We start from the raw sequence: 249,254 nt of genomic DNA, 5'->3' as shown, positions 1-249,254 counted from the left end.
TGTCGGTCTGTCTCTCTGCCTCAGAGGTGCAGCAGCTGCAGAGAAGGCAGTCACAGCATCTAGAGACTTGGTTGGTTTCACGCGCTGGGGTCCGCATTGGCTGTGGTATCACACAACACTGCTAATATTATAGTCAAAAGAAAAGGTGTTTTTATATTTAATCCTGCAAATATTCTCCAAACACAGGATGATGACTGATCGCCATGTGTAGACTTAAATGTCACATAATGGTGACCTAGAGCTGTTTCTAGATGGTTCTCAAATCAAATCAAATCAGATTTTATTTGTATAGCTCAAAGTCACAAAGTACATTTGCCTCGGAGGGCTTTACAATCTGTACAGGGAGTGACACCCTCTGTCCTTAGACCCTCGGTTCGAGTGAGGAAAAACTTGCCCACAAAAACCCTTTAACAGGGAAAAAAGGTGGAAGAAACCTCAGGAAGAGCCACAGAGGAGGGATCCCTCTCCCAGGACGGATAGACGTGCAATAGATGTCACATGTACAGAACAAATCAACACAAACATATTGTACAATGACAATGACTGATAAAATGACAATGAATCACAATGAATGATAAAATGATTACAGTAGCAATGGAACCTGTAATAGAGATGGAGAGACACAGATGCACAGCAGCAGCAGCAAATCATCAACTAACTATAAACAGTAATGGAGATATGGTAGCAATAATGACAGTGGTAATATGTGTAGTGGACGTCGTGCAGGACCACAACAGCAGCCACGATCCACGAGAACCTGCTGGACGACAGAGCACAGAAACTCCGGGGAAGAAGTTTAGTTAGTAACATGCATTAATGAGACATCGATGTTAGATGATATGAGAGAGAGAGATAGAGAGAGAGAGAGACTGTGCTGTCAGCTCTAACAGCACAGGGCACAAAGGCCACCCTCACACAATCCGGCCTTACCAAATCATAACTAAAGAAAAAGACAATTACATCAACTATTGGACATCTCCAACCAAAACCCAAAGCAAATTCAAGTGCTATTTGGCCCTAAACAGACAATACTCCGCAGATTATCTGAGCTGTGTAACCGACCCCAGACTGAGGAAAACATTGACTATGTACAGACTCAGCAACCACAGCCTGGCCGTAGAGAGAGGCCGACACAGACAGACGTGGCTGCCCAGAGAAGACAGACTGTACACCGCACTTCCTAACCACCTGCCATCTGTACAAAGACATCAGAGACATATATTTCCCACAAATCACAAACACCCAGAAAGACTTTGAGACATTAGACCACATCAAAAAACTTCCATACCTGCTGGGTGAAGTACAGCAATGTGCAAACATAACTGCAAGATTTGTGAACCTCTGCGACCACAGAAGGAGGTCCAGCGGACAGGAAGGACAGACATAAACCATCCCCTCCTGCTGGACATTATTTACTTTGTATATATTGAACAATTTAATTATTATTATTTCATATTCCTGTATTTTATGTTAAACCATTTATCTGTCTCTCTCTCTCTCTGTCTGAGAGAGAGAGACTGCTTCTTGTTGATGTCACGCTTTGGCAATGTGAACATATGTTTCCCATGCCAATAAAGCTGTATTGAATTGAAATTGAGAGAGAGAGAGAGAGAGAGAGAGAGAGAGAGAGAGAGGAGGGAGAGTCCCCTGGTAGTTTAATCCTATGGAACTAAGGGATGACCTAAGCCAGCCCAAATTATAAGCTTTATCAAAGAGGAAAGTCTTAAGTCTACTCTTAAAAGTGTTGACCATGTCTACCTCCCGAACCCAGAATGGTAGTTTGTTCCACAGAAGAGGAGCTTGATAGCTGAAAGCCCTGGCTCCCAATCTACTTTTGGAAACTATAGGAATCACAAGGAACCCAGCGTCCAGAGAGTGAAGTGTTCTAGAGGGGTAGTAAGGTATTATGAGCTCTTTTAGATAAGATGGTGCCTGACCATGAAGAGCTTTGTATGTAAGAAGAAGAATTTTATTTTAGAAATTTAGATTTAACAGGTAGCCAATGCAAGGAAGCCAAAATGGGAGAGATGTGATCTCTGATCTTGGTTCCTGTCAGAACACGTGCAGCAGCATTCTGAATTAACTGCAAAGTCCTAAGAGACTTATTAGAGCAGCCTGATAACAAAGAGTTACAATAGTCCAGCCTAGAAGTAACAAATGCCTGGACTAGTTTTTCTGCATCCGCTTAAGAGACAATGCGTCTGATTTTGGCGATGTTGCAGTCCTCGAAATTTGTTTTATGTGGACGTTAAAGGACAAATCCTGATCAAAAACAACTCCAAGATTCTTTACAGTGGAGCTGGAGGCCAGGGTGATCCCATCTAAAGTAACTAAGTCTCTAGAAAGACCGTTTCTGAGGTGTTTGGGTCCAATTACAAGACCTTCAGTTTTGTCTGGATTTAAAATCAGAAAATTGTAGGTCATCCAACTTTTTATATCCTTAAGGCATGCCTGAAGTTTAGTTAATTAATTGGTTTCATCAGGCTTAAATGATAAATATAATTGGGTGTCGTCAGCATAACAATGAAACTTGATAGAGTGATTCCTAATCATTTTCCCTAAAGGAAGCATATATAAACTGAATAGTCATCATCACATCATTGATGTGAACAAACTGAGATCGATCTAATAAATACGACTTAAACCAGCTTAGAGCGGTTCCTTTGATGCCAATTTGATGTTCCAGTCTCTGTAAAAGAATTTGATGGTCAATGGTGTCAAATGCGGCACTAAGATCTAACAGGACAAGCACCATTAAATTAAACTGGCTTTGCCACATGCATTTGTTTTATCTGGCAAATTTCCATCTGATTTTTCAGCACACTGAACACTAAGGGGTTTTTAACTTTTGCTTCAGAAAATTGAAAAAAAAAAAAAAAAGTGTTACATGTGCCGCACACAATGCTCCTGGAGTCTCAATACAGCATGGAATATTTTGAGTACTGGATGATTTCATTAAGCTATCAATGATATAGGCAAAATATAAAGGAAATATATAGGCAAAAATGGTGTTGGTGGACATGTTCAGAAACGAATGATAAAAACTGTGACTAAGTTGAGGGCCAAATAGGATCAACATTTATTAAACAGGATAAACAGGATAAAGGGAAAAAGGAAAATATATTTAGGTAGACTACATTTTTCTTTAGTAAACATGTGCTAGAGCCAGATGTTTGTCTTTTCCTAACCGCCAGTTCGTCAATGTTTGGAGTTCGGTTCTGTGCTGTGGAAACCTGCCTCATTGAGATGACTCATTTTTGTTCATCTTCATTACAGAGAAAAGTGCCTCATCCAGATGTGTGCTTCCAAACACGCAAAGCCACGGGGTCATTTGTTGCATTGAGTTTGTCATTACACCACGCCCATCAGCTCAGTTTGGAGGTTCACAGGTGTTCTTTCCACATCAACTACAAACGGATTGCTGAGCAGTTCAGATTTAAGATGTACAGATGGAAACACAGCAGTAGAGAAATGGTTTGTCAGTGTTTTGCAACATGGAAAGTGACCAGAGTTTCACTTTTTATCCCAGAGCTCTGTGGTGCCTTTCCTTTTGTTTGATTTCCAACTCACAAAATCTATTAAGCACTTCTCGATTTAGCCATCGCACCTCTATGTGATAGGACACAGTGCTATGTTCAGAACAAGCTGTAACCTCTATGGCCGTAAAGTGAAGCTAAGACTGAATTACTAAATAGCCACTTGAGGATGGCTACAGAACGAGTCAGTCTCCATAAGCCCCCCGTATTAAAACGCCCAACTTTACAGCAGAAATAAGTCTGAAATCATATTTTACTCACCCATTTAAAATTAGATTAAGGCCATGATTCCTGTTGTATGATGCAGTGATAAACTGTCAGTACTTCTCCCACATCCTCCCCAGTGATCCATTCTTTTTACTACACATTGCAGGTGCTCCATCACATATTTACATGCTTCCTCAAAGATGTCTTTTCCCATGGGTGTGCCATGCATTGATGAAATACATAAACTGATGTCCACTCCATGGATGAAGATTGACAGCTGTGCAGTATCCATCACATCAGCAGTGTAAGATTTATGGGTCCTTACCAGATCCTTGTGACGACAAACACAGCAGTCAAGATTGAAGGACTCGCTATCTGGGTTTACACTGGCCACTGCAAAAATATTCCTGAAGCCTAACTTCAGCTTCAAAGTAACAGAATCAATATTAAACCTGAAATAATTAGATGTTAACCAGATGGGCTAGACAGACAGGTTTCCTGCCCCTGATACACTGGTGAGTGACATACATAGAGGTACGCACAAGGAAGAAACACACACACTAGTGACTACGCATCAACTATGTTAGCTCAGCAATGAAACCCAGGACCTGACTATTTTGCTACTAACTCTGAATAAGAAAGACATGTAAATGATGATGAGTAGTATGATGGATATTAATTTCTATTTTGTGTTAACAGATAATAATAAAAGGTTGATTATGTGAGGGAATTTACTTTTTTTGTCATCACCTTTGATTTATTGTTTTTTTTCTACTGTTCATGCAGTGCTGTTCTGACCTTGCACACACACAGACACCAATATACCCACACACAGCTACACGTCTAACCACAAAGCTGATCTAAACTGGCTCTGGTCCTGACTTCTCAGACACCTCTCACCTCATCTCACGTAAGTGCTCACAGATTTCCTCTGTATAGGTGTATAAATACATCTTGGGTTCTATAATCCTATATCAGTCAGATGGAAGGAAAAAGGAGGAAGGGGATCATTGAACCCCATCATCAAAGGGGTTGTTATTTCTCAAAACTGAATTACCTCAACTGCCTGGCTGTCTAAAGTCTTCTGGCTTTAGCTTCTCCATCTGGTGGCCAGTCACAAACCAGAGCAGAACAAAACATTTGCCATTATACTACTATAGCATATAAAGTCTGTGTAAAGGCAATTTTGAGATTTCTTTCAAAATACATTAAATATGTTGGAAAACAGTTACTGAAAACGTGAAAAGACTTTGAACTATATATTACTGAAATGTGAAGTTAGATGTTAAAAGAGTTTTTCACCAGTTTGCAGTCCAGGATTTTTTGGGCGGTCCTAAAGAGTGGCTCAATGACACGCTAAGGCCATCCTGAGCATACCTCTGAGATTAATTCATCTCGCTTAGTGTTAGCCACATCATTTTCTGACCTAATCTGACACGTTTAAGTCGCTTGATATTGCTGCTTGACTGCTCCCACGGGTGGTAATGGCTTTTATGTGCACACAGTATTATCAGTTATTATTTAGGTGTATTAAGGACTTAATTTGAATTGGATTATGCCACTTTTGGAGAGTTTGATGCTTCAAACTAACACACTATTTTTTATTATTACTATAAATAAAATTATTATTAGGCATTGAGAATTACTTAAAGATTACAATTCATCAGCAACCATACTGTGTTTTTAGTGGATTAAATAATATGACTGAGTCTATATAGTGTTAATATTTTTGTCCCCATTAAGCATTAAAAGACCTGGCCCTTCAAGTATTTTCACTACTACAATCTATAATAGGGAAGTCCTGGAAAAAGTGTTAAGAATCTAGAAAGTGTGCGTGTTTACACAGTTTAATGCTTATGAATGCCATGAAATTGAATTGGACAACCTGCACAGAAATCTGTTTGACAAATAGTGTGCAAATCTGCATAAAAGGGAAAATGCATAAAAACTGTTTTATTATTATTAATATTATTGATTAATCACTTCCACATTGGAAGCAAATGCATAAAGACATGGGGAAAAAAAAGGTAAGTGAGACAAGCATAGTGCACCCCCTCAACAACCGACAGCAACAACTCACGACCTGTGACTGAACAGACAGCATCTTCGTTCTACACATACTCTGCTCATTTAGTTCCTATTATTGCTCCCCAGTCCAACAGGAAAAGTTAAGCACACAAAGTATGAAACCTAGGACAAAGCAAAGAGGAAAAGAAAAAGAAAGAAAGAAAACAAAACACCCCCTTTAAACGTTGGAAAAAAAAGTGACAGGCAACTTCAGTTAGGACAAGTTACTTCTCATTTCAGGAATGTAACCAAAACGTTTAATTTCTTTCAAACACAATTGATGATAATAAAAAGAAAAAAAAAATAAGTTGCTTTCGGTTCATCCAATAAGTTGCATTAAGCCCAACCACCGACAAGGATTTCAGTTAAACAGAGTGAAAGCTATTACATATGGAATGTTGAGCTTACAAATGTGTTTCTGGGTCCATAACGCTCAAAAGGATGTAAAAGCACTCATGGTTACATTGTAGAATTCAACAATTTGCCTCTGTAAGTTGAGGATAGTCGCATCAGATGCACATCTTGAATAATTTTTAATGGGAGCTTTTCCCAGCCATAACCATTTACAATTCAGATGTTTGCAGACAGCATAGAACACCGTTTAGACAGTGAAAATACACTTTAAAAAAAAAAAGAAAGATTGAAGTCTACAGTAGTCCTTGTCCCTGGAGATGTGGATGTTTGACTGTTCGCAGCTCAGTATGTAATAGTCCACTGCTTGACGCTGGCATCATGGGAGGTAGTGACTAGAGTATGCTCATCTACCCAGGCCAGGCCGCTGACATGGTGCAACCGGTGACTGTCTGCAGACATCAAAGCATGAAACAATTACAAAACTGTCTCATGGAGAAAAGTGTTTCATTGAAATACAAATTCATTTTCAGTATTTTATGGAAGAGTTTTAAATACTGGAGTAAGTAATGAAACAGGGACGCTCAAAGTTATAGTAAACGATTTGGTGACATCTAGTGGTGAGTTTATTTGTGTGTGTGTGTGTGTGTGTGTAGCTCTCATTTTAAAAAGATAAACACAATGATTCTTATTCTCAGGTTAAATGTCCTGCTGCTTTTGTTTTTGCCTGTTTGTTTTGTGCTGCAGAGTTGACTGCTCATAAAGAAACCTCCAAGTAATTCAGTGTATAAATTCATGCAAACCAGGCATGAGGCAAGGTACATATGCATTGTACAGTTTACCTGGGATCTTGATCCTCTTATCTGAATCACCAACTGTCCAAACATACACCATCATGTCCATCCCACCAGTCGCAAAGTGCTCATTGTCAGGGGACCATGCCAAGCTCACAGGTTTGGCATGGTGTCCATAAAACACATTTTTGACCTGGTGAGAAAATAAAAAAATAAAAATATATAAAATAATGCAAAATAATTATAAAAAGAGACAATGACAAAACTGCTATGGGCACTTGACAATGAGTACTGACAAAAGAAGAGATAATTGTTTACCGAGTAGTTGTCAGCCACAGAAAAAACCGTGGTAACTTTCTTCTCATCTAAGACAGCCAGATAGGCTCCATCGTTAGAATAGGCCATGTCAGTGATCGGCCCTGTAGCCTCGACAGTTTTATCCTCGGCCTTCAGAGTGTTGCCCTGAATGGAGTAAAGATAAACTTTCCCATCCTAAAAAGCAGAAAAAGAAAAAAGAAAAAAGGATGAATCTCAAATCTAATATCACCAGGGTGCTGTAAACATTTCCTGTGATGGTTACTTAAATTGGGTGATTATTCCACACCAAAACATGCCGATTCTATTTTTGCCCTGAAGTCAAAAGCATTTTCAGAGATAATCTGTGTTTCCACTTACTGTTCCCCCCACCGCAGCAGTGGTGCCGCCGGGATGGATAGTTCCAACCTCTGCTTCATATCCATGCTTGTCCAATGTAAACACTTTTTTCTTATCCTTCAGCAAGACAATCTAGAAAACGCAAAAGAGGATGAATGACGCCATTAAACTAAGACACAAGTTTAGCAGACAATGAAACTTTAGGGGAATTTAAATATCAGGAGTATGATGTAGAATCTTGGAAATGGCTCAGATGTTTTCACAGGGGAAACACTGATCTAAAAACTTGGCTAAGTTAGACAACGATGAATAAGACAGAAGACATTACCTGCCCAATGCACACAGCCAGTGCCAGCCCTCCCACTAATGGTGACACACTTTTAGGCTGGAAATCCATCTTCAACATGTCAGAGGCACTGATTGGGATTTAAATGATAAGAAACAACATTTAGAGGAGGACAAATGACTAATGACTGACAAATTCTGCAGGAAAATATCCAGTTTGAGGTTAAAGAAAACACGACAGATAGTTCCATGACTCATGTTAGATTTAAGAGGGTAAAACATAATGGCAGACTTGTATTGATATTGGACATGCGGTGATCCCATCGCTGCATATAAATTATCTGCCTATTGAGATCAGATATACATCATTAACATCTTTTATATCCTCTCTTAAATCTCACGTTTATAGGAAGGAGTTTATGAATGTTTAATATAAGCTACTCAATATGCTTTGCCCAGACTGACTTCCGTTATCATGATCAGACAAAATGCAGAACATCATTATTATCTGTAAGTCTCCTACCTGTACTCCTTCTTGCTGAGGTTGGTGTAACGCACTGTATCATCCATGCTGCATGTCACGAGCTCATCGTTGGCTTCGTCAATCACCATCTTGCTCACCTGGTTGCTGTGGCCCTTGCCTGAGAAGCAGTCATTCTCCCCAGTTTCTGCATCCCAGTAATGTGCGGCAATCATTAAGGAAAACATTAACTGTAGACGTGGATACCTAATATCGCAGGAAAGTGGCAACAAAGAGCAGACTATGAAATGAACACAGAAATAGCGTGAGGATGAGACTACTGAACTAGCTGTACGCTTGAATTCTTGATTCTAAAAAGGTTTTGAGAACATCTCTATACAGTGGTCCCTTGTTTATCGCGGGGGATACGGTCTAAAAATAACCCACAATAAACGAAATCCACGAAGTAAGTTTTACAATTATTATACATGTTTTAAGGCTGTAAAACCCCTAACCACACACTTTTATACACTTTTGTCAGACAGGCATTAACATTTTCTCACATTTCCCTCTTATTTAAACACTCTCAAAGTTCAAACTTTTGCAGATTTAACAAAAAATAAGTACAATACGGTATTAGTAAATGAAACCAAAGATCAAAACCTGTTTTCAAGCCCAAACATTTTTAACAGATTTAATTTTAATGATCAATCTACAAGGTTTGACACATAAGAAATTATTACCAGTAACTCGCGTATTTCACAGTTCCTCTGACTGTGCCGAACACAATGCGCGTGCATACTGTACAGTACGCTGTAAAAAAAAAAAAAAAGCATGCAAAATTACACTAAAAAAAGTCTGTGAAACAGCGAGTCCGCCATAAGTGAACCGCGTTATAGCGAGGGACGACTGTAAACAAAAAGGTGTCACAATTGCAGAGTTTTGGCTTCCCCACCCAGCACTTATCCCTCAGCTGAGGAACAAACATTTTTTTTCTATGGTTGACTGCTTCACACCACAAATCCTACAATCGTCGCAAATTAATTTGGCCATTTCACGGAAAGTCATTTGTGCTAAATGACTGTGTGGAGCTATCAAAAATGGCAAACTTTCAGTTGACAGGCAAAATATCCTGTAATATAATGTCAACATACTGTATTTAGGAGATTAAAAACATGTTTCCAGTTTGTGCTACATCTGCCAGACATGATTAAAAAGGTAATCTACACACAGTTTAAAGGGCGACTCACTGAGTGACCTTCACAATAATTACTGGCATCACTTGATCAGTGAAAGGATATTGATGTGTCCATCATGACTCCCCGAGTAGATGTATGACCGCCCATCTTTTTTGTGAGATGTCAGACACTGAATGGATTTGGTGTGACCCTGTAGGATGAACAAGCACATGTTTTTAGATATACACAGAACAACGAACATAAAAACAGATAATGTAGAATATACAGGAACAGATCTTTTACACCCCTGAGAGTCTGACCTTGATGGTGCGTATGGGCCGGTCAGGGTTGTTCTTGTCCAGATAGTTGATGTATCCTGACAAGGAGATGCTGAGGAGGTGGTCTTTCTGCCACAGGCAGCCCAGCTGCAGGTCTGCCACGTCACTGCCCAGGTTGAAGGTGGTGACGGCTGTACCTGCACCAACATCCCAGAGTTTCACGGTCTTATCCCCTGAGGCAGAGATCAGTTGGGAGCTGTCAGGGCTCCAGCTGACCTGGAGGATTTAAAAGCACAGGGGGGCAGGGGAGAAACTTGAGAAATCAGTAACTTGAGGACAGGAGGAGGTACAAAATCCCTAGTTTTGAAGTGCATACAACATATGCAGCACAGGCAGCATGACAATACTGAATATAGCTACTTACAGCATAGATTCCTCCTTTGTGGGCTTTCTCTCCACCCAGTGAGGAAACACGCTCACCATTCGCTCCATCATAGACGAGAATCTGTGGATATAATACTCATTAAGAAGACGAGGGACAGTTTGGGGACATCCTAAGATTATATTTATAATTTTTTTTTTCAGATTATATTTACTTAGATTATGTTATCAGAGATAATCTTGATTTAACTTTAAAAGTTCATATGGTCATATGGCCATGCTTGGTAGTCCAATACTCACCTGGCCATCAGCGCTAGCTGTAACAAACCGACTTCCATCTGGAGAGAAACGGACGCAATTGACAAACTGGCTGTGCTCCTTTAGCGGTCACCAGGGAGAAAGAAAGTAAGAAATAGTGAGAAATTATGCATAAAGAAAGACATAAAAATAGAAATATTAATTTATTTTAAATGATGAGCCCTTGAGGCTTACGCATCAACTGCATATTTTCAATACAATCATCCAAACCTAGGTAAACACTGGAGAATATAATTTATCAATATTATTTGTTTTTTTGAGTAGAGGACAAAATTAAAAAAAAAAAGGTTTAGTGCTAAAAAAAAAAGCAGAAGTACTTTATATTTCTAGAAGGATGGCCTGTTTTTAGAAATGTGGCTCACACATTCGCCAAGAATTTATGGGGGAAGTGGGTTATGTAAGAAGGAAACAGACAAACAAAGCTTCAGTGTCAAAAACCACCAGGGTGGGACAGAACTGACCAATGAGCATTCAAATAAGACAAGAGAGACAAGCTGGTTCCAAGTTCCAGAAACATTTCTTAGTCCAATATGTCTGCATATTCTGAGGCCCAACATTTGTTTAGTCTTTGGTTGGTCTAACAGATCCAGGAAAATCAACATGACCACAAATACCACTTTCCAAAAGCTACGTGAGTGCGCAACTGTAAATTTCTAAAACTCACACTCAAAGTGAACTTGAACTTGAAGGGAGGCCCCTCGAAGAAGGACCCAGTGGTATCATCACTGCCAGTAATAAGGCGGTAAGGGCGTTTCTGCCTTATATCAACACTGTTGATTAATTTGGCGTGGCCAGAAACTTCACCCACTGAGGACCCAGAATCCCACAGGAACACTGCACCATACCTACAACAAGAGATGATCATGTATACAATTGTTCTCAGTGTCGGTGATGTTTAAGAGAGGGATAGGAATAACAAAAATAGTAACTAGGCTTCACACACACTGCACAACACTTTCATATTTTATAAAAAGCCTTGTCATTAAGCAATAAGAATTATAACATAATTCTACTAAAACACCACCATGGCACCCCAACCCCATACAATGTACTTGTGCACAGTGGACATTGGTCTGAGCTATAACATGAATGAAAACTCCTCATACTCACTTCTCCCGTCCTTCCCCAACAACAGCAATCCTCTTGCTATCCTCCGTCCATGCAATGTCCTTGATCTTGCCTGAAAGCGGAGTGTACTCGTACTTGAGCAGGTGCTCCTTCTGGGTGGTGTCCCAGATACGGATCTTTCCTGATGCATCTGAAGGATTTCAAAACATTTTTTTTGTTAGAGCATTAACATTACAGTGAGTTAGAATATACACACTTTTGTTGACATGTGTTCCTAGATGGGTCATTTACCTCCTGATGCAATGTAGAATCCGCTTGGGGCATACTTGGCAACGGTCACCTGATGGGCATGTTCGGTGTAAATGTCTGCTATAGCCGGGTTCTAGCAAAGACAGGAAACGTGAAACAGGGTCAGCAGATCTTTTTAGATTTAAACCTGGACCTTATTTTAAAAAGGCTTTTGTCCATGGTAACATTTTACTCATTTCATCTGACACATGAAAACGACTATTACTTCCTGGTTAAGGGACTAACTGAATACCAGCTGACCAAAAGAATTTGGAGCTCTCATTTTGTTCTCAGTATTCAATACACCCTGACTCACAAGGCAAACAAGGCTAAACCATCCTTTGTGTGAAACCAGTTCAAGCTCAACTTCAATTCATCTTCAACAGGCCACGATAATTAGCAGCGTAGTCTGGATTTTGCACAGCACACTCGGGACAACCAAAATAAATCAAACTAATAAACTAGAACTAAAGAGTAAAACATCACCATAACAAATCTGAATAATGGCCGAAACAAGACCCAGTTTGGTATAAATACAAAAGCTAGCAACACTTAAATATGGCTCTTAAAAATATAGAAAATTACATCAATGTTCCTGATGATGACACACTTCCCATTGGTGTATAGGAAGTTGTTGCCTTTGGGATCGCCGCCAATCACTTTTGAAACTCCCCTCTCCATCTGTGGGAGACTGGCGAATACATGTTCTGAAAAGAAAAAGTAGACATGACAAGCAATGTGACGATTAATGCTTAATACAACTTAAACGAGCATAGTATTCATATTGAACTATCCCATAAAGGGATTGTATGCAGAAAGACAATGTTACATTGTACATCTATGGCAATATGAGCTGACAGAGCCTGAAATCTTTAAAGTTGCACCGCACTGGACTCTTATCTTGTACCACTTATGGTTTCAGTATGCAGAGGCGGGTCTGATGACGACTGAAGATTTGTGTTGTTGAACATGGCCTCTGACCTCACTGATTTTTCCACACACACACACTTTGACTAAGCGGCCACATCTGTCCTCATTGGTCAAGTCAGTGTTCAGACCAAATTTAGTAAAGAGCAGTTATTGCAGCGTCCAAGAGAGGATCATTTTTTACTCCAAAAGAAAAGAAATAAAAAAGAATAAAGGCACTTCCTGAAACTGTCAGGTGACATTGTTACATAATTGTGGCAAGAGGTTTATTACTAATAAACTAATTGCTTTGTTTTACGAATATGTATTGTTTGTGTTATTATCACACACAAAAAAAAAAAAACACTTGTGTGTGATAACATGTTTGTTAACTTATTAAAACACCACCAAGCTTTAATAAATGCCTCTGATAATCACAGTTTTCTTTCAGCTCTCATCTCCAGCAGCTCGACATTAAGACTGCGGTCACAAGTGTTCACTTCAAGCTTGTTCCGCAGTTTTTATGAGCCACTTCCCCCAGTGAGAGACGCTGCTGACAGGCAGCCAGCCTCTGTCTGGACATGTCATAACAATGCGAGGCGAGCACAACTATTTCCTCCGACTGAAGTTAGCTCAGAGCTAACGCTAACTTCAATTCACCTGTCTGTCTGTCTGTGATGAACCACATTTTGAACCGGAGCATCTTCACAACAAACTGGGCACATATAACACAAGCGTGCGTTAAATCCGTCACCATCGATGTTCATATCTGGGATTTCTTCTCCCACACACACACACGAGATGAAAAAGTCTAAATCGTGCAGCTATGGGCGAGGCTAGCTAGCTACGGGCTACCTGTCTTGACTAGCTCGCTGACAACAACGTCGCCCAAAGTGAAGTGAAGCGTCTCGGTGCATTTTCCCCCATTAAAAACAAACAGACTTACTCAAAGCATACGACATTTTCCCTGCTGGTCGCTTGTTTGGCGTTACTCTTGCTCCAAATGAATGAGACAGTGAAGCTCCCCCCCGGCCGTGCACTCCCTGATCACACAAACACGGAAGCGAGTGCGGCTCTCGCTCCGCCAGGCTGCGCTTTGCCCATATATAGTAAACTCCGACACCACGCTGCGGCTGTCAGCCACTAGCCGAGCACCGGGCGCACTGCGAGGCTGTGTCCCTTATTACCGTCTTCCAGGCTCCGAGGCCTTCAGATGTGCCACTGTGTCTCCAGTCTGCTTGCTGTTCGTTTATATGATCATATGAATGAAAAGACAAAGCCACCTAACATCATTTCCTGAATCCATCTTGATAAAGTAATACTATAATAACAGAAGTCATAATGAACATTTTCCAAATATCTTCACAATGCATAAAAAATAATAATAAAAAAAGGATTTATACTTCTGGCAAGAATCTTTATTTGGGTGAGCAAAGTGAGCTGCAACGTCATGCAAGATTTTTTTTTTCATTCAGATGAGAATAGCCCTATTTTTAAATCCGAGTGTTTATAGTAACAGCAGAGAAGCGTTCTTATGTTACCAGCAGTAGATTGCGACTTTCGACCCTAACCTAGTCAGCAATTGTTGTAAAATAGTGTTGTATTTTCCTCCACTCATCCCATCTGTCTTGTTACCAACCTGTACACCTCATGACCGCCTACCTTTTTGTTTCCACGTGTTATCATTTCATTGTTTTGATGTTTGCCCTTCTTATCTCAAGCTTTATGTAATCTGTTTGTTCTTACAATCTTGTGTGCTTTTGATAATACTGTTGAATATCGCTGAACAGAATTTTGAGTCAGGTTGAGCACTTTTTTTTCTTTTACTTTCAAAAAGAAATTTGTCCAGAAATCCAACTCTCGAGGGTCAAGCCAGTAGCTGCTGAAATTACAGTGGTCAAACTGGTCTATGTTCTTCCACTGATAGCAAAAACATGTTAAACAAAGAAAAATGTCAGTGTTGTGACTGCAGACCGCTGATGAGGATTAGGTGCCTCTGAGATACAGGCTGATAATGTGTTGTTGTTGTTCTTGATGATGACTTCTGAGAGTCATGAGTGACTTTACCAAATCAGAGCTGGTAAAGTGCTGATGACGGGTGTGGTGTAGGTGAAAATGCATGTATTTAAGTCTGTTCAACTCAAAGACGCTAGTAAAAACAACAATGCCCTCATAATAGTACAATATACTAAGAATGATTAAGTAATTACATTAAAAAATAATATTTTTAAGCAATATATTGACTTAAATTGTTTAAAAACTAATTATTGGCTAATAGCCCAGGTCGAAGTGCAATTTTTAAAAAAAAATTGAATTATTGTTCAGCATCACAGACATCAGCTCAGAGCTGTTTCCAGCACATTACATCTTAAAAGCTGTTTTCCCACGATAAGGTGAATATGCCTACAGTACTCTTAAAATCCCATTTTGGGTATTTCAGAGGGATCTGAAGATTGCCAGGGATTTATATTTCACAAAAACAGATGCTTAGCTCTGTGAATGTAATGATAATGTATGCAAGGAGCGAGCCAAGCAGGATGGCTTTAAGCACAGCAGACGGATCAGCCTGTGAGGCCTGACTCAGGGCACAATTTACATAATGAATTAAACGCACTGCTTTGGCCCCATAACAAATTATGCTAGCATGAATAACCAAATGAAATGCCCAACAAGGTAAAGGGGGACTATTTGACAGAGGGAGGCCCACTGACCTAAAGTTTCACGGTGGTGATTTTAAAATCCGATGTCATCCTATGTGTCAGTACAGGGCATCACTTGCCTGGAATAGGACTGGAAATCCCCCTGACCTATTTAGGATAGACCCACTTTAGAGGATGAGCCATGAAAGAAGAAAATATACTGTTACAACAAAACAGAATGTGAAAGATAATATTCTAAGCAGAAGGCAACATATTGAGAAGATTCATGAGTGAGTGTGAACATGTGCATCCAAAGCTGTTCACATAAGGATGGGTGAACATGTGGCATCATCAGACACGATAAATGACTGTAATCAGCCAGCAGTGAATCATTCAAAGACAAATGGCCAGTATACTCTTCACAAAGACTGTTTTTATTGCGACATTGCTGAATGGTGTAATATTATGTGGTTTCCCTATTTCCTGTTTTATACACCTCACCAGATTCACCATATATATGCCACTCTATCTTTCAATGCACCATCCTCACTCAACCTGCTTTTCAACCTCCTCTAACTATAAAGGCCTTTCAAAGAGGGATCTTATGCCCCTTGAAATGAGCACAGAGGTTTCCTGCTCATGTGTAATGACTGTTTTCCTGTTTGAGTTGTGTTGTTTACCAAGACCGAGCGAGTCTATCACACTATCCAACCTCTGAAACATTAAGTCAGATAACATAATCTAGATCTGTGTGTGTGTGTGTGTGTGTGTGTGTGTGTGTGCTGCTTGTTTTCCTTGTCCTAGATGAGGGGAACTGTAGGCTGTCACAATGAACCAATGGAATCTAGAAGATGAGATGTCTGATCCCTCAGATGTAGATGAATATGTAGACATGACAACATACCAAGGAATAACTGGACATATTTGCACCCTGTGTTTTTTTTTTAGGTTATTATACACAAAATAAATACAACACAGTACAATATAAATATAAATAGTGCCCTTCCTATTAGTATTTCCCATGAACTTTCCTGTGTTTAGTCCTAGATGATGGACAACACGTTTCAGACTGTGTGGTACAAAGTTGAGGACTCGTGTTCAAGCCCTCATGTTGGCTGCCGAAGTGTCCTGGAGCAAGACACTCCCGACATGCCATACCACTCCTATCAACATGAGGAGGACTACAATAAAGGACTTCTTCTTCTTCTTCTTCTATTGTCCTGTAGATAGCGCTCTACCGCCGCTGCACCACAGAAGAAGTAACATAGTAGCTGCATGCCCGTGACGATGGCGGCCGCCCTGAGAGGAAGCTTGGTAACATTGGTCAAGGTGAGTGTATATAAAGTGTTTACCGGCTTATTTTATACACAGGAAAGGAGCTGCTGTGGTCGGAGTTGTGTTTTTGTTCATGTCCGGCGTTGTGTTGTCATAAACTGTTAAAGAAAGAGGCAGACTCACTGGGTCTGGTTGCTAACCACGAGCCTCTGTCATTAAAACAGCTCCTCAGATCAAATGTGATACATAAACAAGTGACTTTATATCTGCTGCTCTCTGTCAGCTGCTCAACGAGGGAAAAAAACATCTCGCTCAGGTGATACTCGTCAAACTAGTCATTGGTCTGTGTGAGTTAGTGAGTTAAAGCAGCTAGCTGACTCAGTCACCTCTCTGTCCCTGGGTCACTTTCACACACACACACACTGGATGACTGCAGCCTGTAGCTCAAATCAGACTAATCTGGTGTCTTGTTCACTTCAGATGATAACTTTGTATCGGCTCTTTCACTTGCCAAATTCTTAAATCTCAGTGGGAGTCAATAGATGAATCATTGATGAAATCTTTATTTGTTTCCATTTGTTTGCTTTTTTTTTTTTTTGAGTGCCATGATTTTGACAGATGACAGAAGTGAGATGTTTATTTCATTGAATCCCTGTTGCTCCCAATTTTGCCCACTGGTCAGTGGTTAATTATTATTTAGCATCCTCTTGAAACATGTCAGCGGAAAGTCGCACCCATCTCAATATTATCTAGTCCAGTGGTTCTTAACCTTGTTGGAGGTACCGAACCCCACCAGTTTCATATGCTCATTCACCGAACCCTTCTTTAGTAAAAAAATAAAATAAGATTTTTTTTTTACTGGTGCACAAAATGAACCGTGCATTAACATCACCTTGTTCAAATAACAAAACCAACACAGTGCATGAACTCACAACAACTTACCTCAGTGTGACTTCTGCTGTTGCCTTTGAGAGACCAGTTCAGATATGCGTGGCTTCACCTTGGCAAGTGCCAGTCTCATGTCATTTTCACAGCAAAGTCTGTTCCTTTTCTTAGTTTTTATGTCCAGCGTCCTCGAAAACCATTGCTCACAAAGATATGTTGTAACAAATGGTATAAAAAATTCCAGGGCGGAGGCTCCACCGAACCCCTGAGACCGACTCACCGAACCCCTAGGGTTCGAGCAAACCCAGGTTTAGAACCACTGATCTAGTCAAATGAGAACCATTGGGCCTCTTAGTGGAGGAATTTTGCTTTATCCAATATAATATATGACCTTCTCATTGATTTTGTAGCATTACCCATAATGGCTTAGTACAGTGATTCTTTTTTATGTCTCCCAAGATAAATCTGAGGCATCAGTGAGATCATTAAAGGGATCATTAATGACTCAGCTCACTCACAAATCAGTGCAATGTCAAAAAATATTTGATGTATAATAATATCAAAGAAAAAGAAAAGCAAAAATTTCAGCGTGGACACATTTACGTTGCCTCGTGTTATATCATGTTGTGCTTGTTGTAACTACATCTTCTTTCGCTCCTCAGGGCCTGAGCAGCCCCCGGTGGCAGCAGTTGGCCTCTCGACCACTGAGTGTGTCTGCTGCTCTCTGTGGCCCAGAAGCCCCGCCGGCCCGAGCTGATGCTACCTTCAAGGTGACCATGGTTCCAGGGGATGGAGTGGGACCTGAGCTGATGACTGCTGTCAAGGATGTGTTCAAGGTACCATCTATAATGTCTTTTGTCCTTTTGGAGAACATATGGTGGTGCACTATAGCTACAAGAAAAAAGAGTGAGAGATGTTTGATGTTTCATTTTTGTCCCACTCTTGGATCATTTCAGGTTGCTGAGCCTTTTATTTATTTATTTAATTGAACTACCTGATTTTTAAGTTGGCTTCTTCTTTTCTTCTTGACTGCAGGCAGGAGATGTCCCAGTAGAATTTGAGGAGTTTCACCTGAGTGAGGTGCAGAACATGGCCAGTGAGGAGAAGCTGGAGCAAGTGTTGACCTCTATGAAAACCAACAAAGTGGCAATGAAAGGTAGCTTCATTTATTTACTTGTCTCCTCTCTACATTCACTTGAATTTTTGAGCTTTTTGAAATGCAGCAGTGAAGTACATGATGTGACATGCTTCGTTATCCAGGAAAGATTCACACACCCATGGAGTTCAAAGGGGAGCTGGCTTCATATGAGATGCGACTGAGGTAAAACCAGACAAACGAGTTGTGCATTTCTATGTGTATTATTTAGATTTTTAAATAACGCTACCTCCCTATCCACTCATCAGGCGTAAACTGGACCTGTTTGCTAATGTGGTTCATGTGAACAGCCTGCCGGGCTACAGTACACGCCACAACAACCTGGACCTGGTCATCATCCGCGAACAGACTGAGGGCGAGTACAGTTCCCTGGAGCACGAGGTAAACACTCCCCGTCAATGCAGTCATAGAGGGTGAACAGCGTTTTTGAAACCACATGAAAAGAGAACTTTTTTCTTTTTTTTCCTTTCTTTGAAGGGGGAGATTTCCCTTGAACACACAGACATTTGGCCAGCATTGAACTGGGTATCAAAACAAAGATGAATCACTCTGACAGGGGTGCTGAAATGGCACAATGTGTTTGTGTGCGCGTGTCTTTAATTAAGGCTTTCTTTTGAATTACATCTCACTCATAAGGAGGACTAAATGTTCACTGCTTCTCCCATAATGATTCCTCAACTGCCCTGTAGACTCAGTTTATCATAAAAAAAATTTGGCATTGTGACCGGTGTGTGTGAAATATGAGCCTTTACTCTGTATAGGGCTTTATTAATTTTATACTGAAGTGAATCTGTTTCATCAGATAGATGACAAACTGTAGATGGGCTCTAATATGTGCTCATTCTTGTGCGCTCTTGATTAGTCAATGCTTAAGTAAGACTGGCTGTATTAAAATGTAAATACCTTCTTCTTCTCTGTAGAGTGTGACGGGTGTGATCGAATGTTTGAAGATCATCACCAGACAGAAGTCACGGCGCATCGCCAAGTTCGCCTTCGATTATGCCACCAAGAAGGGCCGAAACAAGGTCACCGCCGTCCACAAGGCTAACATCATGTAAGGGAATAGAAAATCTCCCTCTTTCCCTCCTTGTATATTTAATCATAATCTGTTTATTCTTAAAACGGTGTTAATTTAGGTGGTTACGTTTACAGCAACACTCATTCCCTGTCTCATTACAGGAAATTAGGTGATGGCCTGTTTCTGCAGAGCTGTGCGGAGGTGGCACAGCTGTACCCCAAAATCAAATATGAGAACATAATCATTGACAACTGTTGCATGCAGGTATTTAAATGCATAAATCATTTGCTGATTGGGTTTTGTTGTTTTTGTTTGTTTCTTGTGTAAACATGTCATTGTCTGTGTTATTTTACTGCAGCTGGTCCAGAACCCATACCAGTTTGATGTGCTGGTGATGCCCAACCTCTATGGCAACATTATTGATAACCTGGCAGCGGGGCTGGTTGGAGGAGCAGGAGTTGTTCCTGGGGAAAGCTACAGTGCAGAGTATGCTGTGTTTGAGACTGTAAGTTCCCTTCCCAGTAACCCTTCCCACTGCGTTGCTGTTTGTTTATACAGCAAGTTTAATTCTGATTCCTCTGTTTCGAGTTAAGTTTTAGTACTTTTGATGAGAATACATGGCAGAAAATGTTTAACTTACTAAACCTGCATTTGTCTCTCTTTTCTCTTTCAGGGTGCACGTCACCCCTTTGCACAAGCTGTAGGAAGGAACATCGCCAACCCTACAGCCATGCTGCTCAGTGCTGCTAACATGCTCAGACACCTTAAGTGAGTCAACCTGATAAGTCTTGTAGTGAGAAGTAGTCCTGGCTGCCCCCACAAGCCAGTCATTTTGTTTGAATGTTGACATGTGTATAAGGCCACCTCTTGATCATCCCCGTATTGTTTTCTAGCCTGGAATATCACTCCCAAATGGTGTCAGATGCTGTCAAGAGGGTCATCAAACAGGGCAAGGTAAGTGTGTCTTACTTGTTAGCTCTACGTAATGTATATACACTAGCACATTCAGGCTGTGAATGCGAGATGCCTGCTGTGACATTAATGTCAGTCATCACTAACGATATTAACAGCAAGAGGGGGTGTATGTTAGAGAGCCTTTCATTACTTACATTTAAGATTATTTATATGCTCATGCATGTTACTTTAGGTCTTTTCTTGCATTTCTCTTCCTTGCTCACTTTTGTCATTAGAAATGTGCAGGGTATATGTGTTTTGTTTCCAGAGCAACCAGTCTTTTTTTTTCTTCCTTTTTTTTAAACTGGATTGGACTACCTGCCTTTTGCACCTGCTCCATGTTGACACTAACACACACTGACAGAAACTTTAGCATGCAATCGGCCTAAAATGCTTCTATATTAGGTGGCAAAAGCTCTTCTATGAGTTCAGCATTGTGTTTGATGAAACTGTATGAATGTGAGAAATGATCTTTGTAAGGAATGCCTGTCAGTTGAAAGCAGAATTTTCCTGCACATTGTCTGAAGTGCCCTTCCTCTCCCTCTTCCCTTTCCTTTAATTCCCTCCTCTCCTTGTACCCCATTATCCTGTGTGCGTGCGTGCGTGTGTGTATGTCCCAGGTACGGACACGAGACCTTGGCGGGTACTCTACCACTGGCGACTTTGTGCATGCTGTTGTGGAAAACCTGCGTCACCGACCCGTTTACTAAGATGTTTCACTGCGATTTCTCTCGAATCTGGACATTGTTCTTAACATGAACTGGACGCATGTTAAGACTCATCTCCCCTCTCACTGCCAAATGACAGTTGTGCCACACCATCCAATGTTATACCAATGGTGCTGTACATTACAAAAACGCACACCATTTATCTTCATTGTTACTGTCTATCAGACTATCTTTCTTTCCGTTTTGTGTCACTGTGGTTGTTGTGTTTCAGCCATGTTGGCCTTAAATGCTACCTCTCTGCTGTCACACATTGTTAGAACTGTCTGCAAAACAACCTGTCTGCCGTTATCAACAGTTCATATCAGCTGCTTTACTTTTGCATCACATTCACCACCAACCTTTTAGGTTTGTTTTTTTTGATTATCTAATCATTCCTAGCTGAAACATCTAATGACAGACTGCTGCTGACACTGCTACATCATGACACTTTATACCTTAACATTTCTTAGTATTTTTAATATTTCATCCAAAAAAATACTTTTCTTGTTGGTAATGCCGTTAATATATTTTCATTGTCATTTCAACCAAAAGAAAAGTCAATTAAAGCAAAAAAGTCCTTTCATGTTTTCCTCCATCAGTTGTAAAATAACTGCCAAGTGTATAACAAATTGAGAATTTTTATAATAATTCTACAGTTTAGTGATACAGCCACAGACAATCTCACTATGTGATGATCACAGTGTTCTTACAGTTCGTACTGTTTACTGAGAGTGGCGCAGTGCACTTCTAGTCTAGGTTAAATTATGAATTGATATTTTATATTTAAATTTTAAAAATGTTATATTTAAACAATTTCCATATGAACAAGCTTTGTAAAAGATGGAATTGTCCATGCCACTAACGCTGTAAGCTTTTGCCATGCTTGTTTACAGCGTGCTACAGTTTAACAGACATCACAAGTATTCAGTTGTTAACCACAAATAATAAAAGATGGAGTAACATAAGTGCTGATTGTTTTGTTTTTTTTAACTTTCTGGAATATGTACACCACCTGCAGTGTAAAGAGTGTCATGTCCTTTTTTGATTATCAGATTTAGGGTTTGTTTATTCCAGATCTTTTATGGAGATTTCATACTTGCATATTAAAGCTTGTCACAAGTGTGATGTAATAGTGAATAAATAACATTGTGTCTTTTCTTAATCATCATTGTTGGGCTTTGAATGTTGTTACTATGGTTCAATACTAATTATAAGATGTGTCCTCATATTAACATTCAAAACTCTCTCTGAACATTAAAACTGTGTTTGTTAATAGATTTGTTTGTCTGATATGTTTTAATTACCAAGCTTTTGTAATGAGCAAACAAACCAAAGCTTAGTAGAACTGCTGTGTTGTAGAACTACATATCTCACTGATCACACTATTTGTGTGTTGTGTAAGGGCAGTTTTTAAAGGCTCTCTAACATGCAGGCTGGGATACTGTATGTGGACATGTGTTGCTGCAGCTGTGCATATAGTAACAAACTGTCCTTATGTTTGCAACAGGTGCGCACTGGAGACCTGGGGGGCTATGCCACAAGCGACGAGTTCACCCGGGCTGTCATTGCTAACCTGGCAGTCTAAGCATTGTGTTTGCAAATCTGTCAGCTGCTGAAACGTGCACATGTTTCTTTATTTACCTCCTGTTAAACTGACTGTACTTATGCAGTATATTCCAGCAGCAGCTCACACCTATTTTTCCACCTTGAAGACCGTAAAATGCAATCGGCTGTGATATCCACCAACTCTGGTTTGCAGTTAAGCATGATACATTAGCTGTGACATTCAAGGGGGAAAGATGTGTGGTGAACATGCACTCTTGTAACGCACAAAACATGTTTCCATGCTGACACGCTGGTACACACCAGCCATTCACATTCTGATCTAAGGCAAGAGTCTCATTTCAACTTAATGGTTTTATGTCTAGACATTAACTATTCAAAACATGATGTATGTATATTATTTATTGACTTAAGGTTTTAGCTTTATTGCTTAATTTATGACGAGACATGAATAATAAACGAGATATGACATCTTGTGTGCAAAATCTTTGCGTGACTATTAGAAACTGTTATAGTATTTAGTGTAAGTTCATTATGGCTGCTGGTGGTTCCGTCAACACGCATAACCTCACGGCACGAGGAACTCAAATCCAGGCCAAGGCCTCTGTGTCCATACATAATGCAACTCAGGTGGACTGGAAAACTTACAAAAATGAATATGAGAGAATGTCTGGTTGTGTTAGACATATGATGGACTGTTGCTTTGTGGGTGCAGGTATGTAATCCCTAGAACCACGATGAAGAAGTTTAAGTCTGTGGCTGAAACTAATGATTGTTGTCATCATGGTTTAATCAATTTCAAATTCAAATTCAGTATTTGGTTTATACAATGTCCAAAAACTGTGAAAAATGTAAGTCACCAACAGGCCAAAACCCCAAAGTATTCAGTTTACAATAAGAAATTTACAAAAAAGAGAGACGATGCACTTAAGAAGCTGTGAGTTTTGGCAAGTTTGTTTAAAAAGAACTTAAATGATTATTGGCCTTACTGTAAGTGAATTTAATAGCTCTGCCCACTTATAACTTATAAATAAGGAAAAATGTCATATTTGATTAGTTTTATTACAATATTAACATGTTTTTTACCATCACCAAATCATCACTGACATAATTACATAACTGAAATGTTTAAAACTATAGTTTTATACTTTTCCTTTAACCCCACATCAGTTAGTTTTCAAAGGCAAAATTGTAAGGATTTGTATTCATTTCAGTTAATAAACATTTATATTTGGACTTTTCTTAGTATTTAATACTTCAATAAAAATGTACTGTTTGCAATGAACTATCACAATTACCTCATTTATGAATGGACCATAAACACACCTTGAAAACATGTAATGTCACATACCTTTGTACTATAATCACTCACACGTTACGTAACATCAATACAATATGTCAATGTGTCATATTCAAGCCAATACACAAGCACTTCATCAAGCGACGCTGAAACTTGAGTCGGGGTCCCTTGGAAGTCCCCCCTGCCTCTGTGATCCACCACATCAGCTTGGCACAGTCAGGCCGGTGTACGGCGCAGTTTGTCCAGCAGGTGTCGCTGCGTGCTGCGGGCAGACACAGTGGAGAAGAGACGGGGCCTGGCCTGGGAATTCGCTGCTCGCTTCCCATTCTTCCTATGCAGACAGACACACAACATGGCGGACTAGAATAGTCGGCCGACGCGCCCGGATACAGCGGATAAACCGTGGGATTTAACACCCAGGAAGACGGAGAAAGTACACCGTGAGGACACGGTACGTGAGGACGGAGTGAGGATTTCTGAGGGAGTGCAGTCCTCGCTTGGATTTAGCAGATAAACTGACCGCGAAGTGTTGGCTGTGTGTCCCAGATCGTGCTTCCCTCCTCTGCTATCACCCAGGTCCCCCCACCCCGCTCACACTCGGTTCCTGGGGTGTGGAGACAGGGGCCGGGGTTGAAAACGTGGAAGGAGAAAGAGAGGATAAAACCCTACTTGGCTTCCCCCCTCCTCCAACCACTCCTCGGGTTTCCTCTGGGCGCTACAAGAGTTGTGGTGAGTTGCCTTGTTTTTGTTGCCGAAATCCCGATTCACACTTGTTACAATGTCGCTGTAGCAGCATGTTTCCTCCCGCTGTAACACTGTGTCACCCACAAACAAGCACTTTGCCCCCCCCTCTCTGTTCCCAGCCCCACGGTGAGTCTACATTTACATGATACCTGTATCACGGCGGAGTTAACGCCGAGGAACGGGCTTGTGTTTAATAGTTGGAAACCTCTTTTGTTAAACGAGTGAACATTTCAGAAGTAGCTCGGAGGCAGGGAGGGAAAAAGGGAAGAAGTAAAAAAAAAAAAACTGTCGAAGGGGGCTCTCGAGAAAAGGGGGCTTAAAGATGAGTGCGACAACATTTCACAAGTCGGAGGGTTGTTACTCGGGTTTGTTGTGCCAACACGGATGCTGTTTGGGCTGGCAGAGGAACAAAGAAGAGGGTCCGAGGTTTGTCCAGCCTCACTGGAAAGTACACTTTATTGATCAACGCTTTGTTATTACACGTTCAGAGAGGGTGGGGAGCTGCCTGGGTGGGTGGGTGGGTGGGAGAGAGAGGGAGGCTTCATACGACCCACAACAGGAATGAGGTCGCCCTAACGTTAACATGTAGGCCCCTATGGTCTGTCAAATCACAGCGGCTGCTTTGTGTTTCTTCATCTGCTCTCTGACAGTCCCTGGAGCGGAGTGAACATTCCCCCTTTTACAACCTCTCCCAAAGTTTTTTTTTTCTTCTTCTTCTTTTCTCTCTAATGATTAATATTCTCCTCTCTTTTCTGAATGCTGGGTGTAACCGAGCATACCATTTTTCAATCTTGTGGTTGTTTTGCGGAAGTTTTCTGCATAATTTTCTGCTTTTGCTTGCACTGTCTCTTTTCTGATTTCAGCAGATTGGATCATGGGTTGTTCCTTCGATTATTTGTTTGTTATGGGAAATTGTGTCGCTCAGATGAAGAGGAGAAAAAAAAAAAGAATGCTTCTGCTTCATCAGCATCCATTTACAAGAAAGGTGTGAAAGTCAGAGGCAGGAAGAAGCATCATCCAGGCTGAGGAGGCATGGCACAGCCTGCCTTGTCATATTTGAAAAAGCCATTTGCTATGTCTGCCTGCAGCTTGACTCATCACATCTGGACTGATTCGCTGAGCTGCAGCACATATCCACCTTACCTCAATCTCTGCGCTCTTTTGCATGCTTTCCACTTCATAGAGTCCCATCGAGTCACAGCTGAACAATCCAAATGTAAAAAGTCAAGCTGCAACCTCCTGCAGCTTACATGACTCTGTGTACCAGCAGTGCTACCTTGACCTATGCTTGTCAGGCCCGGACATGTCCACCTCTTTCCCAATACATATTCGAACCGTCTCTGCCTGTGAAGCAGCTCCATCTCAGGAAAGTCAGGCAGCGTAAGGAGAGAAAAAAAAAAGGGCAGCACTGTTATCATCTCGCTCGCTCTGTCCATATCTTCTCCAACCTATTTAAGAAAAAAAAAAAGTTATTTCCGTCTTGGGATCCTGAAAGGGTTTCATCAAGACAAGCTTGAGTGATCCTCACACCACACTTTGCATGATTGGCCTAGATTCTAAAAATAAGATTAAAGTATAGCTTGAAATTGCCTCGTTGGTGCGTCGATGGGAGGATCTTGTGAAAATTATCTCTGTGTTGTGAAGTTTCACAATTTCAGGGTGCTGACACAATATTATGAGTTGGCTCTTTGGGTGGGGTAGGAGGTATATTTTTGTTTCCACCTGTGGCCCTACGTATTTTACTGTGGAAGAGCACTGTAATTCAGCCTCTAACAGGATAAACACAACTACATTTAGAGGATTATGAAGAATCATGGAGCCTGATTTCAGCCACATGTGCTATGCCATTCAGCCTTAATGACATTTATTTCGCAATACAGGAAATTAACCTGCGTGATGACTAACGATTCATGAATCAAATACCTTGCCTGACTGGGACGATTTCCCCTCGAGTCATTCAGCTTTGTTCTGTCCCTCTGTAGATGCGGAGTAGTAATTACGTAATCTCTTCAGATTATTGAGTAAATCTTTGTTTTACATCCTCCTGATGTGGGATGATTGATGTTTCTGGTTCACCGCGGCTGTGGTGGATATGGATAACAGTTTATTTCTATTTAGTGGACTTCAAAGACGAGGTGGGATTTTGTGTTTTTAAGAAGTATTTTAGATGTGTGAGAAGTTTTTGATCGTATAAGCTCACGTGTGATCCAGGTCAGTCGAAATCAGGCTGCTACTACCTTAGAGTTTATTTTAGTGGGACGTTGTGTGCCATTGCCATGAGGTGAGATAATAGCACTGAATGATGAAGGTGCTGAGTTTGACTGTGACACTCTTACACACAAAGGATTACATTTGGCGTCCTTCTATATCTTACAAGAGTAACATAAATTCTTTGATTGTTATTCAGTACGTCTTACTAATGGAGTCAGTTATATTTATGTGGCCGCCATTCACTCATTCATAGTCTCTTATTTTGTTAAGGAAAAGCAGAAATTATGAGCAGAACGACACATTCGATCACATTGTGTTATTGTCTTTTAGTCAGTTTTTCCTCCCAGAGAAAAACTTTGATGTGCTTTTTTTAAACAATGCTTTCACAGTGGAGGTCAAATCCAAAGGTCTGATCCAAACCCAGTTGAGAGCCCTAGTTATAAATATTTATATTTGCCCTTGGCATCGGCCTTCGAGCCGGCAAAACCTTTCTTGCCCTGCTGTCCAAAAGAACATGTTAGCGAGACCGAGTAGTCTTTGAGTGCACCACATAAAGATTGATATGGAAGAAAAAAGATATTGGTCGAAGCGTTGTGACACCTCTGTAAAGTTTAGTCTCAGATAATTGTCTATAAATCTCAGATGGGCGTTTTATCTCTCAGAGAAAGAGGAGGGGGATCTGTGTGGTAGGATGGACACTTCAGATATGGGAACCTTGGCTTTGGGTTCCCATTGTTGGAAACCTAAACGACCAAAGCAAAGTGGCAGAGAAACTGGGCAGCACCACCTGGTTATGGCTGGATATCATTTGAAATGTGAAACGGTTACCCAAGGTGGAATGCAACAAAGCACATTTACAAATAAGAGTTATTACACATATGCTGAGTATTTCCATTTGATACCACTATATAAATATTGGAACTTATCCCACTACATTATTTTTGGATTCTGGTTACTTCACAAATATGAAACAATTTTAGATAAACTTATATAATGAGGCATTGTTAGACATGTGACTAAAAATTAGATATGCCTTGAAAAACAACAAGCAAAATACTACTTAAACATTCATAAATCAGTAATAATCATTCAGTTCTATGTAGGGAACATCCACAGGGGCAATTTTCTGTGTTGAATACTTGTACATACTTTACTTTTTGCTTTTGCTTATAATACAGCTGTACTTTTACTTAAGTGATATTTTCAAGTCAGGTTTTTTTCTTGTTAGTGTTTTTCAGTGTGTTATTACTACTCTTACACCAGTAAAGGTATCAGTATGATACCTCAGCATAGGCGCTAATACCAAAGAATAAGTAGGGCATAAATAGTTGAATAAGTAGTAGTTGGGCATTTGATGCCTACTTTTAGTACTCTCTGCTACAGACACAGTACAGACAGTACCAAAAACATATTGGGGTTTGATGCCCAGCCTGCGATGCATGCTGCATGTAGAAATCAGTTCTTGTGTTCAGAGGGCAGAAGCAGCGGTGAATCAGGTTTCATCGTGGCCCTCAAGCTGGCTGTTTGGCCCCACACCACGCTTCAAGGTCACAGTGGCTTCTGTGGGGAGGCCATGCTTTGCGCCTCCACATCCTCTCTGTGTCCAATGTGGGAACGCTTGAGAGGCCCCTGGCATGCACTGTGAGAAACCCCACAACGAAGCAGACACAGAGCAGAGCTTCACTGACTCACCACTTTCACTCATTGAAACAAGTGAGTTTTTCTTGATCCTTCCAGCCTGGTGGAACCAAATCATCATTACAGGCTTAATAACAGACACAGCGGTCACTCTTGCCTGTATGATTAGCCAGAATAGTAATCCCATGCTTCTCTTCGTCTTTTCATCAACTCACCAGCTCATGAATGAAGCCAACAGGAACACAAACCACACCACCAGAGAGTAGTATCCCTCAGAAAGGGAAGTCCAGAGGATTGTGGCTGTTGTATGTGGCACTGGGGACATATAATCTGTGGTCTGTTTCAGAGCAAGAGTCCTAGCGGCCCTGGGTTAGGCCTACTTCAGTCTCCCGTGAAGAGAAGCATTCACAGTATTCCTGTTGCCCCGGACCTCCCCCCCTCCCTCTCAAGACATAGAAACAGTATTAATATGCCATGAATGGAGACAGACAGACAAGCATTATCTAGTGCTGTAGCGAGTCTAGATGCAGGATGCCTTGTATAAAGCCAGAGGGAAATATTTCTCTGCATGAATGGTAAAGTCCCCTTGACCACCACTGCTGGTGTCATGTCAGCGAGTTGGGTTACCAGCTCACTCACTTGCCTCAGGCTACCCTCTGTGAATTATTAATACAATTTGTTGATTTTTTCGTTTTCTTTTGAAGAAGAAAATTTCTAAATATAGAGGCAGCTTTAGCAGTCATGTTTGTTTGGTCACATTTGTCATTGGGAGTCTGTAAAAGTTTGATCATACAACACGTAATAAACTGAAGAAATAGGCACAACCATTAAGGATTCTAGGCTCTGGCTGAAGTATTTGCTTCCCCCTTTTTTTCTTCTTCAGGCATTCATTAATTCTTATCCTCACAGTCGGAAAAGATACTCATTACTTCACCTAAGGTCACAGGTAAATACAAAAGCATCAGTGAAATCCACAGACTCGAGTGTGAACTCTTCATATTAAATGACTGCCTTGCATTGATCTTACATCTTGGCCTTTGGTTGTCATGGAGATGTAATTGGACTTCCTTTATATTCTACCTATAAGTGTTCCTTTCACTGTGTGAATGAAATGGCATGGGAACAGCCCAGCCCTTTCACAACTGTGTGATTGCACTGCTAGGAGGTCTGCAGTTGGCCACGGGCAGAGAAGCAACTGTCTTCATTAGTTGGTCAGGCTCACCGCTTTCATTCACATGAAGCATTGAGTTGGGCACAATGGCAGTGACTTTGAAATAAGAAATATTTTAAAGTTCATTGGGTATTATAATGGAATATTTGGGTGTATTTATACCTCATGTATAGCCTACATCTTTACTAAGAACCATCTTGCAAAATAGCCAGGTTTTCTTTATTCCTGGCAGTTATTACCCGTTTGATTTATTGTATCAAATGTAATCGGATAAGGCTGGTTCAAATTAAAGAAACAACAATACCATGAAAGCTTGAACATCTGTAAGGTAAACTGAGACTTTTGTAAGAAGAAATGGCACCGTTTTTATCCTATAAATGAAAAGTCAGATTGATAAGAAATAAAACACACACCTGTTGAATGCACTCAGCTGTTTTCCTGCCACGGCATTACTTGGTCTGGTATGACCAGCAGCTCATGGTGACATGTGTTAGCATAACATTATGTACTTACTGGCCATGTCATTTTTGTTTTTATCTACAAGGCTTTTGTGCTAAATGTACAGTATTTACATTTTAGCAGTATAAGCTACAATTACTCAGTAATCACTCAGTAATTGCCACAGTTAGTTACATTGCCTCACTTGTCCAGATAGGCCCATACTTTACTGATAACTAAAGACAAGGTGAACTGTTGCGTTATACTCTTGACACAGTCTTTCTATTTTTCTAATGAAATGGTTTAAGTCACTTGTCCACACTTTGTATTCAGTTTAATCCACTGTAATGTCCCAGAAGCGTTGCTATGGTAGATATGGTTATATACAGTTTAATATACATTATTTAGAACTTTGGTTTCACTGGAAACCACCCAGCCAATCAGAAATGAATATTTTCCAAGGTAGTGATATTTTATTACTCGATATATTAGCCAATATTAACATTTATCTTAGTTTAGCTGTTGTTATCTAGTGTTAGTGAATATTTCGATATACTGAATGCACCAGTGTTTTCTGAAGAATTTTGTCTGGAGTTAGTCAGTTAGTGTTGTCACTGTAGATCAGGAAATACCTGATCAAAGGTTAAACAAGCGTTCGATGCCAGCATTTGAAACGGTTTGAGACCGAATCCTGTTATCCCAGCGTCATTCAAGCTTGTGCCGTAGGTTCTGACACTGCCAGTAAAGTTATAAATAGGAATAGAAATAGGAGTTTGAAAAGAAAGGAACCATAATCATATTTGATTTCCTTCAAAAAGGAAGCAAAAGTCCTGTCACATTTTTGTGTTGTGCGTTTGTTATTCCCTCAAGTCAAACTATTGATTTCTGCTGCTTGTTGCTTATCGTAGTCTTGTGAAGGCTCTGGCAGGTTTACACTTCGCCAAAGGGCAGCTCATCCCAGTGGTGACTGCCATAAAGGGCTTGCTCTATGTCCTCTGCTTTGTCTGAAAAATTTTCACATGGTTGCACAACGCAAGCCCAAAGTCAGGAGAGCATGAGCTGCATGACTACCTTTTAGTACATTCACCAATAGATGGGCATGTACACGTTTCCTCTGCAGGGACTGGTGTGATGAAACTGTTGGAAAGATATTTACTCTGTGCTTTTTTACATTTGGCTGAATCACCTCACCGAGTTAGGAGGCAGGAAGGAAAGATGAAAAGTGCTTTATCAATTAAATCTCTTTGAGATGTTAGATCAAAGCGAGCCGTTTATCTTTTCTTTTTTTTTTCTTTTTTTTTTTTTTGAGAATGGACGCCGTCTCGGTCTTTGAACAAAGGCGTTGCTAGAAAATGTTTCTGAGCCATTATACCGACATTATTGGAGCCTGATCAGGAGCGGAGAGTGAATTATGTTTTGTATAATAATGTACACAACATAATGATGTAATTAAACACTGCAGTGTCTCCTGAATCCTCCATCATTTGAATGTGAATTACCCCAAACCCATTGCCCAGAGTATCCTTTTATTAGAGAGCACTGACAGCAAGAAACCTAAAAATGGCTGAAATAGAAGCACTTGCCCAGTACCTCTTAAATTAATGATGTCCTCTACCAACACATAAGTCTGAATTGCATGCATTTACACACACGCACAGTGGAAGGTAGGAGACCAAAACACATTAAGATGCATCTCTAGGGATGTTGTAGTCTTGGGTCTACAGTCTCTAGATAAAAACCTCTCGGGCTCCTGCAGCATCTGTGAAGTGAAGGTTAGCAACAGCACCGGCATATATCACTTACACCAACACAGTGACACGTCATCCAGCCTCCCTTGATGGCACACAGAAAACAATGAGTCATGCTTCATTAAGGAAAGGTTACAAAAAAGAAAAAGCTTGTTGATGCGAACATGCCCATCGCTAACCTTAGTCTATCACGTCGAATTCAACCTAATGCAGACTGAAGACAGATGCCGTGTAACGCTAATTCACACAAAATGGTACTAATCACTGAGATTTTCCATTATAGCTGAGTCACTTCTTTTAATGAGTGCTGAAGGGGAGGGTAGTAGAGGCAGGGGTTAGGGTTGTAATGTGTTTTTTTTTTTTTGGGTTAGCGAGGGATTTGTTTTATGTCTTATATGACCAGACAGCAGAGGAAGGAAGCAACATGCACTCCATGGACATGGACAAAACTGTGTGTCCTTTTTTTTTTTGGTATAATTTAAATATCTCATATCAAATTAATTTTATAAAAAACTGTCTAACCAGTTAAAAGCTCTACTTGTGTGGGAAGGCTGTTTTCCTGTCTTTGGGTTACTTTGATTAGAGCTGCAGCGATTATATGAATACATTCATTAGTTGATTGACACAAAATGAATAGGCAACAATTTTGGTAATCATTCATAGTATTTTTCTTAGGGAAAAAAATGCAAAAATTCTCCAGCTGCTCAAACATGAACACTCGCTGCTTTTATCATAAACTGAATATCGGTTGGTCTGACAAAAGTGCGCTCTGGGACATTTTATTACCATTTTCGAATCAATCCATTGCTAAATTGGAAAAATCATCAACAGTTTGACTGATGATGAAAATAATAATTAGTCACAGCTCTGGAGATAATCGAATCCAGTCAAGAGAGGTCAAGAGAAACACTTGTGATGCGAGGCCCTCCTGTCACATTTAGAAGCATGTCTCTGACTAGAACAGATCCTGCCCTAATTCTCTTTAAAAATGTGCCAAAAGAAAAACTTTTCCAAATTGCTGTTAGTGTCTACCAGAAGGGACTTGCTAGCAAAAAGATTTACATAATTGCACTAAAATCTTTCTTTTGGGGTATTTTTTTTTCCCATTGTCTGTTTTCCTGGAGGAATGAATTGTTTTTCGGAAGCGGATATTTGTTGGCTAAATGGATGCATGGATGGGTGACAGAGAGACAGGGAGAGCAACAATTGGATTTGTAGGCTAATAGCATCCTCATTGACAACAACATAACTTGCTCATCATGCCCCATTTCAGGCTGCAGTCAGAGCCAAACAGCCCCGTGCTAAAACCAGAACGTAAGTACTGCAATGAATGAGCTCGGTTCAAAACACACGATCGGCAACTGGCACTATTGGAGCTTTTAGCACCCAATTTATCTGCAGCCCACTGATGCAATAATCCCTGATGTAACACATCTTTGTGTGTGTGTGTGTGTATGTACACTGGTGCTGCAGTGTGTTTGGCTCAGTGCAGTGCTGAAGTATCTCTGTAAACAGAGACAGACGGGCTGGATTATTCCAGGGTCAGGACCATGGGATTAGGTCCACGGATTATCACAGCTCAGTGAGGGAGACAACAGCCTTGTTGGCCTCTGAGATTATATGAAAGAAAAAAAGCCAGCCAGGCCGACCACCCAGCCTCCGTCATGCTTTCTCCAAGTCCGTTGGTTCTCTGGCTTCCGCCCGCTCATCCCCATTTCAGTGGCCAACGACAGCCCTAAGTGCTGATTCATGGTCACTGCAGGAATTTAAATGTGACACTAATCCAGTTTTGCTCATGCAGTGGGTGACGCATGTGTCAAGTGATAGTTTGGCATAACACAATTTTAAGTTGAAACCCCTGTTGCAAAAAGAGAATGTTCATGAATTGTCACATATACTCGATAATCTGTTTAACATCTACAGACAACAAGAAACAGTAGAAATGTTACAAATATGACCTGTATCTGTAGGCAGGCTGTTACCATTTTCTTTACTGTCTAAACAAAAGAAACGAATGAGTTCTTCTGAGTCATGCTAAATGTTTTCTGTTTCCTTTTGTAGGACCACGCTGTGCGAATGAGTGATTGATGCCAACTTCGCTTCTTCAGGTAAACAGCATGTAACACACACTAACTAACGTCATGCATATGTATTTAATTTTTTTCATTTCAGATTTATTAGTTGCCAGAGTTTTAGTTTCCAGAAGTGAACATGTTGGATTTAGAAGTAGAGTGGATTATACAACACATAAACCTTGAGTCAAGTAACTTATTATTGATTTCAGTGACATTTGAGCTTATTTTTGACTCATACCCTTTTGTCCCTTCTTGTTGTGCATCCTCCATGTAGGGCAGAATGGGTGTGTGTCCCCTGCTCCTGCTGTTCGGTTTAGCCCTCAGGGCCTCAGCCCAGGATCATGTCCCCATCACAAGTACGTACCTTGTACACTTGTATTAAATTCATTTTCTCATTTGCCATTGTGATTTTTAAAGGGTCACAGTGAAAATTACACAATACTGAAACATGTTCTTTTAATTCTTTCTAGGTCCTCCAAATATCACTGCCAAACCCACAGACCCCCCTGTCGCACCCTCCCTCAACTTTACAGTCGCACACACACAAGCCCTCACAGGCCCACCCACGGCGCTCGCCCCCACAGTCATCTCAGTGACGAAAACAATAACAGCAACAACAACCACAAGCCCAGCTGGCGGGGATGATGTACAACCAGCAGGTCCCAATGGTACCGGACGGTTGCTACCAGTTCCCCCACCTCCAGCTCCAACTGATGCCCCTCAAGCACCACCACCAACCACAGAGCCTCCCCTTCTTCCCACCCCAGCAGGGGAAGACAATGGGACCACAGCTTTCCCTCCAGACACCCCAACTCCAGAGACTACTGATGAGGACACAGTCCTTATGGAGACGGAGACCACCACAGGTCCTGAGACGGACTTCACCCCAGACACCACCCCACACGGTGAGTGTTCACTGTGTGTCTGTTTATTTAATGTGAGAATAAAACATCTCTGTCCAACCTGAAAGACGGTCCCCAGAGTTAAAGGTCGCGTACCTTTCTACAATCATACAGGTGACAGGTACTCCACCAGTGGTAGCCTGAACAGACGAGAATGAGATCAAACATCAAGACGAGTTGAGTTGTGATTTCAGTACTCTGTGCTGTTGTTCACTCATTCAGAGAAGTGTGGGAAATCACTAGGGCAGTTCAGACCCCGTGTGTTGTACCCAGATATTCACAGATTGTGTTTCTTTGTCACTCATGGAAAAACTGCAGTTGTTGCTAAGCAGAAAAAAAAAAAAAAACATTCTTGTCGCTTATCTATCTGAAATAGGTTTTTATTCCTGCTTTGCCAAACTATAAAGACAACTGGGCAGTCCTCTTAATGTGCTCCTTTTTTAATTTGATTTGAGGTCCTAATGAACTGTCAACACATTTAGGATGCATTCAGGCCTTTATGTAGAGCTGCCACTTGTCATCAGATCATCCAAGATCCATTTTAGTGCTACGTGTGAACACACCCTAACTAAAATAGACGTAGACGAAACAAAGCTGCATTAGTGTAATGTCTGGAATACATAAACATCTCAGATTGATGGTATATTGTAAAACTACAAGTGTCAGGTGTGTTTTTTTTGTTGTTGTTGTTGTTCCAGCTAGCCGTGTGTTATTCATGCAGGCTGCCAAAGCAATAGCAACAGCTAGAAAGAGCAAGCATTCTGGTCAAGAGTCAACCTTTTTAATATTTTACACAGTCGAACACTTTTCTGCTTTTAGACTCCGTTGTAGCAGCGCTGGAAATATCCTGACCCGGCATACCTGCATTTGACCAGTCATCCACAATAACGAGAGAGCCACCAAACTAGAGTGCTAAACATTGTTGAAGGGAGCACCTTCTTTCTTTTTATGAAACGCATCGTTTCATTTAGCTTCAGCACGTTAAACATGCAGAAAATGACAAGTGTTATCCAGCTTCATTTTTTTTAGCAGCATTGTGTCTGTATACTGACCGTCCTGGTAATATCCTTGTAAGTGAAACATGACTCCCCCCACCCTTTTCTTTGACATCAATTATTCATATTACATGATTATAGAGGAATCCACAAATTACTATCAAATGTCACTGATTGATTTGGGAAGATGTTTGTTCTTATAGATTACAATAAGAGCAGGTATGTTCTGAATCATCCTGCAGAAGGTAAACGGAGATTTGAAATGCTCAAAAAAAGCATTATATGCCTGGTTATAAGCACAACAGATGTGCCTGCACTGCTGTATGTTACGCCTATTATATAACATTATCACTGTGGGATCGTAGGTGTTATGTAATTGCTGTATTGTCTCCCCCTGGCCATCTGTGTGGCGAGCTGTTAGCACTTCTAGATGGCATCAAATCCGTCAAGGCTGTGTCAGTTCCACATGATGCCCACAGCCTGCTGTGCTCCAGGCTCTGTTCAATGTACACATTGTCCGAGCGAGAACACTGAAAGTCCTGGGAATAGTGCGTGAAAATGCAACACAACTGGGCAGCATTCCAAACTACTTCCGCGCCCAAAAGTGCATATGGAGCATGAAGTCAAATGATGCATTCTCTGCAGCGTATTTTGTCCGCAACGTTAAGAGCTTTCTTGAATTTTTGAGGCGGCCCTGTGGAACAGCTGATTTTGTCATTGCATTGTCATCACCACCGTGCAGTTTTCTGGAAAAATCGCTTCTTTTGTTGTGAGGCAGTGTGTCTTACTGACCAGTCATCAGCACACAAACGGCAGCCGAGTTCTTTGTACACCAAACTCCTGTTGTTGTTCACGCAGATCTCATGTCTTTTGTGTTAACTGTGGCAGTGAAAGGTCACCAGGAAGACCATAGGATTGCCTTCAACCAGTGTGCAAATTGGTCAGCTATTGTAATCTACAGGAAGCATCACAAAGAATAGATAACTTAGTCCATTTAATGTTTCATTTCAAATGTTAAGCATATGCAACTATAGTGCTTTGTCAGGTAGCATCACAATAGCCCTGCATGCTTTCTGTTTTGTGACACGTACAACACATTTATCTTGTATACTCTAAATAATTCAAATAGAGTTCACAGCAAGCATCCTGAATGTTTCAGTGTTTTATACCATCACGCCGTGTCTGCTGTCATCGTGGGTATAACCAAGTAGAAGCACAGGGTCAACCCACTCGGTTAAACAGTGATGTATCTGCTCTGCCTGTTGCACTCTCTGCATCTCTGTTTCGGTTTGTGTTTTTTTTTGTCCTTTGGAAGGTCGATGAAATATTAACACGGACAACCATCATAGAAAGGAAAGATGCAGTTTGGTGTTTGAAGAAGCAAAGATCATTGTATGACCATGGCTTGTGTTTTCTGACCCACATTCTAACACGTGAACAGGTTAACGAAACCTGCATTACTGGGAAAACATCTTTTTTACTAGAAGTAGATTACGGACAGAATAAGTAAAAAGCACATCTATATATTTAGTTTAGCCTAGCATAAAGACTGAAAGAAGGGGAAAACGGCCGACCTGGCTTTAACAGCACAAATGTTCACTAGTTAACAAGTAATATCTTGTTCTGATACAAAAGTATCTTTTTGTGTTGTGTGTTTATGGGCGGTTACAGGCTGGACTATTTTTTTTTTGGTCGTGCACATTGAAGGTTTTACCAAAGTTTACATATTTTACATGTTATTCATCAAAGGTGGAAGGACACTTCTGACTTTCACGTTTATTGCATACCTCTTTGCCAAAATGTCGTGCATAAGTCCGCCAATAAAACGTCCTTATTCAGCATTAAGGACCCCAAGCTTATGTGCAAGGGTGTAAGATGAGAATAATTTGGTAATGGCAATGGAATTTGGCATCAGTTTCAAACGAAAGCTCTGACTCACTTCACGTGTTGAGACACCCTTTTTGATTATTTTTTTTCCAATCAATTTCATAGGACAATCTGTCTTCTCTCTTTTCTTTCTGTCTGTGATATAGACAACAACCCGTCGGATGACATGCCAATCATAGCCGTCATGGTGGCCCTGTCCTCCCTCCTGGTCATCATTTTCATCATCATCATCCTCTACATGCTCAGGTCGGTGAAGTGCGCTTGATGTTTCACACTACGCACACTGTGGCGGAGACCTGTGGCAAAGGCCTTAAGTGCTCCTGTTACCATGGCAATGACTGATTGGCATTCAGCTGTGAGACCCAAGCTCTGTCTGTGTGTGTCTGTGTGTGTGTGTGTCTAAGACGTTGTGTATCTCTCTGTATTAATACGCATTTTGATCTGTGTTGATTGACAGGTTTAAAAAGTACAAGCAGGCAGGAAGCCATTCAAACTCCTTCAGACTGACCAATGGTAGATCGGATGATACAGGTAAAACACCCACACACGCATTAGTTTGTGTGTCGGCAGATGTGACTCCATACTCACCGACCACTCATTTGTTTGTTTTGGGTCATTTCAGCAAATATGTACAGCCCACTTGACCTAACTTGTTAACTTTTAGTTGTCTCCGATAAGACTTGATTGATCTTGCTTCCACTTACCGATAACGTTTCACTGGTTTACTGCTGGCAGGATCCTTTTGTTCACTGTGATTACCTAACCAACAGGGCTGCAGTTAGGCTCTCATATGTCACAGTGTGGGATCACATTGCCCTCTGGTGGGCATGTTTAGAAAAGACAAAATGATGAAGTCAGTGTTACTTGATGTAAGACAGTTGAACTTTCATTTTCCTACCCCCTTCTCTCCTGTCTTTATCTCCACCTGTCTCACCCCTCCCATTCCTTCCCTCCTCTCCTGCCTCTCCTGCCTCCTCCCTTCCTGCTCGCCGGCACAGAACTCCAGAGCGTCCCACTATTGGCCCGGTCACCCAGCACAAACAGGAAGTACCCGCCACTTCCCGTCGACAAGCTTGAGGAAGAAATGAACCGTCGCATGGCTGATGACAACAAGCTCTTCAGGGAGGAGTTTAATGTATGGCACACGTTCTGATAACATACCGAGGCTCATATTCACCTTTAACCCATATCCCTGTGGCCGAAATAATTTAGTTATTTGTAGCCCAGGATGTATTTCAGTCGTCATGTGGAAAGATTAAGTAGAAGTCATTTGAAAACATATTTGTGTTTAGGGGGAAAATACACTAACTTGTGTTGCGGCCAGCTCTGTGACCTGATATTCATTGGTCCACTCTTTCTCCCTGTTATCTAAATACATTCTTTCTTCTTTTGTTTGTTTGTTTAGGCGCTGCCAGTCTGCCCCATCCAGGCATCATGCGACGCCGCTTCCAAGGAAGAGAATAAAGAAAAGAACAGATATGTCAACATCCTGCCATGTGAGCGACACTGACAGCACTCACAGAAACATTTATCAGTACAGTCATAGTAAATATCAGACAGCTGGCAATCAAAGACCGTTTAACACTTGATTTATGCTTCAGTGGGTCAGGATGGAAAGACTGTAATGTGCCGCATGTAGTTAAAATTCCCTCTTCCACTGTGTTCCTGCTTTCTCCCTCAGATGATCACTCCAGGGTGCATCTCTCATCTCTGGAGGGAGTCCCCGACTCTGACTTTATCAACGCCTCTTTTATAAATGTATGTATAAGTTTATCGTTTTCTCCTACAAAAACAAAATCCCTTTTTTTTTGTCTCATCCTATCTTCCTGCCCTCTGTCAGGGTTACCAAGAGAAGAATAAGTTTATTGCAGCTCAAGGTAAGCTTTGTCCGTGCATCAGTGGGGGAAAAAAATGGTGCTGTAGTTTATTAAACAAACAAACTGCCTGATTATTAGCTCACTTGTCCTCTGAGATTCTGTATCTGTCTCTTGTCTCTCAGGGCCGAAAGAGGAAACGGTAAATGACTACTGGCGGATGATCTGGGAGCAGAACACAGCCACCATTGTCATGGTGACCAATCTGAAGGAGAGAAAAGAGGTAGGAGAGCTTTAGCAAGAGAAGTGATGTGTTTATATACTGTCTTGTATAAGTCTGTACAACAGCTTCAATGGACACATTTTGTACAGAATACACTGACACAGTTGAGATGTTAAAGGCGGGTAGGTAACAAAACCACCCCAGACTCTTGGTTTCATGTTTAACAAGTCTTTATTTGCAGAGTTAATTTTTTATCTGTGAAGTTGGTTAAACGGTGCACTGTGTGAGTCCTGATGAGAGGTCAGCATAAGCATGACCAGTCTTCAAATCTTAATCTCTTTTTAGTTTTTCACTACACTTTGGCTTTAATGTGACATAGTTTATTGTTTATTCGTGTAACCTAATTCGTATTCTCGCCCTTTTTTTCCACCACTGAAATAATTTGAGGCTCTTATACTCTGTTTGTGTGTGTACACAGCTTTGTGAGTGTGCTGAACGTTAAATCCCTCTCTGCGTTTCAGTGTAAGTGTGCCCAGTACTGGCCGGACCAGGGCTGCTGGACATACGGGAACATCCGTGTGTCTGTCGAAGACACAATGGTTCTGGTGGACTACACCATCCGCAAGTTCTGCATCCAACAGGTAAATATCTATATAAGAGTGGGTACTGGGATAAAACGGTTTTATTCTGTGTTTACCCTCCTGTTTTCTCTGCAAGTGCTGGTGTTTTCAAAGAGTTATCAGGTCACACGATGCTGATATAAAAAGGATTCAAAATAGATTTGGAACTTTGGATCTGCTGTCATTTAAGCGACCTAAATGAAGACCTAGATAACAGTCATTGTGTGCTCTGTGACCTGGTTTGTTTGTGCCTCAGGTGGGAGATGTGTCTGGAAAGAAGCCTCAGAGGCTCGTCACTCAGTTCCACTTCACCAGCTGGCCAGATTTCGGGGTGCCCTTCACCCCTATTGGGATGCTAAAGTTCCTTAAGAAAGTCAAGAATTGCAACCCTCAGTATGCCGGCCCCATTGTGGTCCATTGTAGGTGAGTGGATCAAAGCTCACGCTCTTGCTTTTCCTCATTTTGTTGTCTTTCTTTGTCTCTGCATTTCACACACACAACTCATTGCATGTCGTATTTCTGTCCGTCAGCGCGGGCGTTGGGAGGACAGGTACTTTCATTGTAATTGACGCCATGTTGGACATGATGATCGCTGAGAGGAAGGTGGACGTGTTTGGCTTTGTCACCAGAATCAGAGCCCAGCGCTGTCAGATGGTCCAGACTGATGTGAGTCCAATGTTGACACACATGATGCTCTGCTTTCACTGCTTTGTTTTGTTTTGTTTTTTAACTTGTTCTTTACCTTCCTCTCACTGTCCCACAGATGCAGTACGTGTTCATCTTCCAGGCGTTGTTAGAGCACTACCTGTACGGAGACACAGAGCTGGAGGTGACCTCTCTGGAGTCCCACCTGGCCAAACTCTACGCCCCCTCACCTGGAGCTGGCTGCAGTGGTCTGGAGGCTGAATTCAAGGTCCGTTTGTGTGCTGCGTTCTTCTAAAAACATAGTTGGCTTCTCATACCTCTGCATCTAAATGGTTTCAATCTCATAAATTCTAGAAACTGACATCCATCAAGATTCAGAATGACAAGATGAGAACAGGCAATCTTCCCGCCAACATGAAGAAGAACAGAGTCCTGCAGATCATTCCATGTGAGTAACGTAGTGTGAGCTGTGGCTTTACATAGTAATATTCCTGCTCACAGTGATGAATGCCGTAATGTACATAATAAAACCGCAGATGTATAGACCTCTCCTTCGATCAAGGTTAATGTTTCCCCTCGCTTCTAACAGACGAGTTCAACAGAGTGATCATTCCAGTGAAACGAGGAGAGGAGAACACAGACTACGTCAATGCCTCTTTCATTGATGTGAGTGTAAAAGCACCTGGATAAGAGTGGATCATTTCATTTCATTAATGGCAGCAATCGATCAGGCGTTTTAAGTCTCATGTTCTCCCTCTCACTGTTTATGTTTGTATCTTCCATTCATGCCTCCTTGCCCTCTGGATGTCACTTCCTGTCACCCCTTCCATCCGGTCACAGGGCTACCGTCAGAAGGACTCCTACATGGCGAGCCAGGGCCCCCTGCAGCACACCATCGAGGACTTCTGGAGGATGATCTGGGAGTGGAGAAGCTGCTCCATAGTCATGCTCACTGAGCTGGAGGAGAGGGGGCAGGTGTGTGGATGTGTGCAGATACAAACACTGGTATCAGATATCGGGTCAATGAGTGGCTAAAATAGAATATTGATATTAGATAATTTACTCAATGCTAACTTTATACAGGAGTCCTCTATAAATCATGATAATCTCACCAAATGACTCGATCATTGGAGGTTTTCCAACATATCTTCATGTCATGTCAGATGATAAAATGTTCTATAAAGGATTAGTGGTCACATTCAGATGCTACAACAAGAAGTTGAATCGTTGTTGCAGCTGAACACTATTACAGGAAATCCCCTTTCATAGCCAGAACTGGAAGTTATTTCCAGCAAACCTGGTGGATTTGGTGTCAGTTTCCTTCTTTGCTCATGTAATTAATAATACATGTAAGTGAAATTAGCTTCTTTCTTTTGATAGTCAATACCATTGTGACATCTTTACAATTGAAAAGTCACTATCTAGAGATGTAGATAGCATTTTTAGAATTCCTTGAAAATTTGCAAATCGTAGCAGGTCGTTAAGTGTGGTAATTTACCATATCCATGATGGGTCCTGCAGGAAAAATGTGCTCAGTATTGGCCCAGTGATGGAGCGGTGGTCTATGGGGACATCTCCATTGAGATTAAAAGGGAGGAGGAGAGCGAGAGCTACACAGTGCGTGACCTCCTAGTCACCAACAACAGGGTAAGAATGAAATAAGGGGTGTCTAACAGATGACAAACATTTTATCAATTATATTGTTTTCCTGATGATATACAGTCAACTATTTTTGTAATATCACCTATAAAACACATCCTAATCTCTTCTTTTTCCTTTGCCCTCCTTCATGTTTCCAGGAGAACAAGGCTCGAGCGGTGCGTCAGTTCCATTTCCACGGCTGGCCGGAGGTGGGCATCCCCACTGACGGTAAAGGCATGATCAACATAATTGCTGCGGTGCAGAAACAGCAGCAGCAGTCTGGCAACCACCCCATCACAGTGCACTGCAGGTAAGACACACACACAAGCTTCTTCACTCAGCATGTCAGTGTTTTAACGTGTATATGCCAGCATAAAAAAAAGAAAAAAACAATAAACAACATTGACAATAAAACAATTCTATTGATTTATTTTTTATTTTTTAACTGTTGCACATGGAAATGCTTCTGGTGATGGAGTGTGTTTGTGTGTGTGTGGGAAATTGTTGCAGCTATTAAATCACAGGAAAAAACATCTCAGAAGGATTGTTCTCTTCTTCCTTGTGACATTTTAACTGCTGTGCTCTGACTTTTAATGTGCACTCACAACAAAGCCTGTTGCGTGTATGTGCTTCTTCACATGCTCACTGCAATGTGTGTGTTTGTATCGAGGTCTAAATCTTTACCTGTGTGTGTGTGTGTGTGTGTGTGTGTGTGTGTGTACACAGTGCTGGTGCTGGCCGGACAGGGACTTTCTGTGCGTTGAGTACGGTCCTGGAGAGGGTGAAGGCAGAAGGCATCCTCGACGTTTTCCAGACAGTCAAGAGCCTCAGACTGCAGAGACCCCATATGGTGCAGACACTGGTGAGGGGCTCTTTGATAGGAAATTACTTTTATTTTTTATTTATTTATTTATCTATTTGGCAAAGGGCCAAAAATTGAACAGATTGAATTAAGGAACCATAAATTTGAATGACTACAACTGCCAAGCAGGGATTAATTTATTTTCATTGCTGTTAGTGTATTCATCAGCACAGTAGCACAATCATTTGGGTATTTCCATTAATAGTAGCAGTTAAATTTGACTCTAGCCAAGCCATCTGATGAAATTTTGGTATCAGTTTGAAAATAGGATTAGGATGTCATTAAACACTCTGTAAACAATAGAAATGTCTATTTATACACATATACACATTTATATACACTTGATTCAAAAACCTTAGAGCGTGTTTGCACAAAAGAATATAGTTCAACATTTTGAAAAACACTTTCTTGCCAAAGGTTGGATGAGAACATTCTCGTCTGTATAATGAATATGTAATTGGAGCAGCTGGTTAGGTGACAAAACCCGCCTACCAGCACCTGTAAAGATCACTAATTAACAGGTTTTACCTCCACACAAAAAACAGTGAAACAAAACTATGGCACTGTATAGAGGGGGATTATGTGCTGAGCTATTTCTTGGATGAGACCAGTTGCTAGGCAACATGTCACTAATCCTGGTCAAGGTCCAGCGCGTAATGAGATATAACGTGTGCGTTGGTAAGCTCAGAGATGCTGAGAAGTGGATTTTGTTCCCTATGAACAGAGCCAGGCTAGCTGTCTCTGGTCTTTATGCTAAGCTAAGCAGCTGCTGGCTCCAGCTACATATTTTACTGCATAGACACAAGAGTGGGATCAACCTTCTCATCCAACTCTCAAGCAAGAAAGAGAAAATGCATATTTCCTAAAATGTTGAACTGTTCCTTTAAGAAATTAGTTTCTAAATTCTAATTTCAGTGTGTATTTTCCTGTGTTTGACATCTATATGTTAGATTTAGATTTATGTTAGGTTACTTTCATAATGCATCATTATTGAAACTACAGTTGTGTAATTGCACTGCTTAAACAATTTTACAAGGAATGAATGATTTCAGAAAGCGATTGTGTTAGTAGTTCAGTCTGACGTGGCCGTTTCTCCCCTCCCCTTCCTCAGGAGCAGTACGAGTTCTGCTACAAAGTGGTCCAGGAGTACATCGATGCCTTTTCTGACTACGCCAACTTCAAGTAGGGACCTGTGGTGGATGGATGGATGTCCGCATACACTTAATACAAGCATAATGCACGCACCAGAACACACACCACATACATCACCATGCAGGAAGCTGCATATTCCCATCTGATGGATTTTTAAAAAAATAAATAAATGAAAAGACTCATCACAACATGACCTGTGGATGGGATAAACTGCCCGGAGGAAAAGGGAACAGAGGCCTCGGCCCAGAGGACAGGGCAGCGCAGTCGGACAGAGAAAATAACTGAGATGCCTTCTTGAATATTTTGTAATATTGGTCTTGTTAATACAGCCCTTCAACGCCATTCCCCTCCCCCCCCGCCCTCCCCCCCATATGTATATATACTTACTGTGTTGCATCTTATTACTTTGGTTTCAGACACAGTTTTGAGTTTGGCTGCATTTTCGGGTGGCACAAGTAATGTATTTTATTTGTATATATAAATATATAAATATATATGAATATAAATCTAATGCTTTGGAGGCTAATGTACAAAATCCAGAGTCAAGGTAATGATGTTTGGATTCCTTTTGTTTTTTTTTTTAATTCTTTTTTTTTTTAGGGACAGAGACTTTAAACATTGTTGGCTTTGCCAGAGTCACGCTGTAGCAACATGTGTGGTAGCAGAACCCTGATCATTTACAGACAAAACTCAAACCAGACAAAAGAAAATGAAACACTCGTACAGTACAAACACACGCGAACAGAGCCATTTTTTCTTCATACAGATTTAGTCCCATCTATTGAGCCAATTACAATTTTCAGGGGTTCACGAGTTGAAAGGTCTCTCACGAACAGCGATCAGAATCTCTGCAATGTAGCTCATAGACTCAGGTTGACACACACACACACACACACACACACAAGCAAGCATACACACTAAATACCAGGAGCCATTCTTTTTCTTTTTTTTTGTTGTTGTTTTTTTGAGCATCTGTGTGTGTGTGTGTTTGTTTGAATTGGAGCATAAGCTGGCAGAGGATACACTTTCTGCAATCCACCGAGTTCCAAAGTCCTTCACTCACTTGGTTATGCAGCTCCGGAGTCTGAGACACTCTACCAACCATGTTTAAACGTTCAGTACAAGAAAGCTATTTTACCGTCTAGGCTCCGATAGCCAACACGTTCCTGGATTATGACAGGAAACGGGAAAGGAGAATATGGATATATATGTCTTTTTTACCCTATACAAAAATTTAAGGAATAGGAGAATTGGTCAAGCTTTAATGTAAAATCTTTATATTTTATTTGATGGTCTGTTACAGTATCAGCAGCTGTGTTGATCATGTTGACAAGCCAAATCACGAAGAAAACAATCACAAGTTACTCCATTATTACATCATAGACTTCAGATGCTATATACCCAGCATATTTTGTTTCTTGTTTACAGACACGCGTCAGTATTTCTTGTAGATTATATTGAGCATTTCTTTTCTGTATGGGTTTCCTTTGAGTCTGCCTGAATTAACTGTCTTTTTTTTATATATATATATCTGCCTCTCATCACTACGCTGTACTGTCACCCTCCAAAAGAATGATCCCTTTTTATTTCCCATCATGAACACTGATGTCGAAGAATGTTTTTTTTTTTTTTTTTTTTTCGAATGCTGTTGCTAACATATTTTTCAGAAATGATGGATTCATTGTTACTTTAATAGTGAGGTGTGCCATGCAATGTTTGCTCTGATTATATATATATTTTAAATGGCTGTCCTGTGAGGACACTCAGACTTGAACTTCAGTGGATCTTTTTAGATGAGGTCACAGTTGAGGCCATGCCCTTTTTATGATTGTAGTGAAAGATGAATAATGTCACTTAACCGCAGGGCTTTAAGGTCAGTCCTAATTTCAACTCGGTCATCTCAGGAAATGACTGATGCCATGATTGTTTAAATTCACAAATTGAACAAATTCAGCTCGAGTTAATCTCCACTGCAGGCTCAAACTGTTTTAACAATATATCACAAGCCACATTTTAACAGACTTTATTGCCATGAGTTTCTATTGCTTTTAGGAGTTTTTAAGCATTTTTTTTTCATGTAGAGTTTAACTGAAAACAACCCTGTACTTTAACACTATTTACATCACACTAAGTACCACGTTACACTAACACTCCCACATGTAATTACTTTTTAGTAATAGAAGGAGCACAATCAAATTAAATTTATTGATAGTAGACGTCATTAAAAGTACATGCTGATTTTTTTCAGGAAGGGTGATTGTGTCAATGTTGATTGTTTGAACACTCATGCACTATTTGCACCAAAAGCAAAGCCCTTAAAAATATGGAACCAAATGAAAGATAAGGTCAGAATGATTATATGACCTTTGATATCAGAATATGAGAAACTATATTTAAACTCTCAAGAAAGTCTTTCAGGTCTCAAAGGACTTCAAGTAGCAGATATTTTAATTGACCGGTCACTGAAACTGTTGGCTGTTTGTGCATCGTCATCGTCATTTCAGGTTTTCTTCCGTTCCAAAGCATCACAAGTGCCCGCACGCTTAGTTAGGTGCCATTATGTTCTTCATGTATTTGCTTTGTCACTTATTGGGTCTTTAATCAATAGAGGGGATTCTTTTTGTATGGCTATTCTGTCTGTGCTTCAATAACGTGAGTTTATTGTGTATGTTTGGATCATGTGATCACTTTGTCTCACTGCAATTTGACAGAAAAACATGACACTGTGCCAACCCATGAGACCCACTATTTTGCTATTATAGTGAACTTAAAAAAGTGCCTCACTAGTAGGTTTTCCAAAAAGAAAAACTTTATTTTCTCAACTCTACATTCATCATGTGGTTGAAAAGCCATTGTCCTAAAAGCTGTCCTTTTGCATTTTCCCAACTATCACAAGTAGACCAATGACAAACCTCTGTATGACGAGTCAACAGGGCCAAAACCAAGACTGGGTCAGTCATCCTTCCTTTTTTACATTCCCTCTAGTCGCCTATATATAGATTACTTGATTGTGCGGGTCAAACTAATGTTGAGGTCACTTTTCAATTGGAATTCCATCTTTGATTTCATGGCTTCATTTCATTCCATATCACTTCAACGTGGGGTCCATGACAAGTAATCAATTCTGGGTACCCGAATGTTCAACAAAAATTCATAGATTCTTCCCATAGCAAGTACAATTGTATCTTTTTATCACCAAGGAAAACCAGTTTTCCCTGTTTCACATCCCTTTATTCCCGGAGCTTTGCCCCAGTGGAGCATTTTGAATGCCCCAGAGAATCAAAAAAACGTCTCTAGAGGAAGACTAGAGTCCAACTTTGCTCTTCTTCTTTCCACCTTTTCTATGTCCTTTATGTCTCCTATCCAAGTCCGCTCACTGCTGTCCTGTTGCTTACCCCTTTCACTTTCCTTGGACCATTTTCCCCCAGTGGTCACTGCCCACTCCCTTTTGTACATAATGTAAGGTTATTTATATTTCATTCCTGTCTACTGCCTTGCTTATTATTTTTCTCCTCTTCCCCCCTTCTGTTATTTTTCTTTTGAAAAAAGATGTATATTGAACTGTATCGGGACCATTTTGAAATGTATTAGAGATGTTTTGTTTTGGCCATTTTTAATTTGGTATAATTGTCTTAAGCAAATCCTATTTTTTAATTTGCCTATGTTTGTTTCTAGTGTTTTGTTATTCAACATTTGAATATATGTATATATAATTATATATATGATAAAATTATATATAATTATATAATGCCAAATGGCCTTTCTAAGCAAGATACTGTTCAAACCTAATAAAGTGCTTGAGATTTTATCATCTGTCTGTATTTATTACATCTTTAAATGTAAAACAGTGCATTTGCGTCATGTGTCAAGACAACCTGATGTTCATTACAGCTCGCTTCTCAATGAAGACTAATGGTACAGTGGTGCAAAATAATTGCCAATCGTTCATGTGCTTTATAGATCAGTCATCTTGAGTGTTGCTCTTGAAGGGTTTTCAATCAGTGTTTAACCCTTAACCTCCCATCAAATATTAAAGTGCTTTTTGCACCAAAAAATAATTAATTAGGGAGTCATTTAGGGGTTACTGTTCAAATGTTTGTGTGGGTAGTAATACCTGGATTACATTTTAGGAGACATTAGGTTTACATTAAGGCGGTATCGCTATTGAATGAACCTTGTTTGTGCCGTTTGGTTGGCTTAAGAGTTCCTTTGGGTTTTGTAGGAGTTGAGCAGCAGTCTACTAGAACTCAGCAGACACTCCTAATTATATAAGGAGTGATGGAAATATATATAAATCCCTGGAGAACCCTTTTTAAGATGGAGTGATTGAGGATCAGTAACAACTTTGATCCACTGGGTTATTTCATGCATTAATACACTATTTAGTGACAAACCTTTTACTGTCGAGCACAATCCATAACAGCAAAGGCTCCACACCAGTGTGTGTATATTGGTTATAAGCTTGAAGAGATGTGTTTGTATTTTATCAACACAAACTCAGTCAAGTTGAATTGATGCTGTTAACAAAAAGTGACAGGATGGACCTCTGAAATAAACTAAACCTACATGAGCTGCGCTACTGAATGTCGACAGATAATACAACATAAGCATTAGTCATCAGTGTTCTGTTAAACTTGTTTATTGACAGACTTCTGAGAGGGTAATTGCTCTTGCTTCACATTTGAAAGGTGTGTCTGGGAGCAGCGATCATCAGTGACGCATCTTGAAGTCATCTTACTTCAACCAATCCCATGTATGAAACAGTCCTGTGTCACAGCGCTCAAGCTGGCGTATGAACTGAGTCAACAGCAGCACGTCACACTGTCGATCTGTTGTCAATCAGTTCTTGAGTAAGAACTGGTTACCTAAAGACCTTTCCTACTTTAACTGAGAGAGATGTCATCAATGGCCTGGCCAGGACTCCACAGTGTTTGTTCCTCTTGCCATCTGTTTCCCCTGACTGAAGGGTCATCAGGATGTGTGATGGGTCAGTGTGGTCAAAAACAGGTGCAACAGGAGAGGAAATGAGAACTTGATTGAGTTTTACCTTCAAGCAAAGACCTACTGTTTGATCTGAGAAATATGATTACATACTATTAGTCAAAGATAATTGGTCCAGACTATAGAAGACTAATGTTTAAGTGACCCCTAATTCCACTCTATAGAACATATGCAGCAACGAACACGTTTCATACATTTTCCATTTCATGGTTTCGTAAGTCTGTGTGCTGCAGGAAAAAGTATACATCAAAAATACTAGTTGTTATTAATCTGTTAATGTTGCATGACTTAAATGTGTTATTCAGCCGGTGATGTGGATACAGGTAATGTGAGCAGATGAGCATCCCAGGGGTGTCAGTGCATGTTTGCAAGTGATAATTGGAACTGACCATGTCCTGTGTACCTCTTGTCCACCAGGGACCATTCATTTGATCACTGGGAACAGAGGGACCAAAGGGGTCAGTGATGGGCGGGGCAAGCAGTGAAATGATAATGTAAATGTACTCTAGGAGGAGGAGGGGGCGCTAAGACTCGTACATATATTGAGAAAGAAGACGAGATTGAAAAGAACAGTGGTATACTTGTGATACTTGAGATACATTTAGGAACTGACCAACTGAAGGACAAGCAGAGTGAGCTACCGGCGGGACTACGGGACTCCTGAAGTGATAAAGTTGTAAGAGTTGAAACCAAGGTAAGATGCTTACTTATACCTCTACATAGCTTCACTGTAGTATGTTTTAGGCAAAACAAACCTAAGATTGTTGATGTTTTTAAGCTTAATATTGTTCAGCAGTTTAACATGTGCCTATCACAGCAGGACATCAGGGAAAACCGTGTTTTTAAAAGATAATAAAATGAGGACTCATTTTCAGTTTTTACGACAATAAAATTGGGAAAAAAAATTAAACATAAAAAATAATTTAGTACTAATATTAAAACTCATATCATTATTGTGTCTTAGCCCAAGTGTCTTCATATTATTGCAAAATATTAGAGCTCTTTGTTAATAACTACCTCTACTACCTCTATTTTATATACACTATGGTCTGTTGAGTTTTTATTGGAGGAAGGTATTTTGACAAATCAGATACAAAAGATCAGTCTGTTTTAATCAGAGCTAACTGAGTGTCCACCTTTGCCTTCAGGTGGGAATATCATGTGTGTATCTCGGCTGGTTTTGCTGCTTGGGCTACTTCTATGTGTGGGAGCTCAGCTGTCCAATGCCCAGCACTGGTCCCACGGTTGGTACCCCGGAGGCAAGAGGGAACTGGACTCTTTTGGCACGTCAGAGGTCAGGATCAGTGTGTGTGCGCTCGTATAGTTTTCTCATTCACTGAGCATTTCCTGTTGAGAATGAAGATATTCTCCACCTCTCGTTTTCCAAATCTCACTCTCTGCTTCTCAGATTTCAGAGGAGATTAAGCTGTGTGAGGCGGGAGAATGCAGCTACTTGAGACCCCAGAGGAGGGGTGTTCTGCGAAGTATTCTTGTAAGTGAACTAACAATGGATTGAAGTTGTACATGAAACTCCACATATGTATACACTGTACATAACGACAAAAAAGGTTGTACGCTAGCTGTACATTAAAGGTATTAAGTACAATGTGTCTGGCTCTCATTATATACTGTATCACTCTTCACAGTTGGATGCCTTAGCCAGGGAGCTCCAGAAGAGGAAGTGAGAGCTTTCCATCCTGAACTGCTTTTCTACCTAGTGACCCTCGTCTACAGTGTCCTCGTGTTGATGTGAAACTTTATGTCGATTCTCTGTTTTGTCAGATTTGTCAGTGAATTTGTTTTCACGGCATTACATGGATTTTCCCTGTGGAAAAGAAATGTTGGAAAAATATGATGTCATATAATAAAGTATCTATTTTGATATTAACTTTTCTTTTCATTTTTGGTATTCAAAATTGTAAAATGTCAAGTCAAGAAAAAAAGAAGTATATATGTTGTAGACGTAGCAATAAATAAACACAATTCCTGATGGCTGAATTCCGTTTGGCCGGTGTTGTGAAACCACAGCTGAACGACATTAAAATGTTTTGATGATGATTAACAACACCTCGACGCCAAACGCCATTACCAGCGCGACGTCACTGCGCATGCGCCAAACTAAGCTAGGGAAAAAGATGGACGACAGAAGCGTCTGTGCTCCGCTGCTTGCGGAGTCAGACGCTCAAAATAACACTACTAGTGCCCCTCACGCGGCTTCTCTCACAGATGCTGACACAGTAATAAACACTAAAATAGATAGTACCCAGATTGAAGGTGAGTTTTGTCTAGAACACGCAAATATTCAGTCCTGTCTGCCGAGCCAACGTTAGCGCGTAGCTAACAGGCTAACTAGCTCCGTAGCTTAGCACGCGATGTCAGCTGACGCTCAGTGTCGTGTACCGACCGCCTCGTGAAAGGTTTCGCCCAACAAAACACCCTTTAGACCTAAACTTAGACACTCCTTAACTTAGTTAAACGTTACTTGCTTTACCAGGTCCGGGAGTGGTTGGCCAGTAGCTAGTTGTCCCCAACCCATGCAGCCTTCTGGACATTTAAATTAGCCACATATCTGCTCGAGCTAAAGTGTTTTTGGGGAACGGAGGCCAACAAATAACTTTATTTAATTCTCTCTGGATATAAGATGGTAACTCCGTCCTTACCTAAATCTGTCAAAGCAGCTGACTGCAATTTAAAAGACAGCACACAAGCTGGTGTAAAGTGTGTTTTAGAGAGAGAGTAGTATCAGGCTGTTTAAACTCAAACATTTTAAAAAGGTAATCTGTCCCTCACACCGTGGGCCCGCTCACCAGGAGAATAAACTCAAGATAAGGGTGTGAATAGGAAATATTTTTTCACTGATGCAAACATTGTAGCCATAGTTTGAGATACAGTACCTGCAGTCTGTGTTTTCTTGTTAACTGCTACTGTGATTATCATTTGGTAAGTACAATATTTGAAATGTATCAGCAGACATTTCTCAGAGTGTTTTATATGTTTTACTCAGTTGCAGTCCTTAGTTTTTTCTAAGCTGTGCATATTATTTCATATAGACACAGGAGGGGAAACGCTGCATTTCAGAGCACAGGTGTTTTTTCTTGCGTTACATTGGAGAAGTTGGTTAAATTCAGCCAGCACACTGGCGCTTGACGATACAATAATGGGATTTCTTTTTTGAAAATATTCCATAGTCCTTAATTTCAATGCCGTGTTTTTAAACCTCAGTTTTGCACTTGATATGGTTACTGTTGTCATTTACAGTACTGAATAATATAGTGGTTTATTTGTGTCACTTGAACCTCATAAACATAAATATTGAATTTATATACATGTGTCGTATTTAGAAGAAAAGCCAGAACAAATATTTGTCTCTCAATACATTAATATGTCATTTATTTCAAATGTGATTTTCAAGTTATTTTTATTTTGTCGTCTGATTTTTCCGTCTCCACCAGTCATAAAAGCATTTTCAGCAGTCATGTCCTATGCATGAATTCAATGCAGCGTACCATATCAATCAATACCTCAGTTCCTCCTTGTTGATGTCTGATTGATCGATTTATTGATTATGATGATTTTATCATTAGTCATTTTAATAGAGGGTAATCTATTTAAAAAATGTATCGCACACACTTCACAACCTGCTTCTTTGCTAAGAAAAATAGCCACACTCATCAACAAATCCTTCCTCAAAAAGCTGAGCTGTTCTGAATAATATTCATCCACAGTGATGCTGAGTATTTGTGTTGTAAGTAAAAATGAGCAGGGCATCATATTTGTTATTGACAGTCTCAGAGCTGAGCAGCTGACCTCAAAAGTTGCATGAGTGCAGAGAAAAGAGAGCACGCGTCAGACACTGACCAAACAGAATGAGTTCAGTCAAGCATGAAACCAGGATTTTCTCAAATTGTAGTCATAACTGCTAACTGTTGGTCAGTGTTGAGTGGGAATTATTCAAGTAGCTATTTTTTGCGGCAGTTTAGTCGTTTTTGAAACGTGATGATTGAAGGACATCCTGATTTACTGCTGAATCCTTTTGGTAAATGGTACAGTGTATAAATAATGTCTTTTTTCAACCATGGCCTTTAAGGGTGTATGCATCTTGAATAACTGTGGAATTTAACTATAAATACAAATTTATCAGTTTTCTCTAAAATTAAATTTTTTTACACAGAAGTCTGTTTGTTGCATTTGTGCTGTGCAGTCGTCCTGGCTTATGAAAACAAAATGATTTTGAATATAGCATTTAAGCATAGCAATATAGCAAAGCATTTTGCAGCTCAAAAAATTATTTATTTAGATTAAAAAAGTCTCTAATATTTAGATTTAACCAACCAGTGTGGAGACACAAGTATAGCTCTTGCACAGAGTTTTAGTTATATATTAATCTAACATAACTCTCTCTAACTCTCAAATGCACATATTGTAGTGATTTAAGCACCTTTTATTTATTCACACTTAAATGATCTTTCACATTATTTACTGTGGCTTGATTGTAACGCTGACAGTATATTCTGCCTCACAGGAGACAAGAGTGAAGAGGAGTTACTAAAGGGTCTCCTCGCTGACGACTACTGCCACGTGTGCGAGGCTGTGCTGCTCTTTGAATCTCAGCGGCTCTCCCACTATGAGGTGTGTGCTGCTTTCCAGGAACTAGTCATGGAATTGTAGTACTGTAGTTCACAAGCTCAATTCAACTTTATCTATATATTATAATAAAGTCTCCTGTATCTCTCCCACTGCAGGGAAAGAAACATGCTCAGAAACTCAGGGTGTACCTGCAGGCCAAGAGAACTGAGAAGACTAACAAAGAGTCCACAGCACCCCAGGTTGGAGGTCATTTAGAGATTTAACTCTCTACACATTTAGGTGCCATCTTAACCGGTAACATGGAACAATAGGTGTAAGAGAAGAGTGAACATAAACTATAATGCTGCCAGCATCTGACAGTAAGGTCGTGGCTTTAGTCCCCTCGTGATATCTTCAAAAGAATGTGGATTAGAATGATCATATAAGAAAGAGGTGCACAGAAAAAAGACCTCCTAAGAGCTCATAGAGTGAAGGGATGCAGAGCAAAGACTGCAGCTCCAAGTCACATTGGAGAGAAAATTCAAAAGATGTAATGTGCTAGAACTTTTTATGATGTCAGACATCTTGTTCCTTTTTCATTGTTTTCAGTTTACATATTGTGTCATGGATGCATATATCTGTTTCTTGCAGCGAACCATGACTACTGATAAGGACCATTTCTGTGAGCTGTGTAACATGGTGTTTAGTTCCCCTGTGGTGGCAAGATCACACTATGAAGGCAAAGTGCATACAAAAAATCTTCGTAAACAAGGTCTCCAGCCCCCAGGCAAGTGTGGGTCTATGACGGAAAAGTATTATACTCATCTGAATTTTATTAGTTTGGAAAGTCTGCTTAAGTTCAAAAGGTCAAATGCAAATTATCTTAAATTGAACATGTTATAATTACAGTTACTGACAGGTGCACAGAGGTACATACTTTACCAAGTCTAAGTCGGGATCCTGATCACACTGACCAGGAATCAGCTCCAGAGGGTTGTATCAAACATCTTCTGGACCCAACAGCCAGCACAACTACCCCCAGCACAGAGGTTGATCTGGAGGACCCGAATAAGTACTGCGCCCTGTGTGCCGCTTCCTTCAACAATCCTCAAATGGCTTTGCAGCACTACAATGGACGCAAACACCAGAGGAATCAGACCAGACAGGAGCTGCTCAAAGAGCTTGGAGACAACGTCCAACAAGGTAACACAGGCTCCAGCCGCTCCGCAAACCAGTACAACACAAAGGGCATCAGACCCTGAAGGAACAATATTAAAATTGAACAATTACACATTACGATCTTGAGTGTATTTTAAAAAACAATATTTATGAACATATGCTTGAGAAACATCTGTCCTTTATTAGACATGTCAGTGTCCTTTAATCTATGCAACAAATAAAATCATTAGTAGGTGGCAACAGCATGACAGCTCGATACTAACTGATATGGGTTTTTTGAGACCAGTACAATACTGATTTTAGAGGGGAATAATTCACAGTTTGTTGATGAAGTGAATTTTTTGAGCTGGAATGAAAAAAGATCTTTTCTGTTTTCTATGTGAACCATTTTTGCACTGATATGACCAGTACTCAGAAGGCTGCTTTCTCCAATAAATATTAAACTTAAACTTTTTGTCTAACTAACATGTTAAATAATAAAACAATAAAGCTTATATCGGATAACATATATACTAGGGATGCACCGAAATGAAAATTTTCGTCCGAAACCGAATAAAAATTAAATGGTTGGCTGAATACCGAAACCGAATATGAATATTTTTCACTATTTTTTTTTTACTATTGCATAAATAGCCTAGAATAAATTTGTAGGCATGTTTTTTCAAAGAAAGTAAATGTTTATTTAATATCCTTCAAATATTCCAGTAGAATTTCCAGTTAGTGTAATTATTATTTCATTTATATTGTTAGAAAGCCCATGTTGTTTTAATCACTGTTAATTTGTTCTTGAAAGAAATACTATTTAGTTTTATTATATTTCCGGTGAATTTCCATTTTTCCCACGTTCTTGAACGCATCATAGTCATTCCGACGGTCTATGAACGCACCTCGCATGTGTGAGACGCTGTAGTTTAGAGAGAAGTATATAGCTTCGCTAAAGAGCAGTGTATGATGTATTTCTTGCCTGTGTTTTTATCCTGCATCGTGGGTTTATTGTGTGTGAATGAGAAAAGAATCAGCAACCCTGGCCAGATCACCCCGCACGTTGTTTCATTGCATCAATTGCGTCACGCCACTATTCGGCCACTTCACCGAAAGCCGAAATGCACTTTTGGGCCATTTTCGGTGGCCGAATTTTCGGTGCATCCCTGATATATACCAATACCGATATGTCTGCAATAGGCTAATATCAGCCAGCCGACGTATATATCTAGGTTCTAATACTAACACACAACAATCAAGAAAAAAAAAACTTTTATATCTGAAATGGCAAATCTCTCAGCTGTAAAGATTTCATCCTATCAGAATCAGGTAGGTGCTTTCTAACTTTATGACAGTAAAATAATGTTGACAAGAGAACGTAGGTAACACTGTGGTTATGTTATATAATAACAGTGTTTGTAGTTACACTGAATTTTAACCTTAGGTCTTGTGATGTTAATATTTATTTTCTGTTGTAGACTCTATAACACTGTATAACACATATTTGTAGAGAACACTTGGTAAAATTAAACATTTATTATTTTCATGCTTACAAACCATTATTTGGTCATTTGTGCCATATTTCCGTCCTTTCCCACCTCACCCACTTCCTTTTGTCCACAGCCAACTCCCTGATGTGTCAGATGTGTAGTGTGCAGTTTAACTCTGTGGAGATGTACCAGGCCCACATGCAGGGAAACAAACACCAGATTAGGTAAGATCAAGACTTTTCTGACGAATGCATCATGTCCACAGTCATTGTGTCATCATTTATACACCACTAAAAATGTAATCTCTGCACTGCAACTCCTAGAACTTTGAAAAGAGTAATATTAGAACACATTAACATACATATATACATAAAAATACATAAACATAATGTTGTTTTATGTTCTTGACCAGGGAGAAGAAGGTCATTGACCTGTGCAAGTCACAACAAAAAGTCCACAGCACATTTGCAGATGAACTGTCAGATTACATTCAGGTTCAGAAGGCTCGAGGAATCACCCCCAAGACTGCTCAAATTCTCCATCAGGGAGACGCACAAAAGGAGGATGAAGAAGAAGAAGAAGAAGAAGAAGAGGGCCTATCAAATAAGGGGGATGTCACAGAACTGAACAAACCTATGCACGGTTTCCCTCCCATCTCTAACCCTGCTCATCTCTCTCGTCTTGGTTGTTACAACCCAGTTGATGGGTGGCGTCCTCCGTATCAGGGCACCCCCTGGCCATCCCATGGCTTGGATTACAACTGCCCTCCTCAAATCCTCCCAGGTCCAGGCTCACAACTGTTCACTGGTCGGCCCATAAAGAGAAGGAGGCGCAGAAGGCAGTCCAGCTCCTCCTCATATACTACCTCATCATACTCCTCCTCGTATTCCTCCTCCTATAGCAGTAGCACAAGTGACAGTGATGACAGTGAATACAGGCGCAGAGAAAAGAGGAGGATTAGAAGATCCAAGAGAGAGAGAGATAAAAGGCCAAGAGATGGGCACTCAGAGAAGAGGAGAAAGCAAAGGAGGGAAAGAGATAAGGAGTCAGAAGAGAGGAGAAGAGGGGAATCCAGAGAGTCAGAGGAAGAGAGGAGGAGAAAAAAGCGGAAAAATCATGGCAAGCAGAGAAGGCAGGATAAGAAATCTCGTGAGGACTTTGATGCAGTAGGAGGGGAAAGTGTAATGGACAATTTAATGCCAGAAGATATCATGGACAATAGAAAAGAGACTGAAGTGCATATTCAGGCTGAAATGAAGGTTGACCAGGGGGATGATGGACAGGATGGGCCAGCTAAACACAAATACAAGAAAGAGAAGAAGAAAACAAAAGAGAAAGTAGACACTAGGACAGAAGAGGAGAAACTGTGGGACGACTCCATTCTGGGATGTTAAACTCAAAAGGCCCAGTTCAAGTCTGTCTATTGACCTGCTATTATTTAGTCAAAACATGATGTAATTAGCATGACAAAATCATCTTTATAGCCGTTAATAATGCAGTTTTCACTATCTGCTCTGACAGTCCAAAAGTGTTGTTCTCCATAGGTGTGCTAGCTGGCTAGCCATGCTCAGAGCTCATGCTCAATTTGTGTTTGTAAGGAATGAATGGATTCTTCTTTTGTGTGTTTGAGGGGATTTCTTACACTTATCAACTGTAATAGCTTTATTTTTCACTTAATAATGTCTTTGATTTAATCATGATTAATTTGCACATTGTTATTAATTGTGGGCTGTAACATTTAAAATGTCTTATTTTTTGCTTATCATTTGAATTGATCAAGAAGTCCTCTTGACCTCTTAACACATCAATAGGATAAATTTGTATTTGTGCTTCTGGCAAGGATTTGATAGATTGTAATCCCTTTAGGAGCCTGTGGTTGGCGCTGTTGAGCTTCATTCAGAGCACCAGTAAAGCAAATAAAAGCTAGATGTTAGAAGCTTAGTCATTTAATTTCTTTTGAAGTTCTGTGTGCTTTCACTCAGAGGCTCGTGAGCTGCAAGAAGGCTATTAGAGATGTGGCGAGGTTCAGAGCATGGCGGACATGCTGGATTGATGAAAATAAACGAATGCAGCACATCAAAACTATTTAGAGCAACCAGAGACACAGCCCTAGTCTACAGTGTGTTGATGTATTTGTACATTGAAACACACAAAGTGTTTGTGGTCAGACAGGTGCAAAAGATCAAATGAGGACAGCTCTTTAAAAAAGACGTCAGATTTCATGTTCAGGTGTGTGATAAATTTAACAAAGGCAGTTTTTGTTATTTAAAGGTTACTAAAAAGAGACACGGTAAAGTTATACCCAATAATTCCATCTATCCTGTTCACTCAGGGAGCCACTCAAAACAACATAGCTGTTTGAAATATGTCTTTAAGAGTCTTAAATACTCGGACAGCTTTATGAATTATGACAGGGTAGTTTAGTATCTGTTTAATTCGATTTTTTTTAAAGGTTTTAGGGTTAGGGTTTTCTGGCACTATGAGCAGATGGTCTAATATTTACAAAACTAGTTACTGCTGTAACTGACCCAAAAGACGTTTAATTGCACCGTGTATAGACTAACTTAAGTTTGACCTTTGGTTGGTTGATTGCTGTATATCAGATATTTGATTGCATTAGGATCTTAAGAGGAGAATGGTGCACATTACGTGGCTTGTTGGAACAGGAGAGGTATCACAGAATTCAAGCAAAGCAGTGTTGTAAATGAAAAACATGCATGAAAGAGCTTATTAGTGTGTTTAACTTGTTTGCTTGGATGACAGCTGTTCAAGGTACCAATGTTAACAGTAAAGGAAAAAAACTGTTAATGAGAGAAGTGACTGAACAGTTGATATAGTCCTCTAAAGAATTTCTGTAGCGGTCATAAGATGACATTTATAGTATTTATTTGAAGACATAATATGTCTTGTCTCACTAAATACTAAAGATTTAACAAAACTGGCTGATGAGAGGAGCAGAGAAACTTCTTTGCAGAAAGCTTTTGACTTGAAGCGTCGGAGCAGAGACACCAACAAAGGCGTTATAGCGTGGTGATATGTAAAGAGCCGCTCTGAAGCCCCCTGAGATCTCATGTTTTCAAAGAATCCTGTGGTGTCGTTCCCTGTCTCGCTCGAGTCTTCGACCCCTCGTAGAGCTATAGGATGCCTGCCCACATCCTCTCACTTTAAGACCCCCGCCAGGCCGTTCTACACCCTAACCTTTCATGTACACACAAAACAATCCACAGACAGCTCTGAGATGATTTAAGGGTTCATCAGTTTTAGTTCTAGGGAAAATAAGACGTCTGAACAGTGAGTGTTCATTTTAGAGATAAGCAGGTAGGTGCCCCAAAATGCAATGTAAAATTTAGTCAATGGGACATATTACCTTTTTAATGTGGAGTAAAATACTTCAATTTTGCTTTTTAAGTATGATGTCAATTGCAAGGAAATCTCAAATACCTCCTTGACATTTTCCAATGCAGGATACCTCCACGAGTCATTGCTGCCCATAAATGGCAAAGTCACGCAGAGAGGCTGTTAATCAAGAAAAAATGGAAAGATGTGAAAAAAAGTCACTTTAGGCCTCTGTAAAGGCAACTGACTCACAGTATTCTTAAATAAAGGATTCACTGATAAATAGACAAAGTAGTCAATGCTGAAAATAATTGGTAGTTGCCGCCCTAGTAGGTGAATTCCAAAGCTGGATCTTTGCTGTCTCGTCATACGTCGTGTTTGTAACTGCCGAATGATATTTAACTTACATGGCAATCGGTCCGTCACCCATGATCATCACAGACAGCTACTTTTTATATCACTGCTAATCTTCACTTGTTGTGCAGAGCATCTTCTGTGTTATGAGGACATTTAGAAAGTACGTCTCAAATTATTCTTACGTTTAAAGCATTCATATGACAAAAAAATAAATCAACTGGGGAGGGCAGTTTCTTGAAAATTCATATTAAACAAAACAAAAAAAGTAACTATAGCTCACTATACTAAATATAGTAAAATAATCTGAGAAATGTATTCAGCCTGTTGAAATAATTGAGAATACATTATTTGACCATAAATGCCTCGTTCTCGTGCAGAAATCTCACAGAGTATTCCTGTGGAGCTTTCTTGATGCATGAATAAAATGTGAGTGAATATTTAACAATAACCTACACTGTTATGGATCAGGGTTTATGTTATTGATCTTTGGTCTACAGTATACTTCATATTTAAACTCTACATTGGTATTCTCTTTCCGTGCTTTGCAGTAAAGTATGAAGCTGCTTATGTAGAGCTCCGCTGAGCTCTAGGTCATGCACCTGGGCAGAGACCACAGCACTGCAAACTGCTGCTCTTTTATATGCATAGCATATCTTTTTATGCTTTTTTATAGTCTGACATGTGGTATTATGCCAGTTTACACCACCACGTTTTCAGCTGTTTGTCATGATCCATGTATGTATGTAATGTGTCCTGAACTGCATCAACAACTGACATCTCTGAAATGACACAAACACAATGATTTGTACTTTTTAAGTCAACACAGTTCAGTTTTCCAGTTATGTTTCATGTACATTTCAAATTAAGTTATTTTTCCAGCACTGTGTGTGTGTGTGTGTGTTCGCGTGCGTGCAAGCCCCTTGGCTTGTGTGTCTCCCACTCTGATAGGCCCTGTGTGTGTCACATTGGGGTGTTACCTTGCAGACTCAGAGTGCTGTCAGCTCAGTTCCTCCCATCATTACTGACAGATAACAGGAAAAGAAAAGTATCAGTACTGTCCTACAGCTACCACTCAAAATATACTCGGGCGTACACATACTGGTGACCAGACAAAATGATCCCGCCACTGGCATGGACACTGTTGATAGTATCATTGTTGACATCAGGTAAGACCTCTAAGTTTTAGCCTTCTTAGCCTCTGGTATTCTCGACATCATAACTCAGTCAGGGGCCTGTAGTGATGGATTTGTTGTTGTCTACTTAAACTGAAGCTTGTCTGATTAATTAACTCAACTTGTCTTCAGTCATGAAATACAGTCCTAACCATAGTTTGTGTTGAAAGGCAACATTTGTCTTTAATAAATGTTATTCTATCAGTAATTTAATAGAGGAGACAGATTTTATACAGGCCAACTACAACGCTAGGTTCCTGTGTTAAAACTGTAACGGTCAAACAGCCTTGGAAGGCACTATAATTTTATATCTCAGAAATGTACAATTATATTGGTACAAGGTGTTGTTAGTTACATAATTACGTCCATAGAACATGTACTATCTGGATTAAAGGTACAGTGGTGATAATTCATGAGCGTTTGTGTTGTGCGCTAGCTCTATATCAATGTCAATGTCATATTGACATTTATTTTATGATTTTTTTTGTTATATTGTACCTCTATCAAGGCTTTCAGATTAATTGTATTTCTACTGTATTGCACAACTCATTGGATAAAGATTAAATCAATTTGGTGTATCTCGAACGTCATGCAATTTGTGCATTTACATACAGAAAGTGAGCCTTAACGTTCCTACACTGAGACCCTTTGAATTTTCATTTATCTATACATATTACGTAAGACTAGTGATTGCAACAGGTATATGCTGGCATACCTGACTTAAAAACACACAAAATAGACATTGGAGCTGATTCTAAAATTAGATAAAATAGTTCTTCCAAGAAGGCACCTCTTAAACATTGCATAAATGCTACATCAGTGCCACATAGCAATTTCAAAATGTCACCTTCACAGAGTTTGAAACATGTACAAGAAGTTTCTTCATAGTTTGGCTTCATTTCCATTCTTGCAATACTTTTGGTGATAGTTGTCGTGTTTCTTTACTAAATTGCCAGTTATGTACTTTACACTGCCTTGTTGCAAGCATGTTCAACAAAATAGTTAGGTTAGTTATCTCTTTTCATGTAGAGTAGGTCTAGACTGTATTCATGCTTTATAATATTATTTACAGAGACCCCAAAATTGCTTTTACTTTAAAATAATTTAAGTATAAGAGACTGCACGTGTACAGTGGTTTAATGCTGTTCCTCAAGCACCATGTTATCTAGAGACACCAAAACAAGACTGAGTAATCCTTTTTAGTAGTTATGGGTGTTTTACTTTGTTTTATTGTTTTAGAGTACATACTGAGACTGTTCCGTAGTAGTTTATGTCTGTTGAAATCTCAAAATGTCCCTCTATTTCCACTCCTAGGTTCGAGCGAGATACTGCAACAAGAAACCATCAAGGTTCTTTATCCTAAAATCAGCAGCACAGAGAATATTGATTGTGAATGCAACATGTCCTTTGAGTCTGTCCACTGGTTTCGCAGTATTTCCAAGTACAGCAAAATTCAGTACATTGGCAAGTGCAACAACGCTGATCGTGATTTCTATGGGACTGATGTGGACAAAGCACGGTACAAAATAAGCAGGAAGAGTAATTCGTTTTCGCTACGAATCCACAATGTGACAGAGGAGGACACAGGGATTTATTCTTGTGTTCTTAAGGGCAAAAAAACCATGGAAGTATGGAAGTCTGGGATTCTTCTTCAGCCAGGAGGTTTGTATGCTGAAATCTGTTTACGCCTGTTAAATATCAAGCGGCAATGAGAGCTTCAGTACATCTGTTAGAATTCAGGTTGCGGATGGAGGAGTAAATGATTGAAGAATTTTGATTCCTGAACTAAATCAAAATTTTTGCATCCCAATCCGGTGTATTATGACAACACTAACGCAACATATTAAAATGTACTTGTACAAGGAAGACTGTGATTAATTATATGCCCCTACATTCCATGCAACTTCAGAGTCTAGTTTGAGTTCTTACAGGGCTCTTATATCCTCCTCTCTTCTCTTCTGTTTTCTTTCACAGTATAACTCTTTGCTTACATACAAAGTAAAAGTGATAACAGTTTAATATGTGACTACTTGCTCACTACTCTTTATATTTATCATTTTTACAAAGTTATTAGTCCTGACTCCCAAATTTCTGCTATTCTTATTGTTTATAAGTGTAACTTACATGGGTGCGGCAGTCTAATATGATCATATAGAGTTAGTGGACGCTTTCTGTAGCACTCAGTACAGTTGCTATTGTTATTCTGTTGAAAGATGTATGCATGTACCAGATAAACATAATAAATATTATATAGTTTCAATGTAAGTCAATGTAGAGGTCTATAAAAAAGTAATCATGCATTAAAAGACTGTTACTTAGTTACAATAGGTAAACTTATTGTACTGTATAGATAACTACGCTGAGTTTATTCATCGCATGCTAAAGAAAAACTGTAGATTGCCCTAGTGGCACTGTACTCAAGTCATATGCAGATAAACAACATACATACATGTATTTTTAGAGAGAATGTTTTATGAATTGTTTTATGATGGAATGTGAGTTTTATGAGGAAAATTGAGACAGGTCAAAAAATGCTGGGTGGTACTTTAATCTCTCCTTAAAACAGTCTTGTTTCACTGCTCTTAAATTTTCACTTTTCTTTATTTGATCTTTATCTTACAGTGCCCCCTCCAACCTTACCTCCTAAGATTCAAAAACCCAAACCACCAACCAAGCCACGCTGTACCTGCCCTAAGAAGAATCCTTCACAAGGTAAGTTAATAAGGAAAAAGAGTACTTCTATGCATGTCTGTGACAGTACGTATTTTGTCTGATGTTCTGCTGCTTGCAAATGTTACTCTATGTGTGCCTCATAATGTATAAGAACTTTCATCTGTAAATAAATGTTTTGTAACCGGTATAAATCTTGTGCGTTGTACCAGTTTGAGATGGTGCAAATGCAATAGAAGTTATGCTTTGTACAGACCATCCAATAATTAATTAGATTTATTTATTACCTAAATACATTTCGATTAAACCATGTAACGTATATACTGTGTGTTTGTTCCAGATGGCTGCGACTCCCTGATTCTGTGGCCATTGGTCGGACTTATGGCGGCCCTGACTCTAGCTCTCGTCTGCACACTGTACTACTTCAGCCGTGAGTAGTCTTCAAGTTTAATGCGCTTAATGATGTGGAGTCAGGCAGGGAAAGTGCACCTTTTGCAGAGATTTGTACCAAGTGATGCAGCAAATAATGTTACCAAATGGTTCTCAAACTATTCACACATCTTTGTTTGAGTAAACAGAATATTTTATTGTACCATATCTCGTAAGTGTCTCCTTTTGTTGAAACATGTACTTGCTTACAGGGCTACCCAAAAAATGTCGACATCACTTTGTGAAGTAAGTAGATTATACTATACCATAACTAATATTAGATACTATAAATGGGGGAAAATGTTCTTAATGTTAACTTTGCTTTTGCAACCAAATGTACTGTAATTCACTGACAGTTTGTTTTTCTTTTAAGGAAGCGGTAGATGACCTAAAGCACTTCGTATACAGCTCATGTCTAACTCAAAGTATGTAATTTTCCATATTTGTATATTAAACATTAATTCAATGTGTACTTTAAGTAAAAGTGCCACAATATGTGCTCAAATCAAAGGTTATGGTTATACCGTATGATAACACTTGCTTTTGTGATTGCAGTGACTGAAGTATTTCACTTGTTCCAACATCCAGTGGACCATGAGAGACATGCTTCACCCTGAAGACCTGTTCTGCTAACAACATGTCATGTTTATTTACAGTGAAATGTGCACTCAGTTTTCAGCAGCAGCAAACATGTAACATATTGTGATATATTGACTGGCTTTTGACAGCTCCAGAGCTCCGCCATCTGTGCTGTACAAGCGCTTTAACTTTAACTCCAGAATAGTTTTGATTTCTCAATAATCAATATGCAGACGACAACATTTATTTCGTTTTTTTTTTTTTTTCAATTCAGAAAGTTTGTGATCTGTAGCTTTGGATTTTAGATTATTATTAAACCAGGACAAAACAGGGCAGTATTTTTTTTTCTCATAGCCAAAACTAATCTGTTTGTTAACATACAAAATGCATATGAAATCCAGTATTTTCCCATTTTCTTTTTGCTCTCTTCTGTATTTATTTGTACCTTTGTGTCTTCATTTCAAAGACATACCTATTTTGAAGACAACAGCACTGTCAAGTAGATTTTCATGCTTTGATAATTCTGTTAAATCAATAAAATTGTATATTTTGAATCATTTGAAGTGGCGTGTTTTCTTTTTATAGGTGATAAGAGTTATTAAAGGCATCTATAAACACATTTTCTAATTATTTCTTATTATTTCCTTATCTTATTATTAACGATTCAGTTATCCAAAGATTAGCAATGCTAAGGGTTTGACAGTTGCTCAAGGGCACTTTTGGAACAGCAGGAATAATAGGGCTATAACTGAGCAGCCAATGTATGTACATAATGTATGTGTCTTCCATGACAGACTAGTGCATACTAAGACATCCTATGTTGTACATTAAACGATTTCTGTGCATGGAAGAAATGAGGTTTGGAAGTGGGTGTTGTACATCCATTGTCAATATTGTGTTTGGCGGAAGTTGTGTAGGTGAGTGATGGGTTTGGTTTCTTGCTTTACCTTTGATGCGTAAACTTGCATCACATTCAGTTTCTGTTGAACTGCCTCCAGTATGTACCAACAAGCTTTACTGTTATAAACTTAAATTACAGGCTACAAAGTCTCTCTCTTTCTCTCTCTCTCTCTCACACACACACACACACACAAACAAGAGTAACACACATGCACACCTGTGCAATTGAGTTTAAAGAAATGCCTGAGCTGGTGGTTGTTCGGGTCTCAGGGAGTGTGCGCGACCCTTTCCTGTGTGCTGGAGAGAGAGAGAGAGCAGTGTTCACTGAGATGCTATCGCTTTGCTTTGAGCTCTTCATCTAGTCTCTGAAACAAAAAGACCACAAAAATACCACAGACCGAAAACCACAAGCGCTGACATAGACGCAGAGAGAAACAGAGAAAGAGACAGAAAGAACGTTACAGTTTTGAAATGAGAATACAGTAAGAAAAAAAAAACTTTAATGAAAACTGAAAAAAGGGCAGCTTCCTGTTTGAGTGTGTTTTATTGTATATTCTATAATACAGTTAATTCACCAAATGCATTTAAATACAGTGAATGACTATTACTACGTATTATAAATATATACAGTACATGTATGTGTGCATGTGTGTGTTTGTATGTGTGGGTGGGGTAGGGTGTTTATTAATTTATAAATCATAAATCAAACTATATTACTATACGATGTTAAAATAAATAGCATAAACTGCGCAAGGCTAGATTTGTTAAATACCATAAACATTTATTTAAATAAACAAAATTAAACAAGTACTGGTAACTGTAACTGTAACTGTTACTGTTACTGTTACTGTTACTGTTACTGTTACAAACAAAATGGACCAAGATTGTATTTAGTTTATTCAGTTTAATATGAACAGTCACACTAATTGGGTTGACAAAGTTATTGAAACACTTCCCAATATAAATTAAGAATACAGTTCAACAGCACCACAAAAGATAGCCTCCAAAAGATGATAAAGTTTAATGAAAATCTCTTTATGATAGTTAACTTTATGATAGAAAACTGAATATGAAAACCTTTATGGTGGGAGATTTTAACGCTCTCTTGTACAAAAATGTTTTAGTTTCACCAATAAACTGCGCGTACAGTATATTATTATCATTTTGTGTCGATGCTTGAAGAATTGTTTCACATTCATCGGCTCCAGGAAGTTACAGACATTTAGTAGGACATCTAACATACAGGATTGATTTCTTCTCTTCTTGATTACAAACAGTGTGCATTCCAAACAACAGACACTGTACAAATGAAACATGAATGTAAAAAAAAAACACAATACACTTTATAAACCATTTGTGTGTGTGTGTATCCTCTGCCACCTTCTGATAAACATGTATTGCACACTGCTGTGTACACTACAGTGTGTTAGTACTAGTGTTTAAAATGTAACACATGTGTAGCAACCTACACTGATTCAATTCATTGTTAAAATTAACTATTAATTGGACATGAGGGCATAATGTTTTCTATAAAGATCTCTTGTCATTTTAACTCCAGTCACTATTTCAAAGTTTAGTCTATTTTAGTCGGCTCATGTTGCAGAATTTTTATTTACATTTTTTGTTATATATTACAAAAGGACTTTTGAAATATTTATGCAGAACACCATTGATAATAAATAATTTACACATCACATACATTGAGAAAACCTCTCTTCTACTTCTTTCTCCAAGAGATTATACATGTTCACAGTTATAAAAAAAAATACATATTATACCGTATGTATGCTATATAACCGTGATTAGTTCTGTAAAACGCAACAGTTCAACATTTAAATCCATGACACTTAAATGATACAACAAGAATACATACCAGCATATCAGTCAGGTGGTAAAAATGTCTGATTCCAAATACATAAATGTAAATCAGCAGTGTTAAATTATGCTAAATGCCTAAAAATAGGCTAAGCAGACAACCTCTTGTGTGAAACGTCAGCTTATTCTTACAGGATCAACAATCTTGAGACAGAGATCTTAAGACAGTAAGGCTTTTTAAATTTTTAGATTTTTAGATTTATCACACATTACCAGTCCACACGATGAGTCAGTGTTTTTCACATCTTCCATGTTACATTTTATATATTCCAGCAAAAGCCAAAATGGTCTGTTTATATTCAGAAATTATTTTCCAAAATTCCACATATATAGTCCTGACAGGAAGTCTCAGTAACATAAGAAATTATGATCAAACATATATTTGTATACAGGCATCTATACATGCACAGTTCCTCCATTTCCAAGTTCTCTATTTCTACTTACTCCTCTTGTTGCTCTTGGTTTTCTTTTCACAACCTTATATCCTATAATGCCTGGAAACTGGAACTGGTGAGCAAACAACAGGTACCACTGCTGATTTACTGGTATTGATACTGGTTTACTTCTATTTTCAGGACGTAAGGACGCCTCTTCTGACTGCATTTGAATGTCAAGCTATGCTACTGTACAGGTTACTCTCTTTCCTACTGGCTTCCCCTGGTCACCCACTACATACAGACACGCATAGATGTAAGTTTCAGGTTGGAGACCCCCTTGTGTGACTAAGATAGGGAAGCCCATGCAGGTGTGTTTTGTGAGTGACTCATCCCTGAAACAGAGATATGGAAAGGTGAAGTGGGCTAACAGAGCATTTTGACTGGGTCTCCCTTTTAACTCAAAGCATCAACAGAATCCCCTGCTTACTGAAAATATGTGCCTGATTTCCATCGCGGTTTCACTCAATAACTGTCAAAGTAATCTATTAAAAACAAAAAAAACAAGTTAGGTCTATAATAAGCATCTGCATTTTGAGGAAATAGTATGACAGGGTAAAGAAAAAGCTCCAAGGCACGGGCTAATAAAACCAAATAATGTATTTAATTCTCTGTTTCTCTCAGTCTCTGCCTGTCTCTGTTTCCCTCTCGCCTCCCACCCATGGAACAGATAAATCGCCCACAAGAGAGCAAAATGTCAGCACTTGTTGCCCATTACTAAATCGGTGCGTTTACTTTCCAGCACTGAAGAGGAAATAGAACAGGCCCTGGGTTACGTCACAGCTGCTGAGGCTCTCTCAGTTGATCTGAAGAAAGTTTCACTTCCTTACAACTGTTAGACACATGAAGTAACATGATGCTAGTTATTGCTGAGATAGACGCTATGCCTTTTGTTGTTGTAACTTTGATGTTAATGGAAAATACTGCTTTACGACCTGGGTCATTTTTGGGCCCTGTTCTCCTGCTAAGCATTTGAGTACAGCTTACAGCTGGGTTGTAACAGTAGCTCTCCAAAATCTTAAAGATACACCTCTTAAATTTGGGGACTTGCAAGAGAGAGATTTTCAAAAACAATCATCAAAATTAAAGCAGTAGCTTCAATTTGGTCTGATTACCAAAACGCTGGATCCTGCTTTTGTCTGGTACATGCCCATGTCTTTCAAACTCCACAACGGAAGTTTATGACACGGGTTTTCTGCTAAAAACAAGCCAAAATGATTTCATTTCAGATAACCCTGATGACATCATCAGGGTCGAGACATTAAACTGCTGCTTCTCTACTGCAGTCTGTGGACTCCACGCATGTTGCTTTTCAAGCCACACCCCAACCACTTATGTCACAGCAGGTGTTTCCTTGTGTTAGCATTTCTTCAGCCTTCAAAGGTAAAACACCTGCTGTGACATCACTGATTAGGGTGTGACCAGTCGTACAACCACTTTAAAGTTTCAGATGCTGCTAAGCATAGCAGCAGCAGCTGTAAATCCTGCTTTTGCTGCCATCTAGCGCTTTACATTTTCACTTTGCTGCAGTGATGTAACACCTTTGTTGTGTTTTCAATCTGTGAGGTGATGCTACAATTTGACAAGTTTATATCAGTGACTTCTATCTAAGTGATATAATCAGAATAAGTAGACTTTTAACCAGTGGTGGGATGTACATGTATCCAAGTACTGGTTTTAAGTACAATTTTGAATGTAGAACTATTAATTGTAACTACACCGTGGTATTTACAACTTTTACTTCACTAGTAAAAGTTATTTTTCCACCACTGCTCTTAACTACTCACTGCTTAACAAATAACACAAATACAATCTGTAATCCTGTTACAAACTGAACCAGTGAGTGACGTCACAACGTCAAAACGTCACACAAAGATTAAAAATGTAATTTACTATTGTTTTATGGTTACATGTAATATATTGATTGTTATAGGAATTTTCAAATGACCCTTCAATAAAGAAGACTGGATTCGAAGTATTAAAGTTTAAGTTGAATTTATTATTCTTGTACAAGAAAGAGCGTTCAACACAGAAGGGGTTACAGAGAAAAAGGCTCCCAATGAGCCTTGACAGTTAGTTTTAATACACTCTCAAATACACTCTCAGACACCTCCCCTCCCCATAGATAACATCATATTGTCTTTCTCAGTTCTCTAATCAGTAGCCAGCAGAAGGTCCCCTAGTCTAAAGGACACCCCCCTGACCTGTCGCTGACCCTTGTTCTTTTCTGAACTCCGTGAAAGGGAAGTGCCCACAAGACATGTATGAAATGGGAACACACACACACACATTATATGATTTAAAACATCTGAACCCCAGTATAATCCTAATTTTTTATAACATTAATAAGCATCAGTTGCAAAAGCATAGTGTGAATGAGTGTTCTGGGTGTAAATAAATGAAATAGCACAGAACAAGTGCCCAGACAGAAGAGTAAATAGTGTTAAAAAAAAGAGAAAAGAACGGTTCAAAACCACTAAAAGCTGCTCAGGTGTAGACAGGTGTATGACATCAGTGCGCATTGTTTTGGACATATTGCATTGTTAACCTTTACTGTTATTGCTTTTGTGTAATATTGCTTGTACTTTTTTTAAATTTTAGAATTATAGGTGCTCAGATTCATATCAGGGATGGTGAACTTGTGGTATGAGTCTCATTAGACCTCTTGACCATGACGTGACACCCCTAGACTTGACTTTTAACTCTGTTCAGATCCATTCAGTTTGCAGCTAAAATAAGTAATTTCACTTAGAAGGTGAAATAATATTTTTGGAATTCCAAAGGACATTAGGGCTGCAACTAATAGTTATTTCTGCTGAGCACTGTTTCCCAAAGGTCATAGCAACATCCCTAAAGTGTCAACTTATCGATTAATCTAATTAATGACTAATCGTTGCAGCCCTTAAGGACTTTATCAATCTTTTCTTCGGCTGCTTTTATTGTGCAAGAAAACACAGGTCGAAGATCAAAAGTTAAGTCAACTACAGAGCAATTGGCCAGCTGCTGGCAGGGATTCTTGCTCCGGGGCACTTCAGCAGGGCATATTTTTGCCTACATTGGGAATAAAGATGAGTCTCCTCTTGAAAGTCACAGTTCGATTTGTGCAGAAACTGTGTTGACTTGTGTCAGCAGAAAGTGGGCTGCCACACAGACTTAACATGTGCTCATCATGCAGTTTTTAGACTTCCTACTCTGTCCTCTTCAACCTACATACTACATACACTGCTACTTTTCTGTGTCAGTATCTGGGGAGTGAAGTGCTGTTCGATGCATCAAGCCAGAGGCAGAGGTGTGAAGTGCAGATCGGTGGGCTCCACTTCAAACATTTTGCAGACCACGATCATGCTGCAGGAGGTCTCTGCAACACTCTGCTGCAATGATCTCATTTGACATAGCAGAGAAGAAGGTTACAGGTGGGGCGTGGTTTGCCATCTGACTGAATTATCTCCTAGCAAGCTTCAGAAAACACCACAAAGACGTGTTTGGGGGCTATTGTCGTCTGCAAGATTAAAAAAATGGACCAAAAGTGGATTCATATTCTGGTGATTCTGGTATTTTGTCAAAGTAAGTAAAATTTCACTGATAAGTGAATTCATTACTTTAAAGTTTTAAAGCGTTCACTGGTCCATTTGCTTTTTGGTGGTGAATAATATTACTGCTCTTGTTCTATCTTATGTTTTAGAAATGACTGCAGGAGATGTTGCCAAGAAAACCATAAAAGAGGGGGAGCCGGCTGATATTGAATGTGAAGTTATAGAAAAGGGCACTCTGATCGTCTGGTTTCGAGTTCTGGACAAATCTGGCATGGAATTCATTGCCTCTTTCAGCAGTGCTGGCTTGAAAAAGCAGACTCAAACCAGCCCTTCCTCCGAATTCATTTACACAAGAAGCCAACACCATATTGTAACACTGAAGTCATTCAACAGAGATAAGGACAGTGGTCTTTACAGCTGTGCATCTCTTTACAGGGGTACTGAATTGAAATTCGGCCCAGTAATTCAGCTGGTCGGAGGTGAGTTTTGTTGTATAATATTGGTCTAATAATAACAGGATGGATGCTTTTCAGTCGCACTCTGATCACATTTTTATTGCCTTTTAAGAAAAAGTTGAGGTTGCACCACCGATCATCACCACCACCACCAAACAAGATCTATGCACAACAGCCGCGCCATGTGTCTGTGACAGCAATAACATTCAAGGTAAATGTTACAAATTACAACTGTGTGCAGTGAATTCTTATTATCTTCACATTTATGTTGTTATAAAGAGAAACAGGTGGTAAATGAGCACATGCTTTGCAGGGGGAATCAGTCCTTCAGGTCCTTCCATGTCTTGTAGTCCACTCATACTGTGGCCACTGGTCAGTGGCTGTGGCCTTCTTCTTCTGCTTCTCATCACAACCGCCTTGTACTGCAATAGTGAGTTCATCTGAAAAATAACCGACTTCATGTAGCCAGTTAATGCTATTTTTATGATGTTTAACAGTCAGTCATTTAGAATTTTAAATTTCTGTTTTTTCAGCTTCTCTTTATTTAAACTTGGATGATTTGTTATAATACATTTATGTGTTTCAAGTTTTTAATGATGCTTTTTGTTTTGCTGTAGAAGTAAGGACAAAGAGATGTCCACACCATTACAAAAGAAAGTAAGTTATTTATTTTTCTTTTAATCTAAAGACATCTTTCCATTTAGTAATATCCGCCGTATGAGACATGTGCCTCGCAGCCTACTCAGTAAGCGTATTGCAGGATTTACAGACGGCTGCGTGTTTTCTTTTGGACTTTGTTTTGCAGATTTGCTCTGTGAAGCAAATTTGACCTATTTCATATTGATTTTTTTTTGTTTGTTTTAATAACCTGCTTCAGAAAATACTGCAGCTGTTGGTTCATAGTCTTGTTGTTAAACCTCGACCTGACCTTTCATGCCCTCTTTAGTTTTCTGTGCCACGCAGGTGTTTGCTCCATGACTACAGACTGTGAAACAACTTTTTAAAGTGTAAAAGTAATTTTAAAAAAAAGTAATAATCTAAAGTAAATTATCAAAGACCTTCAAAAAGTGGTTTTGAAACTGATCTAAAGACCAAAACTAATCTACAGTACTACCAGTACTACAACACTGGTCAACAAGGTCATATTAGCTCAAGTTCTCCCACCACACCCCTGACATCAAAACTACTTTTTTTAATCACTCTATCTTTTTTATTTATTCAGTTAGCTATTCAGTGAAATGTTCACCAGGTGTTAATTAAATAAGCAGTTATTTCAAGGAAAACAGAAGAAGTTGTGCTATGTTAAGTACGCTGAGAGCAACTTTGTGTCCATTTCCCCATAATTAACAAAATTACTTAGTTCATCACAGTACTCCTTATTAGGGAATTAAAGGTTCGTAGAATAATTTTATTTCTAAATACTGTTTCAAAGTCATTTCCATGCTGCCAGCAATATAATAAAGGTGGAGAAAGACATACTTCTTTATTTAAATATTAAATGTGGTCTTAAGTTTTCACATGAAAACATATCCAGTCTAAAAAACAGTGAAATAAGCTCTAACTACTCATTACATATTTATTATAATTTCTCTTCCTAAAACACACAAATTCCCTCAGTGCATGTTTTTGACATTTTCTTATTATGATGAAGATGATGATTATTATTGTTATTATTAAATATTATTGTTATTATTATTAAATATCTTGTTTATCTCATATAGACCGCGGAACACGGCTCCTGGAAAACAAGTGACGGCCAACAGGCACATTTAATCTGAATGCTGCCATTTCACGGACGTTTCTTTAAACTGCAGTCATCTTACAGCGTCGTTTCTAGTTGCAGAAATCATTTTTCCTCTTATTTACATTTTAACGACATTTATGCAAAAAGTTCACATTGTTAAAAAGTGGATTCAACATGAAATCCTTTCAAAGCGCTTCATTATCATTTAGTTGCACACTGTGATAGTCAGACTGTACCCTTTAATGAAATAATGCGATATGAAATGTCTGTTCATCCAAATCCCAAATGAATGTTGAATAAAAAAACGCTGAAGGCCTGAGAATATTAGAATTAAATTAAGCACACTGATTTATGTTGGGTTTTTTTATTGAAGATTGTGCAGATTTGTATATAATTATTTTTGCTTTTGTGTAAATTTCATTTTCATATATGAGATGTACTTTTAGATTTTTACTTCTTGCTGTACTGTCCTTCAGTTCTTGTGATTTCAACTTTTTACGCACCTCCGGAATGACCATAGAGAAAAACATGTAAACATATTTAGGCTATGTTTTACTACATGAAGAAAATATGTTAATAAAACGTTTCCAAAACTTTCAGCGATTCTGCTGTCTGTGGATCTATCATGCTAAATGTGGGTTCATTTTGGTGAGGAACGAAATGCTGTTGCCACTATTTAAAAGAAGTGCGTCATGGCAAATCATTCACGTGTAACACCGTGAGTGCGATCACACAAGAGTTTTCTGTGTCAGAGCTAAAACGTGCCATAACCCACCCCGCCCTCAATACTGTTTTCGTTGTCAGTTGTCATGTAGGATTGTGATGGGAGCTGAATGTAAATGATACAGGAAATATCCATGAATGGTGAGGACACGCTTTAAAATCAGAGACTACTTCAGAACGTCAGAAATCATCGATGTCTGCATCCATCCACATTTTTACGCACTGATAGAAATCAGCTGCCAAATGCCCTCACTGTAACTAATCTATGAAAACCAACCTGACAAAAATCCTTCATCATAATGAGCCCACGTTAAACACACAGGCTGCCAATAGTTTAGCAGATTAAAAGAATAACCACAGTCGGTTGTGCGTCTTTACGCACGGTGGTACTTGGATTAAGTGCGTGTTCATAGCATATCTGCGTTCAACGTAGTCTTTATTATAGTGAAGAACTCGATGTTAAGATTAGGTTGATTTTATAGTTACCTAAGCTTAATTGTCAGAGTGCAGTTTGTGCACTTTGTAGCTCGCTGCATCCGCGTGTGAGAATATGTGGGTCCACAAACACGCTTCTTAAAGCAGGTGCACTTCATGCAGGGGAGTAAGGCTGGTCTGCTGTGCTCTGTGCTGTGTACTGAACTCGTGCTTTGAGTTCTCATATTGTAAAACGTGGCCACTATATTTCTCCTTTCTCTCTATGGGCACTCTGGTGCCTTAGCTGGAAATAAATAAACACACTTTTTTTTCCTTTTTCTGAATTATGAGGAACAATATGAGAGTTTATGAGAGTTTTTGTTTTGTAAAATTGTGTGTGCAGTTTTTTAAAATCATCACACTGTCTTGAATTTCATAAATAAATAAAGTACAATACCACTCAGACAAGCCTCCTCTCTTGGCTGCAGTAAATCTTTCTTTGTCTTCATGTTTCTTATTTTACTCTTTTTTTTTTCACACATCAAACTAAGCCCACGCATCTGCGTCTCCATCAGTTGTTCAGGGTCTTGGCGCAGAAAGTAGAGCAAGTAGTTGTTTTGTAGTAAGTCCCCCCAAGTAAAAAGGAAGTGGGCTGCTACAACTGTATGCAGAATGAAATGGGTTCATGTTCACAAACTGTTTTTTGATTTCCTGCAGGACTTTTTACTCACATTTAATGTTGTGCTTCTCATCTCAGACACAAAGTGTATAAACCGGACTCTACATGTAGACACCATTCAAATGTTTTGATTTTTTATTTAATTAGTACTCCGATATCTAAAATATCTCTCATATCTTTTGACTCACACCCACACAAAACCTTTGACATGAAAAAAAAAAAAAAAACTTGGGGAAAGTATATTGATTCGTGACTGGAAGTGTTTTCTAAATTATACAGTGTTTTTTTTTAATATAGAGAAAAAAAAAAGTCTTTTTTTACAGTATACAAACAGGGGCAGTTTACAAAGCTTGTAAAACACCTCGGCTCACTCGTGCACTTCTGGACACCAGCAAAGTTTTGTTTTTTTTCTTCTGTTGACAGATCTCTACGCAAACAAAAAGCCTTCGCATGAAGCTCTTGAATACAGAATGAAGCAGAACACCTCCTCCACATATCATGTAAACTATATGCTGTCCAAAACATAAGCAAAATAAGCTGTACACTAGTGTCTTAATGGCATCCGACCATCATGGTAGAAAACTTGGCTTTTCTGTGTACATCAAGATTGCACAAACATCCCAATACTATAGACCCACTCTGTGCTGCTCCCAGGAGAGCTGACAGTCACCACTGCTCCCACCGTCGGAGAAACAGAAACTGTCAGCTGAGATGTACATGCAGGACTCTGACGGGCAACGCCTTCCTTGCCTCAGCAAGCACCACCACACACCAACCAACAAAACCATTTTTCACTTGTTTTTAATTCCTCTCTTTCCCCGCAGTTTCTCTTCTTTCTTTGGTCATGACTCATTCTGTAATGACCCACCTTCATTTAAAAGTCTTCTTCTTCTTTCATTTTGCCTAAACACAGAAAACAAAAGCTTCTTACCCTTAAATACATTAAACCGAACAAGAAAGGCGCTGCACGTAGAGCTTGGCGTGTGTGTGTGTGTGTGTGTGTGTGTGTGTGTGTGTGTGTGTTGAGCAAGTGCTATGGGTGTGTCTAGGGTTTGTCTTTCTTCCAGTATACATTCTTAACGATTTAGAAAAATAGAATCATTATCCAGAGAGCAGCTCCCTCACTGATGCGTCCCTGTGGCCTGGAGGACAAATTGCACCGACAAACCTGCAACACATTCAGAGGCACATTCAGCAGAGAGTTAAAATATGTTTCACGTTTATGCTCATCAGACGGGAACGTTGTGCAAAAGGTGAGAACAAACCTTACCGAGTAGTCTAGCTCTTGCCTCCTTTCTTTGTAGATGTTGGGACAACGTCTGAGCTTAGCTGAGCTGATAGGTGGTCAGCAGCAGATGGCTCATCTGTGTGGTGTTTCTGAAATAGAAATTTGCAATTAAAAAGAAGAAGCAGCGCCTTTGCATGCAGTAATTATACAGATTGAACGTCATTATTTGGTTGGATTTAGTGTAATTAAGAAAGCAGAGACAGGCGAGTGCATCACATGCAGCTTTGTGCAGGCTCCAGCGATGGAGATTTTGATGATTTGTTTTGATTTTGATTCAATTATAAGCGCACAGATTCATTTATGTTTCATTATAGTGCATATTCAACTTTATGTAGGTCTACATGCAGCGGGCAGGTCGCTTACTTTAGACCTTGACTTTGACTTGCTCTTGCCCTGTAACAAAGTTGACACCTTGGTTAGGCTCAACTCCACGTCGCTCCATGATGGGGTGACCACTGATACAATATATGCTAGTAAACAACCTACAGGGGGCGCCATGTAACAGGAAAAACTTAAATGTCAGTAACCATGCATGTAAGGTGGCATTAGTCAATTACAGGTTTTTACCATTGGATGTCAGGTTTTACAAAGACTTAGATCCAGGCCTGTGTTTATCAAACTGCTACAAGAGAAATGTTAGATTATTTGCTTCACTCTTACTCCCTCTTACAAGTTATTTATTAAATTGCTTATGATAATGATGATGATTTAAAAATGCTACATTTGACAGAGCTCCAGAGGTTTCAAGTCAGTTAAAAGTAGATCCTTAATGACTGCAGCACAGTTGATTGGACACCTTCTGAGACGTGTTTTGTAGTGACTGGAATATGAATATCATGAATAACGTGTGCAGTATAATCAACTCAATTGCTAAATGTCTCTTATTCTTCACTTTACAAGGAAACCTTTGCTCTTTAAAGCATTTGTACGTGTAACTGTTAGAAGTTTGGTAAATAAGGGCCCTGGTCTTCCTTCCTACTTTTGACTTTTTCAACAATGCCACCTGATAAAGCAATCTTACATCCCGATATCACACAAATCCTCTCTTTACCTTTGGTTTGTCTGTCTTAGTTTTCACGGCGTCTGGGAGCAATGTGTCTGACAGGGACTCTAGGACAGGGCCAGGCATTGGCTGGGAAAGAATGAAAACAAGAAAGAAAGAACAAAAACTTTTTTATTCGTCTCGCCATAGGATAAGATGTATGGGCTTTGGCTTTGGAATTTATTTTCAGCGTTACCTTCAGGGGGTCTGAGTCCAGCACAGGAGGTTCCAGCTTTGCTGCGCCTGCAGCTGATGTGACTGGTGCAGTGGGGGTAGGAGCAGCATAGAAGTCACCGGACAGCAGGTCCAAGGCTGTTTTATCATCCATAGTCTTCTACAGAAAGACACTAAATCAAACTACCTGCATGTTGTATTTATATACATTTACATAGAAGTTTCACGGTGGTCGTCTACTGTTGTATACTGTGTGCGTATTTTTACCTCTTTGGGTGCTGCAGCTGCTTTTGCCTCTGCTTCTGCCTTTTTCTTTCAAATGAAATTGATGAATATTAGACACAGTAAAATTATTACCACCGCAACAACTTGTAAATAAGCATATCCCAGTAAATATTCAAATCCAACCTCACAAAGTAGATTTTCCCAAGATTAGATCAAGACAGTTACCCAGCAAAGTCTCCTTCAAACAGAAAAAAAATCTCTCTTTCTTCGTAACATCCATTTCATTAGTTGGTATATGTCACTGTTGTTTTTAGATAAAAATCTGACATCACATAAACAATCTAGGAACCATTACATCCTTATAGTTTGTCATGCATCAAAACTGCATGGCTAAAAATGATTTGATTGGTTTAATTACAAACTTCCAGTAAATAACACTTCAGCTTTATTTGAACAGAGATTAACATTAACATTTATTTAGGCTGATCAAACTCATACGGGGTCAGTAAGTGTCACATGCTACCAAACGTACAAATACAGATGTCACTTTACCTTGAGATCTTCTTCAGTGGGTCGAAACTCTGGTGGCAGCGTGTCGTCTCTCTCTCCCATCTTTATCAGCCTCTCTTCAACCGCCTTTTTCTCCTGCAACGATCATACAAATCAGAACAGCTGAAGTGACTGGTGGGCTTTTTCATCTGAGCACTCTGAAATTCAAAATATTCTCCCTCGTGCTCTCGTGGCTCTGCTCCTGAAGCACAGTGGCTACCTCGACAATGTCTTTGGCGGGAACAACAGGTTCGGGCTGTGGGGTAGGTGTAATATCCTTCAAGGTGTCTGATAGAGCGTCCAGGGCATTGTCTGCTTCTGCTGGCAGCTGAGTGCACAAACACAAAAAAGATTCTTGTGGAGCTGCAGGGTTTTAGAGAGTCTAAGTGGTCCAAAGAGGCTTGAGTTGTACTTGTTTGTTTACCTCCAGGGTAGCTTCTGTGGGAGGACACTCAGACTTCACTGCTGGAGCAGCAGTGCAGGCCACAAAGTCACCCGCCAAGGCATCCAGAGCAAAGTCTGCAGATGGCTGGAAGAGTGACATGAATGCAGCATTAAAAATATATCCAGTGGCATCTCTGTATCACTGCAGTAAACTGTGCTGGATTTAAAATGTACCTGTGCAGGGGGAGCTGAGGGGCTGACAACAGGGGCCTTGACAACAGGAGCCTTGACAACAGGAGCCTGGACAACAGGAGCTGCTGAGGAGCTCATGAAGTCTCCAGTCAAAATGTCCAGAGCTTCACCAGTACCCATGGTGGGCTAGAGGAGGAGTAGAGGAGGGAAATAATGAGGGGCTCTGATTCAAATATGTTCAAGGAACATGGGTGGGATCTTTGCCGCATCAATGCAAATAAGATTTGTTTTTTAAAACATAGACTCATATAAAGTTTCAATTAGAGAACAAAAAAAAAATCTATCTGCACCTTGATCACTGAGCTTGTGCTCTGATAATAAAAAGCTGTTTACAGTATAATTTGTCCCAGTCTCACCTCAGGTTTAGGAGCAGGCAGTTTTTTGAGTTCCTCCTCTTTAAACCTGTAGTCTGGAGGAAGTGAGTCTTCTCTCTCTCCAACACGCACACCCTTCTCCTTCTTGAATTTGCCCTCCTACGGAAAGGAAAATAAGGAAAAAGATGTTACCTGGTGCACACAAAAACACACAAACATATATGCAGACATGGATAAAGAAAGAAGGGCATTGTACCAACATGGCTATTTATATTATATTAATTATTATATTTATATTATTATTTATTATATTTATTTGTAATATTGATTTTGTACCATCTGACAAGAGGAACAATGTTGTGTTTGTGCTCCTACCGAGACGATGTCCTCGGGTCTGAGTTCGGGGAGTTTAGGTTTAGGTACATCTGCTGCCAATGTGTCGCTAAGAGCGCTGAGAGCATCCAGAGACAGAGAGGCACTCTGGGGAGAGGACAGGAGAGGAAGTAGATAGCTTATCTGTGTTTTATTAAGAATATTATTATTGTAAAAATGAAACATTTCACAAAATAAAGTTATTTAGTATCATCACAGTTACCTCGTCAGTCTTTGGTTTTGCTTCCTGTGGTGGTCCCACAGGACAAACCATTACCTGCAGGAACCCAGAAACACAGAGTGGGACATGTAAAGTCATGGGACAGTAGAGAACACAAAGCAGCTGAGGATACAAAATTATTTCCAAGAGAAACACAGTATAGAAGGACAAAATGTTTTACAGACATGCAAACGCATACACAGACATAGGGACCAGTAGCTTTACCTCTGGTGTTTTCTTAGTAGGAGGAGCAGGTGCCTGAACTCCGGAAGCTTTAGTGGGAGCCACAAAATCTCCAGCAAGTACATCCAGAGCAGACATATCCTCTACTTTGACCTGGAAAACAGAGACAATAGTGTTCCTTTAATACAAAATATACAACGTTGAGAGGGAAACAAGAAAATATCAGCCTGCAGATTTTGTCTACAGGTAACAGATACACAGTGTACCTGAGCTGGAGGAGCTGAGGGGGTGACAACAGGAGCCTGGACAGCAGGAGCTACTGAGGGGGTCATGAAGTCTCCAGTCAAAATATCCAGAGCTTCACCAGTACCCATAGCAGGCTGCAGGAGGAGAGAGAAGGATGACAGAGAAATATTGTGTATCGGTGTCTTGCAGTCATTATTGTGTTTATATGACAGCAGGAGGAGCCACAGGGGCTTTCTACAATAATCAACAGAGATAACAGATATTATATATTTCTGCTTGTATTAGTTTGTGCTGTTGCTACCACAGAGATAGATAGAGGGTCAGTGTACCTGTGGAGGAGGAGCTGAGGGGGTGACAACAGGAGCCTGGACAGCAGGAGTTACTGAGGAGGTCATGAAGTCTCCAGTCAAAATGTCCAGAGCTTCACCAGTACCCATAGCAGGCTGCAGGAGGAGAGAGAAATATATTGTACATCAATATCCTACAGTCATTATTGTGTTTATATGACAGTAATACTGTTAAAGCCTTCAAATGAAGTCTCACCTCAGGTTTGGGAGCAGGCAGTTTTTTGAGTTCCTCCTCTTTAAACCTGTAGTCTGGAGGAAGTGTGTCTTCTCTCTCTCCAACACGCACACCCTTCTCCTTCTTGAATTTGTCCTCCTATGAAAGGAACAGTGGGTGGACATATAAGGCCTGCTGAGTGTTTCTGTCAGGTGCTGAAACATTAATGCCGAAGGCTTTCTGCAATCAAAAGTGTTCTCCTACCGAGACGATGTCCTCAGGTCTGAGCTCTGGAAGTTTCGGTTTTGGTACGTCTGCTGCCAACGTGTCGCCGAGAGCACTGAGAGCATCCAGAGACATAGAGTCGTCCTGAGGAGAGGACAGGACAGTGCTTTACTGATCTGTCACACATTCATAGTTTAACCACTGAAGAACACACTTTGTCCAGCACACAAAAGAGTGGAAAGGAAACTTGAAAATAAAACACAAAAGAGAGAGAGAAAGAAAAACAGGGGAAAGAATCTGTAAATTTCCTGTCTTACCCCATCAGTCTTGGGTTTTCCATCAGTGCTGTCCTTTGCAGCAGCAGGTTTCTCTACTTTAGCTTTTTTATCAGTAGGAAGAGCCACAGGAGGAACTGCAGAGGATTGAACTTTCTACACCAGACAACAGAGAAGACATTAAACTTCATATTACTGAATGAAGGGTTGCACTGTGATCACAAAACATTAAAAGACATTTTTTATCTAGTACAAAATCCAGTATCCAGTATAAAAGCTTACAGTGTCAGTATTTTATAGGTAGTGTCACTTCTTGCCATTAAATAGCCTTTACTGAACTGAAGACTGTAAGGAGCTATATGTGCTATTGGATAAAAACATTTGCGTGCGTGTGTGTGTGTGTGTGTGTGTGGTGTCTGCTTGTTTGAAGACGACTGAGGAATGACTCCGATGCTGTTCATGTCTGTTAAGAACGCATTATCTGTTCATAGCCGAATCATCTTTGTATTTGTTTAAATCACTATAAAAAGGTAGTGCTATATTTTATTATTTATTTTGTTACATGTACATGTACACCTTAACTCCAACTAAAGCTTATCAACATTAGCTGAGATCTGACCATATAAAAAGGGCTGAGCTTGTTGTACCTTGGCCGTAGAAGCAGAAAGTCCAGCCTCCAGACAGAAATCATCAGCAGGAGGAGCCACAGGGGCTTTCTACAATAATCAACAGAGATAACAGATATTATATATTTCTGCTTGTATTAGTTTGTGCTGTTGCTACCATAGAGATAGATAGAGGGTCAGTGTACCTGTGGAGGAGGAGCTGAGGGGGTGACAACAGGAGCCTGGACAGCAGGAGCTACTGAGGAGGTCATGAAGTCTCCAGTCAAAATGTCCAGAGCTTCACCAGTACCCATAGCAGGCTGCAGGAGGAGAGAGAAATATATTGTATATCAATATCCTACAGTCATTATTGTGTTTATATGACAGTGATACTGTTAAAGCCTTCAAATGAAGTCTCACCTCAGGTTTGGGAGCAGGCAGTTTTTTGAGTTCCTCCTCTTTAAACCTGTAGTCTGGAGGAAGTGTGTCTTCTCTCTCTCCAACACGCACACCCTTCTCCTTCTTGAATTTGCCCTCCTATGAAAGGAAGAATAGGCGGACATATAAGGCCTGCTGAGTGTTTCAGTGAGGTGCTGAAACACAAATACAGTGGAGATGGCAACAGCAGGAGGCTTTCTGCTATTAAGGCTGTAAATTCTGTGCCGCAGTGTGTTTGTGCTCCTACCGAGACGATGTCCTCGGGTCTGAGTTCGGGGAGTTTAGGTTTAGGTACATCTGTTGGCAATGTGTCGCTAAGAGCGCTGAGAGCATCCAGAGACAGAGAGGCACTCTGGGGAGAGGACAGGAGAAGTTAATAATCTACTAATCCAATATATAGTGGTACAGAAATAAGAAGGAGAGGGTAGGACAGGGACAAAGGTAGTATACACTCACATCATCAGTCTTGGGCTTGGTGTCCACTTTGGTATCCAGTCCAGCCGTCAGAGAGAAATCATCCAAGACTTTCTCCATCTTGGCTTTTTTATCAGCAGGAGGACACACAGCTACAGGGGGAACTGTGTTCTGCAACAGTGAACAACAACAGAGACAACATTTAACTTTGGTACACTTTTGTTAAAGTACTTAAACATTCCTGAGCACCTTTCAAGGCCTCATGAAGCTTTCAGCAAAGTGTTTCTACAAATTATTAAGATATTTACTAATCAAGAGAAGAGGAAAGGAGGTGTGAGCTTGCTGTACCTTGGAAGAAGCAGAGGGAAATCCAGCCTCCAGACAGAAATCACCTTTCTCCATCTTGGCTTTTTTATCAGCAGGGGGAGCAGGACACACAGCCACCACAGGGGGAGCGGGACACACAGCCACCACAGGAGGAGTGGGACACACAGCCACAGGGGGACACACAGCCACAGGGGGAACTGCTGCAGGAGTTTGAGTTTTCTGCAAACAAGACACAACATTAGATAATTAAATTCTTAGCTCCTTCATTCAGGTCACACTATAGTGTCATCACAGAGACTTGAACATGTAACTTTTCCTTTACAGGAGGTGGTGGAAAGTTAGCAGGAGCAGCAGATGAGGCCCTAACACTGTCAACATGACCTTTCTATATATTTCACATATATATAAAAAACAAAAAACAACAGGAATTTGTTAGACTACTAGAAATCACAAAACTATGCCTTTAATTCCACACAGGAATGTAAGTGTACATGGGAACTGGGAATTTTAAATATGGGCTTTTGTCAAGACAGTACATGGGATGTAAAGGTGGAGGAAGGACTAGCAGCTGAGTGCTACATGCTTGAAGAATCTGACCTTTTCTGGAACAGCAGCAGACACAAAACCAGCTGAAAGAGAAGCCAGGGCCTCGTCTGTGCTCAGTGGTTTCTGAGAGGAAACAGAGAGCATGCATCAGCACCAGATAAAAAAACAAACAGAATATGTCGAAGTGATTAAAACAAATAATCTGATTCATTTAAGAAGAATGACTCCAAATTTTGTTCCATAACATATGATCCTCCACTAGATGGCATGTCTGATCAAGTCAAAGGCAAACAAGGGCAAAATAATGTAAACCAGAATGCATGTACCAACAGTGAAGGAAAAGTACAGACACACCCTTCACATTCCATGAAGACAAAAAACAAATCACAAATAAACTCCTAAAAGACACATTTGATACATAAAACTGCATTGATTTAGTGAAAAATTATTAACATGAAAACTATCAACACGAAACTCACACAGGAAGAAAAGTATCTGGGTGGAAACAGATCACTGGACACAGAACCAAAGAAGCTTCGTGTAAGCTAGGCTGACAAAGGGGGAGTAGACTATGATGCAGATGTGGGTGTGTTGAGGGTGAGGAAATAATACCCTACATATGGCTGGGTATCAAAGTGTGCAGTCAATGTGTCTCTATGTGTTTGTGCATGTGTATTTATATGATCATATGTTTGGTTTTGGTCCAACAAGAGCCAACGAGCTCGGCGTTCAGAGAAGGTGGGTCGTTTGCTGTTTGCTCAGACTACACCCACCAGTGTAATGCAACATTCCCCACTCTAGAGGAACCAGAAGTTTGTACAGTGGAAACACTGATTCACACCGATTGGATGTGTGTGTAATGCGATTTGCTGATACATGTAGGAAAAAGTTTCAAGAGCGAGAAGATGTGACTCAATGAGCAAAGATGAAAAAGTTCACTTACAGGGACATCCTTGGGTTTATAGTCTGCAGGAACTGGACCCTAGAAAAAACAACAGATTTATCTGAAACTGTGAAAAAGAAAAAAACCCTGAAATGCTGAAACATTCATGGCGTCAATGGCCATGCATCATTTTAAATGTTTTGATATTTATAATCATAAAATATCCTAAAATTTTAGAGATTATGAATCTAACCAGGCTTTTAAGGCCAGCATCTGATTCAGTGCCAAAAGACATATTTCAGTTGGCTCCGAAAACGTGAACTTTGATTTTCAGTGCCATTCCAATACAACTGAGGTGAAAAAACACACCGACCTGACTGTGAACTACTTCCTAGTGAAGAAACAGTCTCTAAAATGTTTTGACCGTGAAGTCAGCAGAACAAAAAACACACACTCTGCTGGCGGTGTGGCAAAGCTAATAAGTGAATCAGAAGAAGAAGAAGTGACTTTGAATAACTGACCATGTCTTCAAATCTATATCCTGGAGGCAGCGTGTCGTCTCTTTCTCCACACTTCTGACCCTTCATGGAGGTGATGCCATGCTGTGATACATGCAACAAACACGGTTACTCACAGCAGATGCACGCTGCAGCTCAGTGCAATCCAGTACCCACTCGGTTGATACAGACGCCCACACACATGCACACTGTGGCTATGCTCTTACCTCTTTGACCTCTGGCCCGGTGTATACAGGCTCTGGGGGTGCAACGGGATCAACGGATGGTAGTATGCTGGCCAGTGCATCAAAAGGATCCTCCGATGGTGCCTGCGCATGCAACACATCTCAGCACACTAGAGCAAGCAACATGCTTTTTAAGGCAAACTCATACTGCTTCAGCATGTCTTTACCTCTTTGGCTCCTTTAGCTACTGCGGGAGGAACCTCCACTTGCACCTGCAACACAGATCCAGAATCAGTACACAGACCTCCAACACATGACACAAAAAAACACGGAAATGGTTAGTGTGGTAGAACTTAAAGCATGTGTGCTATTACTCAAGAACTGGTGATTGCAAATTGAACAGTGTGCGTCAGGCCAAACCTCATGGCCTCATGATAATTCCTGACAGAATATAAAATGTGTGTATTCTTAGACCCAGAAACATTTTTTCAAAAGTCTGACACCAGTGACAGATATCACCAAGGGGTGATGTAGAGCGGTCTGTTCAGTCAGAGCACCATAAAAAATATTCAGCGCACCAGATCCATTAATATTCTACAGAGAGGAAGTACACAGGACAGAGAGCCTCCACCCCTGTCAGTTTCAGGATCGTGTACCTTCGTTTGTGACGGTTTAGCAGCCGTGGCAGCTGCAGCTGGTTTTGATGTTTTCGGATCAACTTTAGGCACATCAGCTTTGATTGTCGTGGCCGTGGTGGCACTCTAAAATACAGTTTGAGTCTATATTAGCCAAACACACGTCAAGTAAATTTACAGGTCTGCCGTGAATGCACAAAGTCAGTGATATAACCAAAGAAACAAACAGGACAGTGAGGTACAGACTTCAGCAGAAGAAAGCCTCCACCAACTTGATGACAGTCAGAGTGTCAGCAGGTATTGTGCAATGAAACTAGCCCATGAAGACAAACCAACAAACTGCACCTTTCTCTGGCTGACTCTGATTAATGATGTATGTGAGGTGTTGCAAGTGGGCAGGTGTGCACTATTTGCAAATACAATGACAAGCAGAGGCATGCTGAGCAAAGGGCTGAAGAGTTAAGAACAAAAGTCCTTTGTACTTCTCAACTGGTCATCTCCAAAGAAGAAAAGAGAGGGCAAAAGCAAAGACTTGTTTTGTGAGAGAGCAATGCCCAAAGCAAGAATCTGAGTATCCTCATGTGAAGAATGAACGCAACCCGATAAGACTCTGCGACTCCTTGTTGCAGAAGGCCAGAAAAGTACACCTTGAGGAAGTCATGGAGGCTGAGAGTCTTAGAAGCCTGTAGCAGTCGAGTCTACCTTGGCTGTGTCTTTGAGTGACTCTTTAGGTCTGGTCACTGCAGCGGTCACTGCGATGCCAGCGGCTGCAGCTGCTCCAGCCGCAGGAGAGACTGTAGCTGAATCTTTAACTTGGGAGACAGGTGTAGTCTACAAATACGCAGCCAAATGATTACTCAATAACACAAGGGTAAAAGATTCAAAGTACTTGTAAAGCCAGTAAACATTTGACAAGAGTGTTAGTGAACACAGAACAGTAGAACGTGTACAATGATCTTAATGGTCAGATCTGCCACTGAAGTCCAACAGAAGCAAAAAGTTTGAAATGTGCATTATTGAGCACTCAGCTCTACTGAGGCTGATCTGACCACTGATCAGAGTGATCATTAAAAAAACACTGTATACTTTACAAAACTGCTGACCTTTTCCTGAACTTTCCAAATTGATTTTCTGCCTCCCGGGGAGCTCAGCAAAAGCCTACTAACTAACTTGAGATATGTGATGCAGCAAGCAGGGAACATTTGTTGTGTTCAGCAAGCTCTCATACTGTATCTGAAATGTGAGCTGCTTGGAAATGTTTTCGGCAGCTGCTATTAAAAAAATCTAATCCAAAAGACAGTTGCTGTAACAATAAGCAAATGATGTCATGAAAAAAATCATGTGAATTTGGTCATTAGAAGCAGCTGACACGCACATCATGTATGTTGGAGTTTCCCACAAGCACATGGCTTGACCAACTGTGAAAATGCTTTTAACAGTTTCTGTTCACAAGACAAAAAATAAATCTGCAGGCTTCCCAGTTGGCAGAAATTCAAATTTTCAGTAAAATGGTCAGCAATCATGTAAATAAACAAGAAAAAAGCACAGAGCAACATTTTCGTCATGATGACACCATTACCTTTGACATCTCTTTAGGAGCACCCCTCGACCCAGCTGATGTCATGTCAACAATAGTACCCCCAGCGGACGACATGTCAATAACAGTAGCGCCTGCTGGTGTAGTGTTAGTCTACAAACCAAGGAGCATGAGAAAGTTATTCATCAAGTCAGCTCCACAGTTTGTGGTGAGCATTCAACCCAAGCGTGATGATGTGTGAGCTCATTAATGTGGCACAGCAGGTGTTCGAGTTTCTGATGCACATGAAAGGTCAAGATGTTTGGATGGCTGAACCAGAGAGACAACGCGTACAAAGAGGTTTTGCAAGATGACAAGTTGAAGCCAGTGAAGAAGAGGAGATGTAAGCGGCCTCATGATCAGTGAAGAAGGAAGCAATGATTCAGGTTACATCACACCCAAACAGCCAAAAGCCCCCCTTCAGCTTTTATTTAGGCATCCAGAGTCCGTCTACCTCCGTTTTGGCTTTAGGTGCCACTTTTCCTGCTGTCCCAATTGAAGCACTTCCTCCTGCTGTGACACCACTTCCTGTGGCTCCGCCTGTTGCCCCAGGCTTTGTAGCCATGGCAGTTCCTGATGATGCCTTCTGCAATGCACCATGTGTGGAAAAGTTGATCATCTACCGTTATTACAGCTCATTGGATGCTTGCATTGCTAATGTATTCAGTGTTTAATGAGATAATAATGTAATGAGTTATTAAAGGGGTGATCCACCATTTCATAAGGCAATGGTTAGTTTTGTGATCGCGGAGTCGATTCATTTCAGCAAAGTGTGAAGGACTGACCACTGTTTACACAGGGACACTACGGACAGAATGTCATGGCAGTCATGTTTTATTATGTTTTTATAACAATAAAAGACAACAGAAATTGTCTGGGTGTGTCCAGTTTTCCATGACATGGCATTATTATTGCATAACAAGCAGATCATTTTATGAAATACTAAAGAGTAAAAGTGAGGACATCTTGGCCGCTGCCGCCTAAAAATTTAACATTATTTTGGCATAATTTCTGATGCTTGTAACTTGTCCAACTTTATGAAAGTGCAACATTAAATTGGAAAAAAGGTAAAGACAGTGCTCACACTGCCACTGAAACATGAGCAGCTGTACCCCACTATGGCTAAAGTCAATCAGGAGGTATGAGAAGGGACACCAAGGTCAGCTGCTAACAAGAGTCAGTTATAGCTGAAGGTTAATTACTGAGTAATACAAGCTTAGTCTATAGATAACTTTGTAAGTTTAAAACATGTAGTTCTCATTATTATCTTTATCATTATCATTCACTGGTGCACCTATTTTCTGCACACAGCCACTTTCACAGTTCACACATCCCACCAAAGCCTTTCTCTACAAGCCAGACACCAAAATAGACAATGTCGTAGCCGAGTTGTTGAAGGCTGAGTGAAAAGACAGTCAGTCAGTGAAAGCTCTGTGTTTTAGACACTTTCATTACATTCACTGTGGATAAACAGTGTATGTGTTCACTTTGGGCCAAGAAGACCAGTTTGTCCTGTTTTTGTTTCCTATAAACCAGATTGGACAAACTGATGCTTAATACTTATTCTAAACACCTGAAATATGTAGAAGTCCGATAACTGTTTTCTAGCAAAGACGCTGTGCTGGTTTGTTCTCTCCTAAAAATAAATGTGCAAAACTGACATGTAGTTATGAACAGTACAATTGTATATATGATCTAATTTATAGCCGCAATCCCTAAGTTCCTGATTAATATGCCGCTGGATTATTTTAACATGTACCCTTTCCACACTTGTATTTAAGCAAACGTTAAAGAACAATTGTAACAGTGACTTAAACTGCTTCCCTCTGATGGAGAAACTGGGTGTTACCTCTTTTGTGTTTGAATGGTAGGAAAAGGAAACTTCTCTTTTCTGTGTGCTTCAAAGAACATAGCTAAACATATTCCTGCTTTTAACGTTAAACTAAAAAAACATACAGCTGGAAGGACAGGAAGGAAATACTACACATAGTGTAGCTAATGGGCAGGTCAGAGATCAGCCAGACAACAATACACTGATTGAACATGGGAAGTAAAAAAAAAAAAAGCAGCAGGGAGAGAAGAGGTTAAAGGGTAATAAAGAGGAATGTTTGATACCTCAAACTGTGCAGGCTTCACGGTGGAGACTTGAGCTGCTGGTTTGGGTGTGGTCTGCGACTGGAGAGAAAAAGACAGACAGAGAGAGAGAGAGAGAATTATGTTATGCATGTGAAGCGAATAAATCCAGCAAGAGATCATAATCATTTCAAGATTTACACAGAACGACATGTCTGTTTCACAATAGCCACATTTGTGGAAAACTAAACATTCCATGCAGCTCGTTTCTGGACTCAGGGGGACATGCGGAAACAATCGACACCACAGCTTCAAACAAAGGTAGAGAAAGAGAGAGACAACACATCTACATCCACTGATGTATTGCTCCATCATGGCACCGTCAGTGGTGGTTGATTCAAGCCTTACATTCCTGACTGAAGGGTGTGACTCTTGTCTGAGAGCAGAGACCAAAGAGGCCGAGTGTTATTGTTATTGTTGTTATCTGTGGTCGCCTTGGCAACTGACAACAACACTGAGAAAGAATGTCAGATTCATAAATTACTCTTCAGATGGCGTCAGATAATTCATAGCAAAGAGTTTGGCCTTTGACCTGCATGGCTAAGGGCACTGTGATTAGACTTCCTTACACAGTGCCAATGGGGCTGTTATCTTTGTCCTTAATTTCCTCTTTATAAGAGCTGAGTTTCTGTAGCTCATGCTCTCCTCTGTCCTGTTACAAAAGATCAGGCTGCAGGTCCAGTTTAACTTCTGGTAATGGGTCATTAAACTAAGGTATGTGAAAAGGTGGACAATAGACAAAAGAGTACACTGAAAGTAGGAAAAGTACCTAAGTTTGTATGCTTCTTGTATTATAGCATTAAAAGAACAGACTTAATACCGTTTTATAAGAGATAATACAGGGACACACAATGAATTCTGCATGTTTCATTTCTTGTTTGGTTAGGTCTTTCTTTCGTGCACATGAAGTGATATGATTTAGTGCACTGTTCAAAACATTACCATTGGACTAAGAGTAATGTTCACAGTAGGCATATTAATAAGCAGCATAAACACAGCAGCCATGATTAATGGCTCACTGACAAACAGCAGACTTTTATTCATTGTATCCGCTCATGTTGTCTTAGTCTTTGAGATGAAGCATAGAAGTATTGAACTAACCGACATAATTTGTTTACATGAAAGTGCAACATTAAAAACTAAAACTTGTGTATTCTTCTTCTTCAGGCAGCAGGGTCTATGAATGTTTTCATATCTAATACTCAAAACTGATTTGTCCATTTCTTTGCAGCGTAAAGGAGGGAGGGATGTTACTACATACTACTACTAGACGCTACCAGACGGAACATCCTAGTGATATACATGAAGACGCTGTCAACACACAAACAAACAAAAGACTGTACACATCTAGACTGAATTCTTTCAGCACTCAAGTACATTTAACTGTATTTACGGTAACATTAATCTTATTTACTGTGTACTACAGTCTGTAAGATAGGTTTTTAAATCTAGTAAAACATATCAGTATATACAACATATGCACACTTTTCAACATAAACACATAGTTCAAACAAACAAGCAGCTGAGGTGGTAGAGTGGGTTGTCCAGTAATCATAGCAAGACACTGAACGCTTAAAATGCTCCTTATATGTGAATGCATAGATGAGCTTCTTTGGATAGGAAGCGCTGTACCGCTTTGCACCGCAGTGAATAAATGTGTGTGTGAATGACTGAACATGACGTGTGTTGTAAAAGCACTTTGCAGTGGTCTGTAGATTTTTCTTTTTATATAGATACAAGCCAATTTATCACTCCACAAACAAACAAACAAACATTTAGAAAAAATGTTAATCCCCTAAATTATTGTAAATATTGTGACTAAGGTATGTACTGAGCAGGAAAATTTACAGGAAATTTCACACGATGTAAAAATGTACCTTTGTCATTTCTATAATTTCTTGTAACTTGACAGCATGAATATACACTAGTACCGATACGCCTGAAATAAGATAATATTTGCCAGTAGACCAATTGCCTTCATATTGTGAGACGACAGTGCTAAATGTTGATCTATCAAACAAACATACTAAATACACCTAAATACCACTGTTAGGTGTACTCTCTGCTTCACTTGTATGGAATGGAAACTGCATTTTTTACTTTTACAGAACTATACAAACGAACAACTAAATAAACTCCCTTTAAAAGGCAGCCGTGCATTCATTTTGAAGCATGCAGCGGTCTTCAGGTGGAGCCCAGTATGCGCCGCAGCCCAGCCCAGTTCTTTCAGGTCGTGTAAATAAAGAGCAGAGAGCCTCCACCCCGAGTGACACCAGATCAGAGCAACAGTAGTTATTTTTACGTCCAACCCAATGCATTGTATGTTTTTGTGTCAGTGTACAGTCACACTAACCAAGCCAGTTAGTGTACATACTGTTTTTATGTCTGTTCATACTAATTACACAAGTTGTGAGGTCATTTGGATTTTAACACACAGGCTGCATCGAGTCCTGTGACAAAAAAAACAAACATGTCTAACAATTATCCCACGTCTATCCTGTCACCTCTGAGTGAATTAACCTGTCAAGCCAGCTGTGCATCATGTTTTACCTTTACACTGAGCTGGCAGGTGGAGGGTAAAGCCAGACTGTATGTCTGTTGACTACATTTAGCAAAGGGAAGACCACAGCGTGAATAGCACCACTCTGAACTCTCTGCAGTATGGCACGCCTGATTTGGAAATGATTCCATCTCTGAGCTGTCAGTGATTGCCTCACACACCAGTGTTACACAAATAAGGTCAGAACAAAGGGCAGGGTTAGTACATATGAATCACAGTCTTTACTTGACCTTTGCTTCAACTATAAGAAGATAAAAATTTTAATCAAAGCATCAATATTTGTTCTCATCAAATCTCACTCTAACATTTGGACCTTATACAACTGATGAATTTAGCTAAAGAGTGTTAAAACTGTTAAAATTAGTTTAAAATAATATTAAATGTCCAACTAGGGAACATGTCTCCTCTTTTTAGAAATAATCTCATTATCAATTGAATGACTGTTGGAAGAGTTAACGTACTGCGGTTTAGAGAGGAAGTGGCAGAAGAGAGGAAGTGAGGTCACAAGCAGCCAGGGTACCCCCCTGCCCCGCCACGGGGGAGGTCACATTACTCGCGCCAGTGCAGTAAATATTGATTGTTGCCAAGTTACCATAAACAAAGTGGAAGAAAGGAAGCAGAGTTGCAATGCATGCTGGGTGGTAACACATGATGTGTCAGATGTGTTTTGAAGGTTGATCCTGCACAAGAGACAGAAAATAGCTAGGGTATTTTCATATCATGTAATCTGTAGTTGGAAAGGATGAATTTAGAATTGTGCTAAAGTTTAAAAGACAAACTGGAAAACTGGGATCAAACTGTTGTATTAAAACATTACTTTTGTCAATACCTTACGTTAAACTTGTGTTTCTACAATACGTTTAATTTAAAGGAATCAGCATTTTGGGAAATACTGCTTTCTTATTGAGGCCATTCTTACATCTGTAAATATGAAGCTACAGTCAGCAGCCACTTAGCTTAGCTTAGCATAAAAAGTGGAAACACAGGGAAACTGCTAGCCTGGCTATGTTGAAAAGTAATGGCAGAAATGTCTTGCCTGGAAAGAAGTAGCATTTCTGGAAGTTACAGCTCAAGAATGAATGAATATGAAATGAATAAGCATACTAAAATGTGAACAAAATATACCAAACCTCATGCATTTGTCTTAATACAAACAACTGTGTTGGTTTGTACAAAAGTAGTTTGTTACAAAAAGGTACATCATTTAAAGAAACACTGAAAAAGTGTTCAGCTACATTTAATTAAAAGCACTGCGGTCACTGCAATGTTCACCTTCTTTTCTAAATCATGATGTCAGATGTGTCAGTGACCAAATGTATGGCATCATCACCGTGCTCTATACTTTCCCTTACACACATAAACATACGGCAAACCAAAAGCTCCTAGCACCATGTCTGAGTTAAATTTAGATCCCTCCACTATTTTTCAAATGTGTCGGTTGAAATGAAAGGAAGTTGGCCGAGAGGATTTAGTGACTCATTTGCCTTTTTAGTCACATGAGAGCAGTCCACTAATGTCCGAGACCAAAAGCCATGGAAGCATGACACCCACAGGAAAGTGCTAATTTCCTGATCTCAAGGTAATGTGACACTGCGTTTTGCTCTTTGACTCTTCATACACATTCAATAGGTTTCGCTTACTGACTACAGGTCAGAACAAATGCACGTGTTACTGCATTAAAGAGCATCCACATGCATTTGCATTATTGAAACCATGCTTAAAAAAATGTACACAAGCAAAAATAGTCTCCTCACTGACATCAAAGCCATTACCGTGTGACAAATGGCATCTAACAAAGACATGCAGCAAACCACCCAGATACTTTTCCAACAAGCAAACAAACAGGCTGCTTAATTTCAGTCACACACCTTTAAGGGAAACAATGCGCTGTATAACAGAGAGACAGGGAGGGAACTAGTTTGTTTACAAGATGAGTCCTACTGTCAGTATCAGAATAAAAATGAGTAAGGTACAAAGGTCTCCTCTCTGAACTGTGAGATGAAAAGGTAATATCATCTGGGTGGCATCCCTAAATTTGGAAAAAGGGTTGCATCTAAGCAAATTAAAAAGCTACAAGTTATTTACATACAGAGCCAGTAACAGCAAGCAAAAACATGATACTGTGAGCAAGTTTTTCTTAAGTACTTGTTATCTTCTCTCTAACTCACACCTGAGTTTCAGTTGGATGTTTGAAGCTAACACAGATGTTTATTACATCACCAGACTGAACTCTCTGTGCTCACCTGTTATCCACCCAAACAAGCTTTCTGTCTGCTGGGATCCCAAACTGCAGCATTCCTACATTCCTCACGCCTCCTGTGCAACAGACTGCTCTCTGCTTATAGATAACATACCATCCATCCAGCGACCCTGCAAACGGTTTGAATACAGTTGGCGCTGCTTTTAGCACACACCTCACATATTGTGCCGTAAGTGGCACAGGTAGGGACATCCTGCTGGTGTCTGTTTACATACATGCTCTACCCAGAGTTGAAAACAGCTGGTTCTGCTTTCAGGTTAACCTGCTCTGTAACATTTTTTTTTCTTTACTGAGAGGTTTTATTTCTCTGGAAAAGCTGACACATGGCAATTTTCTATCCATTCTCTATATCTATCTATCTATCTATCTATCTATCATCTATCTATCTATCTAATAATAAATATATATAATATATATATATATATAGATATATATATAGACAGGGAGGGAACTAATATACTGAAAACAAAACTTACTAATATATAATATATAATATATATATATACACTACTGCCCTATACATTAAATATGAACTCCAAATATTAACAACAACAAAACATTTCATCACATTTTTTTAACTACAGCTCCCAACAAGGTAGGTACTAATACCAGTACAATGCCCCCAAATACTATTTTTACCCTAATTCTAAAAGAAGCTAAAGTTCTTAACATATCAAATAATAATTAATATTAAATATAAATGATTAATATAACACAACCAGCCATATAAGTACTTTGTCTTAATAAAATACACAGTCTAAAACTGGCAACATTTTGGGTTTGAATAAGTAGAAATAAGATCACGGAGAGAGTAAACAACCCAAAGAAAGGAAATCAAAGTTTTGTTTTCAGTATTTTTTTTTTTACACTTGGTAGCTTTCATAACCAGGCCTACCCATGAGGCTTAGCCATAGCTAAATGTCATGCTAGCTCTAGCAACAGTTGCTACATTCTGATAAAATAAACACTGTGTTTTTTTTTGTTGCCTCAATTTTTGTAATTTTCAATGATTTCACAAGTGAAGTCATTTCATCAGCTTTAAACAAAAAAGCCCTAGCCCTGAGTGGCCTGACTATGGCTCTGGACACAGGGTTTGTGCAGGACTCCTTCTCATGCAGCTAACAGTGGCTACCAAAGTAACAGGAACACCTTACAACTGAGTGTATCCTTTAAGAAAGCCCTGAAACTAACAGTCATTTGTGTAGATTGGGATGTGACAGCACTGCTACTGCATACACTCACGCCACATTGTGAGGTATTCCTGTTATTTTGTCCAGCCCCCTGTGTATACACACACAAAAACAAAAAAGTGTGCAGGCGGTCGACGTTTCATACAGCTGTACCTGGTAGAAATTTTGTCGGGGTAAAGGGAGGGGCCGATAGTTTCCGTGTATCTGTTTTGTAAAGGGACATATTGAGGTTGTTAAACAGAAGTTCACAGACAGATAGAAAGTCGTAGAATGAAACACAAAAGCATCATAATCCATTTGAATAGACAACGCAGAAGCAACCTGTTCATCAAAAACTCAAATGTGTTTGACCACATTTCAATGGGAACACATGACACCAACACACACATACACTCAAACACTGAGGACAACACTGAGTGACGTAGCTGGGGCCAGGATAGGGGATGATGATATCCACATCATGGTCATTCTGGGCATACTGCCACCTGAAGCTGAAATGAGTGTGGTAAATATAGACACAAGGTTTTAGCGCTTGAATAATGACAGCACAGTGGCATTTGAAACCATTGCTCATTTCAAACTGGCATTCTCATCTCAGACGGAAACGATCTATGTGCGAGGTTTGTCGTTTTATTCCCTTTCCTGTTTTACTTTGGTCATGATGTGCCACATCAGACATCAGACCTCCCAGTGCTGCTCGCTGCATGACGTACATAACTCAAACTGTGTTTGTCAGTCAAAAGTAAAGGAACAATGCAGTGTATCCAAGCCTTACCCAAGAACACTGATTAAGGCATAGCTTGCGCCTGTAATGAAAACTGATGACTAATGCAGGGCCCCACCCAACAAACCCACAGACACGCACATGTGAATATGGCTGGAAACTGCTCCTTAGCTACAGCAACTGCTGATCTGGCTTCAAAATAGCACTGGCAACCTGTCCAAATATTCATAATGTGGGTTACTTCAGCTCAGTGGTGGAAATGACGAAAGCTGCAGTCTGTGTTACAAGGCAAGAATGTAGATCAGGAGTGTAAAACTGTTGCCTGACTGAGGTTTTCGACGCAGAGCTGCAAGAGGATGAAAATAATTATCGTGGGGAGGATTTCAAGAGCAAACAGAGAGCTGGCTAAACTGTAAGACGCTATCTGTGAGGCATTGTGCTGTTAATACACGTTACTTTTCTCTGTTTGGTTTTCATTTATCTGCCTTTTATGCAAATAAACACAACTGCTGATACAATCAATGTTCAAAAAGAGTGCAAGAGGGGGAGAAGTGCAAGCATTGCTCTTATATTTTGCTGTATTTGCATTATATTTGTTGATCACACTAATGAACACATTTTGTTTGTTTTATCAACAATAAGCGGCAAAGCCTGGTTTACAGAAATCTTGATACTGTGAGATGATTTTTTAAAGCCACATTAAGAGAAATTGTTGGACACATTAGTACCCGTCATTCGATTATTTGCTGTTTATTTGGATCCCCTTTGTTGTTACTATGCTGACAACTGCCCTTAAGATCTATAAAATTAAAAATAACAGTAACACAGTATTCTTCAGTCCTTTGCCAACTTTCCCTGACTTCACACAGCAAAAGGCAGCAAACTTGATGACCACAAGCTGCTGTCTGACACGAACACAGCATGATGAACTACCTACTGCTCTGACATGCAACAGCCATCAAAAGCAATTTGACAAGTATCAGTCAAACCGGAAGAACTTCCACACACAGACATTTACAAAAGAGCGAGCTTGAAGGGGAAATACCGCCCAGATACATACCATAGGTTTGATTGTGAGTGTATATCCTCTATATATGCTGCTGTGTACACTACCAAGATGCTCTCTTGAGACTCGTTCACCTTAGATTCCCGCTGTGGAAACACTTAAATCCACACTGTCTGTTGAGCACACATGCATGCACACGCACACACACACACACACATGTAAACACACATACAGACACACACCCAACAGTGCAAAACTTGGTGCTCCGCCTTCTGGGAAGTGGCACAACAAGCCTCTGCTGCTCATGCTCCACCTCCGCAGTCACAACGCAGCAGAGCAGGCTCAGTCAGATTGGTCAGCTGGACGCACAAAGACCCACCCAACACTCACTGCTTGCCAAGAAAAATAACAAAGTCAGCTTGAGGAAACTTTGGGCTTGGTCAGGGTGGGTTTTGTGAAGAGGGGATGTTGAGTTCGATAACAGACATGGAGTTTTACATTGAGACATTTGCAGGAAGAGTTATTTTAAAGAAGAGTGGAAGGATCATAAGGCAGAAGTAGATTTGCTGCAGCAGTGTTGTTTGGCAGAGTCTGGGTGTGGCTGACAGACTCACTGCTTAGGAATCCAGGCTGCAGAGCTCTTAAACAACAGACAGTGTGTGTGTATGTGTGTTGGGGGTTTGAAAAAAAAAGAGAGGGAGGAGGAAGACTACATCACATGTAGTCCAAACCACACCCAAAGACAGACAGAGCAGAGAAATAAATACAAAGTATAAATTTAAGAATTGACACATTGTGAAAGGAAAGAAATTCGATGAGTCAACATGAGTTTTGACTATCTGGTTTTTCACAGCCCTTCAGAAGAATCCTGAATAACAGTTTCTGGACAGCAGCCAAGAGATTATGCAAGAACCTAAAAAAACATGGATGTGTAACTTTTGCCCTCTCAACACACACACACACACACACACACACACACACACACACACACACACACACACACTACTAGTACTAATTATTTTATGGTTAAGTACCTAATAAAGTTAACCCAGAGACTTTTAAATCTCATATAAAGCAGCACCATGTCGAGCATGTTAAAAGGGGAGGGCTTTGGAGAACAGCACCCCCTTGTGTCTAAAAATACTCATAGCACTTAGATGAAAATGAATGGAGGATTGTAAAGACTGGAGTCATCTGAAACTCTTTTGTGGTCTTTTGTATCAGTCTGTTGTTTTTTGCTGAATGAGCACATGGCTGGCAAATACTTGTTTTATATAGCAAAGAAACAAAGGAAAGTTTGACATGTTCGTGTTGTTCACTGTTTGCTGTTACTCCCTGTGTTTCAGCTCTGTATTTAGCTGAGAATTTGGCATGACATTCATACCAACAAGCTCAAAAACACAGATGCACTTTCACTTTTATATTACCCCATAATGAATTCTAGCTGCTTTATATTATGTGAACATGAAGCTGATGATTAAAAGGACACAGGATTATCACCTTTAATAAAGATTAAGACTTGAGAAATGGGCACAGCAGATGGATTTTGTCAGAAAAATTCTGTCTGCCTCATTTCTAAATTCCTCTGACCATATCCCTTTAGTCTAAAATCTTTAAAAAGAACAAGTAAGCCACATATCTCCTGAATCCCTGCCCTGGCATCTCATTGGCAGAAGTATTTGTGTCTGTTTTGGGACATTTCAAGATAAATCTTCTCAAACAGCTTTGCCCTTTGCTTTTGTGTGTCTTTGACTCTGTTGGTGTTTATGTGTGTCAGAGAGTGCACTGGCATTTTTCTTGAGGAAACATGCATGCTTGTACTGCATTCAAGCGCCTTACTTGGTAACCCCTGGAAACACTTATCTTTGTCGACAGTTAATGGGCTAAAGCAGACAGAGGACCCTCCCTTCCAGGGGGATTGACCAATCTGAACTGTGAAGCTGAAAAAGGGGGTTTCTGGTCTGAACTCTGGATTCTGTTTCTGTGAGAGTGGAAGTGGGAGGCTGTACATTATTGTGTTTTAAAACTAACTGTGGAAAAAGCACAGGATACACTGATGTTGTATACTTTTGTATACTGGCAAAAGATCACAATGGGAAACATTTTACACTGAAAACATGCTGGTAGAACGTGATAGATAGTGGCATGATTTTCCAAACTGTTCTGGAGGTTTTCTGATTATAAACAGTAGCTGCCAGAGGGAATCTGTGGACTCAGTGTGAACATGTAACAAGCTAGTATATGCTGGAAATGGAAAACCTGATCAACTTGTAGACTATGCTGACTGTGCAGAAACAACCAGGAATAATGCCAGAAAAAGCTGGATAACTTGGCAAATAAGACTAATACTCCTTTAAGGAACAGAGTGACGTGGATTAAACCCGTGATGGTGTCTGAATGGAGTGCATTTTGAACAATCAAATTACTGCCTGTAATGAGGTCACTGGCAGTGATACACCTACAGAGAATTATCACTCAGCTAAGCAAACCTACAAAGCTTTTAAACCGGATTGTAGCTTATTGTTACATTTTTTACTGTGTGGTTAAATCTTACAACTCTCACCAGCAGAAAACAAGCTCTGAGAAACCAACTATGCAAAGCTTGGGCAGCACCATGGCAGACAATGTTGCCAACTAGATGGCGAAGAAACCAACAGAAACATCTAGTAAGCTAGACAAAGAAGAAAACTGAGCTGAAAATAGTGAATATTGGACTTAGATTTATCAAGTGGCCAGTCATGTGACTCCATGTATGCTAATGTTGCCGCTGCATGGGTGAATAGGCAACAGTTAACATGTTCATCTTTGTTCATCTGTCCTGTTTCAAGTTTATCTGACCCCAAACAAAACAAATCAATGCAGCCATCATTACATACACTGCAGTAGGTTTAAGAGCTCATCAGTTTATACTGAACTCTATAAGGTTTAACTCAACATCCGTTAACTTCAGCTGCACTGTGTCAACCTCAGAGGAAGAGTCAGCTGTGCTTTGAGCTAATTGTGACATTAATATGCTAACATGCTAACATTAGCATTAGACATTTGATCATTAATTTAATCTCAACATTTCAATCTCTCAACATGTTGGAGCAACAGACTACCAAATCACCTACCCACATCACCATGCCTCGAGCTATGTCACTCGTTTGACTAAAAAAACATTGGGGCTGCAACTAATAATTATTTTCATTGTCGATTAATCTGTCGCTAATTCAGATGAATCGTTTGGTCTATAACATGTCAGGAAGTGAAGATGTTTTACTGTGTGAATCCAAAACCCAAAAATATAAGTTTAATATGATATAAAACACAGAAAAGCAGGGAAGAGGCTGAAAACAGCATCTCCACCATTCTTACATGAAAAATTATCAAAAATAGCCGCCAATTATTTTTCTGTCACTTGATTAATTGATTAGTTGACCGACCATTGCAGCTCTAAAACAGTGGCAATTGTTTAAAATCTACTCTTTGAAAGTCATATACAGGTTTAGCAACTGGACATCAGTCAGTGCTAGTGTTTGCATATCTTTTTATTAAAATTATGTTTATGTATTCTGTTACACTCCTTGGATCTATCTAATAAGTTTTTGAAATACAAACATGTTAAGGTACTCTTCATCACATTTCTTAAAGGTTGTAACTACTTTAAGAAATGTATTTGACAAAAGATCAATAATGTATGTTATTAAAATTATATATTTTTCAATTTCTATGGTATTATTCTGACGTGCTAAAAGAAACAAAGCTATAGTCTACTGCAAAACACAGAACAAAGAGGCACTATAGCTCTTATCTCATACATCACTGTTGAACACTGTGGAGCAAACAATGTTATCATCAAATGTCCTATTTCCTTGGGCCACCATATTGATTTCACAAATGTACATATATCAGCTTGTTGAGGCTCCATTATATTAAAATATCTTTATGTTTGTTAAGGGTGTTATATCAAAATCACTGTTTGGTACTAACTTGCTGGTACCTGTTGTTGGGTGGACATAGACATAGTGACTTCCTATGAAACTCTGGTTCCCTCATGTGCATCCACACTTACAGTTAACTATACATGTCCTTTGCTCAGCTGCATGTCCACATGTCTCTAAATTTAGCACTGCACTTTCCCCCAGGTTTGTAGACACACACTTCATCAGACACGAGGAAATTTGGATGTTTCTCTGCTTACCTACAGCACCTACTGTCAGTGCACGTTAAATAAGGCCTATATCTTACACCTGCAGAGTAAAATAACCAGAGACTTTTTGCCTCATATTAAAGGAGCATAGAGCCATCATGAATTTCTATATATATTTGACTCTTGTCAGCAATTTTGAAAATAAGCTTATAATGATCTCAAGCTTGCTAACATGTCATCGTGAACTCTAGCTTGCAACACTCGTGTGTTTATGTGAAGCGATCCCCAGAATCTTAAGCATTATATCACATTACAATTCCCAGTAAGCATCAGGCTGCTGGTTCTTCATTACCTATCCTTACTTGTCACAAACATCATGAGGCTTCAACACAGCTTTCTGAATGTAAACAAACAGCAGAAACACTTTTACATTCTTAGGTGAGCCCAGAGAGATGAGTTATTTTTATGTAACAGACATGACAAAAGCCTGAGAGCAACGTTTGGATCAGCTCAAGCCAAACTGACAAAGAAGCGAGGAATCTGACAAGTCCAGATGATGGCTGGGAAATAACGCAGACTGCCGACGGGGTCTACACTAATATTTAAAAAACAAATGCAACAGGAAATATTCAGCTGCTAGGTTATGTATCAACAAATATATCTGTGTATGCTCACATGTACACAGTGTCTCTCTGGCACAAACACACACAGCCTGAGGGTTTATTACAGTGAGTCACATGCTGAAGCGTCTCATCAATACAGCTGATTCCCTCCTGCCTTTATTATTCAAAAAACTTGATTTCTCATTTAGTTTCTGTTTACATTCATGAAACTTTTACAAAGGCAGCTGCATACAGCAGAGAGTTATGGCAAATGACTATTTATGACATTTGAACTTCAGCACAGACACCTTGTAACACGATGTCAGTAAACTATACATGAGAGAAGCTCATGCTCACCAAACCAGCTGGTTTATGGTGACTTATATCAGTGGATAACAGAAGGAAAACATTCAGGTTTTGTCACTTTCTGACAGTGGGAATGCATGTTTGTGTTTCAGACAGATGCAATATAACCAATCAGTGTCAAAACTCAAGTACTGTGCTTAAGTACAACTTTGAGCTATAAACGTCTGGTGCATTAGGTTTAGTGTGTTTTTTTTATGCCTCGTCATCTATGTGACAGCTTTTATTTTGCGGATGATGATGTTAAAAACAAAACCTGTGAAGATCTAACAGCATATACAGTTAAAGATTAGTTCCACGTCAACCAGCTGCAATGCTGCTTACACGTTACACAATAATCATAATAAGCCAATCGCAGGCAGCCATATCATCACCTCTTAAGTCAACATGGTGAACATGTTTATTTACACAGCTATAGTTATCATTCATCTGGAGTCCTGTTTTTGGCAACCTCATGAATGTAAGTCTAATTATTCATTCACTTTTAGCTCTGTTTTTGGTCTCTACCAACCTCTGTGTGAAATATCTGGTTCTTAAGCGACTAAACTAGTTGCTCCCTTTATCTGTTAAGCTGTTTTGTGTTGAGCAGGTAGTGTACAGTGTTTTTTAGAGCTTTTTATTCACTGAAAACAGCTGCCCAGTGACCAAAAACAACAAGACCTGTAAAGGTGATCCAAAACGGTACTTTACAGTGTTTCTATATTTACAATACTGCTTAGCTCAGAGATACTGAATAATGCTGTAAGACATCATATACATTAGAAATCAATTATAAATCTCCTGCAGTGTTGAAAATAGCTGTCAGTTGTATCACAGTATGCAAACAGCTCATAATAGATGTGTATGTTGGACAGCGAGGAAGTGTTGTGGACAACTGCTCATGTCATTTTTATACTTTGTTCTGATCTATTTTCCCAGTGGCCATTTCCTGTCAGTCTAATGATAATAGCGCCAGTTAAGAGTAAGTTGGGGGGGAGTGCAGCAGGATATAGCTGGGAAGGTTTGGACCAAAACAAAACACCAAAAATCTGAAGGCTATCAGTGAGAAGTTATCCTCCCAGGACACATTCACTACGTAACCTTTAACACATAAAGTGACTCAGAGCAAACTAGCTCAGCCCTGATAACAAAGTACTGACATCAGTAGAGCTGTCACATATCACCATGTAGTTTTCTTTCCCTGCCAGACATGTGAACATATAACAATGAACCTGAGGCAATGAACTACAGTACACACTGTTTTGTTGAGCAAAAAAAAAAAAAAAAAAAGCAGTTATTAAGATTCGTTACACACCCTTATTGCGTGATACTGCTGCTGCAGATTATCACAGGAGAATGCTATTTGGGCGAGACCTAAAAACTCCAAACAGTTCTGAAAGACTTTATGTTCTTCTTTGAAAATAAAATCAGGATATTCTCACCATGAAAAACAACAACACACACCCGTCTCATTAGAAACAGTCATCACAAACAGGGATTTAACCACTGCAAGTTTGGTGCTTGTAGCAACAGGTAGTGAAGCCAGAGGCCTTGTCGGTTTAATATCTCACAAATACAAAACACAAACTCTGAACTCGCAGAGAGAGAGACTGACCGGCAGCCTCACATTCCAGCAGAGAGAGAGAGACTAAAAGAGTGAGGGAGGGAAGGCTGACTTGGATTGGAGCCAAGACAGTTTTCCTCCTTGTGTGTTTCCTCTGTAAGTTCTTTGTTAAACGTTAAACAGCTCAAACTAGACAAACAGAGTATTATTTTAACATTTATATTTCTACTTGCAGAAGGCCTACGTTGACAAAACAAAGCACACGTGGATACTTTTAGATTAGTTGCTCAGCACATACCATAACAAAAGCAAAAGCACACACACACATAGACATTCACACATTTGCACACACCTGCTCCTCCACGGCCACATCCCGCAGGGCCGGGCTGTCCCGTGGGCCTCGGATCCAGGTCAGTATCTGGCCCATGTTGGCTGAAAGTGCCTCCGAGTGTGTGCCGGTGTGTGTGTATGTCTATGTCTGTCAGCCTCTGCCTTGTCTGTCGGCTTGCAGCATGTTTCTGACACAGAGGGAAGGGAATGGGAAAAAGAGAGAGAGGCGGAGGGAGTGAAGGGGAGGAGGTGTGGTCAGGGAGCAAAAGGGGAAGAAGGGGAAGGCTCAGATGTGGAAGCCACAAGAGGCCGGGCCGTAACTCTCTCTGGGCTATAAAGGGAAGTGAGCTGACCGTAGACTGACACCCACCTGATGAGGGGCCACATCTGAGCTGCTACTGAGTGGAAACAGATATTGCTTTAACACACACACACACACACAAGGTCACACATATATGCCTGCATGGGCAGATGCGTTAAACTAGCTTTTGCAGTGAACTGTACCTGAAACACATTCAGTTTTATCTGAGATAATATCCAAGTTACTTATCAACGAGCACACACCCAGATTTGTAGTGATATACAGGCCTTGAGCACACACAGGCATAGATAGATACATGCACATGCTTATGTACACACTTCTTATTTACACACAGTAATAAAAGATAGCTTGTGCAACCACCTCAGCTGTCTTATTCCAGTGAGAATCAAGGGAGGGGCCAGTTTCACGTTACATCTGCGTCAAGATCTGCCAAGAGTGACAAAACTGAGCCCAAATCTTTCAATCGGACTTCTCCTCTTAAGGTATGGTATTGATCAAACCCTGATTATTTCATCATCTTGATGTCAGAATGTTGACTGCCATCGACTGAGTCAATGAATGATTTATCTGTGGCATAAGGAGAGGATTTCATCATCAAAACGGTCTTGTTGAGAGCAAAAACAAATGTATGCAAGGAACAAGAATGTAGGGAGTGTTTCTTCAGAACATGACTGATTTACTTAAGCTGGAAACGTGGGTGTTGGCTATCTGAGCTTCACCAACATTTTTATCTAATAGAGACAACATATTCAGCAAACTGCAGAAGTGTAAATAAAGAATTAGCCTCTATTTAAAAAAAACAAAAACAAAAAACACACACATTCAGACTGCGTGAAATATTCGGGTATATCTGTATGTATGTATTTGCTCTCATTGTTTTCAAGTCATTTACAGAAGGGGCAGCGCGAGTGCAAAGTGCAATTCCAGTCATAACTCTGAGGCGTGACCTCACCTATGACTTTGGGTGTATTGCATGTCTCTTTAGAAGTTCTTGGGTGGGGCGTGGAGACAATGCTGTCTTTGAGTGAGTCACTGTGATGGAATCAGTCTGTGGCCTTTTACTCACTTTAAGTTGCACACTTCAGCAGAAATAATGCACTAAGCTATTAATGCGATCAAACAAGCCTTACATGAAACTCCTGTTTGTGCAGCAAAGTCAATAGCTGGTCCAACTTAAAAGTCCAGGTGGAGCTGTGAGCTGTCCCATGTGGAAGTTAAGGATGAAAAATCAAATTCACTGCCATTGCAACTTTTAATATTGATTTCTTTAAAGAATTAAAACATAAACACATTAATTAATATCATCTGTTGCACTGATAAAATATGACATTTTTTTACATGATATATCCCTCCTGAGACCTTTGATAAGCTGCATTCCAGATGTTATCAAACTGTGAGGTCTGCCTCCTCAAGAGGTCACAGGAGAGTTTGTGGGGAGTGTATTGAGTCTGATCAGCCAATGTGTTCACACAGCGATGGAATGAAGTCATACAAGTACCTGATGTCATTTAGACAGGTACATACATGGCCTTACAGCATGTACATATTGTACATGCATGCACATGTACACACAACATGGCACACGCCCCATCACACGGACACACCTTAGTCTATGTTATGTGCCAAAAGACCCAGCCTGTAAAACAAGCTGGTGCACCGTGAGAAAACAAAAACATACCTATCCTCCCAAACCTGAACCTGTTTGGCATGTGGTTGGAGTTGCAAATTAGATTATCAGATTTGCCCAATGACAGAAAGAAATGCTCAATATTTAAAGTTACCTGCCAGTATAAAGTTGGTTTAATATATTAGCAGGTTGAAAATGAATGAATGACCTGTCAGTGCCACATAAGTGTACAGATGTAACTGGACTCCTCTGCTAGTGGCACTCTTCTTTATATATATAGACTCAGTCACCACTATCTCCGACACAGCAGTTCAGACATTCACAAACTCTGCCCATCACCACCTCAGTCACCACCTACGTAGAGTCCTGTTCCCAGAGAGGATGCAGGACTTCTACAGCAGCTTAACAACTTTATAGTCATTTGTATGATTCTAGAAATGACAGGTAACGGTAAACTTTTGGATCATTGTAAAAATAAACACAAGGGGTCAGGCAAGAGTTGGTCTGAGCTTAAATAGTTTCCATAAAAGATGAGGATGAATCCTTATTAGGAAAAACATGATTCCCAGTAAAGATCAAAGTATTTGATTAAGGACACAAGAGTCAAAGTGAAGATAGAGCTGTGAAAGGTCATCACCAACTCCAAATGAACAAGATCATAGTGCTAACAGGAACAAAAGCAGGAATGTTAAAGAGTGTGGGTGCACTGCACCTCCTCATCTACAGAGTGAACACACAATTCACTTTCTCAGGTTTACCGACAAGAAGCTCTTATCTAAAGAAAATTCTGGATTTTACGAGCTCACAGCTCTTCAGGCACGACTGTACTCAGCAGAGGGAGACAAACACAAACTGTGAGTTTCAGCACTGTGCTTTGACTCAATATATAGTGACACATGTACGTAGAAGTTGTTAAAACATTTGTGCTTTTATTAGGTCCTTAAATCAGAGAACAGCTATTTTAATTATTAAATATTTCAAACCTATTTCATTTCCTGTTTTTAAAACCTCAAACAAATCAGTCTCCTTATCAAGTAAGCCTGAGGTTGAGAAACATTTTCTTATCACTCTCCGCAACTTATCTCCTCAACAGAGATAAACGCTGGAACTCACGTGTTTGAGCCAAAATGCTTTAAAAACCAATACTGCAACATTCTGTGTGAAAACAAACTAAATAAATTTCAGGTTTCAGTGTGCATGTATGAGACAGCAGCAGGAGGAGGAGGAGGCGGTGAAGTCGGTACCTTGCCATGGTAGGACCATGAAGTAGTGTGATAGTAGGCTGAAGAAGGCTTGCTACTACGGTGAACTTCAAGTGGGGAAGCGGCTGCTCCTCCTTGCTACACACAAACATACGCACACATCAGAAGGGTTTGTTACTGGAAGTGCAAAAGCTTTTAGGGATGAAATAGTTTTCTGGCAATAAATTCAATGGAAGGTGTGTACAGGATGTGCAGAGTTCAAACTATTGTGTTGTTGGTTTATTGATTTAAAATCTGACGAATAATGTCTCTTATCATCTCCTTTCTATTCTTGCCTCTTTTTGTGAAAATCTCATGCTATCAAATAATAATAATAATTAATAATAATAATTCATTAATAATAAAAAACAAACATGAAATGTTTAAAGACTCTGCAGTGCACTTCTACGTCTTATCCTAGCCTTGAGGAATATCTGATTCCAAGCTGCAACAAGTGTGCGTGTTTAAACATTCCCACACCCTCATATATCAACACAATGTAGGTAATATAGACAAAGCTCTTACAATAACTGTTTTCAGTTCCGTTTCCATAACTTCTGCAGTCTATGCCAAGTTCTACAGATTATTCAGCAGAGCTCACACACTTACAGACAAGTTGTGCCTGTTTTCTGCAGTAAAAGCACACAGGCAGCGTGTCTCCAGGTGCCAAGTTTTACTTTAGAGTTATTATTAAGTCTTTTGCCAAAGGGGCAGAAGAGAACAGAGAGGGGGAGAGGGAGGGTGAAGAGTAACAGACATACTCACAAGACTCATCCAGTATGCTGCATACGCCATGAGAGACCAGGAGGCGAAAAACACTGGACAGAAGTAAAGACTCAACCCTGCACTGCCACTCTCTCTCCTCAGTCCTCACCGCAGGATCTTTTCTCTCATGCCTCCCCAAATAGTGCCACTCCCCACACAAACACACACACACACACACACACACACACACTCACACTCACACTTCAGTTAATTATCATACACAACTGTCTGTCCTACTAGTCTCCTTCTGGCTCTGAGTTAGATAAACGCAGATTATTATTTTTTTTCCCAGTGCGTCTGGCTCTTCCTCATAACCAAAGTGAATCAAGCACTGGCATGCAGCCCAGATGAAATGTGTGTGTGTCTGTGCGTGCATTTGTGTGTCAGCTTAAGTGCGTACCACCCCCACATTCCCATCATCAAACACACATTTCCAAAGAAGGAATTTGATAGACTACTATTGTTCGACTGTTTTCAAACCGTGCCGGTGGTGTTTTTTTCAGCCTGCAGCTGATGATTGATCGATTGACCGATGATGCAGAGTTATAGACAATACCAATCGATGCTGCGAACTTATTGAACTTATTGTTTTAAAATAAATCCAGTGCAACCATCCTGCGTAATGTCACAATCCCTCCAAACTTGCATGGAAATGTGTTTTTTTGGAGATGCTGAAGTTGCGCCAGCTCTGAAATAAAAGACACAAACTCACCTCTTTCGCCTCCTTTGTGTTTTTGTGGTGGCCATGGCTTCTCCTCTTGTGTGGCATCTTTTTTAAAAGACGGGTGGATGAACTTTTAAAAGTTTCCTTCTGCGTCCTCTGTTGGGAATCAGTCTATACAGGCAGATCTGCCCCCTTGGAACAAAATAAGTTGCCCCTCCCGCTTAGAAAATGTTCCGCGTTTGATGAGTGATCAAAAGTAGTTGGCATAAGCAAAACGCTTTGGCAATATGTGTGTGTGTGTGTGTTTAACAGAGCAGCAGCATGTAAAGTTTTGTTCTTTATCGAGCAAAGTTTTTGTTCTATATGATGTTCAGCTCCTCTGGTCCAGAGTCTGACTGCAACATACAAAATACACATCTGACACAGATGAGATCATGTCAGTGTTTGAACTGAAGCTTCACAAACTGTTTTAAACTGCAGATTCGGTGCGTGGGGATACATATATCAATGTTATTGAAATCAACCTGCAACACTTCATTTTGTGCAGGAAGAACTTTCGCCAACTGGGTTTTTCTGGCATGACGGAACGGGCACGCCCCACAGCTCCGGGAAGAGTTGACTCACCGCTGATGTTATCCTCCTCCACCAAGTGAGGGAGGGTCTTCATGGAGCTCAATGCTGCTCTCTGGTGGGTAAAAAAGGGACTGTTCCAGTCAACACCCTGGAAAGAAGGATCATTTTAAAAGATGAATTTCCACCTGACAGAAAGTACTAATACACCATAAAAAATACTTAAAGTATCAAAAGTGAAAGTACTTAATGCAGAAAAAATGTCCTCTGTGACTCTAATACTATATATCAAACCATTAGATTATTATTAGAATCAGAATCAGATTTATTGCAAAATAGGTTTTCACTTACAAGGAATTTATCTTTGTGTAATTGGTGCAAGCATTAAGTAAAAAAAATATATAACAAGGAAGATAAAGAAAATCAAGTATAAAAAAATATAAATATACGTATACAGTATGTTTTAAAATCAAAAGAGCTGTACAGTTGTGCAGGAATTGCAAGTATTACTCTTTACTGTTACTTAACTTAACTTGTTGGCTGTTTGTCTTTTCGCTTTTGGGTAGTTTCATTTATAACAAAACAACATATTTTATAATCTCTTCTTATATTTATTCAGCTGTGATAGATGTATTGAAATAGAATTTAGAGATTTAGTGGACCTAAGCAAAGTACAAGTATTTCAGATTTGTACTTAAGTACAGTTTGAGAAAAAGTTATTCCACTATTGGAGATAATACACGCTAAAGTGTTTTTTTATATATATCTGTTAGCTCATCCTGTCACACCAAAATCTAATAGAATTAAAATATGAACTCAGTTTTAATGTAGACTGTGTTGTTATGGTTTGATTGGTTTGGCTGGTTGGTGGATGGCTTGATGATTGTTTTGTTAAAATACAAAGCTAAAATGAAAATAAATAGGACTGGTAAATACATTATTAATAAATAGTTAATCATAGCCATTTTGTTAATACATTAATTGTTTCAGTCATTTTTCAAGCAAACATTGGAAACATTGTTATGAGCTTTGGACTCACTGGCCAACATTTCATTAATACAATATTTAGCAGATTAATGATAATGTGGCCAACATTTCATTAATACAATATTTAGCAGATTAATGATAATGAATAGTCATGAGTTGCAGCTCTAATTATAACACAAATACTTCTACAGTCTGAGCACAAACAATCTACTGGAGTCTAAACCTAAACAAGCATTAATTTATTCTTGAGTAAATTCATCCTACAATGACATAATACTATATAATTTTATTTAATAATATTTTTTAAATTATATACTTTATACTTTATATTAGATCAAAGATGTACAGATCCATGTTTTAATTTTTCCACATTGTCTCTATGATGATCCGCTTTAAAATATATTTTTGCTAAAATAAAATTTGAGCACTGCATTTTATTTTTCAACATATTTATCCCTATGTGTTGCTTTACCATGTTTTATTTTATTATTATTTACAAAGGTAACTTCATAACAACATATGTAGGGTTTTGTTTATTAAAAGATAACCAGTTATCAGAAGAACAACACTGATTTGACTGACATATGAATTCATACTGTGTCATGGTGAAAGAACAAAAGAAGACCAGAACAAAACAAAACTAATTCAGCACTGATCAGCGCACTTCCTGTCTGACCCATGTTCTCTGAGTGCACAGATCTCTGCTCTTATTGACACGAGGTGGATGAAGTGATGACTTACAGGCTTACGTGATGTCTGAGCATTGACAGCGTCCATCACTCTGATGCCCTTCAGAGTCAGAGAGTCAATCTGACCTTCACACTTCCTGATAACGGTATGTGTCCGTCACATCCACAACATATACGAACTGATGCCAATCTGCGTGACACCAGAATGGCATTTTTACAGCAGCTTCTGATAACAGGTGACATTTGTACAATGTCGGTTGAACTCTGCCGACAGTGAATGAAACGGATTCTTGACCTTTGCTGACTTTGTTTCCAATGTTACTCATATTTGTCACATTTATATAGAGAGTTATTAAACAAACAATTCAGTTGACTGAATTTTAGACTGAATTAGCTTCTACTGCTTCTTCACTATAAAAACTGACTTCTTAATGGCACACTGTGTAAATATAAGATCAATAAAAGATCAGAGTTTACAGCAAACTGAAAGAAAAACTAGAATTTCATTACTTACTCAGAGCAATATATGATACATCTTTTACTGTTTGTTCATATGTGTATGTATCTGAAAATGTATGTGTTTATGTAAGCACTTTATTTGTCTTTTATTGGTTTACTACAGATAAGGAAAAGCTGTTATGGAAAATGGATTTCTACAGACGGCTGCTCTGGTTTAAGTGTTTTATTATTCTTGCATTTACTGGCTCATGAAGCACTTCATAACTGTGGGATGTTTTGAAAATTGCTACCTAAAATGTATCACTATTTTCAATTCTAGAAGCAGAAATCCTTCACTTCTGCTAAATGGTTTGTGGCAATCATGATCTAAACATACAGTCATACTTTTTTTCAAACTTAAATTACTTTAGTTTACCCCATGAAACTAATTTTACTAATTTACCTTTTGTGGTGATGGTATGAATATTTAATATTTATAATTTCTAACATCATTGTATGCACATTTCCACAAAATTGAGCAGAAAATGCTTTTTTAAACGACTTTGGGATATTGACCAAATTTTAAAGCACAGTTCACGTGCACAGCATGTTTACAGATTTCACAATCTCATTCCAGGCACACATCTGAACATCATGAAAGAAATATACAATGAGATAAGTGACTACTCTGACAGCACAGTGACAATGAAGATGACAAAAGGAGGTGGTTGGCATGGCAACCACAGGGCCTTGTTGAGTGTCACAAGCAGGTGATTTCACAGGGTTGGCAAGTGACACGAGAGTGATCAGTCTCATTCACTTTGTCTCTCTTTCATGATCGTGTTATGTTGCTTCATGACTTAATTTACTTTGAATATACATTTATTAACAAATGTTTTTGATTGTGTCTTTTCTTAATTAGAAATTTGGACATGCACTATGTATACATAATAAACTCCCAAAACCAGACAATACATTTTCAGTAAACAACTGATTATTACTGAACCATAAATGTTCCCTGAGATGATAATGGGAAGTGCAGTTGAAGTCCTTACAGCTATTTGTCGCGTCTAATTAATTTTGGCTACATTACTGTCTGCTGAGGTTTCTGCAGCTTCATATGCGTCATCCTCCTGCTTAAAAGCTGGGAGTTTCCTTCACGTCAGTCTCTAGAACTGGAAAAATAATTAGCTGACGAAACATGCTTAGACCTCTGACCTCATTTGATGAGTGTGTATTGGTTTTATGTGTGTGTTCTCTCTGTGGAATAAAGGAGGCCGGATTAGTGATCTCAGTCCATTGTAGTGAAATACACACCCACACAGCTCGGAGATAAGGACGGATGATGCTGAGAATCAATGAAAATAAAGTCAAAGATTCTCTGCTCTGTAATGAAACCAGAGATTGTCCATCTTGCTAATATGTCACCAGCTCTTCGGCTGTGTGTTTCTGTGCGCCTGAGTGAGTACCTTGCTCAGAGCAAACAGCTGTTGCCAGGTAAATGTGGATTACACCGCAGATCTGGTGCAAACCTGTTTGCACATGGCCAGATGACCGAAGGGACCAGTCATTATCAGTTCAAACAAGTTTGACTCACAATGCCCAACAAGCTCATGCTATGTTTAGACAAATATTGTACGTGAATGAGACTGAAGAGTCCTTATATAATCATGCTGTTAATAACATGTTTGTTTGTGCTTTATTTACACGGTTTGTTTGGAATGAACTGCACTGACACGACCTCCTTTGTATCCAAGAGAAAAAATAACATCCACTCTGAAATCACCTTTATCTGTGGATCATTGTACACCTGTGAAATTAGAACACACCGTGTTTCAAACAGCAACATCTCATGCTGGCAGTGTAAAAAAAAAACAAAAAAACAACCTTTAAATAACTGTCTGCAAACACTGTTTGATTTAGGGTGACATTTTAACAGCGGGATATACACTATTTTCGGCATTTTTACAATGAATGAGTTGTTTTAAATTTAGATTGGTCCGTATTGAGGTTTTCAATTTATTCTGAAGTCCACTTCCAAACACTCAATAAAAGTGTGTTGTGAGTGTTTATTCTGGGAGAAAAAAGCAAACACAATCCATAATTGCTACACGATTCCCTCTTTACCAACTGCATGTATGTGATTGATTTGCAAATATTACTCCAGTTTTACCTACAGTTGTTTGTAGGACTGCTACTTACATTCTAAGTAATTTGTCATGTTTATATGCAGCATGCCATGCATCAACTTAATACTGCACAAATATTTTTACAGACATATGTCAAATCCATTGTGGATCTGATAACATGCTCACTTTGTAAGAATAGTTTGGTGCAATTGTGTGAACTTTTATATTTTTTTATTTTTAGTAGTCTGTATATTAATATAAATATAAATATGGGTTTTTAAAGTGAAGCCAAATTAAAAATGTCACCAGAACCATTTTAAACATTTGAATCCATGTGCAACTAGTCTCTCTCACTTTGACTTCTTCCAGTAGGAAAAGCACAGGAGTTACTAATAACACTGATGATGACTCAGTGTGTCATGACAATGTGACAGCCTGCCAGCACAAACAACACCAGGAGCTTGAAACTAAATCAACTAAATGGAATTCAGCCATCATTCAGCCTTTGTCAAAAACAGCTTATTAGCATACTGTTTTGATATCATACTACATGTATTGTTGAGTTGATTCTCGTAGGCTTTGGCCACATAATCACAACTTGTGTGTGTATCTTGTCATGTCTACAGAAATGAAGTAATCAAACATAGCATCTACAGCCAGGATGCTGAAAATCTATCTATCTATCTATCTATCTATCTATCTATCTATCTATCTATCTATCTATCTATCTATCTATCTACAAATGATACTTATACAGTAAATTAACAATGCCAATGGTTTAAATATTAATGAATGTCTGATTTTATTTGATCTCGGTGTACTCATGGTCTTCTCGGCTGCTGTAGTGACACATTTCCTCCTTCATCTCAGTGTTTGGTTTCATCACATCATCTCTTGATGAGAATAGGCGGTGAGCACGAGGAGCTGTCCGCGGTGCTGAAACCTCTCTCTCTCTCTCTCTCTCTCTCTCTCTCTCTCTCTCTCTCTGTGCATCCTGGTGACGTGCACACAAGCTCGAGGACACACAGAGGTGTATTATTTGTGGTCTGTTTTATCGATGAGCCGAAGGACAAAATAGAAAAAAAAAAGAGCAGTCGAGCGTCAGATTGCCTCACGCAGACAATGGAGGATGCAGTAGAAAGACACGACATCCGCCTCACAGTGTGCTGATAACTGATGATGAACATGTAAAAGCTCTGTTATAGGACCACATAGGTTGTATTTTACTGTTGTGTTTCTTCCCTGTGGTTCCTCCTCCTCCTCCTCCTCCAGGGACAAACAGTGGGATATTTTTAGTCAGATCTCCCTCCCTCCCTCCTCCTTTCCTTCAGACTTTCACCCCAAGGGACTCGAACTCACATCTTTCCAAAGGTAGACGCCAAACTGACGTCAGAGCACCCGTAAGTTGACGTGTGCTCACCACCCCCCCATCGTGACCGTCACGCACACAGAGAGAGAGAGGGAGAGAGCGCACAAACCAGCCCTCCCCATCAGCAGTATTTCCTTTCCTTGGCGGACCAATAACGCGCAGTTTCACGTTCCCTCACCTCAGCCAGCTGTTTCTTAAGGATTAAACAGAGAACACCTCTGAACAGTTATATCTCGGAGTGTTTTGGCTGCTTTCTTTTGGTGCATCTAAGCTGTTTGTATATTGTGTTTTGTTGGGTTTTTTTTTTCTCACCTGATTGAATTTCCTCTGAGATGGAAATGAGATGTCGTCCAGCGGTGATGTGTTGTGTTTTTGCCATCCTTTGCTCCGTGCTTCCCCGGTCCCTGGCGTCCTCTTACAGGGACAGGCAGTACCTGAACGAGTGGGCAGTGGAGATTCCAGGCGGACTGGCTGCTGCGGAGGCGATCGCCAAAGAGCTGGACTACCAGCTGGTCCGACAGGTAGGCACCAACGCCCCGGAGCGTCTCCCAGTTTAGGCTTGAAGCTTAAAATGAGCTGGCAGTGTTTGGTGGATATTTGGCGTCATAATGCTGCTACATCTTAATGGCAAACATATGAATTAACAGCAGCCAAACAGAAACTGTAAAAGCCATCATGAAATGTTAATGAAGCCCGCAGTGTACAACTGTATCAGTTATTCTGCTTTCTTTGGGGCCATTAGACTGGAAACTCGTTGATTTTATGATAGCTCTAAAGCACACATTACATTTTCAGCACCCTGCTAAATTTAAAGGAGGTGAATTTATTTAATCTGTGACTCATTGTTTACACACTTCTGGTAACTCGGTTTTCATTTCCCTGTTCTGTACATCACTGTCATTCCCAGACTGCTGTCTTCTCCTGAACATTTGGCTTCAGGCTGATTTATAAGGACAGCACATTAATTTGTAGCTCTGAACAGCAGGTCAATGATTGACTGAGGTTTCAGGTGTCATAGATACTGAGACACACTTATCTTCATCGCTCAAAGACATTTTATATAATATGACATTTATTTAGAAGTTTATTATTATTTTTAATTAAAGCATGAATTCCCTCTTTCTCTCTCTCTCCACATTCCTGTCACTTGTCAGCTGTCTCTGTCAAATAAAAGCTTGAAAAGCTAACTTAAGATATTACATTACATGTTTTGATTTCCCTAGAGATGAATGTGATGAACGCACAGAAAAACTGCATTGTTTGTTTTCAGCTAATGGAAATCAAAGCTGTAAATACTCTATGTCTTCAAGTAATCTGATTTACAACTATGAAATTTAACATTCATTTAATTAAAAAAAGCCCCACACACTGTATCACAGATCAGGTCGGAAATTAAAATGTAATGTTGATGTCTTAAACCAGTTACTGTACGGGAAAGCTGTTTTCTTTGTCCCTCACATTCCTGCAGCTTTTTGTTACACATAATAATCTTCCTAGATCTTCATGACAAGCTTTCAGCAACCGGATAGCTGGTATTATGTCATTTCCTGTAAAATATTCATCCTCATCTTATGTCTTCCTCTCCTCAGATTGGGGCCCTGCAAGACCATTTCTTGTTCAAACACCGCAATCATCCTAGCAGAATGAAACGAAGTGCTGACCACATCACCAGGCGGCTGTCGGAAGATGATCGGGTGAGTGGCCACTTTAAGTCTTTACCTTGTCCTGCTCAATCATCTCACCTCATTTTTTTAAAAGAGACTAAAAATAAACAGATGTCTCTCCACTCTTCTTCTGTGTGCAGGTGTTGTGGGCAGAGCAGCAGTACGAGAAACGTCGCAACAAGCGAGCGTCCTTCAGGGAGTGCAGGGACTGCCCTGTGGATAAGCTGTTTGATGATCCCATGTGGAACCAGCAGTGGTACCTTGTGAGTCTCCAATAAGACTTGAACATCACACATAGACACAAAACAGCAAATGAACCTTGTCTGACACAGCATTGGTTGAGGAAGTACATCAAAATTTCAACAAGTGCCTCCACAATGGGTCTATTTCTTGCAGGTTTAAAACTGTCTGTGCACAAATATCTAAATATTTAAACACTGTGTACTTTCCAGAGCTCCATGAGCTGCAGATTTACGTTGATATTCAGTCTAGCTGTCATCTGTTGTGTACTCTGTGTCCGGTTGAGCCTTCTGTTTGCATGCACCCGGTCTGTTCTCCTCTGAGACTCTCTCTGGTGGACAGCTCCACGCTGCCCTCACAGGGACCTCAGGCCTCTAGCAGGAGGCCATTGAGTGTGTGTGCAGTATTTATGTGTATGTGTTTGCAATGCATACATGCACAGGACAGCATGTGTGCAGAGAAAAAATAGTCTTTATAACCACTATCCAAAAAAAAAGCTGAAAACAATCAAACAGTAGCATGCAGTTCTAGCCAAAAGAGCCATTTGCTTAATTGATACCAGTCCGCTTGGAGATGAGAGGGGTGGAGAGACTCTAATCCAGCAGGATGGAGTAGAGTAGAGCACCATGTATTAAGTCTTTTACCCTGAATGGGATGTTTTAGCCCACCAAGGCCAAGTTCTAGCAGAGAACAGTAGACTGTCACAGATGTGCATCACCTTCCAGATCCATTACTAACACATTCACTTTATCCTGACCGTAGACTGACCCCGACATCACCACTCTGGATGACATCCTCAGTGGTTTTGATCCATAAGCTTAGAATTAATTCACAGACTGGACATTGACCACAGCACTTATATACAGTACTGTAATGCATCTGGAAAAAAAATTAAGTGACTATTTTGAATGCTGCTTATGTTTCTTTATTTCTGAAAAAAAAAAAACATTAAATGAAACCACAATTAACTTGATTAGGCGTGTAAACAAGAATTATTTTTTATCATCCATTAAGCTGCAGATTATTGTAATTATTTTATTTCTATGAATTTACTAATAGTTTGGTCAATATTATGTGAGAAAATAGTGAAAATAGTCAGATTTCTTGTTTGTTCAACCAGCGGACAAGCAGCTCTAAACATAATCGACCATAAATTTAATTAAATTAGCAAATCAATCAAATGAAAACAAACAAAACTGGCTTATAAGAAATAAATCAAAATTTAATTATATCAAGAGTTAAAACACATGAAAAAGAGATCACAACATATTCTTCAGAAGAAAAATACATGATCTCTACTATCATATTTCATTCCACATCAAGAAAAATACATGATCTCTACTATCATATTTCATTCCACATCACCAGGATTAATGGGTTAATCAAGGCATTGTGATCGATTATTAACATGAATTCTCTGAGTCAGCTTCAGCTACCATCAAAGATTTTGTCATTGATTTGGCAGAAAGAATAGAGCACTTGTATGGAAATGTGTGTTGCATCAGTGTTTGTGTGTGCGTTTAGGAGAGAGAACAGGGAGCTTCAGCTTCCACTTCTCAGCACCTGCACTAACTGAACATGAGTCACACGCTTGTGGGGAATAAGAAAACAAATTGAGATGAATCATTTTTGCCGATGAGGGATGATGACACTAATGGAATTGGCCTTAAAGTGCCGTTTAGTGTATTTCCACATCAGCCCGGGTCTGTGTCACTCCACGGGCCACGTTATAGCTCGTCTGTGATTCATTCCTCTTGTCTATTGTGTGAAGGACAAAGCCACTGTATGTAGAAAAAGGTAAAACACGCAAGAGAAAAAAACAACCATAAATACAGCCACTGTGCTGTGACGATGTTATTCTTTTTGCAAATGAAGACCCAGGTATGATAATGAAGGAAAAAGGTAGATGTGGTAGATGTGACGTTGGCAGCCATGATCACTGACAATAGAGTGAAGGGGGGGAGTGAGGAGCTGTGTGACGGGGGCAGAGGCCGGCAGAGCGGGAGAGCTAGGCCCTAGAACAGGATCAGTGTCTCTGTCTACCTTGAGTGGGTGACTGCCTGATAATTTAATCAGCGAGTGAGTCATACTTGTAGCTTGAAATTCCTCCTGCCTGCATGGCTGTGTGTGTGTGTGTGTGTGTGTGAGAGAGAGAGAGAGAGAGAGAGAGAGAGAGAGAGAGAGAAGCTGTGCAACTGTCAGTCTGTGCTCACTGAGGGATCTCTTTGTGTGTGTGTGTGTGTGTGTCCACTCACTCGTTTTATATGCAATCAGTGCGGAGAGACTTGCGTAAGCTGCTGTGTGTATGTTTGTTGTGCACCATTAAAATCCATGCATGGTAGATCCTCCTCTCGCTGCTACCAGCATCAACAAGTGAGTCATTTGGTGTCACACCAAAACAAGCAAACTGTAGATATGAGCTGGTTGGGAGTAAAAACCCTCTCCGGCAAATTGCTATTGAAGCACATTGTGTGAAAACAGAACATCTGCTGTGTATTTACATTGAGAATTTGTGTTCTTTTCACTGTCAGCTGCAAGTGATACTGTCCAAAGAGAAACAGCAGTAAAGACGAGATGCCAGTGAGAGGATGAGGTGAAAACAGGGAATGAAAGTGGGAGCTGAGGAGAGAAAGGGAAAAAAAATAACATCACAGGGATGAGTCACATCTTGGGGTGGCGTTCTGCAGTGTCTGTGCATAATGCGCAAAGAGCCAAAGAGCAAAATTAGTTCTTTTTTTAGTCTTAGCTGCCGACTCTGAATCATATTTATTCCCCTACTGATTTTTCATTTAATCCCCTCCAACCACCACCACTACCCCCTACTCACTACATGCGATATTATACGGACATGAATTTCTAAGTAATCCGACAGAGGGATCGAATGTCGAGCCAAGAAAGTGTGAGAGTGATCCCTAGACACTGTAAGGCATCTTGTGGGGTAAAATAATCAGTACAGTCTCTGTATTGGAGAACACAAAAGCCTATATCATTATGAGAGCAGCTCTGAGAGCAATCTGCCTACAAGGGGCCATGAGAGTGGCCCTGACAAAGGAAAAGCCAACAATGCAGTAATGAATTTCTGTAAAGGTCAGTGCAGAAAGCTGCGAGACTTCATACTTTTTGCTGACCTTTTTACATGTATGATAATACTCTGAGAGCCTGTTTGGATGAAGTGCTCCATTTAGTTCAAATTACAGATGTGTCATTTTGTAATTTTGTCTTCCAGCAAGACACGCGGACTTCTTCCTCGCTGCCGAAGCTGGATCTGCATGTGATCCCCGTGTGGCAGAAAGGCATCACTGGAAAAGGAGTGGTCATCACCGTTCTGGACGATGGACTGGAGTGGAACCACACAGACATCTACTCCAACTACGTAAGACACCGTTTCCATGGAGACAGCCTCCGTCGTCTGGGTCTGCCGTTGCATAGCAACGCTGCTGGTGACACCTTACAAGGCGTTTCATAAAGACAGCAATAAATCTTCTATATGATAATGTCTCCCTCCAAAGATCCTTTTTGATTTTTAATGCATGCAAAGGCATTTTGCTGTGAATAACTCCACTCAGGAGGAATACAGAATTTGAAAGTATTTCTAATTCCTCTAAGAAGGTTTTCGACGGTCTGAAGGGGGATGCAGATAATTACAAGCTGATGAAAGCGAGCATGACTGAATGAGAGCTCAATGGGGTCTCATTTTGGCATAGTTTCTCCTGTTGAGAGGGACTCTAAAAGCTTTAAAAAGCCCCATCTGTGGTTTGGTTTCAAACAGTGCTGTTGCTCTCAGAAAGACAGCTGCCATGGCCTCACCAGTGCAAGAGAGTGAAAGAGGAAAAAAAAGGGGCTGGGGGAAGGAGAGAAGGAAATAATGTATGACAACAGGGCGGATGGAAACAACTCCCACTGTAATTAAGTTAACTCTGATTAATCAGAGAGGCTCAATCAACCGAGACGCTCACCCTTAACATTCAAAGCATATGAGCAGCGTGGATTTGCATAATTTAACAGCAGTAATTCTAAAAGGACAATCACAGGCATCAGATTTAAATCAGATATATAAGCTGTTACTGTGAGCCAGAAATTTAAATTAAGCTTTAGAATAACTAATTATATCTGATTTATCTAATAAAAACATAATTTGTACATTTTATTTTATTCTAGGGCAGATGAATGAAGTTAGACAGAAATCCTGCTTACCAAACACAGTGTACCATTTAAATGTTGCAAGTTTGTCAAACTATGACACAACCCTCAGGCGTTAAAAAAAACATTTCCCAGCTCTCTGAATGTTTCTAAAGATGTTGACAAGCACCACTTCATCTGCAACATGTGTCATTTTACTATCACTTTGTCCTCCTGTCATCTATATCATCTATATGTGTCTCCATGACAGCAGATTGGCCCTGACAAATCTGCGCTTGAAGCCTCCGTCACTGATGCGCACTGACGTCATCTCAGCTTTTGCAAAGACATGTCTGATCGTTTATTGTCTGTTGTGCTTAAAGGACGCAGCAGCCAGCTATGATTTCAACGACAACGACCCGGACCCGTTCCCCAGATACGACTCCACTAATGAGAACAAGTGAGTTTCTGCGACATTCTGATTCTGACCTTCCTTTTTTATGAAACCGTTTTGTTGTTTGGGTTTGGTGATTACAGGATACAACCCAGTGTAACAAACAGGCATTAATTACGTGCACAATTGGCTGAACGGGGTAAAAGTAGATTCTCTCAGTCAATTCAGTTTACCGCCCCTCCTGCTTCTCCGCTCCGATTGTTTATCAGACCATACCTGGAGTTAGTGACTCACCCTGTGCTGACTGTCTGTTACATACACACACAAACACACAAACACACCAACTCCCCTCAGCCAACAGCCTATTCTCCAAGATGAATAATTGCAGAGCCACACAAGCAGAGAACCTCCACGTCCCTGTCAGCGCAATCAATATCTAAACATGATATATTATGATAGAGGTTATGTAATCAAACAATATAGAGGGCTCTTGTAATGACTTTTGGCAAGAAGGAAACCACTAGGAAAACACAACGCAGTGAAATTCCTGCCAAATGCAGCACATGAAAAACAGTTTTTGGCTTTTGTTTTTGTTTTAATTTCTTCAGTATAAGAGCATGCAAATGTATGTTGCGATATGGAGTATTTTCTACAAACTCACACCAGTTAATACCGCAGTGATTTGATGAATGCATGGAAGCAGTAAATGTTTAAGTGTATATTGAATATGTAACTCTTTTATAGACATGGGACCAGGTGTGCTGGGGAGATCGCTATGCAGGCAGACAACAATAAATGTGGAGTTGGAGTGGCATACAACTCCAAGGTTGGAGGTAAGAGCTTTTTTTCTCATAAATATCTATGTGTATTTGAGTATGCTACATCATATTAAATAGCTTTTATATCTGTGACTATGTGCACACTGTGTGTTGTGAAATATGGTTTGCTGCTGTTTGCTATGATTATATATTCATATAAATCAATTTAGTTTATGTGTACAAAAAGAATCTAAAATAGAGGAATGACATCTGAAAGTTTCTATTTTAGGACAAATGATTGAATTAATGTGTTAATGTGTCAGCTTATACAGTAAACATTGTAAATAGGTACTTTCTTTCTAAGGCTTGCTTTTATTGATTTTATTTCTAGCCACTACGGAAGCATTAATTCCTGATGGAGACCTAATTTTTTACACTAGATAGTTGCATAATATTACTCTCCAAAATTACTGTGCCTTCCTAACACATCATCATTTGCAATATGAAGGCTGCAACATCTGAAAAGTTAGCTAGTACTTAGTGTCCAAGAAGCAATCACATCTTACAATACAAACATTCACTGTAATGAATTACAACATTTCACATAAGCTCTCCTTCCTCCCTAACACATGGCCATAAACTGATGATACCATCCATGAGTTTCAATATAACACGCTACAATATTCCTTTCCCTTTCTGCTCAGGAATCCGTATGCTGGATGGGATTGTGACAGATGCCATCGAGGCCAGCTCTATTGGGTTCAATCCAAACCATGTGGACATCTACAGCGCCAGCTGGGGACCCAACGACGATGGCAAGACAGTGGAGGGCCCTGGCCGCCTGGCCCAGAAGGCATTTGAGTACGGCATCCAGAAGGTAAATGATAATACAGGCGTTTTTTTACTCACATTCAGCTGGTGTGATCTCAGACCGGGGTTCCTAATGAGAGCTACTATCTGGAGCATTGATGGGAATCAGATAGAACAGAATCAATAAGGACAATGTACTCAGCTCTTGGACTAAAGTGTTTAATGGCAAAACGCTATTTGTCAGTGATAACACAGTCTTACATTTGACTGTGTCTATTTTATCCCCCAGAAATATTCTATCCAAGAATATAGAATTATTCCTCTCATAAAGCAGTATCAGCAGTTATATGTTTACACCATATCTAGTATTTCTTGTCCTCTTCAGCTCTCTCACTGTCTTGTCCTCTTGCAGGGCCGCGGTGGGAAAGGCTCTATCTTTGTTTGGGCATCGGGTAACGGTGGCCGTCAGGGCGATAACTGTGACTGTGATGGTTACACAGACAGCATCTACACTATCTCAATCAGCAGTGCCTCCCAGCAGGGCCTGTCCCCATGGTATGCTGAGAAGTGCTCCTCCACTCTAGCCACAGCATACAGCAGTGGAGACTACACCGACCAGAGGATTGTAAGTTTCTACACCTGTTGTGGTACATTGTGATATATTACGTAATGTCAAGGTAGAATTGTTTGATATATTATTCAGGGTTATCTTCATACCTCATTTTCTTTTCATGTTTCATCTTGCCTGCTTGCTTTCAGACTAGTGCTGATCTGCACAATGAGTGTACTCAGACTCACACTGGAACGTCGGCCTCGGCCCCCCTGGCTGCTGGAATATTTGCCCTGGCACTGGAACAAAAGTATGTAACACTGCAACACATTACTCACAATCCACGTGATATGTTTTTTTTATCAGTGCTCACCAGTCTGCCTTCCGTCCATCTTCCCTCCCACAGCCCAGATCTTACTTGGAGAGACCTGCAGCACATTGTGGTCTGGACCTCAGAGTTTGATCCTTTGGCCAATAACCCTGGCTGGAAGAGGAACGGCGCAGGACTCATGGTCAACAGCCGCTTCGGCTTTGGCCTTCTTAATGCTAAAGCCCTTGTGGACCTCGCTGACCCGGCCACCTGGAAGCATGTGCCTGAAAAGAAGCAATGTATCGTCAGGGATGATTCGTTCCAGCCCAGGTATGTGAACACTTGGAACACTGGATTTTAAATAATAGACTTACAGTGTGGGCACATTTGTCTCATTAGATACAAGTATATATATACTATTGAAATTCACTGGTGTAGATTACACAGCATTTTAACAGTTTAAGAGATAATTAAGAGAATTGGATCACATGGAGAGCCTGGTATAAAGAGACTTTAGAGATAGAGACAGCGCTTTATTTCATTTTGTCCTGACACGTTACATCCTACAAAACAAACAGATCAAATTATGCATGTTATTAAAATGGCATCTGGTGCTTTTTCTGTCATGACAACAACAAACCTTAAGCCTTAAGCTTTTGTGTCATTAAAAAGAATCAAAACGATTGAAAAATATAGATTTTCTTTTTTAAACGATAACATCTGGGAACATTAAAATTTGAGGTCAACCATCAAACCTGAACAATTGATGCTAATTGTTGAACAATGGGGATTAAATATCTAAACCTGCCAAGCAAGAGAGAAGACTACCTCCGTTCTATTGTCTCACCAGATGTTTTGTTTGCATTCCTTTATGGATTACGACCCACAAAAACCGAGGGCTGAAGTTCAGCTGCTATTCTTTGTCCTTGAAACTTCTTTTTGATTTCACATTGTTTATCCCATAGACAGCAGCTGAGTCCAGCTGAGTTCTGCATTTCTTTAAGTGTCCATTCTGCAATTTGCTTTGGATTATGAGACTCAATAGCACCAGCACCCAGTTTCCCCATTACCTTTCTACGTCTCTGTCTAATCCTGAGGATTTGGCTCGACATTTCCGTCAATGCTTAGTAGTCTACAACCTCCCTCCAGCTTTACGCCAGCTTGAATACAGAAATCCTTTCATTCATGTCTGGGAGAGATGGGGATTAACTGTTTTTGCAAATGAATGACCAAAGGCATTTAAATCTGTCTATGCCTCTTATGTATAACTGTCACATAATATGTAATGTGTGCATTAGGAGCAAGAGTTATGTTTTATTTTCCATTTCCCAGACCTACGTACACATGATAATGACATGTCAGAGAACTACAGAGAGAGAGAGATGTTTGTGTGTCTCATTCCCTGCTATTTTAATGCGCCCCACAGGGAGCTGAAAGCAGCAGGGGAGATCACTATAGAGATTCCAGTCAAAGCATGTGAGGGGCAAGAGAACGCAGTCCGCTCATTGGAGCATGTGCAGGTGGAGGCAAGCATTGAATACACCAGGAGAGGAGACCTGCACATAACACTCACCTCCCCAGCTGGTGAGAGACGTGAACATACACACACACACACACAAGCATTTGTAATAACCAAGTTGGCAACTAATCATTCTTTCTCCCACAGGTACCACTACGGTGCTGCTTGCTGAGCGTGAAAGGGACACGTCCTCTAATGGCTTCAGAAACTGGGACTTCATGTCTGTTCATACATGGGGAGAAGATCCTTCTGGAACATGGACATTAAAGATTACAGATACTGTGAGTTACACACATTTACTGCATTTTTACATTTAGTAAAAGCAAGAATTCCACTGTTAGACACAAAAAGTAGTTTGAATCATTTCATGTTAGAAGTTAAGTATGCAAAAAAAATAACTGTAGACTTAAACATCTCATATGTTGGGTACAAAGCATCCTGCAAGCTGTGCTCAATGTGTTACCTGAAATCTAACCAACATGATTTTCTCTCACAGTCGGGCCGTATGGAGAACGAGGGTCGGATTTTGAACTGGAAGCTGATTCTTCATGGAACATCAGAGAAGCCGGACCACATGAAGAAACCAAGAGTGTACACTCCCTACAATGCTGTGCAGAATGACCGCCGTGGTGTGGAACATATGGATGACATGATGGAGGTGAGTACAATGCAACAGAGTTCAAAGCTGAAGCTTAACGACAACATAAAAAACATGTAGAGGAAAGAAATGGATGAGAGCATATAGATGTTATGTTGACACATGGGTGCTGTGTAAAAATAGACCTGATAACAAAAGGTGAAACAAATTAATATTACAACAAGAGTTGTCTATAGTCTATAGTGCGAGGTAGAGCAGTGCTTTGAGTTAAATGCTAATGCCCAGCATGCCAACATACTCACAATGACAATGCCAAAATGATGTGTCCAAGCATATATAATAATGACCATGTTCAACACATTAGTTTAGCATGTTAGCATCAACTTGAAACCCAAAGTACAACTGAGGTTGATAGGAATTCCATTAGTTGGTCAAAAATCCAAGTATTGGACAATTAATTTCAAAACAGTGAAAAATATTTCATTCTGGACCATAATTGTGGACTAGCAGACCTAAAAATGTGACAGTCAACCTTAAAACACACTGAATATCTTGTTTTTGCTGACCCCCAGTGTTGAACACAGAGTGTCTCAGCACTCTGTGTTCAACACTGGTGGGTGCAATGATGCACATTATTGATCATGCTCAACTAGGAGATGCCACAAAAGGGACTTATTACTCTCATTGCTCCCATTAGCACATAATTACAAATAAGTAAAATGTAGAGATTTATAGAGAGGGGTCTTTATGTAGTCAGATAAATGTCATAGCATAAGATCAGTATATACGTAACATCATTACTACCCAGGGTTCCTCCTACAAATGCAAATCAAAATCACAATGGAATCAATTGACAAAAAAAGGACAGAGCAAATGTGAAAGATAATAATAAAACATAATAAAAGTGCATTATTTTTATTTGCACAGTGAAATACGGTGTATTGTTTATAGCTGTTTATTATGTATGCCAAAAGTACAATCTGTCATTGTTTCATTTTAGATCCTTTGGTGCATGCTGCACTGATTTTTTAACATTGTATGGCATGATGTGTAATTTCTCTTGATATCAATAGAACACCGCTATTATGTGAATATTTAGATGCACGCTCTGTGGATCACTTTGCATCACACAACAATAACATGTTTCCTCTCTGTCTGTCTAATGATGCAGCAGCCCACACAGGCGTATTCACCTGCAAAGACTGACACTGCACAAGCCTCCCTGCCTTCCAACCCAGAGAAGGAGCCCAAAAAACCTTCAAATTCACCCTACTCCCCCTCCCTGGCCCTGCTGCGTCTCCTTCAGACGGCCTTCAATAGGCAGACCCCTGCCCTGCAGCAGTCCCAGTCTGTAGCCAGGTCCTCCTCTGCCTGGAGGAAGCAGCAATCAAGGCAGAGCCTCTCTCCCCCTGCAACAAGACTTCCCCCTAAGACGTTATACCAGGCTCTGGACATGATCAACAAGTACCGGGGCTCCGAGGACAGTGTCTACAGTGACTACACTGATGGCTTCTACAGCACCAAGCCGTACAGGCACAGAGATGACCGACTGCTGCAGGCCTTGTTTGAGATGATAGATAATGACCGCAAGTGAAGGATGGAGAGAAGAGGAGAGGAGAGGAGAGGAGAGGAGAGGATATAAGGGGAAGCATCGCTATGTGTTGGTTGGGGAGCAGAGGAACAAGGCAAAGAGAAGACAGAAAACAGAGGGATAGGATCAAGCATGAGAGGAGTGGACGAGAAGAGAAGAAATACAAGAAAGAGAACTCTTCCACTCAGTTCAGTTTTCCCCCAAAATGCTGCAATTCTTTTCTCTTTACCTTAATTTACCAAACACCATTCATTCATTCATTCATTCTTTTAGTCAATCATGCAAAATTACCAATCCACACAGGATTCAAAACATGGAATTTGTTTCTCTGCTACAAACTGTGTCTGAAGTGAAAGCATTTAAATCCTAAGAAAAGGGAGGAAGGCCTTGTCTCTCTTCTCTTCACTGCCTGCTCAAGCATGCCACCTTTAGAATATAAGTTATTGTTATTAGTATCTATATATTATCTATATATTATACAAAGACAATGATTGTAATATGGTTTTGGAAACACAGCTTCACTTTTCAAAAATTCTGTTTTTGTTTGCATTATGCGCTACATAGTCTTTTTTTCCCCACCAGCTCACATTATTTACTTCAGAAGACAAAACTATCCTTAAAAAAATGACATAAAGTTATTAAATTAGAGTCAGCATACATTAAAAAAAATGACATAAAGTTATTAAATTAGAGTCAGCATACATTAAAAATCAGCAATTTGAAATGATTGAACTTTGTTGACAAAGGATTTATTCTCAGGGTGTCAACAAAGCTCAAGAGAGGAACACAATTATATTATGGACTCCTCAAAGTATTAAGAGAAATATATAGATTATATATTATAAAAGTATGCAGATGTGATTATACCATTATACAGTTGTACCAATACACTATTAAAATAATTAAATCATATCCAACCTCTACTCTGGTGATAAGAATGACAGATGGAGCACTAGGAAGTCTTTCAGTTGGGATAGCGACACATTCAAAGTGACAAAAATAATCTTGTGCAATTTGTTTAATTTTGTATAAGTACAATGCTGCATTAAATGAAATATTTTTCTAAGGAGCCTCATAGTTTATGGAAATAATATATACAGTATCAAACCCTTGAACAGTTTATTTTCTTGTGGTGTAGTTCACTCAGTAACTGCAAATTCAGTGTAGTTATCATAACTACAAACGAACACTGCCAAAATATTAGCTGTCAAAAAGCTTCCGTGTATTTCAGTGAATGTGCAAATGGCTAACATGTTGTTTGTTCACCTGCAATATGCCAACTACAAACAGTTCCTTGAATCCTGGACAGATTATTACATTAATATTACTTCTCTGGTATTATATATTTGGTATTAATAGACGCATCACATTTCAGAAGCTGACCAGAAACTGTAGAATAGGGACTCTGCACAGCAACCTTCAAGCACATTCATCTTGAACGCCTTAATATATGCTTTAATAAATGTGTACACTCATTTCCACATGGTGTAGATCAATTTACAGATATTAGTGTAAGTGTTTTTGACATGAATAGTTATGAATCCTCTATGCAGAGTCTCTATCTTACAGCTTGGAACTGCCTGCCCCGCTTCTCTGCCAACAAGGTGACAGGAAAAAGAAGATGTTTGGGACAATGCTTCACACGCACCCTGTAATTTATCCATTCTTTAGTCTAGCCCGTACTGTTTTCTTCATGTTTTCATGTTTTTTTGACTGACACTTCAGTCCACCGTTGTTTACACATACTAAAATTATGTTGCAAATTCTGTATGGATGTACAAAAAAAAAATAATGAGATTTATCGTAATAAACTGCAAAGTGACCTCTTGAGTCTTTTTGAGTTTTTGGCAGCATCGAATAATTCTGGGCGTTGACATCAGCTGTTGTTTAATTACAATCTGTGGTAGATAAATTACATTATAGGGATTGGTGATAAATCAAATTGATTCAACTGTATTTGGGTTTCTGCACAATGTATTAAATTTCATCATGCAAATGAAGCTATTATAATGTGCATAAAAAGGTTATTTTGTCACAAAACGCAAGCTGTGGGTGCAGATGGATCCAGCTTCTGTCTGTCCTGAAGCCTAAATTAAAATTCTGTGCTCTGCTTAATGGAAGCAACTGGTGCTGACAGCCCATGTGTCTATAAGCCATATATTTAGCCTCGCTGACAGTGTAGCTCTAAGGATGGCAATGTCGACCTTTCACCACTTTGGTCTTAGACTTAAATCTCTCCACAACTAGAGGATGGACATGCATGGTCCCTGGAAGAATCCAGAGTTTGACATTTCTGTTTGAGTTAAAAGCCTGACCAAAGGATGAACTGTAATAATCAATCTCTTGACTTTGACTGGTTAATGACAAAATATCTGCAAAACCAATAGACTCCCATCTGAACTGTCTGTTTAGGGCTACATAGCAAATGTTATCATGCTAACATGCTAAACTAAGATAATGACATGACTTCACATTACACCTGCAAAACATCAGCATGCTACTAATGACCATGTTAACATGCTTAACATTATTTTTGCCCATCTTAAATGGGACACATTCTGAATCTGGAGTTAGAAAAATGAAACAGAATACTCACAATCACTCAAATACTTTAAATACTACTTTAATCTCGGTTCAGCAACTGAATGATAGGGATCCATTTGAGCGCATTTTATTAATTAAAAAAACTTTATTATCTTTGGCACTATGTCTTTGCCACATTGTCTTTCAATGTACTTTTTGATAATAATGTTACATAGAATTATAGCTCGATAACATGTCACAGCCTCTTTAAATGATGTTGTCTCCTAATGTTTACTGCAATACCTTCTGCCATTGTATTTCCTATTGAGTGCCACCACCTTGTGGACAAAAAAAATACAACACCCTGCTGACGTGACCTGAAGCCTGGTCAATAACACAGTATAATGTCTGTCCACTCCCCTCTATGCAGGATCATGAAACACTTGAGATGTGTAACCTGGTATTTCCTGTAAAAGGAATGAGTCTGAAGAAGATACAAACTTATAAGAGACTACCAATACTCGAAACATTTATAGTCAAACTTCCAACATGAATAGGAGGAAAGAATGTTGAAATCCACTACTGCATATATAATTTCACCATTTCATTTGTTTCTTTCCTTGTCTGTGTTTTATCCTCCACTCCTCAGCTCCTCCCATTTACCCAGATTCCCCACACATCTGGTTGCTTTGGTTTTTCTCCAAAACTGAATACAGCAAAAAGCCTGAGGGTGGGTGGGGGGTAAGGAGGGTGAGCGAGAAGATATGTGAAGAAAAGGCAGTGGAAAATATTATTAAAGCAAGGAGAAGAGGGAGAAAGAGGGGAGGAGGTAAGAAAACAATCACTGTCGGAGAACAGAGAGTTAAACAGCACATTTCCAGGAAGAGACGGGGCGAGCAGAAGACAAACAGAGTGAAAGAGGTAGAGATTTTTTGGGGGGGCAAAAATAGTAACCTCAGACAAAGCTTTGTGTGTTTATCCACCAGCAGGTCACAGTATGGCGCTGTTCACGTTCTGCAAGACACCCACAGGTCAGTATAACCTCAGCCACTGCTCCACCTCTTCTGCTCGTGTTATATATGGTTGTTTTCCCCTCACTTGTCATTGATTTGATGACCATTGTGCTCACTTTTAAACTCAGCTTTAAAAGCAAAGAGATTAGGACTGTTTGGAGTCCAAATACAAATGCTTTATAAAGCTTTTATCAGAGGTAGTCTATAAGCAATCTGATCCTGAAAATACGTCCAGTAAGGCAAAATAAGTCTTGATTAATTCAAGAACTCTGGTGCTAACATCTTGTTTTGGAAAAAAAGAGCATGCACATGAGGATATTATACATGGAGAGTATGAAGATCTGCTTATACTTATCTATCTCATGAAATCTCATCGAACTTGTGGTTCAATACCAATCTTTTTTCATAAATCTCTTACACCCATCAGCCCAGTTCTCCTTTCTCTTTGCTTACCACGCACAGTAGATGACATGGTTTATTATGTCGTATATCCCAGTTGTGACTGTTTGTCCATTTGGTATATTATCTCTTGTTTGCTACCTTGTCTTTTTTTTTTTACTACACTTCCTCAAAATTACAGTACTTTATAACATCGTGAGATGATTTCATTGTATATCAATAGTTAATCAGAATCCTTAAAGATCTTAAAAGTAAAACTTTAAGAGTAAAATTTTAAGTTAATTAAGGTAGTTAATAAAAATGTCCCACACATAATCATATCTTATGTTTACATTGTAAAGACTACAACCTCATATCTTTCATTATTTGACCTTTATAAATATCAAGTGATGTCTCTTGTGTATACAGTCTGTAGACATTGCATGAGCTATAGTGTGTAACATATAAGTATTATTTGTGCAGTTTCAGGTTGCTACTCTTCCAATGTGAAACGTTTATTTAGCAGCACATTCTTTTCATTCCGGTGAGCTTGAGTGTTTTTACATGTCAGGGGTTTAAAGGAACATTTGCAAGTAAAATGTGCTTACTGGAAAAGTAGAGCAACTTGTACCGGTTTCATTTATATGTGTGTACATCTGTGTGTTTGTCCTTTAAACAGGAGCAGTCAGAGTGACCAGACTACAACTGGTTCTGTACTGTTTTCTCCTGTCTCTTATCATATGTAAGTGTACTGAAGAATTTGTTCTACTCTACTTTTACTACTACTTTTTGCCAGGACACTGAATAGGCATAAAAGAAATTAGATCTGCACGCTGCATGCTTTACAACTGTACATGTGCACCACATAAAAAGGTATCAATGTTTAACCCTTCTCCCACAGACAAACTAGTTTGGTGAATAAAAGGAAAAAAACATGTTTTGTCCCCTCAGACTTCCTCCATGGACGTAAAGCCTCTGTTGGTGTAGAGTCACCTCATCCTATCTTTCATGCCTTGGGAATGGACAGGGGAAGAGTAAAGACAGACAAAACGGGTGTCAGGGCTGCGGTGCAACAAACTCCTCTGGAGACTCCATGGGGTGCTCCTTTAGTGTGGGGTGACACCCGTAACTCAGCTTGGCGTAGGGCTAAATTCGCACAACGAGAAATCCGTACAGGTCTCCTGGCCATCGTGGTGGGAACTTATGCCAAGTTCATCCACCGTTTCCTCTCTTCAGCTGAAACCTATTTTCTCCCTGGTAAGATGGTCACCTACTACATTCTCACGGACAATCCCCGTTCTCTGGATCCCCCCATCCAGTTAGGGCCTGGACGACAGCTGAAGGTGATTCCTGTTGCAGAGTTGCCTGGATGGAACAGGTTGGCCCATCGCAGGATGGACCTGCTTACTGAAGCCATCAGAAACCCAATCGGCAGTGAGGTAGTTTATATATTCTGTGCTGACATCGACCAGGAGTTTATGGCCCCTGTGGGAGAGGAAATCCTCGGAAACCTGGTAGCCACGTTGCACCCAGAGCTATATGGGATGCCACGAAATGCATTTCCTTACGAAATCGAAGAAAGCTCATCAGCTTGCGTGCAGGAAGATGAAGGAGACTACTACTACACATCTGAGTTGTATGGAGGATTGGTTTCTGAGATGTACAAACTGTCTCGAGCCTGCTCTTTGCTAATTCTACAGGACAGGGCTAATGGGGTAACAGCAAGGGGCCTTGAGGAGAGTTACCTAAACCGCTACCTGATCAACAACAGGCCAACCTGTGTGCTGTCACCCGAGTACAGCTGGTGGGACTCGGCCCTGTCTGCTGATGTACCTGTACAGCGGCTAGTTTCCTTGGGAAGGCAATGTGAGGCTGAAGGCAAGCAGAAAAGGAAGGAGCATAGATGTTGAATTAATGTAAAAAGAGGGTTCTGCTGGCCAAACCTAATGAAGTATGGATGTAGATCTCCCTCCCACATGAAGAACTACTGTTTATAGAGTAAAATTTCTTTTTGAAGAAGGTCAGGTAGCAAATAATGTTATAACAGGACAGGAGATAATGGGAAAAAAGAAGAGAAAGCACATAATCTAGACATCTTCATCCAGTTCATAATTCCATACTCCATTTAATTTGATGTTCTATTAGCCGATAAATGTCACCTACAATCCCAAAGACGAAAACTGCACAATCTGCTCTCAATTAAAGACCCATATGTGTAAACAGCATCTCTGTGTGCCTGCTATCTCTTCCACAGCAGACAAAAAAGAAATTGACCTGTCTCTTTAAAAGAAGCGCTGTCCTCTCCATTAATGTCAGCCCCAGAGATACTGCTCCAGTGGCTTTGTGGCGAGCAGCGATAAGAGTCAACAGTGTAAGTGCACACTTTCCCCACAGTGGCCAATCATTAACTGGAAGAGCTGCTGTTTCAAGGTCTTTAAATACCAGGTGGGGGAAAAATGGAAACAACAGGATGCTGTTAAATATGCATAGAAGTTACAATGTTAGCTAAAATAATTCTGAAATCAATCACATTGTTTCAGGGTGTATTGAAATGGTTTTCTGTTATATTTCCCATCTAAAAAGGTAAACTCAAATGACGTGATGTTGGTGGCTGTTATGTTGTCTGCAAGTCTATCTCTCTCTTACAAACATGCTCCTACATTCACACTTTTTTTCTTCTTCTGCCTGTGCTGTGTTTTAATGGGAGGGTTAAACAGCAGCAGATGTTTTTTTTCTCACTGCCAACAGAATCTGTCCTCAGGGCCAGATCGCCACGTGGAGTGAAGCTGGAGGTAAACTTCAGATAATCCTGTGAAACTAATTTTCAGTTACAAAAATCTGCTTGCAAGACAGATTGTGTTGCAGTGTGTGTGAGTCCTCATTATCAGTATTCACATGTCAATTCAGATTATTACATTTGATTCAAATTTGAAATAAATTAGCTAAAAAACACCCTGCTTCCTTATAACAACATGCACATATTTGCATATCTAGGTGCTTTCAACATTTACTGTAGTTTGTAGTGCCTCAGTCACCTATATAAAGGCTTTTTACACTGGTTACTTGATCCATGCTGAGTTCCCCTTTTCATGCCATAATGCAAAGCAGTTTAAAGAATTATTGGTTTAATCCCTGTCATGTGGTCACTGGTGGTCAAGGAGCCTCTTGGTATCACCTAAGGTAGAGGAGGAGGCAGTATAGGAATCCTTAACATAAAAGCTTTTACGCATGTAAGCCTTTTACTATGATTTTCAAAAGTCTAGATGTGTTAAAAGTCACAGATATAAATCCCCCTTGTACAGATAATGCAAATAATAGGTCTATACTGTATGTATCCATGCAGAAGCAATGACAGAAATAATGCAAAATGTTAATTCATCATTTTCATTCTTGAGTATTTTCTTTACTGCGTGAACACTGCTAAAACGTGCTGCTGTTTAAAAGCTGTCCAAGTCCTGTTGTAGCCTGTAGCACTTTTCAATTGGCTCCCTCTACAATGACAGTGATGTTTACAGTGTTACACTAAACTATACGTAGGTAGACAAAAATACATAAGTAAGGCCCAATTTGTAAACGCTGTCTCTGTGTTGGCTTAAAAATAATTGTAAACTCCTGAAACAAACGTCTTACTCCATCAGTTAGCTAACTGTTATCTGCACCAAAGGTGGGCTCAAAGCTGAAGTCAAAGTTTCTTTCTTTAGTTTTTGTGAATGAGTCTGGTATCTGGTGTTACTAACTGGCCATTAGCTGACATAGCTAAACTGCAGTAACATTAGGTAATTTGCAGTAACATTCAAATGGTGAATATTTACATACAGTACATTTAATACAGTAAATCATAGGTAAGTGTGTAAGCAAACAGATGTATGATTTATTAGGTTTGGTTGATACTACATTTTGGCTAATGGTGTATTTTCAACAAAACACGACGTTGAGGTTATTCTGATTATTGCATGATTGACATGGTATCATACTAAAAAGGTTGATGCTGCACACCTAGAATGCATTTGTGACTGCACAAACAGGTAGATCATATCATGGTGAGTCCACTTTTCCTGAGTACCAATAAGCAAATTAACACATTTTTATCCTTTAACTACATCTATAGCTTGGCAAAGACTTGTAGTATACGTTTACATTCGATCCAAGAGGCAGTTTGGATTCTTCAGCTCACCTGGTATGCATGCTTTTTCTGAAAGAAGAAGATGAAGCATCTGGATAAAAACCAACTCAGATGTTGCTGTGAGGCAACAGTGCTAACTAATGAGCCACTGTGCCACTGCCATGCCTGCTTATTAGTGTCAATTACAGGTCACCTACAGGCAAGTTAAACTGCTGGAGACTTTTTGATGGCGGGGCAGTTACTCAGTTAACAGTAGGTGTTGATCATTTAATTCCCCTTCACCTTAGGTGTGTTTAGCTATACACAATAATTAGCTAACGTTAAAACATTTGAAGTATTTAACAGAATCAGGTGAAATTTTATGAAGTTGAACTAATTAAGTTCTCTAGTTATGCAAATATCCATTAATCATGTCTTACCTGCTATATCTACTCTACGTCTAAATGCAGAGATGATTTAAATAATTAATATCCCAGCAGGCCATGATAAGTTACACAGTTTGAAACATCTGACGTTTCAACCAAGCTGCCACTAAATGATCTGACTTTGAACTTGCATTGAATATTTTCCAGTCCATATCTCTGCACGCTAAAAGTTTCCTATACTTTGTTTTAAAAGAAACTATGAAGATAGGCAATATAAATATATAGTTAGAAAACAAATACAATAATTAACTCCAATTCTTGGCGATCTGCATGATTTGCTTCTTAAACACGTGAAAATATAAGCAGTCCAAATAATGTTTACGTGTTTAGCAAAAAAAGACAAACAGTTGCATGCATAAATGAATGCATAAGTACCCTTTGAATGTTTACACTGATGATTAAAGGCTCTGGAAAGATTTCAGTGGGTGTGGGTAGTAGCATTAGTTGCTGGAGTTTTCTTCATTAGTAAATAGCAATGCGGTAGAGGATCACATGAAAAACTTGTAAACCCTTTGATCTAACAATACGAAAGAGTGAATCTTTATCACTGTTACTGATTTGAGGCTCCTGACTGCAGCTCCTAAAACATGTGCCTCAGATTAGCACCAAAACTGGAGCCCAGCCAAATGATATACCTGTTAAAGATTAACTTCTGTAGTTATTCAGAATCGCTTGTAAGGTAGACGGATATCCCTAGTATCACAAAGGACTGTAATAAAGAGTAATTTAGAGAAAATAATAGTGAGTGAGGGTGACGAATGAGCATGTAGAATTTGCTCTATGCAGAACAAGAAAATTTTACTTTACGTTTAGCCACATTTGAAACTGAATTGCCAGTTTCTAATCACCATAGCAAACTGGCAATTCATTGAAATAATCCATAGCATTGTGTTTAGTGTAGTAGCCTTAAGCAAAGGGTGTGTAATTTCAACATTTTCTTCACACTGTGCTCTTGAGCTTCCATCAGGTGACACGTCTGTAAACACAGAAGCTCTTAAAATCAATGAGTCCACCCCAAAGGCTTTATTTAACTGTTTGCACAGCAGGCAACCTGTCGAACAAACAAGACCACCTCTAGACTTAAACAGACCTAGTATTTAAAAATTTGCATGTATTTAACCTGAGAGACAATACAGGAAATGCAATGCTCTGAGGCAAAGCTGTCAACCCTGTCTGTGTTTAACTGTGGAGCAGATGAAGGGGGCAATCAATTACATTAATGATGACGGTGGCATTTAATGTTGATTCAGATATTATTTTTAAATTCACTTTGTATATGTGTCAGGCAGTTAATAAGGACCCAAATGTGTGCCTGTGTGTGTGTGACTCGTCGGGGGGGATGGGTGGGGTGAAGAGCTATGGTAATCTGTCGGATTCACACAGGCCTTTCCCCACCCTGCCCGAGGCTACACCTCACCAAAACACACTGCCTTAATCATCAGGTCAACGGGACTGACACTGGAAGATAGTGGAGGTGTAGCTCACATGATGTCACATTATATTCTTTATCAGTAAAGGAACCACATGAAAGATGATGACAGGCCAAAACAAAAGGAAAATAGTTGGCTGTCAAAACATTGTCCCAGCTGACTCCATGTTATGACAATAATAACAATGATTGGTATAATTCTGAAAAAGTAGTTAAAAACAAAAGCATATTGCAAGAGCACTACTTAACCACCTCCTGTGTGCTAATGTGTTGTGTTCATCTTGAGAAACAGGAAGTATACAAGTCAGTATTGTTCACAAATGTATGATTTAGATCATCCTGGTATATTACAATATCCGCCTAACTGTATTTGAAGAAAACTGCGTACTGCAGAAGTTTAGGAAAGCTACCTTTAACAGTTTCAGTAGTAGGCTGGAATTAGTTCTACCATGTCAGCAAAACACAGCAGGCCAAAGCAGTTTTGCCAAGAGGTAGCATAACTATATGTGTGTAAGCATGTGTGTGTGTGTGTCAGAGAGAGAGAGACAAGTTATGTGCTTACACAGAAAGGGAAACTAGTTACTGGAATGTTTCCTCATATAAGGCTTTAAATACAGACAAACAGGATCATGTGCAGTCTTGGTTGTGCAAAGTAAACTAAATAATAGCACACTTTTTTTTATGCACAATATAAGAAGCAATTCTATATTCTATAAACTGGGTGTAATTTCACTGAGCTTTGAAAGTGAAATACTAACAAGCTGGCAAGTCAAAACCAATCCAGTGCTGTCAGCCCTTTAGGCAGCAGCTGTAGTCCCTCCCCGGGCCGGAGCGAGCACAGGGAGCCGGGCTGCTAAATGCTCCAGCCTCAAAGGGACGATGGTGGAGGGCTGGTAAAGATGGCGGCGCTCTCCGAGGATGGGAGGTACGGATTAAATTGTGGCCAACAGAGCGCCGACAGAGTCACCGTGTTACACGTCAAATTGACCGAGACAGCACTGAGAGCGATAGAGAGCCACCAAAAGTGTACGGTGAGTGAAACGGGTCGTTTATTTGTGTTAAAACGAGCCGGGACTGGTCGGGCTGACACAGCTCGTCTCAGCTGTGAAGCTCGACTGCCACGCACAGCTAACGCTACAAAGTTAGCTACGCTGTTGACAGAGCGAGTTTCTTTTTTGTTTCTTTTTTTAATTATATTAGCCATGTGTCATTCAATGAATCAACCGGACACGGTAAATGAAGCCTTGGGCTTACGCTCTGGCCAGGTTTTATGAGCTGACAAATGTTATTTAACGTAGAAAACCTGTTGGTAAAGTTGGACACTGATTAGCCGACGTTAGCTGTAGCTACCTCAGTCTGAACCTGCTGTGCTGGCCAGTCTGCCCCCTCCTCCTCTCTGCCAAACTAATATTACTTTGACCAAATTAGGAAAGTGGTAATTTCATATCGATGAATAACGTTACACTGGGCAAGTTTGTAAAGCTGTGAATTTAAGATAAAAACCTCAGTGAACTAACTTGAACTTTCATTCGACGCTGTTGTATTTGCGTCAGGGTGGAAATGTCCGGATAAATACGAGGCGAAATGTAACTTGATAACAAGTTAGTGGCGTCTGAAGCATGTAGGTAGGTGGACTGGTCAGCTTACCATATGGTTACAAGTAAAGTCGCTAGTTAGAAAAAGAAAAAAAAGCCCTAACACCGCAGTCCAGCAGGGCTATGAAGCTCTTAGCCAGGCTCATCCCTTTATGGCCATTTAACTTGATCATAAAATGTTGCAGGCAGACACTGGAGCTACAGGATGTATGTGAGCAAGTGCCTCGAAGGTTCACACGGTACATTTAAATATTTAATTTGGGCTTGTTTGCCAAATGGCTGATTTTTTTTTTTTCTTTTTTTTTTCTCAGGTTAAGCTGCATGAGTAGGCAAGAAGTTATACATATACTCTCTCTCTATATATATATATGTACTCTAAAATATATAATAACTGCTTATGGTATCTGTGTCAAATATACATTTTTTTTCTTTTTTAGCTCTCTACAATTTACTAAATTAAACGCACTGCATTTCACCCCCTGAGCTTGACACCGCCGGTCATTGAGAAGCTTTTGAAACTTAAGTGTGCTAATGGGATACTGCATAACTGTGCAGATTAAATATAACTTGGTAATCTTGAACCGTACAAATGCTGTAATCTCGTTGAGGTGCTACACAGGTGAACTAATCTGAGACAGACAGAGAGAGACCTCTGCAGTCTTGAATTGCAGAGGCCCGAAGCCAAGTTACCTGACCGAAACTCTGCCAACAACAACCCTGTTACATAACACAGTGCCTGGGCCTAGGTCTCTGCTTGGAGCTGATGCACTGTAGCTTAGCATGGGGCTGGAGTGTTCAGAGGTCTCTGACTGCTTTTTATGGCGCATGGTGTGCGTCTGTATGTATGCCGCACACAACACACACTCCTCACAGCCTTGTATGTGAAACTTTTGCTCACTGCCAGCCCTTATAATAAAGCCTTCAGAGTGTTTTTGGGATAAATACAACAATCTAACAGGATGATTTAGTCCATGACAGCTGGTGAACCCAGCCATCACTAAGTTGAATGAATTCTTTTGTGACAGCCCATGCTACGACCTTATTGGATGTGCTAATGTTGGTCTGTACGCTGCATTGAACGGCAGCCTGCCATCTCTTGCTGACTGAGCAGCCAAAACTGCCTGCTTTTTGTTTCTCTCTCCCCCAGTAATGTGTGCTGTAGCTCTACCAGTCATCGAACTATGGAAGCTGGCTATCTTTGTCTTTCTGTGGTGATGTGAAATGTGATCAGAACTGTGCATGTGAGGACTGGTTGGTGTGCATGTGTGTGAGCGAGTGTATGGATAGTGGGGGAGGGAGTCAGTCAGTGGCTTGCTGTAGCTTAGCTTAGCCCTAACAAACCATGACATGGTTCTTTCAGTCTGAAAAATCTACATTTTTATCCTTAATTGTCCGCCTCTTGTTATGAGTTAGCAAGCATGTTTTAATGTCTAGGAATGTAGAGAAGCTGCTGTTGATAAAATTTCACATTCCGCTCGAGCCAGAACAATTCAGAAGACTATGATTTAGCCGACCGGTTCCCCTGTTGGCTGTGTGAATGAGCTGGGAGTCCTGTGCGTTCCTATCCTAACCTGTACTGCAGCAGAGCAGCCACTGCATATTTGTGGCAGTCCACTCTGTTTCAAGTAGCCATCGACACAAACCTACGCAAAACGAAGACATTTCAGAAATATCCTCTCCAAAATATCTGCTGTGTTTGAGTGTTGTTCCACTCTTGCCTTCAGATAAAAGCAAACGATTTTACCCACCACCTACTTCTTAACCACAGAAGACACAGGTAAAGTTGACTCAGAGTGTCTCTCTGCACATTTAAACCTAAGGAGCTGAATGTTGGCTGTCAGTGGGCAGTCATCAAGTCTTTGTGGCTGTAAGTCACACATGGTTTCTGCAGCATGCACCAGACCACTGGTGGCTCATAATCAACAGGAAAAAAAAATGCAACTAACTAATTTTTTTTTTCACCAAAATGCCAAACATTCCTGAGCTAAGCCTCTCAGATGTGAATATTTGCTTCTTTTTAGTGAATGTAAACTGGTTGTCAGACATCGCGCTCTGCTTTAGAAATTAAAAACAAAAACCCAAATAAAAGTCTGTAGATTAATCAGTGACTGCTACAGCAAACATATTCTCAATGAATGTCTTGGCCTGACACAGTAGTGTTAACAGGTTCACAGTGTCAGTCTGTCTGCAGCGCTGGCTCTTCAGGTTTTCTCGTTTGCATTTTCTCTCACACAGCCACAGAAGGCATGTGCAGCCACCATGTCCAACATTGAACAGAATATGTAAATCGAGCGTTTGATCAGTGTAACCAGGGTCATGCTAGGTATGCTCAGCGTCTCAGGATTCTAAGGCTCTGCTGTTTCTCCAACCCAGTGTTTTGAGCTTTGTCAAATAAAGGAACATGTTCTGCAGGTTCTCCATTTTTAAAATCTGACATTGCGTAGCTGTTCTTCGTTATGTAACTAATTTGTTTTGCTTTCCAAACAATCCTTAACATCTCCAAAGTCCTCTTAAACTGGTTATTCTGTTTACTTTCAGAATGTATCTTCTTTGCGGCCAACGATACAATTCAAGGGACTCCAAGGGGTAAGTACTCCCCAAGGCAGGGGTCGGATGATTGATTGCATCCAATAAATAATAACTAAATAAAAATAATGAATAAATAAATTGAAATAAACCTCTCTGTTTGTGACAGTCTGTAGTGACAAGCTTCATTTTGTATCTGTGTACTGTTTTTGCTTCCATATGCTTAGTTGTATTTTATTGAAAGGCGCACACACCAATAAAACTACTGACATGGTCAATGAGCTACTCAAGTACTTCAGTTTACAGTTATTGATTTTTATGATTGTAAAATCATCTTCATTTTTATCATATTGGAAGAGATGTTTTTTTTTAATGTTTTTTTGGGTACAGTCATTGCACATGTAGAAGAATTGTAAAGCTAGTTTATATGTGGTGATTAATTTAGGATTGGTTGTATAATACACACTGTCTGCTGAACTGTTCAGAGGCACAAACTAACATCTGAAGTCTATGAACACCGTTTTGTGCTGCTTCTAGTCCATGATGCACATGACTCACATACAGCCTCCCCTTAGCTGCTGAGATCTAACGTTCTCATGCTATCTTCCATGTTGTTCACATCAAACAGCCCATAGGCCAGATGTAGACACGGCTTTCTTACATTATGTGCATGCACAGATACTGAACTGTAAGGAAAACCCAGGCAAGAATTGAAGGTGTTTAACAACATAGTTGTGTATTACATATGGAAGTTTAATAATTTTATTTATTTATTTTTTACAGTGTATTAAAATTCCCAAGACGGATTCCTCCTCTGGCACCTTCCACAATTTTGATTTCTACCTGTCTAATGTGGGCAAGGATAACCCTCAGGGAAGCTTTGAGTGCATCCATCAGTATGTGTCGAGTTCATTTTAATCACTTGTCAGCTGAATCAACTGCTACTGTCTTACCACACATTGCTAGAAGGTAATCCAGCTCTGCCTCACATTTTTTCTGTCTCATCCTCCCTCTTTGTCTCCAGCTCAGGGGCCTCACACCTGGCTTTGTTGGCAACAGTACAGGACAAGGTCACGGTGTGCGCCACTAATGACTCCTACCAGGTGACCCGGGAACGCATGACCCAGGCCGCGGAGGACACACGTGAACATGGGACCAAAGTCATCAAGCCTGGGAGCCAGTACAGAGGTAAGGCCCTCACTGCAGTCTCACTAGCGTTGCTTTACGTCCTATCAACGCCTCTCCTCTCTTTTCAAACTCAGCCCCTTTTGAGAGACTGAATAGGTGAAAGCTGAAAGCCGGACTCCATTCAAAGCCATTATTGCAACTGACTAAGCCATTTTGTCGTCTCAGTCTTTTCCAGATTAGCAGTCTGACTGATAAGGGCCAAAGGTGGTGGTTGAAGCTATTTCTGTTTTATTGACACACAGCCTGGCAAAATGATATAGAAAGTGTCACAGTACAGGGACCAAGTGCTGCTTGTGTTTATCTGTCACTCGCAAACAGTTGACTGTTTGTTAAGCCCCGCCCTCCTTAGTTACTGTTGCTACCTCTGTCAAGCTTTCTATTGCTCACACTGTTTACTATGATAATGTGGCAGATTTAACTTTAAGTTTTGAACCAGTAGGTCTTGGGTTCTTCACGGAAGTAAACAAAAGCAGGCTTCTTGAAGCTACCTGACAACAGTGTGTGTTTGTTTTTTGTTTTTTTGTGTAGGTAGTTGATGTAAGCTAATACCAATTTTTAAACTCCTAGAGTCAGCTGACTTTTGAATGTTTCCTTCTGACACATTTTAAAATGAGAACCCTGTAAAAGTGGTCTTACGTTAGAGAGAAGAAGTAGTTCCCAGCAATATCAACTAATCGGTCAACGGTGTATATGTAAAATGATTTAACTTACTTTATTATTTAAAGAAAACTGCAATGCAAAAACTGTCAGGTTGTAAACTCATTATTTCCTGACACACAAATCATAATGACAGTTAGTGTTGGGTGGCTTACCTTTCCACCTACACTGTAGAACCCATAAAAGTTTGCATAACAGCTGCTTTGGGTTCGTTATTGTCCACCCAGACTGGCTTTGCTTGCTCGTCTCCTCCGTTTTTGTAGCAAACAACATTGAGTGACCCCTCCTGAATCACAAGGTAAACTTTAAATGGTTGTTTGCCCTTTATAGACTGTAGATTTTCTAGCACAACATTACAGTTCCAATATTAACCACATTCAAACAAATGTTACAATTTCAAACAAGCGGCCGCTCTTGTAGTTACAGAACACAGTGTGAATTTTGGAAATTTTAGTTGCATCTTGGTGGATTTGTCAGCTATCTTTCTAATGTAACCTATAACCACACAAAATAATGTAAAAAGCTAATAACATGCACATTGCCTTTGGACTTGGTGACTACTGTAAGCTCGTTGTCCAGACATGCTAACATCTGCAGTTTGTTTCAGAGCAGATAGTTTGATCCGTTCATTGCATTTCGCTTTGTATTTTGGATCTTTGAAAGACTACAAAAAAGACATTCTTGAGATACTGACTATCATGCTTGTCATGCACAGCGCTTCATTGTGTAGAGAAATGCAAAGCTTGATTAGATAAACTTTTATGATCCTGCACCGGGCAAATTCACTTGTCACAGTAGCTCATATACACAAAGTTGATAATAAATTATTCACAAGTAAGAAATGTATAGTAAAAGTCATGAAGTCAGGCTGACGTTGAAGAGTCTGACAGCTGTAAATGAAGAACCTGCGGTAGCATGACAGGCTTGTGACATGTAGTTAGTTACGAAACTATGATTGGACAGTTGGTGTGAGGGGTTTAGTCACTACACTCATAAATATTTCGACCAGTTTCCTGTCCACTGTGCCACCCAGTGCCAGGATTTGAGCCACACAAGCTGAACAGAAAAAGTAATCTTTGATAATCTTATTTGGCTTGTCACTCTCTTCAGCCTGACTCCTGTGTCTTATCCACCTCAGAGCAGGTAGGGTAAGAGATGTTCAAGAAAACAGCATGTCCTTTCCTGCCTGCCTGTCTTTTCAACATGTTTTCTTTTTAGTCTTAGCAGAAACCTGTTGTACAAACTCTCAATTACAAAACCAATACAGGCACAAGGCACAAACTGCCAAACACCAACTGCCTGCACATGTTTGAGGTGTATATATCTGCTCACAATTACAGTATTATCATGTTTTTTTTTAAGTTTCCAGATAAATAACAGATGTACAGATTAAAAAAAAAAAAAAAGAGCATGCCAGTAAAGGAAACCTCAAAGGAAGAGCAGCGTTACTATCATGGAAGTGGTTTAGCAACGCTAAATGCAAAATATTGTGATGGCCTGTGTTCATCACTAATAAGGATGCAATTATTATTTAATTAAGTTAATAGGTAGCTAATAGTTTATTATTAAGGCAGCAGTAGCTCAGTCTGTAGCGACTTGGCTTGGGAATCAGATGGACCACACTGACCACAAGATGAGCAGGGCAACAAACACCAAAATGCTCCCTGGGCACTGCTACTTGGTTGCCCATCACGTAACTATAAGCCCTTTGTGTGTGTCATTGTATTTGAGACCTGTGTTTAGTGGAGTGTTAAAAAATTCCCCTTTGAGGGATCAATAGAGTGAATCTTCTTAATTAAAAAAAAAAAATGGAATTATAGAGCACCAATTTAAAAAAAAAAAAAGAACTGATTTAAAATTAAAACATAAAATTGTATTTCCTTATTTCATTGTTTTGGATTTGGTCAGTTTAGTTGGTTGTGGTGGAGTTTTAAGTATTTAATGTTGCTGGCTGGTAAAAGTTGAATCTAATTTATTCATATGCAAGCGAGCACAGTGTGTGCCTCTCTAGTGTCAATATTACAGCTGGGAGTTCTTTCAACGTTAATGTTTAAATGACAGTTATGCAGCCAATGTCTTGACTGTTCCACTTCTGAGAAAATTGGACAGAAATAATGCAGGTTTCAGACATGAAACTGAAATTTAACTGTTTGTATGTGTACTAAAGCAGAAAGAAATGCTCAGCAGGTTTAGGAGACAGGTGACAGGTGTCTCCATCCATTCTCCTTTTTAATAATGTTCTATGTAGCTTATCTTTGTCAACTTGGAGCTGAGACAGCCATGTTTCACTGTTTGAGTAGAGTCATTTTGTATCCACAATACAAAGCAGACTCAGCCAGTTTTATATCAGACGATTTGTGCTGTGAGCTAAACATCTGATTCTGTTGGATATAAAGATTTTCTTGGTTATACCAAAGTATTTTTCAGTGAGTTTAAACCTCCCCAGGCCCTGGGGATACATTTGCATACACTGGCCCAGATAGAAACTGGGAAACGAGAGGAGCAGCAGAGAAAAGGGGTGGGACAGGAGCTTGTAGCAGCTGGTTTGGAGTGAGCACCCTATTTACTAATGCAAAAGGGGCCTTTAGTGTCTTGTTGTCACAGGTTGTTAATTTCAGGTAACTGACTGTAATTTTCATCTTTATGTTTGTCTGTAGCCTTTATCTTTTTAATGAGCTGCACAACCCTTGTCATTTCAAATTCATTGGCATTTAATGTTCTAAGTTACTCTACTTTTATTATTTCTTATTACATAAGCTTGTCATCTGCAGCAGCCTGTTATTAGGCTGTCAAAACACAATGTGCAAGCTTACAACTCCTCCCAGTGCTCCAGATCTTCTTGACAACAACAACTGAGCGAGGTTCCTTTCTCTTCCTCTAGCTAAACTTAATCTCACAAATCTTTAGAATTGCATAATGACCATATAACAGTATAGGGAAATGTGCAGGCACCATGACTTTGCATATGGCTCAATACCAAGGACAAGACTTAGCTTGGGTTCTAATCACAGACTGTAAACTAGTCTTAGTTGTTCCAAAGAACTGCATTCCCGTATACACTGTAGTTCAGTGTGTTGTGTGTTGTGTCTACTGCTGGCCTCTTTCTATTTTCATTATATGATTGACTCATCATTGGTATTTGATGATTCCATTAGCAGGTCCTCCTTGCTTCAAAGATTGAAAAAAGTAGTTATTAGAACCAAAAAAAGCAGGCAGCTTTCCCCTGAAATTTCTTAAACTGACATGAGGAACCACTCATAATTTCACCTTGTGTAACCTTGATATCCAGTTCCCAGTGGGAAGTTTGGTTTACTTTTGGCTTTTTCAATTTCCTCAGTCTGTCAAATATTCCTGGTATGTTTATTTGACACTCTCTGGTCCTCATTATTTGGAGAAACAGTCGTTACTCATTGGCTTCTCTTCAAACATGCAGATGCAGATTCTACTCTGCAAGCGGTATTTGTAGATATAAAGAGATTAAGATGGTAGGTGGGAGTAAATATGTGACCACAAAAAATATATATGTTGATGAACTTCCCTGGAGAGAAGAGGCTTTTAATTTAGTCTTTACTTTCTGTCTCTAGGAAAGCAAGTCCATATCCGTAAGCCGGCGCTGTCGGCCCCAGAGGTGGTCCCAGAGCGCAAGCGCTCCACACCCATCAACCCAGCCAACACTATTCGTAAGTGCCTTTCCAATAACCCTGTGTCCCAGCGGCCGTTCCGGGATCGCATCATCCACCTGCTGGCGCTGAGGTCCTACAAGAAGCTGGAAGTGCTTGCCCGTTTGCAGCGGGACGGTATCAACCAGAAGGACCGAAACTCACTGGGGACCACCCTGCAACAGGTACTGTAAGGTGTCTGTAAGGAAGCGACCCAGTGATCACTGTTTAAACGTCTGCCGTTCCAACAGTTTGTTTTTACAATAAGATAAAAAGCTTATTTCACACATCAAATATCCAGTTTCAGGGATCCCCTTACATGAGATATAAGCACACATACCTTCCTGTAAGGAAATCCTGTTCACAGTACAAATGCTTCATTCACTTACTCATAACTCATAATCCTTTAACACTTTTTGCATGCACAGATGTTGTACAGGAAACGTGAATTTTCTATACGTGTTGTTTAACTCCGTTGCTGTAATAGTTCAACTTTTAAGGTACTGGTGTATGTGTGTGGTTTTTTTTTTTCCATTAAACAGGTGGCAAACCTGAACCCCAAAGACAACACATATTCATTGAAGGACTTTATATATCGTGATGTCCAGCGTGACTGGCCTGGCTACTCTGAGGATGAGAAGTCCCAGGTTGACCGGATCCTGGCTCGGTACAGAAATAGCCTATCAGGCTTTTTACTCACTCTCAGAGCTCAAATACGAACTTACTTTAACCAATAAAGCTTTTGTATTTTATGTGTGACATACTTAAATTTAAGTACGAGTTTAACGTGCTAGCCTGGAACCCCCTGAGGGCTGAAGGTGTCTGTTATTACAGTTGTTCTTCACACAGTGACTATTGCCAAACTGCATTGTTTGTTACAGTGGATCCCAATGTTAGTTTTTGGTTTATTTATTGCTCAGAGTGATCTGTGTGGAAAACAGCTGTTGCGCTCTATGAAGGATAAAGTAGCAACTATAAGCGGCCACCTTTCAGTTGTACAGGGGGTGATTGATATAACAGACACAACTATACAGTGTAATGGAGCCAAGTCTGTGGCTGTACTTTGTGGTGGTGTTGAATTGCATCATATTGTTAGCTGTTGATGTTATTTAGTCTATGTAAACACATGCAGGAGACAAAATAGCTTATGGTTTGATATGAGATATGCATTATTCTGGTAGTGAAAGAGCAGGCAGAACGTTTTTATAGCTTGTGTGATTACTTATTGAAATTTGTGAACAAACAAAGTGTATCACGGAGGCCTGACAAACATGTTGAGTACATACAGCACTCATAAAAGCAGTTTCTTTTAAAGATGTAAAATTGTGTTTTTTTTTATATACATGTTTGCTAGCTTGCTGTCTTTTTCTTCTTTGCCTTTGTTGGCTCACAGCTGCTGTCTGTTATTAAGAAAGTATAGATGCCTGTGAAAATAACTTTCTACGCGAGGAGTGTGTTTAAAAATAAAACGGTTGCTTTAGTAGAAGTATGATTTCTTCAACAGGTCCATTCTCTACTGACACACACTTTTCTTTTGTTAACAGCAAATTAGGCCTTCCTACTGAGACCCTCTCATCAAGCAGTTCTCCCAAAGACAGTGTTCCTACATCTCCCCAGGTATCTGAACTAATGCACCCTGACATACACACATGCACCCCGAAGTAAAGTTTGCAAATTTTTAGCTAATTCTGGTGTTTTCTTCCAGAAGCGCCAGCCAGACTTTGACTTTATCGATCCTTTGGCGCCCAAGAAAGCCCGCATCTCCCACCTCAGCAATCGAGGGCCGGCCGCGTCTTCATCCTCTTCCTCCACTGACCGCCGCGAGGACGAGGGCAGCCCCAGCTCTAAGCGCTCGTCCCTACCTTCCAACGTCACCTCGGGCCCTCCCACCCATCTCCCCATCTCGTCCCACCCTCCTGCACCCTCTCACCAGCAGCCCAGCCCAGCCTCCAACTCCAACTCACCCAGCACCCCGGAGGGCTGCGGCACCCAGGACCTGCCCATGGACCAGAGTTCCTCCTGCAGAGACCCTTCACCCAGCCCGTTCTCCTCCGATAGGGCCCTGCAGGACCGCTATAGACACCCTGTCCCTGTCCCCACACCAGCCGCCTCCCCCAGCCCTCCTCCTCCTCCTCCCCCTCCTCCTCCTCCTTGCACCTCACTCACAGTTACCTCCACTGTCATCACCAGCCCTCCTTTGTCCAGCAGTACCAACAAGAAGTTTAAAAAGAAATCTAAGAAGCACAAAGAGAAGGATCGAGAGAGGGAAAAAGGGAAACGGACGGAAAGAGGCAGCAGAAGTCCTTCCAATGTAGCAGAGCAGGCTGAGGAGACTCGTAGAGCCAAGAAGAGGCGCAGCGCTGAGGAGAGCAGAGAAGTTATTGACAAAAATCCTCAGAAAGCTCAAGGTGGGTTTCAGCCAAAGTTGCACGGTACCCCGCGGTGCCAAATCGTAATGGTTCCTACTATACTAGAAATTCTACACAACGGTACTACCATGGATTACTATACTACCAGTTTCAATAGAAATTCGCTTCAAAACAAACAACAGACTAAAGTTCTGTTCGCGCATAGCTTACAGTCACAAACACACAATACACTCACCATGGCAGAAGCACCGGGCCAGAGCGTCGAGTCTGCTGCGTCGTCGTTGTCGGTGGTACCACTGATTTTGCTTAAAAAAAACAACAAAAAAAACGCGTTGTTTCGAACTTGTTTCAGTCTAATTCTTACTTCACGTATTCAAGTATTATGTTTATCATGCAGCAAACAACATTATAAGTAATTAATAGGTATCTATAACTTTCATTAAAATAATAATAGCAAGTGGTGTAATATAAAATAAAAGGCTGCAGTATCGCGATAATACCCAGAACCGTGATACTTTGTCTGGTATAGTATCATGGTTACTCATTTTGGTATGGTGACTCTAGTTTCTGCCTTATCAGCATCACTGAACCAAGAGTTTCAAGACAGAAATGACTATACCAGTTTTTTCATTGCATGTCCATTTGCTGCCCTACACACACCTCATCTTACTATCAAAAATTTTTCCAGCGTGCACATCATTTTTTTTATATTTTAATGTTTTTTTACACTCTCCAGCAGCAGTTAGTTCTTATTCCCTTCATTTATTAAGTTTATTTAGTCGATTACTTAATCAGTGTGTGGTCATTAAGTTAATTGGACATCTTTAAAGATGCATTAATCTTTTTTTTCTTTTTTCTTTTTTTTTATACACTGATTAACTACATGTAATTGAAAAGAGGTTGTTCATTGTGTCACACACAGGAAATTGTGGGGAGCATTTTAGCCTTGTGTAATTTAATTTTTGTTGTTTTAAGTGCTCACACTTCCATATGAACAAACGACTATTATTAGCAAATGAGCTTTGATAAACGCACAGACAAAGTTGACGACTTGTTTCTGTCCACATGAAAAATTAGCTTCTTTCACTAAGACATCTTGATATGCCACGTTACGTGTAAATAATGAAGATGACTGTATTCCATTTAGTTGTTTCGGGGTCGTGGTATTTTACATACCGGCTCTCTGTCACGGCTCACTGAAACACATGAAAAGAACCGAGCCATTGTTAGCGTTCTGAGTAACATCTGTGCTTTTATGTACTATCACAAGATCAGGTCTCTGTTGTTAAAAATGGAATGATACGCTGCTCTGCGTCTGCTCGTCAATCAATGTTTGTCGACTTGTTTTGAAGTTTGTCTGCCCCCCAGTGGTCACAAATTAATTGAAGTGGCTTTAATATTTTTAACAAATGTCCTTGTAGGAGTGTTGATTTCACCTGCTTTTTCTATAAGGAGCTCAAAACAAGAATTTAGAGGACAAGGAAACTTGGAAAATAAAGTAAAATATGCACACAAAAAAATGGCCTATCTAGAATATTACAGCACGGTTTGTTATTGCCAATACGCAATGCACCTGTTTTAAAGTCCTACTTAACAAGAAGACATTCATATTTTGGAATAAAATGTAAAAACAGACAATGTTGGACAGTGAGTAAAGAAGTATTTCATGTAATAAAGAATTATTGAAAACAGCGATAATGCATTTAAATCCAATCCAACTTGGAAAACATTGCTTGTCTGGCAATTTTAAACATGTAAGTGTTCACAAATTCAAGCAGCACTGAAATGTCTTGTGACTCATGTCTCATCTGTCAAAGTGTTCAGCTTGTAGCCAGTTTATCTTTCAGACTTTGAGTTGTTGTTCACCATGTTTCAATGTTTATCTCTTGCCACTTCTCTCAAGCCCCCCCCCCCCCCCCCCCCCTCCCCCCCCCCCCCCCCCCCCCCCCCCCCCCCCCCCCCCCCCCCCCCCCCCCCCCCCCCCCCCCCCCCCCCCCCCCCCCCCCCACCCCCCCCCCCCCCCCCCCCCCCCCCCCCCCCCCCTCCCCCCCCCCCCCCCCCCCCCCCCCCCCCCCCCCCCCCCCCCCCCCCCCTCGCTCCCACAAAAATCACATACAGTTTGATCTCTGTGTACGCTCATGCACAAGATGTTGTCTGAACATGCTGAGGCATTGATCTGAGCCTCTTCGTGTTGTGTTTGCAAGACTTAATTTCCTAACAGTACCTGTGTTGCAGTCTTTCTCAGAATATGCCTACGCTAGGTTTAATAACTGCTAACAAGTCAGGAGCTCTTACTTAATGTTTTCATTACAGTGTCATTTACTGTCTGTTTGCATATTTGGCAAAAATGGACCAGATCAATGGTCCTGTGCAAAAACTATTACATATAAAATCACCTACAGAATACAAAAGCATCAAAAGGCAAAACAAATGACACAGCATTTCGTATTCTTGGCCTCATTAAGGCTGCTAAATGTAGTCATCCATCCTTACAGAAGTGTTGATTGTTTGTATTATAGATTATGGTTGAAGTGTTTACACTCCTACACTTTACTCTTTCTCCCCAGACTCTTCAGATAAAGAGAAGCCAGTCCAGTCCACCGAGTTCTCTTCCACCATTGATATGCCTGACTATGTAGTGTGAGTATCTTTTTGATATACCTCAGATTTTCCATTGCTCCTTTCACGTCTCTCATTTCTCACTTTGAACCTTTTAGCCATCCGTTTAAACAGAACATTGAGAATTTGGACATGGAAACGCAGCAAAAAAACAGATGTGTGCAGCCTGGTACTCTTCTTTCACCGCTGCACTAGGACTGTTTTGCACTTTCCACGTCATGGGTACATATTATCCATTGCGCATCATAAATAGAGAAGCGCACCAGATGTTAGACAGGGTTTCCACCTTTCTTTCAATACCGTGTCCTTTATAGCAAGGTGTCATAACACGGAAAGCTGAGGAAAGGTTTGCTCACAGTGCTGCTTTTGGACTTTTTTGCACCTAGCTTTCAAAAGAATCACTCCCTTAAATTTCCATTCCTGTGTTTACAGGAAGTACATGCCGTTGGTGTCCATGGACCAGCGGCAAAGCTACAAGGACGATTTCAATGCAGAGTATGACGAGTATCGCCTGCTACATGCCCGTGTGGAAAACATCACCAGACGCTTTACCCAGCTGGATGCCCAGTGCCGAAAGCTGACACCTGGCACCAAAGAATACCAGGTCACTGTGTACACTGTACTGAAGTTGATGTGACCATTTTCACATGCCAGCTTCCTATCTAAAGCACTGCAATCCTGATTGATCCCCATTTTCATGAACTCTCAGAAAAGGTAGCTGGTTAAAGTACAAGACTATTTCAAATGGTCTGTTAGTACTTTGGTACAGCATTGCAGTGCTACACAGAAACTTGTGCATTTCCTTTGTTTATAAGTAACAGAATTATTAGTATTAAACATTTCACATCTGTTCCTTGATCCACTGAGATCTGCAGCACAGATTTTAATGTCAAAAGACCATCCTACCAAAAGCTTTGATTTCTGTACACGCTTAATGTAGCAGTCACAACATTTTCTTCCACGCTCATTACTCCTGTCACAAAGTTAGTGAATGCATGGTATGTCATTTGTATTCATATTTGCATTAAAACATTTTTTTTATTCATTCAGAAGGTGCAAGAAGAAGTCTTGAAAGAGTACAAAAAGATGAAACAAGTAAGTAGTTACAGACTTAATTTTTTATCAACCACAAACATTTTTATTGTTTCTCTTTATGAACTATATTTGCTGTTTGTTTGTTGTCAGACGCAGCAGGAGTAGCTCTTTGTGCAATAGCTGGAGTCTGTTGTGTGTCTCTTATGTGTGTTTGTGTGCTTTTGTTTTACAGCGCAGCCCCAACTACCACGAGGACAAACAGCGCTGCGAGTACCTGCACAACAAGTTGGCCCACATCAAGCGGCTAATAGCTGATTATGACCAGCGCAGAGCCCAGGCCTGGTGCTGAGAGCACAGCACACAACATCTCACTAATCAGTATTGAGAACGGAGTGTTGAACCAGGAGGGGGTGTCCAACTGGCTGTTATTTTAACACCCCTTCAGTTACTGCCTCCACAACAGTCCTGCCCCCCTACCTCTCTTCCTTCCCTTTTTCCTTTTCCCATCATCCTTCTTCATTCCTTCCTTCTTTTTCCGATCTTTGATTCCACTGGCTTCATTGTTGCCTGCAATCTTGAGAATCTCACTTTGACCCCCATATTTTTGCTTTATCTTTTCTTTTCGTTTTTTTTTTTTTCTTCCCCTCTTTCCTCTCAATGAGCTCCTGTGGAATTTTATACCACTGGACCAGTGGAAGGGGCTGCCTGCATGTGTGAAAGGGTTTGGGGGAAATACTTCAAATCTTCTAACCTTTTGAAGGACTTTATCTTCAGGCAAAAAAAAAGAACAAAAAAAGTATTTTTGAGCATCACAGAAAATATTAACAATGTATTTAAGTTTAAAAAAAAGAAAAAAAGAGGGAGATCTATTTATTTTGGGACTCGTAGTGCAAAAGAAGAGTCCGCAGATGATATATTGTTTAACCTTTGTTGAAAACAATGCAAAAAAATTACCGCGGGCCTTATGTGTTTTGACTTTGTGAAGCCATTTTGCACGCAAGATCCATTATGTCATCTCATTTGGCAAAAATCTCTCTCCTGCCTCATTTCCTCTTTTTCTAAAAACTGTACTGGATGACTTGGCCTCATGACGTTGCTAAGTTTGAGGCTGAGGAGGAAGGAAATGAGACAGGCAGGAGAAATCGTTTGAGCTGAGTGAGAAGCAACAACCGTATGTGTGCATGGATTGTAAATTTAGTTGTAATGGCGATGTGGGTTGGTGAGGGTGGGGTAACTAAAGGAATATAGTCCCTTGTTAATAGGGGGCAGTATTCCCTGCACCAACAGTGTTCACGGTGCATTATGGGTGCCTTAAGGTGTTTACACTCGGAAACGCCGAGTCGGGCCGACCTATAGGGTCCACAGGCTACACAAAGGAACTATAACTGCCTGGAAACAGGTTGTGTATGAATGTGTGTGCATGTCTGAGTGCTGGAGGAAGGAAGGGATGTGAAGTCTTGAAGGAGTGTTACAAACTGTATGAGTGTGTGCGTGTGTGTGTGTATGGTTGTGCATTATGTGGAGTGACAGGTAAAAGGAAAATAATAGAAATGTGGAGAAAAAAGTGAGAAACATGATTTAAAAAACAAACAAAAAAAAGCTGCTATAGTGTTTGACCAGCCAGAGCACTCAGGATCAACCTGGCTGGAGTAACCGTACCTGATCATAATTGAAGAGAGATAGAAGATCCTTATTTTCCAGAATGGTTCATGTCTAGACCCTGGAAAGGACTACGCTTTATCCAGAGGCAAACAAGTCTGTTTTTCTGTTTTTTTAGAATGAAGCCAAAAGTTTTCATCCACCAGAGGGCAGATCTGTTATACGATGTCCAATGTATTTGATTCTCAGTTTGAGTTCTGCAGAGCAGTGAAAGATTTCTTTTTTTTTTTCTTTTTTTTTTTTTGTTTTCCAACACTGATACCGATTTAGTTCGATGGACAGATGAACGGCTTCTATGAAAAGTCTTTAGTTCAACAAGGGAAAAATTGTTTACAAACCTGTGTTAGATTGTTTGCCAAAAATTAAACACTTTTCTGGTACTGCATCCATGGAGTACAATTTCTGATTAGAGCTTAATTTTTAGGACACATTAATACTGGAAGACGTGTCTCATTCGATGAAGAAAAAGGAAACAAAAAAAAAAGGAGTGAAGAGGAACAAGCGTCACTGTGCCCCAAGAAAGATCAACAATTGGTTTGTTGACTCAACTTTTTCTTTTAGTGGTCAGGTCCTTTTTAGAAGTCTGTTCTGTGTTCTGACACACAAATGCAGCTCGTGCTGACCTGTATTGGGGGGGGAAAAAGTGGCACCCAGAAATAGAGATTTAAGTAAATATTTGCCAGTTCTATTTCACATTTGGTTGTGGCATTCTGTCAAACAGTCAGTCTCTGCAGCAGACTGGCTGTCTTGTCCAGCTGTCAGAATCAATTTAACATAATTACAAACTGAGCTTAACTTACTTGTTGTCTCTCAAGTTATTTTGGACAGAAAATCAGCACTTGTATCTATGACGTGTCACAACAGCAGATAGAAAACCAGGCTCTTCTGAGATCTACTCTGGCTGTGGGCTACACGGTCAGCCTTTTTGGTTTATTCTTCCTGTTTTCCCTTGCTTTGGTAATCCCTGAATTTTTGAAGAGGCCACTTTAACAAATTTATGCTGGAGGCTGGAGCTTCACATGCAGCATTCAAGGTGTTATCTGTCACTTGTGTCCTCTTCTCAACCTTCCAAACATGTCTGTCTTTATCGAAAACAGATTTCCTTCAATTGGGTCTGATCAACCTGAATTAGCATTATGTGGCTCATTGTGGTGGAGACGAAGGGGTGAAGCATTTTGATCAAAAGTCTTAATAAGGAAGTGACAAAGTTTAAAAAAAGAATGCCCTGGCAGTGTTTAGATATGTAAAACCACTGAAAATCAAAGTGTGAAATCTGATCCTGCCCACGTGAAAATGTAAGACATTTCAATAAAAATCAACTTAGTTTTACCTGGAAAATGTCTTTTTGTTGTGTGTCCTTCATAGTTTTCCTTTCTATGCAATTGTTAATGTGGTGTTACTGTTATGACTGATATTCTAAATTACAATTAGATTCTCAGTCAAAGCAGATTAAGCTCCATCAGTAGTGTAAGACCATTTTGTGCCAACTAGGGTAGAAAATATTACACTGGTCTAGTATATAAATGTAATTAGTCTTTGAAACATTGGTTCTGAATGTTTGCCCAGTTTTTCTTGGCACCTGCAGTTTAATTAGTACCCCCATTCGTTAAATTGTTGGAAACTAAACTGGAGGGTAGTGTGATGTAGCTTTCCCCATATGAAAGAGAATAATAAATGTAAGTTATACCGCAGTATTCAAAAACATGTTTGAACCAGCATTAGTGAAATAGAATTTGGTAATGGTACTTTGATGTTTCTAGGTGCAAGATTTCTTTGTAGGTTAGACCTTTTGAGGACAAAAAAATTAATTCAGATTTGTGCTCATTTAACTGGAGTCTGCTCTATTTCTGGATCCAAAGCTGACCAAACAGCTGCTTACAGATTATACCTCTGCACTTCCTTGTAGTTTACAGCTGAGTAAAACTGGTTATGCTTTTGACTCATAACATGACTAGTTGTAAACAATAACTGCTCTAGGCAAGCAGAAAGAGGTACGTTCAGTGATGATGGATTAACAGTAGATGGCAGAGTTGTTAAAGATGTTTGTATGTTCGTACGTCATAGATTGTGTTACCATGGACTGGATCAAGCTGCAGAACAAGAGAGAGTCCCAAAGCACAAAATATCATCTACATGTTTCTTCCCTGAGCTGGCACCAACACCAAGTTAAGATGCAACAAAACTATAGAAACTTAACTTCCCAGTCACTCAGAAATTGAAGCTGGATTGAAATTTCTCAGGTTGCACTGCATTTTAAATGATTTAAAGATTTGTTAGGGGATTTATATCAAGCATTATTAGCTAATCATGTGACCCCACACCTTTTATTGGTGTATCTTATATTGTGGTCATGTGCTTGTGTTTGATCAAAATGCTACAAGCTCGATTTGAAAACAGGAAACTTGGGGTCAGGTAGTATCATCCCAGCATTTAATGCTACAAGTGATCTGTTGTGTTTATTGCACATTTAGTAGTATTGTGCACGCGCTTACGTGCACGCGCTTGCGTGTGTACCTCTTTAAGAATGGGCGGGGCTGATTTTACATCATGCTGATTACCATAATTGACAAAATGCGCAGGGCGATCAGCTTTCATCTCCTCTGTTGAACCCAGTCCTGCCTGTTCATCTCCTCACCGGGCTCAGTTAAAATGGCGCAGCAGTTTGTTCAGACCAAAATCAAAGGAGACAAAGTGGTGCTGTTCATCAAGCCCACGTGTCCCTACTGCACCATGGCTAAAGACGTTTTGTCCAAATACAAATTCAAGCCGGGACATTTGGAGTACATTGACATCAGTGGACGCAGCGACATGAAGAGCATGCAAGACTATTTCCTGGAGCTAACGGGAGAGCGCACGGTAAACACAATGCTGCTTTGTCACACTTGAGGATTCACAACATGGAAACAATGGAGTTTACATAATTGTGCCTTATGAAATGATTTATAGCAGTGAGGGAAAGGAGGAAAAGGAGTTTTAACTAAACAGCAGTAGCAATAATAATAATAATAGATTAAAAATCAGAGGTTATTCATGTTTTGGGGCAATTTTTCGCTTGCTTTACCTCAGTTTCCATGGAGATACACATTATATGTCTAATACCTGGATAACAATCAGTCACAGCAGTAGACTCTTATAATAATAATTAATAAGTAATGGAAACCAGCTCTCGGCCCTTATAACCTAGCAGCAAAGATGATTTCTACCCCCAGAAGCATTTGTTGGTGACTCACCAGCACAGCTAATGGGAAATGTGATTCATATATTTCCAGTAAGTCCACAGCGTTATTAAGGCTAAAAGGCATAAATGCATTGGAAATAGTTGATGTAAGCATTTCCAGAAAATGTGCATAATATTCATAATAATAATAATCACTTGACAAATGTCAAGTTTCTGGCTAATCCTGACAAATAAAGAAACAGCCACACATTAAAGTTTCACTTTCAATCTGTGGATGTGGGTGGGTGGGGATATCTGGGAAAGCTTCAGTGGTTTTTCCATCGTACTTGTCGAATAGGAAGCTCTTTGTCTTTGTTAACAGCTATGACTCTTCATTTTCTTCTGTAAAGTAAGGAGTGCTCCCGGAGTCAGTCATGGGACCAGTTTTATTTTCACATGTTCATAGACATGGTGTCTCTTATCATAGTTTAGATGTTCAGATGTACCCACCCTTTAGAGCCACAGACCCTGGAATATTGAGTTCATTCAATGACTGCTGTTGTAACTGTACGTCACATACATTTCCTTCAGCTCAAACAAATCAGACATCCTTGTCATTGGGTCCCAGGACGTAGCAAAACAAATTGTCCTGTTGAACCGTATCAAGCCTGTTGCAAGGAATCTAGGAATCTGTTTTGACAGTTAATTAAAGTGTAAACACCACAAAGCTTGTGTAGTCATGTTTTGATCATCTTAGATCAAATGTGTGATATATGTCTTAACCAGAACCAAGACGGATGGTCGGTTTTGTTTTAACACTTTAACACGAGCTCCCATTAGGTTTTAGAACAGATTTTAAGATTTGACTTTTTATTTTTATGGTTCTTCATGGACACTGTCCCTCCTATATTTCTGAACTCTTAGTATGGCATGCACCAACACATGTGAGAGATCCTCGGGCAAAGGTCTTTTTTCTGTTCCAGAGACCTGAATGAAAATTAAAGCGACAGAGAGTTTGCAGTCAGGGTCTCTGAACAATCAGATCCCTTCTTAAAACAGCTTTTATCAGAGATCCTTTTACTGATTTTACTTTTCTTAACATGTTTTTTCTTGCCGTTTGTTTGATGTTTTTTCACTTAATCTGGTTGACATTTTCTTTTAAAGCTGATAATTTGATCATTTATCATTTTATGATTGAAAAATATTCATAAGATATGTTTTTGTTGGTGTAATCACCTGAAAATAAAAATCTTCCAACAATGTTTTTGTTAGACTGAGATGGTCTTCCTCCATCAGTCAGCCATGTTGCAACAGCATGTTTCTACAGTAGCCCAAGATGGACAAACTAAACACTACCTTGGAATGGGAGGAGCAGTATTCAGTTGTTTGCAATCTGCAACCTCTCCACTAGATGTCACTAAATTTTACACACTGGACCTTTAAACCCAGTAGCACCAGAAGTTCTTGATGTGCAACATTTCCTATAATGGCTTTATACACACAGCAGTGTTAAAGGGATAATTACCATGGTCGAATCAGTAGACAAATTAGACTTTTCACATAATATTCATCATCGCATAGATCAATGATTGCATATTTACCAGTTGCATCCTTGTTTCATTTGTATTGATTTGAATGTAGGTCCCACGGGTGTTCATCGGGAAGGAGTGTGTTGGAGGTGGCAGCGATGTGGAGGAGCTACATGAGAGTGGTAAACTGGAGGGCATGCTGCAGTCTATTGGAGCCTTGCAGTGACCAAATCCAGACCCCAAGGTACAGGACACAGCACAGAGTCACATATGCCTCATATTAAGTGAAGTGTCTGGCTGGGTAAAATAAGGAAATGTAAGAGTAGAAAGGAACTTGTTTGTAATAGGAAAGAAAAGGAGGTAGGCGTTCCTCCCTCGCAGCAAGCACAGCAAGTTATTAAGTGCATTAATTAGTAACAGTAAGCTCTCATTAGTGTATAAATAAATAAATGAAAGGAAATAATATGCCTGAGGTGGTGCTTAAAGAGATAAGAGGTAATTGCTCGGTGGTACAGACAGGAGTAAAATCTGCTCCAGGCCCACACTCTATCACATCCTGATGGAAACATACAGATGGGTGACAAATTGAAGGAAACACCAGAGTGAAGAAACATAATGAAAGCTGACTTCTTCTACTGAGTGCACAAGAGGGGGGTCACTAAATGGTCTGACTATAAAAAACAAAAGAAAGTGGCCTTCACAGTCAACAGATTAACCCAAATTAACACCTGTAAGACAAGCAGCTTCAGGGAGTAAACATCTGTACAGACGACAGCTCGTTGTTAGTGTGTTAATACTGAAAGACAACAGACAGAGACTCTGCGATGAAAAGCCAGAAACTCGCTCGTGGTGTCATTAATCACATGGTGTGGGACTTCCTGTTCTGCAAACATATGCAAGTTCACTTTCATTTAGAAAACCTGTATGGACAAACATACGTTGTTGGCGTTGTGAGATAGAACAGTGAACTCAGTGTGTCCTAAGGACCAACCAGCTGTAGTCAAGTGACTACAAGGATTTATGACTCTGATCACTTAATCTGACACCAAACAACCAAATGAGGGAACATCTTGTGGAATAATTCATCCTGCACTAAAGCAAACTTCTGCCAAGGAGCGCTGAAGCAGTTCTGGCTGAAAACACATCAATTTTCTGGAGGAAAAGGGAGGTGAAAGCAACTTTTAGAGACTAAACTGAAATCAAAATGCACACAAACACCTGGCCGTGCCTGTTCAACAACGTACAAACACAGCAGAGCGCAGGACACTCGTCGAGTCTGTGGTGTGTTAATTCTAAAACATGTCTTTATTTAAAGTCAGACGTCACATTATCTACAGTCTGTACAACAACTGGCCCAGTGGAGGCACACGTGTGTCTCCACACACACTGGGTGTGGATGCAGCACTGGAGCACACTTTGTTTTACAGTCCAGTTTTTCAGCTGTTTTAGAGTAGATTGGGATTTATGTGCGGATTTTATCAGGAGACACACACTTCGAATGTTGTGGTGCAGCAGCAGGTAAAACACACGGGCTGATATCACCCGCGCCCTGTCAGAATCTCACAGTGGTAGCTTTCTTGGATTATATACACAGCCTGCTGCTACATCTCAGCTAAGGTACTGCAGGAACTGGATACAAACACAGTTACATACTGTTTGATGACTATTAATGACTGATAATGATCCACCGCATAAAATATCTGCAAAATTAAACCGACAAATTAGTTTTCAGTTTTAAATAAGCATACATCTTTTGAGTAAATACCAGTGAAACAGTAGACTGTAAAACAGCGTGACCCCAGTTGTCTCTACTCTGAATGTAAAAAAAAAAAAAAAAAAAAGTCATAATCATGTCAACATACAGTATAGTTTACAAAAATAATTGCAGCACCAATAAATCATAATTTCATTATGATTAAAAACAACCTTTTTTAAATTAAAAAAGAGGATCAAATAAATATTGTGTATCACCCAGAGGCATTGTGGTTTTAGTGTACCAACTTATGTTCATGATATGCATTTTTTTCCTCGCACTTTAAACCACTTCTGTACATGTAAATGCTACAAAAAGGCTTTTGCCATTTTGTATGACCGACAGAGACAGACCATTATTATTTGTTATTGCAAATAGATAAAGAATAGTTTTAACGTTTAACCTGCAAAATTATACTTCTGGATTTGTTGCGCAGAGCACTTGATATTGATACAGGCTATGTGTAATTGAATTTGAAGATTTCATTTCAAGCCATCGCTGAATAAAAGTGAGACGGTCTCATTTAACACAGACTATGAGAAGAATATATGTATTCCATCTCACATGGTAATAAAATCAGTCTGGCTCGGAGACACTCACTGACGTTGCATCATAGATCTCAAATAATCTAATAAAAGAATTGTAATTAAATTGGTCCTGCTCGTCTGTTAAACTGAGTTTCTGTCAGATTACGGATGAATGTCAGCACAACTGTGATACCGGGCAGCATTACCAGTAGCTTTCTGCTCTGCTCCGTGTTAATGTTGCTCACAGTTAGGCTGAAATACCGATTTGAGCCACAAAGGAGTTGGAGGCTCAAGAGTTATTTCAGCTTTACATCACAATTTTCTTTTTCTATCTAACAGGACACAGATGCATCACAGGCCAAGGTTTAATTTAAGACAAGAGCAGCCTTGTGTCCAGCATACAGAAGATACAAAGACATGCCCATGTTTTCGAGTAGAGAAGCTTCCTTCCTGCTTACTCAACCTGAAATCACATTACCCGTTACTGAAGACTGAAACAGTCTGCACATGATTCCGGTCGCTGTTCCAACAGATGTGTGGTCAACTAATATATATGGACTCCTAACGGAGCCATTTTGTGTCACTGTTCATCCTCGAAATCCACGATCAGCCAATAGAAATATAATCTTTCACAGGGCGTCTGGCCGGTTGCCAGCCAGTCATTCAAAATTCATAGTGGATTTTAAGGAATCAGTCATTCTGTATTGCCCGTGACGGTAATGTCATTATGCAGAGGATGCACAGTCATTCCTCCAGGGGGAAGAGAGGTGTGTCACAGCGATGTATGTCACTGCTCAACGACGTTGTCCTATTGGTTAAGGCGTCTTATGTCTTTCAGAAACAGCCCTTCATCCAGCAGGACAAACTGAAAAAACGATTTTGTCTGTTTCTCTGTCGATGACCGGTCTCACTCTTTGTCATTATTTTCTCCCTCCTCTGCTCTCCCCTCCCCCTGTTCTCCACAGGATTTTGGCATCCAGGTTGGGGTCACATGACTATGCAGCGGGACTTGCGTAGCTTGCGGCGCCGCTGCTGGTACTCACTGAGCTCCTGCAGGTAGCCTCTGGATGGCCAGCGTAGCCTCTCCACCTGCTCACGCTCCTCCTCTGAAATACACACACGCACATAATCAGTTATATCTGTATCACAACCATAATCTATTGTAAACACAACTGTGGGGATGTGTCGCTGATAAAACCATTGCAGAAAGATTTACCGTACCTGGCACACAGACACATTCAGTAGTATCTCTTTGGATTGTTGCCATAAACGCGGCCAGCATGGCTGAAATATATCTGATAAGGTTTTGTTCGCACCGACAAGCAGGATCAACGGCGATTGATCACGTGCTGTCTTCTTCTTCTGGCCTTTAACAACACTTGCCCTTCAGTAACCGTCCAGTGACCTTAAATCATTTTTATGTGCTTGGCTAATGATGACAATAAACTTCATACTGCTACTAACCAGAGTAATGCTGCAGTTTATTTTTGTAATCTATTTGTGTTTAACTGTGTTTCTGGCCTACTAAACGCATAGAAACTGAGAAGCAGTTAAAAGGATTATAACTAAGGCATAAACTTATAGTATTAAGAATACTATAAGGAAGCATCACAGTCTAATATATAAATACTTATATATTGTGCTATATAACAGTATATTATAAAATACAGAGGTTTTCACAGGTGTTTTAAGATGTTTGACTCACAAAACTGAGAAAAACTAATTTCCTATTTTCCAGAATTCTCAAACAACATGGTTCAATATTAATTGAAACCTGACTGGAGGACACCCTGATTACACCTCATGTATTTTACAAACTGGTTGAATATTTGGCAAAAAAAGAAAAATAGAAGCAGCCTACGATTGACAGCACTTACGTGAGAGGAGCCTAACCCGCATAAACTGTGTGGAAAAACACGAGATCCTCAAAAGACTAAAAGCACTTTATTTCGAAAATGAAGTCTGAAAAGTTCAAATGAGCAGTTACACTCTCTGAGCCGCAACTCTACTTTGAATAACCCTAAGCAAGGCTTTGAATTTGTCAAGACATTTGTTTAGACATTTACACACTGACCTGAGAGCTCCAGGAAGTCTGGTTTGTGGCTGAAGATCAGGTAGTTGTTGGCGATAAAGTGGAGGAGCCATACATACAGCTGCTCTGCATTGTGGCACTAGAGAATCAGTTTAAACAGAGATATTGTATCAAGAGAAATGAAAAGGATTCTCTTGAAAATTAATGCTTTTCAACAGATAACATGAATTATTTGTTGCAGATGGACGCTCCGGGCTGCTGCAAGTTAAAAGACTAAGCTTAACACAGGAATATAAATCATTGCAATGGGCAATTTTTTGAAACATATCTACATTTCCTCTATCAGCATGTGATGAGCTGGAAGAAATGTCATATCATATTGAATTAATAATCAGTTCACACAGATAAGCTATCTCCTGCAGCTCTCTCCATGTTCTCGACTCATCTCTCTTGCCATTTTTTTACCCTCATACACTCAAAACCTCACTGACCTTTGCTCGACGCAGTAGTCGAATCACGCTGATACCGGTTGATGACAGCTCTCTGCTGGGCATGCTCTGAAGGTAAGCGCACACGCACACTTCACACAGATGCTGCAGACGTTTCACTTGGTACATCTCAGCACAGACCAACACCGCCATGGCCTGCAGCACACTGGCTGGACACACAAAGACACACAACAATGTCTGATATACTGTATACGCAGTAAGTATTACACGTACATTGTTTGTTTGCATAATTTATTTTTGTCTGGCATGGTAACAATACACTTCTGTAGCTGACTAATTAATATTTTTGTATTGTAAACAAATACAATGACCATGTGTATGTGAAAAATGTTGCTTGCAGTGATGAACCTGCAGACTCTGCATTTCCCTTCATCTCTATGGATCTCGTTTTTTTGGCCTTTTTCAAGCTTTATCATATAGATACAGTTGAAGAGTGACAGGAATGTGTGGACAGAGAGACAGAGAACAACATGAGGCAAAGGGCTGCAGGTCGGATTTGAACCCTGACTGAGCCTTTGTACATGGGGCGGTTGCTCTACCAACTGAGCTAAACAACCCTCCCAGTCCATCAGTTTTTGAGCAAAAGGCTCTCTGATGCTCTGTACACTACTTGCCCAGCACCAAACAGCAGACAAGTTAGCAGCTACCTGGTGGACAAAGTGAACCATTTTAAATCTAAAGAGCCACATATTTAATGGAGTTAATGGAGACCAAAGCTAAAAGAATAAATAGATATTGAACTTATATTTGTGTGGAAGCCAGAAACACAACTCCAAATATTGTTTCATGTCTGCTCGAGGTGTACCCATTTCCCAGAAGAACTATTTTCTAATAGCACTTTACTGAAATATTATTTATAGAGTGCTGTTAAAGAAAAAAGACACAATGAACTTAATCTGTGTAAAACATAATACTGAGACAGACCCTAATTCACAAACAAAGAACACAAACACCATGTATCTCAGATGTCTAATAGAAATGTCCTAATAAAACCACACAGTTTCTATGATTACAAGACATATTATCATCATCAAATAGTCTAAAACTCAGCTGTGGGCTTCAAAAGAGCTCAGTGGTCAAATCACATTGAATATAACAAATATTTTCTCATTTCTCTTTCCGAGCTGTCAAATTACATCTTTACATATGCAAATGCAACAAACGTCACACAAGTAATGTCAGTCCTGACTCATTTTTGTCCCTCAGCATCCTCCATTCCCCCCTATAAAACACTGTTTCTCCGCATGCGCCTGTTGTGTTCTGCCGCACAATAATCTAAACATATAAATGAGCGTGAATCATTTATTCTACTATAATACAATATTTATCTGAATGAAATACTCCTCCTTTTGATTTCACACCCTTCGTTGTTGTTGCTACCGGTTGGAGTTACCTTGCACTGACCTTGAGTGCTGAGCTCTTACATAACACTGCAGCCTCGGGAGCTCTTTCATGGCTTTAATTTCCTGTTCCTATGACTCAACCTGAAGCTGTATCTCTGGAAACAGCTTGCTTACCATCCTTGTACCTAAGCTGGATCTTAAGAGCAGCTTGTTGAAGTTTGTCATGATTTTCTTTTTCCATCAAAACATCTCATGCTACAAAATAAGGGGATTGTCAGCTCTCAGTAGCTGGTTATTCAGAACAGATTCTTCTGAGCCTTTATAGTATCTGTTGGGCTGCTTCGTTATATAACAATACTGGAAAGGAAGATAACAGCCAATATTGTAATTAACTCCATCATTGTACGATATACAACTGTAAGCTATATGGCTTTATCTATTAATCAAGGATGTAACATTGTTTTCTCTTGATTCATGAGCGACTACAGTTACTAGCGTTGTCAGCATAGATGTCAACACACACACACACACACACACACACACACACACACACACACACACACACACACACACACACACACACACACTTACAAAAGCTGCTTTATACACAGCTGCATAAGTCTTTCAAAGCTATATTTTACCACTAGGGGTCATAAAAACTCAAAAATAAACACAGCAAGAACCCTTAATGAGATTTCAGCTTATCCAGTTGTTTTGGCTCATTAGCAAATAATTGCCCACTTTCACATGTAGCGCACACAAAGCAGCATAAACATTACACTGGAGTCTGTTTGGCTACCTGTTAAGCAGGTAAACCAATACTCACTGACATTTTTGGTCAGTCAAAACCTCAAATGTTTGACTGTGTTCAGTTTTTTACCATAAAGCCATTTTGGTGCTGGAAAGGTAGCATACAATCTCTTTATGATCTAGCATTATTTGGTTTGTCTGACTAAAAACCAAAACAAAGGAGCTAAAAGCTGCTCAAAGCTGCCCGGCTGAGTGTTGATTCTCAGTGGGATCAGCAGTATTCACTAGGCGTGCACACCACAGTCACTTGATTCAGTTTGTTGAATTTAAATATTGCTTCATGTTACTGTAAAGTTGCCATCAAGGGGGAGAATTATCAGCACTAATTATTTTGAAAATGCGGTGCACAGTGTGACAGATAGTGACTGAGGAGAACAACAACAACAACACGTTTGGGGGCCGTGAGTTAACTTGGCACCATTAAAAGTAGATGAAGCCATGATGCCACGGGTTGATTTTGTCATCGCTAATTCTAATTTCATTTTAAGCTCGGTGCTGTTCTCCACGCGCCTCCTGAGACTGACACTGGCAGCATGTCCCAGTCACACAGATGGTTGATGGCACTTGTCATCTGCGCTTTTGTTTTGAGCTGCGTTTTGAGAGCGAGGCCCTGAGGAGAACATAACTGTACCTCTCTCAAGTGTTCTGACTTGGTAATGATGCTTATTTTGTCATCAAAAAGGTCCATTTTTCTTTCTGTCACTGGCCAGATCCATGTCATCTAAAACTTTCACCTCAGTCACAAATCAACCAACCGGCTATTTAGAGTTTTTATTCATTATTACACTAAACAAACTATTTTTATTTACAGCCTCAGGGAGAAATTATAGGCGGTGAATGAATAACACACTGACTGAGGGTTTCCCAGCGCAATCAATCTCTCCACCATATAAAATCTGCTACAGGGTTTAATTAGTCCACAAGATAAAGAGGAAGGCAGAGCCACTGTCTTACTATTTTTAGGCCTCCCACTGGAGATGTGTTTGTACTTTAAGGTGCCATTTAGTCGTAGATTAATCTTAAAGTATACGGCAGTGGTCACAGTGGTACACGTCTGGGTTTTGTGCAGTGAACTCACCAGGACAGCAGGAGTCAGTATAGAGATACTCCAGGAAAGACAGGAAGGTGTCCGAGGAGACACCGTGGATGGGCACCACTCGACTCCGGGCCTCGGCATATTTGCCGCTGAACATGGCCGCCATGACGTCACAGCGTGCCACAAGCACTGCCCGGTGGGCTGGCAATACACTCCCTTTAATACACAGACATGCAAAGTTACCATCTAGGATCAGGATTTCAGAGAAGCGTCAAGGAAAGTTTGAAAAGATTTCAACAAGTCAAACACTCTTCATATCATATCACTAACATGTCTTCTTTTATCATAGAAATATAGAGGCCAAATCAATTTGACTTGTTATGAGTGACAGTCTGTCATATTGGACCATTTAAATTGTGTCAAGCCTTGGCACAATTCCTGACGTAATCACTGTCATAACAAGTCTTGTTAACAGCCAGTGACAGCTCTCACCACGCTCAATCAGCATGTTAATGTGAGCAAAATAAATAAATAAATATTCTTGCAGAGATTTTCGCTGTGACCTCTAAGAGCTGAACTTGCAGTTTAGAGGTGCAAGGACAAGAAAAGCTTGCTGCACTTTTTTATATTATGAGATAAATATTGATCGAGGAGGAACTTTAGGGCAATTTTTTCTGGATTTCTCAATTTGATCCTTTAATAGAAAATTGGCTAAAAGCAGCTCATCGGGAAGCTTTTGGTGAGATGAAACATGACAGGAACAGAAGAGGCAGACGCTCCCTGCAACCGTTTTATCTTATTTCGTCTCCAAATGGATGACCAGGCCCCGCGACTGAGATCCTAATTTAATCACGGCTAATAAAATGCGACCTTCCTCCGCCGTGTGACAGTGCATGCATTTGTAAATGTGAATGTGTGTGTGTGTGTGTGTGCGTGTGTTGAGGGGCAGATCGCCGTGGACCCACCTTGCACCATGAAGATGACATCCGAGTAAAGAGGAGAATTGAAGAGGTTGACAAGAGTCTGGGGGCCAAGCTGGGCTGCCCGTGCACTCGGGGTGTCCCTGGGGCCCTAAGCATGCACACACACACAGACACAGAGTAGAGAAGCAGACAGAGAGAGTTAACATTCCTCTGCTGTATATCAGGTACTAGTTACCAGCACAGTTGTCATTCTGTGCATCTATCTCACCTCCCCTGTGGAATACAAACGTCCTCTCTGCCAGTCTTGCTTAGCGCTACCCAAACATTCTTGAACTACAATGCCAAGAACGACATGACAGAACTGGCTAACACAGAAAACACACTGAGAACCAGACGGTCGTCCAAACTGTCTATTTATTAGCCGATCCTGCTCTTTATGCAAAATTATAAAGTATGTATAACGTTATATACGATGTATACAGTCTACTGCAGAGCGCAGCAGATGAAATCAGCTGTCAAGTGTATCTTTTTAGACAAAGTGTGTGCACAAGTGATTTTTGCTCAGTCTGCAAATGAGTGCCGTCAAAGCATCCCATTACCATTATGTGACCTTTCTCAGTCAACTGAGGCACACACAACTCCATATTCTCGCTCTGCCGCAGAGGGAGCGTTCAGTAAAACAAAGAGCCCTCAGACGAGGCAGTAATAAAAATCAAGCCTCTTTGATTTGAGCTTATGAGCTTATGGAAAGTTCAGCAAATATCAGCTGGTCTGGCAGAATCAGGAGATCACGAGATCAAATCATGACAGGACATTAGGCCATCTCATCGTGTTAAAGTGGCCCAGCCGTATCTCTGAGTGTCAGCTCGTCTCGTCTCAACACTGCCTCAGGTAGAAGACCTAGTTTTATCCAGATGGGTTGGTGGACCATGCACGGTGCCAAAGGCTTGTCAGACAGAGACATGTCATATCCCCTGATTTCTCTCTAAATGTTAATGTCTGCTGCCTGTTACATGGAGCCACCTCATGTTTTCTTAACAGACGCACAGCATAACAGTTGTGACACTGCAGTATTTGTTTTTTTAACATAATTTCATGCCTGATGTCCAGCGTGAACGCCCTCCAGGTCTTGCTGTGCTGTGCTTTAGACTCCTTTGAGAGCATCTCTTATTTTGTGCAAACTCCCACAGTATCTGAGAGGTGATATGGGTGGTAATTATGTAAATATTCTAATTATAGCCACATTGTTACTGCACTAAACAGGGTCTTGATAATTAAAGTGCTGTTATCTGCAACTACAAAAACATGTGTTTATACCTTCAAAGAAGAGATTTGACATGTTATCAATGTTTAACCTCCTTCGTTAGAGAAGGCTGTAACAGCATGCGTTTTAGTTTTATGAACTTTGTGCGTTTAAGAGAAAACAAGAGAAGTGATTTTAAACATTTAAGACTTCACCCTTTCTCTGCCGATGAGGGATCGTATGCGCTCCATAAGCTGAGCCACTGCTAGTGAATTCTTCAGCTTCTCCTCCAGGGCCTCCTGGAGGTGGTCCCACTCCCACGCTCCTACAAAACATCCACAAACACACAGATTCTGTGGAGCCACAATAGCACAGTTTACAGAAACTCTTTTTTCGAGCTGGCACTGTGTCCTAACCACCCACATACTTCATAACAAACACTCAGGACCTGTTTTTGACAAAGTTGGCTTGTTCTAAAATTTGTCTGCTTATGTAATTCATGGTGGTTATGGGTGGGGCTCCTAGTCCAGATCCTATGAATGTCAGAAACAGTGACCCGAATTCCCTTTGTGAAACACATCATACCATTTATGGTTCGACCTTTTTCTAGTTGGTTGCTGGCTAAAAATGTCTTTCCATAGAAATCAAAAACGTCTTCAGTCCCATGCATTCAGTCAGACTTGTCACATGTGTGTATGAAATAGTTTGACTATATATAATAGTGAATCTGCATTTCAGTTGTTTCCCATCTGATCACACCACACTGTGAAGCTATTTTTAGGCATGCGGGTGCTTTGAGCTAAATGCTAATGTCAGCATGCTAACATGCTCGCAATGACAATGCTGCCATACTGAAGCAGGCGGCGGGTAATGTTCACCATGTTCACCATCTGGTTTAGAGTCTTTTCAGCATGCTGACATTTGCCAATTAGCACTAAACATAAAGTACATCTGATGGGAATGTCATTAGCATTGCAGGTATTACAGACAGGATGTGTAATACGATTACATCAAGTGAGTACAATTCAAACAGTTGTTGCACCATTTCATTAAAAGCCACAAATCTGAACCTTATGGTGCCACGAGAGGGATCCCCAAAGTCTGTAGGATTCATCCTCTGAAGACCACGATTGTCTAAACAAACATTTTATAGCAACCCATCCAATAGTTGTCAAGATATTTCACTCTGGACTAAAGTGGGTGACAAACTAACCAACTAACAGGCCAACACTGCCATACCCAGAGCTGCTGGCATGACTTAAAATGATTAACGTACGTTAAATAAACAGGGAACCAGAAAATAGGGCTGTGACATTGCCATCAAAAAGGACGGAAATATAAAGACTCCACCAATATATATATAGACAATCCTATGAACTATTAAAACACAAAAAAGCCTTCACCCATCTTTATCATATCTATGAAAATATCCACGCTGCAGGTATCCACCTCAGTGCTACACTCCTTTATAAAGTCTGCATAGCCCTGCAGCTTGATTGAGGTGGCGCACTCTGTCTCGCTGGGACGTAAACAGACTGTCGAGGGAAGAAGGGAGATGGACTGGGCAGGATTTATCTCATCATTAGTTCATAATGATGGTATTTGGGCTGATCGAGGGATTACCACAACACACGGTGCCGGGTAATGACACTGCAAGGCGAAGACACCTCAAAGGCAGGATGAGAGATTAGCTCAGAAGCTGTGCTGCTGACATACGATGCAACATAAAACAGAAGTGGATAGACTGCTAGAATGGTGCTACAATTAAATATATATGCAAAAAGCAAAAGGTTTGTTTCTACATAAGCTCACAGGTAAGTTTTAATGCTCATGTGTTTGTTCTCACCCACCCACACAAACACATGCTGAGATACTTTTGGGAACAAGTTGTACAGACACGACTTTCCTGGTTAACCTTTTCCTTTACCTCCTAAAACTTAACCTAACTTCAGCCAAACCTTATCAAAGACATGAATCAGTGTAGTTTCTGCTGAATTCAGTTGTAAGAAAGTCCCAAGTCGTCCCAAAAACAACTAGGCTTTAGTAAAATCTGACCCCAGATAAGACCACGGTGACCACAAACACACATGTAGTGTGGTGTTCTGTGTGACACATTTTTGAATGGAACATAATAAAGGCAAACACATAGACATACAAAATGCACAAACACACAGACACACAGATTACACAGCTAGGACAGCAGTGAATGTTTCTGTGCCACCAGATAACATTCAGCCAGTCTGTTTTCAGGTCGGCCAAGATTAAGGAGTCAAGCACACACACACATCATACAGGCTCATGGGAAACACATAGACAATATTACGTTCATGTGACGCTCAGAACACGGACATGATTATAAGAAAGTACGGGACGGTTGGGTCCAGATCTGGTGATTTGACTATGTAACAGTGATGTAAGAGTGATGTAAGAATGGTTACAAAAGGTTGTGAAAAGTAAAAGTAAAGAAGCGTTCGGATTCACAAGCAGCTGTCTCCGTGTTGTTATTTCATTACGTTTTGGAAGTTTTCTCCACAACATAATTGGCGACGAGGATGTACATGCACTAAACATGCACACACACACACACACACACACACACAATAGCAACCAGATGACACACTCAATAATTCAGCAGCACACTACGCAAGGAGACAGAGTCTCACAGTGTTAACATCACGCAAGCAAAGTCACGGCCTCTGCGTCTGTCCACACACACTCAAGTGACTAAAACCCAGAGCCTGGAATAATACGACAAGTGCGACGCTGCGTTTACAGAGACATGATATTGTTATGGAAATTTGTTCCGCTAAGCCAACAAAATGAGCTACAACTCACAAATGAGTGGAACTGAATTAGAAGCAAGATGATGTCTGTCCCTTTTCGAGGAAAGCAAAGTACAGCTTGTTGTGGACTGCAAACACACATCAAACACTGGCTCACTGTGCTCCGAGTGTTTCTGCAGGCAGAGGAGACGCACATTCATGTCTTCCAATTCAAGAAGACACACTCGTACAGGAACACACACTCACACACACACACACACACACACACACACACACACACACACACACACACATGCACGTGAGGTCAGCGGCTTCTAACATACAATCACCCCATTTTGTTGAAGGTTAATATTTTTCACACAAGGCTTAACACCGTCCCCGCAGTGTTTTATGGAAACATGACATTCGTATTCAGCAGCACATGCACACACATTTCTCTCTCTCTCTTTTATCTCCAAGCCATACACACACACACACACACACACACACATGCACGCTACACTGTGTGGTGTAGTGGCCAATATCCCAGCACCCAAACATTCTCTCACCCATCACATTATCTCACAGAAATGCAAGCAGCACCTTAAACACTCCGCCCCCACTTTCACGCTCACCTTCATTTTTCACCCTCCTCACAATTTTCTACTCCTTACTTTCTCATATTCCTCCACACAAGACCTGTGTGCGTGTGTGTGTGAAAATGTGTGTGTGTGTGTGTGTGTGAAAATGTGTGTGACTGCACCCTCCATCTTTCAACCGCTGCCTTTCTTATTCTTATTCATACAGTCACTCGCAGAGACTCAGTCTAACCCTATAATCTTCTTCCCTTCTCCGCTCACCAGCATACATACACACTCAGCTCATGCGTTTGTGTGTCTGCCTCTAGTGCATTAGTGTGTGTGTGTTCATTGAGGGACATCACCGCTGCTCACATACATGTTAAGAGGCAGCTATGAATCACATGTGAGTGCAGCTTTTTGCCATAAGGACTCCAGCACGGTATGCAGTCTTTGATAAAGCGCTGCCACGCACAGAAGCGGCGATCTAACATGCAGCAAGCACAGCACTGCAGATTCTGAGCCGCAGACTGGGAAGACTTTTTCTTTTTTTCTCATCACGGCGCTAAAGCCACAGAGAATATCACATGGCTCTTTAACTAGGCTTCATGCACAAGCGGAGAACATTTTGCATCTGTGTGCTGGATGCCCGCGTGTGCCTGTATCCTTGTTGGGTGAAGTTAATATAAAATGCTGTTAATATAACATGACAGTTTCATTAAAGAGTTCATCATTTGTCATTGTAAATATGAGGCCACGTCCTATCAACTAATCATTAGTCATCAAAATGATGGAAGTTTAATTTCTGCTGAGACATCACCCCGTGTAAGAAACCATGTGTTCGTAATGTTTAATAAAACTGAGCTAGGGACATGAAAGGAGACATGAGTGGTCTAAGTACAAACATGGGTTAAGAAAGCAGTGTGGGATCACAGCACTACACGATGAATGATTAGGCCCTGGATTAAAATACAACAGTTGCTTACTATCAAGCACTTTCATTTTGACTGATTTCTGTTCCTCACCATAATGGAACATTGGACAAGACCCAATAGCGGTCAAACTGCCTTCTGCTGCCAGGAGACATTAATCATCACATCTAAATTATTGGAGAAAGAGTAACTGCTTTTGGAGAACGGAGTTCCCATGCTGTGATTGCCAATCCAACTCTGTTAGCTGCATTTAAACTCCAGTTTCAATGTGCCCGAAGCGTCTAATATGGCAACAACAAACAGAAAGCATCAAAGCTTAAAACGCCAGCAAAAAAGCGTGATGCATTTCATTTCTCAGAAATCATGTGGTGAGATGAATGTAAACTCATTGTGCCACCCTTGCTGAGTCCAGATTTCACTGGCCGCTGTTTTGGAGACAGTTCTGTATTTTGATCTCCACTTTCTGTTTGGCACTTCTTGTGCAACTGATCCCGATGCCAAAATCTCAGTTTGGGCAATTCGATCTTGCTCTAACCACAGGGTTTTAATTAGCGGGCATGGGGTGCTCTTCTGTGTTGTTGGGATTTAGGTTGGTGCAACTTTTAAGACAGAAATAAACTAGAATTCACTTCTGATGAACTCACTCGTATTTTAGTTGTTTTGTTTTGTTAGTTGTTTTTTTATTTTGCCGTGCAGTATAGAATACTTGGATTATTTTACAACAGGGTGTTTTTGTGACCAAAAAGTTGAGAGTTGAATCATATTTGGCCACCACTTTGCTCCAGACTGAAATAGCTCAACAACCATTTGACAGATTACCAAGAAATGTTTCACAGACATTCATGGTGTCCAGAGGATGAATTTTAAAGACTTTGGTTATGCAACTTTTCCTCCTGTAAGTTGATATTTGTAGTTGTAGCGGAGTGAAATATCTTTTCAGTTGCAATTGCATGCATTCATTCAACAACAACAACATTCATGTTCTCCTCAGGTTGAACTGTAATTACATTAATGGCCTTTTGACATTTCATTTCATGCCATCGTCAGGTCAAAATTTATGACGAAATATCTACAAAACTCATTCCCATCAGCCACAGATGTATTTATATTTTGTCCAAAATAGCAAATGTTGCCAACATGCTAAACTGAGATAATCAACATGGTAAACACCTGCTAAACATCAGCCAACAAGAAGCAAACAAAATCAGTAGTTCTTAAATGTGAGGATTCGGTGGTTTTACAGCAAATTTCACGTCTTTGGGTTCAGAGAAGAAAAAAAAACTAATTCACTGTCATTTTTATCATTTTGGAAATTGTGATTTGGGGGTTTTGTGGCATTTTCACTATTTTCTGCAATTTTATTTTATTTTAACCATTGAATCGAGAAAATAATCAGCATATTAAATGTTATATTATACATCATATTCATATAACTGCAAAACAGCAGATTGTATCTGAGTATGCAGTGTTTGACTGGTGCTTTTTACCTCTGTAAATGAACATGAGAGTCTCCCACAAGCACATACACAGAAGGGGGTCCTTGACCACTAGACGAGAGAGACGTCCAGTCAGGTGCCCCTCCGATCGTGGCATGTCATCAATAATCGCCCCATCCCAAGTGGAGAGCAACGAATGTGGGCCTCCATCCCGCTCTCTGCAAACACATCGTGACTGGGGACGTTCCCTGTCCAACCAGAGTTGAAACTCAGCACAAAATCTTTCACAGTTACACTTAAAAGTTGAGTTTGCAGAGAGACAGACTGAGCTCCTGCTGGGTAGCAGGCTCAGGTGGTGAAATAGCTCGTTAGGCTCCATGCTTTGAACAAGCTAATATCTTTCCTACCTGGTCTTCGGCCCCAGGAGCAGCTGTCTGAAATATGGGCTGACAGCACACAGCACAGCAGCGTGCGCCCACCCCAGTTCTTTCCCAGAGTCCCCGGCATAGAAAGCCACGTCGGCGAACTGCACACCACGCTCCAACAACCACTGCATGTCTTGGGAGAAGCTGGACTCCTCTACTCGGATAGGAGGAAGACGTGCTGAACAGAGGGAGGAAGAGGGAGCACACAGGGTGAAAAGGAGAAACTGAAGATGAGTTTTGTTAATGAGCAATCACGGCAAATTCAGGCTGCCAGTATTTTCAGCAAAAAATAGAAGATCCAACACATTTGGTACGGTCAAAGTACCCCAGTAGTGTTGTAATTTACACTTAATATTTCCTCAATCTACCTTGTCCACTTCTACTAGTGTTTTCCCCTTTTTTGAAAATGAGTTTTGACAACTCAGAGAGAAGTGGGGTGTATCACAGCCATGTGGAGAGAGTAATAGTGACAGGATCAGTGTAGTGAGATCTTTTAGTCAAGAAAGAGAGAGCTGAGAGAAACCAATGTCATGTTGTGCCCAGCCCTGTTGCTCAAGTTAAAAAGAGCACTTCCAGATATGTTTGCCTTTGCACTAATGACAGACCTGCAAAGATGCAAACCAATGCTCCTGCACTGGATTCTGCTCCATTCAAGTAATAGGGAAATTGTCTGTCTGTTAAACAGAGGATTTGTCGCTGCTTTTTGTTAATCTTGAGGGAGTTGAAGTAAGCTAGCTAGAAGGGACTTATTTTAAATAAGGTTAATGTTTAAAGAGAATATAGAAAAAAACTGGACAGCCACAGATAAATGATTTGCAAAGTCTAACAGTGAATACAAGGCACATAGGGCATTGAAAAAAGTGCAGAATCCTGTCTCGAGTAACAACCTGTAAAGAAATATTTCATAGAAACGCAGAAGGAATAGAGATTTGTGATGCATGATTCATGAACAGATTAATAAAAAAGTGACAAAGCACCAAGCAGAAAAGTAAAGGAAGTGTGTGTGTGTGTGTGTGTGTGTGTGTGTGTGTGTGTGTGCGCAGAGTGTTGGTTGGCTTCACAAATCATTGTCCTATTATAGTCCTATTCATGCCTAATACGCACTGCACCTCTGTGGATCCTTTTTTTTACAGTCACTCAGAAATGGCAGTGAAAAACTGCTGTTCCTGAATCAGTGCACGTCATATTAAATGTAGCCTACACCATAAGTAGATTTAAGTAGTGTTGGACGGAAACCAACGGATCCGCCAGCAGTTGCTGCCTTTTTGGCTGGACTTAAAGCTGTCAGTCATTGCATCAGATTTAGACACACACAGCGCAGCAAAGTGGACAGATCAATATTTAACACTAGTTTAACAAGCGTAGTTTGTGTTAAATATTTTAAGGTGTTTGTATTTTGTGTGTGGAGGAAATACTGAAATGTGAGTAGTTGTAGCAGTAGTTGTAAGGTGAGACAAGAGCATAGCCATGAATTCAGAATATAACACTCTTGGACTCCCTTTTTAAAAATCAATGAAGCAACTTGATCAGTTTGTGGTGACACAAAAAGCTTTCACTTTGTGGCAACATCCGGCAGATAGGAATAGCAGTCACTTCCAGATTTAATCAGTCTTTTAGCCAATTAGGAGACAGAGTGCCACAGTCTAAAAAGTAGAATATTAAGACAAAGCTTGGCTTGTAGCTCGTTTGATTAAATCTGCAGTAAATCTACATACAGTCTGCTACAAAATAAAAACTTTAGTTTGGTGTGGCTTGTTTTTAGGAATAATTAAAATTTCATTGGAAATTCTTAAATTCTAATAAGCAGATTAAAAATAAATTAGATTTTAAACAATTAGTCAATGATTAACTGGCAACTTTTTTGATGATCAAATAGCAGTCAATGATTAACTGGCAACTTTTTTGATGATCAAATAGCAGTTTAAGTAATTTGTCAGGCAAAAGTGCCAAACATTCGCTGGTTGCAGCGACTCTCTCAGAGATGAAGATTAATATGTGCGATCAGTCAGAGCAAACAATCAGCATCACACTGGATTCTGGGAAACTGTGATGTAGCTGCAGCCCTAAACTAAACCTCAGATATAAATATTCAATTTTACGATGCACAAAAATTAACTGCATCTGGGATTTTACTGGTTAAGCAAGCAGTTAGTGTTCAGGTGCCTACTGTAAATACCTAAACCGATTCAGTAAATTTGGTTAAAGCCGAAGTTAATGAGTAATCCTCTCCCATCTCCACATCGACAATCACTGAGCTGCTTCACAACAAGGCACTAAACACTCAGTTGTTGCTGTGTCTGGTGCTGAATAGAGCTCAGTCGCAAATTGATTCAAACGTCACTGAATAAAATGAGTCTACCTAGCTCTTTGTCTCTCTTCTTATTTCCAGTTTGGAACAGAGAATATTGATCTGAATAAAACCTTAGTGCTCAGCTCTTTTTATGGCTATGTAAGCTGTAAGAAGAAACAATCGAGTCTGTCCAAGTAAACGTCTTCTTTACGCCATAAAAAGATCAATTTAAAGCAACCATAATTACTCACTAAACATGAAAATTACATTTCTACATAAAAACAGTAATAGTTTTAAAGGTCTACAGGACACTGCCTGTAGAAACTGACACAAAAATAATAACAATATTAGTTTTTAGATACCATAGTATTCCTCTGACCTGGTTGTTCTAAATGAGGGGGACGAAGCTCGTTGACTTTATTTCCTCGCCTCTTCTCTGGTCTCTCTTTGGCTTTGTGTTTTAGACACTGAATCATGAAGTACTCCAGCTGAAGAAATACAGTAATACATGTTAGCTCAAATGCAAAGTGCAAAAATAGTCATGTTACATCATCAACCCTTTGCTTTGGAAAACAAGTTTCTGAGAAGACCAACAAAGCTAGCTGTCCTTATTTCCTCTACTAAACACTGTGCCTATCTGAGGAGTTCATTGAGTTTAACAGACATGAAGAGTGTGCAAAAGATTTACCACACAGCTTGATTCGGGCAGAAAAACTCACATACACACTTTTATCAGGGATTACTAGGTCAAAAAACTTGCTCAGTGCGTTCAAAGATTCAAAAAGTAACAGCACTGCAATGCAATATTAGTCAATTAATTCTTATTTACGGCCATGTAAATTCAAAAGCGTGACGTGGGCACTTACCACGCTGCCGAAGTAGCGGCCCACAAAGACATGGTTGAGTGAGGGCAGCTCCAGGTAGGTGGCCCCGAGGTCCCTAGACAGCTGCAGACCTTCACTGTGAGGAACACAGCTGCTCCAGTCAGACGCACACAGCGGGCACGTACACGGGGGGCCTTCATCTGAACACAGAAAGGAAAATTTAATTTTAAGTTGAAGGTGAGGGTGTATGAGAGGCAACACATGAGTCATTGATAACACATTATGTTGGAACCTGGTATGAACTGAACAGGCACTGCTAGAAATGCTTGTGTCATGTTTTAGCTGCACTGGACCATGACATACAGCCCATAGAAAGGGCTAACATGCTGTTCATATCTGTTATCTGTCTGTAACTAAAACAGGAAATGAACTGCTATTTTAATGTTAACGTTAATGACCATACAAGACAGAAGAACAGAGAAACATTTCAATTTAACCGAGATATATTTCAGGCATTTTCAGGTGAACAACACCAAAGTAGAAACACACCGGTCACTTTGCAGAGTCAATCTACTCCCGCTGGGCCAAAGTTAGATAACAATGTTTGACACTCCCTAAAGGTATAAAGTATACCAACACTGACAATAAAAAAAAATGCAGCACAAGTATTTAAAAAATATACAAGAACATTTGGTACATCATTGAATCTACTAAAGCACATAAATGCAGTAAAATACAACACACGACACTCTCTCTCTCTCAACCTCTTGTGAAAATATGTTTACCTGTCTTGTTACAAGTTCCTTATAGACCCGAGTGCAAAAGACACAAACTAAAAGTTAGATTGTGTGATGAGCAGAACACAAAACATTTCACAAACCAAATAGAAATAATACAAAAAAACATATCTCACAAACCGGAACATAAAAACCAGATGCCACAGCCACACAAATTCATCTATCTACCTCAGGGTGACGATGCAGACAGTCAGTAAGGCTTTTAAAAAATGAGATAAGGTGAATGTATTTTTAACGTTTTGTAAGCGTTTGTTGTTTTCTGTTTTGTTGTATTTTGCAATGTTAGTTCCTGAAATGTCATCCCGGTCTGTGTATTTTGTGCGTCTTCACTAAGCCTGGACAAAAAAACAAAAAACAGATTCTCTCACAATAACATAAAAACGGCATTTCCACATGCACGATTACCAGCCATACTGTGTGCTGCTGTGTGGCATGTGTATATGGGGGCCAAAGAGACAGAAGCAGACAGAATATCTGGAGCTTAAAGTAGGAAAAAATTGGCTGCACAAAGGAGCGGAGAGAAAGAGCAATGAGCTGGACATGCAGCTAAGTGCTGAAGCATTTGATAAATCATACTGCTAATAACCTACAGGCATGACATAGAGAGTGTGTGAGAGGAAGAGAGAGGGGGGGGGGGCAGGATGAAAAGCAGAGAGTGTGTGAGTGTCTGACAGGGGGTGACTTGGCATATCAGTGGTATGTTTGTGTGTGTGAGGGGGCTTGCGTGCCCTTGGATAAATCTGCCTGCGCTCAGCGCTGGTTTCATGGTTGCGTTAATGCAAGCATGGAAGCACTCTCAGCCACAGCTGTGCCTTAGGTTGTCTAAAGTCAAACAGCAAGACACGCTCGGAGCTCAGCCGTCATTGTCTGCAGTCATGAGGGGATAGCATGAAAACACTTGCAGCAGCCATGAAGAAAACACAAACAAAGGCTCTGGTCCACAGGTACTCTCTCTCTCTCTCTCTCTCTCTCCTCTATTCTATCTCGCTCTATCTCTCTCTGTCTCTGGCAAAGACTTGACTCACACTGTGATCATTCTGCAGCGGAGCTCTGACAGTATCTCAAAGTATTTCGAGCATACGAGCTAAAAATACAACCTGGTGCATTAGATGAGCTTGTTTATAGAATTTGGACCCAACAAGGGTCAATGCATGTGTGTGCAAAAACAAATGCAGGGTCACTGAGAGTGCAAGCATACATGCATGTTAATTCCTGATGTGCTAAGCACCTTCAAGTAAAGCTACACCCAAGCGTCTTAGTCCTACTTATGGGACCAACTACCGTTGTGGTGTGCAAGTACTTGCGAGACTTATAATATGGCTTAAAAATATCAACTTCATGTCTTAATTTGGCGTGTGTCCCGCAGGGAAGCATGTGCACTGACAGGCCGGAGGCAGCCAAGAAGAGATTTAATCATGAGCATCCTCTTCATTGCTGTGAGGACACCCTAGAGGACGCAAAGCTCAGACAGTGATCTCTCTGGCCCAATGACCAGAACATGAGACTGTCCGGAAATCAAACTCAACAACTGAGGCAACAGTAGATGAACCCTCAAACACCAGGATATCAAGTACAATAGATGAGAGATACGACATTTTTGTATTTGCTGCCTGTCAGATTTCATTGTTCAAGTGCAACAATGACAAACTGCTAAAAGGAGCCATCAGTTGTCATGGCATTGCTGGCAAAACTAAACTCACCATGTCTCTAACAATAACACACAACAAAAGAGTTCTCACCATTGAGCCGAGCTCCAACAGCGACCAGGATGACAGGCACACCCCAGTGCCTCAGGAGCGGGCGGAGTCTCGGGGCGTAGCCATTCCTCACCTGCTGGAAGGCCAGCTTGTCAGTGACTGAATATTTAATGACCAGGATGTCCGCCTGCTCAAGAACTTTCCGTACGCTGGCCCAATCGCTATCCAACAAGTCCTGGAAAGTCAAGAAGAGGACAACAAATATAAATAGAAAGAGGTCAGAAGAGGACAGGCTTGATACAGAACTTTCTACATAACCAATGTGTACCATGAATACTACCTCAGGTAAGCCTTCCCCTCTGAGTCTCCATAAGTATAAATACCTCAGTGGGGCTCTTGGGACTTTACCCCCAAGGACCAATGTGAGGCTATGGCTGCTCATTCTAAACCAACTCATTTCGCAGAGAGGAGGGGGGGGGCACTTCAGAAAGCTTTGAGCAATTTGAATTTTAAAAAATGGACAAAGAGACACAGAATTAGAATGACAGACTTTCCCTAGCACCACCCCTGACAGGGTTAGACAGCCCGATAATAGGAGGCATACAGTGCTGCTGCAAAATCATAACAGTGCTTTCATTTCAAATTCATATCTTATTAGGAACAAAAGGTCTTTCATTTCCTTTTTTTTTGTGCAGTGCAATGCAGTGCATGTTAAAATAGCGTCCTCCGAAGAAAAGAGGCATTTATATAAAGCCTGCAATCAGCCCTGGAAGGCAAGTGGCCTTGGAATTAGAGAAAAGGGAGCAGAGTGAAAAGTAAACAGCATATCAGTCAAGTGACACAAAGTCTTTCACAATCAAAATGCTCTGGCAAAATTATACCTTTTTTTTATGACACCGTTGGCCTGATCGTGACCTTCCACTGCAAACCAAGCCTGATTTTGTATCACATGAGCGAGAAGGTGAAGGGAAAAGAGCCAAAGCAATACCGAGAAATGACTCAAGGCTCAGTTTTATGCAAGTTGTGGATGGATTCACACTGTATCAACCCATGCGAAAGCCTCTGTTTTCCCTCCACGACCAGTCTCTTACCCAGCTGGGACAATCCCGAACCACAACAGTGACATCCCCAAACACACGTGAGGTGTACTCCATGAAGGCCGGGTTGTGCAGGCTGCTCTCTAGGTCGCAGGGTCCCACCAGCGCCCCGTGACCCAGGTAGCTCCACAGAAGACCTCCCTGCAGTTGCCCCTGGCCCATGATCTCCTCTCCGGGCCCGACTCCTCCAGGGCACTCGCTGCCCAGAGCCACAATGTGGATGGACCTGCAAAGCAGGATAAAGTGACTTGACTGAAGCAGCACACAAAAGCAGATGATGATGATGATCCAGAGGTGGCAGTGATGGAAGAAGAGGCTTTGCTTTGGTCCTTATTATTCATGTGTATCACGGAGACAGTGCATCACCGTTATGTCACTGAAAATGACTGAGAAAATGCCTTTATAACACCTGAGAGGGGATCAGCATGTGCTACACTTTGAGAAATATTATCGGAGCTGTATTTATATTCATCGAGCAGTGATATACCTACAAAATAAAAGCATGCAACCCCTTCTCCTCACATCCCTTAATGAGTTGCAACTTACATTGTGGTCACCGCGGTTTTGTTCCGCTGTGCTCTACGCTATGGAGCCCGTTTCCCTCGCGGTGCGTTTCCACGCCAGTCTGCAGTCAGACTCGGCTTTTCCGCAATGAGCCGCGGCTCCGCTCCGCCGTGTATCCCCTCTCATCCGTGGCTGGCCCCCCGGGAGCCCGGCTGCTGCTGCTGCTGGGGGAGTTTCACAGTCACTGGCATTTCACCCCCCTCAGTTTCGTTATTCATTCATAAAAAAAGCCCGAGCCCGATACCAGTCCCGAAACAACCGCAGAGGTGCACCGGGACAGCCCAGCCAAACCGGAGCAGCAGAGAGTGTGTAAACAGCAGCGCCCATGGGCAGCCCAATGCGCTAACGGACGAACAAGTTGTCAGTCGGTGGGAAAAACAATTAGAGGCGAGGGGAGAGGAGCGTCGGTGTCCATACCGTGTGAATGACGTCGGCGGATAAAACAAAAGTCTCACCGGCAAAGAGGTGTGTGTGTGTGTGTGTGTGTGAGAGAGAGAGAGAGAGACTGGTCGCGCCTGACTCAGCAACACGCACGCGGGTATAACGGCGCGCGTGTGTGCCAAACATGCACGCGCAACCTTTCCCGGGACCACGCTGTCGACGTGCAAGATTTGGACAGTATTGTTTTGTTCACTCCAACACAGTTTCGTGCCCGTGTCGTTTGTCTTTACGAGGCGGACAGACAACAACAACAAGCCTCTGTCCTCTGTTGGACGTTACGCGCGGGCACGTTAACTTCAATTATCGCGTCTCGCGGTAGAAGACAGACATGAATAAGACACAAAAGGAATATTGCCAAGAGGTACGAGCGCGGGCTGCAATTTTAATGATGATAATAATAATGATGACAGGTGTTAAGGGGGATCATTTGCTGATATAGCAGGGAGAATATAAAATCCTGTAGCTGCCTCTGGGGGTGTTGTGCTGTAGGGCTCAGTAGATAAATGGTGATAATGAGATCTGCTGCTTTCTATTGGACAAACTCCAAGGGCTTCCAAAGGCGTTTTAAGAGGAATAATAGCTCAAGTCTTTTAAAGGTTTAATCAGAGTCCTTTGTGTCATTTCACAACCATGATGAATAATGCAAGACAGAAAAGCAACATCGAGTATTTAGCCTTTGCAAGCACTAAGTCCACTTTGCTTGCATGCCTTGTAATGCCGTCCCACTGGAATAAGATGCACCGGTCCTGCTAATCAGATGGTCTGCTCTTTATTTCAGCCCTCCACTTGACCCTATTGCAAATCACCACCTGCTCATAATGGTCCCCGCCTTGTTCTGAGATTTCCAATATTATAACATAATTATGTTTTAATATTTAATGTGTGGTGACTTTTCACAATCGCTCAGCCAACTCCTGTCATGTAAACCATGGTCCTGTACATTTCATCTCATAGGCCAAGGCTGCAGACTGTGCTGTGAGTTTGCTGCTGTGGACCAGCTCCAGACCAACTCACAGAAAATGGCATTTGTAGTTCAAGAGGCCAACAGGAGAAACAATTTGAGCGTGACAGGCAGTCTTCACTTCTTCTTCAGTCTCACCTTTACATCTATTTAACTATCTTTATATAAAATATATGACAAACTTGAGACTTAAATGTATATTTCTGTTTTTAACACTGTTACCTCACAGCAAGAAGGTTCCTCGTTTGAACCTTTCTTTGTGGGTTCTCTCCAGGTGCTCCGGCTTCCTCCCACAGTCCAAAGACATGTACATAATACTGTAGGTTAATTGGTGACTCTAAATTGTGCTGTAGGTGTGAATGGTTGTTTGTCTCTATGTGCCCTGTGATGAGCTGGCAACTTGACCAGGGTGTACCTCACCTATGACACTGCCACATCAAAATGATAACAGTCAGGTTTAGAGATACAGTGTCACAAACGTTAAAGGAATAGTCTGACATTTTGGGTAACACACTTATTTTCTTTACTGCAGAGGATGATTATGATTATGAGTATCAAGCGTCGGACGTTCAAAACAATACCATGAATTTCAGAATATGTACAGACATAATACATAATACATTTCCAGAATATGCACCGGGGAGGGACTGGACCGAGGAGCAGGGCCTTCCAGCCAGCCACAGCACCTGTTTGAAGCTGCTGTCAGCACACTTTTGAACAACTTCAGGGATTTACTGGGTGTCCTCAGCCAGAGTCGCTGGAGGATTTTTTTTTTCCACCGCTGAAAAAGAAACACACCACTATACAAATCCCAAGAGCTGGAATCTGTGCAGCCTGAGCCTGTGATCGCCATTCCTTTTGATGTTATCTGAGGAACATGGACGTTACAAAAAGTGGCCGTTAATGTGGTATGATCTTTATATTTTCTACAGTTTTCTACTTTGTGACTTTATCAATAAGCACAAATCTTTTTTTATATTTATATCTCATTGATTTATTCACAATATGCATAATACATAAGGGATATTTTAATGCATGAAGTGTGCCAAGTTTGAGAGCAGAGAATCAGAAATCAAATGAATCCATAAAAAAAAGTGCATTCAGTGAAGTACATGATGATTTTAAGATGTCTATACAACATGACAGCTTGTGATCTGTAAGGTAAAACATCTTAATATCATGTAAATAACTAGCACGCCACTGAAATCTTTGCTATTCATAAATTCTAAATACAACCAAACTGCATGTCTGACATCTTCTCTCATCATGCAATCATTTAAAGGAGATCAGGGGAGACTAGAGGAGGAGAGTGTACAGATGTTACTATCAAGATTCTTCCTTCTCAGATGCCTCTGCTTTGGCTCTTTCCACCTTGCCCTTCTCTCCCTGGAAGTAGTCTGATTCGATAAAACGCGTCTCCGTAGAGAGCGTGACAAAGACATCCCCGTCGGTTTCGGTGACCGTGTGGGTCCGCTGCTTCACACCCTTGGAGTACCATCTGGGCACAGGTGGCTTTTCCCTGGGGTTGCTGGCCTTGTATATGCACTCTCCTTTGGCGAGAGAGATCTTGTACTTGTGGTTCGGACAAACTATGCACAGCTTGCCGTCAAATTCCTGCAGGTGTGTAGAATGAAAGCAGGTAAACAACCTCATGTGGGATAAGTGTAGGTCATTTAGGTCCTTAACATTAGCATGGCACTATATTAATGCTATGCAGATTTGATATCTTAGTTATAGTATTCCTCCGTGCCTCATGGTGTGTGGTTGATGTGATAAAAACACAAAAGCACAGTGTGGCTTCTTTCCTCTGGGTCAGACAAAGGAAATGTAAAAAACTCTAATCTGTAAACTCAAATGTAAACCTCACCTCAATGTCTCCCAACTCCAGCTTTCCCCCAGCATCTGTTAAAACAGAGGAGAGATCAGTGTATTGCAGAATAAGCAAGAGGTTTACAGCACACTAACCTTTTGCTGACTGGACACACTTTAAAGGTAATATTTGTTAAAATATCCTGTGGATAACAAAGTAAAGCAGCTGAGTGTTAAATGTCCCATGACAGGATTTCTGTCGGCAGCAACTTGTTTTTGAATTGGCTCAGTGAATGTAAGTGTTTGCCAACAGCACCTTTTGATTCAAACGAGAATATATATTGTTGGATGAAGTGTCACACACACTTTCCCTCCCTCATAACCAACAGCTGTTTTGAGTTCAGCACAATAAGAACCGTACTCACGATAACAGTAGGAGTCCATAGCATAGAGGACTCCTTCGTGGTAGATGATCAGTATATCCCGACCTTCTAATGTTCTAAAAGAACGCTTTGCTTTAATCAGTTCATCCTTCTTCCCCACAAAATTAGGCTCCCCTGAGGGCGGCTTCAAATCCATGGCTCTGTGAAATGCTGTTTAGAAGGCAAGAAGGAAAATGTCACAATTAGTATTTATTCTGAAGTTATTTTTCTTGACCAAATCACAAGATTGGTTGTAACTATCCTGGAGTCAAGCACAGTTACAGACCCAGTAACTATGAGGTGAGAATTTAAATCTTAACTACACATGAAAAGTGTGGCTTTTGGATTTATCACTGCGATTGCTGGGTTGGCGCAGACAGTTGTCAGCTTAAATAAAGCATCTTCAAAACAGTCAGCTTGAAGAATCCAAGCAATCATCTCTCTGCACTGATCAGCTCTGCTCTAAATATTCTGCAATATTAATCCCTAATATATGTCTCATCATCACTAGTTAGTGAACATTTGAATTGTAATAAGCACCAAAGACAGTCAGAGACTAAATGCAAGCTGATTCTTAAGCAGACCGGTCAACTGCCTACTGATTACAGTTTGACCCACAGGAAGAGACACAAGTGGGCCAAATACAGCAGCTTAAATTATAAATTTGGCTGTCGTCATTGTACAAAAGCATTTGTCATCTAGAGACCCCGGTCCTATATCTATCTCTCTGTGACAGTCATTATGCCAAAAATATCTGAATGCAGAGAAATCTAACCCCAAGTGTGATTCATGTATAGCGGAGTGGAATAATGAGCACTTCAGTGCAGGCTGAGTAAGCACAGTAGTAGTAGCAGCGAAAGGCCTCTGGCTGAAAAGACAGCCATGAAGGAAAAAGAGGGAGCTAGAGAAAAGCAAAATAATTGTTTTTATCAGGAAAACCATACATTGTACTTAAGTCAGCCCTAAGAGACTATCAGCTACAAATCCTATCAGCTATTTGTACAGTTCCTTCAAAGATATAATGTGTTTATGTATCCTCTCTGCCTGGGTGTTCCTCTATTATATATTTTTACTTGAAACATAACAAAACATGTATTTTTGGTGAGTTTTTGTCTTTACCTTGAAACTCAGCAGCGCTGTCTCCTCCGTCAAGCTGAACAACTGTACTGCCGACAGCTCGGCCTGTGTGGGAAAGAGGCCCCATCTCGATTATCTTCAAACACTAGCTGTCTTCAGTTGGCCCTATCTACAGTGGGTACATTTCTTATCTGACTCACACAGGCATAACAGCTATTTGATTATGAAGAAATATGTTTATCATCAACCCATTTGTTTTTTCTGTCATTGTGAGAGATTATATCACCACTGTCATCCACAGTTGTAGCAGTAGTAGCTAGGCACAATAGCTGTAAAATTTTTCCAGTACTTCACTACTACTTTTATTCACTGATACACATCATTTTAAATTTAGAGGGAAATACTGTACTATTTATTTGTGTATTTGTTTATTTTTAACTCTACTTTTTACACATTTATTAACAGCGCAACTGTAGTTACAAGTTAATTTACATCCATCCATCCATCCATTACACTGGGGAACATTTTGAAAAAAAAAAATTCTGTTGAGTTAGATTTTTATGCTGATTTAAACTAAAATTGGCACGCTGATTCCAAAATTGCAGTTTTATCTAGCACGTCAAGTTTTTTCTCCACAGCTTACCCTCCAGATAAGCAAAATTCCACTGATTAGCTGTAGTAAGACTAGCTGATTACGATTGGACTCAACTTGTTTGTGCAGTCACAACTGAGACCCAGTAAATCAGTACTATTAATATCTGCAAACAGAAAGCTAGCGTAGTAGGAAAAAGAGGATTTTTCTCTTAACCTTGTAACCATGGGCATAAGCTCTATTTGCTTGTAACTATTTCATCTTAGTGTTTTATTTACATCTGTATATATTTCCTTTGTTCCAGATCATGTTTCATAGTTTCACCATTCCAAGTCAGAGGGGAAACATCAGTGCATTTGTCAAACAAGCATATTTTAAAATAAAACCCAAAGGAACATGTGAAAGTTGGCATTTGGTATCCCCATGGTTTGGCGAGAGCAAAAAGATCATTGGACTGTTACTTTTGTTTAGTAAAAACATCAGGATTTAACAAGAAAAAAAAAAAAAAGTAAATTACAATATCCTAATTTACCGTCAGCTATAACACCAATGCCTCATTCAGCTGAAATTCCGGTGCCAGTTTTCAAACAACTACCTCCTCTAGAAGATCTGAGTGATGTTGAAGAACACAGTGAAAGGAATGATGCAGATTTTGAAATTCACGAGGATTCAACAAACAAGCACATATCTGTTAAGTACAGTATTTTTCAAATTTTTTAAGAAAAGGGATCCTATAGTTCAAAAACTTGACGTGATAGAGAAAAACTGAGATCAGTTTTGGATTCCGCACTCAAAAATTAGTTCAAAACAGCTGTCAGACCTAACTCAACAAAAACTGTGTCCCCCAGTGTTATCTGTGTCTGGCAGATAGAGACAAACAACCATTCACACTCACATCCACACCTACGGCCAATTTAGAGTCACCAATTAACCTGTTAAGTGCATGTCTGTGGAGTGTGGGAGGAAGCCGGAGCACCCAGAGAGAACCCAGGCAGACACGTGGAGAACAGAAAGGCAGAGGGTTTGAACCAGGAACCTTCTTGCTGTGAGGTGACAGTGCTAACCACGGTGTCACCCCCAATGTAGAATTATATAAAATATTATAAAGTAGTTACAGTTATAACAATAATAATTAAGAATGACTATAGTCCATTCCTAACATAATATATTAGATAAATAGTGTATTCATATATTCATTTATTAATGTATTCATCATAATTGTCTAGAATAATAGTTGAATATACCCATACATATAGTGATATAATTAGTACTTTAACCTTTGATTTTGATTTAACTTTATCAAAATAAAGAATTGAAGTATTTCTTTCGTCACGTGCAGGATTGTTACGTGTACGTCAAAGCGGAACCTTTGTGCCCGTCTTCAAAGGGGGTCGGACGCATTAGTCAGTGCACCGCTTGAGCTCCGCCGTGCTGTCAGCAGAGAGACCGTGAGTGAAACTTTCTGACGTTTCTGAGCTTCAGTCAACAAACACTCGTCACGTTTGGCCTCCACGGCGAGAACAGAAAGTGTAACATAGAGTTTAGAGTCTGCTGCGTCAGCTAATGCTGCAGCACAGAGACCAGCAGAGACATGTGGTCCAGATCAGACCAGGTCCAGCTGTGTTTGTGAACACTGTCATTGTTTTTAAGGTGCATGCTGCTAAATGTAGGCCAGTATGTCACTTTAAGTTTAGAGCACTGGCTCTCAAACTGTGGCTACACGTAGAGGAACCTCTGAAATATATTATTTGATTAAATAAATGAATTTAGAAATATTTAATACCATCAATATTACAAGAATTTGAATGAAAATACTTAATAACTGGTTAGTTATGAGCTAATGTGTGAGCAGAGGTAACATCCAGGGAACCAGTTCAGGATTCAACCAAATCATCTTCCTATGAGGAATAAACTTTCCGTCTGTATCCAAACAGGATCACACTGCTGTGTTTTAACATCTGCTGTATTTCGGAGAGCCAATTATATTCTGAGGTGGTGTAAAAAGTTTGAGAGACATTGGTTTAGAGGTTAAAAATAAGAGAGGCTGGTGGTATTTTTCAGTACGGTGACTCATGGTCATTCACATGTGTGTGTGTGTATCCCTCCAAACTATTGGGTATTTTGTGGAAAAGGGTTTCTGTCTTCAGTTATGTTAATTATATGTTGCTCATCAGCAGAACTAATCAAACACACAGAGGTACATACACACATGCATCTTTTGTAATCCAGTGTAATGAAACTGTTTCTGCCCAAAGGGTCGCACTTTCACTCAGTGGAGAGGGGTGCTTCTTTAAAAATGTAATGGACATGTGGCTCTACCACACACACACACACACACACACACACACACACACTGCAGCCTTTATAACACAATACAAAATGTGTTTGTGTGTGAAGTTGCTGAACAGGGAGATGGCGCTGCGTGCTTGTGGTTTCATCGTGTTTCGTCGTCTAGCCAGTTGTGTCCCCCCTCCAGACAACATCGAGTATCTCCTCTTGCAGACCTCTTACGGAGAACACCACTGGACCCCACCCAAAGGTGTTTACAGGTTCAAAAGCAGTACTTAAATCGTGTATCTGATTATACATACTAATGAGCAGAATTCTACTCATATCGCCTGTTTACCATCAGGTCATGTGGATCCAGGCGAGGATGACCTCACCACAGCTCTGAGAGAGACCAAGGAGGAGGCGGGGCTAGGGGCAGAGCACCTACAGGTGATTAATAGCTTTGTGCAGGAGCTGCGCTACGAGGTGCGAGGCAAACCCAAAGAGGTGCTGTACTGGCTGGCTGAGCTGAAAGAACCGGGTACAGCTGTGACTTTGTCTGACGAGCACCAGGACTACCGCTGGGCCCGGCTGGAGGAAGCCTGCACTCTGGCCCGGTACAAAGACCTTCAGGACACACTGAGGGCAGCACAGAGACACTTGGAGGCTCAGCAGGACAAACAGTGATGGACCAGAATATAGATCGTGGAAATGGGATGATGTAAAGAAAGGAAATAACTGGCAACTGGCATGTGAGACCCCCTAGATCTTAGTTTGGTAGAGCGCCCCCAACATGAGAGTGTCGGTGCAGTTTCTGTGATTGATGACTGTCTCTGTCAGGTTTAAATACTTTGTCTGCACTGTATAATGAGAGATTCCCCTCTGTCAAAACAGAGGAAGTGAATCAATGCTTGAAAACAAGATTACTGATTTGATCTTAGTCGCTGCATAAAAATGTGATGTGCCTGTCATATGTAATGAGATTGAATACATCAGTGTTTTAAATGTAAATCAACTTAAACACAAAACTTAGTGAAGGACGAAAGCAGTCAAAAAAACCTCGGAATACTGGGGGTAAAAAGTAAAAAAAATAAAGTGTAGGCAGCACATGCGGCCACAGGGTGGAGACAAAAATAAGACATCTTTACAACACTGGTGTGTGTTAGTCACTGTATGCTGGAAAATACTGCAGCCTGTGGAATTAACAGCTTTCCTCTGAGCTCTCAGCCTCCAAATAAAAGTGATATGCACCTATTACTTTTGTAGATTTGCTCCTGTCCAGAAATTAAGAGGCAGTAATGGAGATCATTTTATTACGTTAGAAGCTACGGTCATAAAATTTAAGAGGGGCTATTGTTATGCAATGAGACTGGGTGGATGTACATATTATCATAAATGTCAAACAATGAACATCCAACTAATGGTACATTTCATGGACCATATACTAAAGTATATTTTATATACCCCTTAGTAGACTAAAGAAACCATTGCAGGCAGGCAGAATTGCCGCATAATAAATTAGATTGTGGACACTTGAGACCAGGTCTTATTTACTTTTTGTAGTGTCTGTCCTTGACTGCTGAAGTGTTAGTTAAGATAAAAAACAAAACAATTAGGACAAGAAATAATGTTACTGAAACCAGTCAGCAAGGGCACCCGATGAGATGTTTGAGCATATGAACAGCCAGCTAGACAGTTAATAATCTGAAATTAACTACTCCTCATATTGTCAACAATCTGACAGTGTTGTGAACTCAAGTCATAGTTTATCCAGTACAACCCTAAAAAGCTGGAGGTAGCACACATACATTGGAAGAAGTAGCAAATGGTGAAATTCAAGTGGGACTTGACACTTGTCACTGGTACTGTCACATCGTACTATATACAGTAAGATGTTCTGTTCTCGGCATCGTGCTGCAGGATTACAATAATGGCCTCCGTTGAAGGGATGGAATAAGGGTAATTAAAGAAACAAATTCATTATTTCAACTCGTAAAGCAGAGAGGACTTCAATTAACTGCCATTTTCTTCTGGGTATTTGAACAGGAAACAGTTATCAGAGGTCAGTGGGAGTGTTCAAAGGAACTTATGTCTTTCATGAGGTATACACACTGTGCTATAAATGTAACACTTCACACGGAGCAAAAGCTGAATTCTGCAATAAAACCCATCCAGGCATCATTTAACCAGTAATTAATTTCATGCCTGGTGGAGCATAAAAACTCTCCTCCCAGTGATAAAACACAACTAATTGTCCTGAATTGAAATTCTTCAAACTTTTACTGCAGCTTCATAGTTTGTGTCATCTTATTATATGGTATGGAACATCTTAAGAGCATGCTATGAAATCAATGTAATGATGAACTTTATGTAGGATTTAGTTATGGACTATGATGTTGAATATGTTTGGCCATTAAGAAAAATAATACACACACACACACATATATATACTCCCTCATTTGACTTATTGAGATTTCTCAATACAATGGAAATTAACTTTGACAGTTGTTTGTGCTACTTGAAAAAACAAACACTGTCAACACATAGGGACTATTTCTTTGTTAGAAAGTAGTTAAAATAAAACAAAATAAAAAGCTGTGTCACAGCTAGGTTTATGGATTATACATTCTTTTTGGAAACAAATGTTGTAGGATTTTTTTTTTATGTGTGTGTGCACAGCACATTCAAATCAACTGTACTGGAGAGTAGGCAGAAATCTCAGAGACATATCTCAACATCCGGACAAACAAACTAAACCAAAACTATGTATGATTAGAGTATGAGCCTTAAAGCTAAGAGTTCTGATATAAACACACTAATTGTAATGTAGCATGTACAGTAATAGTGGTCAATAGCAAAAGAAGGTAAAAACCTTTCAGCAGGCTTCAATGACATATGGTTTTATTTTGAATGATTTTCCAACTTAACCACAATGACTGTATGCGTCCATTTGCATAACACCCCTAATTCTACCCCAACAACCAACTTGCTCTGTCGTCTGCTTTCCATGACATATGTGGGCTTAGCAACAGATATCAAAGCTATATTGCAAACAAACCCAATGATGTAGCTTTTTTTTTTCCTTTTCTTTTTTTTACAATAGAAACTTTATGAGTGACAGTTGCATCCTCACAAACACAAAAAGATGAAGGGGGAAAAAAAAGACATAAAATCAAAGAAGAAACCCACATGGACAGCATTAATATCAATAGGTACGGACACATTGTTGTGGCAGTGTGGACACACACAAGTAAGTCCATTAAGTGTGCAACCACACTTTGAAAAATACACACTTGTGCTCACACATGCTTTCACACACAGATTAAATGAACTAAATGATTTCATTCAGTCTTTTGTATGTAATAGTGTGTATGGATAAACATCTCAGACCTTTTTAGTGAGTCATTTCTTAGGTTGAGCTTGGGAATCATCGTCATCCCTCAGCGATAATAATTGTTGGTTGCTCTCTTCCCTCATGAGGCCTCCTTAGCTTTAGTCCTCCTGCCCTCATTATAAAAACAAGGCATACATTTCAGTTAAAACAAGAGGGGGGGGGTTTGAGATCGAAGAGTTCTAAACTGATCATTGACTTTCTATCATAAGGGCTACACTACACCTAGAAAAAACAATAATGCTGATTCAGATTTCCAAATTTGTCAGTGGTGGCAGAAACTTGGCTTTAAAGCAGTTGTTTGACATTTTGGGAAAATGTGTTTATTCGAGTTAGATGAGAAGATTTATACCACTCTCATGCATGTCTGCAAAACATGAAACCAGGTAGCTGGTTAGCTTATCTTGGAATAAATGCTGGAAACACGGGGAAAACAACTAGTCTGTCTCAGCCCAAAGGTAGACTTCAGGAAGTCACTGCTCCTGGCCAAAAAAAGAGTTGGACATTTAATCCCTGGTAAAACCACAAGCGGTCCTTTTTACATATCCTGTTTTAAAACAGATCAAATAAACTCGATATAATGTGTTCATTTAGAAGTTTTAAAGGTTAGGCAGATTCTGTTACCTTTAGCTAGAGACAGGCTAGCCATTTCCTTGTGTTCAGGTTTCTGTGCTAAGCTAAGCTGAGCTACCTGACCTTTTTCCCCCCCAATATGTCAAACTAGTCCTACTACACATGATTGGTACATTTTGTTACTATGATTTTAATTTTGGCTTCATATTACAAGGAACAGTTAAAGAGTTTTGGGAAATACACTTGTTTTCTTTCTGGCAGAGTTAGATGGGAAGATGGACACTCATGTTTGTTTGTTAAATTTTACGAACTTTTTTACACTCGATGAACAATTAGTCTTTGTGCTAAGCTATGCTAATTGGCTTCTGGCGGTAAATCAATATTTAACCTTCAGACATTAGAACGTTAGAGATCTTCTCGTCTAACTCTTCGCCACAAAGTGAGTGAACATATTTCCCAATATGTCAAATTAGTCCTACTACGCATGAGATTGGTACATTTCATTACTATGATTTCACTTCTTCTCTATATGAGAGATGGGGAAATAAATGGGGAAAACATCAAGAAAAGTTAAGAATCTCTGGCATCTATCCACTACCTGTTGTGCCTTGATATCAAATCTGTTAAAGATCCGGTTCAGGAGTGGATTTCCATTCCCCGTCCTTGAAAAAAATCGAGTTTCTGTGACCCTCCCAAGCACGGGGCCAGCAGGAAATGTTTCACTCATTTGGCTTCACATTAAAATCCAAAAAGTATCTCTTAAAGAGTTCATTCAAACAGCGTTAAATCCACCACATGTATCCATTGCTCCGTAGTCTTTTTAAATGAATGGCTGTGGGGTTGTACTTGGTTTCCTTGGCATAAAATCCATCCATTTGAATCAAAGGTTTGCACAGCGCTCTGTTGAGTTGAAAAGGGCAACAGACTCGTTTCCACAATCATAAAACACAGCTCAAAATGTGTGGTTTACTTGATGCCATACAAGTAATATTAGTCACATTACGCTGTTCATTGTGTTCGTAAGTTTAATACTCAGGGTGTGTGTTCTTTTCTTTTTTTAAATCAGTCAATCCTCAGCCAATTCAGGCCTCCCATAACATCACAAGAACACAGTGCAACCACACTGAATGTTTTCTCAACTGGACAAAGTCCATAAGGTCATTTGGGCAAACTCGTACAGAAGTCTGCACCGGTTCCACAGAGCAGGAACAAGAGAACCCTGACATTGTACTCAATAGATGAATAGTAAATGTAAATACACACACACACACACACACACGCACACACACAAATAACAGGCAATCAGTGTCATATTCATTCAAATGCAAATGTGTAGCTAAGCTACATGTTGATTTTGTCCCTATTGATGAACAGACTGAATGTGGTGTAACACAGTAACAATGTCCAATTTTCACTAAGTTGCATTTAAGCCAGAGTCACAGCGCAAAAACGTAACATTTTCACATCTATCGCAACATAATGTGTGTCGACTCTCGACGAGAAAGTCCCTACAGGTTTTTTTTTTATTTGACTCTAGCCTACCAAGAAGAAAACAACTTAAAGGACCCTAATCAGGACCAACAGCAACACTCCCGTCATGTGTAAACACGCCGACGGTTCACTCTCTGCTCTTGAAAACCACCCAGTAATGCAGAAAGTAAGAAAAGGAGGTGGAGGTGAGGAGCAGTTTGTTAAGTTTCTCTTTGACTGTTTTTTTTTCTCTCTCAGTGAAAGTCTATTGAGGCCCTGAGGTTTAAGAGGCAGAGAGAGGTGGAGGAGACAACGCGAGAAAAGGTCTTAACCTTTTTCACCCCCCGAACCGAATGACCTTTGCTTTGAGGGATCATGAGGAAGCAGTTGTGACGGACACTCGTCCAAGAGGGTGGAGTCACTTCAGAGCCTGTTTTTGCAGGTTTAAGTTGATTGCATCAATGTCGAAACAGACAGGTGCAAGAGGGACAGAGATATTCTGGGACGCACTGATGGACAGTGACAGGACAGGCTGGCCAGCTCATCGACGGGTTTATGAACCAAACAAGCAAAGTGTCCATTAGCCAAACTGTCTGAGCCATCCGTGGGACTACAAAGGGACAAGTCAGGGAGGGCAGAACGTCAACCAAAAAAAAAAAAAAAGTACATAAAAAACAGAAGGAAAAAAGTAAAGACACGATGGGTAGAGCCAATCTTTGAACATAAAACCATACAATCTGACACGGACTAGCCAGACGAAGAGCTGGCCAGCTACAGTGGGGTTCAAGAGAGACCACCACAAGGACAGGTTTGTTTTCATCATTTATCAAAAATCAAGATAATTTCTTTAGTGTAAAGTGATGCAGGTAATTTAGTATCTTTGGGAACTGCCTGTAAGTGTGCCTTTGTGTAGTATAATTCAAATATTTACACATATACGCTCCTTCACAGCGTTGATTTAATAAGTTACTGTTGCTGGACTATGATTAAAAGGCTGGAATCAAGGACCAGACAGACCTAGAGATGGCACAATGGTATAAAGCTGGCATCTTTATAAAGACAGAACTGCATCGGCTTCCGAGACGCAAAGCCAACACAACAAAGAAAGCCCCACTCCAGCTGACAAAACTACAGTTAAAAGACCAACAAACTGTAGCAGGTACCAAACCACTTCTTTAATGGCAAAACAAGTCTAATGGTTTGGCAGAGGTTGAACAATACTGAAATGTCATTGTTAAAAAGTTGAGGAAACTTCATAGTTGCAGCCAAACAACTTACAGTACAATGTGTAAGGCGCTGCTTGCATGAAAGAGTAATAGGACAAGGTCTAAAAACTAAACATGTTGACAGAAATATTCGGGTGTGGGGATGTTTTGCCTTGTCTGGAGTCAGTAACTTGCACTTGGTAAATCACACTGACCCATAGAGTAATATCACTCTTATTTAAAGTAGTGTGAAAGAGGATGGGTCCTCAGCCTCATCAATGGGGCACATTTAAAAATGTGAAACGTAATAAAACATCAAAAACACTCAGGGGTACTCTCAACAAGTGCTGGAATAATAATTTAAATTCTCAAACTCTGAAGAACATCTGATGCTAGACAGAGCGGAAGCTGTAATTAAGGCAAACGGTGGAAACACGAAATTCTGACTTTCAGTGAAAACAGTACCAACAAACCTTTGCTAAAAACCTGTTATATTACTATTACGTGACCAATCATTGGTATTAGTTTAATAAATGATGAAACGTTTTTGGCAGTAGACCTTTGACCCCCACTGTATGTGCAAACACACACACACACACACACTGAAAATGTAACAGAAAATAAGGAGGGTGGTGGAGTGGGTGGGGAGTTGGCAGGGAGGAGTTATCATCCAGATCATCATGAGTCTTCGTTGCCAGAGTCGTCCTGGTTGTCATAACGTCTGGTGGACGTCCCGCCGTCCTCCGCGGCGCTGATGCCCCCGGCTTCCCCTACGGACTCCATCTCGCTCTCGTCCTCCTCCTCGTCCTCCTCCTCCATGTCGTCGTCATAGAGGTCATCATATAGGAGATCTGAACTGCTGTCCTGGGAGGGAACTCTGGTCTGGACGCAGTACTCTGCCAACGTGGTTGGTACCTTGACACCATCACGCTCTGCCTCCGCCGCTGTTGACAACACCTGCTTCCTGTGGGCCAAATAAGAAACGGTGTGAGAAAGAGACGCACGCTGTACATTTGTCTCTACATAGGTGAAACGCTCAACTTTGTGTATTACCTGATAATCTCTGCATACTCCTTGTCTTTGCCTTTGCTGTCCCTCCATTTGCGAAACATGACGGAGGCATCCACGTTGGCCGGGGAGAAGGTGTTGGGCTCATTGAGCAGAGAGATTACACTAAGCAGAATAGTCCTGATGATGAAGGAACATCACACAAACACACACACACAGAAAATGAGGACACTCCCGTATCAGATCCTGTCATTGTATCAAAGAACAGCTCTGCGCAGGCTTTTTGAGAAGTTGTAAGCTTCATCTTGGCTCAGACGGAGGCGTTAACTCACCTCGTTCCCCTTGTGGCTCAATTACGCGCTGAACCCAATCTGCTCAGGTTTATAAATACAGACTCAGCACTTTACCTCTAGTACTCGACAAAACAAGTCTTGCTGACATATCCATTTTAAAAGAAATTATGAAAGCTGCCCCGAGGTACTGTCTCGTTCTTAAGGAATGCTAAAAGTGTAAATTCACACCCATCTAAATTACTTTTTTCTTTTATGTTTTTTTAAAAGATTCTTCTTCTTCTCTCTTTTTTTTTTTTTTGCCATTTTTGCCCTTATTAAAAAGCGGCGAGTATAGAGGAAGTAAAAACAGGGATGTTGCATTTTTGTGGTATGTGCCTTGACCGCTATCAGACACCCCATACTCGTCACATTTCTTATCCTCTTTTCGATATTTGAGAACACCAAGGTGAGTCTTACTGTCAGTAATCAACTTGGGAAGTTTCATCATGATAGCTAGTTAGTTACATTTTGTACCCTATCCACCTGTAAAGTCTTGGAATTTTTAAATACATATCTTTAAATGCATTTTTTTCTTTTACCCCCCCATACGCTGGGCCTAAAATCTCCTCTTTAGTAACACGTATATACACCAAATGTTTTTCCTGTTTTATTCCGGTTTTGAAGCTTTTTACAAAGCACTTAGTTCACATATCATTAATAGCCTGATTTGTATAATAACAGTTAACAGTATTTTCTGATTTACGGAGTGATAAAAAAAAAAAAAGATATCAAACATTCCCTCTGTAAAAAATGTTGACTCTAATATGTCAACAACAGATTTCTATCCTGGAAATCTATGCAAATCAATACATTTTTATTACACAGTGCCTTATTTGCATATTTAAACATAACATTTCTGAAAAACTGTAATACAAAAAAAATTGTCTTAACATATATAATCAACTGGGGAAGTTTGATTGTGATAACTATTGTCAGATATTGTTATCATTTTTACCCTATTCACCTGCAATGTTCATTACTTAACACATTTCAAACTTGTCTGTTTCAAAGTCTGTTGTACTGATAAACTTGTGATTTAATGAATATACACACTTTATTCAAAATAACAGAAAAGTTATTAAAGAAATACTACACATCTATGTCGTGGTACAGATTTATACAGAAACAGAGACTACCTGACGTTCTGGGTGGGGTTCCACCTTTCAGAGGGTAACTCGCCGCTCTGAGGATCATCAACAGGAGGGTGCAGGATGGAGATGCACACATCTCCATTCTGGAAAAAAAAAGAACAAAACACACTGAATAAAGATCTTCCACAAAGCCATAAAGATTAACTATATGAATGCCAAATCTGCATGATAAAGACTACAAACTTTATGTGCTGCTAAACACAAAACGTACCTCGTAGATGTTGGGGTGCCACATCTTGGTGAGGAAGCGGAAGGTTGGCGGGGAGTACGGGTAGTCAACTGGAAACTTGATGTGAGCCTGGGAGGACAAACAGAGGTTGACAGTCAACACATGTTTTACAGACAGCCATGCTTGACTTGACTGTTATGCTTAAGTCTAAGTCCTTTGAGCCCGAGAGTCTCAGCTTGAGGGTGGAGAGACCCCAGGGAGATGTGTGCTAGTGTTTTGGAGGCTGTTGTAGCACATTGAAAATGTGGAATGTGAAAAGAAATACACTTTTACACTACACTATATATTTAAATAATTAAAATATATGTATTTGTAATCTTTGCAAGACATCTTTCCTCTAGTGAGACTAATTAAATTCTGCCTCCATGCTTCTTTAAACAAAAATAAAGTAAAAATAACAGGAAGCGGCAACAATTTTTACAATTCAGGAACCAGAAATGAGAACAGCTGCTTTGAGCTAAGCCCTGATGAAGATTAATTTGATATGTCCAAACCAGAGTGATATAACAAACTGGATTCTGTTCGCTGTACGTCAAACTCTAATGATGCATAAAAAAAACACAACAACCACAGAGTAGCTTCCTGTATCCTTTCAGTTCAAACAGGCATATATCACACATTGAGCCGTGAGGTAGTCACACTGTAATACAGTTAGTCAGTTATTCTATACGAATTTTAATAGAGCCAGGCATTACGTGACATCACAGTGTTTCTGGTTTGGTGTTTTCTTTCTAAAGTATTGCGCAATTATCTTGATGAAAGGCCGTCAAGTTTGGGTGTTACACCATCCCAGCTCTCACTGAACGGCTGCCACTCAGATAGGACTATCATTACTCCACAACTAGTCGCTACACGAGTGCAGCCTTCGGACATTTAAACGCGCAGATGTCCTGACACACATGACACGAGTTTCAGTGTTCAGTATCTATCAATCACCATACTGACTATGCATGGCATGTTCTTTAACCTATTGCACCACAGGGGCAGATTTCAGCAGCAAAAACACTCATCCACCAGTTTCATTTCAATAATTGCAAGTCAATTACATCTGCACCAAAGCATAGCACTATTTGTTTGAGAATGTCGTGAGTTTCAAAGTGTCTGCAGGCTTCATATTACCTGTCTCTTTTTAAACAGGTTATTTTAACTGGAACTAAACTAGCTGTGGCACATGTGTCTATCCTGAAAGAAAGAACACTCCTCTCTGAGGTGCACTGAGGTCACATTTATTCCCTGTATTTGTTTGTGGAGTTTTTCCCTATCTGACTGCAGTGTATAAAGATAGGGACTGTAATATAATATGGTGTACAGATTGTCAAAATCCTCTGGAATGGGGACGCTCCAGCAGCTCACCTGGTAGAGCAAATACAACATATTAAGCCTTGGTTTGAATACAGCCTGCATATCATCATATATCTCTGTACTGTCACTATCCAAAATGGCAAAAAAGTTATAGAAAAACTCATAAACACAACAGAAAACACAAATATGTTACTGTAAAGGTGAAGTATAATAATAAGTATAATATAATGAACAATGGCCAGCTACAAGAGTAGACTACAGCAACATCTGCTCTGCATTATTTTGGCATTAAATCTGCATTTCCCCAAAAGCTCTCACTGTACGGCATTTCCTAGATGTTTCACTGAATAAGTAACATGAAAGAACGGAAGATGAGTCTCATCATGCCCTTCTCTCTTACTCTTTCTCTCTGCTGAGGTGCCATTTATATCGGTCTCACAGCTAAAAATAGCCATCTGAAGCACAACCATCATACAGCGAGGGGGGGGGAGAGGGCTGGACAAGGAGAACGGAGGGACGGGGGAGAAAGACTACAAATTAACAGTCATATAAATGGCTGCCGGAGAACACTTTAAAACTGAACATTTCTCAGACCAGTAGAGGTGAAGCAGGTCATTACTGACTTTTAGTTTTTGAAAAGCGCAGCAATTGTTATCGGGTCTGACACTTTGGGTTCAAACACAGTCATTGCCAGTGAACTAGATGGCTTTTTTCCAAGTTGCGCCAATCTCCTATATCCTACTTTGAAAAAAAAAACTTGCTCAAGGGTACAGTTGACCACACACACACACACACACACACACACACACACACACACACACACCAATAAATATATATTTAAAAAATCTACTATTAAATATAAATTAGCTTCCTGAATGTGTCTCATCATCCAAACACTGTGCCATGTCTCGTCTATTCTGATTTCATAGAGAGTTCTGTCCCACCTTAAAGTAGCCTCCCTCATACAGGGTGTTTGGGGGCCCGAAGATGGCCACCTCCCAGTTGTAGAGGTCAGACTCCTCCACCAGAGTGATGCGGAAACCCTCCACCGGCTGCTCCTGCAGAGACTTCAGCTCCATCATCAGGGCCTTCTGGGAACTAGGGGTTGCCTGGTGGGCCATGGTAATCCCACTTCTGACACCAGTGGCCAGGTGAAAGGTAAGGAGGGGGATACTGTAGAGCGGAAAGAGAGAAATGATGCATTTAATGACACTGTGAAAATCTTACTAAAACTTCAGATATTTTAGATTGCGTGGTCAGTGTTGACTCTGCTTGTTTTGACATCAATCTCACTAGATCACGTTGGAAGGAACAGATGATAATCCTGCTGGCAAACTGATCGACAACACAGAGAATTCAAACACAAACAGGATATGTGGCCTGCCAGGCTAGCTCAGGTCAGTGTTGTAGTTCGCAGGCCCTTTATGGGGGGAGAAAAAGCAAAGTTAATAAAAAGTGTTTACCTCTCTCCTTGCACTGTAATGTGTATTCGTTTCGTTACAGCTGAAAACTGGAAGGTAAACTCATTGGCTGTCCATGCTGGCCTGGCTATGTCTTGACAAAGTGACAGGAGCAGTGGATCTGCTGCTAAAGCCTATGGCTGGTCCTCGTGTTGTGTTTCCGAAATTCTTTGTGTGCCAGTGTTGACAGTTGACATGGAGCTAGTATCAGTGTAAGTCACGGTCTCCTGTGGATCATTCTTGGGCTCAAAAGAGGAAACTGGTCCTCCCTGACATCTCTTCGTGTTGCTGGTTCGGTTCGGGCTGGCGCTCAGCTGATCCCTGCTTGTTTATGTTTGTTTATCTGCTCTCTGGCAGTCTCAACTTCTCCACACGTCAGCTAAACCCCTACCGAGCAACTTCGTTCAAAAGCAGCAGCTCCTCAGCTCGCTGCCGTCCCCTCCGGCACAGTGGCAGCGTGAGCGGCCAACAGATTCGAGCTTACGGTCGCGAAAAGGACACCAAGTGAGAGGTTTACACTCGCGAATTACAGTAGATTTCATCGATTTTTATTTTCCTCCCATCGGCGCTTCCGGCTATCATTGCGCGTGTCTGCCAAACGTAACGGACGTACGGGTCTGAACGTGACGTGCGCGCACTCGATGCGGAACAACAACAAAAAAAAAAACGAAAAGAAGAAATAAACAGAAATAAAAACGAGACATTCACAAATGTATAATTATACTTTACATATACTTTATTAATCCTAAATAAAATATAATTCAAAATGTTACTATCATTAATTTTAACCATATAAAATGACGTCATTTTACTGATTAGCTAAACGTTGCCTTTTCCCTCATTTTTGGTCTGTGTTATTGTTTTTTAGTTTGTGATCTTTGACATAAAACATTTGCTGTTATAAGGTCTACTTTAGAGTACAGATTCAGAATCATATTTATTGCCAAGAGGGTTTTCAAGAAATCTATTTTTGTGTTTTGGTGCATCATAATAAAGTATGTATGAAAGTAGGCAAAGATAAAAGTAAGTACTGCAAGTGAGGAGGCATAAAAAGAAAACAGGAAATGATAAATAGAATGTGACACAATACTAACAACAATATTATATAAACGGTATTATAAAAGCTGTAAAGTTTGGTGCAGAAACAAAACATTAACCAGAGATTGTGTCTGGTGTGTTGTCACAGAGGTGTCATATTGCTTAAATACGCCTAAATGATTTCAATCAATCTATTATTGTCAAATATTTTACTATATTTGACAATGATGTGTGTTTGTAGTTATAATCCGTGAACAATGTGTTATAGTTCTATTCGTTTTCATTCATTTGTTTCAGTTTAAATTAGGTTATCTCTGTAACCTAATTGATTACGTCTTTTAGTGTCATTCACTGCACTACAATGAATCCAGGTATTTTGTAAGTTTTATTTCTGATAAATACTTACCAAGAGGTGCACCATATTTTAAATATGACTACTGACCACTATTTTTTTCCTCTTAATATAAGAAATGAATAAGGCCTAGTCAGTCTGTCTACCCAAATTCTCAGTGTCGAGGCGATAAATAAGCCAACTATGTAATTTGGAGTTTTGACACTCACATGTTTTACAACCACAGACATTAACACCCGTGTCTTTGTCCAGGTTTAGTGCCATGCTCCTTGTTTTTGCCATTAATCTGGCATAAACCAACACCTGAAGCATTGTTTTCTTTATTGAACCAGTTCACCAACACCGCGACTGACGCAGGCTGACGCTCTGACGTCATGTGACATGAGTGACGACAGACAGGAACCAGTTGAAGGGAGCTTGACAAATCAAGATGGCGTCCCACGCTGAAGCAGGAAAGAGATGTCATAAATAAAAACTCATCCGGAGAGGAGTTTCAATCGGAGTGCCACCTCGACGCGACGTCGTTTGGATTTTGAAAGAGGGAAGGCGGAGCAGATACAGGTGAGAGCGGCGTGTGTTTGTGTGGCAGCTGGGTTTAGTTTCCAGGGGCGGTGGCAGAGCAGGTCCAGACACATAACGTTACAGCCAGGCCACTGGCCAAGCTAAGCGTGTTAGCATCAGCTACAGCTTTCCCTCAAAAGCACAGCTCGTGGTACATGTCGGTAAATTAATTTATTCCGCATTAATATTCCGCTAATAACCAACTAATGTCACATCTTACTTCTCCTCCGCTAAGCCGCCACGGTATGTTCGCTGTTAGCGCTTTGAGCTAGCAGGACCCAAGCTTAGCTCGTTGCTAATTAACCCTGTCCGCCTGCCTTTATGCACAAGCTCATTAATTTATTGCACTTCATTACGTCCACTGGCAATATATTACGAGCCGTGCGTGCTCACGTACGCTGCTCGAAACGAGTTGATTTAAAGTAGACTCGGCGGAAAATGTGATGGACTGCAGTCGGTGCTCTCCTTTCGTTATCGTTTTAAGTTGGAGACAGTTTAGCTCCCTAAATATGACCTCTGTGAGTCATCCTGTGTTGTTGTAATCACGTTTACTGTGACTCTAACCGTGCTAAGTTGTTGAAACAGACACGGAAGCAGCAAGTTGACCGTGCTAAGTTGTTGAAACAGACACGGAAGCAGCAAGTTGTGACGCGTAACGTCATCCCTACGTAGCTACACAGTAACTACTGCATCATTATCAGTGATCGATGAAGACATCGGATACATATCACCAGGTCATCACGAGATACATCCTGATCACGTGTGTCCCATTTTCACGTGTAGCCAGAAAGCTTCTCTAGTCTAAAGTCTGGTATTTTCACCAATTTGGGGCTAATGGGCATGTACAACTCACAAGTTATAGTTAGTGTTAGTATTCCCAGTATCCTGATTGTTTTTACATGTTTTTAAAATGATGATTTTTTTGGTGTGTGCTGCTGATCGTCGCTCTGTTTGGAGAGTCTGCGGCCTTTTCTGTACCAATGCTGCAGATTGCAATATTCAGCAGATTGCAGTGTTTTCGAGACTATTGCATACGTGCTTGTTTTCTGTTTCAGTAGAAGGCACCGTATCGAGCAATATTCCCAGTAGGGACTGACTGAGAGCGCAGCCTTTATGTACATAACTATGAATTTAGAGCCTTTCATGCAAAGAGATTAACTTCAACTGGACCATAATGAATCTCACATCCATATTTTATTGTTCTCAGACACACACATTAATGGTTTCTCTTCTGTGATTTCTCCACTACTTCCTATTGTATTGTGTTCACTGGTAATTAATCTTAAAGCATGCATGACTATATTAATGTCTCAGGCCGTTAAAGCATCATTAAAGCTGCGCTTACAAAATAAACTCACTCGCATTATAGTCTGTGATCATCCGTAGCATATGGCTGATGTCTAAGTAACCTGTTGCCCACCTACAGTCCGTCTACGTTCATCTTGTGGAAATGGCTGGTTTTAATCTCACATGGAGGATTGGTGGGATTGGGATTTAATCGAATGAGCAAGCACGCAACAAATGAAGAGCTGTGAAGTACGGTGTTGTTATTAGTGTAGGCAGTACTAGCAAACTGATCAAAGCAGTGAGCTGTTTGATTTTCATTTTAAATGTAGTTTATTGCAGTTTCAGCTCTGTGAGTGGATCATATCTTTTTCAGTCCAAACACCAGCACGCGCATCAAAGTTCTGTGTGCGGTGGATGTGAAAGTGGACAGTGAACTCACTGTGTTAATGTCAGGCATTGTTGTGCAGTATAACCAAATAACAGGATTATGTGACTCGACACGCAGAGTGGCGGAACATACAAAGCCAGCGGGATCATGAAGAATTTCAATTTGCATAGACTGGACAGTAAGCACTGCCATGTGATCAAGTGTCACTGCTCTTATGTTTTGATTTAAATTTTAAAATATCGTATTTTGAGCTGAGACAAACTGTATTTAAACATCGACATCAAGGCAGATGGAGGACGTGCTGAGGACATCCCCTCTGGGCTGTTTGCACACTGTTACACCATAGTGTGTTTTTTACATTGACCTGTGGCTTTTATGTGTCAACACTCACTAACTTTATAACTGATGTGTACTCATGTTTGTTTTTAGAGTCTCTAAATGGCTGCGAGGAAGTCTGGAGCAGATGCATACAACAATGGTGAGAGCCTATTTTTAACACTTTTTTTCCCCCCACATTTTGACTACACTGACGTTTTGAATTGTGAGTTTGTAGGCTGAAGGTCTGCTGGTGCCTGTGGTTCCAGTCGCTATTCCTCTGATGTATTTTTGCTGTGTTTTTTTTTTTTGTACACAGGACCCATCAGCTACCTTGATGACGTTCCCTTCAGGATCAATAACAAATTCCTCTGCCCAGCTAAAGTGGGGCTGCCTGTTGGTTTTTGTCCACCAGACTGTGACTCTTTGTTGTTTGATACACAGGTTAGTCATAATAATAGAAAAGATGTTGATTTTGGTGTGCTGTGTAAACGTTACATTTTTAGTCATGCCGCAAAGCAGAGCAAAGGTATCTTTTTTAGAAGACTCCTTATGCCTCTTCCCTTGTTTGGTTTTAGGGATGCAATTTATAGTTTTTCTTGCAAAGGAACACTTTGAAAGCTCAAAATAATTTATCATTTTGCTATTTATTTTGCTACAACATAACATAGCACTGTCTTCTATATTCCCTGGTCAAATGGCTGTCTCTGCATACTCGTTTGTAACATACTTCGGCTTATGCCTATTCATGTATCTCTCTCGTGTAAATGTTTTACTTCCGTTTGATCTGATTATTTAGTCACTGTTTTGTTTTAAATGCCCTTTCCTGGTAAAATAAATTGCAAATTATTTAGATGGAGTGGTGTGGTCAAGCACAGGCTGTCAGTGGGATGACATGAAGTTATTTCAGTTGTTGCCTGGTAAATAGCATGCCTGGTCAAAAAGTCTGAGCACTTTTTGTTGTTTACAAGTTACACAGGAATCTGAAATTCAAATTATTCAATTCAAATGATAAAGTTGATAAATGTTTTATCTGTTCAGCTGGATTTGTAATATGGTGTGTCCCTCATACTAATTGTTTTCTCTGTTACTTTATGTACCCTCTTTGCCCATCATCCTGATTCTTCCTCTTGCTATGGTCTCAACAGTATGACTTTTCTCTGGAGAAGCGTAGTGTACGCTGGGGGGTTGAACTGGCTGAGGCCAGAGCAGCAGAGGCTAGAGCAGAAGAGGAAGCAGCAGCCAAGCAGGAGGCAGAGAGCAGAGAGTGTTTGGCACAGGCCCAGGACATTGATGGTGGTGGAGGGAAGAAACACCTGACTGCTGCAGAGGACCAGGACCTTCTACCACCAGCGTTGAACCCTGTCCTGGCGGGTCTGAGCCACAACGCCATCCTCACTCCACTGCCTGCCCCAAGCCTTGGCCCTAGGAAAATTCAGCCGAGCACACCCCAGCCACACAGCCTCAATCTAGCTGACTTTGAGCGGGAAGAGGACCCTTTTGACAAGCTGGAGCTCAAAACTTTGGACGATAAGGAGGAACTCAGGAACATCCTCCAGAGCCAGCCTCAACCTCAACCTCTTCCCTCTGTATCCCCACCAGAGGTCTCCCAGAGGGGGTCACGTGGGAACAGCCCGTCTCCTCCCAGCACCAACACCAGCCTCGCAGCCAAACCTGGCTTTAACCATAAACCCAACGGGTTGGTTGCCCTGCTGGACATGGACATAGTTGGGCATCCTGGGAGAGCGGGGTTTGACACAGATGATCGACCATGTAACATTCGCTCTCTCACTTTCCCTAAGCTCTCTGATTCTGGTGACCCAGAGCCAGTAAGATACAGCCCACTCCCCACACCCATCTCTGCTCCCCGACACAGCCTACCGAATGGCAGCCCGCCGACCATACCCAAGACCCAAGTTATTGTTGCTCCTGAGCCACCAAGCCACACCAAGAGTGGTGCACCAAAAATGGTGAGCATGAGCTTACACGCTAACTTATATACTTGACTTACAGTGTGCATAGTTAATGTGGGATATAATAATGTAGATTAACGGTAAATAATTGAACCTCACTGACATCCACTCATGTTTTTACACTAGGTCAACCCAGGGTCAGGACCTGCTACCCTTCCATGTGGCGGAGCCCTGCTCAGCATGACCCCCAGCGAGCGTCAGTGTGTGGAAACCCTTGTGGGCATGGGCTACTCTTATGAGGGTGTCCTTCGAGCCATGCAGAGACAAGGACAGAACGTGGAGCAGGTGCGACTCCTTTTCACGCAATTACGCAGAAATCTGGACTCCTAGCACTCGGACATGGTTAACAGTTTGTTGTTTGTGTGCTTCTATAATTGTGTTTAGTGAAGACAGTCATCAATACTGTACACCTGTAAATATAGCCTTAAATTGAAATAAAAGTTGTTGAATCGCTGTTGTCTCTAAAGTTATGGCAATAGATACGTGTCAGTAACTGGGGAAAAAATCTATGACCTACCCAACCATGGTCACAGGATTATGGTAGTTGTAGATGTGGGATGAACTAAAAGTAAATTAGCAGGTTCTGTGGAGTTGGTATGCCTGATTTAGCATTGGGCATCATTATTCTATAAAATGTAAGATGACATGAAGACAATAATGAACCATACACAACATTAACATCCATAACATTCATTTGAACACACAATACAACAAAATTAAACAAAAAAGCCTCATTGCTCTTTTGTAATCCCTAATCTAAGACAATGTAATGCTCAAAGCAGACATAATAAACATGTACTCATTGTTTGTCTCAGGTACTGGATTATCTGTTTGTCCATGGGCGTCTGTGTGAGCGGGGCTTTGATGCCAGTGCAGTGGAGGAATGTTTAGAGATGTACCAATGCTCAGAGGAAAAGGTTTGTACTATTTGTACAGGTAACTGCCCATCGTAAGAACATGCATTTTGTCCACACGGAGTGTAAAAAGTCAAATCAGCAGAGATACCTCTATGTTATCATATCGTATAATAATTTAGCCAAAATCTATTGAATACATTAATAGATTATATAATCTAAAGTAGTTTTTTTCCATCCTTCCCAGGCCTTGCAGTTCCTTGAGCTAATGTCAAGATTTGGCGAAATGGGATTTGAGCGGGATGCCATCAAAGAGGTGCTGCTGGTCCACAACAATGATCAGGACAAGGCTCTAGAGGACCTGATGGCTCGGGCTGCAGCAAGCTGAGCCAAGCTAACCGGCCAACCAAAGCCCTGTCCAGGGCTTGCCTCCCGCTACTACCCAACACAGCCCCTTTCCTCCTGCCTACCCTATCAACACCATGCCCTGCCCTTGCCTTGGCTGTGGAAAGGGCAACTGGGAGATGGTTATATTTCTCTCTGTGCTAAAACGTATTGTCTCTCAGCACTTCTTAAAGACTGTGTGCCTAGAGTGGAGGGGGTCAAAGTGTAACCATAATTCATGGTGGTGTTTTTTTCTAACAAATCCTGGGGTTTCCGGGATTTGGTACTGCTAGGGTATTTAAGAATGGGAAGAATGTCTGAGCTGCAAAGGAGAAACTGGAAGAATTGTGACTGTGGCTGTTTTGATGCCTCTGATATGCTTCCACTTGGAAGTGTTTTATCTGACTGCAGGCAAAGCTGCAGGACCAAATGTGGAGCTGCCGATGAAAGGCTCTAAGCGCATCACAGAAAAACCAGTTTGAACTCTTGAAACTCCCAAACAACTAAGCTGCCATCTTCCACTGCTCAGTGCAGACCTAGTAAATGGTGGAGGGGATCTGGGGGAGGGGGGCGGGGTCCTCGAGGAGGCTCCAATCAAACAGAACTGACTAACATATAAAAAAATTTTAAAAAAGAAGAAAAAAAGAAAGGCCTAGTTGTCAGACAGTTAACTGACTCTCAAAAGTGCCCTCTCTGCTCTGGAGCCCTGCCCTCAGTTCTGTTCATCTTTATTCTTTCATTCATTCATTCATTTTTGTTGTTTATTTGGGCACTTTTCCATCACTTTGAAGATTCCATCGCTTTGCTTTCTGTTATAGGAGCTGGATAATAATAATAATATCCATAGTCATTATAATTCTTAAGAGATACTACCTCCCCAGTACACTCTTTGACCTGCACTGGAATGCCCTGTATAAGAAGTGGGGGAAAAAATGTGGAAAGATTCTCTGTAGGAAATAATAAGAAATTTGTCAAAACCCACTGGCACTGACGTGTCACATGCTACACAGGCACACACATTTCATACTTATCAGCTTATTTAAAATAGTACACTGACACTTTTGTTAAAAAAAAAAAGAGTTTGATATGATAATGTAAGATATGTAAACACGCGAGCGCTTTGAATTGTCATGGATTTTCTGTTTGCATACTGGAAAAGAGTGAGAAAAAAAAAGGACAAGATGTAAGTGAGGGTTGCTTTTGCAGCCACATCACAGTGCAATAGAGACATTTCATATTGTGTGACTGTTGACTGGCACTTTGAGCCTCAAGTAATTGTTGGGAGATGGGGAACGGTATTCGAGCCTTTGCTGATTCCTATCATTTATTCTCTGTTATTAGATTTCATATCGCAAAATCGAATCAAACATGACTTTGGTTTGTCGACGACTTGTCCACTTTCTTTTCTCACGTGTAATAATCTTGATTTTATGTTTGTCGACATCGCCTTAGTCGTAAAAAGGAAAGTCAGTCAGCAGAACTCAAAAGTGTTGTGCCACTTGTTGATTGGCTGTAATTGCTTAAAAGAAGACCAGAATCCTTTTCTTTCTTTTTTTTTTTAAAGAGTTTGTGGACCTTGTGAGTTCCATGCTACATATGTTGACAAAGCATGTCTGCTCAATTGCACTGAGGGCAAAGATGGCAGAAATGTCCATAATCTTGAGCTCTGTGGGATTGTGAGTGGCATGGTAACAGATTAAGGGCTTAAAGTTGGCATAATGTGACTGGGAGAACTGGCACTTTGCGTGGGGCAGGTCCATTACATTGTTTCACAAGTGCAAGAAGAAACTTTGTAACCACCAATCTATTTAACAGCAACTCTGGGTTTGACAAATATAGACAAACCCAGACTATACAGTTTACACATAGTACAGTTTATTGCCAATAAAGACATCATTTTACATGTTTAATAGAAGCTATCAGCAACTAGTGTCAGCAGAATAATCAGTACCAGTCAAACCAGAAGGATGAGTACGTGTTGTATCACATAAACTTTCTGGATGCTTGCAACAAATTTGCAACGAAGAACAAACGACAAAACTCTCCAGTGTTTGCTTAAGTGACATACATCATCATGACTCAGTCCTTCACTCCATTTTTGCTTCTCTTCTTTGGTTAGCACAGTGCAAACATTGTGACACACACAAGGTAGAGTCCTTATTTAAGCCAGAGTTTCGTCCAATAGTTGACATTGTGATCACCGAAATAAGTGTTTTCATCCAGCTGTTTAAATTGCCTTCCTTGTTGATTTACTGTGATAAAGAAGAATGAAACATTCATTTTACAGATAAACACATAAGTGGTATTATTGTCGCCTTACATAACTGGAGTGTGGTTTTCTTAATCACACATAAAGCAAGTTGATGTCCACTCTTCTGAAAGCCTCACAAGTTGGAGTCAAGTATAGCAGGTTCTGGGCCTCCTCCATCAATGCCTCCTCCCATTTCTGTTACGATCTTCTAGTTGTGTGGAGATGAAACGCAACTAGACTGTTATTATTTAGGGTGTCATGTCTAAGGGTTTATATATCAAATCCACTTCTAAGTAACTGCATAATTGAACATGGGGCGCTAATGAATCTAATGAACATTGGAATATCTTACTGGTATAATAAATGGTGGGCGAGGTGAGTGTTCCTTTCCCATGCTCCTGAAATGTGATTTTACAAAATGTTCAGTTTCTTCTCGAATGATTTGGAAAATCCACACGATTAAATGTGCACATCTTTTCAGTGGTGAGACTGTTTATCGTTGCTGGTGTTACTTTTTAAGCTTCATTTGACCTGAAGCTGGTGGAGACGTACAATTCCTGCTTCCTGTTTTCTCTCTTCACTGTGTTCCGTTAACAAGACAGCAACAATACAGGTGATTGTCCATCCAGGTATTGTCAGTGGCAGCTGGAAACATCCAACTGTGTGGCCGAGTCAGCAGGAAAAAAAATGGTATACAGAATAGAGGCCTGAGCTCACCAGGGTTAAAAAGAAGATTACAAAGTCAGGTATAATGTCTGTTTACAGAACACACAGTGTTCCGTCATCTCTCTGATTTTAGATTTCCACGTGTGTCTTTGTGCTCATGCAAATAATGGCCGTCTTCAGTATAACCCATAAAGATAACTGCAGAATTTTTTATTTCAAAATGTATGATTTCTTCACTTTAGCCTGAGATTGTCCAGGCATGATATGACTAACACAGACCAATAAAATAATATTTAAATATTCATATTTAAATTATATTTCTGAATCATACTAAAAAACATTTAGGAGAGCATAATGTGGCATTATGATTGCATGTATTGCCTGAAATTCTTTAAAATTTAAAAGCTGTGTATATTGAATTTATATCATTATAAATATATAATATAAATATATTGTATATGATGAATATAGGACTTGTAGTATAAAATGTATCAATTCTACTGAGAGTTTACTGACTGAAAACAAAACAGAGCGAGCTGAATAATCTGATCAATGGTCTTTTACGCAGTTGGCGTGAGCGCGCACGCACGACGCTCGCGTTCACGTACGACCTTGTTTTTGTTGATGTTTAACTTGAGTGCGGCTGCGCGCTGCTCAATGCTTTCGCCGTTGCTGACGCGACTTGGCAGGGGAAAAAAAAAAATAGTGTGTGAACCCTCTGGCAGCGGCCAGCGACTCTGTCGAAACCGAATAGGTAGTACGACCTAAGACTATTGTTATTTGGGAGCCGATGGTAGTAAGTGAGCGACAATCTTAACCAGCGACTAACCAACCTCTCCCGTATGTGATCGCCCTTCCTCCTCGTCGGACGCTGCCAGCGAGGGCCAAGGGACAAAATAGCATATCGCCATTATATGATCCAGTGTCCAGCGTCACTTTTACCCTCCATGTGGGTGAGGGAACTGTGTGTATCCGATTATGGCGAGAAAAACAGTTAGCAGGAAAAGGAAGGCAGGAGAGCCCAAGGACCAACAACAGGTAGGCGGAAACCGGTGCGGATCCGTGTTAGCCAGCTAGTCAGTTATGCTAGCATGCTAACTAGCGCTGGGATAGCCAGATTTAGCTCTACCAGAAGCTCGTTGTTGATGGCATCTTGACAGATTAACCGCTAAAATACACCACGCGTTATGGACAAAGCGCTACAATCGTGGCTTGGTTTAAACAATACAACATTGTGTTTCTGTTGGAAAGTCAGTACCCGCTAATGTTAGCACGGCGTTAGCCAACGGCAGCCCGTTGTCATTACAACAGCTAGCTACCTCATCATCTTATTCGGGCTTTTATTTGATTCAAATCACGATTAAAAACAATTTCCGAGGTACGTAACGCTTTCAGGTTATTGTCCTGTTGGGGTCACTGCTTGTCACCCACCGGTCATCACCCAGAATAACGTCAATAATGACTGAAAACTGGATTTGTCTTGTAGTAGCGAATTATTAAGCACAGCTGTAGCTATCCCTTTAGCTAACATGAGCCCAAACGTTAAAAACAGTTAGCCAGCCAACTTACACCGGGCTAACCGCTCGAACCAACCAGAGGATCAGATGAAACAACATTTCTGATCGACACGAAGATGTTTTCCTGCACATTGAGCCCCGAGCTCGGTTGTTTACACCGCGAAATATGCGTTGACCTAAACCCGAAAGTGAACGTCAGTATGACTAGCTTTGCTTTAAAATATTTTACGATTTGTTTTTTTTATCGCGATGTCTCGGGCATGTGCAGCCGCAATCATTCACCGGTAGATTTAAAGCGCATTCATAATCGCGGTATATTAATTAATCGATCATATCAGACAAAACTATGAGAAATAATACACAGATGTCATCACTGTGACATATGAACACTTCATGTTTCTTTCCCCATGGCACAGGGCTGTTGCACAATTTACGCAGGATATGAATAATTAAAATGAACATACAATTAAAAATCAACAATAGTATTTGTAATTTTACTTTGATATGACATGTGGAAATGCTACCAAAAATGTTTTTAATATGTCTTTCAACAATGTTTAGCGACTGGTGTACACCTGGTGAGGACGTCCTCACTTGATTATCAGACTAGTCTTTGTCTTTTTTCACTTGTGGACATTCATATTCAGATAATAATTGTTTTACTAGTTTGACAAATTGCAATTCTTTTGCTACAGCAAGCGTTTTCTCACATCTCTATAAAACCAAATAAAATTTTAAAAAATCTGTGCCGTGACCTGAGGCTGTACATTCTTAAGTGTGAATAGGAGCGCTTTAATTGGACAGACCAAATGAGATTTTTATATGATCATAAATGTTACATGGATGTATTGATGGACAGGCAAGAAGAGTGTGACGGGTGTGCATTATGTGACTCGGCCTTATACACATTTTTAGCATATATTTATGTATGTGTATGAACGATATCTTGTGTTCCTGAACAGTAATAATTCTGACTTCCCTCTGGAACTCTCTCTCCTAACACATCCGTGACTGTACTGACTTGCCCACCTTCAAATCTCTGACCTTTTTAAAATTGCTTTTAGTGTTTAGCTCAGTCTATTGTGTTTTTAGTGAACTATCTCATATTGTTTTTATGATTTAATGTTCTTCTTATGTAAAGTGTCTTTGAGTGCCTTGAAAAGCACTTTTAAATAAAATGTATTATTATTATTATTATTATTATTAGTATTATTATTATTATTAAGTCTCATGACTAACAATTGGTGTAGTCTCCAATTCCATTATAGAGAGCTGAGGATACCTGAGTGAGGCGATGCATCAAATTCAGCACACTAGGCCTCTATTGACCCAGTCTCATGAAGTGTCAGTGATGACAGTGTGTGTGTGTGTGTTTTTGTTGTAATACTCTGACGATCCTCTAAGGCTCTTCAGTCTGTATCACTTGGCTACAGAAATGTGTCCACTGTCCTCAGGGGGATGGGGATGGCTCAGCACTGACAGTTCTGACATGGGGATTAAGAAAGATGTGATTCAGTTAGATTATAATATTTTAAGACTCATTTTTTTTATTCATAACATTAGTTACTAATTGATTATAAAACATAATCATCAAATATCCCTGAAACACTTTAGACTTATCCCACAGCAAAGACCTTCTTTCTTGACTTCTCCTCCCTCTCTTTCCTCAGCTGGGCTGGTGTCAGGCACCACACAAGCGGAGCCGAGTTTCTTCTTCATCACGTCATGCCCAGCAGTGGTGGTGCAGTCGGCGCTCAGTGGTATGTGCCCTCCGGGGACGGGAGTTCAGGCCTCAACAGCAGCATGAGTTGCGGCTCCAGCGGAGCCTGCGTGGCTTTGCGGCCGGCAGGCTTCCCGGCATCCTCAAGGAGAGGGAGTTCTCACTGGGGCGACTCAACAAGGTGTTCGCTTCACAGTGGCTCAACCACAGACAGGTCGTGTGCGGGACCAAGTGCAACACGGTGAGAGTTCATTTTGTTACCAACCTATGTTTATTGGTTAGGCATTGCCAAATATTTTTAACACTGTGTTAATATGCGAGTAGTATCACCTAATCAGTAATATTACATGAACTCCATTGTTTTAGGTCGATGTCAGAGTAAGTATAATGCAAGTAACTGAACTGAATCAGCTTAGTGGTGTATTCCTTTGCAGTTTGATGTGGAGCCTCTTCTCACTTTGCCTGAATCTTAATTTAAGTTTAATTTAAGTGAAAAATCATAAAATGGAAATTTTTCTGACTTCTGCTGTTCAGTGTGAAGCATGTTGAGACTCAGTGACCCCAAATCTGAAGCCATGGTACTATTCTATTTTGGGAATTGGTGGTTTCAAGTAGGGATGTAACGGTACACTCAACTCACGACTCGATTCGAGTCCCGATTTTTTTGTTTACGATACGTTTTTTTTCACGATTTTTTTAAAATCAAAATGAGCTACAGACAAATTATGACCAAATAAAATTATCTTTTTATTTGTCGGAAAAAAAATCTCTCTTTACAGAAACTCTCAAGCAGTTTGTGTTCTTATTAGGGCTGCCAGCAAGCAGCTGATCTGACCATTACCTTTCAGCTTGAAGTATGAGCTATAGCTCATTAACCCTTTAATGAGAGTCCACAGCCCCGGGAAACGGCGAGGTCCGGGCGCTGTAAACGCAGAGCCGGTCGCGGCGCACCACCTCGGAGGAAATGCGCCCGGCGGGGGCCAGCCATCGCCGGGGAGAGGTCCCATGAGGTGATCCTCCCGCACGGCCGTCCCTGACCCGAGTTTAATCCCCCGTGCAGAATGCGCGGAAGTTGCGGTGATTGGTTAAAATTGCAACACCGCCCTGAATTCACGGGGATTAACTGAAGTTGCGTTGAAGTTGCAAATCACAACATCGTGAATTCCTGGAGGATCTGTGTTATGGTATCATTTACAGTACAGTCAGGCCTGACGCCGATTACCACTACTGCGCATGTGTGTAGGGGTGTGTGTGTGTGTGTGTGACACAGAAAGGCAGACGCGGCAGTGGAAGCTGCAGCCACAACGTAACCTATTTCTAATTAAATAAAAGACGAAAAAGAACATATCCTACTTCTCTCGCATTCGCCAAGAATCGCGATTCATTTTTTCTGTCAACCGATGCGAGTCGTCACACATTTGTACCGATTTTAATCGTGTCACGATGTATCGTTACACCCCTAGTTTCAAGTCATAAGTTTGGTCACGATTGAGGATGTCCTCAGTTCAGTCCTCAGAGAATCAATCATCCTTTATTGACTAGAAAAGGAAAAAAAGGACCATGTTGAACTTTCTGTTTTGTTAGAAGTGTGTGTCCATTCAGTAGGTAAATAACAGTACATTTTACATCATGGTAACATTCATCAACCTCTGTGTTTCAGTCAGATCACAGAACACACAAACACATTTTTCTGTGAACCTGATAAGCTAACAGGATGTCTTCTTTAATTTGCAGCTTTTTGTAGCCGACGTCCTGACGGGGCAGATAACGCGTATCCCCATGCTGAAGGACAGGGAGTGTCGCAGTGGAGGTTCTGGGGTGGTGGGTACAGTCGTGGCAGAGCGGCATTACCACTCCACGGCAGGCTCACGCTCACGGCTGGACCAGCAGGGCTGCGGGATCCATGCTATTGAACTGAACCCATCCAGAACGCTGCTAGCCACAGGAGGAGACAACCCAAACAGCCTGGCCATCTACCAGCTGCCCACACTGGACCCTGTCTGTGTTGGAGATGTAAGTGGTTTGGTTGACATCTTTAGTCATTTTGCGAGTATGTTGTTTACCAGTCCAGGTGCTTTATGGCCTCACCAACAGAGGGGCTCTAGCTGTAGAGCTGTCAGCATCAGCTGTAGCCTTAATCCCAGATTTCCTCAGTGATTCAAGTTTATCTGGTCTTGTGTTTATTCTGGCTGGAAAACAACTGACTAAGCAAAGCTTAGTTGGCCTGATTAAGGACTAGGGTGTCATCATCTTGCTGTACATAGCCAGCTAGCAGCGTAGTTTCTTTCACCAAAAATTGTTGCATGGATGGTGTGCGATGGGTGCGATGTTTAACCCGAAGCACACGGGGTCGTGTAATACTAGTTGTTTTGCTTTTTACATAATAGCCTTTTGTTTTTTCAGGATGGTCACAATGACTGGATCTTCTCCATTGCCTGGATCAGCGACAACATGGCGGTTTCTGGTGAGTTATCTGTATGAGCTAAGCTGTATGAATGAACACTGCTGTGTCATGCCCTCTACACACTGTGATGACAGTCCTGACAGTGTTTGCCACTTTTGTTAGCAGGCAGTAGAAACAGTCTGCGATGTAGACACGTTGTTATGTTTTGAAATTCCCAGGGTCCAGAGATGGCTCCATGGGCTTGTGGGAGGTGACGGAGGAAGTAATGAATCAGGCAGAGCGCAGTCAGAACGAGGAGTCGGTACCCTCCTACGCCCACATCTCCCACCGTGCCCTCAAGGACATCCCGAAGGAGTACACCAACCCATACAACTGTAAAGTCCGTGCTCTGGCCTTCAACAACAACCACAAAGTAAGATTCATACTGATGCAGCGGTTAGGGAAACCACATGATTGTATACTCAGTGAACATTAAAATAATAATGATAATATATAAGTCTCTCTATATATAATATATATAAGTCTGAATTTACTGAGTTATTTATTTAGTTTTCAGTCATTTTATAATAATCATGAGATTTAATGATACATTGACTGTTGTCAGGAGGCTCAGGTAGCCTGGTAGACTTCAGGTAATCTTTAAAAAAAAAATAATGGAAGTGGCTTACTTATCTGATATTTTTCTGCCATATTTTGGGTAGAAAGCGTTGTTTGAAACATCAGCCGAGGAGTGAGTTATGCTGCAGATGTTGTTTGATCATTTTCTATGGATGTTTTGATGCGTCTTTTTATGCTGTGAAAGTGGGTCAGCAGAGGAATCCACTCTAACCATTCACGCTAACCACAGTAGTGGTGCATAAAGTGGTATATGACAATGTCTTTTCAATCCTACAGTGGAAGAATATTCGATGTAAAAAAAACACTGCTGAGGGTACCTTGCTAAATTCTTACACCTGGGACTGCATGTCGTCTCTGTGTTCTGTCTCAGTGCAAAACATCTTTAGTCATTAAAGTCTGTCTTGCCATGTTTTCCCCTTTTTTCAGGAACTGGGTGCTGTGTCCTTGGACGGCTATTTCCACCTCTGGAAAGCTGAGCACAACTTGTGCAAGGTAAATCACAATACATAGTAATACACAGGACTAATAATCAGTATGTGATGCATTTCTTCTGCATATTTCTAGGGTGACACAATCAGCGAATCATAAACAGGCTACAAGTTGTATTCAAACATTTTTACCATTATAGTTTAAAATAAGATTAGTTGCCCACCGAAATTGTAAATGATCCTTTAATATTTATAGACTTTTCTTATTTAGTGGAGCTTTACAGTGGAGTTCACCTTTTAAAACGTGATAGCTATGCATACTAACACTCATGTTTAAATTATCCAAAGAAGAAGAGGCTGTTAGTGACAGAATTTCTTCTACTTGGTTCACGTTTTAACAGTTTTACGGTGTTTCCCTCTAGATACTGTCCACCAAGCTGCCTCACTGCAAAGAGAATGTGTGTCTGGCATACGGACAGGACTGGTCAGTGTACGCTGTGGGTTCTCAGGCCCATGTTTCATTTCTGGATCCGCGACAGCCTACACACAGCATCAAGTCTGTCAATTCCAGAGAGAGAGGAAGTGGTAAGTGATCTGTAAACGTCTAGAAGAAGCTAATGGCACGAGAAGTGAAAGCTTAAACAGGCAGTGTTTTTGAGCATTTAAGACATCTTTGTGTGTGTGCGTGTGTGCAGGGATCCGATCAGTGAGTTTCTATGAGCACATTGTGACGGTGGGCACCGGCCAAGGTTCTCTTCTTTTCTACGACATCCGGGCCCAGAGATTCCTGGAGAACCCTTTGAATCCAGCTGGGGGTTACCGGAAGTGCCCAGGAGATGGCATCCTCAAGCTCACTACAGGGAAAGGCTGGCTGGTAGACACTTTTTCCTTCTTCCCTATTTGTATACAACAAACTACACAATATTTGTTTTGAAAGATGAAACTGCAGTTGACACAAATATTCTAAAAAATATCACTGCATTTATAGACACAATTTTTCCTTTCTTCTCTCTGACTGCTGCGCCACTTTCAGAATCATGATGAGACGTGGAGGAGTTACTTCTCAGACATTCATTCCTTCCCCAACGCGGTGTACACCCACTGTTACGACGACTCCGGCACCAAGCTGTTTGTAGCAGGTGGACCACTCTGCTCTGGCCTGCATGGCAACTACGCAGGACTGTGGAGCTAGCCTCTCCGTCTCCCCGCTCCATTGCTTTATCACTACTACACCCTCGTCCAGATTTTTGCATAACCAGACCCTCCATCCCTCTCCCTCTTCAAGTCTGTTGACCTCACTGTCTTGTATTGTCACTCTATTTTGCTCACACGTGGACTCAGGAGCATGATCTTGCCCCCACCGTATCACGGCTTTGAATATTGTTGTTGTGTATGTTTGTGTCCACCATCACAGTATCCACTCTCCTCCAATTCTTCCTTTGCACCTTTCCTCCACAGCTACTCAGTTTTTTTTTATATGAAAATGTACAAACTTATTAACTAGTATTTTTCTCAAGAGCTGCAAAGTCTGCCACTAAGGAACTCAGAAGTCTTGAGAAACATTAAGAATAAAGTAATACATGTTCTCATAATTTAAAACGTTTGCATCCAACCCACAGGGATTAGGCTAGGATCTTTTGCTGGTTTATGTTTTGTTTTTTTTTTGTTTTTGGTATGTAAGGATAGTGTTTACTGCTGCTTCCTCTGTGATAAATGACAGTGTCTTTGTGAAACACCCCAAAAATTCCTTTTCATTCTCTCACTGAAATGGACGGCAATAAAAAAAAAATAAAATAAAAGGAGAGGGAGAGAGGAAGAAGGACTTGAAGAGACAATACACTTTGAAGGACTGAACCCGGAGTGCAGTTTGACGTTTTGGTAGACTGGTTGGAACAGCCCGTCCTGTCCCGCAAACAATCACAAAGAACTTCTCTCTTCTCCTGTCGGAAGTAAAACGAAGCAGCCAATCAAAACAGGACTTTGTGTTCAGATTTTTCTCATTGAGATGATGTAAAGGAGAAACATTAAGATTGCTAAATGCAGTGTTGTTGTTCTGCTACGAATTTATCCCAACAAATGCGTATTTTATTTTTGACTGTGTGATTTGACAGGCATACCCCTGCTGATATTCTAATTAGCTTTATTTGTATTTATTTCCCCCTCCCGCTGTCACCTTCAGTTGGTCAGGGGTCTTTGTACCTGCTTCTTTGGAAGGATATATTGTCTTTTTGCCGTTTGCTTACGTTCCTGTTCTCTTTAACCAGAATGCTCTCAGCAGATTTGTACATTAGTGGTGTTCAAATCCTGATCTGTAATCGTACTGGTGTTAAGATTTTGATAGTATCATCAAATACGATGATTGATAGGTAGAGGCGCCTTTAATTGCTGGATTGAATCCCCCTCTCCCTCTAAATGATTCTTGGACTCCTCCACGGGAACAAGGGAGAAGATTTGTAGTAGCTCACTTTGATCTTCTCAACCATCCACCACGAAGGATGCAAGTTGAACTGATGAGAATTCTTTTTTTTTTTTTTTTGGAGTTGACTGGCGTTCGATGCTGCAGGCACATACATTTGTTGTCACAGTTGTAAAACTTTCTTTTTTTTGTACCAAGGAGTGAGCGATTCCGCTCTTTTCCTTGTTTGGTAGAGGCAGGGTCGGCTTTGACTTAACGTTTTTGCCTTCCTCGAGTCTTTCTGTGAAAGACTGCCACAGGCGATCATAGTTTTCCTTTTCTACAGTTTTCATGATAATGACAGATTGAAAAGTAAAACCCCAATTACAACAACAAATTGAACAAATAACCAACACTTTTAAAGTGTATTTTATATATAAATGTGTATATGTATGTGTAAAATACATAGGGACAATTGCATACATTTTTATGTATATGTCTGAGGAAGTGTGTGGATTGATCTGTCTACTTGGTGATGCCCTGTTTTTTTTATACATGCCTCATGAATGTTTTTACAAATGACTGAATCTGAGGATATTGTAAGATATAAACATCTGGGGAAAAAAAAAAAAACAAGCTATTAAATCTTTAAAAAGAGTAAATAATAAAAATAAAATGTATATTGATGTAACGTTTCTTTTTTTTTTGTTCGTGCTTAACATCTTTTATCCAAATTAGAGACTTAAATGGATCACTGCTTATTTAGGTGTTGCCATTAGTGATGGTAGCTTTTCACCGGTCTGATGTGTCTGAGTACATCTTAAATAAGCACCGCAGAGAAACAACAAGTATTTAGATATGTTCGTATATATGTTAGATGTGTAAACCCAGCATCAGTCTTAGCTTTTTTTTTAGTTTTAGCACGGTGAGTTTGAAGGTTGGGAAGTTTGTGTCTGTGACCCGGAGAGGAGAGAGCATCTGCCGCGGCAGCGCACGTCACGTGACCACCTTGTCTGCTGCTGGCCGAGTGAAGCGTGTTAGCAGGTAACAAAAACACTTCGTTTTCTTATGTTTTTTTATAACTTTGCTTTCTTTATCTCAACGCGTTTCAACCACACACACCGAGCGCGTTTACGGTGAAATAGTTTGCCCGCTGGCTTCGCCGCGTCGCCTCGCCTAACACGAGGTTGTGAGGGATGTCTTTCGCAATTTTTTTTCCTGTTGTCTTGTTCCCCCGGCGAGCAATGTCGGGATGGGATTGTGCTCCGCTGCGAGGCCTTTTCTTTACATTTAACACCGCTATGTGTTGTTAGCCGACTGGCCCGTTGTCTACATGTCGAGGACAAACCTGCCGTAGCTGCCGCTGTCGTTAAGATAGCTGTGCGGGTCTATAAATACCAATAAGACTGCGGACTGTGGTCGTTTTTCCTATCAACTTGGACCAGATTTAGATAGCATCGTGAGCTAGCCTCATCCCCGCTGCATCGTTTGTATCGACGGTGTAACCGGAGTTCACGCGAGCGAGGACAAAGGGACCCCCGGTACCAACAGCACCGAGTCGGTCAGTGTAGAGTCGAAAAGGACGCTACGGGAATCTGTTTTTTGTTTGTTTTGTTTTTTTTTTGAACAGGATGGGAAAGTAACGTCAACCGTTACCGAGTAGTCCCGTAATAAGTAACGTAACCGCAGCGGGCTAACGCTAGCCTCGGTTCAAAACAACGCTGCGCTCGGTTTATTACGACAATAAACTGACTGTCAGCTCGCTGTGACCGGGTACACAAACAAACACGTACGTGTACGTGAGGTGATCATTTTGATTTGTCAGTCACAGTTGAGATGTGCAGAGTTTCTCAATGATTATGTTGTTGTTTGTGTATAAAACCCGTCCGTACTTGTAACGACGTGTTAATACGCGGCTAATTAAATGCGAGTCGCAGCAGCTGCTGTGGCTTTTCTTATTACACATATATACAAATCTAATCTTTGACGTTTTTCACTGATATTACATTTAAAGCCAGCTCGTCCTTTTGCATTAGCTTTGTTCAGCCCAGCAGCCAATGGCTGCAGTGCGTTCGCCGACGTCACTCAGACATCGCAGGCTGGCTTGCTATTGTTCTCTTGACATAAAACAAATGGGTCAGTGGAAAATATGTGTTGTTATTAATCAAGCAATTGACACCTCAGGCAGAGTCTGTGATTCAAATAGCATTGCGATGTATCACAGTGTCCATATATCTGCAGGTGGAGATAACCCTGTGTGTATATGATGAAGTGTTATATTAATATTTGCTTCTGGGAATTATTAGTGCTTGGTTAATGTGTTATAGCACCCGATTTGCTGCAAGGTTAAAGCTGTACAGGTCATCAAACCCACAGCAGAAATAAGCAGCTCACTGCAGAAGTCAAATGTTTGTTATGCATGTGTGTGTTTATAATCTCGGTTGCTGTAAACTGTCTTGCACTTGGAGGGGATGTGAGGTCAGGGTGTGCAGTGTTTGTTCTGCTTCACACACACACTGTGGTCTGTGCCGTTTGTAAGCGGACACTGGGTCGCTCTCCCTCCTTGACCTAGATTTTCAGTAAAGCTGTTCTGTCACCAGGCCAACTGTGTGTCTTACAGCCTCCATAAGGGCAGTATTCACGATTGCGCAATGAGGCTTTGCTATTCATACAACACACATTTCTCCGATGCGATCGCAGGAGGGAAAGTGTTGCGGCTCCGCTGTAACAACAATGTAACAACGACGTAGTCTGTGGGTGCAAGAGCATTCATTTTTTTCCCCCCGTGTGTCTTGTTTCCTTTGCAGATTTTTCTATTTTGTACATACAGAGTTTTGTATATACTGTATATGATGAGCTCGCTGGGCAGCGACAAGGCCCGGGGCCCTCGGGAAAAAGCGCTGCCTGCTGCCACTCACACATCACAACCACAGAAACAGATACAGGTGAGCAACCGCAGACACACAAACATAAAAAAAAAGCCAAATGAAAACACACTCCTCTGAGCCACAGAAATCTGGAGACAAAACACCAGTGTGCACACATTATGCAAGAATCGTCTGGGTCAATATTGAAAATGTTTTTTTTTATTTTTTTTTATTGTAGCCACATTAAAATGCCTTAACTTACTAATTTAGACAATAAAAACCAAGTCATCTACGATGTCATTTACGATCTAATGCAATCTGTACAACATAAAGCACTTCTAGTACAAGGTGCTGATTTAACTATATGTTTATTACTGTGGTCATAGACTGCACTTTATGGAAGTGTTTGTAAATTGCAAAACATTAGAAACATATGCCCTATGATGCAGCCCAATTAGTTAACTACATTTAGTTAATTACGGCTGGCAGTAACTGTCTGTAGGGATTTGGCTTGAGGGTTGCCGGTGCAAGTCCAGTATGGACCAAAGAATAGAATGTGGACTGGTACCTGGAGAGGTGCCAGTTCACCTCCTGGGCACTGTCGAGGTACAGCTGAGCGAGGGACCGAACCCCTAACTGCTCCCAGGGCACCACTGTGTGTGGCTTCCAATCACTCCGTGTGTGTGTGGTTATTTTTATTTTACTTTTTAAAGTTATTTCCAAATGTAAAAACACATCTTTGTTCCTTTTTTTTTCTCCTCCTGTTAACAAAATTTTTTACACATTGTTCTCCGTGTTGCAGGCTACTGCTGAGCAGATCCGGCTTGCCCAGATGATCTATGACAAGAATGATGCTGACTTTGAGGACAAAGTGAACCAGGTGAGGCACACCGACACTATACAAGGTTCATTGTCTGGCTACTAGGCTGACGGGAAGAGTACTTTTCGATGACTCAGCTCCTTTTTATGTCGACACATAAATCATGATGCCACAACTTTGTCATGACTATTTGTCATTGTTACACCTTTTTGTTGACTACTAGACATTTCTAATATGATGTGTGTTTTTCGCTTTCCACAGCTGATGGAGGTAACTGGGAAGAACCAGGATGAGTGCATGGTAGCGCTCCATGACTGCAATGAGGATGTTAGCAGAGCCATCAACTTTCTCCTGGAGAGCACCTCAGACATGGTGAATAATATTTATATCTCATTCTATCTCCTCTTTAACTTTAACTTATTAGCCTGAAACATTTTACGAGCACACCCACAGCCTGAAGGTCAAGTTACTAATGTGCTGTCATAAATCAAATAAACCAGATATTTTGACGTCACAGTAAGAAAAGTAAAGGGCTCAGTGCTTTATGATGTCAGGGGATGTGCTTTTATGCAATGCCCCATCTTTATGACCCCAGTAGACTGCAGACATTTTGACTTGTCATAGCCAGAAAAACACTGATAACAGCATAAGCTCAGTTCCAGTAAGTGTCCCAGTGACAGTGAAGCAGCGTGCACGGCAGCAGGAGTGGAATGTAGTTATCATTAATACATGTGTGAGTTTCCTGCTAAGACACGTCAACATGTCTGCTGTGTAACCAGTGGGCAGGTTGTAAGAAATGTAAAAAGACGTGATTGTCACCATGCACTTAAACAGCCCACATACTAATGGTTAAATCAAAATGTTTTCTTTCACTGTGTCTGACTTCAGACCTCTTGTTAGAACTGCAGGAATGCAATGACTCTTCTCTGAGTGTAGTTGGACTTGTTAGGGCGGGAATCGTTTTTATTAGTAAGTAGAAACTGGTGACCCTGCAAAAATCCTAATATAGCACCGCCCATCAGGAAAAATAACTGTGCAGGTGTGTATGGCTTTAAATCTGTTTACTTCTAGAAACTATTTAAAATAACTTCCCTTAACCCTTAAATGTTTATTCATCAAGTTTGTGGGAAGGTGACATAATTCATCTCACCATGGAGATTTAGGGGTAGCATCAGGTATGCGCACAGACGATGTGTCCAAAACACAGTCGCTGTAGTTTCATTTTTAAAATGCATGTAAAGCCAAATGCAAACCATTGCGTGGCCCATGAAGGCAGCTGTATTGATTAAAATAGAATCAGATCTGTTCGAGTTATGTAACATGCTCAGAAGATGAGCAACCGTTGTGAAAAACACAAGGTTGTTGTTGTTTGAAAAAAAAGAAAAAGCATGGAGTAAAATCAGTGTCTGATGTATCTTTTGCCACATGACTGTTGTGCTCTTTCTAACATCAGGGACTTTGTACACTATTGTACACCATTTCCCCTCTTCTACTCAGAGAGCAAAGTCAAACAGGCCACACTTGGGTGTTGTTCTCCCTGCGTGTTGTGAGTGAGTGTCCCAACATTTCTGAAGAATGCCAGCCTGCACAGATGGCGAGGAGAGGCTGTAGGGCAGGGCAGCCAGCCAGACAACCACCCGTGGTGTTGTTTTAGTTTCGTGGAAATCTAAAAATAGCAAATAGCTGGTTTTCCTCTTTACGTGGAAGTCTCTACTGTTATGGTATATAACTGCAACCCTCTGATTACATCTGCTTCTGCTGTGCTTCCAGATCTTGACTGTCATAAACAAAAGGAGTAGTGTAAGAGTAGGTGTAAGAGAAGAGCGGGCTGTTAAATGATGAACACATGGAAGTGACTGTATAGTTATAATCAGTATGAATTGTTATTACAAATGAATTTTTCATCTGAGTCATTTAATATTGAAGCCCTTATCTGATATTAGTTCTTCTTTTATAACACAGCTGCATAGTGCACACTCCAGTACATAAGTTGGTCAAAGAATAACCGACAGCTTTCTGTACCTATCAGCTCTTAAATACACAAGTTACACAACAGGCTACTTTGACATGAGACACCTGTGAAATGTCACTGAAATAGATGCAAAGACACAAATTGTTGCTGTTAACTTGTATTCTTGTATTGGCTAAACAAGTGTTTTTGAGCTATAGCAAGGAGAAACACTCAAACTATAGAGTTTGTGCTCCACTTTCACTAACGATGCACCTTGTTTCATTTTCTTTATTTTTTTCCCCTCTCCGTCCTGTTATTTCTGTCCTGTGTTTAGACGTCATGGGAGACGGTAGGGAAGAAAAAGCCGCTGGTGAAGGAAGGTCCATCAGAAAGCAAGGAGAACAAGGAGAACAGGGAGAAGAAAGGAGAGAGGGAGGCTAGCAAGGGCCATGGAGCGGCCAACCGCAAAGGCAAGGGGGCCAGTCGCAGCCGACAGGGTATGGAGTCCAAACCTCCCATGAATTTAAATGTAGTTCAGAGTCCCCTGTCTAGCCTCTCAGTGTCATGTTACATTATACTGTTACTAATGTGGTTTCTTTTCTCTCTCTCTTTTTTCCTTGTGCATGTGTCTTTGTGCACGTCCAGCACGTCCAGAGGAGAATGGCGTAGAGGTGACACCAGTGGACAGAGGTTCGGATCGAGGTCGGAGGCTCAGAGGTGGCCGAGGTGAGCACATGCACAATAAAACACTTGTCAGTGCACACAACACTTGAGTGGATGTTGTTGACTTTTGTGTGTAATGTTCCGCAGGATCTGGAGGTCGAGGCAGAGGCAGAGCACCAGCAGGAAGTCGATTCTCAGCCCAGGGCATGGGGTATGGTGGCAACACACGTGCACACTCACATGGGCTTTCACATACTTTAGGTGTGAATTAATTAGTACCAGGAAAAAGTCATTTTCATTTGGTTTGCTGGAATTTGGCTTTCAAATGAGTGCAAGTGGTGAGTTTTTCTTGCAACTGACTTTGTAGTTTGTTTCCATAGCCGTGTGTTTGCTTTTAAAGGACTGGTTCTGTAGTCCCATCCAGACGTGGTGTCTGAATAGAAATAATAAATGTATCCCAGCTTAAGCTACAAGCTAACTTTACACAGCACCAAAAAATCAATTTAATGGGAGCTTTGCCTCATTAATAATAATACACAGAATAAACAGTATTGCGTCACACATAGTTTATTAGAAAAAAAATTAACAAAATCTGTTTTCACCCACTTCCCACTACAATTTCTGTGTAAATAAATATACATCTTCTTGATTCTTACCCAGGACCTTCAATCCTGCAGACTATACCTCAGAGGCTGGGACGAGGACCACACAAACTGAGGTGTGGGACACTGTGGCCAACAACAGCACAGATGGGACAGGTGAGCAGTTATGCCGTGCTTGACCTGTAAAGGCAGCTCTGTGGGGACACTACTGTGTATTTTATGCAAATGTACATAAGCTACAAGCGTTCTGCATCTTGTTAACCTACTCATCACCCACCTTTATTTGAACTCGATTGTCGGTTGTCCTCTAGTTGCCTGGAGGAATACCTTGGAAGACTGGGCAGCTGAGGACTGGAGTGAGGACGTTAGTGTGAGTTGACACGAAGGCCAGCGCATTACAGGATTGGGCATAATACAAGTTTTCATGTATAATTCAAATACTTTTGTCTGTTGTGTTTGTGCAGCTCTCTGAGACTAAAGTGTTCACCTCCTCATGTGCACCCGCTGCTGAGAATCACATCACACCTGGGCAAAGGTAACTAAATGTCTCAGTTAATGTCATTTTACAACAATTATTAATTATCATTAATTAGGTGAACATAGTGCTGGGTAGATTCAGTTCCATCTATTCCAAAAAATCTGCCAGCAGCAATGAAGTAATGCTACACTTGTGTGGTATGTTTTACATACTGCAAATGCATATACTGTAAATTTGGCAACACGATTAACGAGAAATTTCTGTTTCTGTTAGTCTGGACCTCGCCTCTCTGCTGCAGAAGCCTGTAGGTGGAGGAAGAGAACCAACTTCCTCCTCTTCCTCTCAGAGTCTGGTCTTCACTAACTCCCACCACCACCAGCCACCGCAGCAACAGCAGCCGCCCCCCAGCCGCAACGCCACCACTAGCACAAGCTACGCTCATGCTGCTCTGGTAAAAAATTAAAAAATTAAAAAATATTGTTCTTTGATATTCTGCACCTTTTTTTTTTCTTGCACAGCCTTCATTCACATGTACACACCTTTCTTTTCCAGTCGTCAGTTCTGGGAGCTGGTTTTGGGGATTTGGGTCAGGCCAAAAGGACTCAGCCCAGTGCTGGAGCCCAAATACTGGAACAGCTGAAGGGTCCTGGCTTGGGTCCACTACCCTCATCCCAGGCTGCGCCTCCCGTCAGCACCCAGGGAAGCAACGCCTCCATCGGCCGACTGCCTGGCCTAGGAGTACCTGTACCTCCACCCTCCTCATCTAGCTGGGACATAAAGGCTTCAGAATCGAACACCTCGCTGTCCTCACAGTTCAGTCGTAAGTGTTTAAGTGGGATGGTCACAGTGCAGCCATGCATACGAGTCTGTTTTTGTCACCCGTATTATAACCCGTATGTATAGCTATTTAAAGTCCTCGCCCTGGACCTGCGTGTCGCTTTGTGTATGCAGGTGAGTTTGGTCTGCAGCCAGAGCCTTCTCTTGTGCTGAGCCAGCTGGTTCACAGGCACACCGGCCCCTCCTTGCCTTTGGCACGTCAACACAGTCCTCCATCGCAACAACAAGCGCCTGCTGCTTCAGCCTCGCCTGCTCCCCAGCACACCAGCACGCCAGCACAGGCAGGCCCGGTGATGGTTGCTGCTGGTGCTAAACCTCCTGCCCCCGGCGCAGGGCTGGACCCTCAGGGCAGCAGTATACCACAACAGCAACGGGTGCAGCTCAAAGGCCAGAAACGAAGGATACCTCCAACATCGAAGGTAGGGGATGTATGTTGATGGACAGAAGGATCACATGGCTGCAGATGTGGTTATGTGTAATTTAGCTACAGGGGTTTCATTCTAAAAATAAAGTCTGAGTTGGCCTGAGATTCTGCATCTTGATTGTCAAGACAACAATGTGTGTATTTAATCAGTTGTCTTGTAAATGAATAAAGAAGTAGTTACAGGAACTCTCTCCCTCTTGTTAGATCCCCTCCACGGCAGTAGAGATGCCAGGCTCTGCTGACGTCCCCGGGCTGAACCTCCAGTTTGGCGCTCTGGACTTCGGCTCGGAGTCTGCATTACCAGAGTTCGGAGTTGTGGACAATTGTGTGAGTGCGGCATCCAGAGAGTCCACGCCAGCCCCTGCACCTGCAGCACCGGGACCAGGACCAGGGACACAGAGCCAGACAAGCCTGTACTCCAAACCGCTCAGGTACTGTCATTACTGACTCACGAGTTACGTCCCTTTTTTAGTGTAAAGGATTTTATGTAATAATTTGTTATTCTTTGGCAGTGAGTCGTTGGGCAGCCCTCTGTCCGTTGCCCTGCCTCCTCCCCTCTCCTCATCAGAGCCAGTATATCACTCCTCGTCAGTGACGTTGCCCAGCCTCACTCCCTCCTCTTTAGGGACCGCCAGCTCCACCAACCCTCCTTCCTCTTCTTCGACAGCCTCCACCAGCTCCTCCTCTGTACCCTCCTCCTCTCACTTCTCCACGGTTGGGGGAAGTTACGATGGCGCCATGCCTTCTCACACACGGCTGGCCTTTTCCCAGAGCAAAGAAGCCACAGGGCCAGTCATGGTAAGTAGAAATAGTCAATAGAAATAGGAAAATTATTTAGGGCTTTTTTTTTTTTTACATTTCGTAGTTGACTAATATGATAATAGTAAAGTCAACATAGAGAAATAGCAGATCAGAGGTCTCATGGGAGTCAGCGTTGTTTAAAAATTTGATTAGTTTAACTTTAGCTCTCTAAACCATCATCACACGATAGGAAAAGCGTGATTTCTGTTTTAGTTTGATTTTCTTTTTTATGTGGTCAACCCTCGAAGTCTTATTCATACTGTGTATGTTTGACATGTATTATCGCTATATGCAAACACTGAGTTGCGTTTTCTTTATCGCTAGAATGGTCTGAATGGTGTAAGGACTTCTGCTGCTCTCGACAGTAAGTTGCCTCCTCCTGGTTTATTTGTTCAATGTATACTTTCTATTGTAACGCATCGTATCAGCAGCCATCTTTCTTAGACTCTGCTCTGAGTCTGTTTCAAATAAAGCTTCTGTCCTGTTCCTCTCAGCTTCATCAACGTCCTCAACGCCGAAGCCAGACTCGCCGTCTCTGAACATCAGCACCAACGGTCCCTCGGCGCCCTCTTCCCACTTACCCTCCACCTTGCCTCCACACAGTTCCAGCACGCTCTCCAACCTGGCACAGGAGTTGCCCTCAGCCAGCCAGCTCAACTCACTCAACAGGTGACACGCATACACATGGCAGACTGATCACCACCTTATTACAAAGTTGAATTTACTCCCTTTAGGATCATTTTTGTCTGTCTAAGTGCAGACTAGAGGGTGCCTGTTGTGATACTTTCTTAATGTTAGGAATTGTCTCCTGTCTTCAACAAAAGAATTAAAGCTTGTAATTAAACGGAGAGTAGATAATAGTAGACTGATCACGGCTCTTCTCTGCCTTCACTCTACAGCCATGTTAGCAGTCATTCCTCAGTTTCAGCGCTGGGCTCCAGCTCTCTCACTGTAAGTACCTGTCTCATCTTCCACGAGCATGATGGCTGACAGCTTCTGTATGATTATACACAACCAGCTGAATCTGTTAAATGCCACATGAGCTGCACGGTTTTAGCATGATCAGCATCCTGTTACACTCTAACACAAGCAGCTAAAGATTCACTGATTCACCCCCAAGAGGTCCTTTTAATAGAATAGAATAGATACTTTATTGACTTTTTATGATTTATTGATAAGTTTTCTTTACCTAAATACAACCACATACACACACACAGAGAGCTCATAAACATGCAAATGTGGAGAGAGATGGTGGAGTGATGAGAGCAGTTGGGGCGTTCGGTGCCTTGCTCAAAGGCACCTTGGCAGTGCCCAGGAGGTGAACTGGCACCTCTCCAGCTACCTGTCTACCTTCCATACTTTGGTCCATGCTGGACTTGAACTCGCCACACTCCAGTTCCCTACAGATTGACCTACTAACGCATTAATATATTCATATTTTTTTCCACTTTAAACAAGTCAGTCTTTTAAAACTACTTCAGCCTGAAACATCTTTAAACAAGTCAGTCTTTTAAAACTACTTCAGCCTGAAACATACATATTAAATATTAATGATATTTTGGGGGATTTTAATATTTTAAAGGTCAGTATGTTCCACTGTGTTTTATTGGAAAAAAACAAAACAAATGATTTCCATGAAATACATTATATTTGACACACACGCAATTATCCAACATCAATAGCAAAACACACTTATCATTTCAGCAACAACAACCCAGAGGGTACGTGCATGCGTTACCAAATAAACTTTGAAATCCATACTTTAACCCACCTCTCCCTTCATCTCTGTCCTCAGTATACCAGTGGTGACAGCAGCAGCGTAAGCTCCTTGGCCCCCTCCTCTGGCTCCTACACGTCATCGCAGCCTTCTGCCTCAGCCCTTCACGCAACCCACAACAGCAGCAACAGTAGCAGCAGCATCAGCCACCTGTCCAACATGCCCAACATGCCCAACATGCCCAACATGGGCAACAACATGAGCAGCACAGTCGGTGGTATCGCTGGCACCAGCGGACTTCACTCTGCTGCTATCGCTGCCACCACAGCACTGGGACTTGGCTCCAATGGAGCTACTGCCACGTCCAACCTCACTGCACCTAGGACCACACCCCTGCTCTCCTCCTCCACTGGTACACACACACACACACACCTCAGAGGGATTGGTTTCATCTCATTGTTGTGCTCCTGTGATGGTTTGACCTGTTATATGGAAGTGATGGTTGTTGTGTCATTGTATTAACAGGTAAAGCTCCTCCTAACCTCTCCCAGGGAGTGCCTCCTCTACTGCCCAACCAGTATATCATGGGCCCAGGGGGGCTGCTGCCAGCATACCCAGTAAGTAACCCATCGGGATCTTGAGTCAATGTAGCTTACTTTTCTTTTTCTTTCTGACTTAATATATATTTATCTTATTTGGACATCTTTTGCAGTTTATCTAGCTAACTGTACGTGTCCTTGGTTTCTCACAGCAGATCTATGGCTATGAGGACCTCCATATGCTCCAGTCCAGGCTGCCAATGGTAAGCCTCATCACCACACATCTAAAACATCTCTTCGCTTCTTCCTCACTCAAGATTTTAGCTTCGTTGGTTGTTGTGTGGCTCCTCTCCTGATCCTCGTCTGTTCCTTTAGCCCTCTTTGCAAGATTACTATGGAATCACATTCCCTGGCCCCACAGCGACTCTCTCTGGCAGAGACGGGAGCCTAGCCAACAACCCCTACTCAGGTAAAGCCACCTGCACCTTTTGCTGCCACTGTCTAAAATCCTAAAATCCACTGTTTGTCCTCACCTGACATCTCCCCCCGTTTCTCAGGTGAAGTCACAAAGTTTGGCAGGAACGACTCCACCTCCCCAGCACCTCCCACAAGCTTGGCAGCCCCGCAGCCTCCCCAGGGCCAGAGCCAAGGACAGAGCCAAGCCCAGCCTCAGCCTCCTCAGGCCCAGCCTCAGCCCCAGGGCCAGCCACAGCACCACAGCAATCAGCAGGCTTTTCTGCCTCCAGGCTACAGTTACACAGGCCTGCCTTACTACCCGGGGGTGCCCGGCGCCGTGCCCAGTGCTGCTGCCTTCCAGTATGGCCCCACCATGTTTGTTCCACCTGGTGGCCCAGGACCAGCCTCAGCCAAGCAGCACAATATGGGCCTTGGTCTGGGAAACCCCTCGGCTAGCCCCTTCCAACAGCAGACACAGCAGCAGCCCAGCGGTTATGGCCAGCACACCTTCAGCTCAGGTTAGTGAGCACACCATTTCATTCATTCATTCGTTCACTATTACTGTTACATAGTGTGGAATTTGTTGCACATAGTTTGGACTCTGAGCTTGATGTTTTCTTGTGCAGGGTATGAGGAGCTGACAGCAGGGCCCACAGGAGTGGACTACGGTAAAGGATATAACTCCTCCTCACAGGCACAAGCCAAATCTGCTGCTACTGGGCCCGGGAAAGGTAAAAAGAAAACAAACGTGCTTTTTTAATGTTTTTAAAGTTGTTTCAAATTCTAATACTATATATGTTGTTGCTGTCATTCTACTAGGCGTCTCGGTGACGTCCAGTAACTCGGGTGTGCCAGACATCAGTGGAAGTGTTTACAATAAGACCCAGGTGAGCCTCAAACACCTCAACATCCCTCCCACCTCGTTGCCTTGCTGCATGTATGCATGTTTATAGTTCTGAGTTTAATTAGTCGTTCTTCCTCCTTCCGCAGTCTTTTGATAAGCAGGGTTTCCATGCAGGGACCCCTCCGCCCTTCAGCCTGCCATCAGCACTGGGGGGTCCAGGGCCTCTGAACCCTGGAGCAGCTCCTGGAGGCTATGCACCGGCCCCATTCCTCCACATCCTGCCTCACCAGCAACCACACTCACAGCTGCTGCACCACCATCTAGCTCAGGATGGACAGGTAACAACTCACACATATTTTTATTTATTTAAAAAAACATTTTGCAGCATTTTGACAGGTGTTTTAAACATATCTCTCCGCACGTTCAGGGTGGTCCAAGTCAGCGCGGCCAGTCCAGCAGCCTGCAGCAGAAGAGCCAAGTCAACAAGTCGAGCTACGGCAGCTCTCCCTACTGGACCAACTGAGATGGCTCCATCTACAGTCTGTGTGTGTGTGTGTGTGTGTGTGTGCATGGACAGACACCAACACACACATTACCACACCTGTGTATCTGACTGACGAGATCATAGAGGGACAAACCATTTTACAACACAAGCTAAAACACACACACTACCACCCCTCCCCTTTGCTCTGTATATCCCCTTTTCAAATTTATGGCTGTTGTATGTAAAATATATTTATGTATGTATTTATACAGTATATATGTATTGGTAGGACATAAAATGTGGTTTTCTGCATTTTGTTTTTATTTTGAAGGACATTTTTTATTTCAAAAAAAAAAAAATGTGGAAAGACGAGAATGCTAAATCATGGAGATGAAGTTGGTGAATATACTTGAACACAAGCATCTTGTGATGTGGATTTTTTTTTTTTTTTTTTTTGTATGCATACATGAATCGAGAATGATGTACATAGATTCTACACATCATTTTCATGGCAAAGGCCTTTTTTTATTTTCAAGGAAATAAGTTTTTTGTAACTTTGGTCTCCCGCATCTGTGAATCCTTATATTGAGGGTGACTTGAGTTGATAGCTTGATTTTTTCTCTTTGCCCCATTTCCCTCCATCTGTCTCTCATTCCTCAACTCTTACTAGTTGGCTGGTTTCATCAGCCAGGCCTTGGATTTGATGTCATTTTAACATTGGTTTAATCCTTGTTGTCCAAATTAAAAGTTATGAACAGTTTGCGTAAGCCTGGCATCAATATTTACCAACCATACTGTTTCAGACCCACAACTTTGTCATCATACTACTACGCACTGAAGTATGAATAACACTTTTTCTGTGTATTCAAGGCAACAAACAACGTAACTGATGTAATAATTAACCCTGTTCAGGCACCAGAAAAGTCAGTATCTGATAGACAGATCTAGTACCATACATTATGTCTAGTTAGTAATACACTAATGCAGGGGTCGGCAAGTAAGTTTGGACCCGGGCCAATTTTTTTTCTAACAACGATTGGTTGGTACCTTCCAATGCTTGCTCAGTGCAGTGCTTGGATAGGGAAAAGTTATGTTACGGCATGAAATAGACTAGCCTGTCAAAAAAAAAAAAATTCTACAATTAATCTCGGGTCCGGATGATATGGCGATCCGGTCCGGATCCGGACCCCGGTCCGCGGGTTGGGAACCCCGGCACTAGTGATTTTTGAGTGTGTCAAAATGGTCTGTTTTACATCAGATTTAAGATAAGTATTCATCTTGTGGACATTAAATGTAGCTCCAGTGAGGCTATCCTGTGATTTTAAAGTGCTACTGGACTCTGAGGTGAGCAGAGCAGTTTTAAGGCTAGCTAAAATTGGTAATTTTTATTTTTTACTGTTGGTGACAGTCACTGGAATGTGACACTTTCCATACAGAGCAGGTCTACACCGTAATATTACGGTACTATGATCTCTTTGAGATATGATGGTGCCTGACCATGAAGAGCTTTGTAGGTGAGAAGGATTTTTAATTCTATTTTAGATTTAACAAAAAGCCAAAATGGGAGAAATATCTCGGTTCCTGTCAAGTACATGACAGTTAAAACATGACATTTGTCTCCAAAATTACCAACTATGCTTCAGTTAACAGGCAGCTGCACAACTGCATCCTAAAGTTGAAGAGGAACGTGACATTTGGTTTGGCTGTTCATGTGCTTAACCTGGGAGGAGCCATTTTAGTTACACAGCAACACATTCATTTGACAAACAGGCATAGCTAATGACGTGTGTTGCATGATTCAGGATTCTAGGAGCGCAGAACCAGTTATTAGTTTTCACACCAACAGCACCTTACAAGTAACCTCAGACTTTAAGCTACTTTTAGAATTAACATCCAGTCTGACCAAATTTAGACATACCTGCACAAATAAGCCATTTCTTCTTACACATTACCTATGTGGATATTTCCAAATTTAACTTGTGCATTTCAGCAAAGTAATTGCAGAGGCTTAACAGCCTCTTCCTTTTCAGTGATCTCACGTCACTGTTCTGGCTGCCAGAGATCAGTCCCATCTCCAACTAGCACACACATCTCTGAAGACCATCAACACTTCTATGGGTTTGTGGTTGTTTGTAGAGGTCTCACATCTAGCCAGACAATAGCTCAATGTACTGCTGATGCACTCAAATTAGGTGAAGAGACTATGCCCTCAATAAGACGACTCGGATCATCACACACTGCAGCCTCGGTTTACAAAAAACAAAAACTCTAAATCTGCAAAACATGACAGACCAGATGTTTTTACCTGACAAAAGGTTTTAATGATACACTATTTACAGAAGTGATGTTCATCAACTTAAAAAAGGCACAGTTATAAGCATTTCTTTGTGGTCTAACCTGATTTGAGGTTGACAAAAGACAGCACACCGTGAAGCTGCTTACATGAACTAACAGATTAAGAGTAAAATAAAAAATAAACTGTACATAAAAATAAAGATTCAGTCTTTGATCCGTTCATCCTCTAATTTTCAGCCTCCTTTTTCTTTTTCTTCTTTTTCTTCTCAGTCACAGGTGTTTCTGGGACCTCTTCTTCGGGCTCTGCCTCCACAGCCTCAGTCTTTTTTTTCTTTTTCTTCTTGGCTGGAGTGTCTTCTGCTCCATTGTCTGTGACAGCGGCTTCCTCTTCTTGGACCTCTTCAGCTTTTCGCTTCTTTTTCTTCTTTCCTGGAGTTTCCTCTGCTCCGTTCTCCTCTGCTTGGACCTCGACCTCCACCTCCTCGGCCGCTTGCTTCTTCTTTTTCTTCTTCGCTACAGGGGTGTCTGCTTCTCCATTCTCCACCTGCAAGTAAGTGCAAAAAAAGAAAAAAGACAGACATGTCAGGGAAAGGTTAATAGACTATAGATTTGTGTACTCCCAGCTAGCCTCAAACGTATAATATCCTGTCGGTGGTTGTGATGTCTGACTCACTTCAGTGATCAAGTCCACTGTTTGGGACCAGCCAATGGTTCGGAGTCAGGCTGATATAGCATGTCGTACACTGAGACAGGACCACGTGTGGGTCAAATCTCAAATCAAAACATGCATGGCAAGATAATAAAATCAAACATACCTCAGCTTCACCGTTGGCATCACCGTTTTCTTCAAGTTCTTGCAACTTCTTTTCACGCTTCTTGCGCTTCTTTTCCTTCTTCTCTAGTTTCCTCTTGATCTCAGTTGCGACATCGGTAGCCTAAGATGATGGAAAAAACAAACATGTAATTACAATCTCGGTAAAACAATCAAAGCGTCTTTTAAAATAAAAGAATCAATGCTGCGTCAGGCTCATTAAATCAGTTTCTACCCTCAGTGATGTCAGGAAAAGATTTGTCATCATTCACAGCAATGACAGACTGATTGGATACAGTTGATTCACATCCTGTTCAGTAACACCCAGCTTGGACAAAGTCATTTTCTGTGAGCTCACCTCTTTCACAGCCTCTTTCATGACGTCCACGTTCTTCCGTGGCACTTCGCCGGTCTCATAGAAAGACAGGCGCTCCTCCACCTGTGCGCGGAGCTTGTCACCAAACACACTTGTGGGTACCTCTGTAAAACAATGAGCAATCACAATCAGACACACAAAGCCAGCAGTAGATTACAGTACGTGCAAGTGTCTTAACATGTGGGCTCTGCTCAGGAATTAGCTTATCAACATCAACCCGAGGGATGAATACTGTTGACGAAAAATATGAGCATCATTGCAGTTATACCACATGACCTAGAAACCACCATGGGGCATTACACCCTGTGATCACTCACCAGAGAAACAGTCGATGCGCGATGCGATGGTGCACTTGTTTGCCAGATATCTGGAGATGCGGCCTTTGTTCTTGGCAGCGGCACGTCCAATGAAGGTCGAGTGGAAGATGAGCCCATACTTGGGGGTGTTGCCACGAGTCTTTAGAGCTCTGTGGAAAAACACAGCTGTTTTCACATTTAGGGTGCACACTTAAATTAAATTTCATCCGATAGACAGAAAGTCTGGGCTGATACAAAGCATAAATCAAAATCACGACCGAGGCATTTTAGGGGTTTAAGTAGTCTGTGCTGTTTTGTTCCAGCAGTTCAGCCCCGTTTACTATGACCTAACAGTTTGCAAGAAAGGTAAGATTCTGCTGAGCAGATTAGAGTGCATGTAAACAGATAACCTGGTACTAATGTGATGGTGCATTAATGCTTTTAAGCCCATGGTTTCAGATTAGTAGGTTTCAGTTCAAACTGCACTTTTATCCCTTTTAATGCCAATTTGTCAAATCACCTCATGAGAAACCTGATGTGCAAATTAGGACGTTTGAGAAATACCATGACAACTACTGTTCTAAACACATGTGCTGGTCACATCCACACTACACCATGAAATGCAGTGGGGGAAAAAAAAGCCTTGAGGGCTTTAACTAGGCTTTTCAGATTTTCTACCTCGGTGCTGTGAGTGGCTGCTCAGACTGTGGGGGTGCATGAGAGCGAGAGGGATCACTCCAGAGGAGACTTTAGTCTTCTCCAGTCACCCTGCTCTGCTCCAGCCCAGCCCTGCCATCACTGTAGCCACTTCATTCCCCAGCAGGGAGGGGGTGCCCCAGTACCTGAACAGGGCTTTCTCTGCTCCCAGGATCTGAACGGTGGAGGCTGGGTACTTGGCCAGGTTGGTTAGACTGCCGGCATGGGAGATCAGACGAGCTCCCACCTATAACAGAAAATAGGGTCAGTCTTAACATACAACACAGAATGGGGTATATGCTGAGCATAGACACTTGCGGACCATCAGCACCGGATAAGTTTGTCATCACATTGACTCAGGGGATTGACAGATTTTGGTATAACATCATCGGTCCCATTTTACACATACAAAAAAGACCTACTGAACATTTACGTACCACTTCACCAATTAAGGCTGCTAGATTTGGAGCCACCTGGCTCATCTTGGAGCGCAAGTACTCCTGCAGCTCCAGTCGATAGGCAGCAAGAGACACAACACGATCAGAGAATCTCTCTATGTTGATCAGGTCAATGGGAGAGATGTCCATACCTGGAGAGGGATTGGGAGACAGTATGAAGCAGAGAAAAGCTACTATTGATCACATAAACTGATATGTAGTGCAGATGTTTCTCCCGACAGGATCCGCAGCGAGGATTTGTGCCTTCACTACAGGTTTATGAGAGAGCTACTCTGCCCCCCTGTGTTATCACCAAGGGCAATTATCGGTCCAAGGTGGGCAAAAAAGGGGCGGTGTGGTTTTAAATAAGAAAGCGCTGTGCACAGATGTACAAAGTGTCAATGTGTATGTTAATATCTACAAAGTTTTTTTTTGCTGACCCATGGAGGAGCGTGACGCATCCAGGATTGCCTGAGCTTTGGCGTGGTCCATCACCACCTCCTCCAGGCTCTCCAGACTCTCCTCCGACAGCTCCTTTCTGTTTCCGATGAGCTGAGCCAGGCGGCAGTACATCGAGTTCTCGGTCACGATCTTGATCAGCTCTGGGAAGTGGTACCCGTACCATTCACTGCAGATGCGAGGCACAGATAATTAACATGAGTAATAACATGAATTAATGGAATGCTTTGAGAGTGACTTCACATGTGAATTGATGGCAACGGATGTCCCACCTAACAACACTGCCCCACCAGACAACAGCTGGCAGAGCAGGTTTGTCAGGAGAGGTTAATGTCCCTCCTGTTTCTATACAGCCAGCACTCTATGGTGTACTGTCTGTGGTAAGCATTAGGAGGATACTCCAAAATGATAGATGCTTAACCAACAGAAAACACACTCCAACCAGATTACGAGAGCCAATCAAGCGTTCTACATGACTGACGTGTTAATGTGTTGACATACAAAAACGTAAAACTGGAGCCGGACACAAACGTCACAACTTTATGGCCCACAACAAAACCTGACAATAGAAGGCTGCTGACTTAACGGGTGAGTTTTTGTCTAATGCACTCACATGGAAATTAGGACAACACCATTGCCATGCAAAACAAGATGTGACCACGCACAAGCACTGCAAAACCACAATATGCAAAGTGTAATCTCATTAAACATTTTGTGGTGACGGAATCCTACCGGACACGCATGGAGAACGTGTTGATGTCTTTGTCCAGCTGATCCAGCAGAGCGATGGATTGGATGATCATGTTATCGACCCTGTTCACATTGAACTTGACTTTGGCTCGGGAGTAGCTGTGGCCGAGACCCAGCTGTGCCTTGGAGGCAGCCTGGCCAGTCAGACCCTTCACCAGGGAGTGGAAGTGCAGACGCAGGCCTGACGGGACAGAGGACAGATGAAGGGGGTTGTTGGAGTTAAGTGGGACAATAAGACAAACAGCATGTAACCAGTGGCTGTTCAGATTTTCAGTATGAACCTTCATGGGTTTCAGGGATTATAATATCACATCACAACAGACCACATCATGGCTAAAATGCTTGCATTCTCAAATTTTGCATTTATGATCCTGCTCCCACCCTCCTTCAAAAGAAAGCATGCTCTTCCCAGAGACAATAAAATCAGGCACAAACATCTCACCTCTGCCTATTTCTGCCACCACCCCACCAGTCTGGATAGAAATGGTGAATTCTTCTTGTAAAGCTGCTCCGATCTTGGCATCCGAAACCCCCAACACGGCTTTCTTCTTCCCAGAGAGGGGAAGATTTGTCTCCAAGAACAACTTCAGGTCAGCGTGAACCACACCTGCAAGACAAGGAGGCGAGGTTAGTCACCCATCTACAGGCACTTTGTTAAAAAGAAGCTCAAGATTGTGCAGCGGAGGCATTTAAAAATGGAACACGCTGTTAAAAATCAATCTAGGCCTGATGGCAAAACATTCACCTGCATGATTTGATTGCTTCGTGCAGCTGGTCGTTTATTAAATGGCATTAATTAGCCATAGTCTGAGCAAGAATGGCACAACTAAACTACTATTGATGTGGATCAGCAATCCTGGCAGTAGTACAGGTAAATTTACTGAACTGGAAAACAAATTGAGTACTTCTAAAGTCCACGTCACCAATTACATAGCTCTGAAATCAAATAGGACACGTTAAGCACACTCAGCCTCCTCAGATGTTCAGATTTACATTAGGCTGTCAGCACAGTAATTCAGTGGATTGACAGATTATTAAAACATCATTACAACTGAGGACGCTGATACAGGTACTAAAAGCACGAAGCCTTCATTTACCTTCAGAAATGGCGTTCATGTTCTCCAGAGCAGCCTGGGCCGACTTGAACGGGAAGAAGGCCGCCAGGCTCACCATGCTGTTGAACTTCCCAATGTTCAGCACGCTCTCCTCCACCTGAAGAAAACACACACACACTGTGACTTCTACTCCAATCAGATAACAGGCTAGAAGAACAAAAAACGAGGAGAGGACTGGAGACTCACCTGAGGCAGCAGCATGCCGATCTCCTCCACCTCTTTGACGGCGAACAGCGCATAGCCCGCCGCGTGCTCGAACAACACGTGCAACAGCACCTGCGGGAGGTAAGAGCATTTTATTAACGAACCAGACAACTGCAGGCACAAGGTATCACCTATTAACACGACAGATCATCTGAGATGGCTGTCAACACTTCGCGAACAAGTTTACCCGACTCCACGTGGTGACGGCTAAAGTGCAAGCTAAGCGCTCACGTTACATTTAGTCGTAACTCACATTAATTGTGCGTAGTGTCACATTAAATCCAGTAAGATTAACTGATTATTGTTTAGCCCTGAGGCCGATATGACCGTAACGCTTGCACGCAGCCACGTCGTCCTCACGATGAACCCACGTGTCGACCTGGGCCCGTGCGGCACAAGCACCGTGAAGCTAACCTATGCTAGCAGCTGAGCTAACGCTGGCGCAGCGACACTAACTATTAAAAACACGCAGCGGCTTCAAGCACAAACCCCTGGGCTCACCTGTGTGACTAAACGACAAAGATACCCATGTTTAATGTCTATAGTGGCAGCTCAAGTAGTTTAGATTAAATACGCATACTCCAGCTAAAGTTAGCCACATGGGTGGCTAACTCCTCCACTCGTGTAAAAGGCCTTCACCAGTAAACTCACGAAAATACACATTTCTGTTTTTAAAGCGTCGATAATCTAAAGAGTCCTCCACTGTGGACTACAGTGACAAACTTTGTAACTACGCCTGAACGCCCAGCACCACTTCTCTTACCATTTTTTTAGTAAGTCTGTGCAGCAGCCCGCAGCTCGCGTCTGCTCCTCTCCTGCACCTCGGGGAAAAGACGGCACGCACACGTTTCAGCGAGCTGCCACAGCGCCCAGATACCGCGAGACCTGCAGGACACCGCGAGAACAGGCCGACAGCTTTCCAAGCTTTGTTTACTGTCACAACATTGTTTAAGTAGAATGAAACGTTCAGTGATGAAGGCTGGCTCGTTTTTCTGTTTTTATACGTAACAAACCCTGTGAAATCTGTTTCTGTTTACTCAAGTTGGACAAAGTACATCTCTTTGGTGCTGCCTGCACTTCCACGCAGCTGTTTTCACTCTGGCTGATTGAAGCACGATGGCGTGCGACAGGAATGTAAAGAGAGATGTCAAGCAAAAACTAATATGAAAAATATAATAAATGAAATATATATAAAATATTAGGAGGAGACAAGATATACACCCCATGCAAACACCTGTGTGATTGAGCCATGGGCCGTGCAGAAGCAATAAAATATATATATAATGTTCTAATAATCTTTAATAAACGTAATTTTCTAAAAGAGCTGCAGTTTGGTAGACAATATACAAAGAGGAGTAAGTAAGTGCATTTATTGGGCTAGTTTCAGCCACAGATTAATAAACATTAGTGCTTTAGTGGGTATTTACATCAGGAAGACTTGTATTATTTTAAAGGTCCAGTGTGTAAGAATATGGCAAAAACACAATAGAATGTGCATAACAATGTTCCATTATGTGGGTGTGTATATATATATATATATTTATATATAATATATTATATAATTATATATATTATCTATATATTATATTATATGTATGTTGTGTGTGTGTGTGTGGTGTGTGTGGTATATATTATATATATATTATTATATATATCTCTATTATATATTATATATATATATATATCACCAGAAAATAAGAATCATAAAAGAATCATAATCAAAAGACATTCAATTTGTTATCATGGCAAACAAAGTCATGAAAGGATTTTCCAAAAATTTTGAAGACGGATCAAGTGAATTTTTGACATTTTTACATGAAAAGTTACTTCTGTAATCAGTTGTCACAACAGTCGCAGATTAATGTTCATCAACTAATCACTTAATCGACTAATTGTTTCAGCTTGCTTCATCTATGCTTTGGCTAATTCAATTCATTGTTGGGTTTTGTCTTTTTATGGGACAATAAATAGTGAGAAAAATATAAAATGTTGGCTTTTCCTTTTAAAGGGGGAATGCAAATGCAGTCCACAGTCAGTACAGGAAATGCCACATTTGCAGTGATTTTGGCTCTGTACACACAGGGTTTGAAATAAAACACTGACTATAGTCAAAGTGTCAAAGTGCTGATTGAACTACTTGCTTCTATCCTTTCCTTACAGTATGTGATGTGAAAATACTACTTCACTGGACCGAACACAACATGTTATAAAAAGCCTAACCTTACGAGATGGAAAATGTGTAACAAGAGTTTGTGCGTGATGCTGGTGTCATAAGAAGTGCTATGTGAGACACAACGCTGTACCTGCGCACATAAATCGCAATAAACCAGATACAACATGGCAATATTTTAATTGTCCACTCCTGCACAGTATTCTGACAGCAGCCTGTGAGAATGGTTAAGTGTCATATTTAGGAAAAAAGCATCAATAAAGGTCTTCAGAGTCACAGGGTTTCCGAGGAACGGATGCATGTGGGTCTGTTTGCACAAAAGTATAAGTTACCAACAGGTCATAAATGTCACATTGTGTTGGATCATAGTTTAGAGCAGAGAATTTATGACTGACCTCTTGGACAGATTGTCTCTTGGCTGCTAAACACACATGCACAAACACTCGAAGTCCAGTACATTAACCACAAAAATCTTTGTCAGGGTTTAACTTGGCGATACAGACTGCTTCTCAGTTAGCCTTAGGTCTATTTTAAGACAGGTATGCTTGAAGGTTACATGACTACAAATGTGTTTATTTTTATAAAATGGGTAGGAATAGTGATTCTCTGTGTTCCAAATCTACAAATAATCACATCAAACTTAGTCAGTATTTTTAGAACATATGCATCATGTAATAATATGGAACCAACACAGGGTTGCACATCAAAGTGTCATTTTGTCAGTCTTGTCAAGGGGCCTGCATACATACATACAGCATAGTGAGCTTACTACCCTAATAAAAACCCAGATTCCTGAGTAATAAGTGTGTTTCCAGGAGCATGGAGGAGAGTGCTTGAAGGAGCCTGTTGAGGAGCGGATGTGAGGGAGGACAGTAAAAAGCTCAGGGATCAGGAGAGGGCTTGATATAAAGGCTGACTGGGACAAGCACACGCTCAGACCGGTGGAGCTCTGCTCATCTTAAAGCACACTTCCTTCAGCAACTGACCAACGCTGACACAGCACGTGAGTAACATATGGGTCCTTCTGCTTCTCTGTCTCTCCCTCTGTCTCTGTTACTCATGTCTTTCCCCTCTTTGACGTCCCGTCTGCATTCTTGTAACATTTGTCCACAGAGCTGTCTTGCTGTTGTAAGTAAGTCCAGCCTCTTATCTTATTTGTCAGTGGAGCAATTTGTTTCTTCCATGCTTCTCCCCCGTCCTCCCACCTCACTCCTTTTCTGTCTGTCTATTTGTCAACCTTCCCTTCCCTTGCATAATGACATTAGATCCTCTGTGTCCTTCCTGTAAACTTAGTCATTGTTTCTAGCACACAGACACACACACAAACCCTGCACTTCATGCCAAATCTTCTATGTTGACCTATTTCGACTATTTCTTCTCTTTCCCACTTCTAAAAATTTCAGTAAGTTGTCATGGCCTCAGTGCTACTCACCCCTCCTGTGTACATTGACTGACTGACTGACTGACTGGGCTGTATGTTTGTATGAGTCTATGCTGTTGTGTATGTATACCTATGTACAACATGTATGTGTGTATATGTCCAGGAAAGAGCAGAATGAGCATGCGCGGAGCAGTGGCTGGTTGTGTGGTGCTGGTGTGCCTGGTGGCGCTGCTGGCAGAGAGGACAGAGGGACACATCACCTTCTTCAGCCCAAAAGAGATGAAGCTGATGAAGGTACACAGCTCGTGTTTGATTGGACAGTGTGCAGAAGTAGAGTTTGTAACAGTTTAATGTGTTATGTCAATGTGATAATATTAACAATGAACTCTCCTTAGAGTTTTCTCTTACTTTATATCATCCAGTGACTTTATTGGATGAGCATCCGTTTGATTGTGTAACGTGATTTCCACTGTTAAAGATCTGAAATAATCAGAAAACATTTTGATTATCAAATCATTTTTCAAGAAAAAACTTTTCTTTGTTCCAGCTTCTCAGTTACCTTTTTCTTTATTTATGGTTGTAGTTAATTGAATATTTTGAGGGTGTGGTGTGTCTTGATGACATAAAATAGGGTTTAAAAAAAAGTATATAGTAGGCATTTTTCTTTTTTTAATTGAGAAAATAACTGGTGTATGAATAGATAATGAAACTAATTGTTAGTTGCAGCCAACGTTGCAAAAAGAAAACCCCCAAAACATTAATTAATTTTTCAAATGTGAGTCGTTCACCATTATGTTCACCATTTTATCTCTCTTATGATACTAAATAACAATGATAGTAAATAACAAAACAAAGCCCAAGCAGAGGTCGTCCACGGTGCCAAATCTGTCTCAGAAGCTGATAAACTGTCTGTGGCCCTGGAAACGAAAGGGTTTATTGATAAGGGGTGGATGACAGTATTGTGGCATACTACTAGAATAGTTGGAGGTTTCACTAGTCCATTCTGTATTGTTTTAGTTTTTACATTTTTGTATAATTATGTGTGTTTTGTGTTTGTGTGTCTGTGCAGCAGGAGCGGGAAGGTAGAAAGGACATGGAGCCTCGATCAGAAGATGGTCAGTTTGAAGAGGTTACAGTCCAACAGCTTCCTCAGGTGGAACATGGTGGAAATCCTGTGAGTGCGCGCGCACACGCACACAGAGTTGCTATTTTCATAGCTATTTTTGGCATCATTAAATACAAGCCATAACCACTTCTTTTGTGTCTACAGGATAAAACAGTGGAGATTGCCATCCGTCTTTCACCCAAACAGCTGGATCAAGTGGCTCCAGTTCTCGAAGAGATCATCCATGAAATAGTGGAGGAACATCAG

The 249,254-nt window shown here is 40.7% G+C and overlaps 20 protein-coding genes and 3 non-coding genes across 79 annotated transcripts; 14 read left to right on the top strand and 9 right to left on the bottom strand.

The window, feature by feature from the left end:
• Positions 1-5,681: 5,681 nt before the first annotated feature.
• On the bottom strand, positions 5,682-13,876 carry wdr1 (WD repeat domain 1). The gene is made up of 15 exons (XM_010743326.3): positions 13,718-13,876; positions 12,451-12,572; positions 11,869-11,959; positions 11,620-11,767; positions 11,174-11,354; positions 10,492-10,569; positions 10,235-10,315; positions 9,853-10,086; positions 9,656-9,743; positions 8,418-8,577; positions 7,938-8,025; positions 7,631-7,741; positions 7,274-7,447; positions 7,004-7,148; positions 5,682-6,613 (listed from the first exon to the last, which is right to left on the bottom strand). The coding sequence occupies exons 1-15, from the start codon at positions 13,731-13,733 to the stop codon at positions 6,507-6,509; spliced, it is 1,824 nt and encodes a 607-aa protein (XP_010741628.1). The 5' UTR covers positions 13,734-13,876; the 3' UTR covers positions 5,682-6,506.
• Positions 13,877-16,637: 2,761 nt separating this feature from the next.
• Positions 16,638-23,442, top strand: idh3b (isocitrate dehydrogenase (NAD(+)) 3 non-catalytic subunit beta). Of its 2 annotated transcripts, none has more exons than XM_010743325.3 (11): positions 16,638-16,739; positions 18,233-18,406; positions 18,606-18,726; positions 18,831-18,891; positions 18,975-19,107; positions 19,647-19,780; positions 19,906-20,008; positions 20,103-20,249; positions 20,418-20,512; positions 20,638-20,698; positions 22,913-23,442. In XM_010743325.3, the coding sequence occupies exons 1-11, from the start codon at positions 16,686-16,688 to the stop codon at positions 22,988-22,990; spliced, it is 1,161 nt and encodes a 386-aa protein (XP_010741627.3). In that variant the 5' UTR covers positions 16,638-16,685; the 3' UTR covers positions 22,991-23,442. The 2 variants fall into 2 exon arrangements, with proteins under 2 accessions (XP_010741627.3, XP_010741626.3); XM_010743324.3 differs by lacking the exon at positions 22,913-23,442 and adding an exon at positions 21,319-22,527.
• A 616-nt stretch (positions 23,443-24,058) lies between these two features.
• Positions 24,059-48,571, top strand: ptpra (protein tyrosine phosphatase receptor type A). The gene is made up of 22 exons (XM_019275267.2): positions 24,059-24,997; positions 34,280-34,326; positions 34,568-34,649; positions 34,764-35,198; positions 38,224-38,323; positions 38,535-38,608; positions 39,076-39,212; positions 39,483-39,573; positions 39,759-39,835; positions 39,918-39,954; positions 40,077-40,174; positions 40,636-40,755; positions 40,991-41,157; positions 41,265-41,400; positions 41,498-41,647; positions 41,734-41,827; positions 41,969-42,045; positions 42,220-42,354; positions 42,901-43,026; positions 43,179-43,330; positions 43,747-43,882; positions 44,994-48,571. The coding sequence occupies exons 2-22, from the start codon at positions 34,306-34,308 to the stop codon at positions 45,066-45,068; spliced, it is 2,520 nt and encodes an 839-aa protein (XP_019130812.2). The 5' UTR covers positions 24,059-24,997; positions 34,280-34,305; the 3' UTR covers positions 45,069-48,571.
• A 1,869-nt stretch (positions 48,572-50,440) lies between these two features.
• Positions 50,441-51,923, top strand: gnrh2 (gonadotropin-releasing hormone 2). The gene is made up of 4 exons (XM_010743322.3): positions 50,441-50,729; positions 51,184-51,329; positions 51,444-51,527; positions 51,682-51,923. The coding sequence occupies exons 2-4, from the start codon at positions 51,195-51,197 to the stop codon at positions 51,718-51,720; spliced, it is 258 nt and encodes an 85-aa protein (XP_010741624.3). The 5' UTR covers positions 50,441-50,729; positions 51,184-51,194; the 3' UTR covers positions 51,721-51,923.
• A 163-nt stretch (positions 51,924-52,086) lies between these two features.
• Positions 52,087-59,185, top strand: zmat1 (zinc finger matrin-type 1). The gene is made up of 7 exons (XM_010743320.3): positions 52,087-52,309; positions 54,558-54,664; positions 54,778-54,861; positions 55,253-55,388; positions 55,511-55,804; positions 57,386-57,476; positions 57,665-59,185. The coding sequence occupies exons 1-7, from the start codon at positions 52,087-52,089 to the stop codon at positions 58,644-58,646; spliced, it is 1,917 nt and encodes a 638-aa protein (XP_010741622.3). The 3' UTR covers positions 58,647-59,185.
• A 2,668-nt stretch (positions 59,186-61,853) lies between these two features.
• Positions 61,854-66,349, top strand: cd8b (cd8 beta). The gene is made up of 7 exons (XM_010743319.3): positions 61,854-62,111; positions 63,432-63,779; positions 64,740-64,829; positions 65,128-65,217; positions 65,429-65,462; positions 65,590-65,641; positions 65,772-66,349. The coding sequence occupies exons 1-6, from the start codon at positions 62,060-62,062 to the stop codon at positions 65,597-65,599; spliced, it is 624 nt and encodes a 207-aa protein (XP_010741621.2). The 5' UTR covers positions 61,854-62,059; the 3' UTR covers positions 65,600-65,641; positions 65,772-66,349.
• Positions 66,350-71,355: 5,006 nt separating this feature from the next.
• Positions 71,356-76,169, top strand: cd8a (CD8a molecule). 3 transcript variants are annotated; one of them, XR_002042929.2, is made up of 7 exons: positions 72,197-72,568; positions 72,687-73,016; positions 73,105-73,203; positions 73,306-73,422; positions 73,610-73,649; positions 74,714-75,444; positions 75,566-76,169. XR_002042929.2 is itself a non-coding variant. In XM_019275303.2 (6 exons), exons 1-6 carry the CDS (start codon positions 72,520-72,522, stop codon positions 74,763-74,765), a joined length of 684 nt encoding a protein of 227 aa, XP_019130848.2. In that variant the 5' UTR covers positions 71,356-72,519; the 3' UTR covers positions 74,766-76,169. The 3 variants fall into 3 exon arrangements, 2 of the variants coding, with proteins under 2 accessions (XP_019130848.2, XP_010741620.3); XM_019275303.2 differs by having other exon boundaries at positions 71,356-72,568; positions 73,613-73,649; positions 74,714-76,169; XM_010743318.3 differs by having other exon boundaries at positions 74,714-76,169.
• Positions 76,170-76,681: 512 nt separating this feature from the next.
• cast (calpastatin) lies at positions 76,682-110,584 on the bottom strand. 46 transcript variants are annotated; one of them, XM_027279040.1, is made up of 38 exons: positions 110,419-110,580; positions 108,945-109,040; positions 91,024-91,083; positions 89,363-89,494; positions 88,912-89,022; positions 88,035-88,163; positions 87,354-87,458; positions 86,925-86,969; positions 86,740-86,841; positions 86,537-86,617; positions 86,076-86,114; positions 85,184-85,255; positions 84,608-84,805; positions 84,302-84,430; positions 84,093-84,197; positions 83,828-83,944; positions 83,614-83,727; positions 83,450-83,518; positions 82,845-82,958; positions 82,567-82,671; positions 82,345-82,461; positions 82,131-82,244; positions 81,822-81,935; positions 81,598-81,708; positions 81,376-81,429; positions 81,156-81,260; positions 80,823-80,939; positions 80,530-80,592; positions 80,449-80,499; positions 80,255-80,359; positions 80,051-80,158; positions 79,834-79,926; positions 79,324-79,368; positions 79,079-79,216; positions 78,892-78,972; positions 78,204-78,233; positions 77,823-77,929; positions 76,682-77,720 (listed from the first exon to the last, which is right to left on the bottom strand). In XM_027279040.1, the coding sequence occupies exons 1-37, from the start codon at positions 110,473-110,475 to the stop codon at positions 77,831-77,833; spliced, it is 3,525 nt and encodes a 1,174-aa protein (XP_027134841.1). In that variant the 5' UTR covers positions 110,476-110,580; the 3' UTR covers positions 76,682-77,720; positions 77,823-77,830. The 46 variants fall into 46 exon arrangements, with proteins under 46 accessions (XP_027134841.1, XP_027134838.1, XP_027134837.1 ...); XM_027279037.1 differs by having other exon boundaries at positions 79,079-79,213; positions 80,449-80,592; positions 110,419-110,581; XM_027279036.1 differs by having other exon boundaries at positions 77,818-77,929; positions 80,449-80,592.
• A 5,919-nt stretch (positions 110,585-116,503) lies between these two features.
• On the top strand, positions 116,504-129,660 carry pcsk1 (proprotein convertase subtilisin/kexin type 1). Of its 2 annotated transcripts, none has more exons than XM_019275251.2 (14): positions 116,504-117,073; positions 118,142-118,246; positions 118,357-118,479; positions 121,683-121,829; positions 122,959-123,035; positions 123,714-123,802; positions 124,432-124,604; positions 124,950-125,162; positions 125,297-125,397; positions 125,494-125,727; positions 126,824-126,981; positions 127,064-127,197; positions 127,413-127,574; positions 128,689-129,660. In XM_019275251.2, the coding sequence occupies exons 1-14, from the start codon at positions 116,885-116,887 to the stop codon at positions 129,106-129,108; spliced, it is 2,325 nt and encodes a 774-aa protein (XP_019130796.1). In that variant the 5' UTR covers positions 116,504-116,884; the 3' UTR covers positions 129,109-129,660. The 2 variants fall into 2 exon arrangements, with proteins under 2 accessions (XP_019130796.1, XP_019130795.1); XM_019275250.2 differs by having other exon boundaries at positions 116,507-117,073; positions 128,686-129,660.
• A 2,687-nt stretch (positions 129,661-132,347) lies between these two features.
• Positions 132,348-135,613, top strand: LOC104928926 (globoside alpha-1,3-N-acetylgalactosaminyltransferase 1). Of its 5 annotated transcripts, none has more exons than XM_019275256.2 (4): positions 132,348-132,457; positions 132,615-132,659; positions 133,699-133,761; positions 133,971-135,613. In XM_019275256.2, the coding sequence occupies exons 2-4, from the start codon at positions 132,626-132,628 to the stop codon at positions 134,927-134,929; spliced, it is 1,056 nt and encodes a 351-aa protein (XP_019130801.1). In that variant the 5' UTR covers positions 132,348-132,457; positions 132,615-132,625; the 3' UTR covers positions 134,930-135,613. The 5 variants fall into 5 exon arrangements, with proteins under 5 accessions (XP_019130801.1, XP_019130805.1, XP_019130804.1 ...); XM_019275260.2 differs by having other exon boundaries at positions 132,351-132,457; positions 132,618-132,659; XM_019275259.2 differs by having other exon boundaries at positions 132,353-132,457; positions 132,594-132,659.
• Positions 135,614-139,675: 4,062 nt separating this feature from the next.
• On the top strand, positions 139,676-157,641 carry ell2 (elongation factor for RNA polymerase II 2). 2 transcript variants are annotated; one of them, XM_019275305.2, is made up of 12 exons: positions 139,676-140,027; positions 143,130-143,177; positions 143,901-144,013; positions 144,142-144,305; positions 148,547-148,806; positions 149,164-149,288; positions 150,166-150,238; positions 150,330-151,029; positions 153,558-153,630; positions 154,042-154,213; positions 154,660-154,704; positions 154,877-157,641. In XM_019275305.2, exons 1-12 carry the CDS (start codon positions 139,854-139,856, stop codon positions 154,991-154,993), a joined length of 2,064 nt encoding a protein of 687 aa, XP_019130850.1. In that variant the 5' UTR covers positions 139,676-139,853; the 3' UTR covers positions 154,994-157,641. The 2 variants fall into 2 exon arrangements, with proteins under 2 accessions (XP_019130850.1, XP_019130849.1); XM_019275304.2 differs by having other exon boundaries at positions 139,722-140,027; positions 150,327-151,029.
• A 1,236-nt stretch (positions 157,642-158,877) lies between these two features.
• Positions 158,878-164,737, top strand: glrx (glutaredoxin (thioltransferase)). The gene is made up of 3 exons (XM_010743293.3): positions 158,878-159,159; positions 161,102-161,233; positions 164,235-164,737. Exons 1-2 carry the CDS (start codon positions 158,953-158,955, stop codon positions 161,213-161,215), a joined length of 321 nt encoding a protein of 106 aa, XP_010741595.1. The 5' UTR covers positions 158,878-158,952; the 3' UTR covers positions 161,216-161,233; positions 164,235-164,737.
• Positions 164,235-185,282, bottom strand: rhobtb3 (Rho related BTB domain containing 3). The gene is made up of 13 exons (XM_019275265.2): positions 184,550-185,282; positions 183,998-184,229; positions 182,949-183,141; positions 180,455-180,612; positions 179,968-180,076; positions 177,281-177,476; positions 176,925-177,121; positions 171,381-171,490; positions 169,965-170,070; positions 169,042-169,215; positions 165,793-165,959; positions 165,344-165,440; positions 164,235-164,375 (listed from the first exon to the last, which is right to left on the bottom strand). Coding segments are annotated over exons 1-13 (1,860 nt in total). The 5' UTR covers positions 184,552-185,282; the 3' UTR covers positions 164,235-164,256.
• A 1,655-nt stretch (positions 185,283-186,937) lies between these two features.
• On the bottom strand, positions 186,938-189,436 carry rfesd (Rieske (Fe-S) domain containing). The gene is made up of 4 exons (XM_010743292.3): positions 189,320-189,436; positions 188,204-188,371; positions 187,837-187,871; positions 186,938-187,583 (listed from the first exon to the last, which is right to left on the bottom strand). Exons 1-4 carry the CDS (start codon positions 189,402-189,404, stop codon positions 187,296-187,298), a joined length of 576 nt encoding a protein of 191 aa, XP_010741594.2. The 5' UTR covers positions 189,405-189,436; the 3' UTR covers positions 186,938-187,295.
• nudt2 (nudix (nucleoside diphosphate linked moiety X)-type motif 2) lies at positions 189,337-194,448 on the top strand. Its single transcript, XM_010743328.3, has 4 exons — positions 189,337-189,451; positions 191,209-191,317; positions 192,267-192,408; positions 192,502-194,448. The coding sequence occupies exons 3-4, from the start codon at positions 192,282-192,284 to the stop codon at positions 192,822-192,824; spliced, it is 450 nt and encodes a 149-aa protein (XP_010741630.2). The 5' UTR covers positions 189,337-189,451; positions 191,209-191,317; positions 192,267-192,281; the 3' UTR covers positions 192,825-194,448.
• A 4,278-nt stretch (positions 194,449-198,726) lies between these two features.
• Positions 198,727-204,869, bottom strand: ube2r2 (ubiquitin-conjugating enzyme E2R 2). Of its 2 annotated transcripts, none has more exons than XM_019275263.2 (6): positions 204,262-204,869; positions 203,743-203,971; positions 201,479-201,565; positions 201,253-201,350; positions 199,830-199,964; positions 198,727-199,740 (listed from the first exon to the last, which is right to left on the bottom strand). In XM_019275263.2, the coding sequence occupies exons 2-6, from the start codon at positions 203,917-203,919 to the stop codon at positions 199,455-199,457; spliced, it is 783 nt and encodes a 260-aa protein (XP_019130808.1). In that variant the 5' UTR covers positions 203,920-203,971; positions 204,262-204,869; the 3' UTR covers positions 198,727-199,454. The 2 variants fall into 2 exon arrangements, with proteins under 2 accessions (XP_019130808.1, XP_027135538.1); XM_027279737.1 differs by lacking the exon at positions 204,262-204,869 and adding an exon at positions 204,092-204,195.
• Positions 204,870-206,025: 1,156 nt separating this feature from the next.
• ubap1 (ubiquitin associated protein 1) lies at positions 206,026-214,155 on the top strand. Its single transcript, XM_010743290.3, has 7 exons — positions 206,026-206,209; positions 208,314-208,362; positions 208,519-208,643; positions 209,348-210,169; positions 210,299-210,457; positions 210,988-211,089; positions 211,274-214,155. Exons 2-7 carry the CDS (start codon positions 208,323-208,325, stop codon positions 211,412-211,414), a joined length of 1,389 nt encoding a protein of 462 aa, XP_010741592.2. The 5' UTR covers positions 206,026-206,209; positions 208,314-208,322; the 3' UTR covers positions 211,415-214,155.
• A 778-nt stretch (positions 214,156-214,933) lies between these two features.
• dcaf12 (DDB1 and CUL4 associated factor 12) lies at positions 214,934-223,963 on the top strand. Its single transcript, XM_010743289.3, has 9 exons — positions 214,934-215,365; positions 217,515-217,805; positions 219,299-219,577; positions 219,968-220,028; positions 220,187-220,380; positions 221,013-221,078; positions 221,437-221,599; positions 221,710-221,888; positions 222,048-223,963. Exons 1-9 carry the CDS (start codon positions 215,306-215,308, stop codon positions 222,204-222,206), a joined length of 1,452 nt encoding a protein of 483 aa, XP_010741591.1. The 5' UTR covers positions 214,934-215,305; the 3' UTR covers positions 222,207-223,963.
• A 338-nt stretch (positions 223,964-224,301) lies between these two features.
• On the top strand, positions 224,302-237,654 carry ubap2a (ubiquitin associated protein 2a). Of its 2 annotated transcripts, none has more exons than XM_019275321.2 (27): positions 224,302-224,453; positions 226,217-226,354; positions 227,079-227,156; positions 227,358-227,468; positions 229,382-229,544; positions 229,693-229,773; positions 229,858-229,921; positions 230,371-230,468; positions 230,624-230,682; positions 230,777-230,847; positions 231,064-231,241; positions 231,343-231,610; positions 231,742-232,046; positions 232,256-232,482; positions 232,564-232,849; positions 233,177-233,216; positions 233,347-233,521; positions 233,752-233,803; positions 234,648-234,981; positions 235,095-235,186; positions 235,321-235,371; positions 235,484-235,577; positions 235,666-236,082; positions 236,191-236,295; positions 236,384-236,451; positions 236,555-236,746; positions 236,836-237,654. In XM_019275321.2, exons 2-27 carry the CDS (start codon positions 226,259-226,261, stop codon positions 236,929-236,931), a joined length of 3,801 nt encoding a protein of 1,266 aa, XP_019130866.1. In that variant the 5' UTR covers positions 224,302-224,453; positions 226,217-226,258; the 3' UTR covers positions 236,932-237,654. The 2 variants fall into 2 exon arrangements, with proteins under 2 accessions (XP_019130866.1, XP_010741590.2); XM_010743288.3 differs by lacking the exon at positions 224,302-224,453 and adding an exon at positions 224,506-224,970.
• A 1,536-nt stretch (positions 237,655-239,190) lies between these two features.
• On the bottom strand, positions 239,191-245,266 carry nop56 (NOP56 ribonucleoprotein homolog). The gene is made up of 12 exons (XM_027279498.1): positions 245,095-245,266; positions 244,314-244,403; positions 244,110-244,224; positions 243,455-243,619; positions 242,995-243,193; positions 242,244-242,431; positions 241,804-241,955; positions 241,513-241,613; positions 240,692-240,840; positions 240,357-240,478; positions 240,003-240,122; positions 239,191-239,731 (listed from the first exon to the last, which is right to left on the bottom strand). The coding sequence occupies exons 1-12, from the start codon at positions 245,095-245,097 to the stop codon at positions 239,414-239,416; spliced, it is 1,722 nt and encodes a 573-aa protein (XP_027135299.1). The 5' UTR covers positions 245,098-245,266; the 3' UTR covers positions 239,191-239,413.
• Positions 240,206-240,271, bottom strand: LOC113745939 (small nucleolar RNA SNORD57). Its single transcript, XR_003462521.1, has one exon. It is a non-coding gene; the product is annotated as a small nucleolar RNA SNORD57 (small nucleolar RNA).
• Positions 242,028-242,146, bottom strand: LOC113745944 (small nucleolar RNA SNORA26). The gene has a single exon (XR_003462526.1). It is a non-coding gene; the product is annotated as a small nucleolar RNA SNORA26 (small nucleolar RNA).
• LOC113745940 (small nucleolar RNA SNORA51) lies at positions 242,524-242,659 on the bottom strand. The gene has a single exon (XR_003462522.1). It is a non-coding gene; the product is annotated as a small nucleolar RNA SNORA51 (small nucleolar RNA).
• Positions 245,267-249,254: the final 3,988 nt, after the last annotated feature.

The sequence above is a fragment of the Larimichthys crocea genome, chromosome VI (genome assembly GCF_000972845.2).
Source record: "Larimichthys crocea isolate SSNF chromosome VI, L_crocea_2.0, whole genome shotgun sequence".
In the NCBI taxonomy this organism is placed as follows: domain Eukaryota; kingdom Metazoa; phylum Chordata; class Actinopteri; family Sciaenidae; genus Larimichthys; species Larimichthys crocea.
The sequence above is the reverse complement of the archived record's forward strand: the minus strand, read 5'-3'. Positions and strand labels throughout refer to the sequence as shown.

Bases quoted from the DNA above. Each gene is read 5' to 3' on its own strand.
- wdr1 (XM_010743326.3), bottom strand. The intron at 11,355-11,619 runs GTGAGTATGAGG...CTCTTGTTGTAG, and splicing joins GTTGGGGAAGGACGGGAGAA to GTATGGTGCAGTGTTCCTGT. The intron at 7,742-7,937 runs GTAATGTCTTCT...TGCGTTTTCTAG, and splicing joins TGGCTGTGTGCATTGGGCAG to ATTGTCTTGCTGAAGGATAA.
- idh3b (XM_010743324.3), top strand. From the start codon at position 16,686: ATGCCCGTGACGATGGCGGCCGCCCTGAGAGGAAGCTTGGTAACATTG. The intron at 16,740-18,232 runs GTGAGTGTATAT...TTCGCTCCTCAG, and splicing joins GCTTGGTAACATTGGTCAAG to GGCCTGAGCAGCCCCCGGTG. The intron at 20,250-20,417 runs GTAAGTTCCCTT...TTTCTCTTTCAG, and splicing joins AGTATGCTGTGTTTGAGACT to GGTGCACGTCACCCCTTTGC.
- ptpra (XM_019275267.2), top strand. From the start codon at position 34,306: ATGCCAACTTCGCTTCTTCAG. The intron at 38,324-38,534 runs GTCGGTGAAGTG...GTTGATTGACAG, and splicing joins ATCATCCTCTACATGCTCAG to GTTTAAAAAGTACAAGCAGG. The intron at 43,883-44,993 runs GTGAGGGGCTCT...CCCCTTCCTCAG, and splicing joins CCCATATGGTGCAGACACTG to GAGCAGTACGAGTTCTGCTA.
- gnrh2 (XM_010743322.3), top strand. From the start codon at position 51,195: ATGTGTGTATCTCGGCTGGTTTTGCTGCTTGGGCTACTTCTATGTGTG. The intron at 51,330-51,443 runs GTCAGGATCAGT...TCTGCTTCTCAG, and splicing joins ACTCTTTTGGCACGTCAGAG to ATTTCAGAGGAGATTAAGCT. The intron at 51,528-51,681 runs GTAAGTGAACTA...CACTCTTCACAG, and splicing joins GTGTTCTGCGAAGTATTCTT to TTGGATGCCTTAGCCAGGGA.
- zmat1 (XM_010743320.3), top strand. From the start codon at position 52,087: ATGATGATTAACAACACCTCGACGCCAAACGCCATTACCAGCGCGACG. The intron at 54,862-55,252 runs GTTGGAGGTCAT...TGTTTCTTGCAG, and splicing joins AAGAGTCCACAGCACCCCAG to CGAACCATGACTACTGATAA. The intron at 55,805-57,385 runs GTAACACAGGCT...TTTTGTCCACAG, and splicing joins TGGAGACAACGTCCAACAAG to CCAACTCCCTGATGTGTCAG.
- cd8b (XM_010743319.3), top strand. From the start codon at position 62,060: ATGATCCCGCCACTGGCATGGACACTGTTGATAGTATCATTGTTGACA. The intron at 62,112-63,431 runs GTAAGACCTCTA...TTCCACTCCTAG, and splicing joins AGTATCATTGTTGACATCAG to GTTCGAGCGAGATACTGCAA. The intron at 65,218-65,428 runs GTGAGTAGTCTT...ACTTGCTTACAG, and splicing joins CACACTGTACTACTTCAGCC to GGCTACCCAAAAAATGTCGA.
- cd8a (XM_010743318.3), top strand. From the start codon at position 72,520: ATGGACCAAAAGTGGATTCATATTCTGGTGATTCTGGTATTTTGTCAA. The intron at 72,569-72,686 runs GTAAGTAAAATT...CTTATGTTTTAG, and splicing joins GATTCTGGTATTTTGTCAAA to AAATGACTGCAGGAGATGTT. The intron at 73,017-73,104 runs GTGAGTTTTGTT...TTGCCTTTTAAG, and splicing joins AGTAATTCAGCTGGTCGGAG to AAAAAGTTGAGGTTGCACCA.
- cast (XM_027279036.1), bottom strand. From the start codon at position 110,475: ATGCCACACAAGAGGAGAAGCCATGGCCACCACAAAAACACAAAGGAG. The intron at 84,198-84,301 runs GTGAGTGTATAC...TCCTCTCCCCAG, and splicing joins CCAAGCCCAAGACTGATGAT to AGTGCCTCTCTGTCTCTGGA. The intron at 79,927-80,050 runs GTAGCCACTGTG...TGATCGTTGCAG, and splicing joins CCGCCAAAGACATTGTCGAG to GAGAAAAAGGCGGTTGAAGA.
- pcsk1 (XM_019275250.2), top strand. From the start codon at position 116,885: ATGGAAATGAGATGTCGTCCAGCGGTGATGTGTTGTGTTTTTGCCATC. The intron at 125,398-125,493 runs GTATGTAACACT...TCCCTCCCACAG, and splicing joins GCCCTGGCACTGGAACAAAA to CCCAGATCTTACTTGGAGAG. The intron at 127,575-128,685 runs GTGAGTACAATG...CTAATGATGCAG, and splicing joins ATATGGATGACATGATGGAG to CAGCCCACACAGGCGTATTC.
- LOC104928926 (XM_019275256.2), top strand. From the start codon at position 132,626: ATGGCGCTGTTCACGTTCTGCAAGACACCCACAG. The intron at 132,660-133,698 runs GTCAGTATAACC...TCCTTTAAACAG, and splicing joins GTTCTGCAAGACACCCACAG to GAGCAGTCAGAGTGACCAGA. The intron at 133,762-133,970 runs GTAAGTGTACTG...TTGTCCCCTCAG, and splicing joins TCTCCTGTCTCTTATCATAT to ACTTCCTCCATGGACGTAAA.
- ell2 (XM_019275304.2), top strand. From the start codon at position 139,854: ATGCTCCAGCCTCAAAGGGACGATGGTGGAGGGCTGGTAAAGATGGCG. The intron at 144,306-148,546 runs GTAAGGCCCTCA...TTCTGTCTCTAG, and splicing joins GCCTGGGAGCCAGTACAGAG to GAAAGCAAGTCCATATCCGT. The intron at 148,807-149,163 runs GTACTGTAAGGT...TCCATTAAACAG, and splicing joins TGGGGACCACCCTGCAACAG to GTGGCAAACCTGAACCCCAA.
- glrx (XM_010743293.3), top strand. From the start codon at position 158,953: ATGGCGCAGCAGTTTGTTCAGACCAAAATCAAAGGAGACAAAGTGGTG. The intron at 159,160-161,101 runs GTAAACACAATG...ATTTGAATGTAG, and splicing joins AGCTAACGGGAGAGCGCACG to GTCCCACGGGTGTTCATCGG.
- rhobtb3 (XM_019275265.2), bottom strand. The intron at 183,142-183,997 runs GTAAGAGACTGG...TTGACTTTCCAG, and splicing joins TTCGGGATTGTCCCAGCTGG to GACTTGTTGGATAGCGATTG. The intron at 177,477-179,967 runs GTCAGAGGAATA...CCCTCTGTTCAG, and splicing joins CCCTCATTTAGAACAACCAG to CACGTCTTCCTCCTATCCGA.
- rfesd (XM_010743292.3), bottom strand. From the start codon at position 189,404: ATGGGGCCTCTTTCCCACACAGGCCGAGCTGTCGGCAGTACAGTTGTT. The intron at 187,872-188,203 runs GTGAGTACGGTT...CTGTTTTAACAG, and splicing joins TATGGACTCCTACTGTTATC to ATGCTGGGGGAAAGCTGGAG. The intron at 187,584-187,836 runs GTGAGGTTTACA...ACACACCTGCAG, and splicing joins TGGAGTTGGGAGACATTGAG to GAATTTGACGGCAAGCTGTG.
- nudt2 (XM_010743328.3), top strand. From the start codon at position 192,282: ATGGCGCTGCGTGCTTGTGGTTTCATCGTGTTTCGTCGTCTAGCCAGT. The intron at 192,409-192,501 runs GTGTTTACAGGT...GTTTACCATCAG, and splicing joins CCACTGGACCCCACCCAAAG to GTCATGTGGATCCAGGCGAG.
- ube2r2 (XM_019275263.2), bottom strand. From the start codon at position 203,919: ATGGCCCACCAGGCAACCCCTAGTTCCCAGAAGGCCCTGATGATGGAG. The intron at 199,965-201,252 runs GTAGTCTCTGTT...CTTCATCATCAG, and splicing joins AACCCCACCCAGAACGTCAG to GACTATTCTGCTTAGTGTAA. The intron at 199,741-199,829 runs GTAATACACAAA...TTTGGCCCACAG, and splicing joins GAGTATGCAGAGATTATCAG to GAAGCAGGTGTTGTCAACAG.
- ubap1 (XM_010743290.3), top strand. From the start codon at position 208,323: ATGGCTGCGAGGAAGTCTGGAGCAGATGCATACAACAATG. The intron at 208,363-208,518 runs GTGAGAGCCTAT...TTTTGTACACAG, and splicing joins AGCAGATGCATACAACAATG to GACCCATCAGCTACCTTGAT. The intron at 210,458-210,987 runs GTGCGACTCCTT...TGTTTGTCTCAG, and splicing joins AAGGACAGAACGTGGAGCAG to GTACTGGATTATCTGTTTGT.
- dcaf12 (XM_010743289.3), top strand. From the start codon at position 215,306: ATGGCGAGAAAAACAGTTAGCAGGAAAAGGAAGGCAGGAGAGCCCAAG. The intron at 220,029-220,186 runs GTGAGTTATCTG...TGAAATTCCCAG, and splicing joins CGACAACATGGCGGTTTCTG to GGTCCAGAGATGGCTCCATG. The intron at 220,381-221,012 runs GTAAGATTCATA...CCCTTTTTTCAG, and splicing joins CCTTCAACAACAACCACAAA to GAACTGGGTGCTGTGTCCTT.
- ubap2a (XM_019275321.2), top strand. From the start codon at position 226,259: ATGATGAGCTCGCTGGGCAGCGACAAGGCCCGGGGCCCTCGGGAAAAA. The intron at 232,047-232,255 runs GTAGGGGATGTA...CCCTCTTGTTAG, and splicing joins GGATACCTCCAACATCGAAG to ATCCCCTCCACGGCAGTAGA. The intron at 233,804-234,647 runs GTAAGTACCTGT...CTCTGTCCTCAG, and splicing joins TGGGCTCCAGCTCTCTCACT to TATACCAGTGGTGACAGCAG.
- nop56 (XM_027279498.1), bottom strand. The intron at 240,841-241,512 runs GTACTGGGGCAC...GTTTTTCCACAG, and splicing joins GCAGAGAAAGCCCTGTTCAG to AGCTCTAAAGACTCGTGGCA. The intron at 240,479-240,691 runs GTGAGTGATCAC...ATTGTTTTACAG, and splicing joins GCGCATCGACTGTTTCTCTG to AGGTACCCACAAGTGTGTTT.